The following is a 288358-nucleotide window of genomic DNA, read 5'->3' as shown; positions in this document are numbered from 1 at the left end:
ATGATTTATTACATGGCTGTGACTCTGCCCCTGACCCCACCCATGCCCAGCACCACCACCTCCACGCTCCTGTGACTGCAGACTGGAAGAGGACATTGCCTTCAGATCCCTATCTCTCTGAACTGGGTCAGCAGAGTTCAAGAAAGGAATGAGAGGACAAGAGTTTGTTCTCTTATGAGTAGGTTTATTGAGCAAGTGCCATTTGACTGAAGGCCAATGTGTCATCAGAAGGTGGTTCTCTTGAGCCACTAAAGACCCAAGAGAACTTTAAGGGGTCTCCTTCTAAACCTTTCCATGGTGAATCAGGAACAGAATACGACAAAATGGGATGCACTGCTGATTCTCAATACATATTGATGAATTGCAAAAGAATTGCATTCAATGAAAGAAGCCAGACCCGAGCACATACTGTATGACTCTATATACATACATTTTTGGAAAATGCAAACTAATCTATAGCCAACAGTAGTCAGATCGGTGGTTTTCTGGAGTGGGGAGGAGGGAGGGAAGAATTGCAGTGTGGTGTCTGGAAACTTCAGGTTGAATTACATGATCCTTATATTAAATATGTGCACTTTATTATATGTTGCCTTAATAAAGCTGTTTTTCAAACTCAGTGATAGAAAAAATAGGTAACAAGGGATGAGGGAATGGGCCCAGAGAGAAAAATGGGCAATGGATGGACTATTTTCTCCAAGTGCCACCCAGGCGCTACTGTTGGTGGAACTCCCAGTTTTAACTCCCTGCCTCCACACCAAGCTCCTGTCCCATCAAAGGAAAGTTTTACTGGGTGGGCATGAGAGTTTTGGTGGGAGGTATTCCCCCTTTCAGTACCAAATAATACATGTCATTGTGATAAAACAATGAGCATCTGTACGGATGACTTTATTCCTCCAAAAGAAAAATTGTGGCAGGGAAGAAAAAGATAAAGACAGACAGAAGACATGACATGCAATGAGGGGGTCCTTCAAGAATCCTTCTTCCACCAAATCCATTGCAAACAGACTTTTTTTAGGACACCTGGGAACTTGCAGATAGAAGGGTTGAAAAGATGTCACTAAGGAATTTCGTGAGTGGGAAAACAGCATGTTTGCACATGAAAATGTCTACCTGGCTCAGAGATGCACCCGGAAGTGTAGAGACAATGGGGCGGAAGTCTGGGATTTGCTCTCAAATACTTTAGCGAAGAAAAGTGGGGGTGGCATGGGGCAACCTGGGTGATGGCCTGCAAGGGTCAGGATAATATTCTTTTTAGCTTTGCATATATTTGCCGTTTTCATAATAAACCATGTTTAAAGCCTTTGTTGATGTGCTGGTCACCTTTTGAAAAGAGCAGGACCTGGACCACAGGGGTGAGCAAAGAGGAAGGGCCCGCCCATTAGAAGATGGGGCGGGCAGAGGAGGAGGTGGGTCTGGAGCTGCCTCAGACCTGTTTGGAGAACTGACCTAGCCTGACTGAGTATCCTTGGAGAAAGTTCCTTCCCCAAGTGAAACTGTGAAAGCGCTTGCCTGCCAGGTGTGGGAATCGAGGGCCTGCTCAGCATCCCCAGGGAATGGGGGAAGCTATTCAAGGGCCTCTGTTTTCCTAAGTCTTTGGGAGCGTTCATGGCCCTACCCTGTCCAGGCATCTCCTGGATCGGATGGTGGGCGGGCTGCCCCAGGTTCTACTTCTGGCCCCGGTGAAGCTGACTTTGCAGGAGCTCCTTCAGCTCAGAAAAGGACAGCTTTCTCTTTTTTGAAGCTGGAAATCCATCTCTCTACGGTGGGGCTCTTTATTTCTGTGCATTCCCCTCCCCCGTAGCTCACAAGAACCAGGAGACAAGAAAAAGTGAGCCGACCCCAAACAAGTTCTCCCTCTCCATTTACAGGGCAAACCATAACTTTTTCAAGGCCCACAAATTATAGGGAGGCTAAGGGTGGAAAAATTCAGGAAAAAAAAACCCCAGCCATACCACCCATAAAAATATGCCACATGGGAGGGGAAGATGCCTACAATTCTACTGGCTTTCAAATGTATTCAGTTCAGTCATTTATGAAACAAAACCCAGAAATTCCAGGCATCTCTCCTAAACAAAAGAACCACTAATGTTTGCTTCTGGTCAGCATGTGAAACTTGGTTAAAACCCAAATGTGAGACATAGGTTCCCAAGGAAGGGCCCTTACAGGCCAGAGCTCAGAGAAGGAGGGCCCGTGGGGCTTTCACACCTCGCTACCAAACTTAGAGCCCAACCCAGAGTTACCAACAGCTGGGAAAATATCCGGGACATGCTCTTCCTACCTGTGTGTCCAGGGAAACTTACTGCAGAACAGTCACACACACACACACACACACACACACACACACACACACACACAGTAACAGTCACCAAAAAAGAACTGAAGATAATTGTTCAAACCATGGCAAGACTAAGATTTTCTAACTGCCCCGAGTCCCCAGCCCCCAAAATCTCAATGGAGACCATCTAGATGTCACAATGTTATCAGTCATCAGCAGCTTTCCACCTTTCTTGAAAGGGCTTCCAATTGTTTTAGTGGCTAAAGAGACCTAAATCAACACTGGATATAGCAAAAAAAACAAACCACTTATAAACGTTCCCATACCTGCCAAAACTGGAACGCTATAAATAGGGGGTAGCAAACACTGTGCAAAAATATTTCTCGGGGAGAAAACAGGCGGAAAAGAGTGAATAATTTTCAAAGAAGTAGGGACTTTTTTTTTAAGCAAGTTCATTTTGCAACCTAGAATTTCTAGGGCCAGAAGAGAGAGAGGAAAATACAACTCAGCCACAATCACGTGTCCCACCCCCGTCAGAATGCTGACGTGTTGTCAGCTTGTTGAAGCAATTGCGTCAAGTGCAATGTTGATGTGTTCCATTTTATATTTTTTGTCATTCCTACTACTGCTTCCAAGAGAAGGCCGTTTTCTCAAAACCATTAGCCCCTTTGTACTTTTAAGAAAATAGGCTCATTTCTCCCCAGAGAAAGCTCTGTTTGTGAAGCTCATTTAACAACTGAACCAGAACTCGGTTCAACTGTGTAGTAATTTCACAATATGAAATTGCCCAACTATCTCTATAATCCTACAGTTTGTTGTTATTTGTCTTTCAAACATTTAACTTTATTGTTAAGTGCTTGCTCTTACTGTTCTCAGGAACAGACATATGAGGGGCTAAGAATTTTGAGCATGGATCCTGTGTCTCTGGCCTTGCTGGCTGTGGAACTCAGGACGAGTTCTTAAACTCTGCCTGGCCCGGTCATTCCAGACCTGTCCTGTGTGGTTCTCTTCTTAGAAGCTTAGGATTAGTTGATCTGTTTACTGGTTGAATTATTCAAAATAAATTTATTTAGAAAAAACTCTGAGAGAGTAAAATGGTCTTTGGTGGGCAGAATGCTCTCCTATCTCGTAACTTCATCTTCTATAAATTGGATAAAAGTGAAACGTGTGGGCGCTTGTATGTGGAGCAATCAACACACGATCAAGCATTCAATAAGTGCTGTAGTTATTTTCATAGTATATACGTTCTGATTAGATCATAGAGCAGTCCTTTCACAGATTTAGAAGGACGTCATTTATAGTACACATGTGACTAAGAATGACAATAAATACCGTATACATGTCAATGACACAGTTTTTCCAATGATCCCAGAATGCTGGTGAAGCCATGAACTTCATCTTTACCTTCCACAGCACATCTTTGGCAACCCCACTTCAAAGCTGATACTTCATCTATTCTCTCACTATTTTTCTTCTTTTCGTTTGGCATACAAAATATTTCCTTTTGGTTTCTGACCCTATGAATGAGGAGAAGCTCTGCAAGACCAACAGTGTTCAGAGCCTGGGGTTAATGTGGAGGTGCCCTAGCCTTTATGAGCAAGAGTTTGACTTTGCTGAGGTCACTGCCGAGTACTCATCCCTACCTAAAAGGGTTCTCAAAGTCAAGCAGAAATTCAGCAGGACTAGGGACTACCTATGGACCCAGTATATTGACCTGTTTCATTCCTTTTTGAGGGCATTTTAAAAAAACATGCCATTGCTTCATTTGTGTAAGAATTACATACTGTGTGTGGTCTATCTGAGGCAGGACAGTAATGAGCCAGGAAAATTCCTTGGTAATTGGAATGGAGAACCTGAGACGGATGGTGAATGAAACAGGCCTCCCTCAGGACCTGGACCCACCTGCCGCCTGCTCCTCGGCAGGTCCACTCCCTTAAGTGTTAAGCCCTCAGCACAGCGTGGTTCTGATCAGCATTAAATAACCTTAGGAACAAAGCCTCGAGAGACGGAGCTTCTGTAAAACCAGAGATGGCATCTAAGACTCAGTTGTGTTTCAGGCCCAGAAAAGCAGCAGAACCAGATGAAGAGACACCAAAGCTGACGTGAAGACCAGATACAATGACCTATGACCTTATACCCTAGTGCCGACCAATCAGTAGAGACCCCAGCCAGCCCTAAAAGGACACACCTAGAAAGCTGATGAATATTCTACTGAGATTCTCCTCTGATATCTCCTCTAAAATGTCCCCCTTTAGAAAACAGACAAAAACCCTTAAGGCAAGGGACCCAGTGCGTTTTCTCTCTAGAGCACGTCTACACCTCTTCCCAGCTGGTCTTTCCTAAGGTGCGCGTCTTTACTTTCTTTCTCCAAGGGCCCTTCTTTTGCCTCAGTAACTTGTTTCCTGAGTCCACACAGCCCAGCGGACTCACTTCTTCTGCCTCTGTGGCTTTTTTTCTAAAGGGCCAAGGCAGCTCCATCCAGGCTCACTCCTGTTGCCGTGACCTTGCCTCCTCCATCTCAAGCCCTTCCTTTGTTTCACTGCCCCCAACTTTAATAATTGTGTCCTTAAAATCCCTCAGACTCATGTTGTGAAATCTTTCTTGCGCAAAGTTAAGAACCAAGATCCGAGATCTAACATTGCTGCTAACACACCCATCTGTTTACACATAAAACTACACTGTATATGTGTAGTTTTAAATGGTTTTTTTTTTCATTCTCTTATCTCAAACGCATAGTTGGAAACCTTTGCTGTTATTGGCTTGCTGCTCTTCTAGAGATGGGTGGGAAGATGAATTACTGAGGGTCCTTTAAGAAGCAGATGCTAAAATGGGATCAAACATGCCAGGATTTAATAGGAGAAATGCCTGCAAGAAGCTGTGTGTATGGCATTGGTGTGGCTGGGAGTGGCAATGCCAATCTGACCCAAATAGAGGAAAGAGGGAAACAAGGTTGGGTGGGTGCATCCCAAAGTGCCCTGCAGTCCCCAGAGGTGCATCCCGACGGTCAGGAGTTCCTTGAGTGAAAGTCGGCTGTCAGAGGTGCCCTGCATCACCCAGGAACCAGCCTGCCTTGGCACTGCTGCTGCAGACGGCACCAGCTGGGACCAACCTGAGGAAAGTCTGATGGTAGGGCAGACAGGAGAGGGCTCTCAGGGTGCAGCGCCACACTCAGTGTCGCTCTCCAAGGCGGGAGGTCTGCCACGTGTGTTCTCGTGATTGCCCAGGAAAGGTGGCTGCTAACTGCCTGGGATCTCCTACAGAGACCTCAGGCAGCTGGAGGAGTGAGAGAGGCCACCTGTGGGAAATAGGGGCTGACCCCTCTCCAGGCTCAGTGTACACGTGCACACTCATACACACATGTGCGTGAAAACGCACGCTATGAAACACACACTGTGGACACCTACACACTCCTGGACATCTACATATTTGGAAAGGCACAGTTAGATACCTTTCTACAGAGTGGTGTGATCAGAGAACATCCCCCCAGTTTTATGGGCTTGGTGTGCTGGCCTGGGGCCCACTCTGTCCTGTGGATCTGGTTAGTCACCGCCAGCTCCTAAGGAGAGGGTTTTTGGTCTGTACTTCCCCCAGAAGGGAAGAATGTCTTAGGACTGGCATTGGTTGAGAAATTAAGGAGGAAAGAGAAGAGAAGGAAAAGGAGAGGAGGCCAAGAGAGATTCTGATTTATATTATAGGCTTCGTTTCTGCGCTCTGCCTGAAGCACAGAAAGAGCCGGGAAATCCTAGTAAGCTCAGCTGAATTCCCCAAACTGGGGTGGCATTGGCAGCTTGGGGACAGGGGCATTCCTAAAGTAGTTACATCAGTGAAGTGGCTTTGGGGAGGGTGGGGGACCTTGGTGGTGCCATGTTAGTGATGGGTCCTTCTGGTCATGGCACCCTCCCATGGTCACGCTCTGGGGGAGGCACAGAGCAGAGTAGAACAACAGTCTTTCACAGGGGAGGCGCTGGGTAAACCGAGAAGCCAAGAGGAGCTGAAGGGGACCAGCCCAGAGTGGAAGTAACAACAATGGGTGGATGTCTGAGGACCTGAGGACCGTGCAATCCAACCAACAGTTACAGACCACCTGCTAATCTTTACACCAGACACTGTGACTGCAGTTCCCTGTGAGCAGAAACAGAGGTGGTCTTTGTACACATGGGGATACACTGTTTTTGGGGAGACAGATATTAATAAAGTAACCCACCACGGTGTCAAGTTGTGACATTGATAAGTGCTCTGAAGGGCAGTATGCATTGGTGCCATTAAGAGATGTAACTGAGAGTTCAGTATTCCAGAAAGCCGGACGGGGTCCCCGAGGAAGTGACTGCCAGCTGAGGCCTGAAGTGCCAGATAGCCTTCCACCTGCAGCAGACGGCACAGCACTGCAAGCAGAGAAAGTTCGCTTGTCCCAGCCCGTCAGCGGGAGGAGAGATGGTGCCCAGGAGACTGGGAATCGGAAGGGGGTCGAGGGGAGCAGAGCTAGGCAAGGGGTCAGAGCGTGCCTTCGGGATAGGCTGAGACAGCAGGAGTGACTCCTGGGTTTCTGGCTCGCATAACCACCTGGGTGGGGATGACTTCACCGACTTGGCGAACACTGTGGAAGGACCGAGCTTGGGATGCGGGTGAGGAATGTCCCTTTGAGAGATCTGGAGAAAAATACCAAGCAGGCAGTAGCATATAAGGCTCCAGTTTCTGACACTCTCCGCGCTGTGTGTACGAGCAGGTCACCTATGTTGTATGCAGTGGCACCAGCTTCCATTTGGGCCAATGGGGGAGGAGGGTACATTGGAGAAGACAGTCAGTGGGACCTGGCACAATGGTCTTTGCAACGACTTATGCCTCTCTCCAGAGCAACTAGAGCAGCGTTCCACGCTGGGTGCTGGGGTTAGGCTGGTCAAGAATTCCTGACACTGTGTAGACAGGGCTGGAATGAACCCAGTTAGCAAAGGCCCAGAGGGGAGTGGGAAGGGGCTCTTGAGCTTTGATGGACAGAAGTTCTGGGGCCTCATGTTTGTCCTTCATACCCTTAAGGTGAGCTGTCCACAGTCTAACAGCACCGTTGACCTTGACTAGGATTTAGCAGCGCGTTCTTACGCACGGACACAGTGTTATCTCTGGCTTGGCCCGAGGTTGCCCAGGAGCAGGACGGTCCAGGGTGCTTCTGCCACCTGGAGGACAGAAGCGGAGGTGGCACCTGGCCCTCCTGCCTCTCTCCCTCCTAGTGCAGGTGTATGGAGGGGGTGGGCATGGGGATAGGACGGGGACCTGGTTTCCCAAGGAAGTTGTGCACTTCAGTGCCAACAGGTCCAACGAGGCGTCCTGGGAGGTCAGGTGCGGGCACAGGTGTGTTCCATGGAAGGCCTCGGAAACAACAAGCCCCTTCTCTCATGGGTGACACCTGGGTGCTGCTGTCAGAAAGGGGATCAAGTGGATGAACCCCGAGTCCTGCGGATTTGTCTGTTTTCACACTCTTTTAAATGTTGGAACCCTTCCCACAGGGATGAGGACAGACTTATCCCCTGAATTTGGGAAAAGGAACAAGGCTGGTGCCTCAGCTTCTGCCTCTCCTCTGTTGGGGTCTGTCCAGTGGCATGAAGCCTGGGTTTTCATCTGCTCAAAAGTGGAGCAGTGAAGATGCTGTCCCTGCGGTCTAGACCTACAGTCTCTGGCCTTGACCCTGGCTGGGGGAGCGCACTGTGTTCTTCAGCAGTCTTGGGAAACCCATTTAGCATTCTCACTAAACTTGGCTTGCTAATAGCACCTTTATCGATACTACAGGTGACTTAAACATTTTTCATCTGCCCAATTCCTATGTCTATGTTGAGCAAGGAATGGAAGTGTAACTTACGGGGCCCCTCAAAACTCCAGCACACACAGAAGACTATTGAGAACATGAGCCCTTGGGGATCTTTGTACGGCTTAAGAGTGAAACATCCTCCAAGTTGCAAGAATTCAGCTCTCTGAGAGAACTGAGCATAACTCTCCAAGTGGCACATCTAATAAGACCTGGTGCAAGTATATAGTAGTAGGTCCTTTTTCCATCAATAAGTGTGAATGAATCCTAGAGCCATCATCACGCAGGAAAAACTGAAGAAGAATGGTTTTGTGCCTCTCCTTACGCTCACAGGCTGCCCATGCAGAGTTATTTCCCACGTGCCCCTCCAAACCCATTTCTACCCTTTCTTGGTTTGCTGGGCACCCAGGAAACTGGCGTGTGCAGACACAGCAGTGGGGTTCTGTCGGGCTCCGTCAATGGCAGGCACTAGAAGGAGGTCAGAAGGGTATTTTGACCCTCTCTCTCCTGGCTGTGGTGGCCTTGTTCACCTACTGATGGTCAAACTCCCATCAGACGGCCCCTCTCCCGCCTCACAGCTCTAACTAGGTTCTGGTAACCATTCCGTCCCCCCTTGACCCTTCAAGCTCAGGAGTAGTGATGCCCGCTCACTGCCTTCAGCCCCTTTTGCCTCCCTGTCTGTTTGGGCTCCACTCCCTGGTCTGCGCCACCTCTACGCACAGTCCCCTCTTCAACCCTCTTCAGTGACCTCCCTGGGTGCACTCTCCGTTTTCTGTTGAGACCTGAGAACTACCCTCCACCACCACCAGTGGAAGCAAAGACATCTGCATCTTTGTCCAGACTCTTGGCCACGTTCCCACGTCCCCGGCCGCGCACAGCAGCCGGCCACGCTCTCCAGAGAAGGTGACTTTGGGAAGCTCTGCCCCTCGCAGATGCAGACAGAGTTCCCAGTGGCAGTGGGGCAAAACTCACGACTCCTTATTGGAGTGGAAACCCTTTGCTTCTTCGCAGTGTGCAGAACTACATGAATTGTTGGGAGCAGATACGGCGCCGAGTAGTCTTGGTCCATGCTACACCTGAACTGCTGTCTAGGCTTTGCTGACGTGGGCAGAGGTGAGCTAAAGGATCAATGTTTTTATTGGACATTTTTCTGCTTTTTGGGCCTTGCTGATGAAGGATAATAGAGAATAATGCACTTAACTATCATATATTGAGCACATATTATAAGAGATGCCATACTATGTGTCTCATGTGTAAAATCTCCCAATATTCACAACAACGGTGCAAAAGATTATCATTCCCATCTTGCGGATGAAGAAACTGAGGCCCAGGGAATGAAGATGGAGCCACTGAGTGCTGGTCAGGATTGGGACCCAGGTTAAAAACGTCTCAAGCTCTAAAACTCTCTAATCCTGTCCCTTTGGTTCCTTGTTTCTGGGAGGGGGGGATGGTTTATACTTTGTCACTAACTAGCCCTGCAATCTTGGTCAATTCTTTTTACCTCTCTGTGATCTAATGACTTCAGCTGTGATATATGAAAGAAAGAGGCAGGGCTAAAAGAAGTTTAAGCTCCAAAATAATGTGTTGTTATTTATATAAAAATATTCCTCAAGCGTGGGCTGTATCAGTCCGGACCCAGAAGTCTCCCTGGTTATGCCAGCCCGAAGAAAGTTAATTCAGGGAGATGGCCGCCTACAAAGGTGGTTGAAGGGGCTGGAGGAGCAGGTACCGGGCTGGGCTGCCCACAGCGATGCCCAGAACAACTCTGCTGTTCACAGGCTGGGTGGTGGGCTCCCCCAGACCAGAGGCAGGCGTTACACCAAAACGATGAGGGTCCAAACTCAAACAGTCCTCGCTAACAACAGCTTTTCCACTTAGCCTTATTGGAGAATTGAGACAAAAAAAATGTGCCATCTAGAACAACAGGAAATGGTAGAGAGGTAGGAAGAGGCCGGAGAAAGGAAGTTTTCTTTTAAAAGGGTGGGGGTGAGTAGAAAAGGCTGGTGGCAGTTTGGGGATAGAAAGTGAGATGAGAGCTTTGCTGTTCTGGCTAAAATATGGCAGCCGTATTTGCAAGGAGCGAGTCGTCCTCACAATGGTTAATAAGTGATGCATGCCTTTGCCAACCTCTTTAAAAGAACATTCCTTCCAATTTCATGGAAAATGCCCCTTGGGAAGCCACAGGAGTAGATTGAAACCCTTATTTAGTGGGAAACGTTTAATTGAAACAATGCCTTTCACTGTTAAGCTTGGACGTAGTGTGTATCCTCCCAATAGGAGCAGCAGGGTTGGCCTGGGACACACACTCCCCAGATGATGGAGGAAGGGCTGGGAAGCCCAGTGGCCAGGTGAGGCTCTGACCGGACTGTGTCCGCCACAGTACAGCACTGTGGAGATGCAGAGATGAGGGAACAGGTGTGAGTTTGGAGCTGAGAAGTCAGGAGACCTCCTTGTAACATGGCAACTGTAAAATCACTCAAGATCTCAAATGATTAAAATTCAACTGAGCTTGAAAATACAAAGAAAAGGTTGTAATTCCTTCCAATGTCAAGAGATTAAAAAACTAAAATATACCTTGGAGTGTGTTTAGCAGCTGCTTAGTAGATTATAGCCTCCCAACGGGTCGTTAAAGTAGAGGGTCAATAAAATGAGGGTGAACAGATCTCACACCCCAAAGCCTTCAAGTTCTAAATGAGATAACTAAGCCCAAAGGATTAAGTACTTGTCACAAGGTCACCAGCTACATAGTGACAGAGTCAGGGCTAGAATTCACGTTTCCTGACTTTCAGTTCATTGTTTTTAGCGCTCACTCCACATTGCCATTGGCTCTCATTCCTGAAGAAATTGGGTGTATGGGCATCATGATATTTTATGATAAGTGTTCAATCAGTCTGGCCTTTATAACCATCTTCCTGGGCCCCTCTGAAGTGCCTGTGACCCAGAGGTCTCCACGATAACATCTGGAGGGGAAGCATCACTTCTGTAACACACTGGAGAGTCGTACCAAGAACATGGCTCGTTCAGTCATGTATGACGTGTAGGACAGAGGCCGGCTTGGTGTGCGTGGATTTCGTCTGAACCCTTTCCTATTACTGAAAGTATGAATCACTTCTTCTGGCTTCCTTTGGTATCAAAATATCAACACCACAGGGGCAAACCAAGGTCTTGAAATAGTACTGACAAATCCAACTCATAGAAGGGACCAAGAAAGTGAGGAATGAGGAAAAAAGAAAGGGAGGGAGGGAGGGAGAGACAGACAGGAACAGAGACAAAGACAGACATACAGATAGAGGAGATACACACACAAAACAAGGACTAGAGGAGGGAGGGAATAGATTCACGCCAATGAAGCCATTTTTTTTCTGGGCCACACCCTCCAGCAGAAATCTGAATGTGGGGCTCTAACTCAGGAGCTCTCATCTGTTTTGAGTTTCTGTTCAGTTTCTAGGCATCTGATTCTTACCAAGGATTCCCAGGGGGAAATTGTTATTTTTCTCAACTTAATGAAGATTACTGACAAAGACCAAGTTTCTCTTTTCTTCGCTGTAGGTGAAGCACGACTCCTGAGTGGCTGAGGGAGAAAGTCTAACATCTCTGAGAGTTAAGACCCCCCAGTCCCCAGACTAACCATTTGTCACAAGCCACCCCCACCCCCACCAGTGGGAGCATCTGGACACAGTTCCCTTGGTGGCTTCACAGAGGGTGGCCCTTCGTGATGTCATGCAGGAACAAGTGACCTCTCCCACAGACCACTGAAGCTCCTCTAGCACATGCTGACAACTGTCAGCACGCACGGGTGCCAGCGCCTCTTGTGGGTCTCGGGGCCGCTCCTCTCCTCCAGCAGCGTCTGTGCTGTTCAGCAGGAGGGAGGCTGCAGGCGCCTCTCTCTGCCCCACCTCTGGAGACCACCGCCCAGCAAGTCCTTGGTGCCCCGTGACCAACAGTTCCACACTCGCATGGGGACCGTAGAGAGAGAAATTGCACACCTGCTCACAAGGAGATCTGGCAAGGCGATGCACCGAAGCACTCTCTGTCGTGGTAAAAGCTTGGCAGCAACTTAAATATCGACCCGTAAGAGATAATGAATGCATGTTGCATTCATAGGAGGGGATAAATATAGTAGATATTTATTTTAAATTTTTAAAAAATTCCATTCATTTATCTTTAGAGGGGGAAGGAAGGAGAGAGGGAGAGAAATATCAATGTATGGTTGCCCCCTGTGTGTCCCCTCTGGGAACTGGCCTGAACCCAGGCATGTGCCCCGACTGGGAATTGAACCGTGATTGTCTGGTTCACAGGCCCGTGCTCAATCCACTGAGCTACACCAGCCAGGGCTATTTTAATATTTTTAATGTATAATATCTTTTTAATATTTTAAATATATAAAATAAATGATACAGGGATACATGTAGCAACCTGGAGGAACTGCAAAAATATAACAATAAAGAAGAAAAGCAGTATAGAGCAGGATATCATTTACATGAGGTTGGAAAGCATACAAAATGATTCTGTTTATGATACACCAAGGAAGCGAGCAGAGACCTGAAGAAAGTCAGAAAAGAAGTCACAGAGACATTTGGGCAAAGAAGCTTCAAGTGGCAGGAAAAGCAAGGGCCTGGGGCCTGAGGGCAAAACCCGTTTGATGGGTTTGAGTAAGAACAAACAGGTCGGTGCGGCTGGTATGGAGTATTTGGGATGGGGGTAGAATAGGAAATCAGGGTAGAGGAGCCTTCTAGTTGCCACTGGAAAGTTTTGACCAGGGAGCTTATGGTCTGAGGCCTAAAATGAAGGATTGACAATATCATGTTCTGCATTGATATCTGGCAGAAGACCTCACGTGGCTGGCTACCTACAAGCTCCACTTTTCATTTTCCTCCTGCACAAAAGATCCCCTAACCAAATGCCACTTTTATCAAGTCACCAAGGTGCAGTTCCTGTGTATCCCTCAATCATTTGGACAACCAATCTCACCCTCCTGCGGGAACCAGGGGACAGCACACCCTCAGTCCTGCAAAGCCTTCTCCCACCTCCTTGGTTGCTCATTCTGTTCCTGAGCTCAACCCCCATGTGGTCATGCATGATGGGCAGTGCACTCCTCCCCCAGGTTATGAGAATACGTGCCTAATAAACTGCTATCAGTGTCACCTGTCCAGTGTTGGGTGTCATGTCTGTGGCCATTAGCCATGCCTGTAAGTTGAGAATGCCTTCTTCATCAGTGGGCTGAATAGGAGGAGGCAATGATGACAGACGTGTGCACTGATTTACACCCTAAGTGGATGCCAGCTAGTGTTGAGAATAAACTTCAAGGAGAGGAAAACAAAAACAAGACCAGACATACTTAGCACACCACAGAGATACGAGTGGAAGTGATGGTGGGCAGATGGAGCTGGATTTGGGACGTATTGTGAGGGTAGCACCAGTACCATTTGCTTTGAAATCCAATGTGGGTGTAAAGGAAATAGACAAGTCTGTTTCAATAACTGGGTGCAATTTATTCATGTGAAGAAAGTGGAGAAGGACTATTTTATGGTGAATCTCCCTGTCTTTCACCAATTGTTGCACAAATAATAAAAGAAGGAAGGAGTCTAACTCCCTTTGCCAGGCTTGTATGGTCTTAATGTCAAGTCCAGTTCAAGAAGACGAAGCTGTGTACACACGAATTTCAATTATGAACACAAACATGAAAATCCTAATTAAAGTATCAGCCATCAGAATTCAATAATGAATTTAAAACATAAAACATGATCAAAGAGTTAAGAATATATAAAACGACTAAAATATTTCATCGCATGAACAAACTAAAGAAGCAAAATTCATGATTATCTCAACAAATGCATGAAAAGCATCGACTAAAATTTGACATCTCTTTTTTAAAACAAAGTCTTTGAAAACTGGAAATAGAGGGGAACTTCTTGAACCTAATAAAGGCTTTCTCTTGATGATCTACTGCAATCATCAAATTTAATTTCAAATATTTAGATGCAATTCCTCTAAAGTTAAGAAGACCAGAATGCCTTGGTCTTACTGCCACTCTCCGACGACAGGTGCAGGAAATCCTGGTCAATGTGTTAAGACCAAGAAGGAAGAACACCTCATCATTAGTATTTGCAGTTACAACACAATGATTAAATGGATGGGAAACCTAAGAAAACCAGTAAATACTAAAAGTAAAAGAGAGTTCAGCAAGCCTGTTAGGTATAAAAACAATATGCAAACTCAATAGTATTGCTATAAACGAGCAATAACTCAATGGAAAATATAACAGAATATAAGATACCACTTATACTAGCACCAAAAGCTATAAAGTATGTAGATGTTAACCAAAGAAAACACAAGCTCTTTATGGAGAATAGAGTTAAAACTATTAAAACACATACCAAGAAACCTAAATAAATGGAACGTTAAGAGCTGCCAGTCAAGATGGCAGCCCAGGCAGACATGGCTCACCTCTTTGCACAACCACATCAAAACTACAACTAAAATACAGAACAGCCACCACTCAGAACCATCAGAAATTGAGTTGAATGGAAGCCTGACAACTACAGAATTAAAGAAACCACATCCATTGAGACTAATAGGACAGGCACAGATGAGGAATGGGCTGGTCTCTCACCCATGTGTGGTGTATAAAAATTTGGGAGGGATATCTCAGGAGGGAGCAGTCCAAACCCCATACCAGGTCCCCCAGCCCAGGGTTCCAGTACCAGGAAGATAAGTCCCCACAACTTCTGGCTATGAAAACCAATGGGGAATGAGTCAGTGGAAGAAAATTCTGGAGCCCCAAGCAGTTCCACTTAAAGAACCCACACATGGACTCACCTACTCAGAGTCACTCCCTCTGAGCTCCAGTGCTTGGGTGGCAGCTTGAAGAGCATCAGTGGCATACAGGGAGAGACTGAAGTGTCTGGCATTGGGGAGAGCAGAGGCCATTGTCCCTTTCTGGAGCCCTCCATCCATAGAGCCACTGAGCAGGTAGGCTGGTGCCATATTCTGAGACTCCATCAATCTGACTAATACTGTTTGACTTGGAGATCCCCAGAGACTCTGTCCCACCCAATTTACAGGCCCTCCCAAGCTGCTTTTCCATATGAATGGTTGGTCTTTGCTAATGCTTCACAACTTCCTAAATCCTATCAAACAAGTAACAGCTGGCCTCAGTGAGCTCCAGGCCAAGCACTAGCAGTAGCCAGATTAGTTTGACAGCTTTATTTCACCTGGGATTCTCCAAGCCCAGCACAAGTAGCAGCCATCTCAAGTTGCTTTATAGCTCAGGAAAGGCAGCCCCAGGGAATACGTACGTAGAGGCTGCCCGTGGCCTGCACCACCTGGGAAATCTCAGGGTCCACACAACCAGGGGACAGCTACAGACTACTTCAGAGCACCACCACCCTGCCCTGCACAGCTGTTTCTCCACAGAGGGTGGATGTTGCTGGTCAGTGGTCACAGCCAATCCTTGCAGCTGATTGGCTGGGTAAATCCCTTCCATTGATCTGCCAAAAGCAACCAGGCTCAAGTACAAGAGGAGGGTGTACTCAGCCCACATGAAGGGTATACCTTGAATACCCAGCTTGGGTGATAGGGGAGGCTGTGTCTCTGGACCCCACAGGACAACCTACTACATTAGGTCACACGACCAAGACATGGAGTCAAAGCAGCTCTACCTAATACATAGAAACAAACACAGGGAGGCTGCCAAAATGAGGATACAAAGAAAGATGGCCCAAATGAAAGAACAGATCAAAACTCCAGAAAGAGAGCTAAACAAAATGGAGATACGCAATCCATCAGATGAAGAGTTCAAAACTCTGGTTATAAGGATGCTCAAGGAACTTAGTGAGGACCACAGAAGCATAAAAAGATCTGGTCAGAAACAAAGGATTCACTGATTGAAAAGTAAAGAACAATTTACAGGGAAACAACAGTGGAGTGGATGAAGCCAAGAAGCAAATCGATGGTTTGGAACATAAGGAAACAAAAAACAACCAATCAGAACAACAAGAAAAAAATAAAAGTAAATGAGGGTAGCATAAGCAGCCTCTGGGACAACTTCGGGAGGTCCAGCATACACATCATAGGAATTCCAGAAGGAGAAGAGAAAAAGCAAGACATTGGAAATCTATTTGAAAATATAATGAGAGAAAACCCCTAATTTGGCAAAAGAACTAGACATGCAAGTCCAGGAAGCACAGAGAATCCCAATCAAGCTGGACCCAAAGAGGACCATACCAAGGCACATCGTAATTAAAATGCCAAGGCTTAAAAATAAAATGAGAATATTACAAGCAGCAAGAGAAAAGCAGAGAGTTACCTACAAAGCAGTTCCCATAAGACTATTAGCTGATTTCTCAAAAGAAACTTTGCAGGCAGGAAGGGGCTGGCAAGAAATATTCAAAGCAATGAAAAGCAGGGACCTACAACCAAGATTATTCTATCCAGCAAGCTATCCTTTAGAATGGAAGGGCAGATAAAGTGCTTCCCAGACAAGGTAAAGCTAAAGAAATTCATCATCACCAAGCCATTATTACATGAAATGTTAAAAATGTCTTATTTAAGAAAAAGATCAAAACTATGAACACTAAAATGACAACAAACTTGCAACTACCAACAATCAAACCTAAAAAATAAAAACAAAAACAAAGTAAGCAAACCACCAGAACAGGAATAGAATCATAGGTATGGGATCATTTGGAGGGTTACTAGCTGCTATGGGGTGAGGGGAGAAAGGGGAAAATGGTACAGGGATCAAGAAGCATAAATGGCAGGTGAAGAATAGACAGGGGAACGTTAAGAGCAGCACAGGAATGGAGAAGCCAAAGAACGTATAGGCCTGACCCATGGACATGAACTAAGGGAGGGGACTGCTGGAGGAAGGGGGTACAGGGCGGAAGGGGGTAAAGAGTAAAAAAAATGGGGACAATTGTAATAGTAGAATCAATAAAATATACTTATAAAAAGGGAACATTAAATACCACATAAAGTTGTTAAAAACAGCTTGTTTTAACATCATATAGAGTTTACTTCTCCTTGATTAATTTCTAAATTCAATACAATTACAATTAAAATCCCCAAAGGATTTTTAAACAGAAAATAAATTCTAGAATTTATGTAGGAAAATAAAAATCCTCAAAGAGTCATGGCAATACCAAAAAAGAGATATATTAGCTATTATGACACATTATTGATAAAGCCAATAAAAGTGGCAGACTGTAAGGAAATAGTGACAATAGCTAAAACCCACACATAACTAAATTTTAAAATATACAAAGAAACTCTTGCAATCTAGTTAAATCAATATTGAAAGTGAAGTTCAAAGCAGAGAACACAAGAGAATAACCTCCCCAATAGATAAGACAAATTAGAAAGTTAAATGATCAAAACTAGTCAGGTTAAGAAACACAGTAAAAAACAAGAAGTGGGTCAAGGGTTAAATAGAGAAATCACATGTGCAAAAACCAAATGTCTAATCATTATAGGTAGAATGATGTCCCTCACCAGAAATCAGATGAATGTAAATTAAAACAAGAACAATATACCATTTAATGCACAGAGATGGGCAAAAATGAGAAAAAGCAGCTGCTGGTGTGGACACGGGAACCAGTTACCCTCACGCAGCAGGAGAGGAGGCACAGAGAGCAACCCAGCAATACCTCCTGAAAGTAGGATTGCACACGCACGATGGGTGGCCCTGAAATCCTTCTCCTGACTCTTATCTACGTGAGTATTTAGACATGTTAGAGGAGGCTCATGCTACGCTGTTGGTGAGAGCAAGGACTTGGAAGCAATCTAAATATCCATGAGTTAGGGAAACTGCTAAAGAAAAGGTGTGACAGGATATGATGGAACCCAGCACAGCCATCGGACATAAGAGTTATAAGTGACAACATGGATGGATCCCCAAACAAAGCACTGAGTAAAAAAGTTTTAAAAGGGTGAGATCCAAAACTTGATAGCATTTCTGTAATTCAAAAACACTGATACAAAACAACATTACTTTTTTTAAAAAAAGATTTTATTTATTTATTTTTAGAGAGAGGAGAAGGGAGGGAGAAATATCAATGTGCGGTTGCCTCTCACATGACCCCCACTGGGGACCTGGCCCACAACCTAGGAATCGAACCCACAAACTTTGAGGTTCGCAGCCCGCACTCAATCCACTGAGCTATGCCAGCCAGGGCCACTTTTTAAGGATTTACATATCTAAGTAAACATTGGGAAAATCTACCCCAATGATGTAGATTAAGTCCACTGTAGTGTGCACACATGGAGGAAGGGAGGAAGATGAGGGATGAAGGGGGAAACTATAAAGACAGTCAGAGGGGCCTTGCCTGGATTGATGTTGGTGATGGATCAGGAAGAGAAGGGTTTTAATAGCTCAGTTCTGCATACCTGAGGCCTAAGAAAGACAAAGTAAAGAAAGGAAAAGAAACCAAGGTTGTGTTGGAAAAAACCTTCTGGCTGATCTCTGTTTCTCAGTGTTTGGAAACGTCTGTCTCGTTTCCCCAGAAAAAAACGAACCACTATCTAAGACCCAGTCAAAGAAAAGTCATCTTCCCTAGGACAGCCACTTAACTCTGAAGGCTCAGGGTTGCTACCCGGAAGATAGTGCCCGTCTGCCAGGATGGATGGATGCACAAAAAATGCTGGCCCTTGCCCATCCCCACACAGTGTCCGGTTGAGAGTGAGTGCTCAGTTCTCAGCCGTCACTATTATTTGAAATCAGAGAATCTTAGAACTTGACCACATCTGAGAGGTGAATGAGTCAACTCTTGATTCATTACTGTGAGTCTGGACAATGAGATGAATTAGGTGACTTGCCCAGTCTGGGGACAAGGGGGAGAACGGAAAGGACCCGCCCCCTCAACTCATTCATGGCCGGGTCTTGTGTCCGCTGCCACTTCTTCCTCCCCAGGCTTTCTTGAGAAGACTCACACAAACTTGTGTTTCTGGGACTAACAGGAATTTTTATTGCCAATGTTTAAATCCACTGGAGGTCAACATTTCTGGCCAATGAAGCACTGCGAAGAGAATTTCTTTAAAGAACTATTACCATAGTCCTAGTTTTTCCACTCTCATAGTTCAACTTTATCCCAAGCTGCAGCATAGCATTAAAATACTTATTTTCTTTCCTGCTTCCTGCCATTGTATATTTTCAAGAACCACAATGCAACCAATTACTGTCATTCTTTAAAAAGTAATGCTTAAAAGGCTTGTTTTCAACACCCACTCTTGCAACTGAGAGGCCATTCCCCCAAGTGAAAGAATAATTCCATAGTAGTAAAGTTCACTGATTTCACTTATAAACATCAGAATCTTGCATTGATTAAGGGTGTTTTAGGATAATGTGTCTTCTCTGAAAAGAAGTGTTATTTGAAATAAAATTATGATAAGAACCCCCTGTAGTAGGGGACTCTGAATAGAAGATGCTTCTTTTTCCATTGAATGACTTTGGGGAAAACCTTGCTTCGTATTTGAGTGTGCACAGAGTTTCCGATTTGCTCTTCATTACCCCACAAAAACTGGGCCTCTCTCTGAATTTTCATGTCTCCTGAAAGGAGACATGATTACCAACAAAAAATAATACATAAATGATATTAACATATCAATTTTATAAGTACATACAATCATTTACATATATGTAGCTAAAGTGATAAAGTATCGATAAGTAAATAATTGGTGATCTTTAGCTACATCTCTAACATTTTTGGTGAGGAGGAGGAGAGGACTTGGAAAACGGAAGTGGGTCTCCAGTTTGGCATTGCCTTATACTAGGGCATATACGGTAGAGCCATTGCTATTGGCCCAGTCCTCAGCGAGGTTAGTGGGGGAAGAACAACCCACACTTTCACAACAAGTTCTTTTCTTTGTTTGTTGTTATTGAGAAAGTACGTTTACCTAACCGTTTTTTTACCTTGATTTAGAATCCTTAGCAAATGATGGCTCTTCTCTGCACATGACCAGGCTAGTTTGTGCAGAAAAGCACTCTGCATTGTGTAGAAGCGAGGGAGCGTTTGAAGTGCTCCTTCAAAAGCAGCCACTTAAGGAGGCTATACATTTATTCCAAGAATGCTTGGGAACGCCTTCAAAGACTCAGTTCACAGGCCCTGGGGGCCGGCTGCTGCAGCGCTGTGCTTCATAGGCAGCCTCTTTTATTTTTCATTTTTAACCCCAAACGGTTATGCTCATGCCATTTACCAGACTGGCCTCTGGATGACTCTTGGCTCTTTTCAGAAATCATTAACTCCACTCCCTTCCATGGCTCCCATCCCCCACCCCACCCCAAAGGATGGAGACTTGGCCCAGAGCGGGACTCTCAGAAAAATGCTTTGCAGGCTCAGAGGACAGTCCCACAAGAGGAGTTCCACATGCTTAGAGGCAAAACAACACAATCAGACTGAGTATATGACCTCCCAGTGAGAATGTGCTGAAAAGAGACAACATTCCTTTGGGTTCTAGGAGATTTTTTTTTAAGAATCATTTTATATTCCTACCTCATGATTGAAATGCACAAGTCTTGCGTTTCATACCACATAACCAAGTTTAGCAAGTAATTTCATTTATGTATTATTTAATCAAAATGAAAGCCTTACGCTTTTCTTTTCTTTCTTTCTTTTTTTTTTTGAGAATAACCCTATAAACAGAAGCATGATTTACAAACCTACTACGCACATTAGCCAGAATCAGTGAAGTACAATGAATATTCAATCTTGGATTCTTTAGCCAAGCAGTGAAACCATCAGTCCAAGCAGCAGCGCTAAGCAAGGGATAGCCTGTGAGCAGGGATGCGGCTTAGGACCAAGGGATGAGCGTCTTGGGCAGTCATCTGCAGAGCGCCTGAAAGCTGAAGTTATATGGACTTGTCTCATTTGCAGGTCTGGTGAATGCACCGTTCCTCTTCCCTTCTGGCTCCAGCATGTTACATTGTCTCCATATATCACACTCTGGTTTTAGTCTCCTGGGTATTGATTTTGTTAGGAACTCATCACTGTGCAGTTTTCCATAGTCTTCCAGCATGTAAGCTATTCCCTGTTTGGAAATTAGGCTGTTTTCAAAACGTCCTTTAACTCTTTCAAGTTGCTAGGGTATCATTTAGTGAGTTCACTGAGGCAGTAATTTCCCAGTAGGAGTAGCTGACCCTTTAACTGCTGTCAAGCAGCCAGCTTGTGAGTTGATAAGATCCAATAAATGCAGACAAAATGCAACCCAAGCCAGTTAAGAAATGAGTTACTTTGGGAATTTAAAAAGAGAAAGTGAATCCAGGGAAATTTGCTAATTCTTTTGGACAGAACTTGAAAATTAAGGAATGAAGGAAAACAAATTGGACTTCACATATTTGGGTATCAGAAGAACATTTGATTCAGAAAAGCAATTTTACGCTTAGATTAATTCAAGCTGGGTTGACTATTTGGAGACTAGAGCGCATTAATTCTAATATGATACTCATTAAATTCACATTTCCCATTACCTCTGGAGAGTGCATAGTGCCAAAGGCAGACATTTCAGATAAGTCCTCTGACTGGGCAAAAGTTTGAGGAAACTTTTTCCAGGAATTTAACCCAGAGGAAAACCCAAGAGAAACAACAGCCATCGGCAATTTGTCCACCCGCAGCATTGCTCTGGGTCCTGCCAGACACTTTTTAGATATCTCAGGTCTACTTTTCATCCGTACTTCCGGCGCCCACTGTGACACCACCAGACGCGGGTCGAGCGTTCACAACTGTCAAATGCTTCTTTGTCTCTGACCTGCAAGACCACTCTGTGGGTTTAGACACACTCTCCACCTGAATGGGAGCTCCTGGGAGGGAGGAATGTGGTCTCTCTGGTCCACAGCCTTGGAGCCCAGAGGAGCGCTTGGCACTTGGAAGGCATCAGCAATGAAGTACTGATTTCTGTAAGTGAGGAAACTCAGGGACCTCCAGAGGAGTGACAATGACATGTTTGTTAAGCCCTTACAGTCTTCAGACGGTTGTCGTATTTATTCTGGTTTTGCAGAATCCCATATTTTATGAGGACACTACCTTCCTTTTTTTGCCCTAATTACACATCACACACCCACCCACACCCCCTCACACATCTCACTGTGTTGGTGGCCAGCAGCAATCCGACTTTTAAGAATTGGTGGAAGCTCGTTAATTAGGAACATTTAAAACCAGAAGAGATTCAACATCGAAAGGAAACACAGCCAATTTTGAAGTAATAACACTTCGTGCTTATTCCTCTCATAGTTCCAAAAGAAAGCTATGGGTGTGTTCTTATTTATGTGTTGATTTTTTAACCCTTCATTATGGTCATTTTCAAGCATACAAAAAATAAAGGGAATAGTGTACTGAATCCTTGTGGACCCAAAATACAGTTCTTAAATATTAAAAATGGAAAACTCCAAAATGCAGTTTCAACACAGCGTCTCAGGTCAACCCTGCTTCACCCACCACACACCCATATTTCTCTCCCACCTTCACCGGGTTATTATGAAGCAAGCCCCAGATATTATGTAATTTCATCGACAAATATCATATTTAGACATATGTATGTCTAGATGATAAGAATTATTTAAAAATTACATGTAAAAGCATTTGAAATAATTCCTTAGTGTCATAAAATATCCAATTAGTGTTCCAATTTCCTTCAGTTTTTTTAATCGTGTTGTTTTTACAGTTGCTTTACTGAAATCAGGATCCAGAAAGTTCCACCCATTTGCATTTGGTTGATGTGTCTCAGGCCTCACAGTCCCTCTCTTTTTCCTTTTGTGTTTTGCGATTTATTGGTTGAAAACGCCAGGTTACTCATTCTGCAGAGCTTCCCACTGTCTAGATTTTGCTAATTTTGTTTCCAGGCCTCTAGGAGGTGTTCCTCTGCCCCTTGTTTCATGTAAACTGAAGGGAGGGGCTAGAGGTGCCGGATTCAGGTTCGATCGTTCGGTTGTGAACACCTCACAGGTGGTGTCATGCACAGTCTCTGGGAGGTACATCGGCATTATCTCTCCGCGAAGTGAGCAGCCATCATTTATTCTTAAAACTCTTTACACCCCAGTTCTTTGGGGGTGATACTATCCATATTTTAAAAGACTCATTAAAATGCCTGCAAGTTTTATAGTGGTCTTAGCTCATTTCCATTAATTATTTAACACTTTTTCCGGAAGCATCACCTTCCAAAATCCCATCGATCATGCTGGTGTGTCATTTCTTCTACAAGGAGGTGGCTACTCTTCCTTGTTCCGCTTCCTGTGCACCCCCACCCCGCCCCCCAGAAGGGAACATGAATGTCACGATGGTGCAGTAGATTTTGCAACAATTCTTTTAGAATGTTGTCTTGTTTTCACAGCATTTCCCCGTCTGTCCCATGGTGTCTTATTTCTTAGGCCATTACACTCACCTTCAAAGATGCTGCTCACTATTTCCCATGGGTCATTTTCCCCCTCACACCACCAAGCAATTTTCTGACACCAGCTGGGTGTCCCACAACTCAGCTCAGTTCTGACAACATCTGACAGCATCGGATCCCACAGGCTAAGGGCTCAGTCCCGCAAGACTGCCCCTCCCCCATGCAGATGCCAACTGCGTGTCTGGGAGGTCACCTGTCCTGCCAGTGGACTGACTACAAAGCAGAGGTTCCAAGACCCACTCTTTGGTTTCGACTGATTTGCTGGAGTGGCTCTCAGAACTCAGGAAACCCATTTACTCATTAGATGACCAGTTACACAAAGGATATTAAAGGATACAAATCAACAGCCTGAGTAGGAGATACGCAGGGCAAGGTCTGAACGGAAGAGCGTCTCTCCTGTGGCGTTTGGGCCCAGCACAGTGGCACATGGCAGTGTTCTGGTTCACCAACCTGGAATCTCCCCAAGCCTGGTACTTTGGGTTTCTATGGAGGCTTCTCTACCCAGGAAGATTGGTCACATCATTGACCATCAGTGATGTACTCAACCTCCAGTCCATCTCCCCCGACCCTCACCCCACAGGTCTGGGGTGAGGCTAAATGTTCCAACCCTTAATCACAGAGTTGGTTTTCCTGGCAACCAGCCCCCATCTTTAGGTGCTTTCCAGAAGTCACCTGACTACCTAAACTCAGGTGTGACTGAAAGAACTTTGTTATGAATAGTGCTGTTATCAGAAAATTCTAAGGGTGTTAGGAACTTTGCGCCAGAAAATGGGATAAAGACCAAAAATAGATTTCTTACTATAAATCACAACATCACATCTTCCTTTATCATTTTTATGTTTTTCCTCACACAGTGTTGACAATATAGGGCCATGTTTCATTTCTTCGCAGCTGATATCGGAAGGCCCACACATCGGAGGGTTGGCTGAGCCTTCTCTTCCTTATTACCAGATTCCTGACTAATCTAGTGCTGGTGACCACTCCCTCCTTACTGGAAAGCCCTTCCTCCTCTTCTAGGCACCCGCCCCTGGTTTCCCCCGACCCCTCAGGTCCCTCCTCCTTGGTCTCCTTCAAAGCTGCCTCTTCTCTGCCCATCCCTAACGTGACTGCCGCACAAGTGTTTGTCCTTGGCCCTCTTCTCCCGTCGCAGGAGGGCGAGTGATCTGATCTGCCCACTTGGCTTTGACCACTGACATAGGAGGATGACTCCCAATTCCAGACCTTCAGCCAAGGCTTCTCTCGTTGGCTCTAGAACTGTGTATCCCACTGTTTACTAGAAATCACTCCCAGACAATTCCTCCTCTGTAGGTTTGGAGCAGAACCCATTACCTCTTACTTCCAGCCTGCCGTCCCCCCAACCCAAACCTGTCTTGCTTCATTTTCTCACTCTGTGAATTGTATCCCTGTCAACCGCAACCAGCAGAGAAGAAACCTGGGTCCTCCCAGGTTCCTCCTGTCTCTGCCAGGTGATCCATCACCGCCTGTGCTGACGGCTTCCATTCATGCTTTCTCACGCCTGTCCCCTTTGCTATTCCCATGACCTCACTGTTGCCTAACTTGTTTGCCTGCTTCCCGAATTGTGCCCCTTCCATCCATCCTTCATTCTGCTGCCAGAATAATCTAAAACACAAATCTGATTTATGGCATTTTTTTCATTTAACTTCCAAAGTCCTTGATATGACAGTCTTCTGTCAACCTCTGCCATGGTCCTCTGGCCCCCGCTACGTGTAACCCATGACTCATGTGTAGTCACACATGCTAATTTACTGAGATGGAGCTTAGCTCAATAGATAGCAACTACTTTCCATTTTTGGTCTAGCTATTTTCTCTTCCTCTTAGGTCGAATGCCATTCCCTGTCGTTGTGTGTACACACTCTCCCGTTCTCCCCTCTCCCCCCGGGTCCTGTCTTCCACTTTTTCAGCTGGGCAGTGCTTGCTTAATCTAGCCTCAGCTCAAGCTTATTTGTTTCAGGAAGTCTTTTTTGAGATGATATGTAATTAAACACCTCTTCCCTGTGCTTCTGAAGGTCCCTCTGTTGCCTCTGTCATGGTCTCTACATAGTTTGGTATTGGTTTACTTGCCTCATTGACTGTAAGCAATGCGTGGCACGTCTTGGGGTTTAATATTTGTGTCCCTAATAACAGACATAGTGCCTGGCCCACTGTGGGTGTTCAGTGAAGGCAAAAACGAAGGAAGCCCAGTCATTTCTACCTCGACACACTGCAGGTGAGTTCCGGCCCTCATCATCATCTCTACCTGGACAACCATAATCACTGACAAGTCTCCATCCTGGTCATTTCACCCCCTGGCTCAGATCCTACCATCTTCCTCTTCCAGTTCTGATACAATCCCTCAGGGGGGTGGTGCCTGTTGAAAGCTGGGAATTTATATTGTGTTCATAAATAGTGTGGAGGCAGAAAACCGGTGTGAGAAACTCTAACCATCGAGCAAAACCCAGATTCCTCAACATGGTTCCAAAATGCCACGTGACCTGGTTTCCCTTCAAACCTCCAAAGAGCCTGGGACCTGGCCATTCCAGATTTCCCCTCCCGCACCTGAACTGAAACGCCCTGGGCTCTCCCACCTCTGGGCTTCTCCTTAGAAGGCACGTGACAAAGTCTTGCATTCCCTTGTTTCACGCAATCCTCATCCTCCAACATCCATCTGAAATGCCACCTCTATGAAAACTTCCCTGACTCTCTCCATGTCCCCCACGTGTTATAAGCCCCATTACTCCCCCACGTAGGGTCCAAACTCCTATTTTAGTGACCACATTTTATATTTATGCCATTCTGTATCATGGTATAGAGTGAGATAGCACTACCTCGTGGGGGTAGAGACTCCTTAATGAGGATGGCAGGTGTTTATCTTACTCATTTTTGTAGCATTATTCCTGCTCACTCCCTTCTCTAGACCCGAGAACCCAGCGCAGTTCTTGACTCAAATATTTGTGGATCTAGTGTGCATTTTTCTCAGGGAAAGCAGCTCTTCCGTAGCTCAGGATTAATGGGATGCACCATTCCCTCCATTTGTGAATACCAGCTCTCTAAGTCTCTTGCTTCTCCCTTTGTTTCCACAGCGGACCCTTGGCCTCATTTCATCTTCAATCCCCTAAGCCTTGACATTGCCTTCTCCTGGAATTTTCTTTTGCTCGGAAAGTAATATGCTGTCCTATCTACTTTTAGAAATATTATCATCTAAACATGCTCAAGATTCCTTTCATCTTATTTCCAGTGTCTCAGACCCTACATCTGTCCCCTTTAAGAAAGCCCTCATATTTTGAACCATTAATGCCTCTCCATCTCGGCCTCCCACCCTCAGTGAATCACCTACATCTCAATTTTAGATCTTGACTCTTTGAAACCTCTTATCTGCCATCTATTCTTATGTTGTCTTCCCAGCACAAGCCTGGGAAGCAGACGGATCTTCTCTGATTGAACGACCTTGTGCAGAGAAAGCCCTGGCTCCCACAGTACAGCTTCCTTTGCCAGAGCACAAGTGCCCCCATGGCCTTTAATCATGTTTATTTTATGGCATCCATAAAGCAATAACATATTTCCATCAGCCCACTATGCAAACAGTTGGCTGCAGCCAGCAATGACTTGTGAAGATAAAACCTGGTTCCTGAGCTCTTTATGAGGCAGGTGGCAGAGGACATGTGTCCTGGGCTTCTCCTGCCACTCACCTTCTACATTATGGTCCCTCTGTTGCCTGGCTTTTTAACATTTGCTCTTGCAACATGCTTCCTCACCATTTGGATTCTTGATGGGCCTTCCTGTACCTTCATGATCTTTAGCTTGCCTCTGCCTTGCACATCTCAGATTGCACTGATAGGAAAGGTCTCGGGTCTCCTCTCTGTATGCTCACTGCACGTTTCACGTGGTCCATTTACAGAGCACAGCGTGGAGAGCAAGGGTCCTGGCTGGGGCATCAGCCTGCATGTGGATGCTCTGCTCTGTCACGTTCTAAGTGTGTAATCACAGGCAAGCAGTTCCACATCTCTGAACCCCACGCTCCTCATCTGTAAAGCAGGGCGGTGGGATACTCAGGTCATAATGCACAGTGACAGTGGCCGTCATTATCATCAACAGTTTGGCTCCAGCATTTTCATAACTATATATAGGCTCTCATTCAACCACCCCCAACACCACCACTTTGAAAACCAATGGGCATGTATTTGACATGGGGCATCTCTCACAAAAGGAAAAAACAGTAGGTTGTACAACCATCCCTGTTTTGAACCAACTGACCCAGGAACTCAAGGGGTCTGCTAGGTTTCTGGGTCTATCCCAGAACTTTGAAGCCACCTAGGATGCCTTTGGAATTTATGCCTGTTTTGCTGAGGTCTCCTGAGAGCACAGAGGGCTACCTTCACGCTTATGAGCAGCAAGGCTGAATGTGGGTAGAAAGATCCAGAGCCCCCCTCCCTCCGTGAGGTGTCACTGGTCCTGCAGGAACCAACAGAATCCTCACTTCCAGAGGGGGCCCCACAAGCCATGAGAGCCTCCAGATCAGGGTCCAGAATAAGCACAAAGCCGGGTCAGCAAGCATCCTCAGCCAGTTTTCCAAGGGCCAGGAGGCTAGGCCTTCAGTTGGAGAGGGCAAAGGAAAATTCAGAAGGTCAGGTGACCAGGGTATGTGAACCGAGTGACTCTAGGCAGTCGAGTGCCCTCTGGACCTTGGTCTCCCCATCTGTGGGGGAGGGGGCTGGATCTAAGGGGAGACTGGATCAGTTGATCACAGGCTTTTTATTTATGTAGCCAGCATGTACCTGGCATTTACAGTATGCCAGGCACTATTCTAAGACTACATTGACATCCGTTCATTTCATGTTTATAACCATGTGAATTGAGAATTTTTAGTATTCCCATATTACCGATGGGAAGCCGAGACACAGAGAGGTTAAAGAGGTGGCTGAAGTCACACAGCCACTGGGTAGCCAGGCCAGGTCTTAGCCCTAAGCTGCGGCAAGCCTGCCACTAAGCTGTTGCTGTCATCTCCAGGCACGTGGAAGGGGCAGTGGGCACGGTAGACGCTCAGTCCTGAGTCGCTGTCCACCTCCCGTCTCACCCTGACTGTTGCCAGTTTCGAAGGACCTGACACTGTGACTCTCTTCACAGAGCTCAGGCTTCGGTCTCTCCGGGGCTGTGGCCCTCAGGGACCATGGTCACAACACATGGGTTGCACCCCTCCTGTACCTTTTACAGGGTCTGTGGCTTCGGCACCTGTCACCAGCCTCTGCAAGCTCCTTTTAACATGAGGCTGTTAGTACCTGCTCAGCCACAGAGAAAAATCCCGAGACCACAGAGAGTGAAGTGCCTAGAAAACTACAAAGTAAAATACGAATGAAGGGATAGGTGTCAGCATCTGGCACCTTGCATGTCACAGTCTCTTAGGACACACACGCATTTGTTGAACTGACCGTAGACAAAGACAGAACATGAGGAGAGCACACTGATGTGCGACAGTGTCTAGAAGAAGCGGCAGGTCCGGCTGGGTTCGTGGCGGAGGAAACGCTACCCGTGCGTGGTTCCCCTAAGCCTCTGTCCCTTTAAAGTAATCTGCTCCACACGGGCGCATTTTCCAAGACGCTCGGAAGTGGGCTGCTCTGCAGCCGTCTGCATTTCCATCCAGCTGGGTGATGAGCCGGCCCGGGCCGAGGCTTTGGGGAAGAAAGCAGAAGAAGCTGTGGGTGTGGTCGAGGAGGGAGGTCTGTGAACACCGAGGGCAGCAGTTCCTTCAAGCTGTCCCACGGGCTTGGTGACGAAGACCAACACTGGTGCCAGCCAGAGCCAAGCTTTAACTAAATCTAAATAAGAGGTTTCAAATACCTATCTCTTTTATCCCTGAAAACAGAAGCTCGAAATCCATAACCCCGACTCCCACTGAGTCTGCGGGTGAGGCCAGCCCAGGTGGTACCACCCAATGACAAGAGTGAGCGCCCCAGCCAGGGTCGGGCACTGGCAGGGGGCCACGGGCTTCACTGGGGCGCCCGGTTCCAGCACTGTGCAACTCCACGGACTCGAAAGAATTAGAGTCTCTGAATGTGAGCAGTGTCCCACTTTCAATGAAAAAAAAAATTAAATAATAAAATAAACACGTCCTGCTGGTTTAGAAGAATCCTTGTGAGCTTCCAGGAACCAACATTCCCCAACTCTAGTTCATGTTCAGAGGGAAGCCTAGGCTGGTGCAATAGTGGTGACTTGTTTAGACACATCTGGTCTGTGTAAAGTTAGCAGGAGCGGGCACACTGGGGCAGCGAGGGCTACTGAGAAGCCACACACATGTTCGGGGAAGAGAAAGTGTGGGCTGGAGGTGAGAAATGTGGAGTCAGCATCAATGAATCCCCAAATATTTTTATAGGGGGGGTGAAAGCAAAAAAATTCACCCAAAACTCCCCACAAGCCCAAACAAAGCCACAGTGTGTTCCCATTCACCTCCGGGCCCACAATCGCACCCTGCACATCTCCCGCAGCTGGGCTGGGACTCAGAGAGTGGAAGGCACTTCCATGTAAACAGAGGCCAGCAGGGATCTCAGGCCTTCCTCCTCCTCCTGCAGCTCCTGCCCTGCCCCCTCTGCCCAAGCAGGAGGTCAGACAACTGCTTAACCTTTGGTGTCAATTAACATTTGGCTCTCTTTCACAAATTAGGAGACAGAGATAAAGGATAGTAGGGCGACCATTGGAACTCATTGGGGCGGGCAGAGGACTGCTCCGTATCAGGCCCACCTGCCCCCAACGCTGGGTCTGCGCACACTGCGCCTGGGGCTGACCCCACCTTTAAGCCTACAAGGCTTGTCTCGCCATAGGTCTCAGTATCACTTAAGCAACGGGCCACAGTCTCGGGAGACAGTGTTCGGTGCTGAAGACAGTGGAAACTCTGAATTCTAACCCACAGCCAAACTGGGAAGAGAACCGCAAGCCCCAGTTTGGACTCCTGCCCCCAGCCTGGACTCCCCAAGAGGGAGACCCCTCCCTCCAGTCCCTTCCCTGGTCATTTTGTGCGCCCTCCTCCAAACCCCAAAGTTGAGCTCAGCCTCCAGCCTTCCCACTTTTGCGCCATCCCTGGGGGCCCCTTGTGTTTCCCCTCACTTCACGAGTGACGTGGCTCTTGTTTGAGACTTTGTAGATCCCTCCTGGCATCTCCAGTCGTTCCCTTTGTTGCTTACCCCTTACTGTGGGGGAGAACGATTTGCTTCCTAATGCTTTGCTCTCTTCAACCCACCCCTCCCCACAACCCCCCCCCCGACAACTAGTGTGTAAGGTCTGTGAAGCTGCTACATACCAGAATGTCTTATTAATATATATGCCACCGCCTATGAAGTATCAAAAAACAATTTAAGTTGCTTTCTAAAGTTCAATGCTTCTTCAGTCAATGTTAGCCATCCACAGCCTCTTCTTTTCTCAAGGCCGAGCCTGGATCTGTCGCCCCGCCGCCATCCACTGGTACCCATCTTCCACCCTCCTATCTACCTTGTTCCTGGCCTCCTCGTGTTCCTGGCCTCCTGGGTGTATCTTGTCTCACAGGCCTTGCAAGTGAGGGCGGGGGCGGGGAGGGACGGTCCTTGGAACTCTTCCGTCTGCCTCTCCAGCGAGCCACAGATTCCATGGGAGCTGGTCACTCACCTGCTGCCTTACTCTCTGTTGCTCCACAACGTGTGGGGTTTTGGTGCGACAGCTGTTTTCTGTGTGCCTAGAAACTGTGTTTCCCTCTGAAGAGTACATGGCAGTGACTGTTGATCTACTGCACGTTTAGGTGTCACTTGGACACTCAGTCAAACACAGATGTTGGCCACCAGCCGCAGAAATTATAAGAGATACTTGGTCGAGGTTGGGCCTAGAAATCGAGGCTGGAAGACTACAAGCTCCTCTGTGTGGACCAGGTCGTAAACCGCACCTGTGTCCTCCGTGGTGTCAAACAGCTGAGGCACCAGCTGGCTGAGTCAAACTATGTGGGATGTCCGCCCTAAGGTGGTCTTCTGAGCCAGCCTACCTTCCACTGCAGGGTTAAGAACTGTCACCTGGGCCTCATGACCTCCACAAAACACATCAGGAAAATCCCTTGGATTCCAAGGAATTGACAGAGATTCCAGGGATAGTTAGCAAATACTTCTCCCTTCTCTACTGAGAATCAGCAAGAACAATGGTTGGCTCTCAGCCCATCTAGCAAACATCATTCCGCCAGAGTTCTCTGCAACTTTTCAGCGCCTTACTGCAACATCTAAGAGAATAGAATTTCTCTAAAATAGAATTCCAAGCCCAAGCGAGACAATTTTATGATACCTGGGGGCAGACCATTCAGATGGTTTAAGTCCATTTGGCTGACAGAACTCTCACATTCACAGAAATAGCAAAGTTCATTTTTGGCCTCCAAAGAGCTGAAATACAGCTCTGTTTTCAAACTCTAATGAATTTGGCATGAACACCATTTCTCAAAATGTGATTTTTGGAAAACTAAAAAAATGGAGTGTGAACTGATGTAATAACAGATTTCAGAATCACAGAACGCTGGAACTTAAACAATGCCTAGTCCAGACCCAAGTTTTAAAGGCGAGGAAATGAAGGCTTTGTTAAGTAACATGCTAACAATAAAAACCACGGTTTCTGAAGGCTACATTATCCTTGGTAGAAGGCTCAGCAAAATAGAAAGGAAGTCTGTGTAAAGCTGGGACCACACAGGACAGTACAATATAAAGTACTTTTAATGGGACCAGAGGGTCTGTGAAGGCAGGTGCTCACAGAGGTCGTGACAGAGCCGAAAGAATGCTGGATTTGGAGACAGAAGACATGAGCTCCACGTCCCGTGGTGGCCACATGAAAACCTCATGACCCCGGGCAAGTCACGCCTGAGTGTTCCCACCTTCAGCTGCAACATCAAGGTGATGATAACATGGGTGGTTTTAAGGGTGAAGAAAAGCATGTCTGTGGAAGTACACTACCCACCCTCCGGTTCTACGACCTCAGTGGGAAACACCCGCTATGGAGTTGCATCCAGATGGTCTGCTGAGAGGTGAGTCTTCGTGTCCCCCTATCTAACATCCCTTCTTCCTAGTCACCAAAATTTGCATCCAGTTTTTTGATCCTGGTTGTTTGTGGGGTTTTTTTTGTCTTCTCTGATCCCACTCTGTCCAAAAAAAAAAAGAAAAGAGGCACCCCTCAGCTCAGTGAGGCCCATTTCCAGTCTGATCCCGGAGAACAGAGAACAGGTGCCCTTCTTTCAGTTCTGTCCCCCAGCACCTACCACAGTTCCCCGACCTACCACGGTTCCTTAGCAGTTACCGAATTGTATGGAAGGAAATGGAATTGAATGGGAAGAAGAGAAATGGAAATCCTGAAGTGAGTTCAGCTCGCTCCCTCCCCAAACTGGGTCCACCTTAAAGAGAAGACCTAACTTCTAAGTAAGAACTCACTGCACATCACCTACTATCACCCTTATCCTCCCCCCCCGCCCTATTTTACCCATGAAGGGAGAATGCTCAAGCAGCTTGAGAACGGTGCTGAGACTGGAACCTGAGTTTGTCTCCAAAGACCTACTTTGTGCTGACCTCATGTACCTCAGACTTCCCTTCTCCCCTCCTTTTCCTCCTCTTGAACCTTTCCACCTTGGGAGGCGTCCCACTGTGCTTTGCAGTGGGATCAGTCCCAGGCCACCTGCAACAGAATGATCTGAGACTCTGCCCACGTGGGCTGAGTCAGAATTTCTGGAGCCAAGACCCAGGACTCTGCATTCTCACAAGCAGCCTGGACGGTTCTTCCGCACCCGTAAAGGTTACAAGCCACTGACCCAGACGGACCTACACAGCCCCTGCCACTGTTCAGCCCTCCCACTGCCTCCCTGCCCCAGGAAGTAGCCTGAATCTACCCCCCTGCATAACCAGCCTTAGCATCTCAAGGCTGATGCCAGCTCACTGTGGGCACTCATCATCGCAACCCACTTTGAATAATGGCCGACTGAAGTAATAGCTCATCTTGCCTCAGAGTCTGGCAGGCTCATCAGAGAAGGTGGGGGTAGAGAGGAGGAAGGGGAGGCAGAGGGTTGGGCTACATCCACTCACACACAAGACCTACCTCGTAAAAAGATGCAACAACTTTCCACCTAGAAAATCTCAAGCTGGACCAGCATCAATTGTACAAAACTAAGAATCCAGCTGAGCAAGCAAACACAGAAGAGGAGAAACAAAATCAATATTATTTGTGTTAGAGTTTTATCTTATCTCATAAGCACAGCAGATTGCTTTCAGAGAGGAGGCCAGGTGTCATTTACCATCTGCTTTCACTTAATCCAGTTTTGCAAGGAACACTCAGCCAACTTCTCCCACCCCAACCCCTCTGAGGCTGCAGATGCTGGATCTGAGCACCTAACCCCAAGGCACACATTTCTGGTCTTCCTGTCATGACAATTATTTTCTTTGCCCAATCTTCTTAAGAGTAGACTTACTCTCTGGTTACGTAAACAACTCAAGATACTCTAATTGCTGAGAGGCTATCAAAGTTCTGCACTTGAGTAGGAGAAGGAGTTGAGGGGTGGGGAAGAGTGGCAGGAAAACAAGGATTAATTATTAAACACAAGAGTCTAGAAATCATATACTATTTGGCACAGTTCCTCTCTGCGTACTGCATCCCCATTAACCAGGAGGAAAGTCAGGCTTCTCGCCATGGCAAATTTGCTTAATTATGTTTTCTCTCTCCTCAAGTGGGTAGGGTTGCCATGGCCTGGCTGAAAAACACACTTCCTCTGGGTGTGTCTGCTCCAAATGGGAATGGAGGGGCCCGTCCGCGCTGATTTGCTGCAGTTTCTTATTTTTACAAACCAGACTTGGAACCACTTAACAGAAAGTGACATGAACGCTATGCAAAGCAGCTATCCCACCCAGAGTCCTAGCAGGGCTCTGAGGACAGGACAGAAATGCCGCCATCGGCTCTGTCTCGCGTGCTGGAGCTTGGGGCAGGGGCCAGTGCAGGGTCTGGGTGTCGAAGGAGAGAGAGACGGATAGAAATAAGGATACTCCTGATGTTCCTTTCTGTTCACAAGAGGGCGGGTCCAGGTTTGTCCACTACATTCGCCACGTTGTTGAATTTCTGGGACAGATTTAATGTCACTGTTACTAGATGTATTGTCACCTACTGGTTCAGACGATGGCTGCTCGTTTGGAATTGGCAATCCGGTCTTTGCCCTCAGGGCTGTTGTCCCCCTGGCACTCAGAGCCCAGGTGGGGACCGCTGGGGAAGTCATGTTGCACAGCCCCTCTCAGACCACGGACAGCCACCCACTGTCAGAGGCCAAGTCCTCCTCAGAGACCATCTCGTGCAACTCATTTTACAGATGCCAAAACTGAGGCCCGGGGGCCCAGCGTCACTCTGATGCAGTGAGCTGGTGTCTATACAGAGCTGAGACTCGGGGCTCTGTAACACTTGGTCCGGGGACTACCAGGCTGCTCTTCCGGAGTTTATAGAGACCAGAGATGATACGAACACATTTTCTAAAGTCTTCATCATCTTAAAAAGGAGAGAGACCAAGAAGACAGAGGTAGGGAAGGAAGCTCTAACGAACAGAGGGGCGGGTGGGCAGAGTGGTCTTGCGTTCAGGCTCTCAGATAAGACACACCGTGGACCAGCCACTCAGCTGACGTGTGGACTTGGCAAGTTACTTGCCTCGCTAAGCCTGACCCCTCATATTCAGAACAGAGACAATGCTCCCTCCTTCGAGGGGTTGTATAAGAATTACAGGGGATAATGCACACATAGGTCCTGGCACGTACCAAGTGCTTAATAAGGGTTGGCTCTTGCTATAACCCCAGTGCAGACATCCAAGGACTTGAATCAGCTGCCAAGGCATCCGTCCTGGGAGACCTGTCCTTACGGCAAACTTCCTTCCTGCCAGCGACTCTCCTCCAGCCCTGGGCCCTGGCCGGCCAACCCCCACCCTCCATCCCTCTAGACAAAAAACAGTCAGGACAACGTTAGTACTCAGCCCCATGGATCTTTCCAGAAGAGTGGCAGGGCACAGAACAGAAACAAAGATGCAAAAGGACCTGGGATAAAGGGAGCTTGGAAGGCACTGAAGATGGAACAGAAGGGAGAGCTCCCACCGGGACTCCTTTCATCCATTATCACTGTGCCGGACTAGGAAATGGAGCCGTGATAAGTGCAGGGAATGCGAAACACCGTCCCCAGGAGCCATGTCCTCTGTGGAAATCACACAAGTAGCAAAATCACTTTCCTCTCACCTCACATAAGTCATCTAACAGCCTGGGTTGGTGCAAAAGCTTGCACTTCTCCCCCCAGGACCATTAACATCACGTCCCACCAAAGCTGGAGCCAGTGGTGTTCTGATCACTGGCTCTCGGCTTGGTTCCTGTACCATGGTCATTAACATTTATAAAGCTGACCCTGACTCAACAAAGAAAGATCAAGTGAGAGTCCCTGTGATTTTCGTGAGAAATACATTGGCTCTGAGTCTCTGAAACTCGGCCATACATCTTTTGTACCTGTGAATCAAAACGCCCTATTTTCTGTCTATATTAGAAAATACAATTCACTCTCTTCCTTTACTCTGGATCTGCACTTTTCCTTTCGAGTCCCCATTTATCTTCTTGCGAAACACGCACCCGAAAGAACACAGGATAACATTTCCTCAAGACAATGTTTGTTTTGCAGAGTGCGTCCCGGACACTGGACACCACCCAGCTGCCTGCGACCCCAGAGGCCCAGAGACTGAGGTTCGGACAGGCCGCTGAAACCCCCAGAGCCCAGCGGATCTTCGTCCTGCTTTCAGAGAAGTCGGTGTCCTCATTTTTCCCTTCTGGACCCTGGAGCTGCGCCCCTGGATAAGATAAGAACAAACAGACCATGTTCTCTCTCCCCCAAGATTGCTGCATCGGCATATATTTCCCACTTAAAGCTTTTAAGCATTTGATTTCCACGTTTGTGAACACCCCCCCCCCCCAGTGGACTGTTAGGGTTTGGTTTAATCTCCAAGAAAACTGGCGTTAAAATAGACCTTTTCCCAGCAATAATAATCTCATTTACGATAAATTATTCTATTCTCAGTACCTTTGAGACACATGAGAGCTTTTATGTAATAGAGAAGCCATTTATTTCCGAATATTTTAATGCATGTTTCCATATTTTTCTCATTTTTAATGCAAGGGCCATTGACAGTATTGTAAGAGAATGTCTTTTAAAAGCAAATTTATGGCACGTGTTGCAGCGGAGCAGAGGGCTGCATCGCTGCAGAGCCGTTCTGCTGGAAGAAGCAGGGCAGAGATGTTCTAACTCTCATTTATGTGCGTAACAGAGCAACCTCTACAGAGCGAGACACTGGTCTCGGGTGAACTGATAAGATGTGGGACACCCCGCTTCCATTTGGGCTCCATCCTTCAATTTGCTGTGTGCGCTTAGTTATTGCGGCGTCTCAGACGCCTCCGCTGAAACACAGGGGCAAAGAACTGGCGGCGGAGGAATCCAGGACTCATGGGCAGAGAAAGTTAAGGCAGGGCCCTTGTGCGTTAACTGGCAGGAGGGCTGCTCCGAAAAGGCAGAGAACCGAGGAGCTAGCGTGCCGAACGTTGGACTGTTTCGGTTCTTTCAACGTTCACCTCAGAGCTGCGCTTGGGGACGCTCTCTCTGAAAAGCCACCGTGCGGAGGCCAGGCCCTCGATGGGGAAGGTGGTCGCAGGGTCTGCAAGGGGCACAGCGTCAGAATCGGAACATCCACGTCCCTGGTGCTGGGATTTAATTTATGCTAGGCCCTTGGGGCAGAAGATGTTCTGAGAAATCTTCTCAGAGGTGTAATTCTGATAAACTGCCTGATCAAAACCACTGCCTAGTGTATCAGATTTAACCTCAATCATATATACTCACTGGAGACAGGAAAGCAAGTCCTTAACATGAGCAAGACAGCCCTTCTAGGATAAGAAACCAGCTCATGGATAGCTTCCCGACTGATGTTCTTTTTATAAAATGTGCTGTACATTCGCTGGCATTAACATGGCTCATCGGTAAGGGTTTTCTGCCGCCTGTGGGTCTAGCGAATGCGAAGTCACTCTGGAGACACTAGAAAAGGGCTGGGTGAGGGGGCCACAGAGCAGGGATCTGGTTGTAGTTCAGGAAAGGTGAGCTACTTTGGCCTTGGAGCTGTCGCCTTCCAACCACCTGAAAGAGGGAGAACGGATATAACAAGGTAGGAGGTAAAGAAAAGTCAGTCGGAGCCAGGACGCAGGGTAATGCACGCACTGCCCTCCTCCCCCACACCCGGCTCTGCGCCGCAGGCTCGCGCCGAGAACGCAGACCTCCTCCAGGCACTCGCTCAGTTCTGCAAGCTGCTAGGGGAGCCGGAAGCTTTGTGCATCCACTGAGTGCTTGACCCCCGGCCAGTGCGCCTGACAATGTGCCCTGAGTGTAAACCACACACCAGATTTTGAACGTTTATTTTAGTACCAATGAAAAAACGGTAAGTTATCTCAATAATTTTTATATTGAATATATGTTGATCTGATCATGTCTTGGATATTAGGTTAAATACAGTATATTATAAAAATTAACTCCCCGCCTTTCTTTTTACCCTGTTGAAAGCAATGCCACAGGAAGCTTGAGACGGCAAATACGAGGCTTGCCTCTGTGGCTCTCCTTACACTTCCGTTTGGTAGCCCTGGCTCAGACTGTTAATAAAACTCAGCGTGAGAGGAAGCTGAGGTGGGAAACAAGCACTTCTCAGTTAAGGGGATAACTGAATCCCCAACGAAATCCCCGGAATCCTTTTCAGGATAGTGCTAGGGGCCGGGACCATGAAAACAGAGACGAAAGCCGGGAGCTGGAGTTGAGAGAATGTATTTTGGTGACTTGGGCAAAATCCTGGAACAACATAGCTACTTAGGGTGGGGACTCTGAAAACCAGCTACTGGGGTTTGAATCATGGTTCAACCACTTCCTAACTGTATCCAAAGGCACAGCTCCCCCAGCTATAAAACTGGTTAATTCTAGTGGCTGCCTCAAAGAGTCGTAAGAATTAAATGAGATGTGTGGAAAGCACTTAGTAAGTATACACAGTGAGTCCAGCAATAAATACCGGCTGTTGCAGGATGAAGTTCTAAAGTGTGGCTCCCTGTCACCTTCATGGTGGCCTCACCCCCACAGGTATCGTGAATGGCACGGTAAAGTTCCAAAGTCTGGGTCCCCATGACCTCCACAGTGGCCTTCCCCATAGGGCAGTGAATCAGCGTGTTTAGTGCGCATGAAATGCAGAAGTACCCCAGAGGAAGCCAGCTTTGTCCTGGGCCTGAGAGAACAGAAGTGAAAGCCAGGCGGTGCAAGACAAACACCATATGATCACACCTTTAACAGGAACCTAAACAACAAAACAAGCAAGCAAGCAAAATATAACCAAAGACACTGAAATAGAGAACAGGCTGGCAGGGACCAGAGGGGAGAGGGGAGGGAATTTCAGGGGAATAGGGGAAGGATTTATAGGAACTAGTATAAAGAACACATGGACTAAAACTAAGGGGGGTGGAAATGGGAGGGAGGTGGGCTGGGATGGAAGTAAAAGACAGAAAACTGTACTTGAACATTACTTAAAAAAAGAAGTGAAAGAAAAGGGCTGGAACCTTGGGCCTTCTTCCTCAGAGAATGGCAGGAAGTCGAGATATTTGAGGTCATCTCTTGTTCTCTCATCAGTGCAAGAAGCTGCAGACAGTCTGACCCCCTTGCCCAGTGGTAAAGAAAGAATCCTTTGTCGTAGATGGGTGAACCATCTTTCTAAGAAAGAGGATGTCCCAGGCGTCCCAGGACACCACATGGGGCACAGCATGGCCTGGCAGAGCAGGGTGGGCCAGCAAGGTACCAGGAACTGTATTAGATGCCATTTGGGCGGGGCCAGCATGAAGAGCAGAGCAAGACTGGAGGGCTTCTGCGCACTGTGGTCAGGAGGGGCGTGGTCACAGAGGCCACAGAGCAGGAGGGACCCTGGGAGCTCCTGGAAGCTTTTGAGTAGAGACCCCTTGCCTTTACAATTCATTCACTGCCCTTCCCTGTCTTTGAAAGGGATGTTTGGAGGCCAGAGAGACGTACGTGTGATTTCTCAGGGTTGGTGCGTCTCCCAGGGGTTCTGCTGAAGCTCAGGCCAAGATGACTGTGGGCAGGAAGTTTTATTGTGGCCAGTGGAAGCCAAGAGCCCTTCAGAATGAGAGCATTGGCTGATTTGTTGCATGATGGAGGAGTCAGGTGGGGGTCCACCTTGAGATGGAACTAAGGAGAAAGGGAGTTTGGGCTCAGACCTTGAGAAGTGGTCTTCCTTCCCTCCTGTTCCTCTGTCAAAGATTACATGGTGCAGGCAGCCTAGACTCTGCGCAGAGAAAAGCAGGCAGGCACCTGGCTACTGTTGGCAGGAATCACAACACCCCGTGGAGGAAGAGATTCTCTACCACAACAGGGAGTCTCAAATTAGCCGAAGTCTTGGAGTGGTTTCCTGATAAGTGAAATGTAATCAATTATAATAGCTTCTTTGGGGGATGTTACGCGTCCTGTTCCTTTCTCTTTGTTTACTTTGGATTGCCCCTGAGGTCAAGTGCGAAGTTGTTGATTTCACCCCAACTGCCCAGAATCCATGAGCGCATCTGTAACTCAGGACACAGCACTCAGATGACCAGATGCAAAACGTGGTGTTAAGTGAACCGAACCATTGAGGAGACACAATCTGGCAACAATCTTCAGCCATTATGATGTGATTTGTACTTTTTAAAATGACATTTTAATGTCTCTGGTTATATTTTGCTGCATTGAATAAATAACAAACTGACAGTAATCAGAGGGGAGGTGGGATGATGGGGGGAAGGGGGGGTTGTCAGCAACACAAGGACACATGGACAAAGCCAGGAGGTGGGGATAGTTGGGGTGAGGGGGAGAGGTGAGAGGAAACAGAGACAACTGTATTTGAACAACAGTAAAAAAAAAAGAGGAAAAACCCAAAATGTTGTGTGTAACTATTTACAGGAGAAAAAACAGCACGTTAAACAAAATTTAAAAAAATAAACTGACATTTTAAAAAGAGGTATGACAACACAGAATGTTGAAGCAACTTCAGGGTAAATACATGGCCGCTTTAGACAACTGGCGGCACCCCCTGGGGCTGAGCGTGTGAGTACATTGTGCTCAGCTACTCCACTCCGGCGACTATACCTAATGGAGCTACGTGCACAGGCGCTCAGAGGTGCATGTACAAGAATGCCCACAGCCACACTGTTCCAAAGCCAATATGTGGATGCTTCTTTTGCACAACTTCGAAATCGGCTTGGCCCCACCTTGCTGTCACTACTGATTTCCTGCAGGCTCTGGCTTCTAGCAGGGGCAATGCGTAATGTTTGTGAAGGAGTCTGCACTACACTCAGTGGACTTCCTGCAATGTGGCCTCCCACTTGGGATTTCCCTGGAAAACTTATGTATGCATGACCTGGAAGAACAGGAGAATGTTCTTGAAGGAATTCTGGTGGTATCATCCTCAGCCAATGGGAGGTAGAAGCTGATGAACAACAGAAAATTGTTTCTACTTTCTGTTCCCCCAGCGAACAGTTCCCCTTAGAAGACGCGGGTGTGGCGGAACAGCAGCTAACCGGAGAAGTGGTTAACTTCATAGCACATCCATACATGGGCCTCCCTGCCCTGCACACCTGCTCTCAGGAAAAGTATTTCCATGTAAAGTGTCAGCGGGCAAACTTCTGCCTTGGGTCTTCCTTTGGGGGAACCCAGACTAAGGTAGCTCGATTTGGAAACCACCCAATAGTATAATGCATACATAAATGGTGGAATATTTATAGAAAGAACTGTGGAACTCATCCCGTCCAAAAAATAGGTGGATCTCACAAATACAGTGTTGAATCAAAGAGACTAGACATAAAAGGATATATAGTCTAGATTCTATTGATACAAAATTTAAAAGCCGGCAAAATCATAGTGTTCAGAAGTTGGGAGAGTGGTTTCTTTTGGGGGGGGGCAGGAGGCAGTGGTTGGGAAAGGTCAGGAGGGGCTTCTGGGTACACTGTCAGCATCTCGTCCTTGAACTGGACAGTGGTGAGCGGAGCCCACTTTATGAGAACTCCTGGAGCTGGGCTTTTAGGTTGTGCACAACTGTGTGAGAGCTGAATTTTAAAACAGGGTTTAAAGGAGTTTAAAATCAAGAGAGAGTGACGGCCAACTCTTTTTCCTGACTCCACGGCAATGTGCAAGCCCGCGTTAGGAAGAGCACCATCCATTTCCTTAGTCTGTTATAAGAGATGCAACTCCGGCTCCTTCCTTACCCAGAAGGTAACATAAATAAGAGAAGATGGCCCAGCAGGACTGTGTTTCTTCTATACAGAGTGAGTTCTCTTTAGTTCCAGCCAGTGATAGCGGTGGGAAACTGGCACTCCAAAAAAAAAAGCAAGTAAGCAAGTAAGAGAGGGAGGGTTAAAGAAAGATGAAGGGAGAGAGGAGAGGAGAAGGAAGGAAGGAAGGAAAGGAGGGAGGGAGGGGAAAGGGAGGGCTGGACAGGGAAGGGAAGGGGACGTTAAAAACCCTAATTTGTTGTTTGGCCAATGCCCATGGTGTAAATAATCTAGTTATGGCCAATTTCAGACTATCAACTATTTAACGAGTGGCTCACAACATTTTCGAACACTTTGTAACTGGCTCCAGGGAGCCGGTCTGAGCTGGTCTCGGCACCCTGGCTCCAGCCAGGAGCTGGCACATGTGAAAATGTTTGCTGTGCATTCTCCCCTTGGGTCTCTTCCAAAGAAGCCAGAAGTCTGGATTTGTATGTGAAAACTCCTGGTTTTTAAATGTTATCAACTAGTTTAAATTTTCCAAAAACACTTTACCAACCAGAGGTAAAAAACACATCTGCAAATTAGATTTGCCCCATAAAAATGCCAGTTTTTGAATTGTGGTTTGCAAACGAAATCTTTTCAGCCTGGACAGTGTCTCAGGCTGATTGGTGCAGCATCGCCTTCGCGTGGAATGGCGGCTGTACTCGGAGTGCCAGTGCGGTGTGGTGAACGGAGTTCTGCCTGGGGGCTGGGAAAAATGGGTTCAGTCCCAGCTCTGCTACAAAAGTTGTGTTGATTACCTGGGCCTCAGTTTACCCATCTGTTTTGAATGCCTTTTGCAGGGGTTTTCTCATACCAGAACTTACTGGTTTGTGTTAATGGCCATAAAAGCGTGGGAGGCTGGCCTCGGGGACCAAACATCGCAGCATGGCAGGAACACGTCAGGGGTGCGGGTCACGGGACAGCCATGGCAGGGTGGAAGGTCACTGCTGCAGAGGAGGTGAGGCTCCCCACCTGTGATGTTCGTGGGCCTACCGGGACGTTCTGTCCTGATGCTCCGTAGGGCTCGGGCTTCTCATTTGCAAGAGAGAACACATCCACTTTCTGAACACACCCTGAAAAAAAATAGGGCGGCAGGGGACTGCGGCCTGGGAGTCTGTCAGACCTGGGCTTCTGTGGTGGCTCTGCCCCCTCCTGACCAGGGACCTCAACCCCACGTCCGTGGGCTCCTACCTCACAAGGTTGTAAGCAGAAGCGTCAGCTGTTTAATGTGTCTAACTCAGCCTCTGGCACACGGCGTCCAATCAATGTTACTCGCCATTGTCATCGTTATGATTTATCAAGGCATCTATTTAGAGGTGCTGCACAGAAAACAGCCCATATAGTCATTAAAATTTAATCTTATGTCTCGCTGTGTTTCATTTGGTCTCCATTACGCTGTTATTTTAGATATCCAGCCAGAGCTAATATTTCTGCAAGATCCAGGCAGGTCTGGACATGGATACTCTGATCTAATACAAATTTACGAGTTCAGGAAAGCTCACAGAGAGATGCTGTAGTATTCTGCTGGAGAAAATTCACATGCCAGGAAGAAAACCATCCAAACTTTGAATATCTGAGGAGGAAACGAGGTAGCTTAATCTGTGCTATTAATTTATTTCAAAGTAATAGGGTAAGTTCCCTAAAGACTAAATCAGTAGCTATACTGGAGTTTGAGATAAAGGGAAAGATCAGTCATACTGAGTCTGTTTTCATTTAAGATTTTGATATTTCCTTCATCAAGAATTTTTTATTAACTTTGACTTTTAAAGCATTGCATTAAAGTATTATGTTGATCTCTGCATATTTTGACAACCTGTGAATTTTGTCACTTCCTCTGCCTCCTCCCAGCTCTGCTCACAGTACTGTGAGGACCCGAAGCCAACAGCCACTTCATACAAGATTTTCTAAATGTTTTTGAGAATTTCTAGTTGAACTGAATCAAGACTGTGACTCAAGTCCCCGTGTCTAGCGAGGCAGGTGTTTGTGAAGATAGCACAGCACGAGGAGCCAGAACACCTAGTTCGAGCTTTAATCTGGATGTGACGTACCATTTGAGTCCAGTCCTGGGTGCCCCTGAGGCTCTGATCCTTTAACTTTAAAATAAAGGTAAGCACATGCATCCATTTTGCAAGGTTGGAATTCCTAAATGCTCATTGAAATATTCATTTTGACCAGCAGCTTTTTTTTTTGGCACCCCTATGTGTGTGGGGAGTATTAGCAAGAGTTCTTGGTTGTTCATTGTAGCAACCACAGTTGTATTCGCTGTATACCAGCTGGGACACAGAGTGTCTGGAGGCCATTTGGTAGGACCGACACTCAAATTATTGCTCCAGGAGAGACACTACTGTCACAGCGCTGCAGGGGACGGCTGCTGGGACCACCACAACCTCCGCAGTATCTGTCACCCTCATCACAAGTCTCCTAATGAACACTCTTGACTCTGTGAACGCTTCTCCTAATCAGAGTCCTGCCTGGGTGCATCAGAGAGGGCCAGGCCCAGGCCTCTCTCTGGTTGCAAAGGGATTTGGGAAAATGAATTTCTGGCTCCTTCCTGGGGAAATAGAATCATAAATCTGAAAATTTTCAGGCCGAGGAAGTGTTCTGGAAAGTACTGGGCGGCCATGTGGCATGATGGATGTGCACTGGATTTTACAGGCCTGGGCAGCATTCACGGGGATATGTGTGAACACGGGGGCAGGGATTAAATGTACACTTGGAAAGTCACCTCCCTGTTCCCTGAAGTCACACTCACGCTCGAAGCCCTGCTCTTTCCCGGCCTCTCCTGGAAGCAAACGTGTGCACAAGGGTCGCAGCGGACGCTCCTGATGTCCCCATCGCTCACTCACGCCCTCAGATTTCCCCGTTTCCTCACCGTCATCTGCTGACACCGTGGCTGCCCTGCCCCCGGGGACGCTCTCTGGACTCATGAAGCCTGAAAATGCTTGGGAAATGCATCTGCGAAGGCCTGCAGCCAGCTGTCAGCACAGTCAGCGCCCAGACACCGGGGCAGCAAACTGTGTTCGAGTTCTGAGCTCCAGGCCCCAGGCCGTGCCTTTATTCCCACTTACCTAGGCGGCTAGTCCCTCTGCCTAGGACTCACGCACTCAAAAGAAATGTCCTGTCGGCCTCCTTTGTAGAGACAACAAGGCCCCACAGCACCAGCACAAGGAGGTGTGCGGTGAGATGCGACTGTGAGCTCCGTGGGGGGATTGTCTCCTCTGACGGAACCGGACTTCGGCTCTCCGAGGCTTTTCTCTTCTTTGGCTCCTGAGAGTGGAGTGCTGGCCTGAGAGGCAAGGTCTTTTCATTGGTGGACATCAGCCTGAATTCAAACAGACAGCTGGGTTCACTCCAGTTTGAAATTTGAGGCTGCCCCCATTGCGTGTGTGTGCTTGTGCATGGGTGTGCACAGGTGTGCATGGGTGTGTTTAGTTGCTCTGTCCCCTCTTTTGCATTGTGACTTGATTGACACTGGGGACCAGGACTTACCTCTGCCTTTCCCCCAACAATGACTCAGGAAAAATGCAGTTTAATGAATATTTTTGGAAATAACTGCTATTTTTATGCAATAATTTTTTTTGCTCCTTCCTTCCATCTTTTCATCATAAATTAGGTGGTTTTTCCACGTAAACAATGTAATAAGTGCTGATTATATCCTAAGGGTAACATCACAAATGGCTATGTAATTAATAGTGTTGGTGAAAGACATTTATTACAGAGAAAATGAATAAGAAAGCCCTTGTAAAAATACTACTTGAACAAAACATGTAAACAGTAACCTCAAGGAAGACACTGTTTTGGAAATATTCTGTAACATGAAGGAGCCTGGAACTTGAAAAAGAGCAGGTGACTCACAGGAGGAGAGAGTGGCAATAGGAACAACCGTGGGGACACTGCAAGGACTCTCGGGCACGAGGTCCCGGCCACCAGAAGACGCCAGGGCTGGTTCTTAGTTTTATCCCATTTCACTCCTGACACAAGGGCGGTTAAGTGAGAATACTATTTATAGGTTTATTTGACTTCATACAGCTTGTCTTTGGCTCACATATGAGACCAAGAGAGGAAAAGAAATAAGTCATACATATTTCAGCATGATAGGCAAGAGTTGAAAGAAAGTGGGAAAAAGATCAAAGTGTGTGTCTCACCACGTACAAGGCAGAAATGAACTTGGTGGCACTGACCAAAGTAGGAGGGTTACCACCATTCTTCTACTGGGTGTCTGGGCTCCGCCTGGTGTGGGCCAAGGCCAGGTCCTGTGAGGCCTTGTAGAACGTGGGCAACAAGAAGAGCGTGGGTGTGATAGGTGGTGGTTTATATTCTTGAAAAGATCCTTCTGGCTGCTGTGCTTGTTGGCGGTCAAGAGTGGAAAGGGGGCAGTGGCCTGGGCAGTGGCAGGGGAGGTGGTAGGCAGTGGTCATCTGCTGGATATATCTTCCAGGTAGAGCCATCAGGATTAGCTGGTGGTTGGTAGCGCCTTCAGCCCTGTGGATTGGTTAACTGCAGAAGGGTAGAAGGTAAAATGAGGAGGAAGCTCTTTGGCCGGGGTGTATGGAGAATGTGGATGCTGGGAGTCCTTCATTCAGGGGCCTACTGTCCTTGTGGACTCTCAGTGGCCTGGGGAGCTTCAGGGTTGTTAACTGGACTCATCTCCTAGCATGAGGGGAGGGAGAATACTCATCATTCTAGACTTTCACTCAATAAATACAGGGTGAGGTAAATGTCTGTTTTATAAAAAACAGACATTTATTGAAGAAGATGCGAGACACACTGTACACAGAATAATAATGATGCCTCAGTCCTCTTCAAAGTAGGCACCTTGGGACCTCACACAGTTCTTCCAGTTGCTATCAGCTGCCCATCATGTTTTCCTGAATCACATCAGTGTTCTGAAATCTCTTCCCTTCCAAAGGTGATTTCACTTTTGGGAAAAGCAAAAAGTCACAGGGTGCCAAATCTGGGCTGTAGGGAGGCTGAGTCACCTGGGTGATTTGATGTTTCACCAAAAAACTCTGCACGAGATGTGACACATGAGCAGGCGTGTTGTTGTGATGAAGCTGCCAATCACCAGTTGCCCATAGCTGTGTCCTTCTGAATCATCCGTATGGTTTCCATGGAGGAGTGTTCAAGCTTAATGCAAAATGTGATGCAGAATCATTGCTCTACTTACTTGGTCATTTTGAATGCAATGGCCACACAGTACACATGCTCACACAGTGGCATCTACCGCCCCCCACTGACTAGTACAGTGAAGTCATCACTGTTTGCTCACGTGCACTCCAGCCCACTGTCCTTGGCTGCCAGGTCACGTCAACGTGGTGCAAGCCGCTCCCATTATATTAACAATGGCTGGGCCTTTTCCAGACAGACCTTGTATACCTGACTCATCTCTCTTACTAAACAGTAAATTCCTAGAGTATAAGTCTGGCCACCCATCTTTACATGGCCCATTCACATACTTTACGACCAGGAAGTGAGAAAAGAAAGAAAAAAAACCGCACTTTCCTGAAGGACAGAGTGCAAAAATAAAAATGCAGAGGGTCAAGGCTTAGGCACTCTGATAGGGTAGAAGCAAAGAGGATTCAGAGGAAAGAGAGACAAAGAGCAGAGTGAAAAGAGTGGGTACAGGAGAAACGGTGCTAAGGAAGGAGGAGCAGTCACTCAGGTGAGTCTCTGCAAGGATGAGCACACTGGATATCAATGATAGGTCATGGGCGATGGACCAGAGGCCAACTTGTGGGAGGCTAAGAAATGAATGCCGTGAATGTGACCGTGACCAAAGTCGCTGAAACTTTCTCCACGTACTATTTATCTGCAGGAGTTGTCCATTGCCATTCAAGACATCTCTATTTCTCAGGGGCCAGAAACCACGGCAGACATTTCGGACCGGCAATGCTGCAGGAACAGAAGTCAGGGAGCTGCCACAGACTTTGGGTTCCAAGATCAATCTACTGGTCATGTCCAGGGAACAGGCTGCTACAAGCTGCGAGCTGTTCCCACATTCACATCTGTTGGAGTTGACTCGTCAGCCGCCACCAGAGAGGACAGCTTCTGCTTCATGTCTCCCACCCAAACCTCATGCCAGGGCAGCTCCCAGGAAGACTCTGATTCCCGTGTAGAATTCCAGCTGCAAGGAGGCCTGGAAGAGTTGTTTTCAGCCTTCCAACCTCTCCTTATGAAAGAGGGCAAAATGGGGTTCAAGAGTGCTCATCCAAAGATATTATGTAGCACAGCACCCTAGGTGTCAGCTGAGAGGTGAGGGCCACTGCCAGGCTCCCACCCCTTTGAGGGGCAGTTGGCTGTGCCTGGGCTACCGACACAGACCTTCTTCAGGAAGCCATTCCCATCTCCTGCTTCCAACTTCAGGATTTACGTCTCCCGCCTGTGCGAGCTCCTTGAATGTTTTTCTTATAATATTGATTATATCCTCCTACACTTTATTGTTAATTAGGTATATCTTGTTCTTTCTTGCCAGATGCCGTTTTCCAAAACATACAAGGGCTCATGTCTTAGTAAGTTCGGGCTGCTCTAACAAGACTTTCATAGACTAGGAGGCTTATAAGCAACAGAAACTTGTTGCTCGCAGTTCTGGAGGCTGGGGAGCCCAAGAGCATGATGCTGGCGGGTTCGGTGCCCAGCGACAGCCAGCTCCCCTGCCGATGGCTGTCTTCTCACTGTGTCCTTACTTGGAGGAAGGGACAAGGGAGCTCTCTGGGACCTCTTGGATAAAGGCACTAATCTCACTAATGAGTGCTCAGCTCTCATGACCTACTCATCTCCCAGCGGCCCCATCTCCTAATACCATTACCTTGGGGGGTAAGTTTTAACATATGGATTTTGGGGGGACAGAAACACTCAGACCGCAGCAGAATGCACTTTAGTCGTAGAAAGTGCTCTGTTATCATTATTAATATTGTCTCAATTCATGTCACCTCTAAATCTTAGTAGTCCTGTGGGTGCTCAGTCTTGGCTTACTGCATGAATGAGTGGGTTCCTAAGGCTCTGTCTCTGTGAACAGTGACTCTTCCTTCTGGGATCCCTCCCCCACCCTCCAACAGCAACACACACACACACACACACACACACACCACTCTCTCCCAGAGCTTCCCTTTCATCAGCTCTTCTACTCCCATGAACACATTTCTGGGAAAATAACCGTGAGCGCTACTTTACAAAGAGAGTGAGGACATGTGTTTCAGTGAAATAAGATGCTTGATTTTCCCAGAGTGGCCAAAACGTTATCAGGCTACGCCAACTCCAGGGAGTGACTGACTCCGAGTTGCCAGGGGCTGACCGGCGCAGCAGGACTTGCCCCCGCACAGCTGCTCCTTACTCTGCATTTTGGGGAATGTTGCTAAGATTAATGAAGGCTTTATTGACATCAACATCCTCTCCCTTATCCCATGTAAGACCTTGGTTTGGCGGCTAATACTTCTCCAATTAGCTCTGGACTGAGTTGCTGCAACATGTTTATATAAAACTGAATGCTGTTTACTGAAAACTATATGAAAATTTCATACTCTGAAGTTCAATCATATCAAATGCGTATCGTTAGCTGCCTGTGTGGCTGCCTAAGATGATCTTCCGCGTGGTGAGGAAGGCAGAGAGCCCTTTGGTACGGAGAGGCAGGGTGGTGTTTGTGCACTCCGAGTGCCTGGAGGGTGTTTTCTCAGTGTTATGGGATGCAGTGACAATACGCTGGCAGCTGAATGCGGAGACAAGTCCAGACAGTTTGATCAGTGTCTCTCTGACCGAGGTGGCTGCTGTGCCAGCGTATAAATTTAGTTCCAGCTGGAAGCGGGCACTTGCTGTGTGTGAGGGCTCTTGACATCTGCTTCTTCAACGAAAATCTGGAGCGAAGGTGAGTCCATGGGAGGGCTGCTGGGAAAGTGGGCTTTGTCCTTAGGGAAGAGAATGTATCCTCTGAGCAGGGAAGCGAGCCCATGGCCAAGCCATGCAGGCAGAAATGAGGTCCAGCAAGTCCATAGGATTCCCACGCCAGCCGACCCTCTTTCCTGTGACAGTCCCCACTCATTTGTCCTCTCAGGTCAATGCAAATGCCAGAGAGGGAGTCAGCTGGCTCCTTCCCGCCTGCGTGTCTCCAGCTAGGTTTTGAAGGTCTTCCAGGCCCTTTCTGCAGCTGACACTCATCCCCTGGTCTGAAAAGGCACATGGCTCCAGGGAAGCCCAGCGGGATGAGCGCCAGAGACGCTGCGGAGGATACGAGTTGGAATGAGAACTCAGCCCCATGGAAACCCACCAGGATGCTGCTGCTCCGAGCTGGCCTATCCCACAGAGCCCACTTACTAACCATTGCCTTGAATTATTCATCAGCTCTCGCAGGGAAACAAAGGGCAGAGCCATTTCATCTTCCCCAGAACTGACTGTCCTACTCTTTGACCTCAGGGAACCTTAAAATTCACCACGGGCATCCTGAACTCTCCCAGGCACCTTGGGAAGGGGCAGCAAAGGGCCGCGTCACCTTCCCTTTCCACACTGGCTGAGTCGTGCTGAGCGGGTGTCTCTTCCCACTTGGTGGTACCGGCTGAGCTTTGTTTCTCCCTCTTCTCACTGCAGGCCCGGTCCCCAGGTCTCCCCTTGGATGGCCTTGACATTTAATAGGCAGCAGGAACCGGGACAAATGTCCAGCTTTGACTCCAGAGCCATGCTCAGCCTCCCGCCCCCATCCCCAGCTTTGCTTTGGCGATGTCCCGCACTCCTGGTCCCGGACGGCCCCACTTCACAGGACAGAAGAGGGAGAGACAAAAGGAACTTTGTCCCCATCACCACTGAACTTAAGCGCTCTTCCAACCCCACCCGCTTCTTCCATCCCAACTCCCTGATTCCTACTTCACCAAAGACAGAGAATCCATCAGGGAGACCCCGCCTCCTCCCTTTGCCTCAAAATTTACTTGAAGCCCAGCGTCTTCACAGTATCACCCACTCTGTTCCTGACTGGAAGGAATCTTTCCTCTGGCAACACCGCTGCTCCCCACTGTGCCCTTTGCCTCAGCACCCCACCCTCACTAACACCTGCTCACTGTGTTCCATCCCCCCTTGGAAGCAAGCATTGCGTGTGCCACTTGGGGGGGGCGGGGACTTGGGGATGAGCACTGGTGTGGCCTCCTACCAGCCATGTGACATGGGGCTGTGGCACGCAGCACTGGGGTAGACAATTGTCTGGGTCTCTGACCATCAGAGGGGCATGTCACCAAGACAGAAAGTCTTAGACTAAATTCTACAGGGGCAAAGGTTTATTAACAAGCAGGCATAAAACTGTTCCCCCACCCCATGTTTCAAGCCCCGTGGGGCTCTGCTCCAACCAGCCTTGCCTAAGAGCCACCCAGAGTGGACAGAGCAGTGGTCTGAGAGCAGGACCAGCCTGCAGGGCTGGGGAGAGAGGTCTGGGGAGCAGGACCACCTCTGGGGTGTGGGTTCCTGAGCAGCAGACTTGAACTGCACCTGCCCACGGCGGGGGTGGGGTGGGGGGGCAATGTTAACTTACATATGGAAAGGTCACATGCAAGCCTATGCTCAAATATCTTAATCGAAGTCACCATGCAAACAGCCTAACAGGGAAAGGCTTCTCTCTGTGTTTCAGGCTCCTTACTCTGGCCAATGGCAATGTTGATAATACCTAACTTACAGGGGTACTGGGAGGGGTAAGTGAGTTAACACATATAAAACATTTAAAATAGAGTTAGACACACAGTACACACTCACACTTTCTGTTATGTTACCTTCCTGTGAAGAATTCTCTCTTAGACCCTGCCTTTCCCTCAGGTACAGCCTCTTTGCTGCAAAACTTCTTCAAAGACTAACATTCCCCGTATGTCTCTACTCGACCAACTCCGTATCACTCTCCCAGCTGGTTCCACCTTTTCATCCTCATTTCTTACGTAATCCCTCAAACACCTGTTGAAGTCCTAGCACGTGTCTGGGACAGGCTGTCCTAACACATGCCGTGTGTGCACGCAGGGTGGTGCAGGAGGTACATCGGATGCAACGTGACCCTCTCAGAAGCTCCGGGGAGAGCCAGGGAGGAACAGAATGCATAGTTGTAAATTCCTTGGAGGCCCGGGCCTGTCTTAAAGTGTGATTTTAAAGTAGAGGTAGGGCCGTTCACTGTCACAGGTGGAAGTGACTCACTACCCTCAGGGAACACTCATGGCATCTGAGTCGGGCGGTTCTAAAATAGAGGAGAGCGAACAGGGCAGGACTCTCAATTCAAGGGTGTTTGTTTGACATCAAAAACATTTGCATATCTGAAGATCCAACAAAAAGCAAAATCCCATCAAATGACCAGTTTTAGTAGAAGTTGAAATTTTCTCAGAGCAGCAGCAGAATAGTTATTGCCTGACTTGAATGGAAAAACCTTGCCTAGGACGCCACGTGGCGGGTTCTTGATGACAGGGCCCCAAGTCAGGGTCCCGTCGGGTCCCGGCCACAGGCACCTCCAGCAGGTGGGGACGGCGACCCCCGAATTCCACGGGAAGGCCGTCCGGGGTTTGGTAGGGTGACCTCCCCAAAGCATTCCCTAATTTGTCGTAGTTCAGAAAGAGTGAAAAATGAACATAGAAATGTTTAAGATTATCAAAACATAAGTATTAATATTTTTCCTTAGGAATCTATGCATACTTGGTATTTTAGATGTGTGAACATTTAGGATAATCTGGCCTGAGTTATAAACAGTAAGTATTGAAATTTCAATTTTAAATGAGTAACAATCATTAGACTTTTGATTTTAAGTTGAAATCTTACTGTTTTATATACTATTGAAGCATCTAAGAAAAATGAAGCTTAATCATACTCATAAGATTGTGAGCTGTTAATTCTTTAAGAGGTTATCTGCATACTCAGGACTTTTTTTGAAGTCAGGCAGCCGAGTTCCTTAAAAAGGTAATCAAATGTGTTAAATTTATACATGCAGTTTTAAATGTTCAAAGTAGTTTAACTGAATTTGGAAGTGATACAACACACTAATCTACAATGACTTTTAAAATTTTCCAGATTCACCAACCTTAATCTGTGTATAAGTAGAATTTAAGATGAAAAACGTAGGTTTTAAATGTGTAGCTTCAGCTTCACAGCTGAAGCCCGAGAGGTGAGTCCCAACAGCCCTTGCCTGTGCCCGTCTGACGGTCCCCTCCGCTCCAGACTGCGTCTCCTGAGGACCAGTCGTCCCTGCCCAGCGCTGCAGACTCACCCGCTCCTGTCCCAACCTGACCCGCTCCCGGCTCCATGCAGAGAAACCTCACCTCCTTCAGAGAGGAGCACAAACAAACCCTCTTTTGCCAATTTTCCTAATATTCGTGGCCTCCCGTAGAGTTGTTTTGCTGTGTTCTCATATTAAGAGACCCCCTCCTCCCCTGGGGTGGTGAAGAGGGAGGCAGGAGGAAAAGGGGCAGAGACCCCCTGCCCCATATAATTGCAGAGAAGTGAGCCCTTGTGTGAGTTTCACTGCTGTGGCCAGTGATTAGTGAGCAAAGTGACCTGGCAGGGTGGTGTGGACAGCTTTCTTCCTGGCCCTGCCTCAAGCTTCGGGTGACTTTGAGCAACTCACCCCCTCTCTTTGGGACCTCTTTCTCCAAATCCACAAAACAGGCGCTGAAATGTAAGCTATGAGGCTGCAATTCTCAAATATCTTGGTCTCAGAACTCTTTAGCACTCTTAAAAATTATGAAGACTCCCAAACAGCTATCATTCTATCGATGGGGTTGAATCTATGCCTCTTTACCGTAATAAAAATTAAAGCTGGGATGTCTTTAAAACATCTGAATCAAAAGCACACATTCTCTTTGTCATTGGAGCAAAGATGTCATCATATGTCACGGAGTCTTGGAAAAGTCCACAACACACTTGAAAGAAACCAGAACATGTCACCCCAGAATGTGCCTCCTTGGCATAAAAATTACTTTCAGCTAAAGGCAATGAAGAGGCAGTAAACCCAGAAAAGGCTCCCCTGCGTCTGCCTAAAGGAAGGCTGTAAAATCTCCTTGGCCTGCAGACCGTCATCCGCCCTGGGAGGCCTCCAGACGAGTCTGCGAACAAGCCTGCTTCACCTAACCTTTCTCTTTCTAGTCACTTCTCAGGCGTGCCTGTTCATAGCTCAAACACCTTTGTCCTATCAGTTCTTTGCAAACTTACTGTTTCTTTGTCTGAAAGGTATGAGAGCTTGTGCTGTGGTGAGTTCTTTGGGCTTTATTCTCTCGTGAAGGCTCCCATGCGCCTAGGACAATTCAGCATCATGGGTGGGCTTTTCTCCTGTTAATCTGCCTGTGTGAGTTTAATTTTCAGACCCAGCCAGAAACCCTCACCGGAGAGGGCGGATGGAAGTGTTTTCCTCTCCTCCACACTCTTCGAGAATAAACATTGAGGAGTAAAATTTTAATATCATTATGGAAATAGTGTTAACCTCACAGACCTCACACTGATACCCTCCCGTCATAAATGCAACTTGGAGTTTCATGACGGAAACAGCAAACTGAGAAGGTTATTATTTTAACTTTTAACTGCAGAGGCCGCTTCACACACTCGCATGCTTTCTCTTTGACCTTCAGAGCTGTGGGGACCACAGGTAGTGGTTGTCCGAGAACTCCCTTCTTTTCCACTTGCCAACAGGGTGTCTCAACAGGCCTGAGAGAGTCCCTCCCACCTGCCCGTTCCCGCCAGGCCCTGCCCAGAGTCAACACTCCAGGACACAGCCTGTCCTTGTGAGGACTGGGCAAACCCCACGGAATAACTTCTGGAGCCACTGGGAAGCGACCGGCATTTACTTAGACCCAGAGGGCCCGGCGTGCCTTCTGACCAAACAGCCTTTGCTGGCAAACATCTCAAGCCAGAGGCAACGGGCTGGACGGCTGCAGGAGGAGGATGAAATGGACCACACGGCAAGACTGGCAGATGCGAGACAAGGTCACAGTGAGGGGCAGACATCACCACTGAGGGGACTGAGAGCCCCGCCGCGGCTGGGGCGCCTGCTCTCCAGCTGTCTGAGGGCTCTGGGCCCCGAGGGCAGAGAGGATAACCCACGTCTCCCTCTGACCCCCAGTCCATCACGCACTTTCCACACCGTATCTTTACACTGAAATGCTGTGCCGTCCAGATGCTGGCACTCCTGGGGGCTGATTAGCCCACGCCACGTCCCACTCCACCGCCCACCTCCCTAGTAGGACTGTGGCCACTACAGGATGAGTGGCTGGGGACACTGCAGTCAGGACACCGAGTGCAGGCCGTCGTGACGCCAGGCACACCTGAGCACACTCTGGGGGACGAAGTGTCTTCTAGCTCACGGTCTCTGTTCACCTTCCCTTGGAAAGCGAGTCGAGACTTCCTGACAGCAAGGCAGAGACAGCCCAGAAGTGACTATGGGCCCAATACTGTGGGGGCGACTTTCCTCTCAAGTGCCCCCAGCCACCATGGATGAGAGTAAATATGACTGAGACATGATGTGTGATCTGCTTAGGAAGGAGAAGTGGCCATTTTCCCAGAGGAAAAAGGCCTTCAGCAGTGGCCAGTTTCTGGGGGAAAAAGGCCTTGAGCCCTCCTCGAGGGCCATTTATTGGGTTGTAATTCGCTGGAATACAGGGCGGCAAGGATCAAACAGTAGATAACATTTTAAAGAAAGCTGAGGGCTTAGTCTGAGTCAGAGTCTGTCAGGAACAGAGTTTTAGGGGTTCCTGCTGGAATCCTTAACATATGAATGAAAGCACTCTTAGCAGAGCAGGTTTCACAGGTTTTTAAGGAATTCTTTCTTATGCCAGATTTATCCCCAGATACTACTCTGGCAAGGCAAGGAGCTGCACCCCTCCCCATCAGGTATTCAGACTTAAGTGGATTAGAGCCAGGAAGCACTTCTCCCAGAGGACATGGGGACTCAGGCTATGTCAGAGCTGGGGGGCGGGGGCGAGAGTCCACTGCTCTTTGTTGCAGCCCCCCCAGTCCTTCCATGAAGGCCTCCCAAGTGATCGAGTCTGGCTTAGGTTGCCCCTCTGTGAGAAGTCTTACCCGTCATTGACTTCCCACCAAGCTTTGGGGGCAGGAAGTGGAAACTGAGGCAGCATTTGCCACCAGAGACAAGCTTTGTCTCCTGCAGCTGGCATTCCAAAGGTCGTCCCTCGTCCTTAGCCACAGGGGTGGAGCTACGATTCCTAGAACCAGGCGGAGCGTCTGCAACTCAACGCCACGCCCACAAACCCGCAGAGGGGCTGATGCTCCTCCCCACGTGTCCTCGTTGGCGTTCATCTCCCTCCGCCCAGGATGGGCCTACGGAAAAGCTCTGTCCTGGGCTCGCCCGGTGTTCGTGGGACCTCTGGGTCCCCCTCACACCTTCTTACGTTAACATACCCAATTCCTATTGGAAGTTTAAGTAACTGATAAATATATACCTTCCAACACACCAACTTTTAAAATGGTTAAATCACCTGACTGATTGGACTGAATACACACCTTCACCTATTCAAAAAGCTCTTTATCAGAAATAAGCTCTTTAACAGCCAGAAATTTTCCATCATTTATTATTCCTCTTGGCACCTATATTCCCATCTATGTTACCCACAGAATTTTGCCTAAGCATGATATACTTTAAGCTAAAAAGTTTTTTTATTGAACACCACTTCATAATTTTCAGTAGTAAAATTCTAGACTGATTTACCATTACAATTTATATTAGTATGTAATTAGGTAAAATAAAATAATTATCATATAAAAAATTTTAAAAATCATTATACATAACAAAGGAAACTTTTTTCTTAAAGATTAATTTATGTATCATGGATGGCTATAGCTTATTGCTACAATAAGACAATGTTTTGTGGAAATATCAGCAGTGACTGTGCCGAAAAATTGAAGCAAGCAGGAGACTGCTTTCCACATTTAAGAAACAAATATGGATTTATAATTCACAACGATCTTTGGTCATGAAGCTGAAGAAAATTGTTTCCCCACGAGTTTGAGTAAATGTTTAAGAAAATACTCCATATAATTTATTTTGAAACTATAATCTTAATCTTTTACCTCCTTCTACTCGAAATTAATGCAAAATATGGACTTAAGACACAGACATCAGTACTTCAAGGTGACCCTCCATGTGGCACCTGGAGGACCTTAGGGTGGCTGCCCCCATCAGGAGACATGGCCCTCGGGACAGACAGCCCTCCCTCTTGAAAAGAGCCAGGTAGCCTCGGGGAAGGGGGGAGATGCGAGATGAGAAGTCTCCTGGCACTGGCTGTGCCTCGGAGGAGTCTGTTTCAGGAGTGAGCACACGTGGAAAGGAAGCTTGTCTCAGAAGGCCAAGCCAGAGCCGGGACAGCACGGGGTGGGACAGGACGGGGCTGCCCAGGGCAATGGACACAACAGACTGCGGTCCCGGTGAAGTGCACCCCGCCCTTGGCATGCGAGGCCTGGCAGCAGCGCCTGGAAGGGTTTCGGGCCTGCCGTGCACCTTCCTTTCATTTCCTTTGAGAATGGAAGTGTTTACTACGACTGTCCCATCCATCTGTCTCCCAGGGTTTGTTGATGTGTCTCATTTACAGGTTTGGGATCCAGAGGAGCCCCGGTCAATGACGTGTCTCACCTGTACTTGGAACTGATAGAAAGTACAAGATTTGAGGCTCTGAACCTCATACCATAGTTGAATGAGACTTGTGGGGGTCCCTGGAGAAAGAGAATGTATTTTGCCTATGAGAGGGGCATTAATAATTGGAACTGGGGGGAAGGCTGTGTTCTACTTCTGTGGTAACGGCCACCAGTGATTCACACATTCAGGTAGCTACTTCCCACATTAACTTTGAACTGAACTATGTGACTCTGGCTAGTGGGATATCAGCAAATGTAAAGCAAAGAGAAGCTTGCAGAGCCATGGATACATTAGGGCTTGCCCTCTCTTGCTGCTTCTGGAGAGTCTTTTCACTGCCACACAAAGAAGCCCAGTTTGGGCAATTGGAGGATGAGAGATCATGTGGAGAGAGGCCTCAAGCTGTCCCAGCCACCTGAGCTGAGACCTCAAAGATTTGAGTCCCACTCCAGCCCAGCTGGTCCAGACCCGAAGAAACAGCCAGTTATTCAAGAGAATCATGTTTGTTGCGTCGAGTCATTGAGCTTTAAGGTGGCTTTTTAAACAGCTCATACAGGGAGACTCACGCAGGGATGAGTCCAGCATAGGAAAGGCAAGGGGAGGTGTCCTTGAGGTAGAAAAACCTCTGAGAAGAGTGGACCCAGACTCACAGTGGGAGACCGTACTGTGGTCAATGAGGAGCCAGGAAGAAGAAAATGGCCAGAAGTCAAGTCCAATGGGCAAGTTCAATGTGGAAACTGGAGCCTGAGCAACAAATCTGGAAGTTTGAGGAATTAAGAAAAGGCAAAGCAGTGGGAGAAATGAACAGGTCAGGATGAGAGGTTCAGAAATAAAGCTTTGAATGGTTGAAAGACGCAGGCCCTCCCGTGAAGCCTCTAACAGGAAATGAGCATGATGTGCAGCAGAAATGCTGACTCAGAGGCCAGGACGGTGCGACCCTGACATCTGCGTGCTCACCAAGAGCCCCAAGAATTCTCAGTGTGTAATTTCTCTTCAGTGACCCAGCCTACATATCAAGGGGAGTTGGAAGGGGTAAATGTTGTTAAATCGCCAACGTTCCCGTTACATCCTTTCCCCAGAACAATGGGTACTCATTCACCACAAAGAGAACCAAGGAAGATCAGTGATTCTCAAACCGAGGTGCACTTTAGAATCATCTGGAAAATGTAAAAAAAAAAAATATGAAGGCATGCGGGCAGACGCTGGAAGTGTTGATGTAACCCCTAAACCAAGAGCCCATCAGGTTTCTGAGAAACGAGTCATAAATCTCTGTGAACTTCCTCCTGTTCATATACTTGGCCATTGATCTCAACTGATATTACACTCAAAAGAGCAATGCTAGGAATTTTTGTGACTAACGGCTATTTCTGAGTCAAAAATGAAATAGCACTTATTTTCATGATGTAATAAAAGTCAAGGGAACATTAATTCAGACCCTATGAATCAGTGAATGTGATCATCCAGTCTGAAATCATCTATCAAAAGCTATTTTGCTTAATTTGTTAAACAAGATTTTGAGATGTGTGTAAAATGTTCAAACAATTAAAAAAGACTTGGTAATAGAAATGAGCAAAAGCCAACCTGAAACATGAGACAAAAAGGAGGAGTGGTGAGCTGTGACAAATCAACCTGGTAGGGTGGGTGGGGAGAACTTCTGCAGCAGCCACATGTAAAAAGAATGGAAGGTCAAGTTAGCCCACAGGCTGCCAGAATGTGGACGTCTGAGTCATAACAGAAAGCATTTCATACAGAAGTAAACATAAGCGTGGAATCACAATAGGTGAGGGGCCAGGAAAGGGTTTAAGGGAAAGGTGACCATGGGAGTGTTTTAAAGACTGAGAATTTTATTTTCACATTTTAAAATAACTTTAAAATATTTCAAACATTTTTATTGAAATGACTTCACTTGCAAACACGTTACAAATATAGTACAAGACTTTCTGTGTACTCTTCACCCAGATTCTCCATATGTGTTAATATCTAACTTCTGTAAAATAATCAAATTGGGACATTTTTTTCTGATATAATACTGTTACGCAGTCTATAGACCTTATTCAAGTAGCACCTGTTGCCCCACTAATGTCCTATTTCTGGTTCAAGGCCTAATCCAGGCTCATACTTTGCATTTGGTTGTCATATTTTCTTAGCTTCCTTTAATCTGGAATTGTTTGTCTTTGTCCTACATGATCTTGGCATTTTGGAAACTGTCGATCAGTTATTTTGTAGAATGGCCCTCTATTTGGATTTGCCCAATGTTTGCTCATGATTTAAAATTCGGTCATGTGTTTTGGAACAAACACCACAAAGCTGTCCTGTGTCCATTCGAGTGCATCGTGACTGGAGATGTATGATGATAAGCTGGACCATTACAGGGATAAAAACTTTGCCCACTAAATTAAGCGGCACCTGCCACGTTTCTCCATTATAATGTTGTTGAGAGATATTTTGAGATGATTTAAATATCCTGGTTCCCATCATAATTTGTCCATGAATTTCAGCATTTATTGATTGCCGCGGACCAGCCACAGCAGGGTCCAGGGGTCCCGAAGGTGGGTAAGGCGTCGGCGATGGGTAACAGATGACAACACGCCTCAAAGGACAGCAAAGTTCTGTTCTGTTTATTGCAAGTACAAGCAGGTTTTTATATTTTCATTTTAGGTAGTGATTAACATTTGCAGGTGTATAGCATGATCAGTTAAGCAGAAAAAATCAATACAAAGGTAACCAGGAAAAATACGAAAGTTCCCATAGATTTAGTTATAATAAACAAAGATTATTTTGACTAGGAGAGCCATTAATCAGACAATTAGAAGTAGCTGTATGTACAGAATTTGAATGTCTTAATTGTATATTAAAGTTTCTCAGAGTTTATCATGGGGCAAAAGGATACGCTAGATTGAGTAGAGGTAATAGGAAATTCATTATAAGGCCTTTGTGATGTCTAACTTAGCTATCTATCCTTTTCTGTCTAAAATGTTTCTCTGTGTACTATAAACTGACTCTCTAGTAACTGTTCCTACGTGTTTAGTTTCTAATAGTTAACCAGTCCTTTTTACATTTCTTTGCCTGTCCAATTGATATATATTCTTATTCAAGGCAAAGGAGGGGCTGTTACTCCAACAACTTCTAAACATTCAGGGGCTATTTCATTAGAGGGAACTTTGTTCTCTGGTCAAGAAATTATTTTGTACAACTTCATAGGAATTATGCGAATCAATGAACCTGAAATACAGGTGTCTAACAATCCCACCACCTTTTGATCACCCAAACAAACATGTAACTTGTTTTTCTTATTTCTGCTACACCATGGTGGTCCTGATCACTTTAAGTTGCTCAAACCAGGGTAATTTATACAGCTTGATATGTTTTCCCTTATGGTTAACGATTATATTACCCTGGCTGTTGTACTCCCCCATATAAGGGAGAGGGGAATCTGTGGAGATTTTTCCATCCTTTCAGGCAGTTTTGTGGGGGAATATTAATGTTTTCCCCTGAACTGTTCCCTCCTCTTTGGTGATTTTCACAGGAATAAGTAAGTACAGTTCAATGTCTATATTCAGTAGCAAGAGTAAAATAATTAAAATAAAACAGATAATTGTTAACCCATCTTGGATGCCACGTTCTCCTCCGGGGAGACTCAAACCCTCCATGCCCGGACCTTGTCAGACAACATGGTTGGAAGAGGACATGGCAATTGATGAATTGTGTTACTGTGGTAGTTGTCAAATAGTAAAAATGGCTCCGGCAGTTGCTGTCTTTACACCTTCCTCCTCCGGTTCTGAGGGGAAGAGCAGACAAAAAGACCTCTGATACCCGGATTGCAAGTCAGAGTCCCCAGGTTTACCCTGATTGGGTTGTTTGGGTCATGTGACCATTCTAAACCAATGGGGAATGAGGTATGTTTCACCTAAGGCAACCCACGCTCACCCACTTGGGTGGTATGTGGCAACAGTAGACATCCAATTGAAAACAGCATATGCCCTTAGAAAGGGAAAAGTGGATTCTAGCTAGACGACTAATAATAACCCATTACCAGGCCTTTTCAATTCAACTAACAAGTTGCCTTTAAAAAATAACTGCATGTCACCTTTTTTTTAATAGCAGTAATCTCTATCTGAAATTATTTTATGTACATGTCTCACTTTGGAGAACCTGAAGTTCCCTGGGAATAGGGACCTTATTTGTCTTGTTCATTTCACTTGTAATACAATGCCTGACATTCAATAGAGATTTGCTTAATGGATGAATGAATGTATTGTGTTTATCCTGCATGTCTGAAACCTTTCCGAGTAACGTTCCAAACCCCCAGGACACGAATACTTCATTTGAGATGCTTGGGCTTAAACCTCCACAGCTGGTAGGTGGGCGTCCAAAACCTGAACTCACACTTGCTGACTCCACACTGTGCATTTCCGACTATTCCAAGTTGCTCCAATGTGTTAAAATAAGTCCTCAGAGCTTTAGCACAGCTGTGTTCACAATACATGAAGGAAACACATAAAATATGCTGACAGAGTGTCCAGATAATAATTTGGAAGATTAACAGAAGCCTAAGACATGAATGGAAGTTTGCTTTTCTGCTCTTGGACTATCAACATCCTCCTAGTTAAAATCATGTTCTGCCTCACAGCATATGAAAGGATGGGACGCTCTGTTGCTGGTCTAGTCCCCCTTTTGGGGATGGCAATACTATAAGGCACAACTTAAGTTTGTTTATTGAATGTTGCCTTTGTTGAAAAGAAGCCATTTTTATCTGACAGTGTTATTAGAGAGGCCTGATCAACAGTAAAGAGAACTACCATTAACTAATCGTCTGGATACGTCACTCACTCATTCACTTACATCTTTTCATTTGCACCCATTCATTGAACACTACGGAGTCCCTGCCGTGTGGCAGGCATCGTGCAAACACGCAGCACGGGCAGGGGAGACGCTGTAGTGTACTGACTGAGATAATGAACTCTGGGGTCCGAAAGATCCCATTGTGTTTATTACCAGATGGACCCTATCCTCAAGTTGCTTACAATGAGTAGTGGAAATAGACTTAATTTTCCCAAAAATGCTCTGAGATAAGTGTTATTTCTCCCATTATACAAGCACGGAATTTGAGACTTTCCATAGTTTACTCAAGTCCCCAGTGAGCAAGTAAATGAAACAAAATTCAAAGACATCCTAGTCTGAAGCCCAAGTTCTGTCCGATGACCTGGGTGCGAACTGGAGAGACAGTGGTTCAGTCTTTGTTTGAGACCAGTGGTCCTCACCCCTTGAGAAGCTTTCTAAAGTGCCCCTCCCCAGGACCCAGGGCTCATTCAGTTAACTCGGCTTTTCAGGATCGAGTTCTCCAGGGGAGTCTGATGGGTGTCCAGACTTGAGAACCACTGCTCGAGACTCTTCCAGGCTTAACAGTCTGACCCCTCTGTATTCAGCAGCAATGGTCAGAATGAAGTCAGGGCTGTAGAAGCGGGGACATTCCAGAACTTTCCTCCACTGGGGCTCTGGTCATCATTGCGTACTTCAGGGGAAAGGCCAATGCAGGTAGTGCTCCCTTGGCTCAGGCCGCTGCCGTAGGGCTGTGAGGTGCAGTGGGGCATCTACATGGCACACCCAGCAGCTGCCCGGGTGCCGGTGAAGGAGGGTGGTGGGAATCCAGCCCCCTTCTTCAGCACTGAGTTCACAGATAACAGCATCCTTCACACACGGAGGAAGGAGGAGCCTGGGACACGTCCCAGACAAATGCAGCTGTTTTTTGTTTCTGGAGAGGATGCCAAAAACATTTTGTTCCTTGGGGTTCTCAAGAATGAAAATGTGTGCATAGCTATGAAAACAAACAAACCCGCAGGGATAATGATCACACTAACTGATATGTCATACTTAGTTAAGTAAATTAAGTGATAATATATACTCAGGTCTGTATCCTCTAATGGATTTTATATTGAGATCTTCCATACAAAGGGAAGAAGAACAGTTCATCCACCATTGGACATCCTCTGTCATTCTTTAGTCACTCAGAGTCGAAGCTTCTGCCCCTCCCTAAACTCGATTATCTTCAGGGAATCATCTCAGAGTCTGGTCTACACAAATCTAACCTTCTACCCTCTGATTTGCTCCTCATAGCAATTCTATGAAATACACGGTCAAGCAACATCATCCCCATTCTACAGAGTTGGAAACTGAGGCTTAGGAAGATTAAGCAAGTTGTTCAAAGACCAGAAAAGTGCACAGCCTATTTTCAGGCCTGCGTCTCACACATTTCACACGCTCAGTGGCCACGCGGGGCAAGCGGCCCCTGCACCGGACTGTGAGGCCCTAGAGCATCTCGAGACAGCCATCGGGCTGGTGTGGTTACTCTGTAAAGTTAGTCTGATGATGCCTCCTCATTGTTTGAGGCTTAATTTGCAGCAACATAGGTTCTGATTAAACATGAAAAGTACGGTTTTGAATGATGAGACAGCAGAGATTTTTATTGAATTCTGCTAGTGCCAGATGCTGTGTTTGGCTGTGGGAGCACAGAGGTGAGCAAATACAGAGCCCTGGCATCCTCTCGGTGGAGAGATTTAAGGATAATGAGCCATCCATCTGAAATTCTGGGACTACACGTCTAATTGGGAGCTCATGGGGATTCGGGGAGAGCTACTGAGTGATGGAGATCATTTAGAATTCGAAATCAGCCCTTGCTGGTGTAGCTCAGTAGATCGAGTGTGGGCCGCAAACCAAAGGGTTGCCAGTTTGATTCCCAGTCAGGGCACGTGCCTGGGTTCCAGGCCAGGTCCCTGGTACAGGACGCACAAGAGGCCACCGCACATCGATAATCCTGTCCCTCTCATTCTCCTTCTCTTCAGCTTTCTCTAAAATTGAATAAAATCTTTAAAAAAAAAGAAATCAACAAGCACGTGAGCTCCTTCTGCAAGCTCTGCACCTCCTGCAGGTGCGGGTGACACAACAGACGCCTAGGACAGAACGACTCCTAAGGATCTAGGGAATTTACATACACAGTAAAGGAGCTGTCTTAGTTTTGGTTCTCCCAATGCCCCCCCTCCTTAAAATAAGGATCTAGGCTTATGCCATTTGTTTTGGGGGCGATCTTAGGAAACTGATGAAGGAGTGAGCAGGTGAGACAGAGAAGGGAACCAAGCCAGTATGTGGTGTGTGAACACACAGTGAGTGCTGTGGACAAGCGGAGCCCCGTCCCGCCGAGGGCCCTCCCCATGCAGAACCTGCCTCAGAGTTCACGGGACAGCACGGGAGCTGGGGCATTTGTCCTCCAACCACGGCCCTCACTGGTGAAGACTTTCTTCTGGGGCACCAACTCCAGGTGCTTTCGACCTGCCTTGCACTAAGCCCACTGCTGCTGCGAGGAAACACCCTCAGGAAAGGAAGGAAAGGACAGGAACCGTGGATGTGCAGGGGAATGATCGAAGGCAGTTCTGGAGCAGGGATCCAACAGTGTCTGTGACAATGACGAACACTTCTAAGTGCGAACCATATGAGGTTCTAAGCACTTACATGTGCTACCTCACACAGGTCTGTGAGACAGGTACCCATCACTGTCCCCATTTCTCAAAGGACAAAGTTAAGGCACGGAGTGGTTATGCAATGTTCTCAAGGTCATATAATTAAGAAGTGACAGAGCCAGGCTCCGGGTCTGATGTCTGCATCACTATGCTCTTGGTTACCAAATACCAGGGGTTCTATCAGTCAACCCCGCCCATCAGAGAAAGGCTCCCCAGGAGCTTTCATTTCAACAGAAAACTTGCCTTTCAAAGTCTCACAGTACAATCCAGACCATCTCCACAGCGCTGAGTGTCTGAGTATCTGCAGAGTGAGTGGAGGAGAGCTCTTCAAACCCAGACTAGACTAGACCGTGTTACCAAAGATGGAGGTCCGCCCAGGTGTGTGCAATAGAAATGGAAGGAACAGTTTTATACGTCAAGAACCAAGACGGCTTGTCTCCAAAACTGAGCAGACCCCTTGGGCAGGGTCCTTTCAGGGCAAGCAGAGCCCAGCTTTCATCTGAGATGCCCCCCTGGACCCAGGGATGGCAGGATGACACCCACCCTGGCCAGCACAGAGGGAAGTGCTGTCCCTTCAGCCTTATCATCAGGAACAATTCCACCGCTCTTTCCCCTGTAGAATTCTGCTGCCTCTGCGCCCTCCCAATTCTGCAGAACAATTGTCCAGCCATCATAAGCATTCTCTCCAAATCCGTGGCAGCCTTGGGGTTCTGCAGGTATGCAAGCACCTAGTTTGGGGGTGAGTGGGCAAGATTTAGTCTCCTCTCCTGGCCAACACCCCTATACCCCTACCCTTTCTCACCTCCCTTCACACGTTTCTATTGAGTGGGAGCAGGGGAGGATATTCTGGGTCCGGAGAAATCCTCTCTCACTACCCTTCTCTCGGCACTGCTATCCCTTGTCTCTCTCTGTGTAGGTGAAGCTGGATGCTGCACTGGTCCCAACCGCTATAGAGCCAGTCTGCCGACCGTCCAGCAGCCGCTGCCCTTGGCTTTGGAGCCTGAGCTATGAGGACCATCTTATTTCCTCTGGAAAGTTCTGGCTACCTCTCTGGGCTGGCTCAAATGCAGCCATACTGACAATAATTAGATTATGTCAGAATGTCTTCAACATTTGGGTTTAATATTCATAAATGTAAGCTTTATTTGCTGTTTTTTCTAACCATAGGACAATTCCTAAAAATGCTCGAAAAGTTGGAAGAATACTTTAAAAAATTTTTAAGTGTATGAGAAAATAAGCCAAATATAACACAAAAAAGCAAATCAAGGACCCATAGTTCCACTACTGTAGAACTGTACCAACCAACCAATGTGCTAATCATTTAATAATAAATGATACCAAAATGCCAACCACTTAATAATAAATGATACCAAAATGCCAACCATTTAACGATAAAGAAGTCTTAACAAAAGTGTGATCAGAATATAAGCTTTTGAAAGCAGCCCTCCCCTCCCCCACTCATGCTTAGCCACAGAAGAAACTTAAACAAGGCTGAATTCCCACACTAAATAATTTCTATTTCCATTCTTGGGGAAAGGGAGGGAAGAACCAAGAGAATATGTTTTTAAGTGCTTAGTGAAGCTTCGAATTCAGAGAAATATAAGTCTCCCTCTTCTCTGATTTTATAGATAAAATCTCCTCTATTTGAGTAGGTTGGTCTCAAAGCCTTTTTTTCCCCTGTGGCATGTTCCCTGCTGCTCACCCAGAATCTGTGTGAATCATTACGGCCATAAAACTATATGACCGAACTCTGATAATTGCATGACTTTTAACTGGAAGAGAACAATAGCTTTAGTTTCCTGATGGAGCCATCCTACTCAGCCATAGATTTTGCTGTCAAAGTGCAGCCAAGAGTTGGGCTTTGTTAGTTAGAAGGTTTGACTGTCTGTCTTTGTGAGAGATTTAGGCACAGCAGCCGACAAGACTCAGGGCCAGCACGCTGCAGCTTCCCAGAATCCCTGTTCGGACTGGGCTTCTGCCTGGCCACGGGGGCAGCCCTTTCCCAGAGCTGGCAGTGCCCCGGACTCCCACACCCCCGGGAGCTCCCCCCACCTAGAACCCGATTCTTTTGCCTGAGCCTGGATGGTGGCAGGACGCCCAGATGTGTAGGGACAAACCTTCCTCCCGCTGCTGTCACACAACGTCGGTCGGTACAAGAAGTACCAAAGTGCAGGAGATTGGTTTAATCACTGTGACTTAGTCTCCTCCCCTCAAATAAAAATCATGTGCCTTCACAGGACAGGTTCCCTGGACCATACCGAACAGAATATTACAACACAGCAGCTCCGGCTGTGGTGCCCAGCAGAGTCCCCCCCCCCCCATGTGCTATTACACATGTCAGCTCACTGCCGACAGGGGAGACTGCACTGCCACTCTGACCCCTCTTTAAAGCCATGACCCATGACAGTGGCCATCCCACTGCATGGGACGTGCCTGAGTCACAAAGCTAGTTCTGTTCAAGGTCAGCACTGACGGCCGGTTTCCTCACACTTGGAGACCTTGATTGAGGAGAAAGCGCACAGCAATTGTTAAAAACTGGTTTATTATTTTTCAATTATGAAAGTAATTTGTATTTGTCAAAACCACTGGAAAAATGCAGAAAGCACTAGGGAGGACCCGCCATGCCTCCAGGCAGACATGATGGCCGCCGCTACCGACGTGCAGATGTGTGGTCTCTCATGCGCACAGTTAAAAAGGGTTGAGTGCTGTGAGCGCTGTTTTTTAGTGACATTTTCCCACCATCTCTGCGGCTATAAAGGTAATCCAGGCTGGTACAGGAAAACCAGAAAACAGAGACCACGTAAGGAACACTGAAATCCCCCCGGAGTTCCACCCACCAAGAGGCAAGCATCAGAAAGCAATTTGATCTAATTTGACATTTAGAGAGCCCATAAAGTTGCAACATGCGGCTAAGGCAAGGGGAGGATGTTTTAGGGACAATTAAGGAAATACTTGGCCATTATCCTTATTTAGAATCTAGGCTGATTGTCTAGAATGAATGCCTCATTTCGGCTTCCCTATTCATAAGCATAGGCAAGAGTTTCCAATTAACTTCACAAGAATATTTGGGGGATCAATAGCGTGTCATTGACGGGCAATTTTGAATGCTCTGAAATCAGTGACCTCCAGGCCACGGCCCACACTCATGCCGCCTGGGTTTCTTCTTGCCGGGCCAGACCACGTGAAATCTGGGCCGAATGGAAGTAGGAAAAGGTGGTGTGGCCAGAGCCACTCACTCTTCAGGTCTGTCTGGGCCAGAGGATGAAGGAGTGGACAGCACGGAGGACAACGTGGACGCTCACGTCCCTCCCCACGGTCAGACCCGCCCAGGCTAATGTCCCTGAGCAGGTGCTCTGGGTTCGGAGAGGGAAACAGCTCTCTTTGCTGGGCCATTTGTACTGGCTTTTCATTGACATCTGTTTTTGCTTTTCATTTTGTTTTTTGAGATGTCTCTAAAGTGCCCTGAAAATGGTAGCTGGCATGTGGAAAGGCCCACTGTCTGCCTCAGTAGCTGTCTTCACACTGTCCCTGCGCAAACTGAGAAGACACAAGGCTGAACCAGCCAAATGGTGGCAGCACCAGGTAGGGAAGATGCTACAGAACGTGAAGTCTCAACTGTAACTTATAAGACAGGTGCACTTTGATCTTGGCCACAGAGAGGCCCCAGAAGCGAGCACTCCGGCGGGTGCCACCCAGATGAAGTAAAACAAAGCAGTACAGCCAGGCTGATGAGAGAGTCAAGTGCACTCACGGTGTGTGTCAACCCACGGTCACCTCACGCTGTCCTCACACCACGTGCCTCCCAGGCCTGTCCCTCCTCCCGCCGTGCTGTGTGCCCATTAAGCCAAATTCCTCAGCATCATTCCTGACTCTTTTCTCACCCTCATTTCCCATATCTAATTTGTGACTAAGCCCTGCTGATTCTCCTTTCTAAAGACGTCTCAAATCCTCTGTTTTCCATCCCCACTCTCGCCACTGTCCAAGCAGCAGTTTTCTGGCACCTGGCCCACTGGGAGCTGCCTGGGTTGCCCCGTCCATTCTTGCTGTCACCCCTGCCGGAGTGACCTTCTGGAAACACGGATCTGACAGTCACTCCTCCACCGCAGACCTTCCAATGGCTCCCTATGACTCTTTTAATTAAAAAGCCATTTTCATGCAGAAAAATCACTCTTCCGAGGGTAGGATTAGGCAGATTGTGATAAACACGTGCTGCCATGTCACCAGCACAGAATTCAAAATATAGAACAGTTCTTCTTGGTGATAAAGAATAAAGCTGCTACAAAAACTCACAGAGGATTTTGTGGGAAAGTAAGTTTTTGTTTCACCTGTGTAATTACCCGGAGTGGTATTTTTGGGTTGTATGATAAGGGCACATTTAACTGTGTGAGTAACTGCCATCCGCGCTGCTGTCCAAAGCGGCCATACAACGTGGCACCCCTGTGCTGCAGGATGAAGCCGACGCCCCAGAGTAGGTCCGCAGGGCCCCCACGTCCGCCTCCGCCTCCGCCTGTGTCTCCACCCACGGCTCTTCCCAACCTGCACTTTCTCACGTGGCCATGCGCAGCTCCCTTCACTGTCGTGTCAGGCCCTCACGCATCTCCAGGGCTTCCGTCCCAAATATGTGTATTCCCTCTCCTCCGGGACAGCTCCTTTATCTGACCAACTTGCTGGCCTAAACGTCACCTCTGCCAGAAAGCCTTCCCTGCACTGCATCAGGTTCCCACGTTTCCCTCTCGTTCACTCATTCAACAAACGTCTGAAGAATAACACCCAGGATCTCAGCTGCGTTCCAAGTCCTGGGGAGCCATCCCTGAATGAAAGAGTCAGAAGTCCAGGTGCCAGGAAACTGCAGACAATGAACACACAACAACAGCAACAATGACGAACCTATACTAGAATGTGAAGTGCAAAAAAATGGTAAAGCAGAACCACAGGCAACGGAGAAGAAGGCAGAACTGCTCTTTCAGACCCGGCAGTTGGAGGACGCCTCTCCAAGGAAGGTGTGAGTGACAGAAATGAGCAGCTCTACAAATATCCGGACAGATAAGTCCAGGCTGAGTGAACAGCAAGGACAAAGACGTTCAGACAGGAAGGAGGTGGGCTTGAAGGGGCGTGATGCGTTCAGGAAGTAGCGGGGAGACTTGTGGGGAGGACACAGGAAGGGGGGCACAGGTGAGGAAGATGAAGCCAGGTCCCGTGGTGGCTTCCACCGCACATCCACTGCCTAAGTCACCTGCCCTTCCCTCTCAGCTGTGTGTTCTCTGAGGCCCGGGACTGTGTCTATTCTGCGCATTGCTAAATTGCAAGCACGTAGCACAGTGTTTGCTGGGTGGTAGGTTCCTAATAAATACTTGAATGAATGAGCGAGTGGATGAGCACCTCAGCAACATGAAGCATCTTGACTGAATGACTAATCCCTGAGAAGATGGCAGGAGCCCCGTATCACCTGGGGAGAAAAGGAGGCTCCAATCGCTTTAATGACTTCGCCAGAAGAAGAGAGGCGTGGCGGCTGGAACTGAGTGTCCTCCGACCACAGCTCCCTCTCACTGCATCTGCTCTGCCTCGCCTGACCCAAGAAGTAACCGGCTGTGACATCCATCCTCATTCTCTGTCCCCTGCTAACCTTGGGTTTGAACGGGTACCTCCGGACCATCCTTTAGGGCAGAAGTTAAAAAAAATACAGCTCAAGACCCACAAATGTTTTTTTTTTTAAGATTTTATTAATTTATCTTTAGAGGCAAAGGGAAGGAGAGAAGGAGAGAAATATCAATGCATGGTTGCCTCTCGTGCGTCCCCTGCTGGGAACTGGCCAGCAACCCAGGCATATACTCTGACTGGGAATCGAACTATGGTTGTTTGGTTCCCAGGCCGGCCCTCAATCCACTGAGCTACACCAGCCAGGGCCCACAAATGTTTTTTATTTGAGCCACAGAATAATTTAAAAACTGGGAAATATCATCCTAAAAAAATTAAAATTTCTGGCTTATCTGAAAAACCATCTGAAGATGTTGCAATGTTGGGTCTTTGCTCCACTCCATGGACAAACCCTCGGAGCAGCATAGTGCCGGCCGGTGTATGTAGTCTGCGTCCTCTCCAACTCGACACGGCGCTCGGGACTCTGTGGTGCCTCGAGTGTGGTCTGATGCCCCGTAACTCATGCATTCACACCCAGGGGTTAGGGGTTTGGAGGCGGGGCCAGTCCCCTTGTGTGTTCCATTTCTCCTTCCAGCGCATTCAGCTGGTTGAATTCGTAATGGAGTGACTCTCGGAGTAGCTTATGCGCCAGGAAGTCAGGAAGAGAAGCGCTGCCCCAAAGGACCACGGGCAGCGGAGGAGATCTCAGAGGCCTGTAGGGAAGACAGAGGGGGGCTCCGTTTCCCCACCCACGGCAGGGCACCGGCCCTCGGAGTTGCAGCTCCGGGTCCTCCCTGTGTCCAAGCCTGCACGGTGGTGGGCCGGCTGCCAGAGCCCCTGCTTCTCCTTCGACCGTTGGACTCGGCACTCCAGCCACCCTACACAGCCTAGGTTAACGTTTTGTTGAAGACACAGATGCACCACAGGCAGCGCGGATTCAATCATAGCCTGGCTGGGGAGCACTCTAGAAGAGAGCTTGAAGAAATTTTCCATGGTGTGTTATGTAATCCGGGGTCTACCACAAATCCTGGCACGGTCACTTAATACTTGTTGAAAATGAATGAACCTTGGGCAAGTTGCTTCTCCCACTTCATTTATTAACTGAGGGGTTTTCACTGAACTAATCCCTGGGAGCTCCGAAATTCTACAGTGCTGTGGATTTCCAAGTAGTCACATGCAAAGCAGAGGTCAGCAATAAGTACCAGGGGTCTCATCCATTTCCTGGGCTCAGTGAAACAGACTTTCATGGTGGAAGGAAGAGAATAAGGAAGGCTCTGGTTTTCGCCGCTGAGCTGAAATAATGCCATCAGTCACAGCTGTGTTTCTCGGCATGGGTGTTAAGCGCACATATCAAGAGCTTGCATTTTGAATATGAGTGGAGTTTATTTGCCAGAATGAATTCATCAAAAATTTACCCCCACCACTCGAGAAGCGTGTCTGTGAGGGATGTGATGCTCAGGTGAGGCCGACCTGCACAGACTGGTCAGGAGGCCGGGGCTTCCTGGCCAGTGTGATTTAAAAAGCATCCACAGGCCTCTGCCCAGTCATTCTGCTTTGGTGCCTAAAATCTCTGCATTTAGTCACACCCTTGAGCTAAGGCCTTGAAAGACACTGCTCCAATATGCAGAGAAGGGTTTTAGAGAAAAACATTTGCATTTGTTACCATAATCAGAGAACAATTTTCCCAAACAATAATGATTGTTGCAATTTATCATCGGAACTACCCTTATGCCGAGCACTTTACACACTTCTGAGTGCTTTCCCATCGTATCCACAAAACTTCCTATGTGGCAGGTGACATAGTTATTCTTGTTCCAGGAACAAATGTGGTCTTGGTGAGGTCACATAACCCTGAGGGCTGCACACTCGGATCCGCTGGTCCTAGGTATTCTCTCTCTCTCTCTCTCAGGTATGACTTACACACAGTGAAGTATACAAGAGCATTTTTACATGTGCATGCCCTCACGCAACCCCACTCAGACCAAGGTGGAAAGTATTCCAGCACCCCAGGAAGCTCCCGTGTCCCCTCCCAGTCAACCTTCCAGCATCCCCACCTGAAAAAGGAACAGCACAAAAGGACTCATGGGTGTGGATGGCAGTGTGGTGACTGGGGAAGCGGGGAGGGGATAAAAAGGGACTAAATGGTAATGGGGGAAAATGCAATAAAAAATGAGCAGAAGTCTAATGCTTAACTGTTTGGCTATGTGGAGAAAGGGGGTAGCCCAGGTAAGCTCAGGAAGAAAGGAAATGGTCCAAGGCAAAAAAAGGTTGGAAGGGGGAGGGGTAGCTAGACAATATGAGGGGACTGCCTCTGGAGAAAGGCAAGGGTTTGTCCCCAGGTGCCACCAGCCCCGGAAACACACCCAGCTTCTGCCCAGATGGCTGGGACCACCATCAGCATCTCCGAAGCACAAGGAGGCCAGCGGAGGCCAGGTCACTGCAGGAGCTCAGCTCTTGCATGTTAAGCAGTGCCGGTTGCTCCCACTGCCGGGAATCCCAGTCTCCGGCAAGAAAACGAACGCTGACAAATGAAAAGGAGATGTATTCGCTGGCATGGAGTCAACAGGCTGGGGAAACAGGCCAACGCCGGCTCCCACAGGAAGTTTCTAACCCACTTTCTAGCTCTTAGTTTAGCTACCATGAACTCTTCCCAGATCCAACGTTGTGTTTTCATTTTGCGTTGTTTAAATCTATCTTCTCCTATTGTCTGCCCTGCTCTTCAGGATGCTAGTTTGAAATTTTATAACCTCCCCTGGCTCCTGTACAGCAATATTTCCATTCTCTTTAAGAGAACGCTTCTGCTCGCTGTCAAGTGTTGACAGGCAGCTTGTATTTGGTTGTTCTTATCAGTTCTTCTTTAAACATGCATCACTGTATCTCCAGATCTGAAGTCTTAAATAGTTGGCAGGCTTAGGGGACCCACCTCAGGGAAACCCTGTGACTTATACTACTTTAAAGATTACAAGATACGCATGGGGTTTCTGCCGATGGAGAGAGAGAAGTAAGATTTTTCAAAGGGAGAGAAAGCTGAAGAAAGAGGGAGCAAGGGGGAAGGAAGAATAAAGAGTGGAAGGAGATAAGAAGAAGGGAAAGGGGGGAGAAGAAAAATAGGAGAAAAGAGTATGGTGGGAGAAAGAGAGGAAAATAGTGAGAAAATAAGGAGGGAAGAGAGAGGAAGGAAGAAAAAAATATAGAGACTAAGTTCAGGAAGGAGTGAGAAGATGTAGTGCAGGTTTCAGAGGACAAGAGAGGAGACTATAAGGCAAGCAACACTGAGTTCTGAAAGTTTAATTCCCTATGATAATTTTCTACCATAACTAACTAATTAACTAAATACTGCCGCACATCCGCCTCGATGGGTGCCTACAAAAAACTGCCCACTGAACGTTGCAAGTATGAAATGTTGTGAAAGAGTTACCCAAGGTGGTGGTACGGGAAGACCCTGAACTCACATGAACACACAGAATATACACCTACATACACAGAAATTCCTCCTGAAATACAGCTGAGGGCTGATAGCTTCTGCCCAACCAAAAAGAGAGAATAGAAAGGTGGCCTAGGGAATGGTGGGGAACTCTCGGCACCTCGAGATATGCAGGAACTCCAAAAGACCAGAGGTTCCTGTGAGTACCATTGTTTATGTTCCCTCTCCACTTATATTGCACAGGGGAGCTCTGTACAAAGGTTCTGGATGGCCTGCAAGGGTGCCTCACTGTGCCCTGGGCCCCCCAAACCTGAGCCCACTCCAGCCCCAGGCAGCCAGGCCTTCAGAGCATCACCACGCCCGCACGCTCTGGGCCTCCATGGCATCAAGCCTGCTGCAACCTGGCCAGTTCCCCAGGGTGCTCCAGACACTGCACCCGCCCTCTCAGGCTCCCGCAGCCTGCCAACACCACCCGGCACTCACAGTCCACGCGGAGGTCGCTCATACGTAAGGCCCCTCCTTCAGGATCAGGAGAGGTACTTGTTTTGTCTAATTCGCAGAAACGAACGCAGAAAATGAAACTAAGTGAGAAGACAGAGGAATATGTTCCAAATGAGGAAACAAGAAAAACAAACTAGAAAAAAACTAATCAAATGGAGATAATTAATTAGGTTGATAAAGAATTCGTTCAACCAGAACAGCAAGAAGAAACAAGAATTGAAAAAAAAATGAGGATAGTATAAGAAGCCTCTGGGACATCTCCAAATGTACCAACCTCCAAATCACAGGGGTGCCAGAAGGAGAAGAGCAAGAAACTGAAAACGTATTTGAAAAAATAATGAAAGAAAACTTCCCTAATTTGGCAAAAGAAATAGACATAGAAATCCAAGAAGCATAGAGAGTCCCAAACAAGTTGGATCCAAAGAGGACCAGACTAAGACACATTATAATTAAAATGCCTAAAGTTAAAGAGAGAATCTTAACAGCAGTAAGAGAAGAGCAGAGAATTACCTACAAACAGGCAAGCAAAACAGAAACAGACTCGTAGATGCAGAGAACACACCGATGGTTGCAGAGGGGACGGGGTTGGGGAGACGGGTGAAAGGGGAAACAAGAGGTACACACTTCCGGTCGTACAGCAGACAAGCCACGGGGAGAGAGCGGACAGCACAGGGAGTGCAGTCAATGACACCGCAGTCAGTTTGCCCAGTGACACATGGTTCCTAGATTTATCGTGGTGATTACATGCTGAAGAATATAAATGTTGAACCACTGCATTAGAAACCTGAAACTAATATAATATTGCATGTCAACTATAATTTAAAAATTTATTAAAAAATTCTTCCTGCCCTGGCTGGTGTAGCTCAGTGGATTGAGTGCAGGCCTTCAAACCAGAGGATCACAGTTCGATTCCCAGTCAGGGCACATGCCTGGGTTGCAGGCCAGTTCCCAGCAGGGGACTCACCAGAAGCAACCATACATTGATATTTCTCTCCCTTTCTCCTTCCCTTCCCCTCTAAAGATAAATAAAATCTAAAAAAACATATTCTTCCCTGTCATGTTCATAAATATACTTAGCAGATAATGGGGGTAGATAAATAGGTAACTAGCTATGCCAGGTCTGTCTGGAAAAAGTGCAGCCATTGTTAATATAACACAAACAGTTTGTGCCTCATTAGTGCAACCTGGAAGCCAAGGAGAGTGGACTGGAATGTGCATGTGTGAACAGAGGTGACTTCACTGAACTAGTCAGTGGGGGTGGTAGACGCTGTTGAGTGAGTGTGTGTACTGTGTGGCTGTCGCATTCAAAATGGGCGAGCAGAGCAACGAATCCTCATCAAATATTGTGCTAAAGCTTGATCATTCCTCTACGGAAACTATGCAGATGATTCAGAAGGACGCAGCTGTGGGCAACTGGTGACTGGCAGCTTCATCACAACAACACGCCTGCTCATGCAGCATGTCTCGTGCAGAGATTTTGGTGAAACGTCAAATCACCCAGGTGACTCAGCCCCACTACAGCCCAGATTTGGCGCCCTGCAACTTCTGCCTTTTCCCAAAACTAAAATCACCTTTGGAAGGGAAGAGATTTCAGACCATGGATGAGATTTAGGAAAATACAACGGGGCAGCTGGTGGTGACTGGGAGAACTGTATGAGGTCCCCAGGTGCCTACTTTGAAGGGGACGGAGGCGTCATTGTCCTGTGTACAATGCTTCTTGTATCTTGGGTCTTCTTCAGTTAATGTCTCTATTTTTAATAGCACACGGCTGGATACTTTCTGGACAGGCCCCCATCCTTCCACATTAGCTACATCTTGTTGATCCCATTCAATGTCTGAGAAAGTGTGACCGATGACGGAAACAGGAGCAAAGAGAAACAGTTCACGGCGGCCCACTCCCTTCCTGACAACTCCGACTGGGGAGATCGCGTTAGCTGTCACTCACGGGGCTACAACGGGGCAGTCTGCACGTTCAGAACATTCTCCCTGAGGAAAGCATTGATGCATCTTGAAAAAAGTTCTATCTGAACCGCTTACAATTTTTGTGTGGATGCTTACAGGAGGTAAACCTCCCGTTAGAGCTGAGCTTCCCAGAGGGGTGCACCCCACGCCTTCCCCTCCTGGAGCTCTGCAGAGCCTCCGCTTCCCCGAGGGTGTTCGCCACCGGAGCTGGAGAAGGCCTCAGGCCGCTGCTCACTGCCAGGCCTGTTAGGCTCAGGGGCAATGTCACATCTCACTTCTTAGCATTGACTTAACATTTCATAACACCCCTCGCTCATCAAAAGATCCCTACAGTTTAACAAAATTAAATCTCTACAAATAAAGAAACTCACTTTAAAGCACATAAAAATAGTGGTATATTATTCTATTTGCACATTTTCTAAATGTTGAAACATAGATGTTAGATGTGCTCATCATCACATAAAAGTTAGAATTCTGAATCTAGTAATCTAAGTTCCAATGCTAGAAAACCTATTTAAAGAAGGCATCTTAGTGAACTAGAAAAACTAGAAACTAGGTAACTTTAGTTTTAGTACTTTCTTAGCAACTAAATGGATATTCTTCTGCCATACATTTATTTATTCATTAATTCCAGAAGTATTTTATTGGGCCCTTAGTATGTGCCAGACTCTTCTAATCCTGCAGGTGACAGAGAGGGAACGCTCACAGTTAACCATCTGTACTTCCCCACGGAACGTACTAAACTGCACCTAATTATCCAAAACCTACTTATGTAGTATGTGCCTCCCACACTGGACTGTACACTCCACAGGAGAAGCGCCTGCGCTGTTGCTCATGCTTCTTTCTCCATCAGTTAGTTCGGTCCAGGCCCCACCGCATCTACCCAGCAGATACCCATCAGGTGACTGCATCTATCATGAGTTAAACAGCATTTCCTCCCATCATCTCATTTAACGTGCATGACAGCCCTGTAAGGTAGGTCCTGCCTCCTCCGTTTGACAGTTGAAGAAACTGAGAAAGAGAGAAGTGAGGAAACTTGCCGTGGGTCACTCAGCATAACAGGAATTCAAATCCAGGCAGTCTGGTGCCAGAATCCATATTCGTATCCACATGCCATGTTGTCTATGAGTGTATCGCTGCATGAATTAATGAGCAAATGGACGGGTGAATTTAAGTAGTTCATAGGCTCCGGGCTTTAGGTTTGGTCATGGCAGTGTTAGACAGGGCTTCAAAATGTTTCCACCAAGGTTTAGTACAGGTTTTTTTTTTAACAAATCACTTTACCAGATGACCATCAGGTGCCGTCTGTTTGTTCTTTTAGATGCCCCACCTGCTGTACAGGACAGCTGGGGCTGGTGGCCCGTGTGCTCCCTAGAATGCCCTCGCACGGCTGTTCCTGCCACTTGAGTTGTATCATTTCCAAACATGTTGGTGACTTTTGCAGTTATTATAATGATGGAATTTGATTAAATATTATTGAAATGCACAGAATATGATTACAAAAAGAAGTAGAGCTGTTGTTTCTATGTAAACCATGCAGATTAATTGGTAGATATGCAGAAATGGATTCTTGCCTATAGGTTTGAAATCTTTCAAAATACATAGTAAATGCTGGAAAAATAAGTTAAAAACTTTGGAAATTTAACAAATGCAAATCACTTGCATTTGGAAATTGCTCACAAATAATGCATGAAAGAGACAAGAGTGAAAGCTGTAAGACATCTTGAAGTGTTTCCACTCAGATGATTTGGCTGGTGGCTTTAGATTCTCACATAGACCAAGCACTCAGGTATATAAGACAGTAAGAAACTGCGATCAAGGAACTCACGCTCACAGAAATCCCCTTAGACTAACCTCAAAAGGCAACAAATATACTTTTATATATCTTATATATAATGCATATATTTTTGTATATTAAAAGACAAAATATTTCAGGCAAGTATGCATCATTTTCTAGGATTCTCCCGCTTAATCAGGCTTTAAATGGATGCACACAGGTTGCAAGCAACTTCTTCTAAGTCTTGTGTTTCATCCTAAAGTTTCCGTGGACTTTGCACCTCATTCTGTGGTAGATGGTAATACTGTTCAGCAAATATTTCTAGCTCTTCTGGGCACACAGCAGGATTGCACTTCCCTGCCCCATTTTGAAATATAGGGTCAACACGGCATGCTTTGGCCAGGGAAGTTCATGTAGAGGTGACAACTGCTGCTTTCAGGTGGATGCATTCAGATCCAGCCCATGATTCCTCTAGCTGTCACTCCCTGTGCTAAGACCATAGGCTAAGTTCTACAGAGTCCCCTCCATGAATCTGGATCTGGGAATGAGGACAGCATGGAACACAGGCCCCCGCTGGCCCTCATGGGCCTGTCGCCTGAATGAAAAGTAAGCTTTGTTGTTTTAAGTCACTGAGATTGGGAATGTTTTGTTACCACAGCACAATCTAATTTATTGTGACTAATACATATTCCATGACAGATCTGTACTTGTTTAAATATGTAAATGTATCTCCTTCCAAATTTAAGGAAGGCACACTTGCACGCTGAGCACCCCAGAGAGACACAGCACACTTACCCCGACTTTGTCCACTGTCTCCACTCTCTCCCGTGGGGGAGGCACACAGCCAGGCATCTGCAGGGTCCCTTCAAATGCTCACATGATGTCGTGCTGTGTGTGCAGGGAGAGAACAGGCACCCATGATGGCTGTGCCCATATCACTTAACTAAACCAAATAAAATTAAATTAATTGGATTGGGGAGTTGTTTTATCTGATTTTGAAGCAATTGATTAGATTTTCACAGCGTGGATCTGATTTGGTTGTTATTGTTTCAGTTGTCTTAATGAGGCAATTGGACTGAGCGGCGACCCTACTGATTGGTTGGGGAGGTAGCCTGCCAACCGTCGTCCATCCAGCCAGCACCACAGTTTGACCCTGGGACGGGATGTGACATTAATTCACTTGCACGCTAAGTTCAAGCACTTTTCCCTGAAAGCTGCTATGTGTCAAGTACTGTCATGCAATTAAAAATATTTGTCAGCTGTAAATATTTAAAATGTACAATGGCCCCTGTATGCCTGCCACACCGAGAAGTCTAAATATTTTATGATGCTATAAACTTCGATTGGGTCAAGCTTCCATTTTAAACTCTGTGCAAGTTTCTGCTTCCCTTTAGGGCTTCATTCCAGCATTCCTTAGGATCAAAAATTGATCGTAACTTGCTCTTAAAATGAACCAATTCTGATTCCATCAGTTCAAAATGAAAGTACTTAGGCAACGGTGGAAAAAAAGGACGCTCGGCTCCAGGGACCAGTCGCTGTTCTACCTGCTGTTGGGCGCACTCAGACAGTGCTTGGGCTCGCCGTGGGTGCCTGGAGATACTGGATGAATAAATGAGTGAGCAACCAACTAAAGACTGCGGAGCCCCAATACTCTCCCATCCCCTCTACAGTCCAGAAGTGAAGAAACTGCTCTCCTGAACACAGGCGGCCATCTCCCTTCAAGGCTGAGTGCTTTGGGTTCATGGTCAGTGGAGTCTGGATCTGAAGTGCCATCTTGCCGTGGCTGTAGACTGTGTTTTCCAGAGATGGTCACGGTGATCTCTCCTACCCACACGTTCTTATGCAACATGAACTCGCCGCTCCCCTGTTACAAGGTAGTTGACTTCTCCCGAATTTGCATTCAATCTGGGTGAACTCAGTGACTGGTTTGAGCAATACGAATCATGGGAAGTGATGTGCCAGTTACAGACATAGCCCTGAACTGACCTGGCCGCATCTGCCCCCAGCCTCTTCAACACCAGCTACCAGGTGAAAAGCTGAAACACCAGGGTCTGGATTGGATCATCCCATGAATGCTTAAAAACTTGGGAAAAGGACACCATTTTGAGAGAAAATAGGATAGATTCATTATTGGATATGCTGAGTTTGTTTTGCCGTTGGGGCACAATTTTATTGGGGAATTGGGTGCATAGGTTTGCAACTTTAAAGAGAAATATGTATTGAAGATTCAGACTTGGGAGTTCACAGCAAATAGGTAGTAACTGGAAACATGGACTCCAGTGAGATTATCTAAACACACACACAATAGGATGAAGGGAAAAAAGTGAGCCTGGGAATTGATAAACATGAGGAACACCATCATTTAAGGAAAGAGCAGCCCTGGCTGGCACGGCTCAGTTGATCAGGTGTTGTTCCAGAAAGCGAAAGGTCACTGGTTCGATTCCCGATCAGGGCACATGCCTGAACTGCGGGTTCAGTTCCCAGCTGGGGGCACGTATGAGAGGCAACCAGTCAATATTGCTCTCTCACATGGATGTTTTCCTCCCTCTCTTTGTCCCTCCCTTCCCCCTCTTTAAAAATGAATAAATAAAAATCTTTTAAAAAAGAGCAGATGAAGAACATCTACAGAGGAAACTGAGAAGAAGGTCCAGGAAGGTGCCTGCCTTCCAAACCTTTCTCTGAAGGACCCAGAAAAAGGAATTGATGATCTTCATTCTCCTTGGGCTAAATTATGCAAGGTTAAATAATTCACTAAGGTCATAGCAAATGCAACCTTAAGACTTACATAAATTGCTACATAATTCTGGAGACCTCCCAAGTACAGAGTTGTCTGCATTTTTAAAGGAGTCTATCTCATTGCATTCTTGTCACAACCCTCCAAGTAAAACAAGGCAAGTGTTTGTATTCATTTCCACTTTACAGATGCGGGAACTGCTATCCTAGTGAGTTCAACTTAAGTAGTTCATAGCACTAACAGCAGCAAAGCAAAGGCAGAAACTTGGCTTTCTCTCTCCTGGTCTTTTGCTGAATGGTGCAGGCTGAGATTAAGAAGAATGCAGCTTGATCTTCAAAAGTTGGGATTTCCACAGTTGTGGAGTCTATGGAATCCACAGAAAATAATCAAGAAACACACTCTGGGACAGCCTGGACTCCAAGGTCAAGAGAAATATCGGTGCTGTTCTAATCAAGCTGTGAAAGTAACAGCTAAGTTGATACACTGAAAAAACAGATGACCCGGGAAGCACTTTTTCTGCCCCTCCATTCAAAATGGTAGCTTTGCTGTATAGAGTCATCTTGGAGGTAGGTCTCAGATGAGGCCAAGTGGAAGGAGTTCATCATCACCAAGCCCTTATTATATGAAATGTTAAAGGGACTTTTCTAAGAAAAAGAAGATGATAAAAAATATGAACAGTAAAATGACAACTATCAACAACTAAACCCAAAAAAAACAAAGACAAACTAAGCAAACAACTAGAACAGGAAGAGAATCACAGAAATGGAGATCGCATGGAGGGTTATCAGCAGGGAGGGGGATGGGGGAGAACAGGGGAAAAGGTACAAGGAATAAGTAGCATCAATGGTAGGCAGAAAATAGATGGGGAGGTTAAGAATAGTAGGGGAGATGGACAAGCCAAGAACTTGTATGTATGACCCATGGACGTGAACTAAAGGGTGGAGGGAAGCTGGTGGGAGGAGGGTACAGGGCAGAGGGAAATAAAGGGGAGAAAAACCGGGACAACTATAATAGCATAATCAAGTGCAAATATATAGTTGCATGTTCATGGTTCAGCACTGAATATTGCCAAATGTCAATGAAACCCACCTCAATTTCCTTGTAACCCCAAGTTTCCCAGCCTGGCGTGAGGAGCCTGCAGGCCCAGCGGGTCCCCTGTGTCCCTCAGAACTGCGGCATGCTAGCTTGTCTGTGGCTCACTCTCCCCTCCTCCCACGACATCGAATTATAATTCAGCACCGCTATGAAATACGCACACTCATTTTTCACTGCTTTTCCTTTTGCCTCTATCAGAGACCGGGTTTTGGCATCTTTATTGTGTCATTAATTTTAGTTATGTTCTAAACATGGAGTAAGGAGGTCTTCAAGGCTATGGGTGACTGACAGTGTTTAGACAAGTCCAATTAAGTTTCTTCTGTTTGGAGAGTCTTGGGAAGATAAATAAATCACCGAAACTTTCATTATGAAAGCCATCCTTTGGCAATGGCGATGCTTCTCCTGGGGACACGATGAAGATTTACGCTCGAGGACAGTACAGCCAGCTGAGCACACTGCCGGGGGCAGCGTCCCTGTCACGGAATGTGCTGGATGAAGCTTCTGGTTCGGCTCCGTCTGTGCATGTCGCCTTCACCCTGTCCCCAGAACACCTTCGCCAGCTCTCTTCCTGGCAAAGCTGGGGACTGAAGATACTTCTTTCACTTGTGTTCTTTGCACCCGCTTGTGGGGAGGAGGCAGTGCTCAAAGCCCATCGACACTTCCATGGCCAACACATCTGCATCCTGCAGATCGAGTCCCAGGACCACCCACTCCCCCTGCTCGGCCCTTCCACTCCTGCCTTTTCCCAGGATTCCTTTCTATTCTAGGTGCAGGCTTTGTGCAAGTGAAAAGTTTGCTTGTTCTCCTGGGATTCTCATGGAATGCTCACCAGGACCAGGCAGTGAACAGTCCTCACAAGCATGCATGTCCCCCCTTCCCCCCTGGCCCCATTGCCTCCCTCCACCCCAAAGGCAGCTGTGAATGTTAGGGAGATCTCAGAAGTCATTAGGAAGATCAAGCAAATCTGTATACAAAATAATTTTTAAATGGCGTTAAAGGATTACTGTTAATGCTGCTGTTAGTTTGCACCACTGGCGGTTATGTACACATTCTAAATGCATATAACTTCAAGGATGCAGCCCGAGGCACTTACAGATAAAATAGCATAAGGTCTGAATCTGCTTTTAAAATACTTCAGAAAAAATAAAGGGAGGAGGGGCTTACCAGTGAGGACCTGCCAGGAGGCAAAAGTGCCGTTCATCCTCACGGGGACTCCAAACCGGTCACTGAAAGGCTCCAGGGCCTTGGCGGGCGGGCCGGAGAGCCGCCGGGGTGGTCTGGCTGCTGGCTGGCATGTTAGAGAAAGTGCAAACCAGGGGCTGCCATGGCTCAGGGTGAAGCAGCATCATGGGGTGGTGCCCCCCCTCCTGCCTTGTTGGCAGAGTCCCCCAGGGAAAACAGAAGTGGGGTGTGCAGAGCCTGGCCCCCAGCACCTCAAAGTGAACATGGAAGGAAGGGTCTGGAGTTGAGCCCTTAGCTTAACAAGCAGCGCAAGGGCAACACCTGGGACAGAGTCCGGGGGTTGAAACTGAGCTGCACGTATACTGAGGTCATGGGTTTGAACACTTCCTGTGATAACATAGCAAAAATATCATAATTTTAATGGAAAATAACAGTTAAAAAATATATCTACAATTCTGGCATTCAAGAAGAATTTTTTTTTCTTTTTTAGACAGCATGTTAAAGATTGGCTTTATTAAGATTCTCAAACCCAGGACAACTGGCCCCTCAGTGTGTTGAGAATTTTATTCTTATCCTTTCTATGCTTTCTCTATAGTTACTTTTCTACTTAAAAAAAAAAAAAATGAGTTCCCAGCCTTGATCTACACTTAAGGGTATGACTTTGCTCACTGTCGGACTGCCAAAACTATAGGTTAACTTTAACTTTTAAACTTTAAACTTTAACTTTTCTCCATGTATCTTTCCCTTCATTCTTTCACTATCCCCGCTCTGTCGAACCCCGTCCCTTAGCCCTGGACGCAGTGTCTCCCAGGGCTCCATGGGGTCGCCCGGAACGGCTGTCAGGGGAAAATGACCAAGTAGCCCACACACCACCGTCTGTGTCCCCCGGCCAAGGCTGGGCATTTCGCTCTTTTTCTCTGGGCAGCAGGCTGCCTCCCAGGCCCAACACGGGAATGGGCAGAAAGTGGGCTGGGTCGCAACTGGAAGAACATGAATGATTCCATGTAAACCCCCACCCGGTCACGTGTGAACAATTAATGTTCTAGAAAGATTGCTGTTGCTGGAATGTGGAGAGTGGGTTAAAGACAGGCAAGCCTGGGGCCCTGGAGAAAAAGTCAGGCTTCAGAAACAATAACTCAGGCGACAGTGGACAACCACCTGGAATAAGCTGACGGCAACGAGGGACGGAAAGAATCTGAGTGCTCGGAGAAATCAGATGGAGATGGAGCCCAGACGACTTGCCCAGAGCTGGGAAGAGGAGCAGCAAGACGAAAGTCAAACACGACTTCCACATTTCCTGTTCGTGTGACTGGGTAAGGGGGTGATGCTCTCATTTGCTGAGCAAGAAAGTGCCAGGAAAAAAAAAAACCTAGAGGGGGCAGATGTTGAATTTGCTTCGAGGGGACTTGAGGGAGAAGATTCTGAGAGATGCCCATGCAGAGGTGCCCAGCACAGTTAGTCAGGATGTGGTCCTGAAGCCCGGGTTTTGAAGGATGTTGCATGCAGGTAGAGATCAAGTTATTTTTTGGCTATCGTGACTATATTTGTTTTTAATTCCACAAAGATACACAGATATACCTGAGTGGGAACCAATTCAAACAGTGCGCCTGAAGTGCCTCTTGAATGCCCTCCCCCAGCCGAGCCTCTGTCTAAAGGTAACTGAGATCGTCTCTTCACTTATACCCTCCCTAACTTGCTCTGACACCTGGACTTTCGGAACTATGTGTCGTCTGTGTACCTGAAAGGTGCGTGGCTGTCTCAGGTCAGGTTCTCCAGGAAGCAGACTCTGAGGTGGAGATTCGCAGGCGGGAGATCTCATGGGGCGGGGTGTGCCCCGCAGAACGCACTGGCGAGGGGGCTGGGCTGGGCAGGGCGGGCTGAACTTTGTGATGCAGGCACAGCAGACGTTGCTGCCATGGGAATGGGGCACTCTGATAAGGGACAGGCCTTCAGAGTGGACCCAAATTGAGATGAAGGGACCAGGCTATTGTACCCTCCCACCAAACCCAGTCACTGACTGGGAGCTGCCCCTGCGGAGGGACCGAGGGCAGTTCCTGGAGAGCATGGCCCTGTGACGCTCCAGAGGCTGGTGCGCCTGCTGCTGGAGAAGTGGGTGCGCTGGCTGGGAGGGCGGACTGGAGGCGCCTCACGGCATCCACCCCACAGCCTGTACGTACACTTCTCGAACCTGCCTGTGAACCTCAGAAGTCTCCTGGAAGTCATTCCTCGTCAGTAGTTAGACGGACCTTATTCTTTTTACTGGCTACATAGCGTCCCACCCAGTGATGTGCCCCAGTCTCCATAATCATTCTTGTTGATGGGCACTCCAGTTGTTCCCAACTCTTTACTGGCAGAAACAATTCTGCAGGGAAATCTGACTTCCAGCTTCTGGTAACGACAGGAAAGTCCCTCCCGGAGGCACCTGGACGTGGTGCTGTGGGGAGTCAGTGTGTGCCTGGGGGAAGGCGGCTCTGTGGTGGACGCTCCCCACTTCCGTGGCCTGCGGTCTGGGATTCATGTGGTTCCTTCGGCACTTGGCACCTGGTGGTGAGGGCGCTGGTGGAAAGAGCCAGAGTCTTTCTGGGTAGCAGAGTCAGAAAAGAGAATCTGGGAGGCTGCGGCTGAAGTGATAAGTGAGTGGTGAAGTCTTGGGAGGGAAAGGAAGAGAGACAGGGAAGGGATCCCTCGATTCTGTCTGCCCGCGTCTCAGGCCGGCCTATGGACCACGCACGCGTGGGGCAGAATAAAGCAACTCGGCCAAAGGGAATGATGTGAGTCAAGGCCAGAGCTGCTGTCCAAAGAACCAAACGTGCAGTTCAGGCCCAACCAAGAAGATTGCTGGCTGCAGCAAAGGGAATAATACACTTCAGAGAAAAATAACGAAAACCAGAATCTTCATAATTCCACCTTCAGATATATGTGATACATTCCAAAATGACTCGACATATAAAGAATCCAGAAGAAGAACCACATTTTCAAGAGAAAAGAAACCAAACCAATTTGTACCTTGCAATGAACCAGATATTGAAATGAACTGATAATGTCAAAGCAGCTGGTTTAACTATTCTCAGTAGAATGAATGAAAACATAGACAAACTCAGCAGAGATATTTAATCAAAAAAAGAGTAGAAATTCTAAATCTGAAAAATGCAATACCAAAAATTTTTAAATTGCAGGGTGAACTTAACCAAATGGAGATACTAAACAAAAGCAGTAAATGAACTTGAAAACAAATCAAATGGATAAACAGGAAGAAAAAAAGGTTAAAAAAACAAAAGGGTCTCTCGGATAAGATCAAATCATTCAACACACAGCCAATTTCACAAGAAAAGAGAAAGAATAGAGAAGCAAAATATTTGAAGTAATATTTCCCCATTTTGTTGAAAAACAAACAAAACAAATGGGGCCAAAATTTCCCCATTTTGTTGAAAAACAAATTTACAGATTCAAGATGCCTTGTCAACGCCAGTTAGAATAACACGAAGACACTAACATTGAAATACATTAAACTGTTGAGCCAAAGATAAATAAAAACCCTTAGAGCAAAAGAAAAATATTGCATTACATACAGGGAACAGAATGGAATTGAGAAGTGAATTCTCATCAGAAACCATGAAAGCCAGAAAGGAGTGGAAAATGTCTTTAAAGCACTAGAAGAAAAAAAAAAAAAACATTTTATCCAGCAAACATATCCTTCAAAGATAAAGGCAAAATAAAAACAATCCCCGATAAAACCATGAGACTTTGTTTCCAGCCAATCCAGACTATGAGAAAGGCTAAGGGCGGCTTCTTGGGCTGAAGAAATAAGATTCGGGATAACAATGTGGATCTTCAGAAAAGAGTGAAGAGCATCAGGAATGGCAAAAATAAATGCTGAAGTCCTAAACCTGGTACCTGTGAATGGGAACTTTTTTGGAAATTGGGTCTTTGCTAATGTCATTAAGGAGGTCATTGAGGATTAGGAGAGACCCTAATCCAACAGTGAGTGCCCCTAGGAGACGAGAGAAATTTGGGGACAGGGACACATGGGGAGAAGCAGGTTCTGTGAGGACACAGGCAGAGACGGGACTGATACATCCTCCAGCCGAGGAACACCAAGTACCACAGGCAACCAACAGAAGCTGGGAGAGGCAAGGAAGCGTCCTTCCCCGGAGCCCTGAGGGCGGGGAGGGCTCTGCCAACACCTTGGTTGTGGCCCTCTGGCCTCTGCAACCAAGAGAAATAGTCTTTTTTGTTTTAAACCACCAAGTTTGTAATACATTTTTATGGCAACCCTAGGAAGCTAACATGCAAAGCAAAAAGTATTATCTCAGATAAAGAGGGATATTTAATTTAATAAAAGAGTTAATACATGAGGAAGGATAAGGATCATAAATATATACGTAATAAGAGAGATTCAAAATATATCAGGGGGTGGAAACAGAGTTAAAGGGAGAAATGGACAATTCCGTAAACTCAGAAATGTTATCGATCTTCTCTCAGTAATTAATAGAGTAACTGGACAGAAAAATCAGCAAAGACATAGAAGATCTGAAAAAAATCACTACCACATGTAAAGGAAACCACATGTAAAGGAGAGAAGAGCTGGTAGCCCTGGAACATTCTTTTCTGCCTTTTCTGCCATTTTCCGGATGTCCTCAATTATGGTCTTCATCTTTCTTCTGATATGCAACATGTCTACCCTCTTTCTCTCTCAAATTTGTGGTTGCAAATGTTTTTAACTTGCTTTTTAAAAATATCTTTCATCTTACATCATTCATGCTGCATTGTTTTTACTGTCTTCTTGGTCAGTCATTTTAAAGTTTCCATTTCTTCTCAAGTATCTCTCCACTTGCGGCTCTTTTCAGTCTTGTTCTAAATTCTTATTTCTTCTTGTAGATTTCTGGTTGCCTTAAAATAATAGAATAATAATAGCAACCACTTCCAATACTCTAAATACATTCAGTCTTATAATCATTTGCCACAAGCCTATGAAGAGGTACTACTATTAGTCCCATTTTATTGATCAGGACTGTAAGGCACAGAGAAGGTAAGTAACTTACCCTAGGTCACACAGCCAGTAAATGGTGGAACCAGATTCTAACCAGGCACTCGAGTCCTAGCTGTGCTCTTAACTACCAGGTTATGAAGCATGTCTCCCTAGATTGCCAAATTGAATATCTTGCTTCCTTTTTTAATAGTAACTTCTCTTTTATTTCCTCTTTATCAATGTCCTCATTTTCAAAGATTTCACTCATTCTATCAGTCATATTACTGATATATATGTAATTTATATATGTATATATGTAATATATATTATATGTAATTTATATTACTCATATAAAAGTAATTTTTTAGTAAAAATTACTTTTATTTTAACATGACCAGTTCCCCTGCTTTCTCTTCTGACAAGTTTTTGGCAGGAGAATCAGCAGCTGAGGGCTGGAGACAGGAGTTCCAGGTCCCATTCCCACGCTTCACGCACCCGCCATGTGAAAGTTTCTTCACAGTTCATGAGTTTCTCGGTAGAACACACAGGACAAAACAGACATTTCTCCAGAAGGAGGTGTGGCCGAAATGAATGTCACCATTACTCTCATTCGACCCTTAAACGTGACCTTCAGAAACTGACTTTATTTCCCTTAGCATAAATCTCTCCAGCACTAAGTCAGACAGTGAGAAACAAATATCATATCTCACCTGTGAGTGGAATCTAATCAACCAAACAAGCAAGCAAAATATAACCAGAGACAATGAAATAAAGAACAAACTTACAGTGACCCGGGGTGGAGGTGGGCAGAAGGGAGTAACCGCGAAAAGCAGAGGAAGGGTCGAGGAACGTGTATAAAGGACCCACGGACAAAGCCGGAAGAGGGTAGGACTGAGGGTGGGAGGTGGGGTGGGTGGGGCAGGGGAGACTGGTGGCGGGAAACTGGAGACGACTGTACTTGAACAGCAATTTTTAAAAAAACAACTGACTTCAAATTGTCGGTATCCCCCAAAGCCCCAGGAAAGCCACTGTGCAGTGTTCCTGCCTCATTTTAAAGGCCTTCGCCATCTCTAACGATGGCATGACCTCACCACCCAGCTGGACTGGACACCAGTGTGGGCAGGAACGGACCCTTCCTCTCGCTGGTGCCCTAGCCCTCCAAGCCGGAAACTGCACATGAAAGGTGAAGGAAAAAATGTGTACAAACAACTGTGTTCTTCTTCCACTCTTGCCTTTATTGAGAGAGAAACCCACACTTTGGTGCACGTCCTTCAGTCTTAGTCCACAGGGGTCCTTCAGCAACATCTACGGAGATATTTCTTCACTCTCCCCATCAACATCATTCTAATGACGTGATATATTTCAAGTGCAAGAAAAGAACTGGACGCCATCCCTGGACACCATCCCTTGTGTGAGCTTTGAACTTGCCAAACCACTCTGAAGGTCAGAGGAAGCAGTTTGATAATAATGAGATCAAGAGTTAGGACGTATTTTGAAACTTCCTTTCCGAATAGAAGGCAGGAGGGGAGGAAGATGGAGGTGCAGGAAGTGGGCCATGTGCAGAGAAAATGGTGTCATCTCAGGGTACAGCTGGCTGTGTGGAGCCAACCCGGGTCCGCCTCGGTCTCACAAGCACCCAGTTGGCTGAGCTCTGCAGCCCAGCTCTGCTCCAGAAGGTCTCTGTTTATCTTTGCAAGGACAATTAAGTGACAGGAATGTGTAATATGGTGAAGGCTGCCAAAACAAACAGCTCTCTTTAAACATTCTGTAAAAGTGGCTATTGTTGCTGGTGTTTCTGCAAGAGTCAGAAACCACTTGCTAATAGTTTAATTCCATTTCTCTGCAGACTGGCTGATCCCATTGCAGAAGGGGCCCATGTGGTCTGCTGGTTAGAGGGGAGCCCACATGGGCCCACGTTTCACAACATAGCTGAGCCACTGACTCATGGGCTGCAGGGCTGAGCCTCATGGGGCTTGTTGGAAAGTTTGATAAGATGTGAGGCTGGACTGAAAGTCATTTGTGGAACAGCTGATTCGCCTGACCACAGGGCAGAGTTTGAGACTGCCAGGGCTGGCTGAGTGGCAGAGCTGGGGCTGGGCTGGGGCTGGGGACAGAAAGGCCCCCCCCGATGCACACGGAGGTCCGGATGCTGAGGATGTGTGTGCAGGACAGGGACACCTCTCTGCAGAATCAGTGGGGGAGCACTGCTCGTCTCTGGCCCAGCCTCAGCCAATAATCATATTTCCCTCCAAAATGCATTCTGTGGACAGAAAACAGACCACACGCTAAACCTGATGAGCACAGGAGAGGCCTGCGTGGTGGCCTCACAGACTCAGAGACTAAGTTTTTCACAGGACGGTCTGAAATGAAAACTTTCTAACTAAAAGCAGGTCGTGGTGGGTAGTTATGTCCTAGGCCAGTATTTTTCCTTAACCAAGGTCAGTCTTTTCCTTAACTGAATTGATCCTCTTTTTGGCATCTACCATAACATACCTGGTAACAAACCTTTGGAATATCAAAGTAATTTCCTGCTCTCCCCCTCCCCCCAAAGCACCATCACCCACCAGAGCAGAGACCATACACCCCCTTGCTGCTATTATTGCTACCTTAATTGTTAACTGTTAAATATCCTATACACACCAATGTAAAACAAGTATGTGTCTCTGTTTCACTTTTTATCCAATTCCAGGGATTTTTTCCATTTTGCTTTCTCCTGCCTCTGTAATCAATCTATCACCGATGAATTTCATGAAAGTTCCCCACCACACCCCTCCCTGAGACTATGATATATAAAATAAGGTGCAAAACTGCCATTCTCTGGAGCACGTTCTCAATTTGTTGAGTTTTGCTTTCTGGCAATTGCCAGTTTGGCTCAAAGAAACTCATAAAAATTCTGACAGGTTTGGATGTTTCTTACGTTGCAGACCTTACATGGATATTAGCTGTGTCTAGATCCCCCCAGTGCATCGCGCAGTGGCCGGGTTTACAGGGCAAGTGCTCTGCAGGGCCCTGTGCATTCCTTGCTCTGGGGTCCACACAGACTGTGGGGACTTGGTGTGAGATCAGCCACTGACTCCTGAGGGAAAGGAGGAGTAAGCCCTTCCCTGGGTCTTCAAAGGGAAGAGTGTTTACATAAAACACATGCACTTAAATAGAAACATGATTGATTGAAAATTGGTGAGTTAAGTTAAAAGAGAAAGCAATTCCAGGAAGGAACGTTTATCTCATGGGAAATTGACATTTGGTATTGCCAATGGGTTTCCGAACGACAGTAAAGGCGTCCCAGGGATGATGGCTTCAGATTTGGGGCTTGGAATTGACAACATTTTTGTCATGCAGGCCTGGCCTTTGACAGCGAGACTTCTGATAAAACCTGTGAAAGTCTAGATCGGTAACATGTAGTTTACGCTAAGCCCTAGGGGAGTTTCCAAACTCCCTGGGAAACTGATAGAATGTGCATGAACTGACAGTTTTACTTCCAAGGTCAATAATAGCAGTTTGTGTTTAAAACACCTTTTAGCTAGGCCAGCACTAAGCAGGTCAAAGGAGCATTGCTTTGGATAATGTACTTATAGGAAGGGACAAGAAATAACAAGCCAGACACGGCTGTTGGCTACACTAACTGTTCACAGTTCCATAGACACTGCCTGAATTGAGTACACTTTCCCCCTCCTCCCATCATGAATGAAAACTGACTTCTCTGCAAGAGTGGCTGAGAAGACCCCCTGAGTGTCCACACAATCGTGTCCTCTGCCTACTGGCTCTGGACATGACTTTCAGGGCCTTCCTGGCTCAAAGTTGGAAGCCCTTGATGTCTTCCCTGGGGGGGGCACGTGGTTCTACCGTTAACTCCCAAAGAACCGAGAGAAAACATGGCCATCATTGCGGGTGAATGAGATGGATGAGAATGATGAGAACTGAGAATGAGAATAAGAAGATAAACTCAGAGGAAGCCAAAAGAATAGAGGCTGGGGAGGAAGATTTGAACCTCGGTTACCTGAGTAGAGGGACTGGGATGACAGAGGACCTCCCAAGAGCCCTGCACTCATGGGGTCATGACTACCTGCCACTTACCCATTCGTCTTGCAGACATGCACGGATTGAGCCCGCTTGCCTAGCTTGGCCATGGGTACCACACAGGACTCAGAGATGACAGGCAACGTGACAATCTGAAACACATGTCTGAATGCCTACCCAAAACACATATCCTGTGTGATAATACATATATGCCGGATTAGTAATTCTGAATGATATGGGCATTTTGATGTAAAGAGAGAGATCACTTATTCAAATGAGTTTGAACTGGGAAGAATAGAGAGAGAGCGGGTGTCATTCATGACAAAGAGAACAGCATAATGAAGAGACCGGAAGTCGGATAAGCCAAGTGCGTTCTGTAGATAGTGGCTCCTATGCACAGCAGGTCCACTTAGGGGAACGCAGGATCGAAGATCAGTGGGAAGCCTTGAATGATAGGCTTCACCCTGGAGACAATGGGAATATTTGAGTGTTCGAGTCATTTATTTATTTGTTCATTCAACAGTCACTGCTGGAGTATGTCATATGCACCAGATCCTTTTCTAGGCTTTGGGAATTGAGGAAAAACAAGAATTTGTCACTCCCTTCATGGCACTTACATTCTGCAAACCAGTAATTTGCAAAAAGCAATACAGTAGGTGGTAAATACAGCTAACTTTGATGTCAGACAGAGCTGGGTTTAAACTTCATATATGCCACATACCAGTTATTGAACTGAACAAATTACTTACATTTCTCATCTGTAAAATGAGGTTAATAATGGTATCTATTCCTTAGGGTTGTCATTAGGCTTAAATAAAGTAATTAATATAAAGCATTTAACGATCCTAATGTTAAAGCATTTCAACATCAGTGGGGTGGGGTCTCAGAGTTCAGGGAAAACACAGACCCATACAGGCTCCCGTTAAGACATTCTGACTAGAATCCCACCCAATACCGATGACCCAGGCCTGGGAGGGGTGGCCACAGGAGGTTAAGTGCCTCACATGCTCTCTCTGATGACCCCAAATTTTAAGAGAATATCCACTGAAAGATGTAAATGAGTCATCATCACATGGTGGATAAAACCTTGGCTGTGAAATCAGATAGAATGGGTACACACGAACACTCAATAAGCGTTTACCATTATCAAAATGATCCTTTTCAGGACATCTGTATCTACAGAAAAGGAGAAATCGATGTTACTGGAGGGGGTAGAGATGTGTCCGTCAGGAAAGCTTTTCAGAAAAGACAACATCATGCCAGTTTGGGGGCAGAAATCGAAATTCAGCAAACCTGGCTCGGAACCTTCTAGGCTGAGCACAGAGCATGCGTGGAGGCCGGGAGGCCGGCAGCCACACATTCAGGGACTTACGGTGAGTTTTATGTTGCCAACGATCAGAGTACAGTGAGTGCGGGGACTGGGGCTGGCGAATTCCCTGAGCCCGGCGGGCCTGGAAACCAGACCTCAGCCTTCCAGCTGCAGGTCCGCTCGCACTGGCCTGGGCTCCCCTTCCTCCCAGCAGCAAGCCCAAGGGGCTCCGCTGCTCCTCGCTGGCTTTCACCCCAGCATGCTGTCTGAGGTTTTGTTTCCCAGGGGACATAGGTCATTAGCTCATGCCTTTTATCAGGGGGGAAATATGTCCCTGAATCCCCAGCAGACTTCCCCTTATGTTTCCTTGCATGCTCACTACAGATCATCTCCTCTGGCCCGACACACCACTGTCTGAACGGAGGTGGGGTTCCATTAAGAAGAAAGGACCAGGGGACCTACTGAGTGCCCGCCACACTCTGCTATCAGACTACAGATTCCTGATGGCAGACACAGAGCCGTGATCGTCCTGTCTGCACCTCCGGGGTGGAGCACAGCACCCAACCATGCGTGCTTGATAGACGTTTGTTGAATGAGTGGAAATAAGCAAGCATAAAGTAATGTAAAAAACATAAGTATGGGGGCTAACAAAGGTACAAAATTGTACAGATCCATCTAATCTTGGCCTCTGATTCTCACTTGCCTTCACGGCAGGTCACTTAAAGAGAGAACTGAAGCCATAAAAGGTGTTTTATGCTTTAGGGTGGCAATCTGACATGAGTAAAATGGAAAGTGGGAAGTTTATAGGCAGAGAGGCTGGTGTATCTGTTGAGAAGTTCGTATTTTAAAGCGCAGACAGCTGACATGACACCTAATGAGAACTGTGTAGGAAGGGCGGGCTCCATGAGCCACACACACACACACACACACACAGATGGCACCTGGAGATCCCACTGCCACATCTCAAGGAGGCAAAGACCCCGACACTTGTGTGTTTTATGGGAGCAAGAACACCTTTCCCAGAAGGTGCATAGCGGACATTTGCTCTCAGAATCAGGTCACGTGCCCATGCTAAGCCGCTGCAAGGGGAATGGACTTCGTGCACCTGGTTCAGGTGTGCCACTCCAGATGGAACTAGCACAGGTGAGAAAATCCACATGGCAGACTGGTCCATTCAGGATTCATGGCCCTCCTGCAGGTTAAGAAGTTTCAAAAGCCTGAACTTGCTTTATTTATCATGGTGAAAATAGGATGTCAGATATTTTGAAGAGGAAATAGTCATTACTCAAATAGATGGGAGAATCAAAGAGGTTTTGAGGTTGAATTTATCCTTAAAATTGATCTACAGCAACAACAGAAAAATGGGGAGACACTGACTAGTTCCAGAAACTTGGACACTATTCTCAGACTTGGAGTTCAGTTGTGGCTAACAAGGAACAAACAAACAAAACCAAAAGTAACCAGCAGAACGCAGGACTCAGAACATTTTATCACATGGCTGAGACAGGGCTGAATTCAGCCAAGAACGACATTCACAACACCACATACACCTGTGGCCTCACAGAACCTCATCTTCCGGGAGGGTGAAGAGTGATAATGGGGACCATTGTCCCACCCTGAATTTTGAACAGTTGCAACCAACTAAGGAGAAAAGAACAACCAGACAGTAAGTAGCAGCTTAAATTTTGGGAAAGGGCAGAGGGATGGCACCAGTTCAGTCACATATGAGCTTTCAACATCAGTGGGGTGGGGTCTCAGAGTTCAGGGAAAACACAGAACAGTACAGGCTCCCCTTTAGACATTCTGACTAGAATCCCACCCAACACCGGTGACCCAGGCCTGAAAGGGGTGGCCACAGGAGGTTAAGTGCCTCACATGCTCTCCGATGACCCCAAATTTTAAAAGAATATCGATTGAACGATGGAATGAGTCAACTTCACATGATGGATAAAACCTTGGCTGTGAAGTCAGATAGAATGGGTGGGGGAGATCCTGGCACTGACTCCTGGTAGCTGTGTGGCCTTAGACAAGTTGCATAACTGATCTGTCCCTCTTTCCTCATCTTTAAACTTTCCTTTCCCCATGTGCCCCTGTCCTTCTTTTTCTTTCCCCTGTGTCATGCTGCAGGACTGAAGGGCCCTGGGAGAACCGGGGGCCCACATGGTGGGAAGCCCTGCTCGTCGTGCGTAAGGAAGTCGGGCCCTGAGAGGGGAACTGGATCCCAAATTTCGAAAAGTGCATCCATAGGGATGACCCCCAAAGTAGACTAGTCACCTCCGTAAGGACCTTGAGCCTCCTTCTAGAGCAGGTTATTAAAGGAGATTCAGAGAGCCCAGACCGACCGACGTCACTCCCTCCCCTGAAGGGTTTACTGGACCAAGAATCAGTAAGGAATGTTGTAGACATGGTGGGTGTGGATGTCATGAGGCAGTTGACAAAGTTTCTTGTGCTACATGTGTGGGAAGACAGAGACTGTGGCCTGGGGGCAAAGAGATTCATGTGACTTCGTAATTAGCTGGATGGCCAGAGGCAAAGGATGCTGAGGACCGGTCCACACCAGCCGGAGGGGATCCGGGGGCTGGTGTCCAGGGAGAGGTCACCCACACCATCCTGCTAGACAAGGATGTGGCTGGCAGAAGACCTCAGCCTCATCTGATACCCCTTTTTAAGGGAAAACATGCTTTAATGATGCACGCATGAACAAAAAATAATTTTAAAACTCATAAATATTTTTTACAATATGATATAATAAAATACACTTTAATATATTTTATAATGAATTTTAATTATTCAAATATAGTTTTAATAATAAAATCTCCTTTTGATATTTCCCCATCTTTGTCAAGAGAAATTCCAATCATCTAAGTTCCTGTGCTGAGCCAATTGCAGAAATGGCTTTAACAACACACGCTCCCCTGTACGTACACCCTTTGTAACGAGACCTTGCAGCACCTCCCACTGAGACATAACCCTGTCCCTTGAATGAAGTGGACTGGTGACTTCCCATCATAACATGGGGCAGATGTGACTGCATGTCAGTTCCAAACCCAGGTCTTAGGTGGCATGTGTGTTTCCACTTCCTTTCTGCCCCGAGTGTACAAATGAGCCCCGGCTATCCTGATGCATGAAAAGAAACACATGACCGTAACGCCCAGCCGACAGCCAGGGAACTGCCAGCATGTGAGTGAGGCCGGCCGAGCCCGGCCGAGCCCGGCCCAGTCTGCCTGCCACCTGACCCCTTACACGTGAGCAAGCCCAGTCAAGACTGGATGGGTCTGGGCCAGTTCAGCCGAACTTCCCAGCTGATCTGTTGACTCACAAGCATGAATAAAAGCTTATTGTCTAAATCCTGGTTTTTGGGGTGGCTTGTTACCTAGCAACAGCCAACTGTTACAGCCCACACAAACCTGTGCCTCTTCCTCTGTCTCACTGCCCCGGTGCTCACATACTTTGCACCAGCCGTACTCTGCACAACCCATGGTGTCGGGTCCACAGATCTGCAAGTGCAAAGCCGCAGCCTGGCCTTCACTGCCCCACACTATTCGTCTGGCTGACTGCTACTCATCCTTGCAGACTGGTCTCAGGCCCCCCTTTGGCAGCAGCATTCCTGGAGCTCCCTTCCTGCAAGCCCTTGCCACCTCCCGGGGGCACCTGTCTCCGATGGTCCTTGTCTATGCCTCTGTCATAACTCTTATCTTAGGTTACATCATGTGTTTGCTCAGCTCTCTGTTCTTGCTCCACTCCAAATTAGCTGGAGGTAGAAATCTGGTCCTCTACCTGTCATTCCAACAACTAGTACTTCCAACAACTAGTGCAGGTCCTTGCAAGCAGTCAGTGCCCTCTAAATGCTTCTTAAATATACAACTTAAATGGAGAGAAAGACACAGAGAGAATTCAGCCTGGAACAGATAAAATGCAAAGGGGCGAACAAAGTTATAATAATACATAAGCCATTGGCTTGGGGACAGCTGCAGGTGACCATTCTGATTTTCCTGCGTCTAGAGTAACCAGCTGATAAGTTTTGGCTGTTTTGTCCATCTACCCCAGCAGGTAACATGTGTCCCTCAAACAGGATGTCCCCACTGATGACAACTGTTGTATTTGTGAAGGGTGGCAGAAGAGACGCCATGAACATCCACCTGAACTTCCAAGGTGGAAATCTGGGTATCGTGGGGTGGCTGCCTCCCGGCATGGTCACGGAGCAGCGCCGGAAGCTGTTCCGGGGAGATGTACAGAAGCAAACGCTGACTGAGCAATGGCTAGGTGCTGGGCACCATTCTAGGCATGGGAGCTTGCTGGAAACAAACCAGGCAAAGAGCCTGCTTTTTGAAACACACGTTTAGTAGGGCCCAGGAAACAAAGATGACAGGCAGAGAGAGTGCCTGAAAGATCAAGGCCGAGTTTCCTGGCAAGCCCATGGGTTCTGTGAAAAATCCAGTGGTTCTCTGATAAACTTCCCACTTGCTTATGCCAACTGGAATTATGCCTTCAGTTATTGGCAAACCCAAGGGTCTTAACGAAGACTCCCTACGAAATGCATTTGACTCCTTAGGCACTCTCTTCACAACAGCTTTGGGGCATGGGAGAAAGGGAACTCTTTAAGGTCAATAGGTCAGAAGCCAGTGGAAGAGAATGAGAACATTTTTCTTGCTACCTTTCCATGTATCGGTTCTCAAATTTAGGGTCTCTAGGTTTCTAGTTTCCACAACAAGGAAGACTGAGAGAAGCTGCTTCCCTAGATACTCAGCACAGCCGAGCAAAGGTTATACGATAGGCCAGGTTTTATGGCCCCTACTGCATCCAGGTACTATTATTATTTAATATTTCTACACAACTACACGATAAGCAAGGAAGTACATTCTCCACCCAGGCTTACAATAATAAATAAAATCATTCCAAAACAAGAAGAGAAAAAAAAGCTCTCTTTCCCCCAGGAGCTTAGCGGGGAGAGGCAAGTCTAACAACACAGGACAGAAACACGGCCTTAGATGAGTTCAGGAAGTTTTAAATAGACCGTGTCACGGCGCGGTTGGGTTTCCAGGGGCTTTTGGAGAGAGCAAAGGAAAAGCTCTTTGGAGGGCGACCAGGCTGGCATGCGGTGTGGAGGGGTGCGGGCCCAGGACAGTGTGCGCCCGTCCTCCAAGGAGCCTGTGTTCCTCCGGCTTTCACTTCTGGAATCTTCAACTTACTAGGAGGGTACAGAGAGATAAAACAGCTTTGCAGAAGCACCTTGCCATGTGGCCAAATCTGCTTTTATTTTAATGACTCCTGCAGCGAGATGCAGATCTTCTTCCCATTTTCCACTCGCTGATTAATTTCCTGTTGATTCTGAAGGTAACTGAAAACCTTTTGGATGAAGCAGAAATAGCCTTAATGCGAGTGACTCTTAGCAATGGATTGAGTCACTTGGGGCCCGTCCTCCAGGGCTTCCTTTGAGCTCTGGGGGGGGGGGTAGCTTGTTGACTTACAGTGTGTCCACCAATAAACACATGCAACACAAAGCTGTGCTCCCCCCCACAGTGTCCTTGACAGGTGGACCTCATGTCCAACTCTGGGGACCCGGTGCTGGTCTCAGTTGTGAAATCGACTCTTTCTGCCCTCCGCCCCCAGCCAGTCCCCTTCTTTTGACTTTTCCCATCAGTCTGATGCCTTCTTCTCTCTCTTCATGTTCAAGTCCCTAAATTTCACACATATCACCAATTAGCAAACCCACCGAAAAGAAAATACTTTTCTATGAGTCACGTATACTTGAGTGTGAATTTAAGTCAGATCACTCCTGTGAAGGGCAACCACATATTAACTCTTGCATTTGAAGGGCAGGGAGGTTTAAGGGGAAAGCAATGGGCTGGTTGCTCAGAATCCACTCTTGTCTTGCCTTTATGCACAGAGGATGGTTTTCTGGGCCAGGCATGTCATTTCTCAGTCTTAATTTTTAAGAAATTTCTACTGACAATCAGAAGTTTCACTAGATAAATTCTAAAGTTCACCCTGCTCTTAAAGCAGCGGATTCCCGACGTTCAGTGAGGCTATCTGAGGAGAGCTGGAGCCTCCCCGGCCCCTGAGCCAATCACGCCACGTTCCGACTCCACGTCTCCCCGCCAGGGGACCCACGGCACCTTCCGGCAGCTGCCATCCAGTGTCTGCGGGACTTCTCTCTGGGAAACTGCTGCCAGGATTTTATGCGAGGGAAGCTCCTTTCATTATTCTGAGTATCTACTCACACTTAAACACCTAATGTTGATGTCCTAACGTGACCTAATGCAGTGCGACCACCAACAAATGTACTTAAAACTAAGAAATGCAGAAACACACAACCTTCAAGCTTCAAGCAGATGCCTTTCTGTGCCTCCCTCTCTTGTCCCCGGGTCTGTGCCGTGGTGGTCCCCAACCTTGGCACAGGTTGCCAAGAGGGGCTTTAAGAAGTCCTGTGCCCAGGGCCCCTCCAGGACACGTGCACCCGCCTTCCTCCCCGCAGCAGAACCAGAAGGCAGGACTATGCACACGCTGTTTTCCTGGAGCTGAGGCCTCCTTTCCAGACAACACGCAGGACTGGGCGACATCTGGGGCGGGGCCCCGGCTCGCGGCCCCCCGCCCTGTTGAAGGAGTTACTCTGCCTTACCCTTCTGCTCCTTTTCCTCAAACCCTGCGTGGACTGGGGGTCCACAGTACCACTGCGTGTCTCACTGGCAGCCACGCGTGTGCCTCCTGCCACCTCCACCTCTTGCCCTGCCCTGCAGCCCACACATCGGCCTCCTGACTGCCCCACGCCTCCGACCCCAGGGCCCTCCGGTCTGTTACTAGGCTGAAGGAGACTCCTGCCTGCTTCGCATCCACCGAATGTCCCCGAGGCCTCCCGAGGAGCCCCAGGGCCCCCGACTTCCCTCTTGCTCCCCCACCCCATTCCACTCTGCTCCCCACACTATCTCCAGCAACCACCAACCCCATCGTCCTCACTGTTTTTCCACACGATCAACACCACCCCAAGTCCTTCATTCCCTCAAAGCACCACTCGCAGAAGACTGTGAGTGGAATTTGATGGCTAGTTTAGCACTCATGAAGGGCATCACCACACGGAATCGCAGGTGTCAACGGAAAATCGAACATCCGACTCCACCATCCTCAATCCAGCAGCCGTGGAAAACTCCAGCGACGTGAAATTACTTTTTACTTTTGGGATCACATCCACTCAAAAGAGTTTTTCACTTTTTTCTCTCGCTATGAGGCCCTCTTCCCCCAAATTCCTGATAATTATTTTATGCAGGGAAACTCTCCTTTCTACATCCTGGGCTAAACTAGCTCTGGTAAGTGAAATTCATGCATGTGGGTAAACAGAAGGCCTAAAGCACAGCGGGGTGGACAGCGGCCGACAGAACATCTTCTTTTCAGCCTGGTCACCTTTGCGAGCAGAGCCACCCTCCTAGGCCGTGACTTCCTGTGCCCGCGCCCTTGTTCTGCTGTGCCCATTCAGGCCTGAGGCCAGTTCCTGCATTCACGGCGGGCTCTCTGCCTCCTGCACTCACATCAACGTGCACAGGAGTGTAGGCTTGGGCAAGATACTAACGCCTCTGTGCTGGTATTAGCTCTGAGGCTAAGACCGGAATCCATCTCAGCAGGCTGATAAAATACGTGAACTAATGCAGGCAAAGTACTTGGAATAGTGTCTGGACACAGTACAACCTCAACCTTAGGAGGAAAAGCCAGATGCAGAAACCAAACCTTTCAACTTCCCATCCCGTGCCTCTACTGTGCCAGGTGATGAAAGACAACACAAAGGTGAGTCCATGGGACCTCGCCATCCAGCCGGGCACACAAAACCACTACCCCTGAAACCACCAAGGGCCACCACGAGGAAATGGCTGAAGGGACAAGGCAGTGACTCTCATCTTGGCTACACATGAGCATCACGTGGGGGATTTTTCAAATCCTGATGCTCAAACCAATTAAGTCAGAATCTCTAGGAGTGGAGCCCAGGGATTGCTATGCTTTAAATCTCCCATGCAATTTGAATATGCAGCCAAGAAAGAAAATCACTGGCTGCAGCAATCACGACAGCTTGATAGGCCACCTCCATTCAGAGAGGAAAGGCAATTTGCTTTTGATCACTACAAGTACTTTGGAAGGCCTGACCTTGACCGAATCTCATGACTCCTCAACCAGTCACTACTCTTTCAAAGCTATCATTCACTGGGCCCTTATTATGTTCCAGGCTGGAGACTTGCTTCATTGACTCAACTCAATAATCCCACGAGGCCAGTCCTATAACTAGCCCCACTTTGCAGATGTGTAAAGTAAGGCCTGAGAGATGAGTCATTTGGCCCACATGACACAGGTAATGAAAATGGGCCTGGGACTCCGACCCAGGCTTTCTGACAGAGCCCATAGACCAGACTGTGAGTCCTCACTTGCCCTGCCCCTGGAAGCACCATTTCTCGGAAATGCTTCTCTCATCTGCCAGACAGTCTGGGGACAGAACTCTCCCCAGCCGCCAGCCACTTCCACCTTCTCCAGCACCATAACCCAAGCCCCAGTGCTGGACATTTTTATAAAATATAGCTTGTTTTTTTGCCTTTGCTTTAATCCCCACCCTAAAAAGAGATCAATCCCATTTCACTGTTACAAACCTTTATACAGCATTTTTCTCGCTAATTCCTGCAGTTAATGTCCTTTTGGGTTCTAGCTGTTTTGTACCTGGGCTGTTGAACTTCCAACCTTCTTTCCAGCTGCCCAGCCTCCTTCCCCTTAAAAATATTCGGCACAGTATAAAAGCAAACCTTCATCCTCAGCTGCTGTGCTTCCATCCCCAGTCTTCCAGGGTATAATTATCTTGCTCTGAAAAATCTTCCTCAAAGGAATTTGCATTTTCTTTTCCTTTCTGAGGCCAAATTAATTATAGATCTATTAATTATCTATTGCAGTATAACAATATTACCACAAATTTACTAGCTTAAGACAACACACATTCATTGTCTCGCAGTTCCTATGTATCAGGGGTCTGGGAACAACTTAGTCGGTCTTCTTGCTTGTGCCTCAAAGGCTGTAACCAAAGTGTGGGTTGGGGCTGCAACCTCACTGAGGCTCACGTGGAGAAGATACCACTTCTAGCTCGTTTAGGTTGCTGGCAGCATTCAATTCCTTGCAGTTGCCGGTTTGAGAACCTCAGCTTCCTGTTGGCAGGTAGCCAGGGTCTGTCCTGAACAACTCGTCACACCGCATTCTGCACAGAGAGCTCACAACAATGGCAGCTTTCTTTTCGGAAGGCAGCGAAGGAGGGGGCGCCTCTCAAGGTGGGAATCGCAACTGTCCAAGATGTGATCCCTTACACGAAATCTCAGTCTGATTCTGTTCGCTGTGTCTTGTTGGTTAGAAGTGAGCCACAGGGCCTGCCCACACTCAAGGCAAGAGTGAGGGCGTGAAGGGCAGGAGGCAAAGACTCTGAGCTTGTCTGCCTCGTGGGCCGTGGGCATGCACCCTCCCTGCTGCTCCTTCTGAATGTTCCCTCTTTGCCCACCTCCTCTTCCTACCTCCCAGTCTTTGCCCAGGCTGCCCCAAATTTGGAGTACAAGGGAAGTAAAATTTCCTCCACTCCAACCTTTATACTAAGGGTAGGGAAAGGCATTGGGAAGAAGCCTGTCGTTGCCAATACAAGTCATATAGTTTGGCAATGTAACCCAGAGCAAAAAAAGATCAAATTCCCCCTTAACATAAAAAGACCCCAGCACTAGTTTGCAAGAAATAGAGTCAAACGTATGTGACAGGGGGCACACAGGTTTTTCACACTAATCAAACGCTTTTAGTTCAAAGGAACTTAACCCTCATTGTAATGAGGCAGGTTTAATTTTGGACATCCAGACAGAGAATAAGCGGCAAGCCAGAGTGTAAGCCCTTTCACTCTGTCCCACTGGCTAAAGCTCAGCCCCATATGGACACTGCCCCTCCCCAAGCCAGTCATGTCAGAAACCAGAAATTACTCTTTTAGTTGCCTAACCTGCAGAAATTAGGCCAAGGAGAAAGGTCATTTAGAAGATGCAAAACAAGAAAGTACCAAATGATGTAGGATTTGTTTATTTCTCTAGGGAGTGGTGACAAGAGGTATAGAAACAGGGATATGAGGGTATAACTCAGAATTAGATTCAGCTGTAAGAAAGATAAAATTCCCAAATAAGAATGACTTAAACAAGAAAGAAGATTGCCTCTCTCGTGTTCAAAGAGTCGGGAGGTAGGCATGGCAAGGCTGGTAAATAATCCATGAGGGTTAGGCGAGCAGGCTCCTTCGCTATGCTGCTTTGCCATGGGCAAGCTGATGGTCAAAATGGTTGCTGGATCTCCAGCCATTGCGTCTGTCTTCCAGTCAGTGGGAAGGAAAAAGAGGAGAAGAGAAGCCTCTTCTCCTCCATTTAAGGGCATATTGTGAAAGGTCACACATGGCTCCCAGAGAGCCTGGGAAATGCAGCCTTTATTCTAAGACACTTTATTAAGTGGATGAAAATCAGGTACCTAAAATGGGGTGATATGCCTACCGGTGGTCAACAAGTAGACTCTCACACAGGTGTGGTGACAGAAAAACGCACCCCCTTCCATCCCTTCAAGAGAGGCCTTACTGCCCCTGCTGTGGGGGGTCCCGCCAGTGCACAGCCCTCAGCTCCAGCCCCCTGCGGCCAACCTCAGCTGCAGAAAGCTGCCTGGCCCAAGGGTTTGCTCACAATCGGTGACTGAGATGGGGACAGGGAGGCAAGCATTCCCGCCCAGTGTGGGACAATGTGAATAAGTCATCTTAGCTCCAGAGCCCAGACATGAAAGCGGCTGAGGGTACCATTGGGGAACTTTGAAGTTCCGTTTCTCCTTCATCCCAATCCTGGTCCCCCGAATAAACAGCCAGTGCCCTAACCTCTGTTTCCCAGGACCCCCACCTGTACTAACAGCAGGGAGAGGACATAAAGATGAGAGACTATAGGAAGTAAAGAGAGAGGGGAAGAGGAAAGAAATAGGTAAGTCCACCAGGGACACTGCTGGTCAGGGTTCTCCAGGGAAAAGAGAACCTGTGGTGTGTTTGCATGTGTGCATATAGAGATCTATTCGAAGGAACTGGCTTACACAATTCAGAGGCTGGTGAGTCCCAAATCTGCAAGGTGGGCTGGCAGGCAGGGGACCCAGGGGAGCTAATGGTGCAAAGGAAGTTCAAAGTCAGGCTGCTGGAGAATTTCCTCTTGCTTGGGAAAGCTGGTCTTTTTGTTCTGCTTCAGGCTTCTACTGGCTGGATGAGGCCCGACCACATCATGGAGAGCAATCTGCTCACTCCAAGTCCACAGAGTAGACGACTATCTTATCCAAAACACCCTCCAGGTTGGCACATAAAGTTAACCACCGGAGACATTCGTTCAAAGCCCAGGAGACCCCCCCTGTGGAGCCTGCGTGGCTCTCCCTTCACCCCCCGGTAAACACACACAGGCCTTGGGCGACGTGCGCGCAGGCAGCTGATTTCAGCCTCCCTCCCATGCCCTGTAGAGCTGTAAGACTACACAAACTGTACTCACAACTGTAAACCTACTCTTACCCCACCTTGTATTTTATATAATGATAATGTGAGATTGAGAAAAAGTCACCTGCTTGTTCTCCATTCCTTGTTAGAATGTATCCAAAATACAATGAAAGAAACTTAGATTACTCTGAAGACAGTTCAGAGCTGGGCAGGCTTGTAGTGATTGAACACCCACTCCTCCTGGGAAGCTGGGACCCAGGGAAACAGGATACTTGCCCCCAGTCAAACAGCTAGTTCATCATACAGCTGGATTTTAAGCATGTCTGGACCTTATGGTACATTGTAAACATTACTCAGGTTTTCTTGGCTTCTTATGTCCTTTCAGTAAACCTGTCATTTTCATAAAAACAATATCACATGTAAGTGGGACTTTCCAGTGTTTTCTAACGGGTTGGCAGACGGTCCTTATCTTCTCACTGAAACCCAACTTTTCTCCTCGTTGTATCTGCAGTGGGGCAGAGCAGAAAGGGGGTTCGCATGCTTCCTGGCTCCTGGGGGTCATCAGCCCGAATTGTCCCAGCCTTTAGGGATTTGCCCCAGCTTGACATTTCATCTGATTATATGACAGTCGTCCCTCTCCACCCCAAACCCTCCTCCCACACCATCAAAAGTGCAGTCTCGTAGGAAAAGATGCTCAAGGCCACCCGAGAAAAGTCCATCAAAAACCACAACCAGATACCACCTCACACCTGTCAGAACGGCTACCACCAATAAATCAACACACAACAAGTGCTAGCAAGCACATGGAGAGAAGGGGACCCTTTTGCACTGTCGGTGGGAATGCAGATTGGTGCAACCGCTGTGGAAAACAGTGTGGAGACCCCTCAAAAAATAAAAAATGGAACTGCCTCTGAAGCAGCGATTCCACTTCTGGGAATTTATCTGAAGGAACCCAAAACACTAATTTGAAAGAGTATACACACCCCTATATTCACAGCAGCATTGGGCACAACAGCCAAAATTTTGAAGCAGCCCAAGTGTCCATCAGTAGCTAAGTGGATAAGAAAGCTGTGATACATTTACACAACGGACTACTATTCGGCTGCAAAAAAGAAGGAAATATTACCTTCTGTGACGGCATGGATGGAGCTGGAGAGCTTTATGCTAATTAAATAAGCCAGTCAGAGAAAGATAAGTACCATATGATTTCACTTAGATGTGGAATCTAACGAACAAAATAAACAAACAAAATCTCAAGGCACTCCTGGATACAGAGAACAGACTGACAGTTGTCAGAAGGGAGGAGGTTTGGGGGACTGGGTGAGAAAGGTGAAGAGATTAAGCAAAAACACAAACAACTCCTAGACATATCCCTCCTTGAGATGAATGCGGCTTCGCTTCTGGCGCTGCGAACCAATCGAGTCCCTCGGAGCCCCTCCCTCCAGGAAGATGAATAATACATAAGGATTTTCAGGAATTGCTAGAAGTATGACACTCACCCACCCTTTCCAGATTTCCCGGAAGAATCCTCATTTCTTTCTGACAAATAAGTACATTAAGCATGTAATGAGATTGGCTTTGATTTTTAGACTTTTTGTAAAGGTTTCGTGTCCATCAAACCATCCATCAGAAGCAATAACCCTGCACTAGACCTTGCATCCCGGTGGTTCCTTTGGAAATGGGGGGCCCGCTGTAAACGAGGACCAGGAGGGCAGGCAGGAGAGCAGCTTGGACCGCTGGGCAGCCCTCTGCCCCAGCCCCAGGCCGCGGGGAGGCAGGCACGGAGGGCAAAACGTGGCCCCACTGGAGCGCACGCCGGGGAGCCTCCTGCTTTCCTCCCTCAAAGCCAGTTTCCTTGTGCCTTTGGGGGAAGATCGATCTGACTCACTTTCCCTTCTGAGGGTTACAGGATGCCCTGCTGCCGGCCACAGATTCAACTGAGTCATCAGGGCTGAACTGCCAGATGTGCGCATTCAATCACATTGAACACCCAGAAGGGCTCGTCAATCGTTTTGAACAGCCAGAGGCAACACGAAACTGGCAGAGCAACCTGACCGTGGGCTGGGACCAGTGCTGCGTTCCAGGGGGTCTCGCTGCTGCCCGCTGGGCCACTTTTCCTGAACCCCACCAGCCCCAGCTTCTCCTTTCCTTCTCCCCACCTTTCGGCTTTCCCTCCCTCGCTCCGCCCCTGCGTTTGCAGTCTGGTCCAACGTGCGAGGCGGTACTTTCTGGCAGCAGGAGGACGGATCTCACCAACAATCCCCAGCCAGAGTGTGCTGTGCTCCCACCCTTCCTTCCCGTCCCCTTCCGATTTATTTCCTGCAAGCTGTGACCCTTTCTTGGGAACACTAATTAGCCATGATGCTCTTTTTTATTAGAATTCTAGGAAAGTGATATCTGTATGACTCACGCCTTGCAGTTTAAAACAGTATTTACTATATTTGATGGAAGCAAATGAGTGTTTTGCTAGATGCTTACTATATGGGTTTACAACCAGCTGTAACCATTCTGGGAAAGGAAAAAAAAACTAGCACCGCTGGTTTTTAATGAGGCTTTGCCATATCACTGAAACCCTGAGTGAAAACACATGGAATGAAAAATATCTTTAAGTGATCTCGTAAATGTCTTTATTTAGGAAAACAACCCATTTCCTTAATAATGTTAGTTTTAAGAATGAAGCTCATGCCACCCTTAGAAATGATATTCTACCACTCTGTTTAGTGAGAGTGCTTTTACAAACTACACGGTTATCTAAGAAATGTGACAATCTATGCAATCACGAGCTCTGTTAAATAAACTATGTAAATTTATGTGGGCCAGGGTTGGAATTAATTCAGGCCTAAATAAATCAAACTCTAGCTAGCCCATGATTTAATTAAAAATTGAAAATATGACTCACAGCACTTAAGTTTACTGATGTTTATTGCCAAAAGAGGCAGCCTTGCTACGACAGAGACAAATGTGGGAAGGGCAGACAGGTTCTTCGGGACGGGAACACGCAGAGGTAGCAAGATGGACATGGCTTAGGACGCGTTCCTGCCATTGCTCGAACACACGTCTTTACGGGGGTTCAGAACAAGTCACCTCACAACGTGGCCGCGAAAATCCACAGCTGTCCATTTTTAACACACACACACACATATTTTTCAAATTATATTTTCATTACTGTTTTCACTTTTTATATGTTCCTTTTACAAAGTATTTCCTCCCTTCTATTTACACTGTCTGGCGGAAGAAAGGCCTGGTGGGGTAATAATAGGGATGTAATAATTTTTAGATGTAAATTGGAAACATCTCACCTAAAACGTCAGACGGTGTGCTTGAGTGTGATATTGTTATGTTACAGTATGTTACTTGCTCACGGTTTTGTAGTAAGAGGGGCGTTATCGGTGCCGGGCCTGTGTGTCCCGAGTGTGCTCTCTGTTGGTGGCAGCCCTGCCTGTGTCCTGGGGGAGGAGCAGGCCTGGCTGGTCCTGGTGATCCTGCTCCTGGTGCGGGTGACCTCCCCCCTGCCCCCGGGCCAGGGCCTCTCCTTACCCTCCTGCCGCCCACCGCCAGGTGCCCCTAGGCCTGAAGCTGGGGAAGGCAAGCAGGGCCTGAATGAGTCAGAACCAACACGGGGACACACATGCGGGAGCTCGTGGAGATGTCGGAGGGTACGTGGAGGCCTGGGGACCTTTGGGCACACAGAGGTGTGTGTGACTGAGGAAGCTGCGGCCCCCAGACACACCGGGTGTGTGGAGTTTGTGTCCATCCTGGCGCTTTCCTCTGGCGCCTCAGCCCACCCGCCCCATCCCACCCACGACTGGCTGCCCCCTGGGCTTCTCTCTGAGCGGGGCCACAGAGCCACGAATCTGTCCTCCAACTTTTCCAATGAAAACTTTCCATGGCATCTGCCTTTTCAGGAGTCTTTCATGTCTTCTGGCAAAGGAGTGAGTAATCGGGGAGTTGGAGGCCTCTGGCAGCGGGGAAGTGGGGTTCTCTTAGGACAAAAAGAACTTGGTGTCCTCCAGACCACATGGAGCTTCGGGACCCAGCACTGCGCCCACAGCAGGGCCTGCTATTCCTCTGCCACAGGCTGGCTCTGGGAGCTGAGGGACAGAGGAAGGTCGTCCCAGGCCCCCCCCAGGGAGGCTGAGACACACTGGGCCCTCAGGGGACTCTGGAGATGGGGCTGTAGCTGGTGCAAACCTTTCGATTCTTGTCCTGTCCTTCCATTCTTCAATAAGAGCTTGGCTCTTCCTCCCCTAATTCAACAACTTCTGGGAGATTCAGACAGAAAGGCACAGTATTTAAGGTCAGTTTAAGATCCCCAGGGTTTTCCTCAAGAACAGACAAAACTCAGGGCCTAAAACCCTTCTCATGGCCAACTGTGAGCAACCGGAAAGGTGAAAGGAGAAAAAAAGGGAACAATTTCTAAAATGCCAGAGGCCGGAGCCTTGGCCCCGCCATGGGGGGCAGCTCCTGTGAGTGAGGGGCCTGACCAGCTCTGGAGAGGCACAGAGCCCCCCAAGGGAGCCTCTGCCAGCTCTCGCTCCCGGGCCGGGGGCCCATGCGCTGGCCTGGGGCGCCACCTAGCAAAACCAGAGGGGACTCCAGCAACACGGAGCCGGGAGGTTCAGGTTTTCTTTGTTTTTGTTTTTCCACAACCAGAAAAGGGGGTTTCCATTTCATTCACTGTGTTCTGGGAAATGGAATTTGATAAAACCTTTCTTGCAAGTGATGGAAAACATTTATTAGCATCTAATGAGAAAATGAGGCCCAAAGGCAATTGTTATCAAAACTTGTGAGGGTAAGAGTCTAGCTCTCTACACTTGCATTTTCCCCCAGGGGACACTGTGACTGTGCAGTGTTTGCTACCAGCATTAACCTGATTTTGCCTAAAGTTACAGATTTTGTCGATTTTGAAACTGACAAAGAACCACCATGTCTCCTGTGGGGTTTTCTTCCCCACTTTCCTTTTTCTTTTCTCTGACTTGTCAGATTTATCTCTGGAGGTTCCCAAGAAGTCTGATGGGCTCCCCGCCCCTGGCAGGTTCTACGGCAAACTCAGGCAGACTGCAGTCCAGGGTCACCCTGGTGATGTCGTGACGTCACTGTGCTCCTTTGGGTGCAGCAAAGTGGACTGGGGCTTCCCCTGCTCCCCCAAACCCAGCCCCATAAGGAGACACTTGCCCCGCCTGCTGAAACTGCTGCAGAGCGAGAGACAAGGGCGCACCCTGACCTCTGTGGCCCTGCCCAGCAGTGGACAGCCCTTCCCACCTGAGACGCAAAAGCTCAGAGGGAAGCAGAGACTGAACCCACATCTGAGCTTCCAGGCAAAAGCTGTTTTGATGGTCACGCTGGGATGAGACAAGACGCTCTCTATTCAGCGAGGGTAACTCTGGCACCAATTACATAGGGCTCTGGTGAACGGTGAGATAAACCACGTAAAGGGCTCAGGATAAGGCCTGGCAGGTGGCAGGCACTTAGTAGTAATGAGAGTTTTTCTTTATTTTTCAGGGGAGAGCATGAACACAGTCCTTCACAACCACGAATTATGCAGTTAAGTCTCCCACACCTGGGGAAGTCCCAGGGGTCAGCATACCCAGAGTGCAATGGGTAAGCCTCACCCCGGGAAAACCACCTTCGTGATCATGGTATCTCCCCCGCCAGGTAAGTATTTAACTAGAGTTTAGTTACCCTAGCATTTAAAGGAGGACACCCGAGTCTCCCCTACCCCAACCAACCCCCGGAGGTATCTGTCCTCATTAGCTGGCACAGCACACTGTGCCTGCGGAGCATGCTCAGTGGCAATTCACTCGACTGTCCCCAGCTGGCCACACAGGCAGGAGGAGGCAGACAGCTTCTAACACTTCTTGCAGAAAGAAGGAAGCCAAAAAGTTGACAGACCACTGCTCCAAATGGATGCTCCACTGAGGCCACCAGCGGACAATCAGGGCTGTTTGCTTCTGCCTGCCACCGCCATCCTTCTCCAAACCCCAGGGCCCCCTCGGGTTGACTCAGTGAACTGTCCCCACCGGTCCTGTGGCAATAAGGCTTCCTTCATATTTTATGTATTAATTGTAAGCTTCTTGAGTGCAAGGGTCCAGCCTGGCCACCCTAGGCCCCCAAACAACTGCTACACACTGTTTTGTCATTTGGGGTTACACGCCCACACAATTTGGAAAGTGATGCCTTTTCTGAATAGCAGTACTATGATTAACAGTTAGATGTTATCAGTCAACCGATCGACACTAAGTCAAATGAACACACAGGAGCATCTCTTCAGGGTCGGCCTCTGTGTCTTGTCATTGATTCTGGGCCGTTATTGTCCTCAGTCAATGTCTCACGAGAATCAGATTACAAAACAACATCCGGGAGGGCCTACTTCTTAGGGAGTGGCACACTGATGTCTTTTCCCGCAAGGTGAGTGCCTGAAGAATTTACCGGAAAGCCTTTGACCCTCATGGGCCATGGGTACGGCCCATGACACATGGGATACCCATCGACATACAGGACTTTTGACACCAGGCTGACAGTGACTAGAGGGGAGGGGATTTCAGGAGAAAGGGGGAAGGGTTTGCAGGAATAAGTATAAAGGACACATGGACAATAACAAGGGGGGGGCATGGAAATGGGAGGGAGGTAGGGAGGGTTGAGGGTAAAAGGCATAAAACTGTCCTTCAACAATAATTAAAATAAAAACTATATACCCCCAAAACCTCGTACAGGACCTTTAAAGGTGAAGCCACAGTGCATGGCCTCCTTGGGCTTCCCCGGTGAAGATAAATGAGGTTGTGCACAGGCCTCAGTGGTGGGAAAAATGGCTCAACAAGTTTCTTGTATCCAGTGCCTCTAAGCTTCATGTGGCTTTTAAAAAATCAAGCCCTAATTGGACTGCAAAAAATATAATTATTAATTTAAGAGCAAAGCAGTCTACACTCTATTTTTCAGTCTCATCCTGAAGCCAGGTTGCACCAGCTCAGACTCTCATCTGAACCAACTTAATAAATAGTCCTTGATCAAAACCTCTCATTAGTAGTTTATAGGTGGGAAGACATGAATAGACATAAAAGGCTTTTTTTTTTTTTTTTTTTTTTTTTACTGCTGTTATACAGCATTTGCTTCCAGGTCCAGTTGCAGTGTTTTGTAGTGGGCACACCCAGAAATAAAACCTTCATGGGTTCAGCAGTGTATCGGTGATGTACTTCTGTAATAGTAATTACAATGCCTGACATCTGACTCAGGCCACGGCACTTTAAGCAAAAGCCCTGCTCATGGCAGTTTGGGTGAAACTCCTTCCACATTGTTACCACACACTGGTGCACTAGAGTTGGGGGGAAGGAACCCAATGGCTTCGTGCACCTCCACGTGAGACCAACTCCCGACCCTGACACGCACCCGTGATCTAATGCAGTGTGATGCTGTATGAATGATCTATTGGTCTGCAAATGGGATCAAGTATATATATATATATATATATATATATATATATATATACACATATGCACATACATGTGAAGATCCATGAGTCTGTGAATTCAATATCATTCTAATCCCAATTCCTCTGAGCCTTGGAGAAACTGGGCAAGCTGATTCTAAAATGTGTGTGAAAAAATAGACAAGACATGCAAAACGAAGAACCACATGGAAGAACTTGCTTTCCAGATACTAAATTATCCCAGGGCTAAAGCAATTAAGGTAGTGTGATATTGGAGAGAAAACACATGGACGAACCAGTGCAGAAAAGTAGAGGGCCCAGGAAGAGTTTTAAACATGCAGAGAGAGGAATGAGAACTCATGGGCATGGACAACACTGTGGTAATGGCTGGAGGGAGGAGGGCATAAGGGAACTAAATGGTAAAGGCAAAATGCACAATGAAGATCAAATTAAAAAACATGCACAGAAATCTGTTTTTTTCTAGAGCTGATTTTGCAGGTGCCTGGGGGAATATATATATATATTATTGTATATATATACAATTAATATATATATATATATTAATATCTGGGTATAGAGGAAATGAATTACCTATGTATCTCAAACATAAAATTAAACCTTTCACAACCTACATAAAAGCCATTTCTACTATACTAAAACATTAGTGTAATTCTACAAAAGTAGAATTACAAAAGGTATTAAGTGGAATGATTTTATGATTTTTCTGGTTTATAAATATTTCTTTGAAAAAATATGTGCTATAAATAAAGTTATTCTTAAAATGCAATAACTATTGTTTGTGTTCCTTAAAAGACACCAGTGAAAGAAAAAGGTAAGTTAGAAACTGGAAGAAGGTATTTGCAACACAAAGAATCAATCTCCAGAATATATAAAAAATTCCCATACATCACTACATATTGGTAGGTACAAAATAGACAAGGGCATGTAAGTACAGTATAGGAAATGGAGAAGCTAAAGAACTTATATGCATGACCCAGGGACATGAACTAAGGCGGGGGATTGCTGGAGGGAGTGGGGGTATCAGACAGGGGGACAAAAGGAGAAAAACCGGGACAACTGTAATAGTATAACCAATAAAATATACTTAAAAAAGAAAAAGACCATCCAACTGATAAATGGGCAAAAGTGTTAAACACATATTTCACAGAAGAGGAGAAAGAAATGGACAAACATATATGGAAAATTCTCAATCCTATTAGAACTTACAAAAACCATACAAATTAAAACTATAATACTCAGGTACCATTTTATACTTATACACACAGGAAATAATCCTGACAGTACCAAATGTTAGTGACAATTCAGAACAACAGTTACTTTAGAAGATACTTTACCATCAGCTACTAACTTAAAAAAAGCAGCTGAACTCTCTGACCCAGTAATTCCACCCCAAGGCACAGTCCCTAGAACAATTCCGGTTGCTGTGTGGGAGGAGACCTGTGGAGGTTATAGTAGTGCTGTGCACAACTGGGGAAAATAGTTGAAACCAGACCAAATGTTAATATACAGCAGCACAGATAAATAAATTGTTGTGTTTCACAATGAATACACCAATGAACAAATAAAAAAGCTACATAAGACAGATGGAATTTAGAAAAGAAATATTGAGTGAAAAAGCAATTAGTGAAAGAATGTATGCAGAATAGTTTCATTTATATACCATTCAGAACATGCAAAACTAAACAATATGTTCTCTAAGGAGAGAAATGTATAAGGTAAAACTATAAAGGAAAGAAAAGGGACAATGGAAATGAAAATGCAGAAGTTACTCCTGGTTGGGGGCGGGGTGGAGAGGGAAGGAGCGGGGCGCAGTGCTCTGAAGGCTTTCAGAAAAATGGCGAAGCTCTTTCCTGAAGTGGGTCGTTACTGATGGATCTAGGTTGTGTTCTTATGTTTGAAATTCTTTCAATTTTAAAAGCTTCTTGTTTTAGAATAATGTTACACTCACATAGAAATTTCAAAAAGAGCAGCGACTTCCTCTGCATCCCTGACCCCCCCTTCCCCCGTGACACCACCTTACATCAGTCAAGTTCAAAGGTCTAAACCAGGAACTTCACCTTGGGGGCATACTAGGAACCAACTGCAGACCACATTCAGATTTCACTAGTTTTTCTTTTTTATGTACTGTGTGTTTGTGTATACAGTTCTATCAAGTTTTATCTTGTGTGTATAGATTTGCATAATCACCATCACAATCAAGATTCAAAGCTATTCAGTTTCCACACAGATACTTGCTATCTACTCTCTCCCCAACCCTAACCTCTGGCAACCGTGTGACTGTTGGTTCACTATAGTTCTGTTGCTCTACATATATTTTTAACATTCTTTTGTATTCAATTAATTTTAAAAATACTCAGTGCATCAAAACTGAAACCAAAATAGAGAACCACCATCACTTGTACCATCAGAATTTGAGTTGAATGGCAGTCCGACGACTACAGAATTAAAGAAACCACATCCATGCAGACTGGTAGGAGGGGCAGCGACCTGGAAGGGGCTGGCCCTAAATCCACGTGCGGTGGATAAAAACTGTGGGGGGATATCTCAGAAGTGAGGGGTCCCAGCCCCACGGCAGACCCCCCAGCTCACGGTTCCAGTGCCAGGAAGACGAGTCCCCACAACTCCTGGCTGCAAAAACTAGCAGGGACTGAGTTGATGGAAGAAACATCTGGAGCCCCAGGCAGTTCCTCTTAAAGGCCACACCCGAACTTATACAGACTCACTCCCTCTGAGCTTCAGTATCCGGGTAGCAGCTTCAAAGGCTAAGCAAATAAGTACAAAGACAGAATCATGGATAGAGAGCATTTTGATGGTTGCCAGATGGGAGGGGGAGGGGGAATGGGTGAAGAGGTGAGGGGATTAAGAAGTACAAATAGGTAGTTACAGAACAGCCATGGGAACGTAGAGTATAGCATAGGAAATGGAGCAGCCAAAGAAATTACACGCATGACCCACAGACGTGAACAATGGTGTGGGGAATGCCTGAGGTGTGGGGGTGTTGGGTGGAAGGGGGAAAGGGGGAAAAATTAGGACAATTGGAATAGCATAATCAATAAAATATAATTTTAAAAGAAAGCAGAACAAAACAAAGAAAAAAAAAGAAAACAGAAAAAAAAAACCCAGTGCATGTGAAGGTGATTCCCAGCATCTACCCTGAGCTCACGTGGTAGAACTTCCCTGCGCTGGCTGAATTGCAGGGCCTTCATGTTCACCACACCTCACCCCACTCACCCCCTCCTACGGAACAAGGGGAGCGAGATGCATACTTCTACTCCTCTTCAGAGGGTCATCTTAGAATCAGAAGACCACCCAGTCTTCCCCAACCTGCCCCTCCCCTTGACCTCAGGCACCACAACAGCATAAAAACTTGTGGCAGTCTCTGCTTCAGACAGAGCAGTCAGCCCAGCACAGGGCCAGCTCACCGAACAAGCCGGACACAGGGGGGAAAATACAGACACACCGAGAGTCACCTGACCTTGCCTGACAGCCCCACGGAGAAGGCGTGCTTCACAGTCGGCATCCTTCCCCCCAGACTGGCTGCTTCCCTCGAAGCAGAGTCCCTGCGGGACCCCGAACTGCGGCTTTCTGCCTGCCGCACGCCCAGCCAGTTTAGCTGGAAACCAAACGCCTTGGTGCACGAGAACCCCAGTCCCAGGCCTGCTCTCTGGGAACCGACCCCACCTGCTCTTCAACCTGCCTGCTCTCCTCCATCCAGCCTTCTGGGGATCGAGCATCCCCTTACTCCACTTTTTATTTAAAAATGAACACAGCTGTGCTCCATTTGGGCCTTTATAATTATCCCCTGATGTTTACTATAGCTTTCAAACCTGTTTCAAAATAGCCTCCACCCCCTCCCTTATATGCACCCCCCATTCTCCTCCTTCCACTTAGGTGTGTCTGGTTTTGTTTCCATGTTATAGCACCCGACCAGACACGTACAGGCAGACCCTGTTTCTGCCACAGTCAGTTGTTGGAATCTTCCTCATACAAGGAGTCACATTTCCTTGTAAGAACAATGCCTTCATTGGAGGCTGCATTCCTGAAGAAAGCCCAACCACAGTTAAAGCGTGTTCCTGAGGGTAGGCAGGTTGTGGACAAACACATCTGGGAAACACTGCACTTAATAACGTTAACCCCCAGCCCCCACACTGCGAGAATGCTCAGACCTTTCTATGGGACCCACAGGCCTTTTCGGGGGGTGGGGGGAGGTTTCTATGGGCAAGCTCCTTGAGAGTAGGACCACCACCAAATTAAAGCATATGTGGGACAGTAATGTGTCTTTTTATTGCTATTAAATTTATTGGGATGGTAGTTAAAAGAGCCAGAGGCATATTCTCCGACTCCTATAAAACGAGCCTGTGTTGATTCGCTCCTGCGTGATCCTCCGATCTGCCTTCCACCTGCCATCTCCCCGCAAGGGCTGATCTGTAGGAATGGCCTACCCTGCCCCTCACTCAGGCCTCTTCCAAAATGCTGGTCTCCAGAGCACGCCCCAATAAATGAGTCCAGACAACTCAACTTGTGATAGCAGTCAAATAATTCCATGATCTGATGAGAGAAAACAGCCCCTATACACAGAGTCCAGCAGAAGTAAGGCCTGCTTGAGTGTGGATGGTAGGGTAATAATGTGGAATAACAAATTATAGTTTTAATGTCAACATTTCACCTAAAATGTCATATGGTGTGCCTGAGTGTGATACTGTTATGTCACAGAATCACATGCTTGTGATTTTGTAATAAAAAAGGGAGCGGTATTTGTGCCAGACCCTGTGTATGGAGACAGAGAAAAGATCGATTTTAATAAACGGACTCACGTGATCGGGGGACAGTGAATCTGGGATCTGCAGGGGAAGCCAGCAGATTGGAGATTCAGGTGAGAGTCGAGGTGTTGCAGTTTTGAGTCTGAAGACTGGAAACAGGCAGAATTTCTATGCTGCGCTCTAGAGGCACAAGTCCTTCTTCTTGGGATACCTTGGTCTTCACTTTTAAAGCCTTCAACTGATTGCATAAGGCTTAGTCCCATTATGAAGTGTTTTCTTCGTTACTCAAAGTCTCCTGATTTACATACTGTTCATAGCTGAAAAATACCTTCACGGGGACATCTAGACTGGTGTTTGACCTAGCTACTTGGCACAAAATTACCCGCCACACTCACTGCGTACAATCAGCTTAGAGCATATAATCAGTAGAGAATGGTGAGGAAGGGATCCAGAAAAGTAAACAGATATCAAGTTCTGGATATATATTCCCTTTTCTTCTTTTTTAATGTCAACATATTGTCACTGCCATCAATCCAATGCCAACAGGAGTCCCTAACCTGGGGTCTAGTAGATGGAGAAACTTTACTCAGGCAAACAATTTGCAAACCCGGGAAACCCAACCACCGGGGGAAACCTAAAACGCAACTGGGGAGGAAGGGTAGACTTGCCTTTATAGAGAAGATACCTGCCCTGACCCCTGATTGGTCCACTTTTCACAATCTGATTGGTCCAAATAGCACTGTCCTGATTCGTTAACATCTCAACCTCTGATTGGTTGTAATGGAGCCACTCTGATTCACTGGTGAAGATGCAAATGAGAAGCTACAAGTGGATGGGGCAGATCTCAGCCAATTGGTGAAAATACGATTCTCGGAACTCCTTTGTAAGGTTCAGCTTGGCCACCAGAAACGCAGTGCATGAGGCTTGGCTGCTCAGTGTGGAGAGTTCCCTTGAAGTGCTGGGTACATGAGAGGCCTCATAAATGGTGGCTGTTGGACTTCGATTATGAATCTGGTCCCTGTTAACCACAAGGATTCCTTTTTGGCATGTATATTCTTTCTCGGGGTCAGCAATACACAAATAGTAATCTGTTATACACAGCATTTTAAACCTTGCTTTTTTCATGTTTTATTTCTTGGAGATACTGTATTTTCACATTAGCATGTGGTTTCCTCATTCTTTTTTTCTGATGGACAGGATTATATGTTGCAGCTGTAAAACAGTTTATTTAACCAGTTCACTGCTTATAAACATTTACATTTTTCTCTTTGGCAAACAATGCTACAGTAGCTACTACTGAACCTGCCTCACTTGCATCTGTGTGGGGATGATAAATTCCCCAAAGTATAATCACTGGGGAAACAAGCATAAATGTATTGTCTAGGGTGCCACCAACTTACACTCTTAACCAAAACATGGGGTTTGTTTCCTAATATGAAATGTTATTTAGCTGTAGGATCTTTGCAAATCATCCAACATGGTATTCTGCATTCTAAGTAGCATAAATAGGAATTTATTACATCAAGAATCATAATACTAATTTTAATCATAACAAGAGACTTTGCAGTACGTATCTGTGGAATGGGATGGCCACAGGTCCAAATCTTCAAGATTTTCTGATTATTATTGCAGGAAAATGCTCAGCACAGATTCTGACACTTGGTGAGCACTCAGTAATTGTTTGCTTTTGGGATATTTGATGCTCTGAAGAATGAAAATAGGGTGAGTTTGTCCTCCAAAATGAAGAAGTGAACATGGCTTTATAGAAAAATCAAGTAAAAAGAAGTATGCTTGCTGAGAGAATATGTTCTAGCTTTTTCTCCCCATAAAACATACAATGACCATTATTTTGCATATTTTGTAAATAGTACACAACTAAAATATTGCCAGTGCCCAAGGCATGTGCCAGCTCTTGTCTGGGCCTCCGCTCTGTCCTCTGGGGTTTGGACCGTCTCAGGAACAGGAAAAACAACCAGGGGTTGCCAGGGGTTGGGGTGGAGCCCTGAGGACTTTCGTGAAAACACTGTGACACTATGTTGGTGGATACGTGTCATTACACATTTGTCCGAAACTATAAAGTGCACACCACCAAGTGAAGCCTAATGTAAACTACGACTTCGGGTGATTATCAGGTGTCAGTGCAGGTTCATCGGCTGTAACAAATGCACCACTCTGGTGGGGGGGCAGGCGGGCGAGGGTGCAGATGCTGATAATGGGAAGGTTATGCATGTGTGGGGGCAGAAGGCCTATGGGGGAATCTCTGTGCTTTCCTCTCAGTTTTGCTGCTCTATAAAGAACAGTGCTAGAAACTTATCTAAGGGATCAGCTGTGGGCAGACTACCCATTCCCCTCCCCACGCGCCACACCCGCCTTGGAACCATGAGAAGCCGAGTCACCAGCACAGCTCAAACTCTGCGTGCCAGCCCGTCCGTGAGGTGTGGGAACCCTGTCACAACGTCTCAGCCGCGGGTGGGGGCGGTGGCGGGTGTGTCAGGGGCCCTGACGAGGAGCATGGCTGTGGCTCCTGGACCAGGCGCCTCAGACCTGCCGTCCTCCGCTGAGAAGGACTGCCCATCCCGGGCAGCACAGGGAGGGAGCACCTGGCTCTCCTTTGCATGTGTTGACATTTAGGCCAAGTTTCCTCTTTCTCTGCTCATGCGAAATGGTTTTCCATAGAAGGTCTGCTCTGGTTCCCACATTCCCGTTTGTAAAGGGACGTTTTCCACCGACAGCAGCATGAACCTGAACGGTGATTTTTAACCTTCTCCATTTCATGGCACGTGAGCTAACTGCCTAGGTTCTGCAGCTCACCCCCCAAAATGTGTTTTTCTGCTCTGACAATAATTAGGTATAATTTTAATTGAGTTATCAAAAATAATAATAATAGTAATTACCTACCCTTTTTGCTCCAAAGGGACTTTTAAAAAAATCAAGTGCCTATACTTGTATGTAAAGATTTCTGGTGCCAAGAATTAACCAGTCCACCTCAACCTTTTCATGCCGCGTGATCAATAAAATGCAACTCTATTATACAACCTGTATATTTATGGTTCAAGACAGGACATTCACACCAGATGACTATTGTTGTGTTGTCATTTTTTAATTCAACCATCTAATTTGGCAATTTAAGAGAAAATAGGTCGGTACCCCTGACTAAATAGTCAGGGATTGCATGTTTTAAAAATTCTGTGGCACACCGGGTGAAACTTGCTGACCTGAGAGAATCGAAACTGACTGTCGTGTTTGAACAGGACCAGCTAAAGCTGAGATGGCGCCACCAACGTTTGGACCTGATTGGAGACACCATGTGACCAACAAACAGCAGGACTTGTTTTAACCAACTCGGTACAGATCTGTGGGCAAGCTCTGTCCTAATTTCAGCCTTGGCCTTCCATGTTTAATTACCACGTTTAATTACTGGGGGAGCAACCCTCCTCCACTGTCACTTTAAAAGCCACTCAGAGAATTTCTTCATGGGAATTCGTGCCCTTGTCTGGCCACGCCACGGCCCTGCGCTCTGGAGGTCTCTGTCGTTGGTTGTTGCCTGTCGCCTCTGTCGTGCGTAGTTGGCATCGGAACAGCATCCGGACTCCATCCCTGTCTCCTGACCCAGTTTCCTCCTGTAACCCATGTTGGGGTCCCTCACAAAGCGGATTTGTAAAAATCGCTCTTCACACACACACAAAACATAAATAAAAGCAATCCCCAGCCTTTTGAAAACGATCCATTTCATAGATGAAGTAACCGGGGCTCGGAATGTTGGGACAACAATGTTTCCACTACCGAGTCCTGGACTGAAGGGCCGGTGGAGAGGAGTCATCCACCGGGCAGCAGGTGGGATGCACGGTGGACACTGGACCGCTGGCGGCCAAGGACGTGGGTCCTGGTGGAGTTGCCCTGCCCGCCCGCTATGGGGAGCCCCTTCCCAGGTTGCTGCTGCCTGGCTGGAGGAGCAGCTGAGACTGCACCAGTGAGCTCTGATTGCCTCCCAGGAAAACGTGGGAACCTGGCTCTTCAGAAAAGCACTTGAATGATGCCAAAGGTCCGGGTCACATGGACCTGGGTAGGGTCTGATGTGGCCCCGCATGCAACTGCACGTGCTGTACCGCGCCGCACCCACCCCCAGCCCCGCATCACCGCCACCAGCATACTTTTCCTTCTGCCACGCTCTCTCTGCCTCTCTCTGGCGGAGGGGAGGACCCGCCTCAACCTGTCCTGCTGGGCAGCCCCTTCGCGCTTGTGCTCTCCTGCGCCCCCTTGACGGAGCTTCGACAGTGGGCAGCGCAGCGTCGTCCAGAGGCCCTCTGAGACGGACCTAGGAGGGCGGTTCTGAACCTCGGTCCGCTCCAAGACGTCCCTCCCTTGAGGGACCAGACACACTCCCGGAGGTGCCGGTGGTTCACTGAGGTGTCTTGGGGAACCAGAATCCTGGAGAGAAGCTGGGCGTGTGGGGAAGCCTCCCAGGACAGATCGTGGCTCCCCTCCCTTCACCCCACCCTTACTCCCTGCTCCCGCCACAGAATGGGGGTGGGGGGACGGGTGCAAGCAGGGACCTGGGGATACTGGGAGACTTCGAGGCTGGGAAGGATGTCAGAGCCCATCCAGGCAAACGTTCCCCGGAGAACTAGCCACACACCACTTTAAATTTTTTGAAACAGTGAAGTTTCAGGTACAGAAGTCACAACTGTTTTCTCCGGTTGAGAACCAGTGGTTCAGGAAACCGGAGGCAGACTCTCACTAGACACAGAATCTGCCAGCACCTTGATCTTGAACTTCCCAGCCTCCGGAACTCGGGCAAACACAGTTTCTGCTGTTTATGAGCCACCTAGACTATGATATTCTGTTCTAGCAGCCCAAACTGACTGAGACAGGGAATTAAACACATTAGCAAAATGCCCAGCATTGAGTGGACAAGCCAGGCAGAGAGATTTAGAAAGTTCTAAGAGGACATATTTCTTCATTATGAAGACACCTGTCTGCGTCTTCGTAATTTCCGAGTGACCGCTGCAGTAAAGGTCAGACTGTTCTAAAGAGAAACAGGAAGAAGTAGAGCCCTGTGGCAATGAAAGTTTGTGACGGGTTTGTCTTTTCAATCAGCGGGCAGGCCAGCTACCAACGCTGGAGGCCGAGATGGAAGTGATGTCCACACCCTGGACCTCTCCCACGCCTGCTCACCCCCCCCCCCCGCCTCATTTCCATAAGCCCCTGGAGGGATGCTGATGATAACAGTGTTTAGTGTCTTGGGATTTAAACCTCTGGAACTTGCTGAAGAGGCACCTACAGAAGCCAGAGCAGGAGACCGACGGTGTCCTGGCTGGTGGAACCACTGTGAAAATGCATCTCACCGTAGGAGCGGACAATAAAGTCGGTTTGCAGGAAAGTGTAAGGCTTGAAGGACATTTTAACTAAGGTATGGGGGAAGATATTGTATTTGGAAGATAGATAATTCCCTGGGAAATTATCTAAGAGCAGTAATAGGAGGAATTTCACACACTGGCAGCTGAGCAGAATGCGGAAACCTTTCGTTCTGAGTTTGTTGAAACTTAATAGAATCACTTATAACTGGGATCCAATGAACAAAATAAACTAACGAGAAAAATGGAACCAAGACATGGAAACACAGCACAGACTGAGAGCTGTTGGGGGAGGAAGGTAAGGGCATTAATCAAAGAGCGTGTGTGAGGGACTCATGGACATGAGCAACAGAGAGGGGACGCACTGTGGGGGTGGGCGGGCTGGCTAGGGGGAGGGAAGGGAAAAAACTGGGACAGCTGTAATAAAGTAAACAATAAAATAATAAAGTAGAAAAAAAATAGAATCAATCTGTTCCAATGGAAGCTGAAGTGACAAGTTCAGTGCCAAGCTTTAGAGATTAATGCCTCTGCGGTTAATCTCTAAGTATCAGTAATCAGGTTCTAAGATTCACAGAAGACAGTTTGTGTGGTTAAACTGTGTCTTATCAAAAACAAACAAAAACAACTGGATGTTCTCTTTAACAGTAATGCATACATTACACTAATTTAATATATAACACTGATCCCGACAATGGTATTGGATATTTTAAAGAAAATCCGATGTCATTATCTTTTAGGGATTAGATACTGAAATATTATATTTATAGTCAAAATGATAGGATGTTTCAAAATTGCTTCAAAATCAGCCAGGGGAATGGAGGGAAGTGGACAGACATATACATAGTGTTAAGACTGGCCACGGGTAGGTAGACCATTGTTTAAGTGGGTGATGACCACATTACAAGAGTTTTTTTTACTTTTATATAAATTTGAAATTTCCACAATACAAAATAAGGGGATTTGCGGTGATTTTGATGGCTGTCATTTCTAGAGAGTTGAATTAAAGTCATCCCTCTCAGGGGAAGCACATTAGACCTCTGGAAAAGGTCAATCACCAACCTTGGGCCCAGACTCAGGGCCCTCAGCCTGCATCTTCCCATGGGCTCCCGGGACACGGCTCCCCCACGGCTCTGGTGTCCGTGGGCACGGGCTGCTCTCACCTGAGTCAGGTGTGCTCCTGACTCACCTGAGGAGGCGAGGCCAATTTGGGAGAAGCAAACAGGATAAGAAGAAATATATCTATTTCTTTAATAGATTGTTCAAAGAGAGCTTATTCCAAAGGTTTTATGTTTTCTTCTGAAGCAATTATGTACATTAGCAGAAGCTTTGGTTGACGGTTGGTGGGAGACTTCTGAACTCCCTCATTTTTCTCCTCTTCAGAAAAAAAATGCTCAAAATCAGATGCATTTCCAGAAGAAAACTTCATCACACTATTGATACTTTTAACATTTAATTGGGGTGGTTAATTTGAAAATTTAGTAATGCAATAAATGATTTCCTGTTGCGTGCTGGCTTTATTTTTAAATGGCAAAGGAGATTGAATTTGTCTTCCAGGCAAATACACACAGCAATATCTACACAAGACCATTCTTTCCTGTTTTCTGATGGGGTTTTGTTTTTATTTGTTGTAGTCTGAGATTAGAGTAGACATTTCTAGAGTGGAAATTATGAAAGAGAAAATGAAAAAAGTAGACGGCGGCTTGATCACCTCAGACTTTACATGTTGCCTATCATCTGTGTGTAAAGGATCTCTCACCATCCACACACACGGGTGCCCAGCCCCCCTTGGAAATGTCCTTTCTCTGGAGAAGCCTGAGTAACGTCTTCCATTTTCCTGCTTTATTTGGTGACCTGGCAGTGGAAAAACGACAGGGACCCCTGGTCCTCCATGCAGGCAGCCAGCCTGGGGAGCAGTATCAGGCCAGAGCAGAGGTCCCGCGGGCAGCATCCAGGGAAATATTTATGTGGGAAGCTCGAATTAATTGTATTAATTTTTAGAAAATATGAACGTCCGTTATCTCCCCCTAGAAGACAGATATGCTTCCCTATCCCGCTGGCTCTGCGGCGTGGCCTGGTGTCTTGCTCCAGCCAGCAAATGGCGAGCAGACGTGACTCGAGCAGAAACTCTGAACGTGCCTGCTTGACCTGGTTTTTCCCTTAGGCTTCTGTGAACTGTCATGGGAAGAACATACCCTGGAGAACTGTCAATCAAGGAGAAGGCAAAGACACACAGAGCAAATCCAAGCCCCATTACAACATGGTAGTCAGAGTCCAAGGCAGAGCTGTGAGCACAAAGATATGGAAGCTCTGGTTGCAAGTCACTGAACTTGGTGGTGTTTTGTTATGCAGCATTATTGCACCAGCGGCTGACTAACACAGAAATCCCCTACACACACAAACAAAATGTGAGAGCAGGTGCCTTTTCAAAGGATACTGTGCAGAGCAGTGATTCAATCTACTTTAGGATTATGGACTTTTTTGAGAACCCAAACATGTCTCTATCAGACTCTTCTCCAAGCTTTCTTGTGTCCCTCTGCTCCCCCCAGGTTTCCAGGTGAGTGTGTCTGATTGGCAGAATTGAAAGCATGTCTGCAACAGGAGCTGCCCAGGAATAAGGAACATGTAGCTTCTTAGCTTCCCAGCCTTGGAGAACATTGTGATGGGCCTTGAGTGAGATATTTTACTCTTTCTGACATCTCAGCTTGAGGAGGAGGAGTTTAGGGAAGAAATGAGAAGAGAAAGCCAGAGAGAATTACGAGGACCTGGTGTTATAAAAATCGTGATGAGAGTATGAAGTGAATGGTTAATCGCTTGAATGATGTGGAATAACCATGTAAAAATGTGAAGACTCTACTTAACTGGGCAATAATCATGTCCCAGGAGACCAGAACTGGGGCTGCTTCATTGGCCTGGTGACAAGATGAGAAGGGAGAGACCACAAGTTCTGAAACAGCCCCCTTTCCAGGAGCGTGGCTGAGAGGGGAGGAGGAGGATGTGGTCGCTGTCCGTGTGTTCTTGTGTAATAGTGACTCATTCCTCACCGAGGGCCTGGGAAACTCGGTCTGCCATGGGCCAACCAGAAAGTGTCTCGGTCTCTCTCCTGTCATTTTTTTCCCCTTGTCTTCTTCTTCCTCCCTGGACCAAGGAGCCTTCTTCCTGGTTCTCCTAAGTCTTCTGGTGAGTCATCAGAAGTGACTCTCAGATTCCCTTTGCACACGCTGGTAGTCAGGTTGCCATAGCCCGCAGCTGTGAGAAAGTGCCCTGAATCTGCAGCCCCTGGTGTGTCCGCGCTCTGCCTTCCCCTGACCCCACAGAGCCTGTACGTCACTGTGTCTCCACGAGGGCTGTCTCTCACTCACCTCTTCTCCCTCCAATTCACCCGGATTCCCATGTAGTATTCACAGACCTCAGGCCTCCCCATTTCCAAGGTTAAACCATCCTTAGCTTATGGTATTAGTAGAGGCTGCTAGTAATCTCCCAAGGTCCACCTTCCCTTCCTCTTTTTAGTCAAAGAAACTCCTCCGAGCCAAAGAAGAAACTCATTGCTCAGCTTCTTAGGCAACTAGACATCACCAAGCAATTACATCTGAACAGGGGACTCTCACAGTCCCTTCCATATAAGACAGTGGCTGCAGCATCTCAGGAGCCGTGATTTTCATGCCAGAGCCATCCTGGATACCCAGGCCATGCCCCTCTAGACTGCTAAATTACATAAATTTAAGCTTTGGGTAAAATGCAGTGTTATTATACTGTACATGAAATAATACAAGGGCCACAGGATGGGTGTCGGGCTGGTTTCACAGCGACTGCTGCATCTGTCAGGTCTGAATCCCAGAAAGAATTTGTCCTCTGCCTCTTATCAGTCTCCTGACTAGAGCAGGTAAAGATTTTTCTCATTTTGGCTTTATACAAGTTTTGGACAATTTGGGGCAAGAATGCACAGCCCTTAGTAGAGTTCTCCTGGTAGCTCCGCCCCCTTGCAGACAACATACATTTTCTCTATCATCTCCCAGCACTTCTGGAATCAGCCTGCACCCAATCCATGCTCTCACTGAGCAGTGATGCTACTTAACCTTTCCAGGTCCCCATGGTAAAATGTGGGTAATAATTATACTTGCCTCCAAAAGTAGCTATGACAATAGTTTTAAGTAATTGGATTTAAATGATCTTACTTTTGCAAATTTTAGGACAAAATATGACAATGTGAATCCATGCATGGGTCCCACCTGGATCTTGAAAAAGTCTGCATCACACCCAGGTTGGTATAGCTCAGTGGACTGAGCACAGGCTGTGAAGCAAAGGGTCACCAGTTCAATCCCAGTCAGGGCACACGCCTGGGTTGAGGACCAGGTCCCCAGTGGGGGCCACGTGAGAGGCAACCACACACTGATGTTTCTCTCCCTCTCTTTCCCTCTCTCTAAAAATAAATAAATAAAATCTTTAAAAAAAGTCCGCGTCACTAGCTCCACAGTGGTCCTCCACTGCCTACCTCACAGGGCCATGAGAGGCGACGTGAGAGTCCAGGGCCAAGTGCATGTAAGGCACCTGTGTAGTCACTACACAAGGGAGCCGCCTCCAGACTGGCACGGGCTCAGGGCTCACCCAGCAGAGCAAGGCGGGATGTCAGCCCTCTTCCCCCGACTGGTGCCTCTGACCTTGCAAAAACTCACATACATCGTGCAGGTAGCGGACTCCACAAGGCGCCTGGCCGCCAGGATGGACGGGAGTGGGAGTTAAACTCAAGTTCCTTCTCTGACCAAACTGTGTGCCAGCACGCAGGTCCCTATGCCTGAGCACAGGGCATTTTGGGCTTCACACACAGACTCTCTCTGCCCAGCCCCCCACCCACATTTTGCTAACGTGCACAGAGGTCCCTAAGCATGGTGGGTGGCCCAGCACATGACGCTAGCACAGGTGGCGGCCGTGATACCGGGCTCACAATAAGCACTCTGCACATACAGACACTGCTCTGGGGCACCCACCCTTCCCAACCATTTTTCCTATTCGTGTAACCTCCTCCTTACTTGCTCAGTCTTGTCTAACTCAAGGTCACTTAAAAAGTTAATTTGTGCCCTGGCTGGTGTGGCTCAGTGGATTGAGCCTGTGAACCAAAGGGTTACTGGTTTGATTCCCACTCAGAGCACATGCCTGGGTTGTAAGCCAGGTTCCCAGTAGGGGGAGCATGAGAGGCAACCACACACTGATGTTTCTCTCCTTCTGTTTCTCCCTCCCTTCCTCTCTCTAAAAAGTAAATGAAATCTTTTTTAAGTTAATTTGAATATTTTCAAGAAAGCAGTTGGAAACCTAAGCTGCCCCGTGGACTGCTTTACCGCCGTGTCCCTGTGTTTTCTGGGGTGGGGGACCCACAAAAGACAGCGCCTTTTGGGTTTTACCATATTCCTTGGCTCTGCATCAGCACACGGGTGGGTAGGAATTTGGGGTTGCGCTACCCAGAGAACACCCAGATTCTAGGCAGATTCAAGCCAGGGAGCTGTTACTAGCCAGTATCAGAGCCTGGGGGTGGGGAGGGAAGTGGCCGAGGGCAGTGGGTGGAGGGGTCCTGGGGGAGGGGTGTGGTCACGCAAAAATGCCCTGTGATAGCAGGGTTACCTTTGGCGCCAAGCTAGGAAGGCTTGAAGCACATTCCTGAAGGAGCCTGTTTTCTAAAAAGCAGCCACTAGAGGGCTCTTCAGGGTTTCCCTGGGCAGCTTGTCCTGCTGGAAGCTGACAGGTTCAGGGAGAGAGAGGCTTTGGACTTTCGCAAGACCCTCTGTGGGACTGAATGCAGCTCCACCGTCCAGGTCAGGGTGTTGAATCGAGTTCTGTCGTCTAGGTTAAGGCAGAGAGCCGGACAGCAGAGGACCTCATTTCTGCTCGGTGACTTACTCTGCAGCACAGGGGCTCCTGAGAAGCTCAATTTCTCCATTAAAGTAAGCATACATTTAGTGTTTTGCTAATTAATGTTGATGTAAGAAACATTCAAACCTGTAGAGAACATTTAGGAGCTTATTTGAACCAGCTGGATGACAATTGCCGGGAATCAACAGCCTGAGAAAATGCTCCGGAGAATGGCAGTTTTTTAAAAACATTTTTTATTAAATATATTGGGGTGGCACTGGTTAATACAATTATATAGGTTTCAAGTGTAGAATTCTATGGTTCATCATCTGTGTGTCACCTTGTGTGTTTACCAGCCAAAGTCAAACCGTCTCCCATCACTTTGCATCTGACCCCCCACCCCTTTTCTCTGGTAGACACCGTTGTCTGTGTCTGTATTTGTTTGTTTGTCTGTCTTGTTTACCTGTTGCTTTCAGTTTTATATTCCATACATGAGTTTTATATCCCACATTTATACAGTTCTTCACTTTTTCCTTCGGACTTATTTCACTTAGCAGATCATTCTCAAGACCCATCCATAGTCACAAATGGCGGTGTTTCATCTTTTCTTATGGCTGAGGAAACTCCACTGTTATATGAGCACCATGTCTTCTCTACCCAGTCCTCTGTCGAAGGACATTCCAGTGTCCTTGTCTAGGCCACCATGAGTAATGCTGCAGTGAACGTGGGGGGAGGGCACACGTTCTCACAAATGAGTGTTGTCAAATTTGGGGATTAGATGCCCAAAAGAGGGGTTGCTGGGTCTTATGGTAACTCTATTGTTAATTTTGAACCGTCAGCCATACTGCTTTCCCATCTACAGTGCCACCACCAGTGAGGGAGGGTTCCTCTTCCTCCTCAACCTCTCCGACACTTGTTATTACCTGTCTTATTAATAATAGCCATTCTCGCAGGTGTGAGGTGGTATTTCAACGCGGTTTTGATTTGCACTTCCCCAAGAGCTGGTGAAGATGAGCATCTTTTCACATGTCTGTTGACCATTTGTATGTTTCCTGGGAGAAGCGTCTGTTCAGGTTCTCTGCCCATTTTTTAGTTGCATTGTTCTTTTTTTCGTTGTTGTTGTTCTTGAGTTGTGTGGCTTTTTATATATTTTGGATATTAACCTTATTGGAGGTGCTGTTTGCAAATATCTTCTCCCGTTCAGGTCGTTGCCTTTTTGTTTTATTGACAATTTCTCATTTTTATTGACAGTTCTCTTTTACCGTGCATAAAATGCTTTTTAGTTTGATGTAGTCCCATTCATTTATTTTTGCTTTTACTCCCCTTGCCTTTGAGGTCAAATTAAAAACATCCTCTCTGGGACCAAAGTCCTAACTTACTTTTTTATCTATGTAATTTATTGTTCCGAGTTTTATATTTAGGACTTGGATCCATTTTGAGTTAATTTCTGTGTATGGTGATAAGTAGCCATGTAGTTTCATACTTTTGCATGTGGCTTTCCGATTTTCCCAGCAGCATGTATTGAAAAGGCTTTCCCTGTTGAAAGTCATTTGCCCATGTACAGGCGGGTTTATTTCTGAGCTCTCAACTCCGTTCTGCTGGTCTGTGTGTCTGCTTTTCCGACAATCCCATGCTTTGCTTACTCTCACGTTGTAGTATTATCAGAAGTCAGGGAGTGCGACTCCTCCTGCTTTGTTCTTTTTGCTCAGGATGGCTTTGGCTACTGGGGGTCCCTTGTGGGTCTGAACAAATCGGATGATTTTTGTTCTACTTGTTTAAAGATGCCATTGAGATTCTGACAGGGATTACAGTAAATCTGTGTATTGCTTTGGGTGATAGGGCAATTTTAAATATGTTTATCTTCCAATCTGTCAACACAGAATATGTTTCCATTGCAATGTGTCTTTTTCAATCACTTTTAATAATGCTTTGTAGTTTTCAGTGTCTAGGTCCTTCACGTCCTTTGTTTATTCCCAGGTACTTTATTCACTTTGCTGCGATTGCAAGAGGGATTTTTTAAAATTTTCTTTTTCTGAAATTTCTTCTTAGTCTACAGGAATGCAGTGGACTCTTGTACATTGATTTTGTACCTTGTGACTTTACTGTAGCTGTTTGTTGTTTCTGATAGTTTCTTTTGGCAGCATCTTTAGGGTTTTGTATATAAGAAATCATGTCATCTGCAAAAAGTGACAATTTTGCTTCTTCATTACCAATTTGGGTGCCTTTTCTTTCTTTCTCTTGCCTGACTGCTCTAGCGAGGACTTCTGGAACTGTGTTGTGTTGCAGTGACCTTGTCTTGCCCCTGACCTCAGAGGAACAGTTTTCAGTTTTTCACCACTGAGTACATTAGCTGAGGGTTTGCCATACTGGTCTGTATTATGTTGAGGCACTTTCCTTCTATAGCCATTCTGTTGAGTGTTTTAATCACAAATGGATGTTGCATCTTGTCAAATGCTTTTCCTGCATCTATTTGTATGCTCTTATAGCTTTCCTTCTGTACTTTGTCACCGTGGTGCATCTCATTGATGGACTGGCGTATGTTGAACCTTGTGCCCTGGAATGAACCTCTCAAACCTGATGTGAGGGGACATAAGGATGGTTACCTGAAACCCACTGGTGACAGATTAGGGAGGCAGGAGAAAGCAAAGCAGAGACATCTCTGGGACTGGATAAAAAGTAAAACGGAGAGACCCATCCTTCTTTTCCACTGGCGCGTGCCGGGTAGGTACCGATGAACACTTACAGCACCCAGAGATGGGACTCGGGGGGTGAGACAGCAGGGAGGACTCTGTGGTTTCCGCTCCGTGCTGAGGATCTGGAAAAGAAGATGATTCTGACATTTCATAGGTGTGTTATCTTAGATGCAAACGACCATAGACAGGCTCGCCCACGGTAGAGAGAGACTTTGTCAAGGAAGCTGCAGGCCTAGGACGTGACCGCCCACCACGACCAGCTTTCCGAAGGGAGTTTTTATGTTCAAGCCATCACCTGTGGTTAATGTTCGGTCTCCGAGAGTGTAGGGCCCACCACGCTGGCCTCCCCAGAGCCCGTCAGGTTTAGCATGTGGCCGCTTTTTCATCCACGCTGATATAAAGTCTGACTAATTTACACTCGCATCAGGAGCACTTGAGAATGAACTGGGCAGCCCTGCCCTCGTTAACATTGGACATGATCAGTCTTGTCAACGTCACTGAAAAGATGGATTAAAAATACATACGGAGCAAGTGTTTGTAATGAGCTCCTGCATTCTGTCTGTTCCTGTCCCATCAGTGCTCTCTGCCCAATGTGGACATTAATAAGTGATACGCATTTTAATCCATATGTATAAAAGAAAGATGGCTCCCTGTATAAAAGAAAGATGGTTTCCGGGCAGTCCTTTCCTCCTGGCCCATCTAAGCGCCCTGGCCCGGCCCGAGTTCTCTCCCACAAGCACCGAGGCTGTCTTCTCATGAGGACGTCTTCTCATGAGGACGTGTCCGCTGTGTGCAGTGCTCTCCTCTCCCGTTGTGGGACTGAGCCTGTCCTTACGTTCGTGCTGCCTGCTGTAGGTTGAAACCTCTGGGAAAGGCGGACCTGCTGTGCTTATTGGCTCTGTCCAGCAAATGTGTCCCTTTCATTGGGACGCCATGGACAAAGACAGCTTTCAGACTTGGCTCCTCCTCCAGGAGGAATAGATCTAACGCATGGTTTGACCACAACATGGCAGCAGGGGACATGTCGAGCATCCATGCCATGAGAAAAAGTAAGCGCTGAAGCAGAGAGTGGCATTGTGCCGCTTGAAAAAAAATCCTTCCTAGCATAACTTCATATTCAGAGTCTGTAACAACTTACAGAGGACTTTTAAGTGTCAGCTCTGGTTTCAGATGATCTGAGGAATTTGCTGGTCAGATTAGACATATTTCTTTGAAAAGCATAAAGTTAGCTAATTCTTCAAAATTATAAAAATGACTTATAACCCTACCATTTAGAGATAACCACAAATAACATATTTTTATTTCCTTATGAGCACACACATATAGGAATGTTGTGTTTTTCAGAAATTAGAAACATAAGATTCTGTGTCTTGCTTTTTCACTTATCATTGGCATTTTCCTGTCGTGAAATACTCTTTGAAACCTGATTTTCAACAGCTGAATGACATGCCACTGAAAAGGTTGTCATAATTTATCAACGAACTTCCTTCCTTCCCCAAACGATGCCCTCATGCCTCCAGGCTATTCGTGTCCCCTCTCTGGGCACACAGGGCGCTTCCATTTCCCAGCCTCCCTTGCAGTTCGGTTAGGACCAGGAGACGGAGTTCCAGACAATGCAGTGTGGGCGACAGTGACAGGCCCTGGCCCTGAGACCCACCCACGTCATCCTCCTGCCATCTCTCCTGCTGCTGTAGCCGCTTGGAAGCCACGTGTGGCAGATGGCATGGCTGGAGCATGGAAGCAGCCTCTGCCCTTGGTGTCAGCCTGGAAGAGGAAAGAGCACTAGTCGGCATCAGACTGTGGCCCGAGTGCAACCCGGACCCCTGTGTGCTCCTGCCCACAGCCCGGCGACGCCCTGAGAAGTAAGCACGGGTAAGACCTGTGCAGGTTGCTTCTGACTTTCCCTTAGTGTCAGGGGATACCACCACTTGGGGTCTTGCCAGTTATGTTGCTAAAATAAGTAAGACATACCAGTTTGGGTTTGCCCCCTATTTTAAATAAGTAGATAGCTGTTTTCTCTTTTATATTTTGGTATGATTTTCTGTTCTCTGCAGAAGGTTATTCTTTAAAAAAATGTGTAAGAGATAAGCGGAAGGGTCTGGAGGATGACCCGAGAGGCTGAGCTTGTCCGGCCAAGGACTGCCCGGCACAATGGCTCACTCTTCCCCTGGGAGGGCCTGTGTCCCCACCCGGCCCTGTGGGTTGGGGGCTCTAGTTCCCCAGGCTCTCAGAAGCCAACTTCTAGAACTCACCAGGTGCCAGGAGCCGGCACTCCCAGCCTGCTGCTGCACAGTCAGCATCTCGCAGACACCTGGAGCCCAAGGCCTGTCTGTCACCCTAGAGGAACCCTGCTAGTTGACAAGCTTGGCCCCCACACACTTTAGATCAGGATCTCATGTTCTTCATCATGGGGGCAGAGGAGGTATTTTACCTTTTCTACCTACTGATACCTATATTCATGTGGATAAAAATTCAAGAAGTACAAAAGGAGAGTTGGGACTCTCCCTTGGACCCCTCAGTCCCGCAGTTCTCATTCCCAAAGGCAGTTGATTTTGTTCCTTCATGTCCTTAGAGAGATTATAATTGATTACAACTTGCGCATAACAACAACAACAAAAAAAAAGAAATGAAAGAACAAATGATGTCCTTTCTGAATCAAGTAATGCATTCTTTGATTTTTTAAATTACTTTTTAAAAGTGAAAAACACATGATAAAAAGTAATCTGCAGTCTAAAATGAAAAGTGCAAGACTTCCTTACACACCAGCCCCACTTTTACATATTCATTCTCCTCGAGAACAACCGCAGTTGGCTTACAATCCGATGCAAAACATGCTTATGTACGTATCTCATAAATATTAGCAACTAGATGTGTGAACATACCAGATACACATTTCTGGTTCTTATTTCTGTCACTTAATTATATATCTTGGACATACTTCCATAACAGCAAAGAATCTTCCTTCTTTTGATTTTTGTGAATCATAAAAAGCTTTCAGTCTTCCATTAGAAGATCCTTAGCTTGTTACTAGTTTGTTGTTATTACAATGCTCTTTTTTCCTATCATTTCGCCCATAATGGTTTCCTAAGGAGCATCTCTGTGTGTGTTATGAGTTTGCATATACGAATGTCTGCAAGCCTAAATTTTTAGTCAAGTAAAAATTCTTCTTTTTTCTAATAATGGAGGGGGAGGGGAGTTTTCAAAAGAAATGGTCTATGAGTGACCTTTTAAAACACATTTACACCTTCATCCTCAATACATTCTAGGAGGACAAGTTCTTACAATTATTTTTGCTACTAGCTCTGGTAACATTGATTTAATATGTCTCTCTTCCTTGGGTGTCTCATCTTATCCTAGTTTAGCTTGGTCGCTTCACGTGGAGTGTGAATAAACATTCACCCCTGGCTCGTTCCCCACAGAGCGCCTCAGAAGTGTGGAAATTACCTGCACATTAGCCTGGAGTGACTGAGCATCTTCTGATTGTACGCGGTAATGGACAGAGTAGTTGCTGCTGTGTTAGGACGGGAGGAGAGAGGTTCTAGGTAGGAAACCAAGGCTACAGATGAAAGTGAATGCCTTCGGGAAGTGTTCAGTTTTACCTAGATAAAATTAATTTAAGCACAGATGGAGTCAGAAAGATGAAGATGAAGCTTACTGTAACTCCTTCAAATAAAATTTGTTTTTGCCATTTGAACGAAGTTCAGGGGGAATTCAAAGACAAGTAAACAGTAAAAATTAAGGATGCATATTATAATTTATAGAGCAGATATCAAAAATCCTGCAAAGAAGAATAATAAAAAAGGCTAATTGAAATTGAATTCTAAATATATATATATATTAAAAGAAGGCAGAAAAGGAAAAGTAGAAGACTAAAAATGAGGAAACAAAACAGAAAACTAACAGTAAAATGGGAGGCTAAACTCAACCATATCAATAGTTGCCTTGCAGGCAAGTGCACTAAACCCTTCCTCCCACACGAAAATGCAGACATTTACAGAGTAACCTTTTTAGGGTCCCAACTACACATTGTCTGTAAGTGATGCTGTTTAAATATAAATACAAGAGGGACTGAGCGAAAAGGAAAAAGGACTCATGGGCATGGACAACAGTGTGGTGATTGTGGGGGGAGGGGAGTATAAGGGGTATAAGTGGTAATGGAAAAAATACAATAAAAAATAAACAATAAACAAGTGAAAACACAACTATACGTATTTTCGATCAAACTTAGCAAGCAGTTTTCAAAAGTCCCCAAAGTTCCCATCTAATTCCTCCCCAAAGTACTTCCCCCCTCACTGTATTAATGTTCTGCTTTTTAGCATTAACTACTGCATTCATATGTATTAATTCCCATAACCATCGTCCAAGAGAGTCAAAGCAACTATCTAAACAAACATGTATTCAACATTCTCCCTAAAGCCCAGGGGGGAAAACAATAAAAGATCCAAAAAAGTTCTCCCCCATTGTCTGGCTTCCAATAATTTCTGGAAGCAGGTGTGAACACAATTATAATATCTAGGAGAGGAAGAAATGTGTAAAATCAATCCATCAGTTAATCTTCAAGTAATATCTACTTCAAGCAAGAAAGTCCTTTAGAACTCTTAAGGATGATGTTATACCTAATTTAAATTTACTTTACAGATATTGGAAGGGGATCAATTCATAATGAAGTAATAACAGGAAATCCCTAAAATCACTAAATGTGAAAGTTCCATGCAATTGCTGGCTCCCTCCACCCTTTTTTGGGGAAAAGGGGATATTTGGAAGTGATACATGTCTCTTAACTAATCAAGCTTTATGATATATTTTAGACTTAAAAAGTTTCAGAAGGCCTATTTAGTTTTTCACAATGCAAAATAATGTTAATTTCATTAAGTTTTCTTAGAAGTAATGCCAGTATCACCAACAGTCATAATCAGAGCAGCATGCTTTAAGGCCTAAAAATGAATCTTTAAAACATCAAATGCGATAATACGCACCCCCCCAAAAATTCTTATCCCTGTGGGTGATCGTAAATCACCATCTACTACTTGATGAAGCCACATTCTTCAGAAAACTCCCAGTTCCTTCACACTCTGTCAGTTTGGTTATCAAAATCTGCCAAACATGTGATTATAGATATATGTAGTAGATGAACAAATAGAATCATAATTAAATAGCTGATTTCATACATCTACATCTGTATGTATACTTGTACCCATATCTATGTTAATATAATGTTATAGCCAACATTACAATTACAGTTTTAGAACGATTTTTCCCTGAGAAGTTGGACAGGGTTGGGATCTATTCCACTGAGCCTCACCTGTGATATGACAGTTACATGCGTGAGACTTTCCCGTGGAAGATGAAGGATGATGGAGGATGGATCAAGGATCATTCCCAGGCTTTTCGATTTGGTGTCCATATTAAAGGTTGGGTCGTTCCCATGATATAAGAGAATCAGATGGGGGAAAGTGATGAGTTTGTACTTGGCCCTACTGCCTTTGATGTACAAAGTTGGTCTGGGGTTCAGATGAGATAATTGCAATGGAAAGGAAGATTCTAGGGTCATCAGTACACAAGTGATTGTGAAATCAGGACCACGCGTGTGGTCATTTGGGAGACCGCGTTCAGAGAAGAACGTCAAGGATGGAGTCCTGGGACACACCAGCACTTAAGGGACTCGTAGAGAAAAAGAAACCCAAGCAGGTGACAGAGAAGAGAGCCAGAGAAATGGAGGAACGTGGGGAGAGCTGTGCCACTGAAATCGAAAGCAAGAGGGAACATCAGAGGGCTTCAGTCCTGAGCTCAGTGAGAGGCTGGTATTTTTCATGTTTCCACTGAGCCACACCGCCAGGACTCATCTTTCGCATTTCAGCTGTTTTCAAGCTAATTGTTAAAAAGTGACCTTTAGAATATGTGTCATGTGCACACCTTGCGAGAGATGCTGTTACAAATGACCACAAATTGAGTGGCTTAAAAATTACAGGAACTTGATTTCTCAGTTCTAGAGTTCTACTGTCTGAAATCAAGGTGAAGGCAGGTGAAGTCCTTCCTAAGGGCTGAGGGCGGGGGTGTTGCGTACCTCTCCCCTAACTTCTGCAGCTGGCCAGCGATCCTTGGCGTTCCTTGGTGTGAGGCCAATCCCTGCCGCGGTAGTCACATGAGTGTCTTCCTGGTACTCTGCCTGCGTGTCTGTGTCCAAACTGCCCTCTTCCCGTGAGGACAGCAGTCATTGGATCCATCCAGTGCGACCTATCTTGACTTGATTAAATCTGCAAAAACGAGCTTCTCAAGAAGGCTCACATGCTGAGGTTCTGGGTGGACATGAACTTTTGGAGGATGCTGTTCAACCCGCCATCCTAAGGGTGTGATCTCAAATTTACAAGTACTACAGCAACTAGACCCTAGAAAAAAGGATAAAAGGCAATGAGAATGGTGCACATGATAACTGAATTTTATGTGGGCACCTGCTGGAAGTGGTCAGTGAGAGGACAGGATTCCCACTTGACCCCAGGCCCCGACCTAGGCAATAAGACGCTCCTCACCCCTTCCTGTTTCCTTAGGAGACACCTAAAAGGACTCTGTCTCAGGAGGGACTGTGTTACTGAGACCAACTGCTGGGTGGAATACTTCACTGAGCCCACTAGGACCTCCACACACCCTCTTTAGATCCTGGTGGGAGGGTGTGGAAATGCGCATGCCCCTGGCCGGCCAGACAGCTCTCATACATGAGTTCCCTCACTTGCTAAAGCTGCTCTTACTTGTCTGGAGTGGCCTGCCTCTGGGGTTGGAGGTCAGTTTCTTTTCCCTGGGGGAACCCCTGAGGCTTCACACCAAGAGCACTGCATTTTTTTTTTTTTCACCTTCATTGTGATAGAAGACCAAAGTAAGTTAAGATTCACTTTGTAGAAACTGTTCACACTCAACATTTTTCTTTGGCATCTCACCTGCTCTGGGAGACACCCTACTGAACTCCACCAAGAAGAAAGTCACTTTTTTTTCTCAGTGAAATGTAGTCAAAAAGCCTTTCTGGCCGGTGGGGACGGGTTTGCCAGTGTCCTCATCCATGCAGATGGCTAAACTAATGGACCCTTTACGACTCTTGAAGTAATGGGAGGTGTGGCCGAGGAGCACACATTTATTTAGACAAAAGTACTTTTTCTTCATTATCATCAAATATTTACTATGCACAATAGTCTTCGTGGCACCACAGGTATTAAGCGTGTGTTCAGGCATAAAAGGAAGTCTTTCCCTGAGACGACATTAGGGAGGAACAAAACGTTCCGTCAAACAAAAAAGTAGCGTTTGGAGTAATTCTGACCTTAATTTGAGCCATCCAATTTAAGAAGTCTTTCTGATGCATGATTGATTCGGGGCCATCGTTCTCCATCAGTCTTGCCCCCCCCTTCCACCACTGTCCCTGCCATTTGTGATACTTGCCAGGGTCCCCAAGCCCCAAGAACAGGCTTAGCCGGCTAGGAGCAGTGCCACGACCCCGGGCGCCGATGCTGTCCTGTCTGGGTCCCAGCTGCCGAGGAAGCGTTGGCGTTCGGAGTTCCACACCGGCTGCAAAGCCGATGTGCCTCTTGACCGTCTATCATATAACCGACCATAAAGAGAGGGCAGATCTGTATTTGAAAGGTGCTGGATTTGAAATGTGTGTCTCAGAGATCGACAGCTCTTGTCGGAGGAAAAATAAGCCTCGAAGCGGCACCCACAACTTCGTGAAACGCAGGCTGGCAGGGAGTTTCAAGACGCAACGAGGACCAGGAGCCTAGGAATCTGCTCCAACACTATCACTTCTCTGAACACCAAACGAAGCCCGCGGGTCCTGCCCAGGTGGGGACAACAGGCGGCCCCGCTGGCTCCCCGACCCTCGCAGGCCTGTCGCCCCCCCCCCCCACCCCGGCGCCCCGCGCCCCACCCGTGGGCTCGGAGGTTGCAGTCCCCACCTTTCCTCCCCAGGCCTCTCCCACTTCCTTCTCCACCGGCCCCCGCACGGCCGCCCGTCCCGGGCCCCACCCAGTCCTCCCTCGGGACCGACCCCTTCCCCGGGGAATAAGGAGGTGGATTCCTGCGCGTCCCAGGGGTGCCAAGAGTGCGCAGCTAGACGGGAAATTGCAAAAGTCTTACGCCCTCCGCCCTCCCCACGGCTTTCCCGTAACTCCCGCCCCTCGGCGCCCGTCCCGGCTGATTCATAGCCCGGGAGCCCGGCAGCCTCCCGGGTGTCCGTACCCGCCGCCCGCGCCGCGGAGGACGCGTCCGGCTCCAGCAGGCCCGGCCCGCGCGGTGAGTACCGGCCCCGCTGCCTGCTCCCCCCCGCGCCCCGAGGCCTCGGTGGATCTCCCGACCGCGGACGGGGTGCGGTGCTGGGGAGACTCGGACAGCCTCGCCGCCCCTGCCCCGCGTTCGCTTTGATGTACCGGGAGACGGGTCTTGGAAGGTCCGCGCCGCCGGCCGACTCACCTGGGCGTCGCACTGAAGGACTGGCTTTCTCCGGAGCGCACGGCCTCCAGGCGTCCTGCCCGAGTTTCCGTCCCCGTCCCACTCCTGCTGCCTCCAGTGGTCGGAACATTTCCGAACTTCCCAGGGTTCACTAACTCCTCCCACCCGACACACCGCACGGGCTCGTCACCGTCCCCAGACGTCCCCCGACCCAGCAGGGACTGCGCGGACAGCCGCTCTGCGCCGCACTGGGTCCGAGTTTACACCTGGCGGTGGGAGGTGCTCCGCGCAAGTGGAGCGAGCGCTTCCCGGGGAGGCCGGCGCCTGGGACGCGCCGCCTGGTTCCCCTCTTCTGCCGCGCGCGGAGGCAGCTCCGCGTTGGCGGGCCCGGCAGCAGGGGCCTCGCATTTGTGCGCGCCCCTTCCCCGTTTTATAGACAGTCCGGGGTGGGGGGTGGGGGTCCAGTGACTTGTCCAGGGCCGTGCAGCCGGCTGTGGCGGCCCTGAAATCTCCGAGTCCAGGGTTTCCTTTTGCTCCTGAATCAGAGATGCATTTCCTGAGAGTCCTTTATCCGCCCGCGCATCCGCCCATCCTGCCGCAGGGAGAAAGGCACGGTGCCACCGGGACAGGCCGCTGGAGAAGGGACGAGCTTGAGGGCCCTCTGTGGGCAGCCGCATTCTCCTGCTCAAGCAGGAGTAGAGGCAGGGGCGACGCGAGCCCTGGACAGGCAGGAACCGAACGTGGTGTGTGCTTACGAGGCCACAGGGAAAGAGCTGTAGGTCTTGCTCCGGAGCCTAAAACTGACCTTGGGACTTGGGTCAAGTTATGCATGGCCTCAGCCTCAGTTTCCTTGTCTGCAAAATAGTAATGGTTCATACTTGCTGCAGGCCAGCGACTGTGGGAAGTATTTTGCATATGCTTGCTCACTTAGTCTCCACCCATGAGGTAGGTGCTGGTTTTGTTTAGCTCGTTTTATCCACGAGGAAGCGGAGTGGATAGTGACTTACTTGTGTGCGCCCACGCAGCTAGCAGGTGGCCGAGTCGAGGTCGGACTCTGGAGCTTGCTGATCAGCGCTACGCTGTCCTCAAAGTTAGGACCGTTTGCGATGGTCCTGGGGTTGGGGACTCATTGTCGCCCAGCTTCGTCTCTCTCCCAGATTGCGTTTAAATGGGCTGAGACGCCCTTGAGGCTGTAGGGCTTCCAATGGTCCTAGTAGCCAGGGGTTCGCAGATGTAGCAGTGCCTCCGAATCATTTCTGGAACTTTCCAAGCCCTGGACTCCAGCCTAGGCTGCCCATGGGGGACCTGCAGGGCGCGCCCCGTCGGTGTCTCCGCTGGCAGCTGGGCTGCGGCATCCGGAGCGGTCAGAACGCGGCCGCGGGGAGCCCACCCCCGTCGCGCTGTGGCTCGCCTCCTCTTGACTTTGGTCTGGGTCCCCGTTCCGCCCCCGTTGTCTCAGCAAAGGGTCTGAGAACACTCCCTCACACACCGGGTCCCTTCTCTGTAACCCGAAAGGGCGGGCTGCGCGGACGCGCCCCGGAGTCTCCGATGCCCTCGGGACCCTCCTGTCCTGACATGGAACCAGAGCAGGAAAAGATGCGTTGCGGTTGTGAAGAAGGGCCGAGCGGCCGCGGGACCGAGGAGAGGAAGCAGCGAGCTCTCCTCGCGTGAACCGGGGCAAATCTTCGCGAGTGCAGTCTGGCCCCTCTACCGGAGCCCGGCCCTCCTTCTAGGTGGGGGACGGGGCGGGGGAGGGGGCCTCCTCGACTGTGAAAAGAAGTAAACGAAACGGGAAACATAAACAAATAGAACCCGGTGAGCAGGGCCCGGCCTTTGAGCAGGCCTCCTGGTAGCTGCAGAAAGCCCGCCGTCCTTCCCCAGAGCTGCGTCTTGGGCCTCACAGCTTCCCTCCTTTCTCACTTTAGTTCAGTCGGTTTTCAGCATTTGTTTACTCCAAGGCCTCTGTTTTGTTTTCATAGTTTTAAAATCGTACAAGTAATAACCGCGCACACTCTCGATCGACAGAAAGGCACGTGGGCTGAGTTGCGACAGTGCGGTCATCTTTCCTACTCGCAGGCAGAAGAGGGCGGCCAGGTTTGGTGAAATCATTCCGAGACTCTTGTCTCTTCTATACATTGGCGTAACAGTATAGATACATGCGTTGTAACATATGTAAATGAGATGCTGCTATACATTGTGCAGCTTACTTTGTCATTCCCAAGGCTTAGAGATTTTCCCGGTCTGTAAGGGCCTCTTTTTGGTAATGGCTACCTTTCATTCTAAAATAGAAGTGCGCTCGACCCATCCTTTCCCTTACTAATGGACGCTTGGGGCATTTTAAGTTATTCTGCATTAGCAACAGGGCTTCAGGGAAGATTGTGCGTTCACCTTCGTGCCTGAGTATTTCTGGAGAATAGATTCCTAAGATGTTCTTGCATCAAAGGGTTTGTTTGTTTTTCAACTTAATAGATACAACCCTTCAAATTGCACCACTGCCCCCCCCAGCAGGTGCTAATTCACAGTCGGTGCAGGAGAAGCTGTCTTCTTTGTTCTTCCTGATATCAGCTGCTATTTTTTCAATTTAACATTTCAAATCTGGTCAACTAGGGCTGTGCGGCCTTCACCACCACCCTTTCCCAGAATCCTTTTCACCTTGCCAAACTGAGTCTCTGGGCCCATCAAACAGCGACCCCCCAACACCACCCCGGCCCCCGCGACAACCATTTTATTTCCTGCCTCTATGAACCCGGCTACTCCTCCCTCATGCACGAATTAGTCTTTCCTGTGACTGATTTGTTTCACTTAGCAAAATGTCCTGAAGGCTCATCCAGGTATCAGAATTTTCTTGTGTGTAATATGCTACATTCTGCTCACCTATTCATGACACTTTTATTTCTAATTACCTTTTGCTGCACAGAAAATGTCTATGTCATCCACTCTGCAATCTCATGATTTCTGTTCTTTATTTGTTTGGTTTAGAAAGGTCTTTTTTTTTTTAACCTAAAAATCATTTAAAAATTATCTTGTTTCCCTCATACAGAATTTGTTTTTTACATTTGGTTCTTTAAAATATCATACTATTGCGTAAGGTGAAAAACAAGGATTAACATTTTTTCTAGAGTTAACCTGACAGTTTTATTTAATCATCCATTTTTTTCCCCACTCACTTGAAATCCTGTTTTTATAGTAAAATAAATTTCTACTTATACAAGGGCCTGTTTCAGAACTTTATTCTGTTTCACTGAGCATTTTTGTCTCTTTTTATGCCAGTACCTCCCTGTGTTAAATGCTATAGCTTTATAGTATTTTTGTATCTATTAGCAAGTATTTGTATTTTAATAAAATTTAGAAATGATTCTTGTACTATTTCTCTTTCATGCAAACTTCATAAATAGCTTGCCAAGTGTAATAAAATCCCGTTGAAATGTTTCTGAAGATTTCCTTGGGTCTATCGCTGTTAGCAATCTTTTTATCCTTAACGTGCATTCCAGTACTTGCTCCAACCAGGCAGGAAGTGGTGCGAGGTGGGGGCCGGCGCTGTCCTTGGGGGAGCGGCTTTCCTGGTTTCAAGTTCCACGTTAATTATGCCAACCTCTGCCAAAATTCCTTTTAACCTTTGTTAGCCTTGATTTCCTTGACTGTGTGTGGAGATAAAGATAGAATCTCCTTAATAGTGCAATTGTGAGAATAAATGCATGTAAATCACTCAGCCAAGCGCCTGACAGGAGGTTGGCCTCTGATCTGTGCCAGCTGCCATGATCACCACAGAAGGCAGGAGTAAACACTTGTCATTATATGGGAGGTTGACCGTGTCCTAGGAGACAAACACATGTCTAAATACTGAATGTAGATAGCAGTGTTTCTCAGACTTCAGTGTGCATGTGAGTCACTTTGGGGAGCTTGTTTAAATGCAGACTTTTATCCAGGAGGCCTGAGATGTGACCTGATGTTTCGCATTTCTCATAGGCTCATGGGAAATGTCAGTGCCATTGGTCTTTTGTCCACTCTTTGAGTTTATAGTCTTTCATTGATATTTAAAATTATTCTGGTGGCCATAGAATAATTCCCTATGAGGATAAATGTGATTGACAGGAATTGAAATTGCTTTCTTTTAATATTATATGGTAAAGAATTATGATTGTTTTCTTTCTCTCTTTCTCTCTTTTAAGGAAAGAGAGTTAGTGAGAGCACTGAGTGTAATACCAAGTTCTAATCTTAGACCTGAAATCTTTGGTCAGAGGTCACCGGTCAGAGGAGTCGCATGTTGGGCAGAACAGACTTGGCTGGACTGGAAGCATCTGGTGGAAGCAGGTGGTGGGACTGTGGGCGTGGCTGTGAAAGTGCAGGTAGCCCAGCCATGCGGCCTGGGGGCCGAGTCAGTGAGGCTCCCGCAGGCGGTTCCCACGAAGGACGACCTCGGGAGCAGCAGCAATGTCCCCACACTTCTCTCCCAGAGGTGGCTTTCTGTGCACACTGTTCTGAAATGTGCTTTTCCATTCAATATGTTTCGGACTCTTCCATGTCAGTTCATACATTATCTCATTCTTTTTAACCGTTGCGTAGTACTCCTTTGTAAAAATGCAGCATAGTTATATTTTCTAGTTTTTTTGGCATAGATACTTAGGTCTTTTTTTTTTTTTTTTGCTTTTTTCTCAACCTAAACATCACAATGTCCATTCTTTAAAAATGTATTTTTTTATATACACATGAAGACCACACACACACATGACCTGTAGGACAAAATTCCAGCAATAATATTTCTGAATCAGTGGTCGTAAATACTGAAGTGTTAATAGTGCCAAATCAGTGATTTGAAGTTTGTACTTTTTGACCACCCGTGAGTAACAAGGCCTTCTTCTTCAAACTCGTACCAACGCTGGATCTGAAGACCTTTTTAGGCTTTGCAATAGGACACCACACAGACACACAGGGGGACTTGCACAATTACTGTTTTAACTTGCATTATTTAATTATCAGTGACAGCATCCAGGTGTTAGTTCTTCTCTTTTGGCTGTTACTATTTCCTTCTTTTTTATGCATTACATATTCATGTTACTGGCAAGCCTGTCTGCAGGGTTGCTTGTGTTTTTCTTACTGGTTTCTAAGGGCTCCTTACACGGTAGGAATGGTAACCCTTTGCCCTGAATATGGAAACTGTTGCTATTTGTTGTTGGTCCAGTTACAGCATTAAACATTTAAAGTACGTAATCAGGGCGGCAGTCTCTGTTACTATTGCTCTGGCTCTCACACCGCGCTCAGACACACTGCACAGGTGGCCGCTGTGGCTTCTCTCTCCAGGCACACGTTCCAGCACCTCGTCCTGTGTGAACAGCCTCTTTCTTCCAAAGGCTGTCTGCCCACGCCATTCTCAGGCACGCAGCCAGTTTGGAGAGCTCAGCAACACGCCCACGTTCTCAGGAAGCAAACCACTGATCACACTGCTCCTCACAGCGATTATTTGCAGTGGGGTAACTTCCCAGGAATAAAGATTTCAGTAAAGACAGAACAAGAAGTGCTGGTAAGGAAGGGCAGACTGACACCCTTTTCAAAAGCAGTGTTTTATCACACACGCGGTATTTACACTCGTAGTCAAAGGCCTCTTCATTCTGCAGACAAGAGTTGAAGGAGTTCTTTCTACAAAATGGGTGCGTAGTTTTTCTTTTCTTCCCTCCCTGTTTCCCCCTAGAGAGGGGGTGTCAACAAAAGACTATGAATTAGGCAACAGTGGGTCACAGGAAAAGCAGAGGGGCCTAAAAAAGAATCTGCTTTCATTAAAATTGAAAGCAAAGAGAGAAAACTGCTACACCTTCCTATTTATTTGCCAGATATTTACTGGGTAGCAAATATGTTCTGGGCCTATGACAGACCGTGGGGGACAAGATCCAAGCCACTCATAGTCTAGTTGGGGCTGATGGAGATCTGAAGAATAGAGTGAAACAAAGAACAGATTGGGGGAAAGGACTAAGGAGTGAGGATCCGGCAGGAAAGTGTTTTTCCTTTCTGAATTCTGCTACTTTGCGCTTCCCCTGACTTTCTTCCCTTACTGGACATCAGAAGTGGCAGCACTGCTCACTGACAGCTGCGGGGAGACAGGAAGGGCCTGTGGAAGGACCGAGAGGGCTGGGGGCCTTTCCATTCCAGACGCTGGGCTTTGGAGACCTGCCTGCCAGGCATACGGGGGTGGGGGGCAGGTGGGGAGCAGGTGTCACCCTGACGCCTGAAGGGGCCCTCCAGCCACCCCAACACGCAGTCCTTGCCCTTGAGCTGGCGCAGGAAAGCCAGGCCTGCTTCTGTTTTCTGGTTTCCCCGCTGCCTGAGGAGGGTAGAGCAGGGTGGGGGGAGCCCGGGAGCCCTGTGCTGGGTTCCCTCTTCTCTGTCTGTCCTCCTCCTCTCGACACTAGGCCGCGGCTGAATTCACGCCCAGGCCAGGACCCCTCCCACGAACTCCCTACCATGTATCCGGCTTGTTCCTCGATATCTTCACCTTAGTTTTAACACAAGGCAAATCGAGCCCTGATACAGCCCACTTCCTCTGTGCTCCGGCTTCTCTGTCGAAGGCAATTCCAGTCCTCAGTGGGAGGGCTCAGCCGAAACTCAGAGCCGTCCACACGTCTTGCTTTGCCACGACTCCCCGCCCTGCCAGACTGTCTGTGAGTCCCCCTGGAAGGTCCCCGCTCCTGGCACCGCCCTGGTCTGAGCCGCCATCATGATCCCTGCAGCCTCTTCTCATTCCTGGGTCCTCCCTATTCCCGCTCCTCTGCTCCACGTTAAGTGTGGCTGCCTCCTTTCCCAGGTAGAAGCCACACTTCAGAACCCTGCCTCCCGTTTGCGCCCCCCTCCCCCTGCGTGCACCGCCCCCCCCCCCCCCCAGTCCCTCGCCTCCTTGCTCACACCAGGCCCCGGGCTCTTCCTCCTCGACTCCCCACCCCCCCCAGCCTTCTCTCACCCCAGGATCTTTGCACGGGTTGCTCGCTCACCTCCAGGCTTTGCACTGTGTGAGTCAGGGTCGCACCCCAGAGCGCTCGGACTCCAGAACTCAGGGGTTCATGTGTGAGGTGTGGCGGGGGGACCACGTGGGTCGCGCAGTCAGTCCCGTGGGGCTGACCAGCAGCCCAGCTCTGGGCTTCCCCTGCACAGCGCGAGCCAACGAGCTGTCCGGGAACCTGCTCCTGTGGCGTTTCCCGGAGGGGGCTCCACGCGTGTCCCCGGCTGCTGAGGCTCACTCTGCATGTTCTGGGTGAACTTTATTGATTTCACCAGAAGGTTTCCAGGCAACAGCTGGACATGGCGGTCCTTCTACGAGGCACACCGTGGGAAAGAACACCCACTTTGCGGGGGTGCAGGCAGGGCCCATTGTGTCCCGGTGGCCACCTGCCCCGCATGAGTGAAATGGGGCGCGTCAGAACCCACGGAAATACAAGCAGTAAATCCACACACACGGGCTGCGAGCCCGGCTGACGCTGACCTCAGGCTCGAAGCCAATGTGTGTGAGTGAGTGGGGCGGAGCAGGCCTCCGGAAGGACTGTCCCAGTGGCTCCCCTTGGCTTTCCTGTGACGCCCGGATCAGGGAAGCGCGCCCTGCGTCGTACTCAGCACAACTCAGCTGTGCTGCGTGACGACCTTCCTCTTTAATTTCTGGTTACCCAGAGCGGTAGGTGGCTCCTGACGTTCAGTTTTACCCCTGCGACTTACTTTGTGCACCACGAAAAACATTTGATTTGCTATGAGTCCAAATTTTTAGGAACATTTTAAATGGGCTTTTAAATAAAGAGCGCATAAGGCTGCATGCCTGCGTCACCTCCGGAATGACCCACTTTTAAATTTGCGGCCTGACATTTCCTCACCATGGTGGCACCCTGCCTGCCTCAGGTGAGGAAGTTAGACCAGGACTGGACAGGTGTTTTCGCTGCACGGTGAGCTCCAGACCCTTCCCTGCGGCAGTCTTCCTTTGCTTCTCCTTTGGTTCCCAGCAGAAAGTAGATTTTTTTTCTTTTCTTTCTTTTTTTTTGAATTAGTGCCCCTCCATCCCCCACCACCACAGGGATGTCTAGTTGTCATGGAACTAGTGTGAAGTTGTAAGTAAAGATTTTAGAGAGGTGTGACTGGGCTGTTGGCCAAATACAAGTGGGAGAAAGCAGAGCTTAAAGAATATGAACAAAAGTTGTCGTTTGCACACTTCCGCATCCGTTGCACTTGGGCTCAACTCACCTGCAGGCAGGCGGGGCCACGGCAGAGTGAGTGATGGTTTGGATCACCCCCTTCCTGTCTCCGAGGTTGTTCTCTCTGACCTGCACAGACCATGAAAACGCAGACAGTGTGGGCAGTGTGAAGTGGTAGTCAGGTTCACTGACTTCCAGGATACAGATGAGAGCCAGGTGGCTAGACAGAGGCCAATTCTGACCTTGAATTGTTTGATTGCTTCTCTCTCTGATGAGCCAGAATTTGAAGCAAAACAGTGAAGCTTCCCCTGTCTAACACATCGATTGTTGAATTAGGAACTCGTTGACCTTCTTGAGGTCATCCAGGCTCACTCTGCTGCCCTCAGACTGTCCCATGGTCAAAGGACTTGACGAATCAGGGATCCTCTTGGTCTTGCAGTTTAAAACCCTCTCTGAAGGCAAGGAGAACGAGAAATTATTTCAAACAATGAAGCACCGTATTTGTAGGTAGAGGTGCTCCCTCTTCCCAGCTGTGATTTTAATGAGGGAGACAGGGGAGAGGGGATGAGTCCCCCCACCCCCATAAGTCAGTAGGTCATTAATTCAGATTTAGCCCTTTTGAGACTGGCCTCTGTTCTCTTGCTAATCAATATGTTTTTAATATTTAAATTTAGCTGCATGCTTCGCCTTTCTTTACCCACCTTTGCCTGATTTGAAGACACTGGAAGGTCAGGCATCTCTTGCCACACACCCCGAGAGGCAGGAACAGCTTGACCGCGTGCTCCCCTGTGATCAGCTGGTCCTGGCTGGGGTGCGGCGGAGCGGGGTGCCCCAGCCGGGTGACTCAGCCCCACCTTCCTCGTGGCTCACTCTCCTCGGGGCTCCAGTGGCGCAGCCCAGAAATGTTCTTTTCGTGCCAAAGGCGGAAACACGAAAGAGCAAGCGAAAACACACAAGGTCTCCTTAGGTGTCGGCTCCAAGCCAGCAGGCCATCACTTCGGCCTCATGGTGGCCAAAGCCAGTCACGCAGAGTGGGGGACACGTGCAGTTCCTATTGGGTTGGCACTCCAGAGTCACAGGACAAGGGGTGGGGATACAGGGGACAGAGAATGGGCAGCTTCAATGCCATTATCTACCACGGGTGGCTCAAAGAAACCCTCGCAGAGCTAAAACTCAGTGAGGTGTCCCTTCTGGGCCATTTACCTTTTTCAGGAAACGGAACTATGGCTCCCTTGGCAGCCCTCCAAGCGACATTCCTCCTGGCACTGGTGTCCTTGAGAACTGGCGGCGGCAAAGGTGAGTCGTGGAAAGAGCAATAAGGAAAAAATCACAGAAAGGAAACAAATGAGGTCAGTGATGGCTCTGAAGAAAAGTTGCACAATCCTTTTTTTCTCCTGAAATTACACAGAATTGATGAGCAGCAGCGGTTCCCTCAGTCCTGGCCCCCTGGAGCTGGACGGCCCATCTGAATAAGCTGCCCTAGGGCTCCAGCTTCCCGGGACTGGGGCGTTTGCGAGCAGACCTAACCCTGTAGGACCTCCAGGTCGATGTGTTGAAAATGACCTTGACTGGGAGAATCGCTTCTGCGTCTTGCTGGGGAGACGTGGGTGAAGCAGCCCAGGGCTGGCTGCTGAGTTAGAACAAGCTGTGATGTCCCTCAGCTGTGTTTACTGAGAGGCTGTTAGCTACAAGATGGTACTGCTAAGTGCTGCAATGCTGTGTATGGATTTCTTAAAAAGTACTTGTGGCTTAGCTACTCCCCCTGTGAGGGTGCTTTGAAGTAAATGAACTATATAAACAGAGTCAATAGGACTTCAATTCTTCTAAAGTGTTTACAGGTACTCTGTTCTTTGAACCAGAGAGTCTCTGTTGGTTTATAGAGTTTCTGTTGCTGTGTCCTGTCTGTTGCCCCGGTTTTGTGTTTGCTTTTCTCTGTGCTCTGTGGCGAGACGGAGCGAGCACAGGTGCGCGCTGTCTGTGGTTATCCACGCAGCCCCGGCTGTGCAGTCCTGAAACGACATTGGAGAGGAACATCCACAGCCTTTTCCAGCGTTGCCTTACAACTCTGTGAAAAGATATTTGGACATGAAAAAGGACATTTCGTTCTCATAATAGCTTAATTTCCCGTCTGATATCCTTTAGGTCTGGGTTGAGTTCTTTCAGCTTCAGAGTATGTGGAAAATGCTACTTTAATGGTTTCTTTAAAAGGATGGTTTGATTGTTGGTGTCTCTCCTAATCTGGAGCTGAACGGTGGGAATTTCTCACCAGTAGCATGTATTTCCTCCTTCCAGCTACCGTACAGATATCTAAGCCTGACCCCGCTGGGCCCGTGGTCCCAGCTCCCGACCCCCCAGACAATCCCAGGCACTCACTGGGCCAGGCTTCGGGCAGCGCCCTTCCCCAGTGAAGTCTCACCGCCTGGCCTGCGGACTGTTTACTGTGTGCCTTCCCCTTGCCCAGGCTCTGTGCTCAGCCTGACCGCCACTCCCCTCTCAGCCCCTGGTGTTTAGATCCGACCCGCACTCACCTGTCTTCCTCTCACGGGTCTTTGTTTCTGCCTCCGGCTTTCTCAGCCTGCTTTGCTAAGTCTCCAGTGTGGGGCCTCACCTGCACTGCTTGGATTTCTTGTCTCAGTTTTCTGCGTCTGACAGGTGCCTACCAAACCTCCCCACGCAGACTGGTGGTCCTCCCACTGGACCACCAGCCAGGCTCAGTGGGAGACTCCATTCCAGGTGCCGAGCTCCTCCCGGCTGCTTCGGTGGCCCTGGGCTCGCATCTTCCTCAGCCAGAGGTCACGACTCCCTGCAGAGTCCGGGTGTGTTTCCCTCCCATCTCTTGTGTGTAGGTGCACATGGAGGTAAAGATGTGAGTGTGTAAACTTTTTTATAGAAGTGAACTTACACCATATATACTGGGAGAATTTATACCTAAGTGTGTGTGTATATATGTGTATATATATACTTGTTAAAGTATATACACTTCAGATAACTATATAGACTTATTAAAATGCATATAGTATAAAGTATACTTATTATCTATAGCATAAGTATATATACTGGGAAAATATACTATATATACTTAATAAAGTATATATACTTTAATATATACATGTTGATATACTTTAATATATACTTACTAAGAGGGTTAACACAACATACCGTGACAGTTTTTACCTTTGATGTGAAATGTTCTTCTGGAAATAATATAACGTTTAATGGCTGCACGGTGTCCCACCTTATGAACGGGCCATGGTTTATTTCCTCGGTGGTGCTGGGCTGGGAGCAGGGCCTGTGACGGAACCGGCCTGTTCCCGGCCTGATTCCCACCTGGCAGTGCTCCAAAGCCGCCTCATGCAGAGAGCACTGGGCCAAAGGCCAAGCACCCTGGGTTCTGGTCTAGTTATGTGGTTTTGGGAAAGTCACTTCCTTCTTTCTAACCTCAACTTCCTCATTTGAAAAATAATGCAAATGGGCTTGATAGCCTCTAAGATCCCTTTGCTCTCTGGCTTTTTACCTTGGCCTTTCCCACTGTTGCCCAAGGAAGTCCTAGGTTGCTTCTAACAAGATTATTCCAACTGACTGATGCCTCTCCAGTACCTGAGTCAGTGCACAGTCACCAACACTGCTTGTCAGTGTGCAGAGCTCACCATTCGTCTAATGCATCAGACAGTAGCTCTCTAGAGTTTCCAGAATAAAGTTGATACTGGTAGGTAACTCATTCATTCAGTGACCAGTCACTGAGTGTCTGAGCTGTGACAGGTGTGTTACTGGTCCTGGTTTCACTGAGATGAGTAAGTCTTAGTCTCACCCTGGTTTAGCTCACAGTCTATGCGAGACAGACACACAACGGAGGAGTATAGTCATCTGTGATCAGTGCTCGCACTGGGGCTTCGGAAAGCAGCCACAGGGAGCAGCAGCCACAGGGAGCAGCCACCCAGAAGGACACATCAAGGTGTTTGTGAGGAGTTGCTTGTCGGGCACTTAAGACCTCATGGAGATCCTGGATCTCTGTAGTCTGAGATCATCCTGTGCCATGGATAAGATGTTGTGCCAAGTGCTGGGGACAAGAGTCCATTCAAAGATGTATAAGCATTAACCTCTGTCCTTCTGGAAAACTGAACGTAGAGTGAGACCAACAGCAGCAAACCACCATACAGGCAAAGTGAAGGAGGGCTAGGAAAGGTGGGGTGATGTTGCATGCACCCCGCTTTCTCTGGTGCCACCGGCTCCACAATGATGAAAAATATGCCCGCCATACCATGGCCATCGGGCACCAGCTGACTTCAGCAGTCTTCGTCCTAATCCTTTCAATACCTTGGCACCATTCGCAGTTTCTTCCGACCCCCTCAGACCAACGAGTAAAACCAGCGAGTCAGCAGCACACAGTTCCTTTCGACTCTGTGTGGCGTTTCTTCCACCTAAGTGGGAAGGGGTGCTTCTCTCCTCTCGAGGGACTAGCAGGGACTTAATCACCCCATCAGGGCCCGTCCACACTCTGGGCTGTTTCCCCAGCCCGCTGACCCCTGCGAGTCTGGTTCATGTTCGAATCTCTCCTCTTTCTCAGGCTCCGTCACACCACTAAACACTCTGAACTTGCAGTCTCTGCCCATTTCATGAGTCAGCTGTGTCTCTCCAACAGATGTCTCTGGAGCTAGGGACCTGTCATGATTATCTGACCTCACACTGAATGCCCAACACGTTGCTGGCGCTGATCTTATCCACAGAGTTCAGTGCCTTTTTGCTGAAGTTCTGTGCTCTGTTGCAGTGGGGTAATGCCCTACTATAGAACTATATACTAAACAAAAAATATTGACTTCCAAAAATAACTTTCAGTTTCGACTTCCAGAAGTATGAAATTTATAGCAAAAGTTCCTGCTTCTTTCTCCAGCTGTAAATTTCCAAACCAGTTGTATTGTCTCCTAGTGTTCTTTATTGCTTAGTTATTAAATTAATGTATGCCATTTAATTATTGTCTATTGTCTGTGTTGTTTGTTCACCTGCTAATGTCATTTCACTCATCTAGGCCTTAATTTCTTCATTCACCAAGTAAGTTCTAAGTTCCCTTCCAGCTTTTCAAGGTGTCTGGTTCTAGGCTGCTCATGTGAGCAGTGTTTTTCAAAGCTAAACGATGATGCTATTGAATAGTAATGATCTGTGGCTATTCAGCCTCACTCTATTGAGTGTTATTTGATATCTCATGTTGGTCTTGCAGCCCTGTCCGAACCTTCGCCCTTGACTCCCGAGTCACTGAAAGTTTCCATCGATTCTTCACAGCAGAGTTTGCTTTTGCAGTGGAGTGTCCACAGCCTCACGCATCATCAGGAATTAAAAATGGTTTTTCAGATAGAGATCAGTAGAATGACGACATCCAATGTCATCTGGGTGGTAAGTGTTTTTCTTTGATGGATCTGTATTTTAAAACTTCCTTTCTGGTGCCATGATTTGTATTCTAATAAAACATACAGAACGTCCCAGCATAGACATGCTTTAGCGACTCACAGGTTTTCCTGAGCAATTGTGTTTCTGTGTTTTCGGTGAAGAGGGTCTGCGACAAAGTAACGTGACGAGTCTGGTTTGGCAGGTTGGATGGGAGGCCTTAAGGAAACGCATCATTTCTTCAGTTCTGCTCGGCCCCCGAGGCCGCTGTCGGGTCTGTCCTAGTGAGTGCCGACTCCCCAAATCCGTGCAGATCAACCGTCTCACTCCTCTTCCTTCTTCCTTCCTGGTCCACCAGATGTTTCCCTAATAGGATGTACTAGTTTGGCAACAATTTTCTTGGCAGCGTGGCTTCCAGTCAGTGTCTTGCTTACACTGCCGTGAAAAGCCAGGAAAAGTGAGTTCTAGCACTTTGGGGCAGAGTGCCTGGCCGGAAAGAGCTTCTCCATGGAGCCTGCTGGAGAGTGACTCATGGTGACCCTCACTGCGTCACAGGTGGATTTCTTTATAGTGAATTAAATGAAGAAAACCCCGATGTCACACTCTTTTGCCTTTGAGATATTTGATGGAGTTTTCACGTGTCTCAGTTCAAGTCGCGGTGTTTTCCTGATGCTTCCTCAGCCAGCGCATCGGGACACGTTGGTGGCTCTTTCACTGCTCATTTATGGTCTGGGGAACCTTCGGGATCCCATGCTGTCCATTCATTGCCACGGGATGCTGAGGGACAGCGTGTTGCTTTCTCACTGAAGGGGGACGGCGGAGTTGCCCGGGGAACAGGCAGACGCGGCAACGTGTGCTTGCTGGGGACCCTCTGTTTGCCCGGTGGGGGCCGCCCTTCTCTCGGGCGGTGGGAGCAGGGGTCCGGGGGTCCAGAGGCGTAGCTCCTTGAGTTAACCATAAAGGCCACTGGTTTTAAAGCCTCCAGTCACTTTCCACATTCACTCTTGCGTTTGAGGTGTAGTGAATGGCCCCAGTCAAATATAATTCTGGCTCCGTCGACTTCGGGTGATAGCAGGTCTATAACTCCGCCCCTCAAAGGGCAGCTCCCCGCAATGAGAGCTGTTCAGTGTCCCGACACTGGACACCAGTGATGTCTACGGACAGCTGAGCACCTCCCAACGCCGGCACATCCTCCCAGCCATTCTGCCGCAGGCTGACAACGTCTGTCTTGTTATAACTTTTCTTTGTATTTTTGCTGGATACACTGGTTGTTGACTTGGACCTGGTGAAAGATCCAACAACAGTCTAAGAAAAAGAAATTTGAGGGAAGTGCTGGAGGAATTTATGGAAAACTAGCACTTTAACACCATTAGTGAAGGTGATATCAACCTCAGACCCTGGCGATCCCATTCTTTATTTTTCTAAAAGACACCTCTTTCTGTTATCATGTTAGAGAAAATAATGACAGCCTAGACCAAGCCAATTCCATTCTTTATTTCTCTAACAGGTGGCTGTTTATATCTGTTTTCATCTTTGAGTCATGTACCAGTTCTCTTTTCAAGGTAAAGAACTTACTTCTGGGGACTTCCACCAAGATGGAGGCGTAGGTGAATCCACCTTGCTTCCGTGCACAACCAAATCTAAGAACAGCTATTTTTAACAATGATAAACACAACCAGACCACACAGAAAATTGACAATACAGAGTCTGAAAAAGGACGAAATGCTCGGCTAAACTGGTAAGGGGGACAAAGCCAGCAGCAGAGCCGGTTGACCAAAAAGATCCCTGACCTGGTGGTGCGCAAGCAGCCGAAGGCGCGGATCGCGGGCTGGCTACAGGCACACACAGGGAAGAGGTGCGGCTGGCTGTCTGCGGTAGGTTGCGCATCTGCGTGCAGACAGACCCGTGAAGAGGCGAACATTGAGACCACACAGCGCGGGGCAGCAGGCTCGCACAGTTCTGCTCGGATAAACATGCTGGGGCGAGTGGTGGGACTGGACGGACTGGGCTAGCGGAGAGGACCGCCATTGCTCCCTCTCTGACCACGCCCCCACACACAGCGTCACAAACCAGCGACCTGAGTAGCCCCGCCCTGGTAGACAACTAAGGCTTCCCTCCTCTTACTTATCGGCGGGAACAGACCAAAAATGGCTCAAGAACAACTCAGAGCCCCAGAGCCGATAAATGTAAGTGATGAAGAAATAGCCAAACTTTCAGATGCACAGTTCAAAACACTGGTGATCAGGATCCTCACAGAACTGATTGATTTTAGTCACAAATTAGAGAAATATATGAAAGCTAAACTAATTAAAATGAATGGTAATGCAAAGGAAACCAATAGTAATGGAAAGGACTCTGGGACTCAAATCAATGGAGTGGACCAGAAGGAAGAAAAAAATGATCAAACAGAAAAGAATGAAGAAACAAGAATTCAAAAAAAATGAGGAGAGGCTTAGGAACCTCCAGGACATCTTTAAACATTCCAACATTCGAATTATAGGGGTACCAGAAGGGGAAGAGTCACAAGTGTAAACCTTATTTGAACAAATAATAAAAGAAAACTTCCCCATTCTGGCAGAGGAAATAGACTTCCAGGAAATCCAGGAAGCTCAGAGAGTCCCAAAGAAGTTGGACCCAAGAAGAAACACACTGATGCACATCATCATTACATTAGCCAAGATTAAAATGAAGGAGAGAATCCTAGAAGCAGCAAGAGATAAGGGGACAGTCACCTACAAAGGAGTTCCCATCAGATTGTCAGCGGATTTCTCAAAAGAGACCTTACAGGCAAGAAGGGGCTGGAAAGAGGTATTCCAAGTCATGAAAACCAAAGACCTACAACCAAGATTGATCTATCCAGCAAAGTTTTCATTTAGAATGGAAGGGCAGATAAAGTGCTTCTCAGATAAGGCCAAATTCAAGGAGTTCATCATCACCAACCCCTTATTATATGAAATGTTAAAGGGACTTACCTAAGAAAAAGAAGATAAAAAAGTTGAACAGTGAAAGGACAGCAAACTCACAGTTAACAACAACCACACCTAAAACAAAAGCAAATTAAGAGGACAGCTGGATCAGGAGTGAATCATAGAAATGAAGATCACGTGGAGGATTAGCAACAAGGGAGTGAGAGAAGGGGAAGGGGGGAGAAGGTACAGAAAATAAGTAGCATAGATGGTAGATAAAAAATAGATGGGGGAGGGCAAGAATAGTATGGGAAATATAGAATCTAAAGAATTTGAGACACGTGTTCATGGACTAAAGGGGGAAATGGTGGGGGAGGGGTGTGCAGGGTGGAGGGGAACGGAGGGGGGGAATAGAACAAATGTAATGGCATAATCAATAAAAAAGTTAAAAAAAAAAACCCTACTTCTGTAACCTACCAAGGCTCGAGGTCTTTGGGAGTAGAGCATTGCCTCATCTGTGGAATTGTCCCCATAACTCCCAGCCCTGCCCGACTGCTCTCTCATCTGAACCTCTCATATCTGAAGCCGGGAAGGACATCAGGGCCCCTCCAGGGAGAAGCAGCCAGCAGAGAGGGGTCGCTTCCGTCTAGAGCCAGGGGTGTCCAACCTTTCGGCGTCTCTGGGCCACACTGGAAGAAGAAGAGTTGTCTTGGGCTACACATTAAATACACTATGACATGTAATCATAAAAAAATCTCATACTACTTTAAATAAGTTTACAATTTTGTGTTGGGCCGCATTCAGAGCCATCCTGGGCTGCGTGTTGCTCGCCCCTGGGAGACCATAAGCTCCCTCCTGTGGGGCAGCAACCGCGTACCGCAAGCCTGACAGGGCCTCCCCTCGTGCGGAGAAGGAGCAGCTCTGTACCCTCACATCTCAGGTGACTGTGCTCCCAAAGGAAGATCCGGACGCTGCAGAGGGACAGGGACCCTGAGCCACCTCCTGGATGCTGCTGCCACCAAGGTCCCCCACTGACAGCTGCTCTGGGCTGGTTCACCCTCCGCCTCTCTGGCCAGGGAGAGGCAGGAGAAGGCGGGGGAGGTGATCAATCCACGGCAGAGGAAGGCAGAGTCCAGGGACAGCTGAACGTGGAGGGGCGCCTGCCATGTGAGCCAGCCAGGCCTGAGCTCTCGACAGCAGACCCACTCAGCGACCTTGGTGTAAATCTGTGTCTGTCGGTGCCAGTTAAACTTGCCACTTAGCAGCCCAAACACAGCTCAGCACATTTTTTTGAAATCACTGAGTTGATGTGTTCAGGAAAGTTTTATCTCCCCCACTGCAAGGCCATACACACCGCAAGCGCGAGCTGTGGTTAGACCGAATGTACACGGACTGTGTCTGGGAGAGATGGAGCCCGCTGCTGTGAGTGCGCGGAGGAAGTCACTCAGGGTCCAGGTGTTGCTCAAGGTGTGGGTCTGTGAAGGGACAAGCGCACAAGCAGGGGCGTCCTAACCCTCCGAGGGGCGGCGCAGGGTGCTGGCAAGGTGCTGAGTGGTTAGGGCTTGGCCTGACCTCCAGCCACTGGGGGGAGGGCTATTTGAGCCCAAATATGTTTTTATCCTGAGAGCAGTCAAAGATGGGGAGGACAGGATCTGATCGGGAGTTTTGGAAAGGCGTACTCCACCTGCACAGAGGAGGGCAGGTGGGCGAACAGGAGAAGGTGACGAGTGGCCAGTGAGAAGCGGGCTGTGGGTCAGTCCAGAGGAGAGGTGTCTGGAGTGGGTGGGGACAGCAGGGACAGAAGTGGCCACATTTGAGAGAGACGTCGAAGGTGAGGTTCAGTTTGTGGCTTGTTGATATTATAGAAAGGTCATCATTATTGATATTGTTCGTTTTCTTTTTTGTATTAGCTCTTAAATCAAACAATATGTAAGCAAAGTTGTGCTTGAAATCGCCAGATTAAATAGTGGAAGTGGCATGGATCGGGACCCCAAAACTTGTAGTTAACAAAATATGTTTTATACTCTGGAAATAAAGTAACCCAATGCATGGAAATGAAATAGAAATGATTTAGAAACCAGAGGTCCGCGTAGAGGACTTGCAAGATCAGGCTCCACTCAGGTGCCTGCGGTGTTCTCACTCCAAAGCTGTATTTGAAGTTAGCACCCTGGGCAGGAAGGGGCGGTCAGTGGGGGGACGGCCGCCAAGCCTGCTGCCTCCAAATTGCGTTAGACACGCACGCTGCCTCCAAATTGTGTTAGATGTACGCTGCCTCATCCTCTTCACTGTAGGAGGCGCCAGCAGTCCTTCGACATGTGGATGGAGGCTCAGTTTCCCCAGGGAGTGCAAGGTGTTAGTTGCCACTGTCTCCCAGCTGTGGGGCCAGAGAGCAGGCGTCCTGGTGGTCCCACTGGGGCACACGGGTGGCTGGAGCTGTGGGGATGGATGTGAAGAAGAGGGAAGCTCAGTCCCTGCTCTCTTGGGGCCATGCTTGAGTTTGGAACACACCTATCAATGAAATGCCAGCAACTGCACCCAGATACCAGACGGCTCCAGGAGAGGTAGGGGTGGGAGGAGACCAGAGCAAAGAGTGAGAAAGGCATCAGGAAGGAGAAGGGGTGTGACCTGGGCTTGAAGGATGGGACTGATTCCCCATGCAGAGGGAGAGTGGGGGACACTGTGTGAGCAAACACAGAGGTGGAAAAACACCAGTTATTCCAGAAGCGTGGGGTGGAATACTGTGTCCAGAAGAATTTCCTGAAGGGAGCGGTGGGTTGGAGTCAGACTGTAGGTGGCCCTGAATGACAGGGCGAGCTGCAGAAGAGTTACCGTAGCCCACTGAATTACAGCACAGAAGTTCTAGTGTCTTAGATGAAGACTAAGAGCCGTGCCAAAGGACCAGATCCAATCAGCTCTCGATTCTTGCTTCTCTGAAATTTTCTTACCAGGTCCTACGTGACCAGTGCTGTGAGCACCTTCCATCTCCGATCTCGTCCCCTGAGACTTGAGTTGCTTCTCGTTACTTGCTCCCCTGGAACCCGCTGGAGTTGGAGGGCCAGAGTGGGTGGGGGCCGCATTTTTGAGAAGCATGAGGCTCTGGCTGGTTTCTTGCTGGGACGTCAGAGTGTGGAGAGCTGCCTAGGTAGCAAGGGCCAGTCTTGCTTATATTATGGAGTTGCAATGGGTATGTGCATTGGGATGATCTGGGCAAACCATTTTCCAGGACAGCATGGCTATGTTCTCAAGTCTTTCTTTTATTTCTAGGAGAATTACAGCACCACTGTGGAGTGGAAGCAGGTGCTGCACTGGAGATGGGTCTCTGAACTTCCTTTGGAGTGTGCGACGCACTTCGTAAGACTGAGGGGGAAGGTGGAGGAAGCTGGGATCCCCAGGCCGAGTTCCTGGGGCAACTGGAGCTCGTGGGAGGAAGTAGATGGTAAGAAGTGAGATGCTGAGAGAGTGAAAGGGTGTAACAGGTGATACTATTTGGGGACCAGTAGTGCAGTTGTGGGGGCCCTTTTGGGGGATGCGGTGAACACCAGCGCTCATTTCCTTTGGCTCCCACTGAAACTAAAAAGTGTGGGAGTGAGACTCGGCACCAGAAGGTACACTTCCGAGGTGTATCCTCTGAATTTATTAATTAAAATAATTATGCAAATCCAGATGATTTTTATCTGTTTTCCAAATGTGCGAAGTGCGTTTATTACAGAACGCTAAGTGCACCAAGTAGAACACAAATTCAACATATGTTTTTCTTAGAATAACCCACAAAATGTGTACGCAGATAGAACACAGGCTGCAATCTCTGTTATGACTATGCAACTCTGACCTCGTATTCTTGAAGCAGTGGTAAATGAATGCCAGTGGTTGTGTTCCAATAAAACTTTATTGACAAAAAACAGATGGTGGGCTGGCACTCGCCCCTTGCTTAGCTTGTCTACATCCCTAATGTAGACAGAGGGGGGTGAACATATGGAAAAATGAAGGTTTAGTTTGAGTAATGAGATTGTGGATAAATACATGATAAATCCATCAATTTTGATGATTTAATTTTGTTGCAATTAAAATTGAGAGTAGGTATGCCACCATTTCTTACCCTCCAGCTAAGCGGAGGCCAGTTCTCAAGCAGGAGGAGTTGCTTCTCTCACTACGTACCCCGCCGGGTTACCTGGAACTCCCGCCAACAGAAGCATGCCTTCGTCAAGTGTTCATGCCAGTTTATGAACTCAACCGATAACACATTTACTCACGAGTGGCCTTGGGAATTGGTTTAATACTAGATAATAGAATTAAATCTACGTTCTAGTTACTCTTTTAAACCCTATGCATCTTAACTTAGTCCTCACACCTGCCCAGTGAAATATGTGGTATTCTTATCCCCACTTCGCAGACGAGGAAACTGAGTCACAGATAGGTTACAGAACCCAGGCAGGTTATCAGCCCACTAATGCTTTGGCAGGTCAGAATGTCCCAAGCCTCTGCTGCTAACGGTGCTTCCTACTGCTGAAGAAGGGACACGCTTGCCGACAAAGCAGAGATTGAAAAGAAACATTAATGAGCCCTGGCTGGTGTAGCTCAATGGGTTGATCTCGGGACTGCGAACCAAAGGATTGTGGTTTGGTTCCCAGTCAGGACACATGCCTGGGTTGCAGGCCAGTTCCCTGCAGGGGATGCACCAGAAGCAACCATACATTGACATTTTCCCCTCTCTCCTTCCCTTCCCCTCTAAAGATAAATAAATAAAATCTCTAAAAAAAGACAGTAATGAGGAAAGAGCAGCTTTGTTAGCCACATGTCAATTTTGATAAAGTAGACCACACTTCTCAAAACCATGCTCTCCAGAGCAACTCAGGAGTAAATGGGAAACCTGATTCTTCCAGACCCGCACAGCACTGGTTGTCTCAACCACGGCCACACGTTAGAATCACACAGGGAACTTAAACAACGATCCCGGCCCCAGCCACACTGCGGTGGGCTGGCTGAGGGGGCCGCGGGGAGTGGAGCGGCCCCGCAGGGAGGCTGGCTGTGAGGGCAGGCGGAACGGGGGCAGGACACGTGCCTGGGGAGGACGGTGGCGTTGCTTGAAGTGGCAGAGACATGAGGCCTGTACCTGCTGGCGGGCCGCACAGCGGGAGAGGCTGAAGCGCGGGGAGATACCAGAGTGACTGGCGTGTCTGAGAAGGGGGAGGCGCTGTGACTCACAGGACAATTTAGAGATTATGCAGGACGTGGGGCTTTGGAGCTGGCCAGACCTAGCCTGAGTGACCGTGGCTTTGCCACCTGAGTGAACATGGGCTTGGTGCTCCCTGTCCTGTGGTTGTGAGGGGTAAAGATGCCATGAGATAGTGGACATGCCACTTAAGAGAGGGTCTCCCCCACATGGCTTCCGCTGTCAGATCCCCTAACGCCAGCCCTCAGGGGCCACAGTGCTGGAAACCAGTTCCGAGGTGGCAGTTTTAGCAGAACCACAGGGCAGAGGTGCATCAGCGCTTATAGGTGTGCTGTAGAAATCTGGGCTCCCCTCGTCTCCAGAAGGTCAGAGAAGCTGAGGTTACCTGTTGAGAGTGAGGAGGGTGGGGGCTGGTTTGGATTTTGAGCGACTTTCTAACCGAGACGTCTTGTCTTCTTTTGTAGCACAGGAGTCGCTTGGACCTGGCTCATTGTTCGTTTTCCCCGAAGAGAAGCTGGTGGAGGAAGGCTCCAATGTCACCATTTGTTACATTTCCAGGAGCCATGACAATAACGTGTCCTGTTATCTGGAAGGTGTACGGATACACGGCGAACAGCTTGGTCCAAATGTATCTGTGCTCACGTTGGGTAACGTCCCTTTCGTTAGGAACACGGGCACAAACTTCTTTTGTAAGATGAACCAGACACGTGACATAGACGGCTTCGTTCTCTTTGTCTTCAGTGAGTATGCGCCTTCTCTGGGCCCTCTGTCCCATTTCCTGAGGAATTGGTGGAGTCTTCTTGGCCAAAAGACAAACGTTTCCACCCACGGCCTCGGTTTTCTTTGCTTTCCTAAGTCTTGCAGCAGAGACTCGGGAAAAGATGCGCTGGAGCGGGATTTCCTGTTGTTCTCTTGTCCTTGCTGACCGTTTCGTTCCTAGAAACCAGGAGTGTTCAAGGGGAGAAAGTTCAGGGCAGGGGCCTGAAATGCCCCTCTGTGCCTTGGCCCTGCTGCTGTGGGCAGTGGCTGGCAGGGGAGGGCGGGGCTGCCGGCAGAGGGTGGTGGCCGGGGAGCATTTGCTGCCCACCCCGTGCTGGGCATGCTGTCTCGGCCAAGCTTCCCAGCCTCTCTGAGCTGGTTTCTGCCTCTGGGAGAGGGGGACGGTGACATTTGTCGTAAGGATTAATGAACGTGGACCGGCCTGGCCCTGCTCAGATGGCTGCAGGTGGCAGACAGTTCCAAAGCCCTGCTGGTGGCCGCGGTGGAGTGGGGGCACTTTCCGCTTTAGGTAGGTCTGTGGGCACATGCAGGTGGCCCTTCCCTGCACATTAGAGCGGAATCTGCAGTTCCGCCCTCACTGCTTCCCTGGCAAAGGGCGTCTGCAGGCATCGGGACACTCAGTTTAGTTGTGCGCCTCAGAATGGCCTCCGAGGACGAGGACGGCAGTGACTGCGAGGAGTCGGAGGTCCGCCCCACTCCTTGGACCTCTCGGCATCGGGCTGCTGAATTTGGCAGGTTCCCCAAATCTGGCCGACTGCTGGCATTGCAAGCAGGACCCCCGGGTTCTCCTCGAGCCACAGCGCCCGACGTGAGACACTGGGCGACCCTGACTTTGTTCTTTCCTTCTTTCGTGCACTGGGTCTGTTCTGAGCCGTGTTTGCTGAGTGCCTTCCAGCAGGTGCTGGGGTACAACCCCCACCCAGAACTCGCAGTGCTGACCACGTGCAGAACACTGCCCCCCCGCCCCTGGGACACCCAGAAAAGCACAAGGGCAGGAAGCACAGGGGCTGCCAGTGATGACGCATCTGAAACGTGACCGTCTGGGACCGATAACCTGTACCGGGAAAGGATCTACTGAACGGTCCTTTTGTTATTCGGACTCACTCTGTGGCTCCAGACCCCGCAGACAGCTTCCCATTTTATTTGCTTTTGATTTAACGAGGTCTTTCATTTCTTGTTTTCTTTTTATGGACAGAAGTACTTGAGGAGCCCAAGGGCTTTTCTTGTGAAACTCAGGACTTCAAGACTTTGAACTGCACTTGGGAGCCTGGGACTGACACGGACCTGCCTAAGTATCGCTCCCAAAGCTACACTTTATCTGAAGCGTAAGTCAGCTCTGGTTCCATCGCCGACAGATTCTTCCTTGAGTTGCACGTGACAACCCAACAAAGGCCACGTTCAGAGGTTGCATGAAACGCGAACAAATATTTTAAAGCCACCCTGACAGTGCCAGGACCTGCTCAGCAGGTCACGAGTGTACAACTCGTCCTGGCTGAGTCTCACTGAAGGGAAATGTAGCATGAAAATGGTGAGACCATTAATGGTTCGTCCTGATGAATATGTTTTCACCTTTTAAATGATAGTTCCATCTGAGTCTTTAGTTCCTAACTTTTTCAGGCTACCCAAAGTAAGTTAAGGAGAGCTCTCACCACCTGCGAGGGGGAGTCGGTGAGTCATCATTGCGCATTTAACCTGTAAACCAAGCTCACTCGGAGCAGTGCCTTCGTTGCTGGTGCTGGCTGGGTCTAAAGTCCCCAAGCGTCCCCGAGGGAGACACGAATGCACACCTACACATCTGTGCTGCCAAAAGTGTTAACCCTGAAATTTTTTTGTGTTTTTTAAGATTTTCTGGGGAAAAGAAATCGTGTGAACACAAAAACTGGTGTGTTTGGCAAGTGGCTGCAGACTCCCAGGAAATGTACAACTTCACACTCGTGGCTGAAAACTCCTTCAGGAAGAGGAGCGTCAATGCTCTTTTCGACCTGGTTCATCGAGGTGAGACTCGGCATTCGGACCCCAGAGGGACAGTGCACCTGGTGGGGTTCCAGCAGCACAGGTCAACCCGCTTTTTGCCGGCTGTGGTTTCAAGGCCAGTTCTGTTTTGAAAGCCTCTGCAGCACTTTTCGGATCTGTCCCAGTGCCTCCAGGGGACGGGCTGGCCCTGGGCAGTGATGTGTGAGCTGGTCCTCGAGGCCTGGGTGCTGTGACTAACTTCCACGCACGCGCAGCTGGGAGGTGAGCACAGGAGTTCACCGAGAGCGCGGTGGATTCGCTGTCCCAGGCTCCCGCTTCTCCATGATCTGCCCGGTGCTTTCTGCTCTTCTGCAGCTCTACATTTTTCCCTCGGGCCAGAGCTATGGGACTCCCTTAGTCACCCCTTTCTGACACTCACTTCCACTACGGTGCCAGTTATTGGGAGGGAAAAGAAAAAGGTCACTTCAGAATAGCTGCTCATTCTCGTCTCTTCCTTGGTTATACTCTGGGTCCTGTTGTCTTCTCCCTGGGGGCAGCTTCTCCAAGTGCAGGCGTCCCTCCACACCCTGCCTGATGTATTTCATTGTAAGGGTCCTCCGGGGCTTCTTTTTGTATTCCGTTCGGAGTTTCTAATGTAATCAGGGAGAGAGAAAGGCTGTAGTTGGCTTCCTCCATCCTGGCCCTAAGTCTGGTTTTGTAGGCCATTTTCTCAAAGATAAACAAAAACATACTTACTGAATAAATAAATGAAGAAATGAACTGCTGACTTACCAATGTCTTTTGGATCTGTGCTTGAATTTTTTTTTATTTTGTCTCCTCCTTCCTCTTCCCCTTTTGGCAGTTCGCCCAATGACCCCCTTGACTATGCGCCTAAAAAGCATAAGTGCCACAAGTGCCACCGTGACCTGGAAGGTGCGCTCCATCCGGCATAATCTCATGTATTTGTGTCAGGTTGAACTCCACGGTGAAGGAAAAGTCATGCAAGTAAGGAGACTGCTTAATATTCTGTCCTCAAACATCCCTCTGTGTCCTAAACAGAAAGACTAAGGGATAAAATCCCTCCAAACTCTTACTTCTGTGTGGCTTCAGCTGGTGTGGGTTTTAAGCAGGGCACATCCTAGACTTTCCGAGTTGGGAAGGGGGCCTCAGAGGCATTTCCTTGCAAAGAAGTCGTCTTACCCCGAATCGGGACGTGCCGTGCTGTGACCGACTCTGCGGTAGAGGGTGCTCACCGGCGCTTCTGTCTTTCTTGTTGATCAGCACAATGTTTCCGTGGAGGAGGACGGTCAGCACTCCTTCGGCGCGCTGGAGCCTGCCACGGAGTACGTGGCCCGAGTCCGCTGCGCCGCGGCGGAGCACTTCTGGAAGTGGAGTGAATGGACGGGCCGGAACTTCAGCACACTCCCAGCTGGTGCGTGCGGGGCCCTGCCGCTTCACTAAGGGACCTCGGCTGCCGCTGGGAGGCCGGCCGGAGTCCCTGAGAATGCCTGGTGGTACCAACAGCTGAGGGGAAACGATCACAAAGGGGGCTGGGGGCTATCCTGAAATGTTTTTAAATTTTTAAAAAATGGAGTAAAATGATTAATGAGATGTGAGTGGGAAGGCATCCACTTCAGACATTTGCCATCAATGTGATTTCTACTCTGTTATCATCTCTCTGATCTTGGGTTTTGCCAAAGTGGTTTCTAAGCTTGGGGATCGCTGGATTCCTGCTCGGTCTACGACTGTGCAAATCAGCGCAGAGTTTTAATTTTGATTCGGGCCTGGGGGACAGGCAGAGGGTCCGAGCCAAGCAAAGCACTGGTCTCAGGCCAGACGACCTTGGGCCAGGTTTGGGAAGGCAGTGGTATTTGGAACCCCAGTCGGTATTGGCAGGTCCCTTGTTCAGCAACAGTGAGCTGCGAGCCCTTTCTATTGTGCTCCAAGGGGTCGCTTTTTCCTCAGTGTGGACAGAACAGAGAGCTTTTCTCCCAAATATCTATGTCTCAGAGCTCAAACGGGCCTCAGCGGATTAGGAGGCCCAGCCCTCCTGCAAGGCAATGAAGCATTACCATGGCCCAGTTTACTGATGAAGCAACTTGGGCCCACAGACACTTGCCTTGTTTGCCAAGTTAATGAGTGGAAGAGAAATATTAATATTAATAATAATAATAATTGATAATAATGGGTACAAAAGTCACAAAGAGTGTAAAAGTGAGAAGCCAGCTGCGAGGACATTCACCGTCACTCGTTGGCTGAACTGGAAGCAGGAATGCGTTGTTCTGCTCCTGCACCGTGACCCAGGAACTTGCCTTGGTTGCTTTCAGCTCCCTCCGAGGCCCCTGACGTCTGGAGAGACGTGAAGCCGGCACTGGGATCTTGTAACGTAACTTTATTCTGGAAGGTAAGGTGCACAGATTCGGAAAGGTGGGCTTGCGTGGTCCTGTCTTCCACTGTGAATCGAGGGGGTCTTAGGTGCTGTCTTCCAACCTGGGGCTCTTAGAGAGGGACCTCACCACAAAGCTGGAGAATGGCTCCCCCAGGGGAGGGCCCCACTGCACACCTGTGCAGCGAATGCTTCCCCTGCTCGTTCCTGGCGGCCCACTGCTCGGGCGGCCAGTCCTTTGTTAGAACCTGCATCTCTCTACCTGCACTCGAGCCTCCTTGGGACTGTCCAGAGCCCAGGGCACAGGGGAACCAGGCCTTGAACTCCAGGTTGTTGGGCCTCCATGGCAGAGAAGCGAACGCTGAACTCAGCGCCAGATCAAGCGGCTAGTGACGTCTGAAAGGGGCTTGTGCACCAGGAGTCCGCCGGCACAGAGAAGTGGGCTCCTCGAGGGACCTGGGGTATGGATGGGGTCAGCTGTCCCATCAGTGTCATTGGGCGGCAGGGGGTCCTGGGTGGCTACAAGATGTTTCCCACGGTGTGTGGACCACCCAAAGGGGCCTGTAAAATAAAGTGTGCGCAGATATATGCTAGTTAGCATTTCATTGAGAAAACAACTATTTTGCAGAACATGATGTTAAGAAAGGATGTTATTGTGTCCGTTGCTTTGAGGATGTGGTTAGGTCATTTCCACTGTGGGATTTTGCTGAAAGCCAGGCGTCACAGTCAGGCCTCCATGGAGTGCTTTTGGCCAAGTTGGAGTCCAGGGTTGCCCCTCCACTGTCTCACGGGTGTAACTGGAGAAGCACTTATTTAAAAGTATGGTTATTTGAACAGTCATGTATTTGTGATGAAAAATCAGGAGTCAAGCTAAGAAACCATAATGTAAACCACATGGCGTCCTTTGACCTTGAGGGATGTGCCTTCATGGCCCCCTGGGGGCCAGCTTTGGTACAGAGCTGTGAAGTCCTCAGCGTTTGACACCACAACGTGTCACACTGTGGGAGCTGGCCCCCAGCCCCCACTCACCTCATTTCCTTCCCACCTGCACTCTGGCTCTTGCAAGAAGCGCCTTGCGCACGCGTGTGGACATGACAGTCTGTATGCCTGTCTTCTGTGCACACCTGAGCGAACAGTCATTCCCAGCCCCATCTCGTGGCTGGGGGGGACCCCCTCTGTCCTTGGGTGGGTAGGCCTGAGGGAAAGGCCCTGGGAGTGGGCTGAGTCTGTGTGAGCAGGACATTCTCCGGAACCGGGAGAACCCTCTAGCAGCAGGGCCGTGGGCTCTGGGTAGGGGGGTTCATGGTTGGAGGGGGTGGGAACAGGGGGTTGGCCCTCAGCTAGGGGTCATGCTTGGCCAGAGAGCCCCGTTCTCTCCATTCTTGACTCGGTGACTCTTCTGTGACAGACTAGGAGGGGCGCATCCCGTAGCAGCCTGCTCTTTACTCCGTTTTACAGAAGATGGCCCAAGGTCATGCTTGGCTTAGCAGGTTATTTTCTCCAGTAAACGATTTTAATGTGCTGTGTGTGTGCATGCGTTTGAGGGACAGAGAAGATGGCCAAGTAATTGTGCAAACTGTTTTCAGAGGAAAGCCCATTTTGAAATGCCTATCAATGTTTTTTCAGCCACTCTCAAAATCGCAGGCCCGCGGGGAGATTCTGTTCCATAATGTGCTTGTAGAAAACCTGCACAGACCGTCCGGTTCGCAGCTCTTTTCCATCCCTGCTCCGGCCAGCGGCACAGAAGTAGCCCTTGATGGCTGTTCTCACCGAATCCTCGTCACAGCTAACAACAGCGCGGGCACTTCTCCTGCCGCTGTGATTGTCATTTCCGGGGACCCTGTAGACAGTGAGTTATGTCTTGCTTTGCTTTTATTCTCTAGGAAAGCGCTGTTGATGTTATTAAGTACATTGGAAGGACAAGGGCTTGGAGAGACAACATGTCTAGCCAGCAAGCAGTATCAAGCATTTTCCTTTGGTCCAGGCGTGTCGGTGGGTTTCCGAGGACAGTCCTCCTCCGTGTGGGGAGAATGAGATGTCAGCCGCCGCTTTCTGCCCTGGCGACTCTTCCAGACTCGAGACATTATGGCATATTTACCCAAATCCGAGCAACACCAACGAACCGTCTTAACAGAGACTGGTAGTTGGTGACACTGTGCTTTGTGGCTTAGGAAGTATGAGTTGCGTGTATTATACTATACAATGTTTGGTCGCCTATAGAGAGCCTGTGAACATTTCCAAAGATTCCAGGGAGAACCAGTCTCATCTTTCAAGAGGGGCTTTGCCAGAGCTGTAGAATAGAACATGGGACTGGCTAATCCCTTTGCCTGTAAACAGAGCAAATGGGGTGGAAATGACCTTGCATGTCAAATCAGTAGTGATTTAACTCCTCCTTGTGAGAGCCATGTAAGCTCCTGGGGGAGCTGGCTACACTAAGTCTCACTGTTGGACATGCACACCCAAACACACTACAGCTGACACCGTAAGGCCATTCATGAACCTCACAAGAATGCCACCCTTCGGTCACTGCTATTAAACTTCTCAGCCCCTGCTTAAGGGATTATGTCACGTGGTATGTAACCTGTTCATGTTTGCCTTACATTTGAGTAAGTGGATGAGATTAGAAGGTGTCGGTGTTTTAATTTTAAGAACGATGCATTATGTCGAGTGAGAAAAAAATGGGGATCGTGGCACAGAAGCAAAACTAACGAGTTATTTAATACAGCCTCGGCCTGTCAAGAGCAGCATCAGAGGAGGGAACGAGTGTTCTGTCCTCAGTAGGACCAGCCCAGAAAGAGGGGGCCCGTCATGCTCCCGGGGGCAGCTGGGAGGGGAAGGAAAGGCGGCCTTGTGTGAGGCTCGGCCGGAACACTGCGGGCACTCTCGTGTGTTTGGGGGTCCCGACCGTGCCCTCCACTGCCGTGCTCTGCCTTCAGACCCCTCCCTTCCTGTGTGAGTCTCCCCATACGTGAGCCCCTACTGTGGACAAAGACACAGATGTGTGGAGACAGACCTCCACTCTGCAAACACTTTCTTGCGATTTTAAAGCAGCGGCTCGGCAAGAGCTAGGATCCTCAGTTTGGGGTGAAACTGCAGTGGGAATAAGTGACGTGAACGGCGTCACTTACACGCGAGGCGATTTGGTCCTCTGATGCGGGAAGAGTGTGCAGCTGTGGGGGCAGGCCGCACAGAGGCCTTCTCGTGGACCCTTTGCCTCACAGCCGGGCTGCACCTCCCTTTGGGTGCCCCGGCTGGGCAGTCACTTGGTGCCCTGGCACATTTAATAGCACCACCCTTTCCCACCGATGGTCTGCCAGACAGAGTGCGGGAGGCCCAGGGAAATGGGGGCTGCAGGTTAACGGTGAGCGAGTTGTTAGTGAGAGACTGCATGGTGCACTGGTTCGTCCCCAGTGCCTGTTTGCGGAGCAGCTGCTGTGGGCCCGCTCTCCGATCGGGCGGGCCAGCTCTCGCTCCCTCGAGGGACCGGCGGAGCCCCTGGCCCTGTGAGCGTGGCAGGCTGTGGTTGGCCTTCGGAAGGAGGTGACTCCCTCCCCGGGCAAGGTCCGGGGGGCCTGCTCTAAGTCGGTAGGACTAGCAGTCCACAGAGACCGTGTCACCTGGTTTCCAACCGGCAGACCTCACGGAAACCACCCTGGTGTATCAAATACACCAGGTGCAGCCTGGGGCGCAAGTAGTGTGTACATCCCTGTGTAACGCGACAGCACGCACCTGAATTAGGTTTGGGTTTGGTTTTTGTCCTCACTTCAGTTTCTACACCTAACATCTGAGAAGCAGGAGTTAGTTCAGGAGCAGCCAGGGTTAAATGGGGGAATTGAGCCGAATTATTCGTTCATCCCACAGATGGCTTTTTTGAAGCAGGTCAAGCACCAGATAAGGTTCTAGGTCAAGGGTCAGCAAATTTTTCAGTAAAAGGACAGATAGGAAGTATTTTAGGCTTTGCAGGTCCTACTCTTTTTGTTATATACTCAGTATTTTTTCCCTTTTTTTTCTTTACAAGTCTTTAAAAATCTCTAAATTATTCTTAGCTCAGGGCCATAAAAACAAGTCTCAGAGTCTAGATTTGTCCTGCAGATGGCAGTTTGCTGGGCTGTTTTAGGTGTGGGAGTCTGGTTGGGTGTCAGGGGGTCAGGACGAGGGGCATCTGAAGGGCAGGTGTGAGTATTTGCTTGGACATGAGAGGCAGGAAAACACCTGTGAAAATTCCCGAAGTCCCTGTAGCGACTGAAGTCCTGGGGCTCTTGCCTGGCAGTGAACTGCATGTTCAAGTTTATTTTCTCCTTCAGATGCTTTTACAAAATGTCTGCTTAATTAAATCTGAAACATTGCCCTGTTTGTGACACACAGAAGAGGTTGAAGAAGAAAGAGTTGAACACACAGAGCCGGGATTCTCTCTGTCTTGGAAGCCCCCACCGGAAGACGTCATAGACTACGTTGTGGACTGGTGCGACCGTCCCTGGGACACACCCTGTGGCCTCCAGTGGAGACACCTGGGCCCCAACAGCACGAGCACAGTCATTAGCTCGGGTAAGCAGAGCCTTCCACGGTACCATCTGGTCCCGTCCACCTCACGGCACCATCACCTCAGATGTCCGCACCGTCTCGAAGATGCTCTGTGATAAACTCGGAATTTTGAAGTCACCAGTCCAGCAGGGGTGTTAGGATTTCAGATTCTGCAAATGATGCAGCCTGAGACTTGACTTAAATCTACTTTGACAGAGAATATCTGGACCTAAGGCTGAGATAGGGTTTCTTGATTTTCACGAATTCGTTCCTCTAAATTAGTGCTCTCAAGTGAATGGCCTCAGGATATTCTAACAGCTGTCCTGAGAGCTTTTACAAAGCAAAGACATATATGGATTTGGTAGGCGTTTAGGACGGCATTGATGGGAGTCCATCATCTGTTCCTTCAATTTTAGTGGATTATATAGAATTGGTCTCATATCTTCCACATTGGATTTGTAATTTCAAGATTGCTGTATTTGCAAAATCCAAGGAGCCATGCTTTGTGGCTTGGGTGGGGGGGTGTTCGTGGTGCCATCTGCTGGTCAAGAGAAAGGTGTGGGAATGGTCTGGGTTTGGAGGGTGGCAGAGCCCCCTGGAGGGCTTTCTTCAGCCCTGGGGGAGTGAGGAGGTGAGGTCCCCCTTGGCTAGAGCAGCAGCCCTGGCCTGGCAGGTGCTGCAGGGGAATTGCAGAGGTGCGCTCACGAGCCAGGGGAAGTGAGGAAGAGGAAGCAAGGCCTTCCGGACACGGCCTTTGGCTTTGGTGGGCAGAGAGAAGGGGTGTTGGAGTCTAAGACTTGCTTCCGGTTTTCTGTCTGGTCGAATTGTGCCCCTGGTGTCATGCACAGGGCTAAGGGCACGTTTAAGAGCTTTTCTACTGGGGGATGATGGAGAGAACCGTCCCCGCGGCCTCGCGGGGAGCAACGGAGGCTCCGAGACTCAGCGGAAGGAGGATGGACTGTGCCGGTGAAGGGCAGCAGCTCCGAGAAGGAAGTTAATAAAGGGACCAGTTCAGTTTTCCTTCCCAGAAGTACAAAGAATGTTCTTTTGTGTCATTATTGAAAATCTGTTGATTTTTCTCTGTAGGTGCTTTTAAACCAGGGGTCCGATACCACTTCAGGATTTATGGAATTTCCCCGGAAAGGATGGCTTATTTGCTGGAGAGAAAAACAGGGTACTCCCAGGAAAAGGGTAAGCTGACCACGGGCAACGTGTCCACGGAGACTTCCCGAGAACAATGCAGAGAGGCTCTCAGCTTTGGGTTTAGAAAGATTTCGACACCATTCCTAATTTTCCGTGTCTGGTTTATTTTGGTAATTGGGTATTTAAGGAATTATTTTTCAATCGTACTAATGCAAACCAATTTCAATGAAGACAACCTGTAAATCTTATGCAAAAGAAGACAAACTCCTTGCCAATTTTACCCCACAAAGGCAAATACCCAGAGCTAATGATTTATATCTGCACAGGCAGTTCCTTCCCTGCAGACAGACTGTTTCCGGTGAGCATGGGGCCTGACTCTCTGCAGCTGGACTTTGGTCACTTAATGTCATTTCACTGTATCATTTTTATGACTGCAAAGCACCTCATTGTCTGGATACATCAGACAAAACATTGTCTGTTTTGGACATTTAGGATGATTACAGTGTTCTTTGATTAAGAACTATGAAATCCACCTTCAGGTCCTGCGTAATCCCAAACACTGCATGTCTCCTGTTTGTTTGCACCAGTCCCTTTGTGCCTTGTCCGAAATCACCATCATTTTAGACACATCTTTGCCCATATTCACAGTAACCATTTTAAATTAAGGCCTAGAGCGAGACCTTTCCATCAAAAGGTTTGGGCTTCTTAGTTTTTCATCTCCTTTACAATGCTTAGGACTTTTGATGCATCTTGTGCAATCACCCCAGAAATTTCACTGCGACCCCACCTGCCGTGGAAGGGACTGGATCCTCCATGTGGTGTTCTCAGCCACTTCTTGGCACCCAGGGTCTCACACCCACTGAAAACCAGGAGCCTGGGCCCTCGAATGCCTGGCACTTGCCAGACCGGCCCCTGATGGGGGGCTCTCTGTTTGGAGGAGGCTGTCTAAGGCAGGGGCTGCGTGTCGGGGAACCCAGGCTGAGCGTCCGCATGTACGAGATGGGACAGGCCCAGAACAAGGCTCCTGGGCTGTTGCAGTGGCCTGCGGATAACTTTGTGGGACGTCAGCCTGGGAACCAGCGTTCTGCAGGTCTGCACTGGCCTCTTTGAACATGACCCTTCCTTCTGCTGCCCTTACCTCCACCGTGGTCCATTCTCTGGTCAGGTCTCCTCTCAAACACGACAGCTGACCCTTGAACAACACAAGTGCTGGGGGTGCCAACCCCCACACAGTCCAAAATCCACATATAACCTGGACTCCCCCAACACTTAAGTACAGCGGTCCCTCCAAGTCCTCAGGAGACGGGTTCCAGGACGCCTGCAGATACAAAGCCCGTGGCAGCTCGAGTCCCGGTACATAACGTGGTGTAGAGCCGTGTGTGTCGTTGGCACCCCACATCCGTGGATTCAACCAACCACGGAGAGAAAGCAGTCTTTTCTGATTTTTACTTGGGGATCTGCAGATGGGAAACCCAAGCCAAGGATCCAGGAGGCCTGTGTATTTATTGAAAAAAATCCTCATGTAAGTTTACTGTGCAGTTCAACCCCATGCTGTTAAAGCGTCCACTGTATTTAGCACTTAGGAACAGAAGGAATTCTAAGGAAGCCTTTATTCTTTTTTTGTGCTGCTGAGTCTCTCTGGCCTTCCATTCAACATATGTGAAAGGTGAGGCCTGAACAAGAAGACTGCTCACCCTGCCGTGTGGCTCGGAGGGTTGGAGCATCATCCCACACACCAAATGTTTTCCGGTTCGATCCCTGGTCAGGGCACATACCTAGGTTGCAGGTTCAAATCCAGGTGTGTAGGGAAGGCAACTGATCAATGTTTTTCTCTCACGTCGATATTTCTCTTTTTTTCTCCCTCCCTTTCTCTCTCTCTAAATCAACCAAAAAACGTATCTTCGGGTGAGAATTAAAAATAATAATAATAAAAAAATAAAAGAAGGTTGCGCACCTTCTTCCCAGCCCTCCTACATGATGTCAAAGCCCGAATCTTCTTGAGAAAAAGATAAAATTCCCTCCCTTGTCCCAAGCCCCGCCCCCCTTCCCGGTTTCCTGACTTGGCTGTGGTTGTAGTTTACGTGAACGCTCAGAGACGATTTCCAAATCGTGACCCTCTTCTCACCCCGACCTCCTTTCCCAGCCCCTTCAGACGCCCCCCAGGTGCTCGTGTATAACCTGACATCACACGCCTTCACGCTGAGCTGGAAAGACTACTCCACGGACTCCCAGCCTGGTTTCATCTGCGGCTACTACGTCTACCTGAGGTCCAAGGCAGAGCAGTGCCACCCAGAATTCCAAAAGACGGTCCTTCCAGGTAGCGTGTTTGTCTGTTTCCCCCTTTAAGATCTCATTGCTCGCACTCATGGCAAAGGCTCCCGCCTGGGGCTGTGTCCAGGCTGAAGTCTGTCCTTGCGCGCTCTCGTGGCCACACGGCATCCTTACACAAATCAGTAGGTGGGCAGTGTGGCGGGTGGGTATTTTAACTTAAAAAGCCAGGAGGCCTGGTTTTTCAGAAGCATCTGAAGTCCCATCACCTCCTTCAGAGAACCTGCCACTTAGAACTTTCTTGCTAACTCCTTTTTCTGTTTCCCTTTGACCTTATTCAAAGTTATCGCAATGATTCCTTGTTCAATGACAGATGTTTAGTATTATTTTATATTGGTGTATGGTGTGCAGCCTCGTGGTCGGACATTTATATAATTTCTGAAGTGGTCCCCTGATAATTCGAGTGCTCCCTGACCCCACACAGAGTTATCACAGCGTCTCTGACTATAATCGTGTTCCCCACGTTGGACGTTATGTCCCTGTGATGATGTTGCAACTTCCGGTCTGTCCTTCTCAGCCCCTCCCCAAGTCCACTGGCCCCTCCCCTCTGGCAACCATCACTTCTTTCCCTGCGGCCGCGGAAAGTGTTTTAAAGTCTCTCCCATGCTCTGGCCGCCTCTTGTGGAACCACCTGCTTTCCCAGGACCCCCAACATCTCTTGCTTAGTGGATGTTTCACTTTTCTTGCCATCTTCTGAAAACATCGCCCAGGTTCCCGGTGTGATGAAATGACGATCTAATTTCTGGTTGGCTTAAACATGTTGATAGTACTGAGCCAACAAGAGGGGTAATAACCAACTCACAAGTCTCTCTCACACTCTTAATACTTTTTCCTTCTTGTAAAAAACAAATTTTTATTTTTTTAAATGACAGATGGTTCAGTAGGCTGCCGATATGAAATCAACAACCCGGAACAGAAGATGCTGGTTGTGGGAAACCTACAGCCGGAATCCTCCTACGAGTTCTCGGTCATCCCGTACACCAGGGCTGGCGAAGGCCAGATCGGCGCCTTCACCAAGGTCACCATGCCGGACGAGCACTGTGAGTTTCCCCAAGTCAAAACTGCCCCTTAGGCATTCCCTGCACACTGACAAATGGCACACACGTTGCTGTGAACTTTGTCTAGATCAGGAATTTTTAAACGTTTCTTCTCTGTCTGTCCCTGTCTGTCTCTCTAGATGAAAATCTGTTTCACAAAAAATGTTGCACAGACTTGCACTCCAGAAAGCAGATACGAGTGCGGCTAATCTGCCCGATGGGTGGCCTGGAACCTTCCTCCCACCTCCCTCCGGTCCCAGGGGCACTTCTCTGGCACTCAGTCCGGGACAGTTTGAAAGTCATAGACTGGGAAAGTTAGTGTTGGCTTCAGAAGAGCCCTGTGGCTCTGTCCAGAGAAGGCAGGGCCGGCGCCCTGTCTGTCTGCCTGCAGGTGGCCTCCTGGCTGGTTCTCTGGCGGGGGGGGGGGGGGCAAACGAATTGCTTCCTGACTGCCTCTCGGGGGTACAGTTGGGCAAGAACTATTTGTTCACAAACCTGGTTTGCAGGTTTGGTGGGGAAAGGGTGAGATAAAGAGATCTGTATTTTCAAAATGCTTTTGGCCTGAAAGATGAAGAAAGAAAAGGAAGGAAGAAGAGAGGTAGGAACTGGTTCAGGGTAAATAAGATTCTCCTAGTGAACTCTGACCTGCAACAAACCGGAAGGTGGGGGAGGAAACAGATTCAGTTGGAGGAAAGAGAAAAGTAGGCGTCATCGGGGAGCACAGAGGCCCACCCTGGAAGCTGTCTCTGAAGACAGTCCTCGGTGAAAAACGAGTCCCTGCCTGAGATGTCTGCTGGAAGATCCAGGCTGTCCTGGAGCGGGGGCGCTTTGCTGCAGGGGGGGGCTCTGGGGGCAGAACAGGTTCATCAGGTACAACTGCTGCCCCTGAGGGCCCTGACCAGTGACAGGACTGTGGCAGCTTGGGGCACTCACTACTGTTCACTGAAACTCCGCCCAGTTCCCTAAGCCAACGGCCAGAACGCACACAGTCAGGTGAGGATTTCAGTCAGAGGTACACGTTATTTGAGGGCTTATTTCCAGGTTATTTTTCTTCTATCTTTGGTATCTACGTGGCTGGTAGAGGAGTGTGTCTGTGCACGGACACACATATATAGTACATAACATTATCTCAAATATATTTTCTGATTTCATTTATCTCCCTGATTTGTGCTAAACCTCCTTAGCCTTGGCTACATTGATTATTCTTAAAATGGAAATAAATTGCTGCCTAATTGCAGCAATGAGAGTGACATTGCACAGTCACAAAAAGGGTCTGGAGGAATCACAAATGTGATGCTGAGTCAAGACACAATGTGTCTTGTATCAAGACAGACCTGCCTCTTGCTGTCTGATTCCATCTGTAGGGGACAGAAAGAGGCAAGTACCATTTGTCATTAGAAGACAAGACAGTGGTTAGCTTGGGAGGGGAGATGACTGCAGGGGTCCCCAGGGGCTTTCTGGGGAGCTGGCACCGTTTGTTTTCTCTACCGGGGTACAGGTTACGGGGAAACGTTCAGTTTGCAAAAATCCACCCAGCTGCACACTTATGGGCACCTTTCTGTGCGCATGATCATACTTCACTAAAAAGTTCAGCAAACCGCTCTGAAGTTCAGAAACTCCTATGGCTTGGTCTCCAGGCTTATTCTCGATTACATTTTGAAAGCCCGAATTTGACCACGTTTTAAAACTAACTGTAGTAGTCAAAGGTACTGACTTGGAGAGCAAGGTGTTTCCTAGTGGTGTCCTGACAGAGGTTTCTTTCCCCTCCCTGGGCACCAGGGTTCAATGGGGGCCAGTTGTCAGGGTGCTGAGCTCCCTCCCCCACCAGGTCCTTCTCTCCAGAGCCCTGTGCTGCCCGATAACCCGGCTTGGGCATCTTCCCAGGCCTGCCCTCCCTTACAAAACCCCAGCAGTGCCCCCTGCCCTGCACCCCTCCAATCAAACCCCACTTCTTCCAGGACAGCAAGGGTTGTGGCCAGGGCGTAGGTGGGGGGTGGGCACGTGGATCTAACAGAATCTCCGGCCTGCGAGTGAGTGACTGTCAGCCTCTAACTCCCTGTGCAGTTTGCCTTTGTAGAAGAGCAGCCCCGCTGTGTTAGTATTGGCGGAGCTCGCTCCGTGCGGACAGGAAGACAGGCATCTGAGAAGATGGGCTGGACCAGAGCCTGCATCAGAGACTAACTAGAAGACTGTATCAGAGGCTTAACTAGAAGGAGGGCATCAGTCAATTTTTGATGTGTAACAAAATACCTCAAAATCTCAGGGGTGCACAAAAAAGTTTTTTCTGCTCCTGGCTTGGCTGGGCCAGGCAGGGCTTGGGTGAAGTTCACGTTTGTCTCATGCAGCTTCCGTCTGGGGCTCAGGCTGAGTGGGCAGCGGTGCAGAGGGGTAAAGTCTTTTTTTTCCTCCATTTTTATTGATTGATTTGAGAGAGAGAAACATTGACTCATTGTCCCACTTATTTATGAATTCATTGGTTGGTTCTTGTATGTGCCCTGACCAGGGATCGAACCTGCAACCTTGGCGTATTGGACGATGCTCTAACCAATTGAGCTACCGGCCAGGGCACAGGGCAGTCTTGTCATGGCGAATTCCAGGCACACAAGAGAGCAAGCGAAACTCTGCGAATACAGCAATGACAGCTACTGACATTAACTACTCACGTCCCATCAGCCAAACCAAGCCACCTGGCTGAGCCGCAAGTGGGGGGAGAGGAACACACCCCACCTGCCATGACGCGGTAGCCAGAGTGCAGGGTGGAATTCCAACACGGGGGTTGGGCGGGGGACCAACTGGGAACGATGACCACCCATCAGAAGAGGCGGCAGGGCTGGTCACGTGTGTCACGGGCAAGCAGTTGCCTGTGCTGGCCGATCAGATGCCCTGCCTTCTCCGGCAGGCAGATCCCTTATTGAATCTTGCACATTCAATGCAAGACTTTTGAGAAATAACGAACATGTAAGGTTACACTTGTCTTTAAACTTATTTTCTTCCTTTGAGGAAGAAAGAGCATTCCCTTGAAAAACCCTTTCCTTTCCGTCTGCAGCCCACGTACTGATACGTATCATGATCCCGATGACGGCCTGCCTCCTGCTCATCGTGATCCTGTGCTACTTGAAGAGTCAGTGGTAAGCGTGTGGGGAGTGTCATCCAAGAAGAGAGTCAGAGAAGAGTCTAGAAAGGAGTTTGACAAAACAGAAACCACACTGCACAAGATGAGGACTAGGGTTGGGAAGGAAAGGGACCGAGGAGGCTTCGAGGAACACTCGAGGAAGTTTTAAACAATTTTGCTTTTTGGATAGATATGTAAGAAAAACAATGACCATTCAAAAAGAATAAAGACTTGTTCAAAGGCAGCAGCTAGTACCTGATTCCCCATCCTGTGTGCTCGGCGCTGTTCTAAGTGCCATCGGTGCGGCAGCTCATCCGGCCTCACAGCACTGCCCTGAGCACCGCTGCCGTGTCCAGCGAATCAGCAAGGACCCCAAAGCCTCCAAGGGTCACGCGGCTGGCACATGGCCCACCACAGAGCAAGGGCGGTGACCCAGGGGTCCGACCTGGGACTTCTCCGCCTTTCCTGTTCTGATATACTTCAAGTTTGGTCTCACTGTCTCTGCTGCTCTAGGGTGAAGGAGATGTGTTATTCTGACATCCCAGATCCTCGAGAGAGCAGGGTCCTGTCGTTCCTGAAACTCAAGGTAACTGTGGTGAAGCTGTATGGATCCCATATACCTGTCCCCTTCGAATCCAGGGGCGGGCAGTACTAATCATGCCTCTGTAGACCTTCCTCGTCTGGCAGGTGTAACAGGGAGCAGAGCCACCTCTCCTCCCACAGCCATGAGACGGGTGGACAGAGCTTGGTTTCTTCTGTCAGGGGAAATCCTCTTACCCTCCATTAACACATGACTGGGTTGCAACGGGAGACACTGAAGCTCCGCGTGCCCCCCCCCACCGTACCCGACACGCGAGTCACATTGTGCATTTCCTGTTTCTGTCCCAGGAGACCGCTCCCCTGACAATAATGAATGTCAACGACTGCGTTCCAGATGCTCTTGAGGTTGTCAAGAAGCCCGAAGGGAGCAAGATCCAGTTCTCGGGCGCCAGGAAGCGCCCCCCAGAAACCGCGTGCACTAGGCCGGAGTACATTTACCTCCTCCCAACGGAGAACTCCCCAGGCTCCAGCGGCTTCATCTGCTTTGAGAACTTGACCTATAACCAAGCAGCTCCCAACTCCGGTTCCTGTGCCCATGTCCTGGGACCTCACAAAGCCCCACCAAGTCAGCTGGGACTACCGACTCCACCTGAAAATTTACTGAAGCCCCTAGAACAAAACTACATGAATACCCTGGCAGAAATCCCACCCGGAGAGACGACTTTGAATTACGTGTCCCAGTTGGCATTCCCCGTATCTGGGGACAAAGACCTTCTCCCAGCAAAGCCCCCTGAGCCGGAGCCGGCCCTCTGCTGCGAGTATAGAATGCAAATGGCCGTGCCCCTTGGCCTCGCCTCGCCCTCCCCGAATGAGAGCAGCAACTGCTCCCCAACTGCCCTCTTGGAGCAAGACCACCACGGCTAACCGTCCACTCGGTTGGAGCCTGTGTGCTCCAGAACACCGAGAGACTGCCGACCCCATTTCATCACCAGACCGGATGCTTACTGGCGTTTAAACCCCCGTGAGCTGCCACCACTGGCAGGCCCGATTTCTAGGAGGCCACGGCCATCTGGCTAGGTTTCCAAGTGCAAGAGCCAGGAGACTCACCGTCCTTCCTCGCAGCCGGCTTGCTGTAGAAATGCCGCATCGCCCATGAGCACAGGCTTACCTCGCCGCCGCACGTTCCAGGCCGCCTTCGCAACAGCCAGCCACCTCGGCACCTGACGTGGCGGTGAGCCCATCCGCTCGGTACCGGACAGGGCGGTTATGGTCCTAGAGGTTCAGCGAGAAAGGATTTCCATGACGTTTTACCCCCGCATTTACTATTGTGAGGGTGAAGGCACTACTAGACTGAAGGCTTAATAGAGGCCACAGGTTTGTTACCACAGCAGATGTTGTCAATGCTAATTTACTCTGGAGGTACTTAATGAACAAGTCACAGGTGTTTGAGACAGATTTCAGACTCGTCTTGCAGTGGTGAGAATTTACAGCTCATTGGCACAGTGCAGTGAGGTCTCCCCCCGGGGTGGGGGGCGCGCAGGCCTCTCTAACAGGTCAGACACCTGAATGAATGAGATCCCCACAGGCGTCCTGTCTTGCTCACCAGGTGGAGAGCAGGGCTGGCAAGAACCTCTCGACTTAGTGTCAGAGTAACGGCACTACTGCTGAGGACACACCATTCTGCCACAATTTTTGACGACTACCTCAGAGAGAAAAGGGACAGCACATTGAGTAACTCCAGGTGCTCCTTTTTATTTGTCCAAGAACTGTACTCTATGTGACCCGCTTTCATTTAGCATCCCTTAGACTCTACAATGGGTGATCGAGGCCCAAATACCACCCTCTCTCTCACTGGTATTCCTATTATGCTTACCTTGTCAACACAGTGAAACATGCTGCTGGACACTCCCCCACCCCGGGTGTGACTGAGAAGCTGCCTGGGGTGGGGCAGCTCCCTTTGGGTCAGCGTCAGCAGCTTTGCGTCCCTGAACCAAGGTGGGCAAAGCTCCACATCACAGGGGCTGCTCTCCTGGTGCCCGTCAGCCCGATGTTTACCGGTCGTGTTTCTAAACAAGCACAGACACAGGCTCCTTTTCGTTTGGCATGGTGGACGTGACACTGCCCGTGCCTCTCGTGCCACATGCCCTGCCTGGGCCACCACCACGAGGAGAGGGAGGGCAGGGCCCACACCTCAGAGGAAGGCGGCTGTCAGCTGGCCTGGACACGAGACACAGACCAGGACTTCTGTCCGGGCTTGTCAACAGCGTGCTCACATAAGTCTATGCCTTTTGCTAGGAAAACTGGTTACGAAGCCCTCATACAGTACACATGAGTATCTTGATTAGCATCACAGTGTTGAGAACACTGGGTCCAGATGGTCATCATTTACCCTCTTGGGTTGCTCTGTCATGAAGCAATTATAAGTCCACAGAAATGTCGATGACAGCGAGGACTGATGTAAACAGTATCTTTCATGTAGACTCTCTTTACAACAACAATGCATGAAACCTTGAAGTTCTTTTGGTTGCAACAGCCTTAATTAAAATACTTCACCACTGCATTATTTGGTTTTGTCTACTTCGGGGAAATGAAAATCTGAGTCAGTAATGCTGAGGTCACCGCATGAGCTAATGCAGATGCCGGGGAGCCGCTGCAGCCCGCCCAACCCCGACCTCCGCGGCACAGGCCTGGCGTCTGCGTGCTGTGCCCCACGTTCAGACCCAGGCTCAGCTCTGGAGGGGCCGGTCCAAGTGAAGCAGAGACCCTTCGGTAACGATAACAACGCACCAGTAGGAAACACGGGACTACGTAACTTTGTGCTCACAGTTACCTCTGTAACTATAGTTTTGGGCATAAACATCCCTCTCTCAAGTCCTTCTTCATCAAATAAATTAGTATTTAAAACCTTAATGTTCAATACTATGTGCTTACCAGCATTGCTTTAAGAAGTGTTACGCAGAAACTTTGAGGTTTGTATTCATGTGTCAGAATGACTAGGATGGACACTATTCACAGAGAATTTCCACTACACACAAAGGTAGAAGAGGTGAAGAAACCCCTACGTACTGCTTCAGCCCATCCAGAGACCTACCCACTCTCGGTCCCAGTATTATTTTGAAGCAAATCCTATGATTTCATGTGTAAATACTTGTGTTTCTCTACATGGGCTTTACTTTTACTAACAGAGCCATGATACCTTTATAAAATCGCACCTAAGCCCAACTTAGTAATAATTATCCCTGGAAACGTCAGGGCATTTGAACGGTGGGCAGGACTGGCGTCGGTGACCTGTACATACCGCGGCGGCCTGGGGACTGGTCCTTGGGTGCAGGGAGGGCGCCGCCCGGCCCTGCATGGGACAGGGGCTTGACCCCACCACAGCACGGGCTGCTGGGAGTCTCTGCCGACACGCGAAGGCCTGACTCCTACTCACTCTAGTGGAACAGAGTCTCCACTGGAAGGTGCACCATGAAGAAAATCAAGTTAGATCAGACAACATCTAAGGTGTGCTCTAAGAGCTCTGTGGAGAGATAAACTGGCTTTCATCTTAAAGAATTTACAAAACATATTAAACATTTTGCATAAAGTAGAACTTTAAAAAACCCTTGAGGAGATAAAAAGCCTTCGGAATTAGTAGTTAAAATATTTACACACAGTAACTAAGTATATTAAATCTGAAGGACTAATGTAGTTGTCTTAGTCTTTTATTGTATAAGCCTTAAAGAAACAAAGGTTTAGTACATTTTGGTTTCTTTTTTCGAGTTCAATACAATAGTAGTTGCTATAGTCTGAATGAATGCCCACCCCCCAAACTTGTATGCTAATTCTAACCTCCAAAGATGATGGTATTGGTAGGTGGGGCTTTGCGAAGTGATTAGGTCATGAGGGTGGAGCCTCCATGAGTCAGGTTAATGCTCTTCCCAGAACACATACGAAGCTGCCCAGTTTCTTCCACCCTGAGGACAGACACAGTAAGTCTGGGACTCGGAAGCGGGCCCTCACCTGACCACGCTGCCACTCTGCTCTCAGACTCTCAGCCTACATCTCTGTGAGGATACATTTCTATTGTGTATTAACTACCCCGGTCCGTGCTATTTTGTTATAGTAGGCCAAAGGGGCAAAGACAGTACTTTATTTTTTGGTATTTTTATATGAGGTCTGTCCAGAAGGTATCCAGCCATGTAATATGAAAAAAATAGAGGCATTTCTTAAAGCAGATACAAGAAACACAGGATGATGTGCATAGGACAATGCGTCAGTCCCCTCAAAGCAGGCACCTGGGGTCCTCACAGTTCTCCCCATTGCCATCACCTGCCTGGTCATGTTTTCCTGAATCTCATCAACCATCTGAAATCTCTTCCCTCTCAAAGGCGATTTTAGTTTTGGGAAAAGCCAGAAGTTGCAGGGCCCCAAATCTGGGCTGTCGTGGGGCTGAGTCACCTGGGTGATTTGACTTGCTAAACTCTGAACGAGATGTGATGCACGAACAGGCCTGTGGTCATGATAAAGCTGCCAACCACTCATTGCATTGTCCCAGAAGCCTTCCGAATCACCTGAATAGTTCCTTCAGAGGAATGTCCAAGCTTAAGGAAAAATTTAATGCAGATTCATTGTTCTACTCGTTCAGTCATTTTGAATGCAACAAACAGTACATGTGCTCACTCAACGGCGTCTACCTCCCCCCAATGTCACTGCCTAGTGCAGTGACACTGTCACTGTGCACACGGGCAGACTCCAGTCCACTCTCCTTGCCTGCCAGGGTACATGATGTAGCGCAACCCATTCTCGTTATATTAACAATGGCTGGACAGACCTCAGGTGGCAAGGAGTTTTTGGTGATTGAGGGGGCGAAGGGGTAGTTAAGGTGGAAGAGGGTATGGGGGGATAAATGGTAATGGAAAAAATACAACCAAAATGTTAACAAAAGAGCTTTGAAAAATAAAACAACTATCTGAAGTTCAGCTATAGTATCATGTTTTTCAAAGATCAGCTGTATGGTTATTAAGTATAATTTTTATAGTTTATTTGGGGGCTTACTGTGTTTGTTGAATGACATATGTAGTGAAAGGCAATGAAAAAAGTGATACACAGAAATGTGCTTAAAGACTAATACATCCGAGATAAATCTATTTCTAAAAGTGAAGACATACATTTCCCCCACATTTTAACTGTACCAGACCCCAGCTTTGACACCGAAGTCTGTTCTCCAGGCTGGATAATTTCCTCTGTGGAGCGCCCCTCTGCTCCTGGGTCTCTGGTTGTACATAACACCTTATCTGATCAGGTTGGTTTTTACATAAGAAATCAAACACCAACCCCAGGAGTCATCATTTTTATTGTACATTAATTCCTCAAAATAGTCAAAACTGTTCTGTCTAAAGACTGATCCATTTTTCCAAATCCTTGATAATGATTTGAAGTTAAAATAAAATTGTAAAGGTAAGTCTGACCAGATTATTAAGAATGTTTAAGAATATAAAAATAGCTATTTTAAAATATCTGAAACAAATCAAAATAGCATGGTACTGGCATAAAAATGGACACGCAGATCAACAGAAAATGAGAGACCAGAAATAAACCCACATCTTTATAGTCAATTAGTATTTGACAAGGGAGGCAAAATATACAACAAAATTAAGTCTATTCCGTAAGTGGTATTAGAAAAATTGGACAGCCTGGCTGGTATATCTCAGTGGATTGCACACAGGCTGTGAACCAAAGGATCACTGGTTTGATTCCCAGTCAGGGCACATGCCTGGGTTGCAGGCCAGGTCCCCAGTAGGGAGCATGTGAGAGGCAACCACACATTGATGTTTCTCTCCCTCTTTCTCCTTCTCCACTCTCTAAAAATAAATAAATAAAATCTTTTTAAAAGTTGGATCTATGCAAAAAATGAAATTAAACCACCTTCTTACACTATACGCAAGAATAAACCCAAAATGCATTAAAAATTTAAATGTTAGACTCGAAACCATAAAAATCCCCACAAGAAAACAAGGACAGTAAAATCTTGGACATTTCCTACAGCTGTATTTTTCCTGATGTACCCCCTTGGGCGAGGGAAACAAAAGAAAAAATAACTGGGATCACATCAATTCAAAACGTTTTTGCACAGCAATGGCAACCACCAACAAAATGAATAGAACGCACTGAATAAGACATATCTGCCAATATATCTGATAAGGGCTTAATATCCAAAACTTAGAAGGAACTTATAAAACTAAACACTGAAAAACCCTAAAACCCCCAAAGAATCCAATAAAGAAACTGGACAATGGACTTGAATAGACACTTCTCCAAAGAGGACATAAAGATGTCCAACAGACATAGGAAAAGATGCTCAATCATCAGAAAAAATACAAATTAAAACCACAATGAGGTATCACCTCATACCTGTCAGAATGGCTACCATTAATAAATCAACAAGCAACAAGTATTATCAAGAATGTGGAGAAAAAGGAACCCTAGTGCACTGTTGGTGGGATGCAGATTAGTGTAGCCACTGTGGAAAACAGTATGCAAATACCTCAAAAATTAAAAATGGAACTGCCTATGACCCGGTGATGCTACTTCTGGCAATGTATCTGAAGACACCTGGCACACTGATCAGAAAGAATACATGCACGCCTGTGTTCACTGCAGTGTTCTTTACAACGGCCAAGATTTGGAAGCAGCCCAACTGCCCATCAATAGTTGAGTGGATAAAAACCGCTGTGGTACATTTACACAATGGAATACTACTTGGCTATAAAAAAGAAGGAAATCTTACCTTTTATGATGGCACGGATGGAGAGCATTACGCTAAGTGAAATAAGCCAGTCACAGAAAGGCAAACACCATTATAATCTCACTTATATGTGGAATTTAATGAACGAACTAATGAAGTGGAGACAGACTCATGGATACAGAGAACAGACTGATGGATGGGAAGGGGTAGGGGCTGGGTGACAAGAGGGAAGGGATTAAGCAAAGAAAAGAGAGACTCAGACAGGGACAACAGTACGGTGACTGCCAGAGGGAAGGGGTGGGGGAGGTGGAAGATGGTAACAGGATAAATGGCGGTGGAAGGAGAGCTGACTTGGGATGGAGAACACCTGACACAGTGCACAGATGATGTGTTGCAGAGTTGTACACCTGAAACCCGTGTAATTTCATTAACCAATGTCACCCCAGTAAGCTCTGTTAAAAATAAATTACAAAATATTTGGAACAAGTCACAAATGTGTCACTGAAATAGATTCTCTGTGTTGCCTAGAAGTCACTTTTAGGGGGAAGCATCTATGTCAGCCTCAGGAGTAGAGAATTCAAATCAACACTGATTGTTTTAAAATTTCAAATAGAACAACACGAGTTTAAGAATTTTAAGTACTTTTTATTAAGAATGTATCCCTTTGATAAGATTATGTTTCAGGAGGCTTTTAATGCCCTTGACATAAACTGTACACATTATACAAAAACAAGAAAACCACACAAAAAAAAATCAAGGTTAAGCAAAACCATTTGGGGACAAACCTTATTTAAATTATACACAACTCAATGAAATATTCTTACAGAAAATATATAAATACTTTTTCTTTCTATGTTACAGTTATACAATATAAATCATATTTCAATGTCTGTTCAGTGACCTACAAACACCAGAACCTCCAAATATGTAGCAGCGTATTACTAAATAAAAAAAAAAAAAGAAAATCCTATGGTCAGGGAGTATTAATCTGAGATTTTTTCACAACCCCTTACCATTTTCAAAACTAATTTACACTATCTGTTTTACAATGCAGCTTCAGGGTTTCTGACAGGCCAGTAATGGAATATTTTTCAACTGTCATCTATGAAAAATTTTTATCCCCAACCCTCTCTGCCCCAAAACTTTCCATTTTGTGCTAAATCAACCTGTTCAGTGGCAAAATAACAAGGTATACTTTTTGGCATAAATTATGTATTTCAAATTAAATATTTTATAAAGAAAGTCAAAATGTGCAATTTATGCATGATGTGGCATAGCTATCCACCTACTTTACCAAAATACTCCAAAGGGGGAAAATCCACATTCTGTGTGAGTCATATAAACCTACTATGAATGAAAAATCCCCTGGGAACCTGGAACAAAAAGAAAAAACGAACATTCCTAGAAAGATTCTCCAATTTCAATATTGTTTGATAAGCACTGCTATGAATTTCACTGGCATGCTTTTATCATGAAACTTGCACTGGAACCAGTAATAATGTACTTCCTGAACGGGGAGACAAGGGAGAACTTCCCCAACTTACATTCTGGAAAATCTGATATACCCTTTTATTCCAATAGCTGTTCTTATAAAACTCTCGGCAATTCTACAATTTGTTTCCCCCATGTTTTAGTGGCGAATTTGAGACAACACTGGAAGCACAGGACAAGGGAAACCCCTCACTTCCAAAGGGCCTCTTCCAAGGCAGCTTCCAAAGTGCATGTCACACAGAATTAGCACCTTACTCTCACCATGCAACAACAACTGTGGTTATAATTTGGATGACAATTTGATTGGTTTTTATTGCTTAACTATCTGTGCTTTAATGTGGGAATAAAAGGCATCCTCTGAATGGAATGGAAATCCCTATCTGAACAGCAGTAGACACTTCCGAGTAAGCGCTGACACCTCACTGGTGGACACTCTGCCACTGGAACATGCCCTGAAAAATTCAGCTTCAATTATTTCAAGCTCTGGAGGAAAGACCTGAAAACTATTAAAGCCACCATTTCAAAGGACTGGTACACATGACATTAGAGTAACTAGTCTAATAATGTATATATCTAGCTCCAGAGAGCTTTTCTAATGTCACTTGTCTTACAGGATGTCCATATGCTACCAATCTTTATTAAAAACTTTTTTATTAGAGAGAAGAGACTTTCCCCCTCAAATATAGCTAAGCATAAACAGGAAATAAAAGTTTAGGAAATCTTAGATCATATTTAATTATGAATACTAATTTCTAATTTCCTTATTTATCAGTATTAACTTAGTATGTGAAGCTGAAATTTGTTCTTGAAAAAATTTCAGTTAGAAGTAACAATTCACTTTACAATGAGAAATTCACAGTTTACAACCAGCACAACTGTCCAAATTCCTCCAAATTATCAATAATTACCATTAGTACAAATTTATATGGACTAAGAATTCTAAAATCTTTAAAAACTATAGTATTGACATTATTTTGGTATTTTATAGTCTGGCATATATATTATTTATAGATGATTTTCTCAATTATTTCTATTACCAACAACACCTTTCCTAACCCTCTCTGCTATAATATTTTTAAACACCTAAGTTAATCACTTGGCACGCATGTGAGCTTTTTTCATCATTAATGTCTACCTTTATGCAAACAAGTACTCAAAGAAAACATATTAGACCTGTCAGTAAAATATGGATAAACCAAATAGCACTATACATTTAAGTACAGTTTTTCCTTAAATTACTGATAAGCACAAAGCTCTGAGTATCTCCCCCAAACTAAGTGCTACAGGCAAATATTATGATGTATACACGTAAGTCTTTCAAAGTAACTGTCAAAAACAAACTGTTCTGGTAACAGTAATGAAGACTTCATTTCAGGGCGGATGAGTGAGTTTGGGTGCAGGGATGGGGTAATGTGTGTGTGTGACAACGAAGAGTTACTGTTAACTTCTGAGGGATTAAACCCCAGATTATACTCTATATTAACTGAGGTAGTGTTGAAATGAATGTCTAAAATGTGTTAATCCCATTGTAAATAAGATTACTACATTACCTCCTTTGGAGTTTTTAACTACTATCTGGTCTAAGTTTCTCTAACGCTTGGTTCTCTGGAAGGCAATTTCATCATTCAAGACCAAAGACCAAGGTGACAGGCAATGTTCTTAAAAGTACTGTCAACATTTAAATAAACACTTGGGTTCAGTGATAAGTTGAAGTGTAAAAAAGTGTGTGTCTTATCTTCAACCAGGTTTATGAGAGAAAATCTGAAGAACCACTTTTTAACACAAGCAGCAGCGTCCAGCCCTTCTCTGCTCTGTTGAACGTGAGTTGCTACACAGTGCACGTAAGAACAAGTTGCCGAAGTGCAGTCGAGGAGGTGTTACACAGGGAGATGCAAGGCTTCATCTCAGCGGGAACTTTCAGTGCCAGCACATTTTCTACAAAGCATCTCTGTGAGTTATGTTTTCTAGTTCACAGGTTCTGTACAGAGATCTCAGAGAAGAAGCCCATTATCAGAGGGATTTATAACGTGGGAAAGTGTTAACCGATGCACGAGGACTGTGTCAAAGCTGATGTGTGACTAAGAATGGCATACACGGACGGATTAGAAAAGGGTCCTCATCAGTCCAGCTGGATTCTTCCTATTTACACACAGATCTAAAAAAAGATAATCCTTTCATTTACAATCATTCTAATGAAGATGGCCATGCTGTTTTATATACAAATTTGCATATATGTAATTCCTGTGAAGATGTCCAAGTATCTTTAGACATATACAAATTAAACACACAAACAAAACCTTGCCCTCACCAACTTAACCACTTCACAAATGTGATAAAGACAATTACTGTATGCATAAACTCACCTATCACTGCATTTAGTTTGTGCAAAAGAAGAACACTGATATGAAAATTAAATTACTGCTGCTTTAAAATCTGGTACATAAGGCTTTTCACTACAATTTTTAATTGTAATAACAGTGTCATTAATCATTTTTTTAAAAAAAATGTGGCTCTTCTTTTTCCGTGGAATGTACAGTAAACTGTAGGCAATCTTATCTTTCCCTTAAAGTATCATTTAATGCTTTCTGCTGCTTTACATCTAAATTAATAGTGCTCGTTCAAGTTCCTATTTAAAACGGTGATATGGGAAGGTGATGACAATGGAAGTCCACTGAACACATATGTGCATTTTGTAAGTGGGAAACAGCTGAACTGTAACATGATTTTCTGATTTTAATCAGGAACTGTAGTGAAAAACCTTAATCAGTTCAAATAGCCTATAACAACAACACATCAAGAGAAGGAAAACAAATACGAAACTTTATGTAAGTCTAATAACATAAAAATAACTTATAAGTCCCGGGTCGTTGAGGCTTCTCTCTCTTTGAGGTCACAACCCTTGAAGTAGTGTTACAACATTAAGAAAAGCTCCCGCTCACACCGGCAGTTACAGCACACCCCACTGTGGGGACAGGATGCGCCTCAGAGACGCTGAGTCCGGGTTTCCGTGACTTAGTTAACAAACAAGGCATCTTTTTATTTACCCTAAAAAAAGAATTCAGAAATAACTGTGTGAAGGGTGCTTCTGCGTATCCTGTTATTGTTCCTCTGAGTTTAACATGGAAAAACAGAAAACCTGTGTAGGTAATTCAGTGCTTGGCTCTTGTATATAATGGGAACTAAAACTTTTGAAACTGTGGTAATGAACAATGAACCCCTAACAGGGCTCAGCGGGGAGAGAGGACGTTGCTTGGTATGGAAGTCTGCAGTTTCAGCTGTCCGTGTGCCAAATCTGCTGGCGCAGAACACACGGACCCTCCTGTCCTTGCTGCCCAGTCCACCAGCCGTCTTCTGAGGCATGTATGAACTGCACACTGTGAATGTGCATATAGGATCCGTCTATACACACTGCAAATGTGAGGTCAGGACTCAGCCGATGGATCAACTATGGGCTGCCTTGGGGGTACTGCCAACACAGCCTCCGCTTCTTCGTGCATCTGGGGAAGAAGGGGTCTATTTTAGTAACCTTCTAGTGTATTAACAGGTATAACCTCTCTCTTAACACACACACACACAAATATCTTTGAAAAAAATTTCCAAAGCCTGGTGATGTATTAATGTTTCTCTCCCTCTCTCCTTCCCTTTCCTGAAAAAAGAAAAAAATTTCAGAAGAACAAATTCTACTTACTTGTAAAAACTGTACATCTTGAAATAGTTCTTGTATGAACCTCCGACATGGGAGTCTGAATGCGCAGTGCGCCAACAAGTGGGACACCTCCGAGTAGAGGCAGATGTCGTCAAAAGTTTGCGGGTACTTCTCCTTAATTCTACAACGAGAGGCAAGACTCTGGTGGGATAAAACTGTAACAGTAACTAGGTTTCCTCCAGACAATCGCTTTTTAAATATTCTTCTCCAGATAATGATTAGATATCAAATTTGGGGCGATGGTATAATATAAAATATTAAATATTCCTACCTCATACTTCAATCAGATATTTTACATTTCAGGCTATATCTTAAAATAATTGAAACCCAAATGTTTCTTGGAAAGTTAGAAATATCCTTTTTTCACTGGCATGAGAAATTGCAAAATTTATTAGTCTAGGATGACTCAAACATTTTCAAAATTAAGTTTTAAAATAGAAGTTTTCCAAACTGGACTGAAGTTGTTAATATCCTTAACTGAACTCTCTGTTTACATCTCTCAAACTTTAAACAGCGGCTCTGAGCTAGAACAGTTCCTGAACTGGCGGTGGGCTGGGCTGGGCTTGTGCAGAACACAGGTGAGGAGCCCCAGCTTCTGGGGCTTCTGGCCAGGCAGCCGCAGTGAGACCCTGGCATTGTGTTACTATTGGGCTGGCCAAAAAGCCTGTTTAGTTTTTTTCTGTAAAACAAAAGACACATTTTTCATTTTCGCCAATAACTTTACGAATTTGGATACTTTGAGTATGTCAGCTATCTTTAGTTGGCTAACTTTCTGGCAGAAAGTTCATTGTTCTCCATTAATGTCTCGACTTGATTGTTGCCAACGTGAACTGGTCTACCTGACTGTGGATCATCGTCCAGTGGGAAATCTCCAGCAAAAGTGTAATAAACTGAAAATGTCACTTATTATCTTCCACCTTCAGTATTAAAATGGCTACACAAAAAATCACCAATTTTGATGTTTTTTTAAAAAAAATGCACACTGACAAGGCATCTGTCATAATACAATCTAACAAAGTTGTTTCAAACAAAATGAAAGACAACTAAGCACTACTAGAGCCATCTTACAGAGACAAACAGCCTTTCTGGCCAACCCACTATTTTGTTTAAAGCCTCAAAGAAGACCCTGAAGTGCTTCTCTTGAGGACGGCTGCTTTAAATAGTACAGACCAAAAATGCTAAATATCCAGTCTGAATTTTCTTTTATCATGATGCTGTGATTTGGAAAAACAATAAAAATTCTACAACTTTTATTAAGAAAAATATGGAAAAATTAATCCAAGAAAATATCACTTGTTTTATGTAGGTCAGCTTTTCTCAAACCTGAAGAAAGAATTCCCTTACTTTAAAATTAATAAAGACCCCAAAAAGCTTATTTTTGTGGGTTATAGCTATAAATAATTACCCTATTAGAAACTGAAATAAAAATTTTCTCAAAATTTTTACAGATTCATTTAAAAATAAGCCAATTTCATGTTAACACACACACATATATGTGTATATATATATACACACACATATATATACATATTAACAAAAAATAGATTTTCCAACACTAAAAATGTAATAGCATTATTTTATACCTTTACATATCTCTTTATAGTCTTGCTTAATAAAGACAGCTGGGTTCACATACCTGCCTCTGCACTCAGTCTGTTACCGTATGTTATTTTGGTTGAAGTACATGAAGAAAATCTGGCCTCACACAGACATGTCATGTGTTGAGAACCACTGATGTAAGTTAATTAGTCTTTTGATTTCAAGCATCTTTTTCACCGTAAGAAGCACAACAAAGGATATTCATGCTTAGTATTAACTTACGTTAAAAGCCCAGTTTCATGACATTTAGTTGAAACTGAACTACTCAAATTAATGACTAATCTTAGAACTTCTTTGCGAAGGAGTATACGGCACATTGGTGTATCATCTGGAATTGTTTTAACACCTGAAAAGAAGATTAAAATATTTTATCTATAGCATAATAGAATATGATTATGTTATGGAACTTGTTGTTAAATTGACATAAAGATTTTTAAAGCTGAGACAAAGTGCACATGCTCTGCTGATCATTTGGGAACCAAATTCTCTCTAATGAAAGCAGACACTAAGATGGTACATGCAGGTGCTGATAAAAGTGTAATAGCTGGCTAAACATGCCTCACCAAAAGTGACGTCACAGCTCTGAGACAACTTTAATTAACACTGATTAGGAGCAACAACCACACTTAGGTTTAACAGTGCTTGGGTTTGAATCCAGAAACTTACCCAGCAGCAGTTCTGTGCTCTTGGTGCTGCTGGCTGAGCCTTCCTGAGACACTCCATCACTACAGCCAGAAATCCCCGAGAACTTAGAGGGAACCACTTCTAGGGGATTATGGATGCTCTGCTCACACCAATCAGAATATGGAATGTCTTGAAGGTCTGCAGGAAAAATTAGTTATTTCAGTGACAGCACTGCAATGGCTCGATGCCTATGTTTGCACTGCATGCCACGGAGATGGTCCTTGTAACTTCTGCCCAGTTTCCAACAATTATTTTTCGTGATGAAGATTTTCAAAATAAACTCAAGCTACTCAGATAATGAAATCTGCTAAATTCTGAAGACATTTATACATAAAATTGTATTTTCCTAAATTATAAAAGTTTTAAAATATGTTTAAAAATTCAAGTAAAGATGTATGTAGAAAAGTGAAGATACCTTATTTATCCCTCTTCTATTCTTTCCACCCCAAAACTAAATATCCCTCTCTGTAGAAAAATATGGTTTAAAGTCCGTATATAATTTCAAGTCTTCTGCTATTATAAATTTATCTTTTTTGCTCTTTGAGTGTAAAGTTGGATTATACTATATCCATTATTCTATGACTTAAACTTTTTTCCCCATTTAATCATTACCAACATATGAATCTATTTCCCTGGCTTACCGTATTATTCCTTAGAATTAAATTTACTATACTACCCATGCACGGCAAAGGTACTCCGAGATGGGATTTTAAAGTAACCAAGTATCTTAGCATTACTAAAATAACATCAATTTTTTTAACTTAAAAACTTTCTGGGCACTTAAATGACTAGAGGAAGTGAGAATCAGAAGTCTTTGGTTATCCTTTTAAGGGAGCAGCACTGGGCAACCCGTGCAACCACACGCCTCAGCGCCATACAGAGCACTGGACTCAGCTAAAGCTTCTATCTCAGGGCAGAAGGTCCAGAGAGGAGACGCACAGGGCAGGACGGAGAGGCCTCTGGACAGCAGTGCAGTGTTCTTCCACCACGGCACACCGTCGGAGTAGAGAAAAAGGTGCACACACAAACTTTAATCCTCACCCAAGGACCTGTTTCCTGACTTTAAAGAGGGGGAGAGAGAGACAGAAACACTGACCTGAGCAGCATGGGGCTGCTTTTCCGTAAGCCCCCGGGCTGGGGTCCAACCCACAACCTAGGTACGTTGTGCCCTGACAAGAAATCGAACCTGCAACCTTTTGGTGTACAGGATGACACTCCAACCACCTGGGCCAGCTGCCCAGGGCAAAAAGTGTATTTTTTACAGTCCAGGAAACTAGACCAGTGTTAATACGCACTACCTCTCCTATGTTGTTTTCCACAGAACAAAAACATCACCACCTCATCTCACCTAATCGCCTCCTAAGATTACTCATTATGTGATACTAAACATAAAGTACTTGGGTTCACTGGAAAATATCTATAAATTTAGCATAGTTTTACAATTCCAGTTATTAAGAAAATCATGTGTCTGTCAGTTAATGAAAAGTAAAACATGCTAAATTATGCATTGATTTGAAAAATAAACCTATTGCCAAAAGATCTGAGAACTGAGATATACTTAAAAACCAGTACCTCTGAATAACCAGGCAAGAGATGAATGTATCTTAGACTCAGCTGATGAGCCACCCAGGGAGGAAAATGAGAAAATGTTCCAGCACAAGTAACAGTAAGGAACTTGTACTTTCTTCTATGGATTTGTTTCTAAAAAGTTGTAAACTAACTTATTTAAGCTTCACTTTAAACCAATAACAACTGCTAATATTTCTTACTTGTTAGAATTGCATTCTATTTCTAAAGATGTCATTTATTCTAATTAAAAAATCATTTCTCTAGATAAGTCAGGTTCTAATACAGTAATCAGTTCATTCCTTTTTGAAAATGAGAAACAGCATTTTAAGTAAAATAATAACAAAAGGCATTTCTTATGTAGGATACATTTTTGCAAAAGTGAAACACATTAAGTCATATGAACTTTTTAAATGACATAATTAAGTGTTACATGGAAACTTCAGAGAACATGTGGGAAAAATGTGGACACTATTTATAAACTGGCAGGAGGAGAAGGAAAAACTCTGGGAAGCGGATAAAGGAACCCAGCTAGCTGACCCACTGTTTCTCTTGCATGGAAGATAATTTACTATCTGAGCCCCCTGAAGGTAAAACCACATATGCTCAGTTAATGCCATTCACCTTTAAGGACCTTTATTTTCCATCTTTTCTTAAGAAGCATTCAGTGCAATGAACCTTACACATACCTTTACTCAAGACATTTCAAGATTATTTTTAATGTGGATGAAACACTGTGTCCATAAACTGAATCATTTTATCTACATGATTGATGTTTAGCTTCTTAACTATAGTGGTTTGCTTTTATTGTTCCCTCTATTTTTAATTAATAATATTCTAGTTTAGCTTTATCTTTTAATTAAAAATGCAGTCATGAAGTGTGTGGCAAAAAATAAAAAGCTCTAAGCAAAAATAATATGAATCTATATGGTTAATTCAGAAAAAAAATCATAAGCTTGTTTTTTCCTACCAGAAAGTAGTAAATCCCAAATAGCTTATGGGAAATGCAGGAATACTTATTTAATAAAAAATTCAAAATTTCTGTGAGGAGCTCTACCTCTAAAAATATACCCACCTGGCAACCAATTCTCTCGGGCATCAGCAGATGTAAAAGAAAGTGAGCAACATTTTCCTTAGAAGCACATTAAGACTGAACCCTCAGCATTTCTGAGGGTATTATTTCTTTTCTTTTTTTTTTTTTTTAAGATATAAGGTGTTTTTATTAACTGCCATTTCTAATTAGATGGAGACATGCATATATGTTTTTTTTTTTTCCCAACCCCCCCTCCGCCCCGTCTCCCCACCTCCCTCCCATCTCCCCCCTCCCACAGACCTCATCCCTGTGTCTGAGGGTATTATTTCTAACATAAACAACTGAAGAGCCTAAGGCTTCTAGACACCAAAGCCCACTGTGCTGCCATGTCCACAGCAGGGGTCTGCAGTGTTTCCGGAAGCCCTAGCGCTTCCTGCCCCTCCCCCCACCCCTTGTCACTTGGGCCAGGCCAGACCGACAGGGATCCAGCTCATCATTTCCCTTCCTCCATCATCTGCACACCACTGGTCTTTTGTCAAGACTTTGATGGAAACATGAGTTCGCAACTGAAATCATTTTGAAAACCAACACTGCGTATTTATAAGGTCTCCTTCTCCCCAGTGTAGTTTCTACCTACTCCTTACAAATGGTCCATTTAATAAGCTGGACATTCAAACTCATCTTGCTGTTGTCTCTTAGAGTTGGCTCATTGTTTCTAATGCTTTCACTTTCACAGATGGCCTGGTCCAATATATGAGGGTTTCCCCCGCTTAGACACAAGGGCAAATGTGGTGATATATATAAAGTAGACCCAACAAAAACATAATACTGAATGTTCAAAGGCTGGCACTGCCTTGCACAGTAGAACCATGCAATGCATACACATCTGTGAAGGTGGAAGACAGAATAAAACATTACTAAGTACCACGGTGGAAGACAGAATAAGACATTACTAAGTACCACGGTCTAGTAGCCTTTCCTCGAGCTTCGGCATTTTTTGAATGACTGCCATCACTATCGCCACTGGGCTGAATGTTTTAGAGAATGAAATGTCTTATGTTCAGATCTTGACATCCCTTTAAAACGATCATTAAATAGTAGGGCTATTCTTTAAACTTTTATTATTTATTTATTTTTATTCTCCCACAACCAGTTAGCCCCCCACACCCTAGTGGGACTATTTTTTTGTCCTGCCGTGGATAAGGACATCATCTTCCCCACACACAAAACCCTTACTATGGCCTACAGCAGTGCTTCTCTGACGTTACTGTGTGCATGAGCCGTGCCAACAGTCTTGTTAAAGTGTGGATTCTGACTCTGCGTGTGGGTGGAGCTTGAGATTCTGCATTTCTAACAAGATCTTGGGTGATGCTAATACTGATGCTATGCTGTTGGTTCACTGACCACACTTTGGGTAGCAAGGGCTCTGCAGGGCCCATTTTCTACCTGTCTTTCTAGGCTGCTCTTGCACCTCCTTCTCTCCCTTGCTTTCTGAGTTCAATCCACACAAGTGTCAGTTTAGTTCCTTCTAGTACCGGTATCACTGTCATCAGAGAAGATGTTTGCTCAGGCTTTTCCCTGTCTTTTAAAATTCTCTCTACTCCAGCCTTCTCTAGTTAGCTTCTATTCATTAGTTACACCACAACTCAGTATTAACTTCTTCAGAAGTTTCTTCTTTGACCTATTTTGCTATATTCCTTTGCTAATACTTGTACCTACCCCAGACGGCACTTTTTACAAATGCAGAACTACATCTGCACAACTAACTCATTTGACAGATGGAAGAACCAATCACTTTCCCCACTGAACTAAAGCTCAAAGAGTACAAGAATAATGTCTTTACTTTTTTCTCTCCCAGTTGCGTTCCTGGCATCTAGTTTAACAGCTGACCCAGGGTAGTGGTGTGATGAACATTATGTCGAAAGCACGAATGAGTAAAAGTTCAGTGACTTTTTCATGATTAGCCTCCTTCCCTTCACACCCCTGAGATGGCTTCTGGCAGTAAACCGCAGTCCTTTCCCCATTAAGGCTCATCCCCCCCTCAAACACTTCACATCACTGGAACAGCAATCCATGGGCGCTGTGGAGAACGGAGAGACTCTGACTGCAGCAGGTTTTCCACAAGCCCCACATGCCATGATGCTGCGGAATGACTCTCCCAGCTACGCAGCTACAGACTATAGATGGACTAGTACTAGCTGTGACTGTGACTGGGTACACAGGGGCTGGTTTCCCTATTTCTTATTGGATAAATAAGTAGGAAGTATAGCAAAAATCCACAGTAAGTGCTTCGTAAGTACTACGGAATGAGTGATGAGAAGAGCAGAACCTGCAGAAGTGAAAACACTACAAATGATGTATGTACACCGCCAAGCGGTATACACCAGCATCTCCTCTACTGCACGCCACACTTCCGAACAACGCTGCTCAAACCTGTTCACTCACAGGGCTGTTCACAGTGGGAAGTGCCTCATCCAGGGGTTTGAAAAACTCAGGCCCTATTGGGGCCTGGAACCACGGAGGGCATGAATATCCCAGCACACCCCGATCCCTTCTGCAGCACATCAGCGTGCTGTAACCCATCAGCTGGGAAGCTCTGAATCAAAACACCAAGGAGGAAATAGGGAGGGTGGTCCAGAGGACTTGGGTCATCACTGTTTTTTTCTGAGGGTAGCTAAGTGATATCCACCAAGAAAAGGTATCTATGGTAATGTTTTAAACACCTATATACTAATGTGAAATTGCTAATATATGTCACTTGTTGAATCATATCAAAAAGCTAACTCTAGGTCTGCCTTATTTACTCCCTCACCAAAAACATACTGAGTGCCTACTATACACTATACAAAGTGCCTATACTGAGTGCCTACTATACAAAGCAGTTTGTAGTTAAGTATCAGCACTATAAAACTTAAAGAGATATAGTATCAGGCCATACTCTGAAGTGCAAGGGAAAAAAGAATCAAGCAGTAATTATCAAAAGTGATCTATGTACAAGGGCAGTGAGAGTGGAGAGGAAGAAATGTCGACCTGTGATCAGATAAAACCCCTCTGACATTTAGAACGGGGCAGACTTGCTAAACAGACAGTGTACTTGTGTGTGAACTGCCGTGTGTGTAAGGGAGGGGGAACGAGAAGAAACAGCAGGGAAAACACATATGCTGTGCCTAGAATCATGAAAAAGAACACAATTTGTTCAAAAACTTCAAGTCAATCAGTAACGGTACGTAAACTATGAGAGAGGAGAATGGTAAAAAAGACACCAGACAGATCACACACAGGTCTTGGGTGCTGGGCGTGAACAGATGGTAAAGAACTGTCAGGGAACTAATTCCAAGCAACAGCATGAAAGTAAACTGGAAGGAGCCAAACTGGAGACTGAAACACCATCACTCCAACAGGGAGATTCTAAGGTCATGAGAATGGAGTAAGAGGGATGACCGACAAATTCAAGTTAATTCAGGTGGGTTCATCCAGAAGGACACAATCACTCACCTGAATGACTACATATTGCACTTAGTTGGTTACTGGGCTGAAAACCCAGAATCTGAATACAGACACAATAAAGGCAGTTATCATCTGTGTGCTCCTGTAGTCCAGTGTCTTCTGTACTTTCTAAAAACAGAGAAGCGTCTGAATGGACTGAATTCATTATTTCCGTAAGACTCATCTGCTGTCGTAGCAAGTGAAAGGAATTTTTTACAAGACCTCCAGTTCCAGATGGAAGACCTGAATGTGAGTAAATATAAAACAATCTGATAAAGAAAATACCAATGACACTTCTTTCAAGGTGCCTTAAACTACTTGAAATTTTAAAGGAGGGAAGCTAGGGAAACCAGAACTCTTTTTTTATTGCTCAAAATGTAACCTTAACTGGGAAGAGAAAATAGTAATTTGCTTTAATTAGGAAAGTAATATAGTCAACAGATATTTAATATGAGGTTTTAGATTCAAAATGGAAAACTGTACAGTTAAGGCATCATTTCAATTATCTTCAGTATTTGTATAAAGAGAAGTAATAATTCTGAGTCTAAAGAAGTACTTATTTAAAAACAGTACTCAAGATCATAAAACTTTAAGCCTGTGGTTGAGATGCATATAGTCACTAAAATATTACAGTTGATAACAAAGAGAGTTCGTGTAATATGTAAGTACATTTTTACTTTCTCCTTTGCCCAAATGAATATTTCTTAGACCTATGAGGATTAGTGTCACAGATTTTTCATGTACTATTTTTTAAAAACACAAGTAACTGACCTAGTTTTTGTCTTCTTAGAGGATGGGTATTTAGTTGAAGAAACACTTTGTCTCTCTCTCTCTCTCTCTCTTACACACACACACACATTTGTGGTTTAATTTTAAATAAACTCAAATGATTATTTTGGTATAATTTTAAAGATGGTCCAAATGTAAGTATCCCTGTCTTTGTAGTATCATCCTACTGAAAAGAACATTCTTTTCAGTTTTAACTTTTTTTAATATAAAGAGAAGTCTGAGAACAAAACCACACATTACCTCCCACATCATGAGCAAACACTCTTGGACCTCGATCATCAGGTGGAGGTATATTTTTAGTCTGAAAATAGGGAATATCCTTTACCTGAAACAGATATAAATCATGGTAAATCCTGCTATAAAAATAAGTTCACTTTATGAATTATTAGCAAAATCAAATGAAATGCAACTTAAATAGAATTATTACAGCACATGAACCTATAACAAAAAATTTACTGAAGGTTAAATTACCAAAATTTGACAAAATAACAAATAATTCTTAAATCCTTATCTATTCTTGGTGGTTTAAATGGAAAGTAATTATTTTAGAATTATCCAAAATGTCTTTAAACCTTAGAGGAAATGTGTACTCTCTAGTACTGTGTACCATCTGGGGATTTGGGAGTGTCCTGCATGAGATAAATAGGACCAAGGGTTAAAAAAATGAGGGATACAATGCACATCTCAGACTTACACAATGCTACATATGTCAATTATTTTTCAATTTCAAAAAACCCAATAAGAAGTCAAATATGACTAAAAAGCAAGGTTAGGAATTCACTTAATTTCTATAGAGATGTACTGATAAAGAAATCTAACAAGATGCTCATTAACAATTAAGGCATCAGAAGGGAAGATAATGTTCTGTGGACTTGGAGACACTAAATAATAACATGTACCAGTTGAGAAAGGTAAAATAACTTCCATAAAATTTCTTTAAACAAAACTGCCTTTAAAATCACTTCCTCCAAATTAGTATTCACTCTATATTTTCTAGCAAGCAGTTACAGAACATGAAAAACCAGGAATCCAACTGGTAAGAAAACGACGGGATTAATGATACCTGGAATATATCGTTGATGTCTACTGGAAGAGCAAGACCAATATAGTCATCTGAGCTCCCGTATGTTGCACTGGACACCATAGACCTCACTGAGGAGGATCGCTGCAGGGTATTCTGATTAATAGGACTTAATAAATCTTCTTTATCTAACGAAGCATAACTTAAAGCTTTCATGAACCTATAACACCATAAAAAATCACTTGCATTAGTTTCTTGATTTGTAATATGTATTAATTACATATAGAAATTTTATTTTCATATCATAAAAGATAAACAGCTAGTGTCTAGCCAAGTATTAAACAGTGTCTTCTTACTAACTGAGAACATATAAACACTTGGATATATTCAGCTGCTATAGACTGATATACAAAAGGTCATCATTAATGTTGACTGTTACCAAAAACAACTGTACGGGTCACCCATATAAAACTTTTTATTATTTTTATGAAAAATGAGAAGAATTACTTATTCTCTGAATGGTTAATTACTTCAATGCTTCATCAACATTAGATTCACGTAATACAGAAGACAGATAACAAAATACAAAAATGGTATCATTTGTAATTACAAGGTAGTCTCACATGAAATACTGGTATTTCCTCTATGTACTCCTTACTAGTGATTCTCTAACAAATATGGCCTACTGGTATAAGATACACCTTTCTCAGACAGATTCTTGTTTATGCAATAGACATACTAAAATATTTACTAGACATCTGCTTTTAAGAGAATATACAAGGAACTACTCAAGGTTCCACAGTATATGCATATTGATATTTGGAAGCCCAAGTCATTTAAAGTGTAATAATGTAGCCTACTATTGAAGCAAAGAATTATTTGTGAAGCACATGAAATAAATGCTTCATAAACAATTACTATTAAGATTATCATAGCAAACACCACTCTTAATTTCTACTAATATCCACCTAAAAACACTAATAAATGAACTTTATGAATTTCAAAAAATAAGTTGGTGGTTTTTAAACTGTACTGTTACACCTCTCTCACTCCATAAAACTCAAGGTCTACTGGAGTGGACAGAAGGAATTATCAGGCTACTTGCCTCTTCAATCTACTCCAATCAGAGTAGCTCTATCTTTATCTATTCCACATACTATTGTATTTCCACAGAAATGTTTTTGTGAAGAATTTCTCTACTTGAAAAGCAACACTTAAAAAGCTTAAAACTTCTAGCCCTGGCTGGTGTAGCTCAGTGGATTGAGCACGGGCCTGTGAACCAAAAGATTTCGGTTCGATTCCCAGCCAGGGCACATGCCTGGGTTGCAGACCAGTTCCCTGCAGGCCAATTCCCAGCAGGGGACGCATGAAAGGCAACCATACATTGATGTTTCTCTCCCTCTCTCCTTCCCTTCCCCTCTAAAGATATATAAATAAAATCTTAAAAAAAAAAAGTAAAAAAAAAAAAGCTTAAAACTTCTGACCTAGTCCAGTCTCTGCTAGAAGAGGCACATGAAGTATAGATATTTATTATATAGATTTATAATGGGGAACAACTGAGAGGTTTGTCTGGCTTTGTTCTAGATTGCTGAGGTTTGCAAAGCTGTTGAATTCCAGGAATATGAGACATTACAGCATAATTTAGAACTTTGTCCAAGTTCCTTCACATACTGCCAGGATCAGAACTCAGGATTAAGGATTCCTACACTTCACTGTTTTTTTCTGCTATGCACCAAGGTACTCTCTCAGTGAGATAAGGCTTTTAGGGTTGTTGGATTCATTCCATCCATAACACCACAGGTATCAGCATGCCAACTCTTCTAATGTTATAAGAAAATGAACAAACAAAAAATCTTCTCAGCCCGGATTCAAAACCATTATTTAAAGCAAACTTGTAGTTATCATCCACTGTTTTATTTTCTCTGAACTAACCCGAGAACAGGAATAGAAAGACTAATGCCAGCACAGTTTCTTCCCCCATGGAACCCGGTGCAAAGTAAGAATCTGAAGAATGAGTGAAAGAGACTCCATGAACACGAAGTTCTGTTACGGTCTCACACCTCTGTACAAGCTGTTCCTTTTTCTCTTGACTGCTTTTTCTTATTTTTATTTTTTCTCTCCCAAGAAACTAAAAACACTTATCCACTCTTTATAACACCAGTGATATGGCATTTTACTCTAGGAATTTTCTGAATCTTCTTCTATTCTAACAGAGAATAGGGGAACTAAGATCCTAAAAACTCAGACTGGTTAGAGAATAAACAACTTGGGGTTAATGTCTTTGTAATTTATTCCTATGACTATTTAAGCACTAAAACTTTTTATCTGCGCTTTAATCAACGTGGACAAAAATGCCTGCTTCAGTGAGAGACAATGAACTTCACTGGAAAGTCTGGAATAAACAGCATGCTTGCCACTGTACTGCGCTGTAAGGCGGTGGCACTCTTACTTATTGAATTCCGTGTACTGCGTTCCTCAGTGCCCTGACTGAATGCTACCACCAGGCTGCTGTGGTCTTTCAGTTCTCAAATGCTTTTTTGTAGTACTCAAGTTTCCTCCTCTGCTACCAATTGATCAGCTGCCCCTTTGCTGTTACAGTGTGCCCACAGGAGAAACTTCTAATTGTTGCTTCTATGGGCCTGCAAACTAGTACCTAAACTGTTAGAATAAATGTTAATAACAAACTTTGAATTAAGTCAGAGGTACCTCCTTTGAATAAAATTCATGAACTTCACTGCACAGACTTATATTGGTGAGCTGATGAGAGGTTTGTCTGGCTTTGTTCTGAATTGATGAGGCTGCCAAAACTAGTGTGTTCCAGGTAGATGAGACATTATCGCATAATTTATAAAGTTATACAAAAGAGACATAATTATCTGCTACCAGGAACCCCATCTACTAAATATATTACCAATATTAAACAAAAGTTCTTAATGTGATTAAGATTTTGGTTATATAAGAGCCAAATGAATTACATTAAGAAAACATTACCAATCATGATGATGATGATGGTAATAATAGCTGACTTTTAGTGAATGCTTAATACATGCCAGGCATTATTCTTGATACTTGACAAGGAGTGAATACATATAAATGAACAATCTCAAAGTAAAAACATTTTTAGAACTATTTGGCCCAACAAGAAACAACAAAAATAGGTAAAGAAATTTTTGCAGCAAATACAACATTGCATATCTAAATAGTTTACTTTGACTAGTCTGCTACAATCCTTAGATATGACATAGAAATTCCCTAAATCAATGTTCCCCAACCTTTTTGGCCTCAGGGACCATTTTTTCCATGGCAGGCAGGGCAGGGGACACGAGGTGGAGCTCAGGCAAGGAGCTTCCCTTGCAGTTGGGTTCCTAACAGGTCCCAGCCTGGGGGCTGGGGACCTGGGCCCTAACAGTTCATGAGCACAGGCCCATCTCAGTATTGTTGAATCCTGAGGGCCAAGTAATTCATTTAATGTTCATTAGATTACTACTTAATAATAATGGCTACTTAAACTAAAAAAAATTTCACTGAAATTTACAGTTATTTTTTTTTAAAGAAGGTCAACTCTTGGAGCCTTAAATTGACCTACCTGAAAAGGTTGTTTGTTATTGTAGGTCTTAAGCTCCTGATTCCCCCGACATGCTTCCTTTTAAAATCAATCCTTGCAGAAGCGAGAAATAAATAAAAAAAAGCTTGTGACTCATCTGTCCTCGCAAAGCATATATGTTTACTCTCAGGGCCTAAAGGAGTTTCTTTTCCCCCCTCGCAGCTGCAAGAATCCATTTCAAATCATATCGGGTAACTAGGAGCTTATAGCCTACTATAGTAAACAATAGGTCAGTTCAGAGGCTTCTATGTAGATGTAAGACCTGGCTATCTATGCTTTACATTCAAGTCTGTTAAAATACAAACACTGTTGTTCAGTTTTAAATGTACATTTACTCACCTGCTTGGTGTTAACCTGGACTCGAAGCTGTTGGCCTTCATGGTGATGGTATCAGTAAAGAGCACATCCTTTGCTGGAGATGCCAAAGCTTCGGAATGAGATAGAGATGGATGCATTCTTTGTTGCTGTAACCTTTTCAGTGTAGCATAGCCAAAGGCATCTCTAGAACTTGTGTAACTAAAGTTACAATCTGCTAGACTTTTAATTGTAGCGATAGAGGGTGCTTTAAGGGACTGTGCTCTTCTAGGAAGTGTATGAGAAGAACCCGGAGGCACAAGGGACACTGAGTTCGACTTGGAGAGAGAAAGATGGTTAGACTGTGGTGTCAAGTAGTGGCTGGTCTTAACAGTTTTAGTACTTACCACAGTACTCATACTTCCACAGTCTGTGTCCACAGTCGTAGCATCTACTCCTACTGTCTCTCGGGAAGGACTTGAGCTCATTGAACTTATCCCACTTGTTGTAGTGTCTGTGTTAAAACTTTGGCTACGTATCTTCATATGTGAACTCGTTGAACTTTCCACAACTAACCTTTCCCGGCTCGTGTTTTCTCTGTGATTCTCTGAACCAAGACTCTTGGTAAATTTTAAGTCGTTCTCCCCAATACTTGGAGTACTACCAGTGTCTTCAATGTGCCTATGCCCAACAAATGAAGTTTCTAATTGTAATGATTTCTGTACTGCGGGTGTGAAATCATCACTATGATTAAAGTCAACACTGGGCTCCGTAAGTGTTCTGACCCGCCTGTTGCTTGTCTTATTTTCAGATGACATTTTCCCTCCTTTTGGGTCACTGCTACTACGATGTTTTTTGTTAGGCAATGTAAGTGAATTTAAGATACGATTCTTCACAAGTTTGCTAGAAGCAAAGAAAGGGAATGAATTTTTATCCTTTACAGGTCCCGGCCGATCATAAAAGGCTGGCTCTGCATCTTCACTGATGTCCAGGAAAAACGTGCTTGTGGAGCTGCTGCCAAACCGGTCATCCTCCATTACGAACATACCTGTGACCAAAGGACTGATTAATAAAAACACACAAAAATGGCCAGCATGACCACGGTACTTAGCAGTGACACATTTCCAGAAATTTTTAAGTCATATTAAGTAAACACTGTCAAAAATGAAGGGGTAGGTTGGTGAGCCACAGAGAAAGAGCGTCCTTGACAGGGCTGCTCCAGATGTCATCCGCTGAAACGAGGTCACTGGAGAAGGGTGGCCCTCCATCCAGTATGACTGGTGTCTTTGTAAGAGGAGGGAACGCTGTGGGGACAGACACACAGGGCGAATGCTATGCGATAACAAGGCAGGGACTTGAGTGAGGCAGCTGCAAGCTAAGAATGCCAAGCACTGCCAGCTACCACCAGAAGCTAGGAAGAGGTAAGGAACGATTCTACCCAGAATTTCAGAGGGTCCGTGGCCCCGCTGACACCTTACTTTCAGACTTCCCACCTGCAGAACCACAAGCATTAACTTCTGTTTGAAGCCACTCAGTGTGTGGTACTCTGTTACACTGTCCCTAGGGAACTAATATACTCACCTGCCTCAACCCCCAAAAGAATTTTGTTCTTTCCACTGTTACAAAAACATTGTGCTCAATTAAAAAAATATTGTTGGGGGAAAAACAGAGCCTCCTTGAGGCCCAGAGTTTGGGCTTAAATAAAATGTAAAAGTATGTCATTATGAGGTTCTCCTGTTAGTTCCAAAAGAAAATTATAGGATTACCCCTGTTAGAGCCTACATGAAGTTTCTTTTCATTATTCCACTGTTTCTAAAACCTCCAGATATTCAGGATAATATTAAAGAGGAAAAAAAAAAGCACTTGACCATGGATGTTCACTTAATTGGTACAGATTCTTATGGTTTCTTCTTTAAATCACAATAGGCAGGAGAAATTAATCTTATAATAAATTCCCAGTCTTAAAACAAAATACACTTAGAAAGAACCAAGTCAAAACACTGTAAATTCACATTTGAACCAATTATGTTTATTTCTCATTTGCCTTAGGCACTAAGACACTCATCTAGGTTTAGTGCTTAACTCTTTAAAGACTCCAACCCACAGGCTTAATGACATCTGTAGGATTTTATTCTACTTCTATGTTTAACTATTCTATGGAACAATTATAAAATATTTCAAATATATTTTGAAAGGCAAAAATGAAATCATAAACTTGCATACTGCACTATATTTCCATATTCTGTTCATTCTGATCTCCATTTTTCACACTTAATTATCTCTAAATCAGGATTCATCTTGCAATCAGGCATATGTCCTACTTTAATAGGCAGCATTTTTCCCCCTTCTTTTTTAGAGATATTAAAATACTGGTACACCTCATAATTCATGGCATCTTAGATCTGGTGAAATATGGTTTGATAAATGTTGTACTATCATCTTTAAAAAAAGTCTTAGCTTTTATAAACATAACAACATTTAGCATAGGGCTTAAAATCACAAACCGCTTTTTAAAAAAATAATTTTATTTATTATTTTAGAATTGTATTTATTTTTCTTTAGAAGGGAAGGGAAGGAGAGATGAAGAGAAATATCAATGTATGGTTGCTTCTCATGCAACCCCTGCTGGGAACTGGCCTGCAACCCAGGAATGTGCCCTGACTGGGAATCGAACCGCAATCTTTTGGTTTGCAGGCCCGTGCTCAATCCACTGAGCTACACCAGCCAGTGCACAAACCACTTTTTATTTAATTGATTTTGGACATTCCATTGTTTAAGTTTCACAGTTCAATTTTAAAATTTAGCTCTTTTCTCAAAAATGAACATGTGAATCTTTTAATAAACATATTCTGAGTTAACAATCTGTGTATCTGAAAAATAAATTAAGAAGATAGGCAAATAAACATTTATTTGTTACATTATATGACAAGCAAAAATGGGCAATGGTTCTTCTGGAGTATGACTTATTATTTAACTCTGAAAGTAGGATTTTTCAAAGGCTACTTAGAAAGCAAAGGGAGAGAAGAATGCAGATTGTGGCTACATATTCTATTGTGAAAAACTATGCATTTTCCAAGAGGCTATTATTGCCAAGTCATCTTAGAAAAGGTCAGTGAGGAATATGACAGACAGCTGTAAATCCTGGTGACACGAAGACAAATGCGAACCCTGGCTGACCTCATGTGACTCGGCCACAATACTCACTCGATGGTGCAGACTCACTCTCACTGTTATGTCTGGAGCTGGTCGACTCCGAGTTCAAACTTAAGGTGCTTGGTATGGATGAGAGCTCATTGCAGAGTTGCTCCACATCATCCGGAACCACTGGCCACAGGTGTTTGCGACTGTGCCGTACAGCATCCCAGCTGTGACATTTTAGAATGTCACAGCCTTGTTTGGTTTTGGCTATGAGCCCAAGAACATAGACACAGGTCCTGAACATAGAAGATGTAGTAATGACCATTTAAAACTCCAAAATGAGATTTCTTAAAGCAATAAAAATACTAGTTTGCTGGTATGCACATGTGATTTTTCTTCAAAGCTATTAAAATTGTTAAGCTCATGGGAAAATGTATTAAAACAAGTTAGGGGTAAATCAGAAGTAATATGTAACATAAAAACTTTCCTAATAAAAATATTAATAATGAAATAATTTAAAAGAACATAATGCAATCTTAGAACAAAACATATATTGCCTATTTTTCTTAAGGAATAAATTTGGAATATTTAGGTAAACAGTATAGTTTATTTATTTGTAAGGTAAACTTCAATATTATAATGAGAAAAATAGAATGATAACCTTAAACAAGGACGTCCCTGACATGCCTAATTTAAAGAACTAACAATTCTAACAGAAGACTCTGAATCATGAAATACTCGCCCCTCACACTCTTCTGTGAAGCAACAGTATGTCATACACTAGAAAGACTTCTGAGTCAAGTGACGTACCCTCTGATGGAAAGAACTTCACACTGTTTTGCAAGTTTGAGTATATCTGGAATTACATTTTCTTCCTGCAGCAAATTGAGACCCCAATTTGAGGAGCCAATATTTCCCTGAAAGAAAAGAAATCACTTTTATCCAACCTCACACAATAATAACTCTTTCAAGAGAGTTGGAAAGCTAGCCAAAGAAGGATAATTTTAATCCCATCTATGAGAAAAACAAAATGTGAAATAAATCTTAAATAAGAAACTTTAGGAATTAATGTTCCATTTGCCTTAGTGAGAAAACTAATAGTTTACTCATCTATTTTCCAGCTTAAAAATAATATTTAGCTCCGGCTGGTGTGGCTTAGTGGAATGAAGCACCAGCCTGTAAACTGAAAGACTGCCAGTTCAATTGCCAGTCAGGGCATGTGCCAGGGTCAAGGGCCAGGCCCCCAATTGGGGGCCTGCAAGAGGCAATGGATCAGAAGGATGTGTCTCTCACACATCAGTGCTTCTTTCCCTCTCTTTCTCCCTCCCTTCCCCTCTCTCTAAATAAATGAATAAAGTCTTTAAAAAATAATATTTAGACAATCTTAGTCTCTAAATATTAATCTAGAACAAGTTCCAAATAAAATGATTTTTATTTATTTAACATTAATAGGAAAACTAGAAAAACCAAAAAATAACAAAGATCTTATAGAAATGTTTATTACAAACCAAGGCCCAAAGAGATGCTTTCAGTTTTTTAATTTCTTCCCATTTATCCAAATCTGGTGTACGAACATTGTGACAGAGTTCTGTAATAATATTCTGGAGAAAGAAAGAAAAAAAAATATGAGGAACAACTGTTTTTAATGTATTTCCTTATTATATCTTAGGACCTTATTTAATAAGGTCTGCCTTTAGTAAAGTTTGCATATTTAAAATTCTAAAATAATTTTATGTAAAATATCTTGACAAGCACCATCAACTCTTAGCTAATATTCTAGAATCAGCACTTACTGGCTGTGTGGCCTTAAGAAGTTACTTAATCTCCCTGTACCTTGATTTCCCAACCTCTAAAATGTGAAGAGTAAGAGCACCTGTCTCATGAGGTTTGGTTTAATGAGTCATTACATATGAAGTGCTAAAAAAATGTATTTAATACTTAGTATTATAGAAATTAGTCAAAATTAGCATTATTTATTTTAAATATAAAATAATATATTAATGCCAAGATTTCATCGTACTACATAAGTAAAGACACACTGAGCAAATCATTTTAAGTTTTAGCAAACTTTTAAAAAACTGGTATAAAGATATGTACCCCAGTAATCTTTGTAACATAATACAGAAATACAAGGATGGGCAAAAATAGATTTACAGTTGTAGTACAAATAAATAATACAATAATTAATAATAATAATAATAATAATGAAATCTGTGTTTCATGTACTCACAAATGTAAACCTACTTTTTCCCACCCCATATATGAAACTATAGAGTATATTTATACAAAACTTTTGTACTGAGAACACCCACATGAGGAGAAAGTAAATGGCTATATTACACACAGATACTTCTATCACTATTTCTAACAGAAGAAAAAGGTGGTATGTATTGAAAACACCTAGATGTAAGACATATTCACAGCCACAAACCTGGCATGCATACTAGACTTGAAGAACTGCTGGCTTAAGCCTTTACATTCCATGAAGTGTAAGAGAACAGTGAGACACTAACAAAGGGCAACTTATACTGTGCTTGTCACTAAAGATAACTGGATTTGTATCAATTATTCAGGTAAACTTCCCAATAAGAGGAATGAAGAAACTCAGCTTTAGTCATGTTTTTACTAAGGAGGTGAACTATCCCCAATACACCCTAAAGGAAAAAACTCAGATCTTCACTGGGTTACAGGCTTTATGTAACAAATAAGCTTTAAAAAGGTGACACATATATCCAGGAAATGCATGCAAGCTAGTAATACATCTAAGAACTACCCACAAAGACTGCCAAAGTCAATTACAAGATGGATGCTTTAAAAGCAATCTGTCACTGACCTTAAGGTTTTTGAGAAGTTTTCACAAAAATATACTTCAATAATATTAAGATTTTTTCCCTACTATTGTAGCTACTTAAAATAAGCAAATTATGTTTTTTACCTGTACTTCCAACAAATGGCAGCCTGTTTTGTGGTGTACCAGTTGTCCATAAAGGTGTACAGGCAGGTAGACATGAGGACGCTGTAATCTAGTATAATAAAGTTGATTGATATACCTATTGGCTCAGTTTAAATATGTCAATTAATACAATTACTAGTAACATAGTACTAGGTAAAGAGAATGATTAGATCTAATCCCCCAGCATAAACAAAAATATGAAAGTGGAAAGACATGAGGATTTCTCTAGAAAGATAGTAGTTTATCTGGTCTCAGAGTTACAGCAAGAGAGCTGAGACTAGTAATAGCAGGGAGAATATCTGAATGCCATGGCTGTAAGGGTATTCTCAGTATGCTATGAATGCCACTGAATTTTTTAGCAATCTACTCTGTCCTTTAGGAAGAGTTTTCCTTTTTCACTATAAGAAAGAGAATATCCAGGTATTCAGAAAACTTTAGAAGTAGCTTATTACAAACTGGTTTTAAATTTTTTATTTGAGGACCAGCAGTAAGTTATTCCATTAACTGGATGGTACCTTTGGTTACTCCGACGAACATAGTTGTCACCATCAATTGGCTTCCGATAAGTAGTAAGTGCTTCATTAAGTTGTTCCTCAATTAAGTCAACATATTTTAAATTATATTCCTAGAAGATAATAAATACTGTTTCAATTGTACATGGTACTATAAATTCACTAACTTTATGTTAGGTACCTAGCAAATCTTAGAGCATAAATAAATACAAGAAAAATATCTCGTATTTTTCTAAAATACAAATATCTGAATTTTCTAAATATCTGTTTAGGAAATTTATGAAATTTCTGAAAAGAGTAGTAGACAAGGTACTATGAGCGCAAATGTTCTAGCACACCCAAAATATTTCTGCTTATACTCCCCACCCTCACTTTCAATGGAGTCCACAGAAGTTAATATTATTTTGTTTTTCATTTTACTTGAATCCCTTTTCCCATTAAAAAAACCCCCTAGCTTCTTAATATTAAGCACTGAAGATACTCATAGGAAATTTTAGAAAGTAAATCAACTGAGTTCTGTCACTTGAGTACCTCTGGTAAGAAATACCATCTTTCCCCACTGATGTAAATCAGGTCAATGTAAAAAATGTTTCCAACCAAAACATAGAAAACATTTGGTCAACCACACTGCCATCTTCACTGCAAACGATCTTCACTTCAGAGTGCTCAGAAGAGATTGGTAGAGCCTCTTCAGAAAGCTGTTTGGCAGCATTTATCAAAACTTTACACTCATGTATGCTTTGACCCCACAATTATACTTTTAGAAATTTATCAGTAGACATACTTGAGAAATATGGAAAGATATATATGCAAGAATATCCAGCAAACACGGTTTATAAAATTAAAAAGTTGGAAACAATATAAATACCCATCAATACAAGAGTACCTATAAAAATTAAGGTACATTCATACAATAACATACTGTGTAGGCATTAAAGAGAATGAGATGATCTAAATTTCCATAGAATATACACAAACTCATAGTTCACTATCAAATAACTGTAGTTTAAGAAAGAATAAATATAAATACAATTATGCAGAATTTAAGACTTCATATAAAATTTAAATATTTAACACCTGTAGTTTCAAAATATCGACAAATAAATCCTCCAAATTCACAAATCTCTCTCTCAAGATAATGTACAAATTTAACATTGTTCAACAGAAAGTTACCTTGTGCCACTTTTCCAATTGTTTTGCTACATAACCCCTCTCATTCAAATAGGTAAACCCTTTTGGAATGGAGAGAAATCTAAAAATAAAAACAATTAACAGTTTAACATTGGGAATGACAAAAAAATGTTAAATACTAACATATCTCAAATGAAAAACAAGTTTAAGGAGTGAAAAGACTTTAGGAATAGCTCCTTCCTAAAACAAAAAAGTCAACTATTATTTATCGTAACTTCAATTACAAATACATTTTCACAATCTTTCCAAAAAACACTTGAATCCAATCACAGTCAAGCAAACGCCCACAGAAATATACAGGAAACACTGAGTGTTCACAGGGTCCAAGGTTCTAACGTAGACCTCTTTCAGAACTTCACAGCTAAACTCCTGCGGGTGCTTCTTTTTCATACTGGAATCCAGCTTGACCATATGCTATAGAGACAGCACAATAGAAAACATAACCATAAAAAAAATTCCTGAAAATTTACCTCAGAAGGAGAAGCAAACCTTTGTCCCCAAGGTGGGATAAAGCTGGCTTCATTTGAATAAGAGCATGAAGATTGGCCTAAAATAAATAATTATTAGGTAAATTGACAATTGCACAAGGATAGTAAATTCTCTATTTTCAAAATTCCCATAACATGCACATTATAATTTCATACGGTTTTGTTAGAACTGAACACATAGTAACAACTGGTGCATGCACACTCTGTTAGAGAATTATGAACCCTCACCTTGTCTTCACATGCTTCATCGAGGACATCAAGAGCTTCAGAAGAGATTGTTTTGTTTTTATCATGTAGCTGGGTAACTAGTAATTCAATTCCCCAGTTATTGAAGAATTCAACATTGGCTCTCAATAATACTCTTAAGTGTTTTGTTGCATACAACCTGCAGGCCTATAAAGACAAATGAACATGTTTTAAAAAACCCCCCACAAACTTCATCAGCAATAGCCATTTTACTTTGTTTTGGGATAGTTTCACTACTTGAAAAGGGAGAAAAATTGGAATTGATAATGTAGCCCTTTATATAATACTTTTTTACTGATAGTAAAGTAAAATAAAATACTTCTGTTTCTATCTAGCTGTTTCTTCCCCTTTATATAAAAATATGAATTCTATATGGAGTTCTTTCGAGGAACTAAAATTTTACAGTAAGCTCGAAATCCATCCCATATTCTTATAATTTACAGTTAATTTTACTTGGCTGAAATCTATAAAATAAGGAATTACCCGGTTATAAAAAATACAGTATTATTACTGTTACACTCACATCAGTGGCTGCGGTGAGGACTTTGGAGAGGATGACTCTGGCCAACCCATCTCTGCTGTAGTCCAAGCTAGAAACAGTCAGTTTTAGCAGGTGATCTTGGTTTTTCAAGGAGCAAAGGTTAAGGAGACTAAAAAATCAGAAAGAAAATAATGAAGATTATTAGAAATTATTATATCAATGTGTTAATTCGCTAAATATTTTTAAATTCCTAATATAAAAAGGCATTTCTAAAAGAAAGCACTTAATGACGAAAATGGAAGCACCACTGCTGTCGGTGTCCACGAGCTCTTTCTCTTTTCTCTTCGTTTGCTGGATCCCTGCTTTCTCCCAAACGCCCCTCCAGAGCTGTCGGCCTGCTTTCTATCTAGGAGTCTCTTTCCGTTTGGCTTGTAGTTCGGCTCATTCATTAGATTCCACATATAAGTGAAATCATATGGCACCCGACTTTCTCTGGTTAATGTTCTCAGGGTCCAGCCATGTTGTTGCAAAAGACTCATGGACACGGAAAACAGTCTGGTGACTGCAGGGGGAAGGGGGAGGTACAAGAAAGTACAGGGAGGACAAATGGTACTGGAAAAATACAGAAAGAGGACTCATGGACATGGACAACAGTGTGGTGACTGTGGGAGGGCACAAGGGGGCTAAACGGTGATGGAAAAAATACAATAAAAAAAACCCCAAAACAAATAATGTAAAAGTAAATAAAATAAATAAATTGAATAAATACCCGATACTGACGCTAAAACTTTGGTTAAACACCCAAAATAATGTTTTTCACTAAGCCAGTCATTTTCTTTGATAATTACCACTTATTTGTTAACAGTCGTGTCCGTTATTAAATTACCTCTTTCGTTAAAAAACAAAACAATCCAGGGGTGCTCACCATTGAAATACACTGCATTTTTCCAGCATTTTGACTCCATGAGGGTGGCAAGAAAGTGTTCCAATAAATAAAAAGTAGTGCTGACTAAGAGTAGTCAATAAACCATTATTCTGAAGACTTCTTTCAGGTTTCATTCCAGATGAGGCATTGAGCCACTGAACAATATCCTTTACTAGATCCTCTAAGTATCCCTGCCCATCCTAAAAGCAAATACATTGCAATAGTATTAGAAAAGCACTCAGTACCTATAATCAGAAAAATTAACCTTAATCAAGTCCACAAAATGTAATAATGATGAAGTTACTAATGACAGATTCTGAGTCACTGAGCACCTGCTGTTTTCAGTCCCAGCAGACTCAATGCTGCATGGAGATGGCATTATTTTCCATTCAATAAGAAGAAAACCAGGTGTTCCAGAAGGCAAATTACTTGTCCAAAGTCGCAAAAGTAGCGGGATTCAAATCTAGGGTCTGCTCATTCCCTATGTTCCTAAACATAGTTTATGCATATTCAGAAATAAAAGGGAGAAAATTTAATGAAAAAGATTTGCTCTGGAAAATATTCAAAGTGCTTATTACCTCTTCAGACTCAAGAAGAAATTCAGTAAAGTGGCAGCCCACAACTGTCAGCTGCTTCGACTTGGCAAAATCCAGGTCCAGATTGGCATATAATTTACTGCTGGGCTTGTAAAAATAAAGCAGTCTTCGTACAAACCTAAGATCAAAATAAAATTAGAAGCCGATTACTTTAGAATCTTAACCATACTTGAAGGAATAATAGAATTTTGAATGTTTTAGGTCTAAACCACTGAGGTAAATGGCAAGAAATTTAACACACACACAAACAGAAAACAAAACAAAAATCCCCTCAAACCTCTTCATTTTAAAGAATATCTGTATAAAATAAGAATTTTACAGTGAGATGCCTGAAATAAATAGTGGAGAACAAAGGCACTAGCGGGAAAAATGCAGATATGAGATAGCTAGAGGATAAGGTTGGATAAATACAAGAAAGTCATCTGGATCATAAATTTTCTTCTATTATATTTTGTAAAAAACTTTGTATCACGACTCCATAAAACAATCTTATTCTAGATAATTGTAAGCATGTTATCACACTGTAACTGTCTTTTTTTCATAATTAGTCAAAAAAGCCAAGTATAAAAACTGCTGGTAAATTTTTGACAACTGAATTTATGAAGCAATGAACATAATTTGTGATATTTCAATGTTCTAGTTTTCAATACTATATTCTAAGCTTCCATTTAATTTAGTTCAACTTAGTTTCATTCACTATAATCCCATCTAATAAAGGTGCCGGTGAGAGAGAAGCTGGAGAAACATGGGCGAAGGAGACACTGTCTCTGCTCTCAGAGAGTGTACAAGTTAGTGCTGTGCTTCTTTAGTCCAGTGTAATTTATGTGATCTGTATATTTCTCTAATCTCAATACAGATATTAAATAAAATATCATGAGTCAATAAATACAATCAAAACCATGAAGTAGCCCTGGCTGGTGTGGCCGAGTGGACTGAGCCCTGGCCTGTGAACCAAAGGGTCATGGGTTCGATTCCCAACCAGGGCACATGCCTGGGTTGTGGCCAGGTCCCCAGGAGGGGGCGTGTGAGAGGCAACCACACACTGTTGTTTCTCTCCCTCTCTTTCTCCCTCCCTTCCTCTCAAATTAAATAAATAAAATCTTAAAAAAATAAAAAACACAAAAATCATGAAGTAAAGGCCCTCTTTACTTCTCTAAGGAGTTCAGTACTGGTGGTTGGTTACCTAACTCAGATGCAGTAAAATGCATAAAAGCTTGAAGTACTATATTTGCTATGAATATTAGCATGTTTTGTGGAAAGTGTGGAGCATTAACTTGATTAAGGGAAGTATAAAGAGGAGGAAGAATGGCTAATCCTTCCAAATCAGATGCAAATGAAAGTAGAAGTAGATTACTAATAATGGCGAACATTTGGGGAGGGAAACATTACGTCCTTACTATGCCATCCTCATACATTAGCGTAAGATTACTACAGGGTTGATATTACCCAATGAGAGAAACTTTTATCTCAGGTACTTCATTTGTCCCCAAACTAAGTAACTAGAAAGAGAATTAACTGATACTTTCTGGTTATAAAATAAGACTACACATAAAATTGTATAAAAAGATAGTCTCAGACTAACAATTTTTCAACTTCACAATGGTGCCTGTACTTTAAATTTTGAACTGTAAACTTTCCCAGGCTGCAGATATGCAGTACAATACTCTCCTGTGATGCTGGGGGTGGAAGCAAGCACAGCTCGCAGGCAGGTATGTGGTCACCGGGGTGAACAGCTGCCACTCCACAGTACGGTGCTGCCCGAGTTTCTGTATATTGTGCGAGCATGTCTGAGGTAGGCTAAGGTCTGATGTTCAGTAATTTAGGTACATGAAATGAATTTTCATCTTTCAACTTATGACTTTATGGGTTTACAGGGATGTAACCCCACCACAAGTTGAGGCACATCTGTATTTATGTGTAGAATACCAACTATTACAATGTATGTATCTTTAAAGCCCTGATTATTAACATATTAGGTATAATTCAAAGCTACGTCTTTACATTTAAAAAGCAAAATAGTCCTTACATACCTGTGTAACTGTTCATCTTTATAGTTCCTCAGATTTACATTTGGCCACTAGAAAAACATAATATTTATATTATAAATGTATTTATCAATGTCAAACAAAACTATGATGAATTAAAATGAATAATAAAATGAAGACAATCAAGTCATTACCAAGAAGCACCTTGTCATACCTTAAGAATGGTCCCTATAAGATTCCAATTCCATTCAAGATTCTCTTTATGTTGAAGGACTTGGCTATCTCTAAGGTTCATTAAAAGAGCTTCCTCTGTGTCCTAGAATCATCAGAAAGTAATAAGGAAAATTAAGGCAAATTGTCTCAAATCAGAAAACTATGCTTAAAATTTACGAACAAAACATTTTTTATTTAAGAATGGATTATTAAAATTTTAACTTTAAAAGTTACAAAGACACAGATGTAAACTGCCTAATCATTATGAAACTTGGAAGCCATCTGAAAATCCATATGCACAAATAAAATGAAAAGTCAAGTCAGTACATGCATACTAAATCCAAGCAGGTATGTGCATACTTAAGACACCAAGTTAAAAATCGCGATTTTCTGTCAGTACCTTAAGAACAAATATATCCTTCTGAACTCTGAGATACTGATCCCGTTTCTGGTGTGTTATAACTGCTTTCTGAATAATGTGGTCTAAATGAAGACTGTAAGGTTTAGGTCCTCTTTTCTTCATTTCATGGAAGCGTTTTAAACAGTTCAAGGCTGCACTGGCTCGCCTAATGAGAAAAAATTTCAGTTAATTACTGTAGTAAGCATAATTTTAAAGAGATCACTTTGGTAAACTACTCTATTAAAACTTAAATAAATTTAAGTATAGAGACTGTTACTAAAAAGTAATTTATGTAATCAAATTTGGAACCAAAGAAAAAGAAATTAAGAACACTGCAAAAATGTATGAAGAAATTCATGGCCATAAACAGACCCAGTAAATTTAAGTCTATCAGGCTTTGGGAAAGTGTATTTTTCCATTATGAAATTACTGAAATAAAAGCTGAAAGTTACCATCACTAATGTAAGCCTAGAATTAGGACTGAGATGGGCCCGTAAGATCCTCAGTTTATAATATTTCAGTTTGTTAAATAATAGTATTTCCACTGACAAAATTAAGTAAAATATTACTACAAATTATTAACAGAAATTCATAGTTCTAAACAGTTAATGAACTATATTTTACTATCATTATAAAAATATATGAGGTCCAGAAATACAGATTTTTAAAATCACACCTGAAAAACAGGTGCCCCTGGCCTAGACATAATCTTTACCACATGAAAAGACTCCTGCTAGCCCTTCCCAATCAAGCTCCTCTACCTTTACCCTATATATTTATATTTTGTTATTAGAACTGGAATTCCAGCAAAGCAATAGCTGTATTACCAAACTTTATTACCAAACTTTTGTTTTCAGATTCCGTATTTGCAATATTTCTTTCAGAGTTTAGCTTACTTCAATATCTATAGTGTGGGCTACAAAATTCCAACATTAATTTTAACCCCACATATAAAAGAAAACACTGTTAATCTTTGTGCTTTATTTATGTGAAATAATTTAAACATTAAAAACAAGCCTTAATGGCTGCTCGAAACATAAAATAGTCCCAAAACCTCACAACCAACATTTTTATTAATTTGGTAGAAAGTTGATGCCCCTGTCCAAAAAAATGCTAGAAAGAGCTTATTTTGCCAAGCTATAATACTTTGTAGCCTAAAATACAAATTACAAAAAAGAAAACTATTAATTCTCCTCTTATCTGTACAGTTTCCCTGGAAGAATTTCCAAGCATAGCCTATTCACACTACTTTTTAAATACAAGAGAGGGAGTGTATTCTAATTGGGTATTAAAGATACCAAGCAAAAACTTTCCTAGAGCTCTCATACTTACACTCTTTTCTCCTTGGGGATATCAAAGGATGCTGCCATATTCATTAGGGTTGGCAGGCAGTGCAAGTGATGGCTATGTGAATGAGGAAGAATTGTGTTTGCCTAAAATGAAACATAACATTTTTGAGAGCTGAGAAATATTTATGTTCTAGATTATTTATCTACAGATAAAATAAAAAGACTCTAAGGTTTTACTCATGAAATTAACAATGATTTATTTTTCAATACATATTTATAAGTTTATCTTATCTACTTTCAACAAAGATGTAACAAATATAGACTCACATTTATAAAACTAAATTTCACAGATAGTTCATGATAATAAATTGTAATTTTTAAGTGGTACATAATTAAACTCAGTCTTTAAATGATCTCAAAAAACAATACAACAGAACAGATACAGAGCTATAATTTACATTAAAAGTAATATTTAAAACACTAAATGCAAAATCTTATGAATTAAGTTTTAAAAAATACTTTCTCAAAACAAGTTTGTCTCATATTCTGATAATATTTAACATAAACTCATAACTCCTGCTTCCCAAACAAAATTCTACCACTCAATCTGCTTTTATCAATAAAGATAACTAAATTAATTACATGTGGAAGCCAGAAGAGGTAAGAGTAGTAAGTAATGAATTAACAAACACCACTGTACCACTCAAAAGCACTTTTATATTTCAAGATAATCATAGAATTCTGGTGTGTAGGTGAAAAGAAAAAAAGTGATTCATTCATATAAAAGCAACTAGCTCTAAATATTAATATGCTTATAGGAAATGATATCTTGAAAACAGAAATCAAAATAATCAAACCTGAGAACCTGCAATATTAATTAATTCCTCCATAGATGGGCTGAAGGAGAACAGAGCAAGTGGCTAAATAATTTATTGAAAAACAAGACAGTTATCATTAAACTCTGTTTAATTCTCTTTACTTCACTCACACAGCCCAGATGCTATGTAGGGAAAAAACAAAAAAAAACAACAACTGGGAAGGTAGGGTACTAAAACAGTAACTAAAACAAATACTCTGCCAATAACAGCAAGCCATAGTATAATTTTAAAAGACTTGCCATTGGGCTGCTTCTTCCTTACTGAGTTTAAAATAGTTCTTTTTACTTAGCATTTTATTAACTAAAAGGTAACCTACAAATATGAACTTCTATTTTACAAGCAAAGCTTCCTCACTGTTTGATTTACTGGGAGTAAGGAATGATCATCAGATCACTTTCCTGGCTCCTTCTTTCCAGACGTTACTGATGTCACAAAATCATAGTGCAAAAAAAAAAGATTCCTACACCACGAACCTAAACAGGTACATTTACAGACGAGACTGTGTTCTAACAAGGCAGGTGCAATTTGAACTCCAGCACAAAGTTCTCTAAAACTCACTGACTGCCATATTCCATTCCTAGCTGAGTGAAGTAGTACCTATAGTTTTATAGTTCCTTAGAAAGTCTTTCTAAGAGAGATTAAGATTTAAAGGACTGAAACTGTCAATACTGAAAGTTAGTGCAAAAATCCTTATTTGGTACTTTGTACTTTTTATATTTGTTTCATTTCTAAAACCAGCCAATATATATCAAGATATAAGACATCAAGGGTTCTTTGTAACAAAAATATTTATGTCCAAAAACATGAATTTATTCCTTGAGATAATACAAAGTAACATTGTTAAGATAACCTATTTCACAAGTTAAAATATTAATGACATCAGACGCAATCCGGAGTGGGTCAGCTCACCATGTGTAAAAGCTCCCCTAGAAGGATGGTGGCTCTCACTGAGATAAGGTCATCACTGTTTGTTATCACTTCAACCAAACCCTTTGAAAAGAAGGAAATGCCATAGTCACAAAATAGTATACATGAACACATTTATGCAAATGTCTGTTGCTCTAAAAGAATTCTGTTAGAGAAAATAAATAAAATAGAATAAAATGAGGTGTGTAAGTCTTACCTCTAAAAGTCCATTACGAATAAATGCAGAAAGTATCAATGCCAAATAATTATCCATGAGGTCTGGTCTGTAATAAATACCGCACAGAAACAACTTGAACAACATTCCACATATCATATAATTTAACATAAAAACAGTAATTGCAATAATTTGAATCATTTATGTGTCTAAATTCTACCTGGATCTGGCACGATGAGGAAGAATAGTTTTCGCCTCAGCTGCTACAAAGCCATCTGAAAGCCTCCAGCTGTCTTGGAATCTACCTGGATCTAAAACAGTTAAAATCAGATGGTTAGAAGATAGTTAGATGTTACCGAAACACTTTAGGTAAGTGTACATAACTACCAGCTAGCCAGGCTATAATTAATCTTTTTAAATACTAGTTAGAAAAAAATAGATTAAAAATGCATATAGAAAAAATGACTTATGTAAATGAATACAAATCTAACTTTATTTTGGGACTTTGGGGTCATTTGACTAAAATAAAATAAGCCAAGAATTAGATTATCTAATTTGAGAATTACACAATTTCTTATGGTCTCCTCTTCCTTCCTTGGTCCATCTTTCCATTAATTTCACTGCTTATTTGAAAGAGATAGGGTGATAAAGAATAAATTAAAAATTTATTTTTAGAAATCTATTGCAGTTTTTATTTCTATATTAATTTCATGCCACTATGATTAAAAAACAATAGAAAATCATTCAATACTTAGTTCATTATTTTTCCTTTAAGGGGTTGTATCTCAATTAGGTATGACATTTTAAAAATGACAACATTTGAAAAGATGCAAATATACTTCAATAACTTACCTACACTGAGCAGTGCTTCTATAAACTCTTCAGTCACAACAGGTACAGGAAGACGAAATATATCATAAAGCACTTCAAGAAGACCTCGCTACAAGTGCAAATAAATACAGTTCATTTACTTTTCTGGAAAAAATATCTGCTTAAAGATGTTATGAATATCTTATTCACAAAATTAAAAACTGAAAAAACAATATACATCTGAGCTATGCTCAATAAAAAATTAATTACAAAATGCTTATTACATACATGATTTAATCTTTTCAATAAATCTTCAGTAACCCCATTATACATGTGAAGAAACAGATTTAAAGGTTAAAAGTAATATGCCCAAGGTCACAGAACTATAAATAATAAAACTAGTCAAATCTTTGTTGGTCAGATTCCAAAGGCTATGTTATTTCATCATCTCCTGAGTAAGAAGTCAACTGAATTGTCTCAACCTCTAGTGGCTTCTAGCTGCCTCAATCTTTCTACCTGTAACCACATCCTTCCATTTCCATTGTCTAAATGTTTTTTAGTTTACACTTTAAGTGAGGCACCCCTGGCTAATATTTTCTAATACTACTGCTCAATTCCAAATTTAGTTTACATAAACAAGAAAGAAAGAAAGAAAGAAAGAAAGAAAGAAAGAAAGAAAGAAAGAAAGAAAGAGAAAAAAAATTTGTTTCTTTGAACAAAATTAAATACACTGAAGAGGAAATGAAAAAGTTAATGTTTCCCTCCAATTTTTATTTGGTAATTTGTTTTGACTGTATAACACAAATTCTTATGCATTAATAATTTATAAATACATCTAAAAAATGAGCATATATGTATAATACATATAGGCTGTCCAGAAAGTATCCATCCTTGTACTATGAAAAAGAGACATTTATTGAAGAAGATACAAGAAATATTATACATAGGACAATGATACTTCAGTCCCCTTCAAAAAGGTAGCGTGGGACCTCACACAGTTTTCCCAGTCACCATCAGGTGCCCAGTCATACATTCCTGAATTGATCAACAGTTTGAAACCTCTTCCCTCTCAAAGGTGATTTTAGTTTTGGGAAAAGCCAGAAGTTGCAGGGTACCAAATCTGGGCTATAAGGGGGACTGAGTCAATTGGGTGATTTGATGTTTCACCAAAAAAACTCTGTATAAGATGTGATGCATTATCAGGCACATTGTCTGTGATGAGGCTGCCAATCACCAGCTGCCCACACCTGCAGCCTTCTGAATCTTCCAAATAGTTTCCACAGAGGTATGTTCAAGCTTAAGGCAAAATCTGATGTGGATCTCTGTTGCTCTACTCGCTCAGTCATTTTGAATGCAATGGTCACACAGTGCACATGCTCACTCAACGGTGTCTACACCCCCACTGACTAGTGCAGTGAAGTTGCCATTGTTCTTCTGGGCCGTCAAGTTATGTAGATGTTGCGCAAATTGTTCTTGTTATATAACAATGGCTGGAATTTTTCTGGACTACACACACACACACACACACACACACACAATGTACATGTATATACACACACCCATGTATATACATATATACACAACCCAATTTTAATCAAACCCCCTTATATTATAAAATCATGTTAAAAGTCTGAAGATGCGTAAATATCAGTTACTTTTTCCTAAATATAATTCTGCATTGCTTGAACCTATTACAATGAGAATGCCTTTCTGTACTGTTTGCATATTTAATGAATAAAGCATAATTAACTTATTTTAAACCCAATTTTAGTACAGCCACAGTTCCTAACAGCAGTATGTCTAATGGTTCATATTATACTTAAGAGTCAACTAAGTTGTAAATATTTATTGATGTATTTTTTAAATGCTCTATGATACAGATTAACAATTCTTGAGGAAAAAGCATCCCTGAAATAAGCTTTTTATAATCAGCATAACTTTTACCTACCCTTATTTCCATATTTGGTATGCAAAGTACTCCAATTAAAGACTGAATGCCAGAGTTTCCAGGTTTACATAAATTAATAATACCTAAAGAAAATTAAAAAAAATCATTGACATAAAGTTCAAAAAAAATTTTAGTAATATATCCCTAATATAAAAATCTGTGATGTTTTTCCAAGCTCAACTATACTATTATATTATTTGGGTATCACAAGTGATAGCATATTTCAAACATTCTCTGAATTGCCTACTATAATTTTATTTTACTTCCTTCTTCTATCTGTTTTATACCCCCAAAAGTTTATAATAACTGACTTATGACTCCCATTTATTGATGAGTGATTATCAGGAAATAAAAATATTGGAGAGAGTAAGGTCTTTCTCCCTCATTTAATGCATCCTTAAACTAAAGTGAAAAACCCTGCTTGGCATTAGTCTTTTAAAAGTTTAGACAAGCAACCTATCAGATGCAGAGTTCAAAACACTGGTGATCAGAATGCACAAAGAACTCACGAACACAACAAAAACATAAGGGAAACAATGAAAGTTACACTAAATGAAATAAAGAAAAAGCGTTTTATTAGAACAGCAGATAGAAAAAAGAATTTTTTAAAAATGAGAGACTTAGGAACCTCTGGGGCAACTTTAAAACGTACCAACATCTGAATCACAGGAACAGCAGAAAGACAAGAGAAAGAACAAAAAATTTAAAACTTATTTAAAAAAAATAATGAAGGAAAACTTCCCTAATTTGGTGAAGGAAATAGATATCCAAGCCCAGGAAGCACAGAGTCCAAAACAATGTGGACCCAAAGACGACCACACCAAGACACATCACAATTAAAATACCAAAGGTTAAAGATAAAGAGATAATCTTGAAAGCAGCAAGAGAAGAGCAGAGGGTTACCTATAAAGGAGTGCCCATAAGACTATCAGCCAATTTCTCAGAAGAAACTTAGCAGGCTAGAAAGGACTGGGGCAAGAAGTATTCAAAGTGATGAAAAGCAAAGACCTACAACCAAGATTACTCTGCAAAGCTATCATTTTGAATGGAAGGGCAGATAAAGTACTTCCCAGACATTGTAAAGCTAAAGGAGTTCATCATCACCAAGCCATTATTACGTGAAATGTTAAAGAGACTTATTTTAAAGAAAAGATGATCAAAACTATGAATATTAAGAAGGCAACAAATTCACAACTATCAACAGCTGAATCTAAAAAAAGAAACTAAACAATCGTAACAGGAACAGAATCACAGATATGGAGATCATTTAGAGGGTTATCAGTGGGGAGGGGAAAAGGGGAGAATGGGGAAAAGGTACAAGGATTAAGAAATATAATTGGTAAGTACAAAATAGACAGGGGGGTGTCAAAAATACTACAGGAAATGAAAAAGCCAAAGAACTTATATGCCCAACTCACGGACATGAACTAAGGGGGGAGATGCTGGAGGAAAGAGGGATACTGGGTAGAGGGGACAAAGGGGCAAAACCAGGACAAGTATAAGAGCATAATCAATAAAATATATATTTTTAAAAGTTTATTAATCTTAAAATCTAACTTTTAGCATAGAAAAGTGAAACTGACAGACTTCAAATAAATTGTATGGATCAAAATTTTAAGTGAGAGAACTGAATCAAATAATTTTAACCATATTAATATCATGTTACAAAAGAAGATGTGTGAATAGTCAATAAAGCGTTCAATATCATTTGTCATTGGGGAAATGCAAATTCCATTCACAATTAGATACCACTACACACCCAGCAAAATGGCTAAAATTAAAGACCAATAACACCAAATGCTGACAAGGATGCAGATCAACTGGAACTCACATACACTGATTACAGCAGTATAAAACAGTGTAAGTATTTTAGGAAAAAGACTGACAATTTTTTGTAAAACTAAACATACATCTACCTTGTTACCCAGTAATTCCATTTGGGTATTTACCCAGGAGAAATGAAAGTTCACATCTGCAAAAAGAAGTGCATAAAACTGCTCATGGCACCCCTATTAACAATAGTCAAAGCTGGAAACAGATTAGGTGTTCACTAACAAGAGGCGAACTAAACACACTGTGATAAATTTACCCCAGGGAATACTACTCAGCAATAAAATGGAACACATTACTGGTATATGCAACAACATGAATGAATCTCAAAATCAAAGTGAGTGAAAGGAAAGCCTTACATTAAAGCAAAAATATACTATGATTCCACTTATATGACATTTCAGTCAGAACAGGCAAAGCTGACTGCTATGAAAATAAACAGAACAACGGTTACTTCTCATGGGTGTTGGCTTAGGGATTAACCAGGGAGGGGCATGAGAGAACCTTCTGGGGTGGTGGTAATGTTCTATATCCTATAAAGGGTTTGGGTACATGCATGTAAGCATTTGTGAAAACTCATTAAACAGACTCAAGATTTGTGATGTAAGGGGAAATTTTACCTAAAAACACAAAGCTACAGAAACAAACAAAAATAATCAGTGAGGGCCATAAACAAATATTGAATTCTAGGTAACAGTCTTCATACTCAAGTGTTTAGGAGTCAAGAGTATTAAAATATGCAACTTCCTGTGAAATGCATAAGAATAATGTAGGAGGACTGATGAATTCACGGCGGGATGGGCAGATGAACAAATAAGCAATGAAGTAAATAGAGCAAAATTTAGGTGGTGAAAGAATATGGGTGTTCACCGTACACTTTTGCAGTGCATTTGAAATTTCTGATAATAAAATGTTGGAGGAAATGTTTTTAAAAAGTCGTATAGAACTCTGCCCTGGCTGGTGTAGCTCAGTGGATTGAGCACCAGCTGCAAACCAAAGGGTCACCATTTAGATTCCCAGTCAGGGCACATGCCTGGGTTGCAGGCCAGGTCCCCAGTGGGGGCCATGTGAGAGGCAACCACACATTGACGCTTCTCTCCCTTTCTTTCTCCCTCTCTCCCTCTCCCTCTGAAAAATAAATCAATAAACTTGAAAAAGAAAAAAAGAAAAAAAAAGTCGTATAGAACTCTGAAGTTCTATTACTTTTAAGTACTTATATCAGTATTCTTCAAACTTTGATGTCTGATGTAATGTGAGAGGTTACAGATTAAGATACAGTCTTTACAGATCATACTCCATACTAATAGTTTTGGAAAGCAGGCAGTTCCAACTCCTGAAGAAACTGCGTTCCAGAGCTCATTTGTCAATCACTTATTTGGATTTTGAAATCTATTATATATAATAGAAATAACATCACGAGTATAAAGAAGCTCATCTACCTCATAAACAGTACCCGTTTCTAATGATGGATCAGTATGAAAGGCCACAGGACAGAGGCAAGAATGGTAGAAGGAACGTTTAAGAGAGGCAAGGAAGGAGAGTGGCAGAGATTAGCGACAGTGACAGGGAGAGCAGAGCCTGGAGGGAGAATGAGAAGACAGTAACCAGGCTGCCCTGGTGGTTAAAGCCAGAGAGAATTCATGGTTTGGTGACGCAGGCACAGCTCTAATGGCAAGGAAGGTAAAGGCCAGGAAAGGGTGACAGCCATAGCTACGGACAACAGAGTGAGTTCTGGAGCAAGGGCAGTGACACCTAAGCTTGGCAGGAGGGCTGTGCTGGTTCCACACTGAAATAGTGTGTGCAGGCTGGCTAAGTATAAGAAAGAATGTGTGACATTGGGCCCTTGTAAATGCTAGTTTATCCCGAGGGCGAGGGAAATCGGCAGCCATCAGGCACACATGGCATAAGTGGAATTTTCACCAAAGCTCAGAGAGGTCAGAGGAAGTCCCTATAAACACACTGGCCAGGGGCCAAAGGCTGGGAAAGTAATTTGCATGAAAAAGATATGTTTGTTAGAGTTATCTAGGTCTGTTGAAGTATTTAGGGAAATTTTCTAGTTCTGCTTACTGCTATACTCCTTTGTATGCTATTCCTTAAATTACTCTACAAAGAGGAAGAAGATAATTACTAATATAATTGGTGCCATTAAATTTTAAAAAAATGTTTGCTTTTTATTCCCCAGAAAGATAAAACATGCATAATCCATCTTCTAAAGAAATTTAAGAGTACTAATGACCTACCCTTGCTTATTTGGTATTAATGACATTTTGTATTATACTTTTAGGTAACAAAAGTATAGATCATATTTAACTTTCTTAATTGGCCAGGCAATTGTGAGTATATAGACTTACAAATAGTCAATTTTAATGATTTTGTACAAATTCCGTTAGCTCTAAAAATAACATAGAAGGTGAGACTAGAATAATATCTAAACTAGATTCTGCAATAATAATTTAACATTTGAAAGCATAGTGAAGTTTTTCTTACATAAGAGAGTGTTGTACGGCAGCACTGACTAACTTACCTGCCCATGACCGGAATGTTGCTATGATTCCCATTTTACTGGATAGAAACCTTGCTTCTCTGTCTTCTCTGGGTGCAGTAGGTGGACGGCAGCAGGGGTGAGGAGGTCAAAGAAAAGAATAAAACGTTAAAACAAAAAGTGAGTTTTTCCTGGTACTATAGCAGAATGAGCACTATTGTTAGTTAACATTTAAGTATTTACACAGGAAATTAAACATGTTAAAAAACAAAGATCAGAACTGTCTCAAAGTGAAAGACCCAATAACATAAGGACCCCCTTCCAATTTCAGATCCACAACAGTTTAAAGTTATACATTTTGACTTTTTAATTTAGTTCCATGTTTCCTGCTTTTAAAAAAAGTATTCTTAGATAGCTCATCACTTTTAATTGAGAATTAGACAGACAACACCAGTTGCTTAATAAGCATTTCTGCCCGAACTCTAAAATACCCGCATCACCTCAAGATGTCATGTCCTAACCTGTGGATCTTGCGTGTATGATTTTACTGTCGTGAGTGCGGTTCTGTTCATATTGTACAGCCCAGCAGACCATAAGTTAGGTTTGACCTGACTAAAGAGTTTTCTCAAGCTGGTAAGTCTGAGATTCAATTCAAGCACAAGGATTTGAGGGATTCCTCGAGTCTGAAGACGGAGGGAACCAGGTGACAAAGAAAGAGGCTGGCCTCTGGAAGCTGACAGCAGGCTCCAGCTGACAGCAAGGAATCGGAGTTCTAAATTGTGTAACAGCAAGAAAGTAAATGCTGACAGCAACCTGAATAAGGTTGAAAATGGATTTCTCCCCATGACCTCCAGACAATAGCCACATGGGACTTCTGAGCTACTGAACTGGGAGCTGATAAAAGGATGTTATTTTAACATGCTACGTTTGTGGTAACTTGTCATGCAGCAATAGAAAATATGTATGCTCTGCGTCAACAAAGAGAATGTCTAAGTAACATAAGAAAAAGCCAAGAAAGGGGTCTAAAAACCTTCAATTCATAACTTGGCAGAAAGAGGTTTGAGAAGTCTTAAATAGAGAACATCTATTTTGATTTCTTAGCTAGGTCATGATATGTTAGAATGTGAGGAGTCCATTGTGATGGAGGTGATTAAAGATATACAACCATTTTTTTTTTAATTCAAGGGAAAAATGAAAAACAACAAAAACATCCCTATTTCACAATGTTCCATAACTTAGTAATTTTAATATTTACTATCTATCAAAATAAGTATGCCTGCAACCAACAATCCTACCAGAAAAACACCTCATAGCATATTTACAGGAATTGTGTCATTTGCAAAATCTTCAGATAGTACATTATTTGATGCCTACTCAATTAAAAAGCTATCCCAGAATATCTAGTGAACTACGTGCTTTTTCTCTCCCAAACAACTCTGAAAATTATCCTGCCTCATTTTTAGAAAACAATCTTTACTCTATATCCTTTTACTTCCCTTTTAACCTTACTCTCAATATTCTACCTATGCTATCTTGCTGTTTACTCAACTTGTTAATAGGGCAGCACTTCATTCCATCCTTGTTATTTTATTCTTTTATTCTCTCAATGTAATTATACTAAAAAAAATATAAACAATAAAAAAAGACCTAGGTTTCTACTGCAGCCTAATTTATCTTTTTATATATAAAATTAGTCTTTAAATATCTCAAAGTTTACCTTTAATTTTTTAAACCACAGTTAATTACATTATCAGAGACTTACGACATAATTCCATGAAATACTAAACTAACTCAAACTCACACTGCCCTGACTCTACATGCAATCGGGCAAATTTAAAACTTGATTAGCAACATACACATCACCTTTTAAATGACTAGGAACAAACGATACTTACTTGAGCTGTCCTTCAGCTGTATCTGGACTATGTCTGTAGTGAAAATCAGTATAGGGTGCTAAAATGCGCTAATAAAAAAAGCAGAAAAAATTAGTGCCCTTATTGTAAAATGCATTCTATGTGTAACAAGTTAAAATTAATTCCACTTCCCTATATCTTTAATTGGGTAAACTGTTTGAGAGACTTATTTCTTTAAACTCGTCGTCAAGAAATATACAATTTTTTAAATATGGAAATTGAATTTTTAAAATTTTAAACTGAAGTGTAATACACATATACATATAAAAAATGCACAAATCATAAATGTACGACTTGACGGATGTTCTCAAACTAGGTACACTCTCCTGCAGCCAGCAGCAGGTGGAGAACACACCAGCAGCCTCAAAACCTCCTTACTTCCCCTCGGTACTAAGAAGTCACTACCAACTCTGGGATTACTATCCTGACCCGCAACACCATGACTTAGTTTTGTCCACTTCTGAACGTTATTGAAATGGTTTTGTTTTATAAATTACATTCTCCTCTGTTGCTATTATAAAGAAATCCAAGCTATTTTTTGTGTACTGCTCCTATATTCAGCAACCTTGCTACATTCACTTATTTTAGAGCTTTAACCACTCTAACTCATTTGCAATATGTCAGTGCCTACTGCATTATTGTGAATTTTAATTTTAAACTCAATTTAAATTATGAAAGATGTAACTAACTGCTTCTGACAATCAGTATTTTTCTAAATTTTTAGTTACATGTGTACTTTTTATGGCATTTTTCATTCCTTCCTACACTTGTTTAGATCACATTCCTTCTGACTGAGGACTCCCTCTAGCCTTTCTTTCTTTGTGCCTGCCTTATTTTATAAATAATAATAAATATTTATTATCTCACATGGTTTCTGTGACTCAGGAATCTGAGAGAGCTTAGCTCTGCAGTTACAACTCAGGGTCCTCCCATAAGCTTCAAAATGTTGATTGGGGCAGGAGCATTCTGAAGGCTTGATGGGAGCTGGAGGATCTGCTTCAGGACAGATTACTCACAAGGTGCTAGTTGTTGGCAACTGGGCTCAGTTCCTCCCCACAACGCACAGGAAGGCGATCCAAGAAGAGTAATGTTTCTTTATATTCCCTTGGGTCTATAGTCTGAAAAATCTTTATTTTACCTTTGTTTTGGAAAGTCATTTTCTCTGGGCATTATTTTAGCATTATTTTCTTTCAGCACTCTAGAGATTCAGTTCTACTTTCTGCTGGTTTCCATTAATTCTGTCATGGGAAATCAGCTATCGGACTTGCTCCTTTGAAAGTATTGTCTTTTTTTCTAAAGATGCTCTTCAGATTTTTATTGGTCTTGGTTTTCAACAATGTTACCATAATGTGCCTACATATTGTTTTCTTTGTATTATCTCATTTGGAATTTTCTGAACTTTGCAAACATGAAGTGAAGTTTCATTAGTTTTAGAAGCTAAAGTTTTGGTCATTGACTCTGGATATTTGCTTCTGACTATTTTGTGTCTCTTCTCCCAAGACAACAATTATGTTTTATCCCTTTTTGTTCTATCGCTTTCTTTTCCCAAATTATGCCTTACTCTGAATATTTTTTTCTGACTTTTCTTGCAGTTTATCAGTGGTATCTTCTTGCCCAAAATGAATTTTTAACTTCATTGAGCTCAGAATTTCAGAATTTCCATTTGACTCATTTTGTATATTATAATTATCTGGTGAAATTCTCCATTATCTCATCTATTTTCTTCCTCTTTTTCTCCATTTTTCTGAACAAATGAATCATAGTTGTTTTAAGTCCTTTCCCTCTAACTGCAACATTCTGGATCACCTTTGGGAGTACTTGTGCACAATATATTTTGTTTGGGTTTTCAGTTGCACAGACTTTATCTTTTTGTATGACATTCCGTCAAAGTCCTGATGGATTGTCAGACAGGTTGAATTTTATAATCCAAGTGATGTTATCACCATCAGATCGTTTATCTTTTCCACTGTTTGTCGGTAGGTTAAGGAGGCTGATTGTTTTTTCTGATCACCAAGTTAAATTGAGACTATGTTGCAATTTTGATAAGATAGAGTACATTTTGGGTTTCCTTTCCTAAAGTACAGCCCTCTAGTGCTTTCAATGGAGAGCTTAACAAGTATTTTTCTCCTTGGTGCTGACTGGATTTATTTTTTATTTCATAAAAATAAAAAATCTTAGTTTTGATCTAAGATCTTTAGCTATTCATCTATGATAGCTTCAGATTTTAGGGAATGTCACGCACGGAAAATCAGCTATGAAATACCCAGCTTTGTCACTTTAATATCACACACTACTGTTCAATGCTCCTCCAAGTTTTTCTGATGCCAGCAAAAGCCTATGTGGATTTTCAGATACTAATTATATCCTAATCAGTAAGTGGACCAAGGGGAAAAAGGCAATTGCATAATCAGCATGAATTCACTACTCCTTTAAAGACCTTTACCCTTCTGCCCATGGCCCCTTCTCCTGGGAGGCCTTTGCATCCTATGCTTGGAGACTACAGCATATTCCCCTGTGCTGTCCTCAGGGTTTGACATGGTAGCCTCTGTCCTGCAGAGGTGCTCATTTCATCAAACGTCTGGGGGGATAAGTCAGACTTGGTCTAGGGACTTTACATGTCTCTTGGCTTGTCATGCCTTGTTATGCCATAACCCCCCAGGACTACCAAATACTCTGGTCTTCTACCTAAGCCTCAGTCACATTCTCAGGCTCTGGCCTGTGCCCGAAATCTGCAAGTACCCCCAAGGGCATCTCTAGATCTTCAGGGAAACTCTCCAAGTACCTTCCTTCCTTACAACTTCACTCCCATCTGCAATAAAATAAATAAACACACAAACAAACTTCACTCCCTCTGGTCTTTCTTGGTTTAACAGCTCTACACCGCTCGAAATAGATGATTTCCATCATTATCCAGCTTTTCCAGTTTTCCACAGCAGATGTTATGAACTACCCTATCCCACTCTGAAGTGTAAGTTTAATAAGTGTTTTCTAAATTTACTATAAAATTATAATTATTGTACAACCTTTACAGAGTTTCTACTCTATTAACATTATTGTATTAAATCTTCATTTCTTTTTCTGTCTGAGATTAAAACATATTACATGTAATATAAATAGAAGCCAAGGTAAATTTTAAAAACCATTTCTAACAGGAAGGAGCTGTGGGCCCAATAACAGACAGTAGCACTGAAAATGGTTCCTGTGTATGTAGAAAAGGGAACCGATTATTAATTTAGAATGAAACTCATAAAATATAATTAATATAAATGAGGACAATATTCTCTTAAGAGCAGATTCTACAATGAAGAAGAGGATGATAAACTAGAAGATGATGATACTGAGTAATTTCCAAGGTAACCAGTATTTGAATATTTATTATGTGCTAGGTACTAAATAAGATATTTTACATATATCAGAATATATGAAAAGCACCAAGACATACTGCCCAGCTCATTTAAGGCTTTACATTAGTGTTAGCTGCTGCTATTACTGCTACTACTGCAGCTTCTACTAAATACTACTACTACTGTTATTATTATAGTACTCACTCTTCACAACTCTTCAGGACAAAAACCATGACCTTCATTTTACTGAGGGAAAAAATAGGTCCAAGAGAGGCTAAGCCCTGGCCAGTATGGCTCAGTTGGTTGGAGCGTCATCCTGTAACCAAAGGGTTGCAGGTTCGATTCCTGGTCAGACCATATATCTAGGCTGTGGGCTTGACCTCCTCGCCCCTCCCCACGGTCTAAGCACCTATGGGAGGCAACCAATCGATGCTTCTCTCTCACATTGATGTTTCCCTCTCTCCCATCTTCTCTAAGAAGCAACAAGAAAGTGTTCTTGGGTGAGGAAATACATACATACATACAGGCTAATAACTAGCCCCAAATCATAAAGTTAGCAAGTAATACAAAAAAGTCAAAACTAGATCTGCATATGCTCTCAATTGCTATGCTATTCTCGGGAGATCTGAGTAAAAACAAAAAGAACAAATTTTTGTGGTTTTAAAGTACAAGATATAAGCAAAGATACAATCATGTACTTAAACATCTAATACATTATTTGAAAAAGTTTCACTTACATAAAGGCTTTTTAATCTGCTATATAATTATACAGGAACAAAAAACCAGGCCTATACTTACTACCTTTCTTCATTGTAATCATCTCACCAATTTTAAGATTCTAGTTTTTCTACTTGATAAAATAAAACTTAAACCTAAACATACAGCAAAATACGAAAAATGCCAATTTATTCCCATTGAATTACCAAGAATAATGTATTTAAAAATCACATATTAAGAGGAATATTGTACTTAAATTTGTTAGTATGATACAGGCTGATATCAATGTTATAATCTCAAATATTTCTAATAGCCCCAATAAAGGCACAATTATAACATTTAAGACAAGTTTTACATAAAACAATTTAGAAAGGCAAACTACAGAAAATAAATCTTTTATACCTTGCATAATTTTAACCCAAATACAAACAAATTGAGTTCACAATTTGTAATGATTAACAATATGGTACCTGCACACGAATAAATGGTAAGAATATAGTTTGTGATAATTCTGTTCCAACTTTCACAGTGTACTTTTTAAAAGAGTATGTATTATTTTATATTAACTAGAAAAAACAATGAATTAGTAAAAAAATTTTTTTAAAGGATGTACATGTATCCTATTTCTTTCAAGTATACATGGTGATTATTTTCTAATAAGCAGTTCTAAATTCAAAGACTTTTAGCATGGTTTAATAAATAAACAGTATATAATTAGCAGGAGCTATTTACACACAACACACTAAAGTCTTTAAAAAGAAACAGTTTTCTTAAATAAATAGGTAAATGCCTATGTAACCTTGCTTGTGCTTTAATTTGCTTAGTAAAATTTTCATAGTTAAAAAAATAAACTTCACTTTATACAATGAGGAAATATTCTGAGAATTAATATTTTTCAATTCAGTCCAAAATGAATGAGCTATAAAATACTGCTGGGAATAAGTCAATCTTAGAAAATTTAGGTTTGATAATGCTGTACTGCATCTACTAACTTTAAAATTTCAAAGTAAGAGTTTGTATTTAAAGGTATATTTTAAAACTAAAAAAGAATATTAAAGTGCCTACCTCTAATTCTACGTCAGCTCGCACATATTTTCGGGTCTTTGGATGATTAAGGAGGTGCAAAATTGTAGTAATGAGGGCCTCATTTATTCGACTTAACTGGCAATCAATCACATTTTTCAAGATGGTGTTTAGTCCACCTCGAAGGGCCACCACCTCTGGATTCTGAAGTGCTAAAATAAAAAAGAAAAACTTAATATATTATATAGGGTATAATTAATAAAATATAATCAGAATCTGGGGTTTCATTTTAAAACAATTTTCTTTCTGACTTGAAAATCTTTCTAGTCAAGGACATTGAAAGGGGCATGTGGATAAAATGCACCTAAACAAGAGTCACCGAATATACTTCCCCAAACTCTTCTTTATGTCGCTGATTGTTTTTCCATATTCTTTATTCCTATTTTACTGAAACTGTTCTTCTTTCCCATGAATTGCAAGGACTTTTTATATGAGATTATAAGCACTCTATTTGTTTCAATTTTTTTATTGAATTTACAATTTTACTTTAGATTTTAAACTCAGATTTTAAGCTTAGGAACTCCTTTGTTTCGAAGATCAAGCACTTTGTTGTATGCGTGTACAAATGTATATGTTTTAGTGAGTTTGTGATGAACATTTCAGTTTTGAATTTGTCAGAAAATTCAGTTTGGCTTAATATGATAAACAAATTTATTTTAAAATGTTAATCAATTATCACAGCGTGCTTCATAAACTGATTTTTATACTTTTGATATACTAAAGTTTTCTAAATGTCAGGGTCTGCAAGCTCTTGATTCTTTTTTGTTTTTCTGTCTCTTCATAACTAGCAGAATAGTTTTTTTCTATCTCTTCATAATTAGAATAGTTTTCTTAAAATATATTAGAAAAAATATTCCTTTCCAATCCATTTAAATTTTTTCAAGAATGTTTTCATGGTCGAATCTCTCTTGTTAATTCTAGTTGAATTGTAGAATTAGGTTTCTCTTCTGATTTTCTCTAAAGTTTATAATAGCTAAATATAGTAAAATGAACATACCTTTATGATTACAGTTCGAAAACTTTTGAAAAATTGTCTACACCCTTGTAACCAATACCTCAATAAAGGTACAGAACCTTCACCAAACTACAGGTTCCCTCAGACCACTCTTTTATCTTTTCCCTCCACCACAAAGGTAACGAACGTTCTCACTTCTACACACAGATTACCTGTGTCTTCTTGATAATCAAGTGGACAAATTCAAAAAGTAAAAAGTACTCCCGAAACACAACACATAAGTCATATACATTTCTTACCAAGTTTATTTGTTGTACATAGTTTTATTTTCTACTTTGGAAATAGTACAATTGTTTTGTTAGATTTACCGATTATTGTTGAAACATGAAGTAAATCTATGAAAGCTGTATTTTCACTCTCAGTGTCCCAAATCCTTAGGTTTTGTTTCTCAGGTGATTCAGCGTGTCCAAGCTATACATTCTACAAGGTTAAGAGAGTCTTCTCTCCAGTATGTAAACTTCATTTATTACTTTGTCCTACTAAGCCTGCTAGAAATTTTTAAACATTAACTAATAGCTAAATAGTATAGTATTTGTTCAGATCCACAATTAAGTGCTGATTTCAGATAAATATTCTAGAATGTTATCCAAATAGCCTTCTAATGATTTACTTTATATTTCTGTATAGGTATGTGAGTATATGTGTATTTGTGGGTATATGCAGATAGATGCTAGTTCTATTAAAAATTGGTAATTTCCATATTTACTCTCTCAACTTACACTATATAGGACTTATCTGTTCCTTGAAAAAATTTCTTTTTAAGACAAAACTACCTAGATGAGTCTTCTTGGAGGCAATTATTTTATAAAGTACTTCAATGGCTTTTGATTATCATGTTTAATATCTTTTTGAGTCACCTGGATATTAAATTTTCTCTGAAAATCCATTCACTTTAGTAACATTTCCAAATATTTACAAAAACTACTCCATAATTTAAAAACTATTATGTTCTCTTTATTTCTAAATTAACCCTTTATTTCTCTAATCTTCTCAGTATTCAAATATTATGTATGTTTGCATAGCTATATATTTTTTCTTCTTCCAATGAACACTGATTAGATTAAATAATCTATCTTGTTCTCTAAGACTCAATTTCATTGTTCCTTTCCTCTGCTTCCTAGTAATTAATTTTTCCCTTCTCTTTCTATTTTGTGGGTACACTCAATTATATTCATTACTTTTTGCTTAATTATAAAAGCATTTTATTATAAATTAACTCTGAGTATAACTTTCTAAGAATCTCACAGATTGATATGTGGTCAAATTTTTATTTTCAAAACTTTCTTAATAAATTTTACTTAGGTTCTAAAGTTAACAGGTATTATAGACAGTATTTTTAAATCCTTGATGGACAGCTCTTTTGTTTCAGTTTAAAATTTTGTTATTAATTCTTTTTTTATATCAAGAGTCAAGGTAGCCTACACCGCTTCTACTTTTAGTGGCAAAAAATACTATCTTCTTATTTAAAATACGTATCTTTGGTTATAAGTGAGGTTGAAATTTTAAAATATGTTGACTTGCCATGCATTTGAGGATTATTTATTTTTCCTGTTGATCTGCATATAAATAAGTTATTTACTTATCACGTTTGTTACATTTATTTTTCCTTTGTTCTAGCACTACAGTATGTTTTCTTGCCTCCTTATAATATAATCTATAGCTGCTGAAATCTGATTTCCTTTGTAACTCAAAATTCCTCTTCCATTTTTTTCTGTTTTTCCCATTTAACTCTTTAATGTTTTGTATTTAGAATTCCCTTTTTTGTCAAAATATATAATGGACTGTTCATTGTTTTTAACCTACATCATGATATAGAATAGTTAGCTAATGTCTGAGAGCCAGAATTTAAGAAATTTCATTGCAATTACCAAAATTTGGACAATTCTGATACACTAAATTTCATGATGAAGAAAATGCTAAAATTTACAGTTTCAAGGTCATTTTGAAATTATTTGTTAAAAACAGCAAGTCCTCTACTCCCCTATGAAGAATGCCCTACCTTCTCATATCACTGTACCAACAACTCAAGAATTCATGTATTAAAGGCATTAAGAAAAATTGTATGTTTTCTAAAATACTGTATTTTCATTATTCAAAGAAAATTCTAACCTAGTTCACAGATAATAGCAATGCATGCTCGAACCATTCTGTCTCTTTCTTGAAGTCCATCATTTCCAACTGCTATTAATGAGTTGGCCAAGGAGCTAGGAAACAAGGAAGCATTCACAGTAATCATCTGTAACAGGGAGAAATGAGAAAAAGAAGTTACTTACTTCAAAATATATTTTTAAAACGTACTTTGTCTGAATTGACATTTTTAAGACCATAGAGCAGGGGGGTCAAAGTCATTTTCACTGGGGGCCATATCAGCCTTGTAGTTACCTTCAAAGGACTGAATGTAATTTCAGGATTGTGTAAATGTAACCACTCCTTAACAAGTGAGAGCTTGGTGCTGCTGCCAGGTAAGAACAAGGTGTAGGGCTGGATAAAACAAAGTGGAGGGCTAGATTCAACCTGCGGGCCTTGTGTTTGCCACCTATATCCTAGAGTATTTATAAGATTCAGGGATCAATTTTAATCATCAACTTCACATAAACGTTTCAAAGAATTAATATAAATAATAATTGATGTAACTGAGGTTAATACCATTACTATGCCAAAATGTTTTGGGTTTTCCCCCCTAATAGTACAGACCATAAATTAGTTGACCAACAAGATGTAACACTTCTGAAATTCTAAGCTCCTCTGGAAGAAAATCTAGTTTAAACAACTTCTCAATGCCTAGACAAAGTAAATTAGTAGGCACAACAGCTGTCAACATACTACTATACTATTACATTTCTGGCTCTCTTCCCAATATACCATATACTCATTTACTTCATTATGTCTACTCTCCCCCCATCAAACTCACTGATTTGTCCCCTCATCCTTTCTCACTTTGCTCTAATAAATGCCTAATCATCTCCCTATCTCTAACATCACTTACTGTTATACCAAAGGCAAACTTAATAATCTATAAACTCTTTAATATTTCAAAAAAAATCATGACAGAAATAGTATGCATCTGGTAATAAACTTTGGATAAATTTCACTTCAAATGGAAAGTTTAAATGGTAATAACATATTTGGAAAACTGAAAAAAGGTAACATACATTTATCTTCAGTTTGCAAAACACAAAGGAAACACATTGTGTAGTCAATGACTGTGTAATAAATAAAGACTATCTGATAGATGAAGTATTGCAAAATAAGCCCTTGAAGTGGAAAGTAGAAGAAAACATTTTCTTCTGTCTGGGTGGTGATAAAGTATTAGGGATAATTAACATCCTGTCCTGGATTTTATTACACTTACAATCCTATTCAAAAGTGAGACTTGTGCTATGAAACAATTAGAAGATATAATATAAATGAATTAAAGATACCCAGTTAATTCCTATTATAAAGGGCCAAAGGAACAACCTGTATTGGCTCGCGTACTTATAAATGGTTTATGTTGTTTAAGTAGCATTATATAATATTACAAAGTTCAAATAAAATAATAGAATAGACAACCACAAAATAGATTTCCAGTAACTATAGAATTGACAAAAGTTTTCACATTCATTTCTGAATCAGTATTTTCCATTAATCAAAAATGTTGGACAAAGAGAGAAAGAAAAGAAAAAGGAGGTATAAAAAACTGATCTTCCTGGATGAGGAAATTCTAACCCTTATGATATTAATTTATATTTTAATACTTATTATGCTTATTATTATTATTATGCTTATAAGGAACTGAGAAAACTTCTCCCCAAAATAAAACATAATGTACTCTGAAAAGAGCTAGCTAGGAAACCAGGTTGAGTGGCTTTCGGAGCTCAATCTCAATTAGTAAACTGTCATCTTGGCCAAATCAATCTTCTCAATGCTTTTGTTTCCTCATTTGTAAAAAAGGATGTGTATAACCCAATGCTTTCTAGAATTTAAAGTATAAAATCCTCCTCTATAAAGCTAAAGTGTTATAAAAAAGGATATTTATGAAAAGGATACCTGTAATTCATTTTTTTTACCAATGAAATCTCTGTTTTGTGGGAAATACATGCAAAAAAACTTAAATTCTATGCAAATGAGAAAATACTTTTCTCATAAATCATTGAATACTCAAAAATGTCATAGAATTTATTTCTACTGAAATAAAAGTTTACTCATCTTTTTGGGCATGACAGGAGAGATACACCTGGTTGGCCAAAAAGTTTGTTTTTCCGTAAGATGGATCTACTAGCACTTAGTTGTCTTTAACTTCATTTGAAATGATTTTGTTAGATTGTACTGTGACAGCTATCATATCAGTGAACATTAAAAAAAGCCTCATCAAACTGGTGAGTTTTTGTGCAGCCATTTTAATACTGATGATGGAAGAAAATATGCAACATTTTTGGCGTATTATGTTTTATTATTTCAAGAAAGGTAAAAACACAACTAAACTGCAAAAGGAAATTTGTGCAGTGTATGGAGAAGGTGCTGTGAGTGATTGAATGAATCAGAAGTGATTTGCACAGTTTTTTTGGTAGTACTGACATTTTAGCCAATAATTCTTTGCTGTGGGGCTGTCTTATGCATTGGAAGATGTTTAGCAGCACCCCTGGCCTCTACCCATAGAAACCAATAGTGGGAGACAACCAACACACTCAAAATACCCAAATCAATAAAGTTATTGGTGAAAATAAAAAATGTGTCTTTTGGCCAACCCAATAAATTAAAGATCATGAGTAGGTAATAGTTCATAAACTGCTATAAAGGAATTAGAAAGACAGAAGACCTGGAAGGGGAGTATCTGAAATCTGAGCTGAGACTGAAAAAAATACAGCGTAGAAAACATAAAAATGAAAGGGAGGGAGGGGGGATGGCTGGGATGGGGGGACTGGTGGGTGGTAGATGCAGACAACTGTAATTAAACAACAACAACACAATAAATAAATAAATAAAAATAATACAAAGTGAAAAGAATAAGAAAGCAATAATGGTAAGAGTGGCATAGGAAACTAGTCTACATGAATAATGGCACAATGAGACAGGTCCTACTTAGCTGGACCAGAAGTTGGCTCTGCATGCCAAGGTAAACAGATTGTGCTTAATAACAAAAACAACTGTGGGTCAATACAGGTTTGGAAATCCAAAGAACTAAGGTCTTGCATTGGATCTGGAAATGTCTTGCTATGAATCAAGGGCAAATAATTTCCTTAAATGAATCTTTTTTCAACTGTAAAAAAACAAATAAAAGAAACTGATATATTAACCTCTTGTTCCATGGATAAAGAAATGAGAGATGAGGAAAATGATGACTTAGAATTTAAATAGGATAATGAAAAGCAAGAGCTGAGCAGTGAAAAACTACATAGATAATTACAGAATTAAAAATCAGAAAGACTGCTTGGACTGGAAAGACAGGGAAAAAAGATATTTAAAAAGAAAGAAAAAAATAAAACAAAAATGTTCCAAATGATTGAAGTGAAAGAGAAAAGTAACAAGAGTATTCCTTAATTATTCATAGAACAAGTTAACCTAAAGCAACAAATATGTTTACTTTTCTTATAAAATATAGAAGAAAAAATTTACAGAAAAACTTTAAACTTCTTTGAATGCATACAAAAAACTGTCAGCGACCCAGCAGTTATATTATTATCATTAATTTCTATTAGCTCAGTTGCCAAGATGTTACTAAAAAAAAAATAAAGGTTTGCTTTGGTTGTTAAAAGTACTAATAAAATTATAGTTCTCTGGCCAATAGAGGACACTGTTTATTCAGCAAATGTGCTTTCCTTTTAACTTCTTTTATGTTTTTATCTTTTAAAAAATTGTTATCCTATTATAGTTGTCCCAATTTTTCCCCTTTGCCCTCCTCCCTCCTTTGACCCAGGGATTCCACTGCTGATAATACACCTTAAGAATCCCAAGTCACCAATTCAAAAGAACTTGCACCCTTATGTTGATACAATAGCTAAGTGCTGAAAACAGCCCTTTTAACTGCTATCAGTTAAACCAAGGAGGATCCCTGTGCCACAACTCTCCCTCTGACCTATATTCTACCACCAGGTATGAGTAATTTTCCTGTTCCTGGATTCACAAATAGTATCTGCCATAAGTTACTATGTACTTCAAAAGATAACACAATAGAGTGCATTTTTGTTATGGCATTAGTAAATTGTTTCCAAGAATCTGTTTACTTTGATTGGCTATTTTATAAACTGTAATGGGTACAAAACATATTACAAAATAAAAATAAAATATTCTCTAATTCAAATAGCTATATTTCATTGTTTCAATCCATTTGGAGTTGTAATTTCTTATGAATGCAATTTCTAGGGCAACAGTTGTCAAAGTGTGGTCCAGGAAACTGAGGATCTCTGGGACGTTTTCAGGCATTCTGCAAAGTTAAAACTATTTTCATTAATAAAACAAAAACATTACTCATATTTTTTTACTCTCATTCTTTTACAAGTATATACTAAAGTTTTCCAGAGGTCCCAATGCACGTGAAATCACAACAGACTGAATGCAAAAGCAAATATGATAATCCAGCTATCCTCTATCAAAACAAACATTACAGAGGTTTGCAAAAATCTAATATAATGTCACCCTACTCATTACTTTTCTTTTTAGCAAATAGTTATTTTATTAAAATGTTATTTATGTTTACGTGTAATGAATTTATAATTTTCATGTTAATATATTCTAATTTCTTAATTTATATCCTAGTATGATAAATATTGACGCATATAATGCCAATAACCACAAAGCCATTCTAGGTTCTTCAGAACCAATTTTGTTTTCTTGAATTCTCAAAATCATGGTGGTAGGAGAGACTGTATGAGTAAGTAAAAATCATAAATCTAATTTTTACACTTAAATTTAGAGTCATAGTCTCAATATAAGTTTACCTATAACAGATATTCACAATCTCCAATACCACTCATAACATAACTGCAAACATCTCTTAAGACGTCTCATCCATTTACTTTTTCCTTACTATGTTCACCATTGGATAATTACTAACCCCAAGCTAGACAACTGGAAGAAAAAGGAAAATGGAAACCTAGTTAATGTATAAACTCAACATTGTACCATTCTGGAGCATGCACTGAATTCCAAGGCGGGGAAGGAGCTAAAAAATTTAATTGCTAAATAATTTTAGATGTTTTTACATCAAAACATACATACACTTCATGAGTCTTAGGAATGTTTAGAATCAAACACAATACTTGAAATGAAACATGATAAAATTCTTACAGCATATCCTATCCGAGTTAACTACCTCTCAGTTCACTCTTCCTCTGCCCCTAGGAAGGGGCCCCTCATTACCTACTCATGATCTTTTACATCACATTCACATTAAACTACAACAAAAATTCCTTGAAGGCCTCGCATCAGAAGCACTATGATTACTCTTAACATATTCTCTTGAGGAGTTTAGATTTTGACCTTTTATCATGTACAAAGGCCTGGCCTGCTTATTACAACTGCCTACAGATTGTATCCTAATTCATGTTCAAAATGGCTGTAACTATCTGTGGCATTCATTTAACAGTATTAACTCCAAGAGTACACTTAAGAGAAAATCAGAGGAGAGAGCAAGTAGTCCTCTTTTCTCAATAACATATCAAAGCAATTTCATTTACTTGTCCACTAAAGGGAGAAATATTCTTCACAATGTACATTTAAAAAATATTATCCTAGCTATACCCAATCACATAGACTCATTACACAAAATGTTTATTCTTACCTTGAAGTTTAACAGAACTATTTAACCATATAATTTAAACAATGTTTAATGAGAATTTAGCCTTTAAATGTTAACAGAAAGATTTCACAAAACAGTGTAAATCTAAAAATGTGAAACACTTCACACGAACCCCACAAACCTGCCTTTACTCTCAGACACGGAGCTCACCTTTCTGACCAATCGAAGTGCCTGTGTCCTCTCCACCTCGTTGCTCTGCTGTATGTCAATGCACCTAAATAACATGCAGAATAATTACTGATAAAAGTCTTGTTAACAATTTCTTATAAAACGATACCACTAGATCAGACATCTTCATGACATCGATATGGTACCTAAAATTTTTATTGCATATGAATTTTTACTACCAGCAGATATTTATTTAGTTAGCTTATATCTCTCTAGTGATAAATACTTGTTACAATAAAACATTTCAAAACTATTTCATTTATAACTCTAGGAAAGTACACAGAATATAGTAAATAATTCACAGATTTATATATATCTATACAGAAATAATAAACACAAAGCAAAGTACCAAAAATCTACTGAAAGAAGCAGTCACCTGTTCTTGATAAAATTCAGGTATTTTATACAAACTATGAAAAAAATTATGACTAAATTATATTTTAAGCCTATAATTTATTTCATTGTGATTTTAACCAGGCCTAAATGTTACATACAGGGGTTGGCAAAATTAGGTTTACAGTTGTAAAACAGTTTATTCTTGCATTATTTATTATTGTATTATTTTTCCATATGAACAATTGTAAACCTACTTTTCCCAACCCTTATATAAGCTAAAAGTCTTATGTGCCAGCCACAATAATTCTATTTTACCAAAATATAATTCGAAATTTGAATGCACTTCAAAACTTAACGTTCTATCAAATATCACTTAATGAACACTTCTCTCTAAAATTTATTAAATTTTCCAGTTTCTCAAGTCTTTATGTTGCATGATAAGTCATTGTCACTTACATTTAGGCAGTTAATCTTTCTAATCAATATTTTATATATATAGTTTGCTATTCAAAAAGCATTTCTTCTCTCTGTGTGTAATAAAATACCCTTTCTGGCCACAACAGAGAGGCTTGGCTGAGACCAACACTCCTGCCATAAACAACCATAAAGGCTGAACAACATACTTTGTAAAGCCACTGTTAAAAGAACAGTGGATACTAATCCCTGGAAAGAGAAGCACAAACTCCACATCCACCCCAGGCTTTTCCATGGGGGCCTCTGTCAATACCACTTTTAGGGAAATTGTCTTAGCAGAAAGCAAAAGTCTTATTATACTAGAGAGACAGGATGAACTTTGGGGCAACCAAAGTGGCTGAGACTTGAGGAGAAAAAAACCCATAGGAAAAAAAGATAGGAAGGTGAGTACAAATCTGCATACAATCTCTTATTCAAGCTATATGCCAATTTCTGTGTTGCGCAAAAGCAGGGTTAAAATCCAAGAAAGCAAGCTAAAAGCTACTGCTGAGAAGCAGGTATTAGCAGGTACATAATATTCTAGGATAGAGGTCAGGCCTCAAGGCTGGTGAAGGTGAAGCGGTCTGGCCAAACATCAACACTTTTACTTGAGATCCCAAATAGCCACTTCCTAGAGCAAAGGCAAAGCTAAACCCAAATGTTAACAGAATCAGTGTTATACACCAACATTCTAGAATAAATCTTGATTCTCTGAAGGGGAGAATAACATGATCCATAGCCAAAAATTTTGAATATACAATGTTCACATCCAACTGGATAATAAGGTATGTTTTAAAACAAACAAAAGGCCAAGTAACAAAAAACTAAAAAAAGAAAATGACTAGAAACAGAACACAGGTGATTCACATACTGAAGTTGTTATTCAAGGCTCTATAAACAACTATGCATAATATGCTCAAGAAATCAGAAGATGGAGAAAACAGGTAGAGACCTAGAATCTGTAAGAGTAAAATAAATCATAGAAATAAAATTAATGTTATTCAAGAGACTGATTTACTAGTAAGATGAAGAAATTTAAAAAAATCATATTGAAGTGCAAAGATTAACAATGACAAAGAATGAAAATATAGTAAGGGCATTAGAGACATTTGGGACAGTGAACAGATTCAACTTATATAGTTGGAGTAACTATAAGTAGGAGAGAACATTACCAAAAACTTTAAAGGTAACCAGAGGAAAAAAAAATACACATCACTTACAAGGAACAAGAAAAAGTGAGCTACTTACTGTTCAAATGGTTAAAGAAAAAAATTCAGAACATTTACCTGAAGCACTGAACAATAGTAACTGGTCATAAGAACAGCCTTCAAATAGGAAGGCAAAATAGGGACATTTATAGGCAAATAGAAGATGAGAGAATTCATTCCCCATAGAGCTGTCCTACAAGAAACATTAAAGAAAGTTCATCAAACAGATTGGAAGAGATCTAAGATGAAAGTATGGAAATGCAAAAAAGGAAGAACACTGGAATGCATAAATGATATAAGTAAATATCAGTAGTTGCAGTTTAAGACAAAAACAGTACACTCCTGTGAGGTTAAAAATTTATGTAGAAATAAAAAACATAGCAATAACACAAAAGAAGGGAGAGAATATAGTTAAACTGTAAGAGGTTTCCTGCATTGTGCTGGTTTCAATAAAATAGACCTTGATATGTAAAGAATACCTGTTGTAATCTCTAGGGCAACTGCTAAAGAAACATTTATAGAAAAAAAATCTTGGTTATTCTAATAGGAATAGGAGAAACATGAGAATGAAGGGACATTTTTAGAAAAAAATTCTTGATGATTCCGATAGAAAATAGGAGAAACACAAATAGAAGAACAAAGAACAGATATGACAACAGACTGCGATAGCAAACAAACTCAAATATATGAGAAAACTGATAGCTATCTGACAATCCCTCTCTCTCTCATATTTGTGTGTGTGTATAAAATTACATTAGATAAAGTCCAGAGACCATGTATATAAAAATCCACCAGACACAGTGTAATTACTCCAATTAGAAGATAAAGATGTCAAACCAGAATATTTAACGATATAATGTTTATAGGAGAGAAGCTTAAATGTACGGACAAAAAGATAAAAAGTGAAAAGATGGGAAAATATATATTAAGCAAATGCTAAGTAGAAGAAAGTTACTGAAGCTCTATTTAGATAACATAAACATCCATAAATGTACTACTAGGATAAAGAGAGACATTTCATAAATATAAAAGGATTAGCCAAATGTGAAGGTTTAATGTTTGTTATTATGAATGCCATAACAAACCTTTAAAATATACAAAGCAAGAACCGATGACACAAGAAGTAGAAAAACTTAAGAGTACTAATGGTACTGTATCTGTTAAAAAACTGAGTCCATAATCATAAAACTCCTAAAAATGAAAACCACAGGCCCAGACTTATTCTCTGGGGAATTCTAATATTCATGAAAGAGAAAACAATTCTTTCATAGAATATAATGAGGGTAAAGCTCCCCTAGTTGTTTTATAAAGCAATCATACTCTTGATACAAGACCAAACAAGGACATTAGAAGAATGGAAAAACATAGGCCAATACAGCTCATGAACATAGCTGCAAAAATGTGCCACAAATATTAGCAAACCAAATTCAATTATAGATGACAAGGGCCAGATATCAAAAACAAGTGGTGTTTACTTCAGGAATGCAAACAAAAAATAAGAAGAAATCCTTTTAAAGCCTACAACAAGTTTCATAGATAAGTGCAAAATACTGAACACTTTCGATGTGAGCTTAGGAGCAAAACAGACTTTCCACTATAACCATTTCTAAGTCAGTGCACTATTCTAGCCAATGCAATAATGAAAGAAAAATAAAGATATAAGGACTGGAAAGGGAAAAATAATATGGTCATCACTTGCAATTAATGCCTATGTAATAAAAACTCCAAAATAATTTAAAAAACAATTAGAATTTAAAGTAAATATAGCAAGATGACTAGGTAAGAGGTTAATATACAAAAAGAAAAAATTCAGCCCTGGCTGGTGTGGTTCAGTGGGTTGAACACCAGCCTGTGAACCTCAAGTTCACCAGTTCAATTCCTAGACAGGGTATGTGCCTGGGTTGCGAGCCAGATACCCAATTGCAGGTGTGTGAGAGAACACTGATGAGATGTTTTTCTCCCTTTCTCTATTCCTTATCCTCTCACTAAAAATAAATAAGTAACATCTTTATAAAAAAAAATCCAAAGTGATGTTTCTATATATTAGCAAAAATTATTTTAAAATTATATTAGTAAAAATATATAAATCATAAAATATACCTTAAATAAACCTAACAACTATGTGGCAGACCTCTGCACAGAAAATGACAAAATGTTGAGAAAAAATTAAAGTTCCAAGTAAATAAAGGTTTCGAAGATTCAGCACCATTAAGATGTCAACTCACCCCAATTAACCTAGGGCTTCAATGCAGTTACTACTAAAATCCCAGAAAGTTTCATGGAAATGAAAAGATGATCATAAAGTTCATATGCAACCCACAAAGAGCCAACAGTCTTGAAGAAAAGCAGACAGAGAACTTACATTAATAAGTGTCAACACATTATCAAGCTGCGGTCATTAAAACAGTGTAAGAATACACAAAGAGACCTACTAAGGAAAATACAGAATGCAAAAATTAATCCATATTTATCTTGTTATCTTATTTATAACAAGAAAGACACTAATTTAGATGTGAAAAAAAATCTTTTCAATAAATTTATTGAATATCCATACAGATAAAAATGAATCATTACTTACTAAAATGCATTGAGGAATAACTCTTTTGGGAGAAAACATAGATTATCATCTTTCAAAGAGACCTAAAGTATTAACTATAAAATAACGAACCTCTAAATTGAATTTTATTAAGGAAAGTGAAAAGGCAAGACAGACTGATTTGGAAAAAAATATTCTCAATATGCATACTTCAATATGCAATACTAAAGGAATCATACATAGAAGACATCAAGAACTCCTATACAAAAAGACAATCAAATTTACCAATGAGCAGAGAAATGAAGATACTGAAATAGTCAATAAGCAAATGAAAGGTGCTTAACATCACTACTCACCTGGGAAACACAAATTAAAAGCACAGTTATAATTTACAATGAAAAACAGAGCCCAAAGGCTAAAATGAAAGACTGAAGATATCAAGTGCTGATGAGGATGTGGAGAAACTGGAACTCTCAAACACTGTTGGTAATAATGTAAATCGGTACAATCATCCTGGGAAATTGTTGGCAGTATTTGCTAAAGCTAAATATACACAAACATGACCCAGAAACTCCACTGCTACATTATACACCTGAGAGAAATGAGTGCATATGTAAGTCCATCGACAGAATTATACAGAATATTCACAGATACTTTATTCACAATAGCCAAATACTGAAAACAACTCAGAAAATCATCAACAGAATGGAATACATTAATTATAGTTTATACATAACATGAAAAACTACACAGCAATTTAAAAAACATCAATATGGATAAATCTCATAAGAGAAGAAAGAAAAGAGTAATCATGTACTTCTAATATTCCTTATTGGAATAAGGAATATTCCTAATATTCCTTATTAAAATTCCTTCTAATTTCCCTGTTCAAGACAGGAAAAACTAGTCTATAATAAGAAAAGTCAGAGTAATGCCTATCACAATAGTAGTTGGAGACGCAAGGAAACTTGACTAAGATGCTGAAAATGTTCTACATCTTTTTAAGGATAACAGGGTACTTGGCTGTTTCTATCTGTAAAAATGATCAGGCTTTACACTAACAATATGTACAGTTTATGGTAGGTATGCTAAAACTCAATACACAATTTTCAAAACATAAAAACATAGACTACTCTCAGAAAATTACCTGGCTATTAAATAGTCCACTTTCAATTTCAGCACCTTCTGTAGAATACTGGAGTCTTGGATGAGATACCGAAGAGCTCGTAGCCCTGCTGCCCGTACTTCTTTTGCTTCGTTCAACAAAGCTAACCGCAAGCTGTTAGAAAACAAAAGTTTTGCTGCATAAGTTTCAAATTCATGTAAACTGTGGTACCCAATTCTTCCTCAGTTGAAATAAGCAAAACTGTTCGTCATTGTTTTTTTAAATCCCCACCAGAGGATATTATTTATTTACTCTTTTTTTTTAGAGAGAGAGGGGAAAGGGGTAGGGGGCAAAAGAGGATTTATGTGTTCACTTATGTGAACAATATGGATTAGCTGCCTCTTGTATGTGCCCCAACAAGGGATCAAACCTGAAAACCAGGTTTTGTGTCCTGACTGGTGACCAAACCCACAACCTTCTGGTGAACACCAGGACACTCCAACCAAGCCATCCGACCAGGGTAAAACTACTAGTCATTTTACACACATAAAAGTAATTTGCTACAAGCCATAGACCTTCACTGATGAAAATTTTAAATCTGGACCTACTTGGCACATCTCACCAATCAAGAAAAAGTTACTGAGGTGTGTTCTACCTTCTGTCGTTGATTCTATATAAACAATGAGACATTAAATATTCCTTTTTGAAGCTGTATCAAATACACCACTATAATCTATTTCCCTCTATCTGCCTACCTCCTTCCACTCCTCTAAAAATAATCAATGGTTTAAAACAATAAATAAAAATACTTTATAATGACAGTAGACACAGGTTATTTATATCAACTTTAATTCCTAAGCATGCCAAAAAGATGGTTATTAGTACTATAACGTAATGCCTTTATTAGTGGGCTTGATCAACAAGTTTGCCATCAAGTTTAAATTGGGTAAGTCCAGAAGTTTTTCAACTTTAGCTTTGGTTCTTTATATTTGATAATTACAAAACTTCAGAACAGGTAACAAATTTTGAAATCTTAAATTTTTCTGATGTTCAAACAATTGTTTTTATAAGATCACATGTGTGGTGTTAAAGTATCCCAATTTTAATTTAAAGAAAACCCACAAAATGATAACACTAAAATCTGTCAGAGGTGAGAGAAGAAACTGAACTATACTTACCAAATAATAATATCCTCATAGTTAAAACCCAATTTTTCCTCACTGTGGCCAATATCACAAAGAAGCTGTCAGGAAGACAAAACAAATATGTGTGTATTTGTTATATAATTTTGTCTCTATATATTACTCTTTTAGACTGAAAAATAAGATATTTTAAATACCGATTTTTAAATATGGTTCTATAAATCAAATATGAAGATTTAGTTCTATCATTTTTATTTGATCTATCAGTTTTAGGTTTCTTTAACCCTCCTTTCTGGCCTTTATTTGAATTAAGCAATTATTTGGGATTATTCAATTTGCCCCTGCAATAATTTTATCATTCTTTCTGTGGTTATCATAGAGGTCACAACATGCATTTTTGACTTACTACAGTCTTACAGAAATTATTACTTTACCCCATCCTTAATGATGCTTGGCTCTTATAACACTTTAACTTCAGTTACTACCCTCGCCTTTCACTTTGTTGTAACTGTTTTGTCACCTCTAACTTAAAATCCATAAAATATTTGTTATTTTTGGTTTTTGTTAATATTTAGTGAATATCAACTTATACATATTTACTCACAAATTCATCTTTTCCATTATTCTTTACAGGAAATTCTTCCTTCAGTCTGAACAATCCTTTTTGTTATGAATTTATTTGTATTTTCATTTATTTAATTTTTAGCCAAGAATGCTAATAATGAATTCTATTGATTTTTGTTTGTCTGGAAATGATTTTTTTCACTTTTATTTTGGAGGATATTTGGCTAGATTTATAGATTTCTTAGGTTAGTTGCTATTTTCTTAAAAGTTTTTCAAGATGGCTTGCACAGTTCCTACTGAGAAGTCTGAAATCAATCTTATTGTTGGCTCCTTTGAGGTCACGGCCTTTTTCTCTGACTCCTTTCACAATTTTTTCTTAATCTTTAATTTTCAAAAACCTTATTGTTCAGGTTTCTTCTATCTTGAATAGAGAAAACCGAAACTCCCAAGTCTCTGGGTTGACATATTTTATTAGTTTTAGAAAGTTCTGAACATTATCTTTTCAAAATTACTTCTGTCCAATTCTCTCTCTTCTCTCCTCCTGGTAATTCAAATGCTGAAACATTTTGTGTATAGTACAAACCTCCAAATCCCCTTTTCTGTTTTTGCCATTCTCTTTTATATCTGTGCTTTAGTTAGATATTATCTATTTATTTGTCTTCTGATATGTCTAATTTTCTATTATTCCCACTAAGTTAATTTAGATATTACATTTTCCTTCTTGAATTTCCATTTAATTCTGTATACACCCAATGCTATAGTAAGAATCATTTTTTATTCTTCATAGCTTCTTTGATTGTGACAGTAATCATATTTTAAACATTTAAGTGCTTATGAACTAAGTGGATGTGAATGATGGGGATCATCCCTCGGTTTGTTTCTATTACTTGGTTTTCCTTTTGTTCTAATCCTATATGGCCCGTCTTTTGGTGGATCCTGTCATCTTTGTATACAGAAACACGCCCAGATTCCTGATGATGTTATCTTTCTCCACAGAAGGTTCATCGTTCTCCGTTAGGCCACTGGACAACACTCAGTCCAGACTGGGTTGCTGCCCTGGGAAGATGTGGTCTTACTCTGGTTTTTCCTTTCCCTCCCTACCCCCAGGATTCAACTGACAGCTTGTTTTTCAGGGGCCTAGATCAAAAAAGGACGTATCTAATTTAGTAAATAAACTAAGCACCATATTAAACCCTTCTTTTTAACTCTTTTAGTTTTCACAACAGACCACACACACACACATTTATAATTATGCCAGAGAAGGATAAATACCTTCTTAGTGGTTCCCTCTGGAGAATGGAGATCGATAGGAAGTATGTGACAAAAGATTTTGACTTTCACTATATATTGTTCTGTACCATTTTAATTTTTCATATTTAGTTTATATTATTTTGAAAGTTTTTAAAACAAAATGACATAAAGATTCCTTTGGAGGCTTTAATATAAACATAGGAAATGAGAACTTTTAGAATATAAAAAAGCTAAAATATTTTCATCTTTGATAACACGTCTTTATGAGCCTGCTGATAGTTTTAAAATAGAACACGAAGAATATATAGTTTTAAAATAGAACACGAAGATTATATTCATCAGCAGGCTGTTACACGTATTACTTTATCTAGTGAAATGATGTCAGAAAGCAAGCACGCTGTGTGACAGGCACATGGTCACAGGATCACATCGCTAGCACCCTCTCCCCATACCTCAAAAGGTTTAAAATTCTGGAGATGAAGTCCCCCATTTCAGCCCACTGATCTACTAAATCAACTTAATCATAAGAGCTAAGCTTATTCTTAACAAAACAAAGGCTAATAAAAACTCACTTAAAATGCAAAATCTTCCCAATGTTAATATAATAACTTTAAATACTCATTATGTGCCAGATTTTGGGATACAGAGGAATGTAAGAGTAGAAAAATAAACATTAGCTATTTCTTAAATAAACACTGTTCAATAAAACAGTAACCCACCTAGATAAAATTTACTAGACATACATATAACCTGTTACAGGAACACAGAGAAGGGTGACCAAACCAACTCCTAAAAGCAATGAGTCTCCCGGCAACATACTCATTTTTCTCATTTTCTTAGTCTATAGAGTTATTCTTAAAGAGATTTCTGAGAATTTCCATATTTCATTCTATAAATAAATAAACACAGATTTTTGTAGGGATACCAGATCTGTAATATTTATTATTAATCTAGCTCTCTAACAAAATGGAATTCAAAGACACATATTATGATTAAATTTAATAAGCATTTATTCTGTGCTAGGTATTTGGAGAAATTTTATAATAAAATCTACAGAGATTTATTTACAGCAGTGGGTCTCAACCAGAGGCAGCTCTGTCTCCCCTGAAATATCTGGAAATGTCTGACATTTTTGCTTGCTACTGCTGGTGGAGCTGTGCTACTGGCCTCTAGTGGGTAGAGGCCATGGAAGCTCCTAAACACCCTAAAATGAAAAAGACAGCCTCCCAAAGAAATCACCATCTCACCCAATATATCAATATTGCTGAGGTTGAAAAGCTCTTTTATAAACAGCTTACCAAGCTGTACCTCAAGCTATTAAGCAGACCTGTCCTCTTAGAGTTAGCAAAAAAACCCCCAAATAACAAGCCCCCCCCAAAAAAACTAGAAAAGTGGAAAAAATATAATACAAAAATGAAAACAAACCCCACGTCGAAAGGCCCTACATGTTATGTGTCTGGCACTGTACATGGACCTGGCCTCTAATGGCTGCAAGACTACCTCAGGGGAAAAATACCACGCCATGACTGCCTTGCCAGTCAGGGTCGGTTAGGCTGTAAGCCCTCCTCTATATGATCTAAAGCTTGTATTTTTCCCATTTTATCACCAAGCGGTCAAAACAGATTTTATCAAGTCCAACGTTTGATGACAGCCCCTCAAACCCAACTCTCGAACATCAGTCCAGGTAAGGGCCAAGGACCCCTATCATTCCCAGCATTTCGGGAATGCCACAGGCTGTGCTGGATTACAAAGGAATGGGGACTTTCTTCCTAGGTCGCCCTCTCTTTCCACCGCTTTGCAACGGTACCTTCTTTAGTTAAGCAGGAGTCTTGGTCCCTCTTCCAAGCATTTGCCGACTAGGTTTATTTAGGCTTGGGAGAAAGAGTAAAGACTTTCCCTTTATCAGCTTTAAGAACAGCAACTAGTTACAGGGCTATCTACAAGCGTATTAGCAATTTTTTTCCTCTCGAGCTGCCTCTTGCAGCGTTTTCGATTTTTCTCTCTGGCCGCCTCCATAAGGAAAAGCGGATAGTGAATGAGTGTTTTGGTTTCGAGCAGACTCCGAAGATCGCTTTCCAGAATTTAGTGATAGTCCTAGGTTTTGTATAAGAGCCTTTGGCATTTGTCAAGCTCCAAAGACAAAAGGCACTTCCTCCCCTTGGCTTGAGAAATCGAGTGTACCCACGTGAGTCGGAACCTTGCAAGGGTGTCTGGGGTCAACTCCCGAGACCTGTAGGGGCCTTACAGGGGCCTCCAACACCACCTGATCTAACTTTTGGCTTGTCCGGGAAGTGTGACATGAAGGTTGGTCACCTAGCGCTTCGAGCCCCCCTCGCAGTTTTAAACGCTTGGGGGAGGGAGTCTCTGAAACCCACAAGCCCATTTGGGGTAAGAGGAAAAGCCTTCCCCAACCCCTCCCTGACTGTCTTATAGCAACAGCACATTTCTGACCCACTACATCACCGGTATTCAACATCACCTAGGAGGGACTTTTTCTACCAACTTAAAGGGACAAATTGATGAACTGCAGCTACAGCTACATCAACTGCTGCAGGACATTCAATGCTTAACTAAGCAAGAGGTTGTTTTAGACCCTCCATGATAATTTCGGCTAGCTGAACCCCCCCAAAATTAGTTTGATGGACTAAATCTGAGAATGTGGGTCTTTGGAGCCACTGGTTGTTTACTGATTCTAATAATGCTCTGTGACTTGCTCTTGCTAAAACTCTCTCACCCTGAGTTCAGGCACAAGCCCTTGCTGCATATCTTTAAAGTAGCTTCCTGAAGTCTGTGCTAAAGACTCCAAAAGACTCCCCAAGACTAAAATGTAACCAGACCTGTTATTCTTGTCATCCCATTGCATTTGTAACATTTTTCAACAGACTGAATTTAGGAGCTTGGGTCTTGGCAGCCCTTGGGCTCCTCCTCGTCTTAATCCTTATTTGTTCTTATGATATATATACATGTTATTTTCTTAAGATTGCATTCAAGAACAGCAAACAGTAAGTTTCACAGGCCTAACAGCTACAATTGATTTAAAAAACAAAAAATGGGGGAGATGTTTGGAACCACCCTGCCTGGTTTCAGGAGCTGTAACCGCCTCCATGGCTAAGGATGAGTAAGTGACCTTCGGACCATAAGCCACTAAGGAGACAAAGCTTATCTCCCTGGCAGGAGCACCACTTCTGCTCCTTTTTTCATAACTGGCCCCCAATGCTTGATCAGCCAATGACAGGTAAGATTCCCCAAGGGGAAAATGACCTAAGACAGGCATGATCATGTGGAGGCCCCAGGGAAGGACTTGGGGGGCTATGGAGAAAGGGGGTGATGGACCCTTGCCCCTCGGCTTTGATGAAGCCTGACTCCCCTGAGTCCACAAGAAGTCTCTGGAAATTCCTTGGCTATCTGCCTCCTCTGCCTGACTTAAGCCTGAAACAATGACAGAGGGAGGGGCAGCCCTGTGCTGGAAAGGGCAGGTTCCCCGGGTGATTAGGCCTGAGAGAGGGGATATGTAAAATTCTGTGAAGCCTGCTTTGCTAAGCATGCTCTTAGTTAAATGATAAAGGTATAAGCAGGAAATGAGTTTGTTTCCCAAGTTTTGTAGCCTTTTGGCTGATAGACCCCAACTCAGAAGAAGCCCTAATAGTTCTTTGTATGCTATCTACTGTTTGATCCTTACTGCCTGACAATGATTAATGAGCTATACCTGCATTCCTGTGCAAAGTAAACCCAATAAAAGCCTGTCTACACAAGGGTCAGCGCTCTCTCCCTTTGAGAGGGTAGCCAAGCCGCTCTGAGGCACTCTCCCCCTGAGGGAGTAGCTGTGCGGTCCCTTTTCCTTCACGGGACTCGGTAGCTCAAACAGGACAGAAATCTCTACTAATGTTTTTAATCATTAGATCCAAGTAAGTGATACTTATTAGAATTGAGTGAATGGTGAAATAAAACTGGAAACTGAATAGAAGGGAGTTAACACAGGAGATGCCACTGGCAACTCTGGAACAACTGTGGGTGTTAAAGACTTGCCATCATCTGACCAGTGCAGTGAAGGAGGTTATTGAATAGTTTCACTACATTCTTAAAAATAAAAGCATACAGAGGAGTAGTTTTGAAAATCCCTTTTTCACGCACCTATTCAATGTTTTTGAAAGCTGTTTTCAAAAAATCCCTTTCTCATCCCTCATATAAGTTTCTCATCTGTTATATAAATATAAATGCCAGAATATCTCAAAACTTCACTAAAAATGCATATGTACTCTTCCCTAACTATGAAAAAAACCTATTTTTTTATTTGTTGCACGCCACCACATTGACAAAATCATTTTGTTACCTAGTGACTATATTCTTATACCCTTATATTTCTATAAAATCAAATCAAACTTAAGCCACAGCCCAATTACTAGAAAAGAATTGAAGATTTTAGAGGGTAAAAACAGAGCCACTCCACCTTTAACATACACAGAAATTCACTGGAGAATCTTACTGAAATGTCCATTCTGACTCTGGGGATGAAAACAGTGCCTTTCAAACAAGCGCTAAGTTGACGCCAAAGATGCTGGTCTGCAAATCACACTTAGAGTAGGAAGAGGCTAAAACATACAGTTATCCCTACATTCAAAATGGAGCAGAACAATTTTTATTTAGCACACTAAAATGGGAAAAAAATTTTTCCCAAAGGATCCATTCTGATTTATATTTATGAAATCACCTCAAATAATAAGTTTTAGTTTCCAAGAGATGGCTGTCCAGAATTTCCAGCTTCGAAAACATACCAACACATCAAACTCAGGAATTCTTGGCTGCTAATAGAGATCAAGTCAATATTTATTTGGCATGAGGGTCTCTACATTTATCTTAGGCTCTAACTGAGGTCCAGACAATGGGAAAGACCATCAGAGAAAGAGAAAGTTCTAATATTTCTTTGGGAATTATGGTCATGCCTATGAAATGCAACACACATGTACTTATATACAAACATATCATATATCAATAAATAAAAATAAGTACAAAAAGGCAAAATAAATATATCAATATGTGAATAACAGTGAAGACTGGATTATGGACTTCTCAGCATTTTTTTCTTTATTCTTTTCTGAACGTACCAAATTTTCTACAAGTATATAATACTTCCATTATTCAAATACGCTTTTAAACTTAAGAGCACATGACAAAATCCATAAGAAGCATTATAGGAAAGCATTAATACTGAGTGAATACTCAAGAATTCTTATTAATGATGATTAAGAAACATCTAATAAGTATAGTAAGGAAAAACAAATTTCAGATGATAACATGAATAAAGATTTGAATTACTTACCTTAGTAAAGTTATTCAAATGGCCCAGCTTTCTCATATTTGAAACCCCTTGCAATTTGGCCACATTCTGGAGAATCTCCCTTAAGTTATCAGAAGGCTCTAGAAGAAAAGACAGGTAATTTAACATAATTTAAAAGAGTATTTTCCTAACCAAATACATATAACATGCAGTATTAGAATTTTACACTTTGGCTTTTGGTTTACATTCTTACTCCCTATCTCAAATCCATCCACTTGTGTGACATCAAAGTCTACATGGATGACTCATTCAATGTCCTTCACATCTATATCCCACCTAAATCTATGGTCCAACTCTGTGTGTCATCACCTGGAATTATCCAACTATTAAATCTTAAAATTTCAACATCCCGAATTTCATTCCTAGCTACAATGCAGTAATGGGCACCAAAATTACTATCCTATTTGAACAAACAAATAAAAAGGGCAAAACAAATGAAACTATAGTTCAAGACACTAGACATAGCAAGTAAAGAAGAAATGATCCCTGAGATGAGAAACAAGGGAACTGTGCTCTACAACTGTCCCAGCTTACAGTCTTAATGGAGCTTCAGGCCTTGGTGCTGACAAAATCCTCGGTAAACCGTTTGAGATGAAGAGACAGAGCTCCAAGTCCAAGGAGAGCAAGAAGTATTAGAGAGCACTGGAGAGAGAGAACTCGAAAGATCTTGCAAAGGGACGCCTCAGGTAGTCAGTAGAGCAATGATTGGTGCGCGTATGTGTGCGAGGAATTACCACTCAAAAGAATTAGAGGGATGAGAACTTTGCATTCATACAGGACAGAAAACTGTGCTTATTTCTAAGAGCTGAATTGAGAAATCTTAGCTCAGTAGTGGTTAAAAATTAGATGCAGACTAAATAATTCTTTGACCCCATCTAACAAATCTTGAAAGCTAGTTTTGAAAACTTTCAAATGATTCCAAGTAACTAAACTGTGTCTCAGACCAAAACTCAAGATTTACAAGCAGAAAAAAACTATGAAGCATGTAATGGCAAAATTTACAATGTTTATCATCTGGTCAAAAATTAGAGGCATGCATGGCAAAGAGGCAGGAAAACATGACCCACAATAAGCAGAAAAACCGTTCAACTGAAAATTATCCCAAACTGACAAAAACGTTAGTATTAGCAGAAAAAGACATCAGAACACTTTTTATAACTGTAGTCTATATGTTCAAAAACTTAGGGAGAGGCATGCAAGGTGTATAAAAAGCTAATAACTGGGAATAAGAGCATTATACCCTTTATACAAGGTATGATCTATGAACTTGAAAACAAAGCAATACAAACTATCTGAAATGTAACACAAAGAGAAAAAAATAAAAGAGCATCAATCAGTGAACTATGGGACTTCTGGCCTAATATAATTACAGTATGTGTAACTGGAGTCTTCAAAGGAAAGAAATGGGAGACAGCAAAATTATTTGAAATAACAGATGAAAACTTTCCAGATCTGATGAAAATAAGCCAATAAATCCAAAAAGCTCAACCAACCCCAAGCACAAGAAACATTAGGAAAACTAGACCAAAGCACATCTTAATCAAATCAAATTGCTCAAAACCACTGGTAAAGAAAATCTTAATGTAACCAGATCAAAAATTTGAAAAAAAAAAAAAAAGTTACATAGAGAAGAGCAAAGAAAGGATGGCAGCACATTTCTTGTGGGAAACAAACCAAGTGAGAAGATAGTAGAACACTTTCAAAATACTTAAATTCAAAAATGCTATGAAAAATGTATGAAAACCATTCTTAACTCACTTGCTTTACAAAAACAAGCCAGAGCCAAATATGGCCCCATAGTCAGTATTTGGCCAACTCCTGGTATAGTGTCAATTTCCTCAGGCTTCCATAAGCTACTTCTATAATAACATATTTAGCATGTTTTTTTGTTTTAAACAAAACAAAAACACAATCTAAAAAATGTATCACATTGCAGATATTTCAGTTCAAGAACCATGACTTACTTTGAGGTCTTTATGTAAACACAAACCAAAGAACTATTTGTTTTGATTTAGTGCTTCCTCAGCAAATGAAACTGTTTGCATTGCCCTGCTTTACATTTAGCTTGCATCTGCCCACCTCCCTCCATTCTGTTATACTGGGTGTTAGCCATGGCAACCACACATCGGTTTGCAACAGATCCACAAGCACACCACATATCCCAGCTATTTCCAATCATTTTGAAACTGCAGCATACAGAAATTGTTCCTTTGGTGTTAGAGCATCTCCCATACATTTTGAATAATATGCATTGTAACTCCAATAAAATTCAACCTAATTTTAAGAGTTGTTGTAAAATTTTTATAAAGTTCTCAAGGATAGTTAAATCACTTTAACATCACTGGTTCACTTATAACATGGTCCCTTCCAATTCTTTTTTAATGAGATCTGATTCCACCCAATGATGAGCTGTTTTCATTTCACTTTTAAGATACTTTCAAGTCACTAATTATAAAGACATATTCTAAAGCCACTTACAGTAATTTAGAGGCTACATCAATTTGCAGAGTTAAGGATCATTAAAGCCAGTGTTAAATTTAGCTAATGGAAATATATAACCTAACCATTTTACATTAATTTATAATTAGGATGTCAGGCACCAAACAAAAAGTTGCACTTAAAGTGAAGATACTACAATGTATTAATCTGACAGGACTCTAGATGATTAGTCTGAACAGATATACACTCCTTAAAAACTGGCAGATTTCTAATTCTTGCCTATTTTCTAGGTACAAAATGGTTGCAGACTTTTTTTATTTAAAAAACCCCCACAACCACGTTACAATCATCTTATACAATCACACTCAAAATAAAAACCTCATATCTGAATTTATTTGTTCAATGAGTATTAACTAAACAACTATATGGTCAGGTACTTATAGGTACTGGAACACATCAATAATCAAGACAGATGCTTCTTTAATTAACCTTATAAGTGGAAGAAAATAGACAATCAACAACAACAAAAACAAGAAAAAAGAAAAAGACAGGTATACAATTTGAAAACTGACAGGTGGTAAAGAAGCCAACACTGGGTCTAATGTTTGTCTCGTGAGTTAACACACTATAATACAGATGTTATTGTCAATATAAATGAAAATGAACTAGTCTTTCTACTTCATTTCCCCCCACCCCCTTTTTCTTTTATGTAATAAATTGCAGGAACCCCCAACTATAGAAGAATTTCAAAGTTTCTTCACAGAATATTAATTCGAAAGAGTATTAGGGCCATTTCAGACATAAAATGCTATAATGTTCCTATCATAATGAAATGAGAAATCCCTAGTTTCTTCCTTATTGGCTAGATTAAAAGTCTGCAAACTTTTTCTGTAAAGGTTATATTGTAAGTATTCTTTACTGGCCATAAGGTCTCCGTTGCAATATTCAACTCTGCTATTGTACCGAGAAAGCAATTGTAAAAAATACAAAACCAAAGGGAGACAACTGTACTTGAACAGTAAAAAAATAAATAAAAAAGAAACTACATAAATAAATGAATGTGGCTATGTTGCAATAAAATGGGCTCAGCAGGACCTGTAGTTTGCCAATTCCCATGCCATAGTCAGAACTTAGACTGTAAGAGCAGTGAGCAAGCTGAGATCAATGTGACTTTTACTTGGGTGGGGAAGATGGGGAGAAACAAAAAGAAATTTAAGGAAAGGTCTACCTCTATTTCTTCCTGCTCTCATGTAGTGTTTCCAATTTAGCATCTCCAAAACTGTCCCAATAATAGTGATATATGAGATGTATAAAGCACAAATGAGATAATCTACTAGGATATTCTCTGAATGCTTGAAGTTTAGGAAACCCACAGCTGCTTAAGGGAAAAAGAAAAAAAATTGTGCCTAGCTGACTGTGATGACAACCTTTCAATGGCAAGGAAGCAAAACACAAAAGAACTACAAGAATACAGTGGCTCCTTTCCTCTTATTGTATAAACTGTAAGTTCCTGATACATCTCTCTGGAGGTAATGAAGTAACTGATGTCAAATACAAATAAATACTCAGCAACTTAATATTTTATAAACACACACATATACATTAGAGATACATATATACACAGAAAACAACCAAGAGAAAATTGCAGTAAATAAACCCTTCTCTATCTATATCAACATATCTATACACACACGCACAATCCCCCTCCCACATAATTCTCTCTGTATATGCATATCTATGTACATGCACCCACATAAATGTATATATGAGGTCTGTCCAGAAAAAGCCCAGAGTTGTTACCATAATGAGAATGGTTTGCATGACATTTACATAACTTGGCAGCCAAGGAGAGTGGACTGGAATGTTCATGCGTGAACAATAACTTTACTGCACTAGTCAATGGGGGGCAGCAGATGCCATTGAGTGAGCACATATACTGTGTGGCCATTGCATTCAAAAGGACTGAGTGAGTAGAGCAATGGATCAAATTTTGCTCTAAGCTTGAACATTCCTCTGCAAAAACTATTCGGATGATTCAGAAGGCTGCAGTTATGGGCAACTGGTGATTGGCAGCTTCATTATGATGACATGCCCACGCATGTATCACACCTGGTGCAGAGGTTTTTGGAGAAACATCAGGTCATCCAGGTGACTCAGCCCTCTACAGCCCAGATTTGGTGCCCTGTGACTTCTAGTTTTCCTGCAAACTAAAATCACCTTTGAAATGGAAGAGATTTCAGACCACTAATGAGATTCAGGAAAAGATGGTGGGCAGCTGATGGTGACTGGGACAACTGTGTGAGGTCCCAAGGTGTCTACTTTGAAGGGGACTGAGCTGTCATTGTCCTATGTACAATGTTTCTTGAATCTTCTTCAATAAATGACTCTATTTTTCATATTACATGGATGGATACCTTCATATTACATGGATGGATACCTTCAGCATACAGACCTTGTATGTACAAGTAAACATGCATTAATTTTTAAATGTTCTTCAGTATATGCTGCTTTAAAACATGCTACAATGGACTATATTAATATATTTATCTGCTAATAATATCAACATACAATAGACTTTTATATAAATTTAGGTTCCAGTACACATAGTAAATTAATGCCTACAAACTGCTGGCATACAACTATTTGGGAGTAATGGAAAGAACAACAATTTTGGAATGCGAAAGAACTGGATTCAAATGTAGCATTTTTGTCTACAAACCATGTAACCTCATGGGCATCCATTTCCTTATAATGTATAGTGAAAATTATAATTACCTACCTTGGAAGCATTGTTACAAGATGTCAGACAGAACTTTCCCAGCACAGTGCCTAGCCCATAACAGACAATAAATAAGAGCAACTATAATTTAAAGTTACTGTTTAGCAAAAATTATGGCTATGACTTAATCATGTGAAAGTTATGTGGTTAGCCTAAGCAAATGTTTGACTCACATATCAGTGTCAAAATGAATGAATTTTTGTTATAAGTTTTAGAGTATTACTTTTAGGATTCAAGATTTCTCATTTTTAAAGTAGAAACTTTTATCACCCTATTTGCCTTAAAAAATCAGATGAATGAAGAAAGCAGAGATGAGTAGTATTTTTTGTGACTTATTTATGAAATCACAGAAACAAATGGTACATAAGCAATGAGCTAGAAAAGTTGGGCATATAAGAATTTAATAAAAGAAAATTAAACATGGATACATAAATCTGATAGGTACTTAATTATATCTTTAATATTATGTATGATTATTATAAGTAAAAATATGTGGAAATTACCACAGCTAGTATAATCTCTGCAACTGCCAACAGTAAATGTCTCCTCTATCAGCAGAGACACTAAGAGTAAGTAAACCTTCTCACCTGACCCACATCCATAGGTTGAGAAAGCACTGCCTCGAACTCTCTAAGGTGTCCTGTAATTCTAACAACTATTAGTATCAAAGAGCTATCTAATTTAGTAGGACAAGAACCTATCCTAATGATAGCATCCTGGAAAAAGGATCTTCCTTTTACCTCTAATGCAGAAGTCAGGATCTCTCCAGAGAGTTTATTTCATCTTTGCATAGGGTAGAACTTTTTTTTCTTATAATGTTATCTTTGTAATTTTCAACCAATTTTTTCTGGTGTAACTACTGGAATGCAGAACAAGTATTATCTTCCCTCAATATGCTGAATTTCATTTGAAACAACCTGAGCAGATAACAACCTTTTAATCATTGGTATATTTAAAATATAAAGACTGTAGTAGACATGGGCAAGGAAAACCTACCAATTACTACTGCAAATAAATGTTGTTATCATTTTCTTAAGAATTAGGTTTATTATAGTAAAAGCTAACATTTTAGTAGGGCCGTTTTAGAAGAATGATAGACGTGAATCACTTATTAAGAGGGAATGATTTAAATAGAGGCAGGGCTACAGGGCACAAAGACAGCAATAGGTTTCTTCAGCCCAGCATGCCCTGTTTCTCTACCCAATTAGGGGGAGATCCTTCTCATTCCGTACAAGTCTGGCTCAGATGTGTAAATGTTTTCCTGAAGTTACAAGCTCCCCTCTTTATGTTCCCACAACACATTCTTCACACCAATATTGCAGCAGTTTTGACCGTATGCATCTGATTTGCCTGGATTACAATGTACACTTCTTGTGCTATTTATTATACTACCTCCTTTTACTCCCCAGTGTATTCCAGTTTGTATTATAAATGATGTGGTCACCACAGGTATAGTTACATTTCAACTCATATTTGTCAGATTTTCTTGCAACTACATCTGCGTTCCATCTCCTTCTCCTAGAGACTGAAAAAGAATAGTTCTTTTCCCAGTGTCCTACTCTCATAACGACAATACAGTAAGAGGTGAGGTGACTTTTGCCGATGGGTGCCACTGTAAGACTGTCTTCCCAGAGACCCAAGGTTGTAGGTATCTTTCCCTCCACATCAATTTTGGATTAAGTAACAAAAATACATCTTTATATAATGTCAAAATATTGCTCATTTTCAATGCTTTAAAGGGAAAAAAGTTCACATAATAAAGCGAGAGAAAAAGGTCTTTAAGATTTATCATTCTGTACCTTTGATTAGATCTATTAAACAAGCAACATCTATCAGTTCACTGATGTGAGTACTTTAAAATTCTACAAACAAAAATCATGTATTTAGTTGGTTTATTATGAGCATTTTATTATGTAACTATAAGATACAGATCAGGGCTGATCTAGGTATAGAATAGTGAAAATGAAGGAAGTCAGTTAGAAATAGTTAATAACTCATTTGAACTGAACTTCTATGAAAAGTTGTATGCATATATAATCTTAATAATCAGAAGCTATAATCTTATTTTAAATCATTATTTTGAATAAATTATAAACACAATATAAGTGGCTTAAATTAAACTTTAAATGACAGAATATTCCTCTCAAATTTCTCAAAGAAAAGAGTACAACCCTGACACTATGCAGGGGAAAAATACAGCGGGTACACAGGTTTCCTTCTACAGTGTGTTTAGCAGCTTTATTACTTATACAATTAAAATATCCATGTATTTTATAAAGGATAGTTTTGAAATACCCTAGGAGTAGCTTTGTATTTAGATATTTAAGTTTTACTCAATTGTACATTTCAATTGAGTAACTGAAATGTACAATTTCAATTACTGCAATATATACTGTGCAACTGCTAGTGAGGAAATTAATAAACATAAGACATGGTATCAGCCCTGGAGATCAAAATTCCATGGGAAAAGAGAGGCCATTTACCATTTAGTAGTAATATAAAAGAGAGGTAGGTGACACTCCGCAAAGCAAATGAAAGAAGGGTACTAGACAGAGCCTGCAATGGACTGTAAGACGAGTGAGGACGGGAAACGTGTCTGTCTTGTTCACAGAGGCATTCCCAGCCTCTGACAGAATGCCAGGCTCTTGATAGCATCTCCATAAACACCAGTTGAAAGTCTGAGCAAGAGAGTGAGACAGCTGTTATCTGGGAACAGATTAACATGGGAACTGATTCTTGACCATAAGCAGTAAGTCTTCTGGGCACGTAAGATAGAAAAGAACAGTGATGTAAATAAGGAAACATGAAAAAAATATGGTATTTTTCTCAAAGAACTCAAGGAACAGCCAGAAAGTCTATTATTTCCAGCAAATAAAATGATGGGGAATAAAGCAAAGTGCAGTACACTGCAATGACCTTATAGGATATACTAAGAAACTTCGATATCTTTGGGCAATGGGTAATTGCTAGGAATAACATTTATGCAAGCAGATAACAAAACCAGGTCTGTGTTTTAGAAAGATACTTTAGAGAATACACTGCAGGAGAGGATAAAGCCAAGTTTCAATAGAGGTTACAAAAATCTTCCATGCAAGAAACTTCACCAATAATGGATTAGAGATGGTAGGAAAGATGGAAGTAATCAAGGATGAATCCAAGTTTACCAAATGGGTAAAATGAGGTATAATATTCTGATTGGAATCACAGGGCAAATACAGGCTTAAGGAAATTTTTTTCCACTTGCAGAAAGCATTATGCAGCAAGAACAATCAAAAACGACAAAACAATACCATACAATGTTATATGTTAAAATAAATCAAAATAAGTTAGCTACTTGGCCTGCATCAATATGTTATTATAAAAATACTGATTCCAGAATCAAACATGCCTAGAAAGTGACCCAGTACTCTTCATATATAAGAGACAGCCACTGATTCTTATACACCCTGAAATTTATAAAAACATGATATAAATACTGCCAGAATGTCATATAGGGAGGTTCCAATACCCTTTGGATTATTTGAACTTAAGTCTAGAAGAGTTAAGAATCTACTCTATGAAATATACTTCTGTACCATAAATAAGAATGTTATAATGTGAAACAATACCCACTGACACAAAAATAATAATTAAAATTACGTATAGAGAGCCTTTAATACTAGACATTAATATTTTATATAAATAATCTCTTAATCTTCATACCAACCATAGAAGGTAAGTACTATTATTTTCATCATCTGATGTTAAGAAATATGTCTTAGAGACATTAGTTCTCCTGCCTAAAGTCACCATAATACCAGAAATGACAACATGATGTGAACATAAACAATCTGACTCCAGAGTCTACCCTTTCTCCACAACGACGCCCTACAGTGTGCTTCATTACACTGCCTTTCATAGGAGAGTGCGCATTCAGTGTACATACCAGTTTGCAATTACTTCACTTGCATGACATGTGATGTTTATTTCCCCACACAGAAGTCTGCTTTAATTCACCACTGGGATATCATCCTAACACCTAGAACAATGGCTGACACACAGTAACCACTCAAAAAATGTGTATTTAATAAATACGCTATTCAAAATAAGTACATAAAAATTCTTAAGTATACCAATCTGTTGAACTAGATACTGGTTTCACAAGTGTGTCAATCTGAAAATTCATTGAGCAATACACTTATAATATATTCAGTTCTGTCTAGATATAATTCAATAAGTAGTTTAATAACAAAATAAACACATTTCTGTTATATTATCAGATATTACAGATTACCTCTATTCTTTTATTATAGTAACTAATAATTTGTTACTTTAACTTGATTTTTCACAATCTGGCATTTATTAACAAAAGACGTCCCCAGGTCAGAACTATGAATATTAAAATACAAGAATTTACAATAAAATAATATTTTGTGATCAATTATAATAACAATGGCTGTAGTACAGAAGAATGTAAAAGAGTAAAAAAGATCATGCTGTTTTAAAATGAATCTATTTTCAAACTCTGAGAAATAAAAATTAAAAAGTTATTTCCTCTAAATCTAACCAAAACATCTTTCTACTGCTTTGAAAGGGAATCTCATTTTCTAAAATAAGAACAAACCTATTTAGTACAATTAAGAATGTAATTGCCTTGGTCTATTCAAACTTGTCACAGAATTTTTTTTTAAATGACACTGCCTAAGAACACCAAAAGAAAGAGGTAAAGATTTAAGCCTGCTATCTACCTTCAGAAAATCACCTTCCTTGATCCTTCTCTACACCCTACTCCTTTCCAAGCATTTTTTGAGGGGTTTGTTTGTTTATTTATTTATATTTTACTTTAATCTTTATTGTATTTTTTCCATTTAGTCCCCTTATACCCTTCTCCCCCAGCAAAGAACTCATGGACATACATGTCCAAGCATTTATATTTACATTCATGGCAATGCCACAAATCATGTTCCCAGGTTGTACTAGTCAGATATAGAACTAAAGCCTAACTATTTACCTTGCTAATAATCCTCTAATTATTCCATCCTATTTATTTTTATGTGGTAAGTAATTTGTGAATTTATGGTTTTTCTGGTAAAGATGGCTTAGATGTCTGAGGTAGAAAATGGAGAAGAGCTGCTTACAGCTAGGTGCTGTCTTCGAGTTCATTCATCTCTTTCCCTTTCCACTATAAAATTAGACAGTGGAATGCTTGGGCTTACAACACTTGTTATGAGCTATAATAACTGTGGTAAAAAAATTGTAACCAAATTCACAAAAACCTTTTACTTCTACACAGGTACAAAGTATATAGAAGTCAATACAAAGAATATGTACCAGGCTACAGAAATGGCTTTCAATAAATAAATCATAACATTTATTTAATGTTATTTTTCTGTAGAAAAACAATATGAAAACCACAATCTAAAACTGGAACATTTTTCTGAGAGTAAACATAACTAAAAGCAATTACTGTATAGAAATTACAATCACTGAATGTTCTAAGTTTTGTCTTAATTTATCATATTTTACAAAGATATTAGTAAAATCATTAGGTTTCCACAGTACCCTAATTAGAAATCATTTATTATAAGAGGAAAAAAATCTACCTCAGAAACATTTAACCACGTAAATGAACCCTGCAAAAGAATAGAACAGCTGTGCCTAAAGGCTGACAAAAGTGTGATGCACACCCAGCTTATCAGAATTATTTACAAGTTGTACATTTTGCTTGTATAGCTACTTTCATGTTTCTGTTTTTCTCTATGAAACATACTATTTATAGTTCAGATCACTTATCTGACAGGTGGCTTCTATGAATGTAATTAAGGACTTCCCTCTCAGAAACTAATAAAGGAATAAAAGTTACAAAGAAATACACTTTGACTGTGGTACAGTCAATTTGAGTGTGGGTTAGAAATCTGAAAAATGTTATTACAATGCTATTTGCTAACACTCCCATTTGTATTCTTTTTTTTTTTTTTTTAATTCTCACCCAAGCCTATGTTTATTTATTTGAGACAGACAGAGAGAAACATAGATGTATGAGAGAAATGTGACTGGTTGTCTCCTGTGTACACCCCAACTGGAGAGAGAACCCGCAACCTTTTGCTGCATTGGACAATGCCCCAACTGATACACCCAGTCACGGCAGTAACTCAAAATATTAAAGTAAGCAGGGTTAGACATACACAGCTTACAAAGCAGCGACATTTTAATACATTCCTATAATGATGTTTTTGCCGCTTTCTCCTCCTGAAGAGGATACTAAGTCTCACGTGATTCAAACTAGACGTAAAGTGTAAGAATGAACTCATTCACTTACTCAATTTAATGCTGACCTAGTGACAGGTGCCATGCAGAGCCTGCTCCAGGGCAACAGTCCATTCTCAACAGTGCAGCCAGAGTGATCTTCTAAACTTAGAATCTAAATAATCAAATAATGTCACTGTCCTGCTGAAAACCTTCTGATGTCCCTTAGCAAACATAACACTATCTCCGGGTTATGGCCTGCTCTCTCTCTAATCTGGTATCGTCCACCCCCCTCCCTCATCGAGCACTAGCCGCATAGGTTTTTTCCTGTCTCTAGTCCTCTGTACTCTATGTTCTTTCTGCTTGGAAGACTTGGTGCCTTCTAGGCAGTCCCGTATCAACCAAAGATCACATCCACGGACAAACTTTTTCTGACAATTCTCCCAACCACCAGTCACCTCTCACATATCCAATTTTACATTATTCAGACCACTTATTAGTACTTAAAAGTTTGTATTCATATCTTTATTGTCCGTGTTCTCCCCACTAGAATATAAACTCAAGGGCAGACTCAATTTCTCTCGTCATTCAATCACCAGCAGAACAACAGTACGCAGGCACATAGTAAAGGTTAATAAGTATGTGTCAACTGTGAACAAATTATAGCAATATTATAAGAAAGGTAACATAACATTATAAAAACCCAAAGAAGGAATATGCTCAATGCTGCTGGGAAACTAAGACTGACTTTGTGGAAAACTTGTTGCTGGCTTCAATAAAGATAGTAGATTGGAAAAGGCCAGAACTAAAACAGAGAAAGCAGATAGGAAGTCTGCACACCCACACAGGAGAGGAAATGAGACCCTTAATAAAGGCATGACAACAGAATGGAAAGAACAGATTGTGTAGGTACCTCGAAGATAAAATCATTGTCATCATTATTAGCACTGGAGATCTGATGTGTAGAATAAGGGCAAGGAATGAAGCTAGGATATCTCCAGGGTGTCTTGATTTGGCCCCATTAAACTACTGCTCTTAAACCAGATGGGAGATATGAAAAGACTTTCAGAATAAGATAATTAGTAAGTTTGAAACAGAGAAGTTTGATATATGTGACTACATGGTTAAGATGTTGATTAAGCAGTGAAAAAATTGGTCTAGCAAATACCATATGATCTCATCTTTAACAGGAACCTAATCAACAAAACAAACGAATAAGAAAAATATAACCAAAGACACAAATTGAGAACAAGCTGACAGTGACCAGAAAGGAGAGAGGAAGGAATTTCAGGGGAAAAGGGTGAAGGGTTTGCAGGAATAATTATAAAGGACACGTGGACAGTAAGGGCGGGAGGGCTGGGGTGTTGGGTTAGGATGGGGGGAAAAGGCAGAAAGCTGTACCTGAACAACAATTTAAAAAATTGGTCTGGAACCCTCAAGCTAAAAAGCAAATTCGATAGTCATTTCTTCAACCAATAAATATTTATCAAGCACAGTACAATGTGTTGTGACTGCTCTACACACTGAGGATACAATGGTAAAAAAACAAAGTAGCTCCTGTCCTCAGAAAGCTTACATTCTAAGGAGACAAACAATAAATAATACTGTAATGGGAGTACTGACAAGGGCTATGGAGAAAAATATATAAAAGAATAGAAAGTGATGGAGAGGGGCTACTTTAGATAAAATGATCAGAGGAGGCCTCACTGATAAAGTGGAATGTGAACAGAGAGTTACATGAAGTAAGGAAGTAAGCCTATGTATACTGGGGGAAGAACAATCCAGACAGAATGCAAGACACACAAAGGCCCTGAAAAGAGAATATGAGTAGACAAGACTGTCAAGAAGGCTGTTTTGAACAGAAGGAAAAGTTAGGCAATGAAAATAGTTGTAGAGGGAGCCAGGAACTAGATTATAATGACTCATCACAAATTGCAGAGGTATGTTAGAAAACTTTTCTTGTCACATATTCTAGTATTTAATACAGTGCTAAGAATATAACAGGTGCTCAGCTAATTTTTTTCAAAGTAATGAGTGAATGGATTAACAAATGCTCATTATATGAGCTTGTTTTGTATCTGACCATTTCCCGAACTCCAATTCAGCTGCAAAAAACAAACCAAGCATCAACTTAAAAAGGACTATATTATAAGCTTTGGAAATCGTCAGCAGCAGAATTTTTTAAATGCCGTGGTTAGTGACATCACCCCTGGAACAAGTGCATGCCTTTCTAAGAGGACTACACAGAAGGAGACACCTACTTCAAAGTATAGTATAAAACTAGGAGACTGTCTGCTAAAACAACAATTTATTTGATAAACCCTTCACATCTGGTAATGTTTTAAACAATCAAAATACAATTTCAGACCCAATTCCAATCACGTTGGACAGCCAAGAGTTTACCATACTACTTCAGTTCTATTCTAGGGAAAATTATTTAGAATAGTTGGAAAAAAGTAAGTTGTGCCAGTATGTTTAAGAGCAATAGTAATATCCTTAAAAACATGGTTAAAAAAGAGAGATTTACTGCATTCTGCCATTCCTAATTAATAGAATTATATAAGCAATCACTCAAAACTCAACACTAAAAACAAGTATTCTTTTGGTAGCTAATAATCCATACTTAGTTTAAAACTGCTCAGTGAATTAAATAGTCTAGACTCAGAATCAGCAAGGATCTTCAAGATTATTAAATGTTCTCACCTTCAGAGAATTCTGAACTCACTCTTTTCCATAATTCCAAAGAATAAATGCACAGTGGGGCAAATGTAGGTTTACAGCTATTCATATGTAAAATAATAATATAATAATTATAATACAATAATACAAAAATAAACTCTTTTGCGTTCTCACAACTGTAAACCTACTTTCACCTCACCCTGAATTTAAAATGAATACTAATATTTTTTAAATGATCAACATTTAGAAAATATATTTCATCAAAAATTTCTTCACCTTTAGTACAGTTGGATATTTGTTGATTCACTTTCACATTTACACTCGCCTTTGTATGGAGAAATAAGTATAATGTGCTTTATTGTACTAATCTATGCCAAGTGCATGTTGCCAAGTTGTTGTCAAGTATTAATCAATTTCCTATGGAATAGTCAGTTCTAATTTCTTGGATATAAACATAAAGAAATGGTCCATGGACAAGTTTTCTACCAAATCATCACCGATTAAAATCAACAAAAAATTCAGTTAAAAAAACTTTAAAAATTAATTTTCTTTCAAGTCAAGGAACATAAAACACTATCACAGCAACAGAAAAATGTAGTGCATTTCCATAGCACATCCTGTTGTTGAGCTCTTAAGAAAAAAGAATTGGACATTTAAATATGTATGTTTTTTCAAGGAGAAGCATTTCTGTTTTATATTTTAACAACTTTTCCACTCTGGTGTATATTTAAAACTACATGTTGTAAATCTAACACAGTAACATGTATTTCCACATGAGCATGTTACTGAAGTGAAGACCAAGCAACAGTCATCACCCTCCGTTTTTCTGTGCAGAGACACTAAACCAATTTTGGTAACCATTCCACCAAATAAAGTAGGTCAACAAAAACTTTTATTGGATTGAATTTCTAACTTTTCTAACTTGCTTTCTAACCTGTAGCTTTGAACTTTTTTAAAAAAGATTTTATTTCTTTATCTTTAGAGGGGAAGGGAAGGAGAGAGGGAGAGAAATATCAATGTATGGTTGCTTCTTGTGCATCGCCCTGCTGGGAATTGGCCTGCAACCCAGACATGTGCCCTGACTGAGAATCGAACCACAATCCTTTGGTTCACAGGCCCATGGTTCAATCCACTGAGCTACATCAGCTAGGGCAGAACTCTTTATGGTGATCTGATTATGCTTCCTTTTCATTAAATAGTTATGAAAAAATTAAAGGAAAAATTCACTCATATAGATGTGTTAACTGGCTAAAGCCTATTAAATTAAAAGGTCAGGCTGAAGATACAAAAGCCAGATATTCAAAAAAACCACTGAACATTTTTAAAGAAAGCAGGAATTAATGTGATTTGTCCAAACTCTACGCACTTACGCAGGCTCCTGCCCATCCAAAGAATTCATGCGCATCGTGACACCCAGAGACAGAGGGGCAGACCTGGTTAAAACAACATTAACGCCACATACATGGTGATGAAACAGCACAGTATTGGGCAAATGAAGTCACACACAAGAATACAGACTTATGAGTACATTAGATAAAGCTCAAAACCAGGAAAAAACCAATGTATCATGTTAGAAGTCAGAATAGACGTGTGTCCTTGGGGGGGGGGGTAGTGCCTGGAAGGAGACAAAATGGGAGTTTCTAGGGTATTGCAATATTCTGATTAAACCTGTTTTCAATTTATCAAAATTCATAGAAGTATACATTTATGAGAACCATTTTGGGGTCCATGTTTTCATTCAGTTAAAAATATTTTTAAATAACGTTCACTGTTCTCTCACTAAGTTAGGTATTTTAAGATGAAAAACGGGTCTAACATCTCCACTCAGTTTTCAAGGCCCTCAATAACTTACCCCTCCCTACGAATTCAATATAAATGCTAAAATTCTATGTGCTTTTATTCCTGTCCCAGTAACATATTTCATGCCTTTCTCATGCCCTGTTTTTCTTGATTTAACTGCATCCTAATCACTCAATGTTGAAACAACGTCCCACTTTTATTTCTTCCAGTTCAGGCTTATCTCTCCTTTCTCTCATCTCCTTTGCTTTAACTGACAACAGACAGAACAACTGATACCTATTCATTTTTATCTATGTGCCCAAACTACAATAAATACTTTATAAACATTTTTACTCACTCCTCAAATAAGTGTTACCTCCAATAGCGATGAGAAAAAAGGCAGGGGTCAAGATTCAAATGCAGATGTGCCTGGCTCCAAAGCCCATCATGGTCTTAGCTCCAGAGCTGGACTATCTTTGTATCATGCAATTAGTATGTTATTAAGTGTTATTTTGTACATATTAGTTATATGTTATACTTTGTTATCTATGTTTATATAATCCTACTGGTCATATTGTACACAGATATACCAACTTTATAAAGTCATACCTCACCTACCTTGAACTATGCTATGAGACAATTACCTAGCTAGAAAATAGCCAGAATGCAAAACAAGCACTCCAAAAGATGGCTATAAAAATTCAAAGTATGTATCATCACCAATTTTACTCACCACAATCATATATATATATTATTGATAGTAGACCCCCCTTAATTCCTTATAATGACAACCCATTTATCTTTATTTTCTATATAGATTAACCAGTCTAGGTACAGCTGTTATTTTATAACACAGTGAAAGTAAAAACTAAAGAATTTAAAGACTGCTAAATAGAGAAACAATAGTGCAATAGTGCAATGTGCAATGTGAAATAGTGCAATAGTGCAGTGAGAGCTGAGAGCAACGAAACAGCACATAAGATCAAAAAGAGCAGTCCAATGTTACATTGGGTGGTAATAAACACAGTAATTGATATCATAATGATGCCCCTAGCCAAAGAGAAAAAAATTAAACTATAGTTGATATTTTCTTCTTAAGGAGACATGTAATAGTTCTAGAAATAATTTTATCCAAATGTTTAAAATGTCTATTTCAGAGCTCAGGCAGTAACTTGCTTTTGAGTGCTGCATATCAACAGTCCCACGACATACAGAATACTCATTTGGTTACTAATTATTCCAGCAATATGTGTTACCTTCTTTTTATAAAAACTGTGAAGGGTTAAGTACATGAGTTTTAGCATCAAAAACAATAAACATGACCTGAATGAACCCTACCTCTCTTTCCTGCTGCCAAGTGACCTTGGGCTGGTTAGGCAGCCCCTGGGCCCCACTTTCTTCACAGGAATATTAATATGTATTTCCTAGGCATGTAGAAGATTACATTTGGGAATTTAAGTAATGTTTTGAATACAGTTCTAAACATTTTATAATAAGGTTCAAAATATGGTAGCTGCTGCTATTTTTTATAATTAAAGATCATGTCTTAAACACCTAGCAACCAGAACAATACTGGACACACTAGTGGTATTCAAAAAATACTTGGTGATCAGCCTATAAAACGAGAGGAAAAAGGTAAAAGTCTCTCTAATAGCATGTGACAATGCACAACCTGATCATATCCACTACTTTTTATTTGTAAATACTTATAAAGGAATTACTTCAAGAACTAAAACCAATTACTGAAAAATTATTCTTTCATTAAATTTTTGGTTAATCTGATAGGAGGATTTTATTAACAAACATAGCTATTCAACAAAAGAACAAACCTCGTTGAATAAGCTACTTATCAGTGAAAGGTCTGACTGATAATAAATGACATCTCTCAGATAATTTGTAACGTAGCTTCCAAATAAGTGGCTTAAAGATACAATATTTATATGCACACATACCTCTTCCAATACATTCACATTCAAGTACCCCAGGTAATATAATTACTTGTTTTAAAAATAATTACACCTTTTTCTGTGGTACTTGTACAATATAGAAACGATTATTGATGTAGTGAAAAACTTTTCCTAAAACTCAAAAATAAAGTTGACTCTTTTGAAATAAACCAGATAACTATTAGAAAAAGCAATAACATAGCAAAAGACAACTGTGACAATTTATCCAAATGTCTAATCTTCTTTTCATTTCCTTTTGAAAAATAGCCAGCATCTTTTAGTATATCTTCCACTTTTCTAGGTAAAACAATATATTCATATATTCAAAACAATGCTGAAACATGAACACAACACTAATCCCTCCCCAAGGAAGGAGAAATGGCTTCTTCAGGTTATTAAAATATATAAAGTGATTTAAACATTTTTAAGACTATGCTAATCTAAAATTTGACTCATTAAAAAGTCACAAAATCTTATGTTAAAAATTTATATGCTACATGAACTCTCATGACATAAGATTAATCTAATCTGCTTTATACCAAATTAAGTATGCCATTCAAAAATAACACTAGAAGTTACAACCTAAGTTTAAAAATAAAACGTCAAGTCATTTTAAATAAACAAGGTACCCCATTATCATGACTGTATACTAATATCACACATGACAGATACAATTAAAAACTTATCTACAACACATGTGATAAATAACATGTCCACAATATTCCATCTGCCACCCAGTCACACACAGAAACTGCCATATAGCTAAATGTCGCAGTTCACAGCTCACCTACCTCCGACCACTGGAGTCTTCTCACTCTTTCTGCAACTCTACTCTCCTCAGTTTTTCTTTTTCTTTTTTTTTTCTTGGGGGAGAGGGTTGATGGTGATGGTGGTGTGGTGAAGGTTAGGGAGTGTATTATATGGAATTATAGTAGAAAAGAAAACAGGGCAATTAAAACTTTTAGTATATGAGGGATGAACATCAAGCATGGAAATAATTAGCATTATTATTTAAAATGTGATTTCTCAAAGTATGAAACTATTGGTAAAAAGATGTATGTGCACACATCTAAAAACAGTTCAATGTACTTTTATCTGGAAAGCTGCTCCGTCTTGGTCACCATCTTTGTTTATAGTTTCTGTGTCTCTTCACTCTACCCATTATAAGAAATACATAAAATTACACTGGATTGTAAACAGATTTTACTAAAATCCCTGCAAGTGGCAATTCAACTCACATTCTGCTATTTTAATAGAGCAGTATTTACCAAAATAACTAGAGAGGTGGGTAGGGTATCTAGATTTGGCAATGAAACATTCCATGTTTTTTCAGGATAATCTTAAATTCAAATATTCTATATCACTGTCAGGTCACATGTTTAAATTTTTAGTTCAGAAAATATGATCATTTTAGTGTAAAAATAATGAAAATGCTCCCCATCCCTTTTATAGTCGCTATTGTTAAATGGCATATATCAAGAAGTAAGTTTGATAACAAATTTACAAAGCCCTTTGAACATGCAGTACTAATGAAGGGGAGAGGAGACATGTATACTACAAAACAATGCAAGAAAAAAAAACCATTTATGCTTGGGTTTGGAATGCAGCCAAGCATTTATATACTTATAATCAAAAGCACACAATTACTTTACAATATGCCTACATCTCTCAGTCCAGGACTGCCTTCAAAGCTTAGAAGAACCCTATTTTAAAATATAATCAGTCTCCAGAGTAGAGATTCACATGCAGAAATCACGAACTTTTTCTTGAGGTTTTTCCTTCAAATACTGAATAATATGCAGGAAATATGTTAGTTCGGAAAATTAAACTACGATTTTTTAAGCACTGCACTGGAACTCTAACTATTCAAATGCTATTCTTTTATGCAAGGGTAGTACAGGTGTCAACTCTCTGGGAGGTCTTCTTCCTTCTGGGTCATTCCTTACTATCCCATTCTTGTTGAAATTCCTCCAGCTTTTGATTCCTTCATAAAGATAATCAGCAGGTGCTTCAAGTACTAGTCTTAAACTATGCTCTGACACCAGTATATCCCAGCTATAATATGAATCCATAAAGCCAAAAATTATGCCTTCCTGATTTACATTCACACTTACTAACCTAATTATAGAATATATTCATCTAAAATATGCTCAGCAACATTAACAAGCCACCACAAATTCAAATTTCTTCAGAATACAGGGGTAAAAAAGTGATAAAGTAATTGAAGGAGCCAGATTCTTTAAAATTCAAGTAATTAAGGTTAAAACTCCTTTCTGTATTTCTTAGTAATCAACTGACTCCTTAAATAGGGTATGTTTGAATCTTCAGTATATCCTCAATTTTATTATATTTTATATAAAATTCTTCATTGCCAGGCACATTGCTTAGTTTATGCAATCTGTCTGGCTGTATAACTCTGTAAAAAGAATTTTAAGAATGTACTCAGATTTAGGTTTTCTTTCAACCCTACGACTCAGGACATATGAATGTTATATTTAGTTAGTTTTACATAATTATTTTCCATTTATTTTAGCATCTGTGTAATTCAGCATAGAGATATAATTTCAAAGTAGCTACTCACTCTAACCTGGCCACACTAACAAAAGCACAAATACAAAACAATGGATGATCCAAAAAGGCACAGCCAACTCTCAATTATTCACATGTAGATCACCTAATAAGTACTTTAGTCTGTTTACTTCCACTGTTTTATAGTATTTGCTTAGGAGATAAAAATTGATGCTAATAATTCACATAGTAGATACTTCAATTTACTGTAGGGGAGGAAAGAATATAAAATCTTCTCAAGGCACACGTAAGTAATGCTATTTAGATTATACATTTAGCACTCTTCCATGATTATTCACCTTATTATCAAGTACAGGTAACTGAGAGTGGACTGTATGTAGCTTGGTGATAGTCAGAGGTACAGATACACAGGCATGCAAACCATTCACTCACCCCACTGTGCTTTTCACAGCCCTATTTTCAGTAGCCTGAGACCTGGGAGGGGGAGGAGGCAGCAAGTCACTGCAGATGATCACTTAAAAGGAAATTGATAGTTGACTATAATTTACATTTAAAGTGCTATGAAACAGCATCACTCCTACATGCATTCATTGCTGTTTATGGGAATACCTCTCACAGTGAGTTAACAGGACTATAAATGCTTTCTCTTTAACCTTTCAATATCCCAGAAATAGAGTGATATCTGAGAATCACAAAGACAGAAAGTGAAAGCGCTACAAATGGAAAGTAGTCTGTATTTTAGAGATTAGGAAACTGATACTTGAGAGGTTAAATAAGCAATCCAAAACCATCCTCAGATTAAGGGTATAGCATAACTCAGTTCTTCTGACCCCAACTGCAATGCTGCTATCTCACCGATCCTTCAACCCAAAACTTCCTTCTTGGCTTCAGAGAACACATCTTGCAAATTTTCTCCTGTTCTGTTGACCCCTTTTTTGTACTTACTCCTCCGCTACGCCATACTTTTACCTAACACTCAAATCTTCAGCTCCTTCTCCACTTATTTCCTTCCCTCTCTCTAAGCCTATGAAGAGCACAATCGGATCACAAGTTCAGAACTAAAACTTCCATTTCAGTATTTTCTGCTATCTCTCACACATTTCTGACAGTCAATCGCCTTAAACTCAAAGAACAAGCAACTCAATATCATCTCTCCCAATATGATTTCTTCATTTCATGGTACCATCAAGTTCATTGTTCTTTAGGACTGCAAACAAAATGCTCTTACACCTGATCTCCTTAATATAGTACTATACCATCCCTTTCCCATCTCTCCATTCTTCCATTTAATAAATGCTTCAGTTATTACTGTATAATAGATGGTAAGAAGATGCTTGAGAGCCAGTGAAGGGAAAAAAACTGGACAAAGAACTTAAATAAGGCAATGGTAAGTGATACTGAGAAAGTAACAAACAGAGATGTGGAAGAGTAAAGGAGAAAGCAATGAATTCCCAATGGAATGATTAGGAAGGATTTCCAGAAGTGGCATGTGACCTAGACCTTAAACTAAGAGTTTGATAAATAGTGCTTCAAATGGAATTCTAGGCAAAGGAAACAATCTATGCAAGGTCAAATAAATAGAAAGTACATGTCATGGGCAAGGGATAATAAACAATCATCTTTGACTGAAGCAATAATTCTCAACCAGGGGCACAGCATGATCTTCAAGTGGAAAAATGAGAAAAGGGGAGATTGGTACTTGACTAGCAAACTCTCCCCAAACCCTCTGAGAAGCACTGTGTATAAAGGGAGGGAAAGTAATATATAAGTGAACTACGCAGAGACAGATTGAGAATAGCATGGTTACGACAGTACAGGAAAAATTTTGAAATCAATCATAAAAGGCCTTCAATGCTAAGCAAAGACATCTGGACTCTATTTAGTGAGTAAAAATGGGCCTGTAAAGTGTGAGTGTGAGTTTCTGTGTGTGAGGTTTTTTTTGTTGTTGTTGTTTTTAAGAAAATCAGATCTAGATTTCAGGGAAATAACCCTGGCAATCATACAGCAGAGACATTAAAAACAGGTGAGAGAAAAGAAGGCTGGACTATCATCCAAATGAGATAATGAAGATGTGAACTAGACCAATGACAATGGAAAAAAAGGGGAGACTGGATTTAGCAGACAGTTCAGAAGCAAACTGGAAGAACATGGCAACTGAACAAAGAGGATGAGCTGTACACCTCTAGCTTGAATACCAGAAGAAGGTGGCGTTTCCTAAAAAGGAAAAAGTAGGTGGTATGCTATGGGGTGTAACATATCGCACAGCATGACTATGATCACCAGACACAGATATTGATGCGTTTTGCAAGCTTAGAAGAAAAAGTCTGAATAAAAATGTAATTATTCTAACAATCTCAATTTATGGATCTTTGAAGTCATAAGTGAAAAGGCTGCTTAGGGAAGTAACACCAGTAGCAGAGAACAGAACAAGACAGGATCCCAAGGGTTGCGTGCTTAAAGGGCTCCAAGACCAGCCAGTAAAGAGAAACAGCAGCATAAGAAGTAGAAGAGCCAGGAGAATATCTCACCAAAGTCAAGTGAGGAAAGAGTTGCAAGAATAGCAATAATATATGGCTATAGTACATGATATGTTAGTCACTCGGTAACCCCGTGACCTTGGCTGAGTTACCTTTCTGAGTTCAGTCCTTTAGCATTTCAAAGCCTTTATCTTCAACTGTAAAGTAGGCATAATAAAAGAACCTCAAACAGTTGTTGAAGATTAAGTGAGATAATACATTTTAATACAGTGCTACTACTAATAGAATGGGGAACTTAAAAATGCCAGTGAATTTTGCACGTTATTAGCATCTTCTAAGACACTATTTTTGGAACTGGGGGAGACCTGTGTTTGTAAGACTACAGTGGTTAAGGAAGAAAGCTGTTAAATGAGAATAAACTGTTCTGTCTGTAGAGCCTACAGAAAAACAACAGTTTTGTAATCTTTGTCTTTACCTTTCCACATCTCTTATCTCCTGCCCAGTATAGTTTTAGTACCTGATCCATACGAAGGACACAACGTAGGTTGCTGAACCTGAGAAAACTGAGCCAAAAAGAGGAAATAAAGAAGCAAGAAATCATTGTTCTACAGGGAACATTAACTAGTATTAGAAGCATAAAATTCTGTTTCACGTTAGCCTTGGAAAGTAATAGAGATGCTTTATTCTCTGACTCAGAAACAGAAGATAAATAGGGTAAAACGTAAAGGGAATATAAGAAAATGCATATTAGACAGCTTCTGCAATCTTAATAAAGAAATAAAAGTTCTCGGCACAGAGTAGGAGGACTCCAAACTCAGTCTGGAATTTGAACAACAAATGAGGTGATCCCTCCATGCCTATATTTATTCAACTTCATTTATGCCTTCAGCACCTTGGCCTAGGCCCCCATCATCTCTCGGATTCTACCAGTGGTCTCCTACACAGCTCCTCTTCTCGACTTTAGACTTCACCTTTCCTAAGGTGTGACACACCCTCTGGAGAGCCCAAGTCTGAGTCTGCTTCTGCTTTGCCCCGGACTATCCTCATGAGAACTCAACCGCTCTCTGAAGTTGTCTCTGATCCTCTACCCACCAGATTATGAGCATTCTCTCCTCAGGCCTACTTCTGCTCCCGAAACAGTTCAATTACTTAATTTATTGTTTCACATTGTAAACACTTTTTGTCTGTTCCAGTAAACTCCTAAAGAGAGTAACATCTTCCTTGTCTTTATTCCTCTGGCACTTAATTCAGCATTTAGTATACAATAGGCATTCAGTCAATGTTTGTTTTGTCTAACTGAAGTGAGTAATTAAATAACATGAGTAATGTCCTAACTAAAAGAAATGAGAAAACAAGAAGTCAGTGTTCAAATTATCATTCAAAAAAACTTTCTACTTTTCTAAGTATTAAACATTAACTAAGACAATTTTTCTATTCTGACTAGTGTAAAAGGGTTGGATAATTTAAAAAAACCCTCAATAATTTTAAATAAATTATATTCTAATAATTGTATTTGAATGTGTGTCCATGTCCTCAAAATTCACTGTGAACACAATGAATTATTATACTATTAAATTATACTAGAAAGGGCTTACACAGGAAAAATACTTTGCCTTTTCAAACTATTAAATATCAGGAAGAGATACACAGCCGGACCAATAAAAAACAGACTATCCTTGCAGCAGAAGTAGCTAGTGGAAGCATCTGGGTTTCAAAGTAGATTTTGACATGCAAAACTGAGATTATTTAATGGTATCAATAGCAAATATCAGGGGCTTTCACAAATTAAGTAGTTGTCCGGATAAAGCTGAAAGCAACAAATTACCAATGAGCTGACTGGAAGACCTGCTACATGAAGTTCCTAAACTAGATCAAAATTAGACCATCAACAATTTTTAACATTTTAATAATCTCCTAGGCCTCAAAAAGATTGCAAGGCTGGCTAAGTTATTATTACTAGGAAATTTTCTGGAGTCAGGGGGAAAAAATTCTAAGGTTCTATAAAATAAAATAGCACATTTTATCTTACATTCATTAATAGGTTGCTCTTTGCTTAGATCTTATTTACTGGAATCTCACATTACTTTTTGGCAGTTGTTATATTCAAGACTCTACTTCAGATTATATCCATTTTAATATGTTATCAAAAAAACTTCAAACACATAATGCCTTATTTGCAAGTTTATAATATTCAAAACAATTATCTGAAATATTTTGAATGTGATATAAGTAATTTAAAATTCAATGTAGGAAAGCAACTAACATTTAGTTAACTTTACTCACAAAGTATCAGGTCTTGTGCTGAGCACTCAGTGCTAGTCATTCTTTTCTCACAATATAACAACCCTGACAGCTGAGATTACAACCCAGAACTACTTGATTTTACAGTCTGCTCTATTTTCCTCAAATAACTGCAAAGACCATGATCTTTATTTTATAATGAATTTTGTTAGATATCTACACAGTGAGTTTCTCGGAGATTACATTAAAAAATCAGAATAAGAGCAAACACTGCCTCACCATTGTATATACTCATACACAGCTGACCACCTAAACTCGATGTAAAACACACTGTAATCCAATCCACAAACAGCTGCCCTTCAGCTGCAATCCAGAGTGTCCCACAGTTCTCAAAATATTACTAAAGTTTATTCCTCATGAAACTTCCTCACATTAGATCCACAAGTCTTCTTTTAACAATGAAATGTTTGTCAGAACAACAAACTTCTTAAACAACAGCGTCACTAAATAATGAATCTAATTCAGATTTTTTTTATTCTAAACTTCCTTGGGATTCAGGAATACAGCTTTCATATAACCCCTCTCTTAGATGCATATTGCTTTTGCCATTTGTTTCAACGGGCTGTGTATATTTCATTACAAACAAATACATTTTGTCAAGGCAAGTAGAAATAGCATTTTCTGCACTTTTTGAATAAGCTAGACCGACTGACCTATGGGCATACGGGTTTACTAAATGTTCAGGGAATAAAGCATTTTAAATAGTGACTGTGCACAGTTATCTGTGTATCTGAGTAAAACTGGAGTGAATTGAAGGCATCAAACCACACTTGCATTGTACGTAGCTTTTACAACCCAAACCTTGGACATCAACCAGAGAAACCACTTTACGTAGGAACTCAGAAAACTCAAGGCACAACTGTAAATTATTTCTAGCACCATATCCAAACAGGCTTTTAATGTAGAAACCAGACTCAAAATCTAACAAATGCTCTTTTCACCTCTATCTAAAGCATATATTCTCATACATAAACTAAATCACTAATAAACTATATGTCACAAAACTCAAATGCCAATTTTGAGCCCTGTGGAAATTTTGCTTATTTTGTTAAGACATTTACTAGGAAACTTTTCTCCACATATAGTTTATATACATTTTTCATGTGTGCTTTGTATGTGCATTTTATATAATCAAGTTTCCACAGTTACACACAAGTCAAAAGCTTTCCATCTTTAGTAATATTCAAACCCCATCTGCTGAAAAAAAAAGTTCCAATTTTGTGACCTAATTAGTTGCTGTTTCTATTACTTAAGCCCTTTTGTATTACATAGGGTCAAGCAGAACTGCTAAAGTGTGGTTGGTAGGATAATAATATGGGTGTAATAATTTAGTTTTAATTTGAACATTTCACCTAAAATGTCATACGGTGTGCCTGAGTGTGATATTGTCATATTACAAAATTACATGCTTATGATTTTGTAATAAAAACGAGGGCGTTCTTTGCGCCAGATTTTGCGCCTCTTATTTTTCTCCTTTTATTCTCTCCTTCCTGTAAAAGGATCTGGTTCACCAAAATCTAAGTCCTGGAACTTTCAGAATAAAATATTCTTACAAAAAATGTACTCTGGTAGCTAAATTAAAATTAGCCTCTTAGTTTGTAAAATGGTAATCTTACCTTTTGATGCACAAAATAAATCAGAGATCACACTATGCTTTAAATACAGAGATGAACTCGTGTCTAATACTGTAGATCACTCTGTCCAGCATAACACAGATTAACAATTAGTTTTTATAGAGAGTGTTTACAGTGACTTTTTTGTTTAACTTCCCAAAGTGTTTTTCAGATCTCGAAAAGGAAACTGATTCTGTATAGCTGGCCCAGGTTACCCTCTAAGCAAGCTGCGGCCAGTGCGAAAGAAGACTTCTCCGTTTTGAGTAGACCAATTCCGGTTTACGGTGGGGGAAGAGAAGAAAAGCCTTGTACACAACCACTAAACCTGCAGCCACACTTTGCCAAAAAGTCCAGTACTGCGGCTGATAGAAGAAATTCCGGCCGGAGGCTGGGTTAGGTCTTTAAAAATACCCCGGGGGTTGACGCAGTTCGAAGGTGTAAACAAACCCAGGGCCAGCAGAAGGTAAACAATGAACCTGCGGCGGGGCTACGAGCAGTCTCCGCCAACTCTGGCCCGGCGGCCTGCCCAGAAGGGCAGGCAGGAGGTAACTACAACGTGAATCAGACACTTAGCAGTAATCGCCGCTCTCGCTTTCAGAAGCGAGTCACCGAAGCCTCGGGTCCCCGGGCGGTGGGCAAGGAGCAAACAGGCAGGCAGCGAGGAACACGCAGCTCCTACTTCTGCTGGGGGGACGGGGAAGGCAGGATGTGGTCGCTCTTCCCACAAACATCCTCCCGCAACCTAAATAACAACCTCCAAGCTTCCACCTCCCTCTGGCCGCCCCAGAATTCGGCTGCACCAACTCTGGGACAAAAGTAAAACGCTTCCTCGAGGACCCACGAAACCCTGAGGGTGACCGGCTGTGCCGAGTCCTGCGCGAGGGTTCCCCGGGACCCACAGCACCCAAGGCCCGGAGCAGCTCTCGGGGCGAGGGAAGCGGGCACCACCGGGAAGGGGGATGGGCCGGGGGAGGCGGCCCCGGGCTGGGGTCCCCGCACCCCGCCGGTCCCGTGCGCTGTCCGCCCCTGCGACCGGCCCCCAGCCTTGGCTTCACCCCAGCACCGCACCCTCCACTGGCCGAGCCACCCCGCGTTACCTCGGGTCAGATCCAACGGGACGTTCTCCTCGCCGCTGTCATTCCGCCCTGCACGAAACAGACACACAGCCCCAATTAGGAATCGCTGGCAGGCCAGCAGCGCCAGCCCTGGCTTCGGCCAGCGCCCTGACTTGCTCCGCAGCCCTGAGCCAAGGGAAGGCAAGGGCCAGGGATGGCGGGCGCCCGGAGGGGAGGGCGAGGGCGAGGGCTACAGCGGACTTACCTCGTATTCGGAGGTTCTTCAGCGAGCGACCGCGGCCGATCGCCGCCATATTGACGGGTTTCAGTCACAACACCGGAAACCTCGCCCAATCGCGCGAGAACCCCATCCCCTCCCTGCGCGCCCGCCCCCCTCGGCATCTTCCCCGCCCCTCCAGAGCCGTGGTGCCCCTGCAGGCGGTGTGCGTTCTTCGAGCCGATCGCTTGTTTGAGTGCAACTTGCAGCTCCCGTGTGCTCTGCTTTATGTCACTCGGAGGTTGCGAGGCGTCAGGCCCTCCGGGAGCATGCCTGCCGGGAGGGGGCATCTCCCATTAGGGGAATCCCACTGATCCGAGTTTACGGCGGCGGGCGTGGGAGATGTTTCCCCTTCGCCGCTGCGGAGCGGAAACCGTGGTCACAACGCCAGGCAGCCCGGGAGGAGGCCGGGATGGGGCTGGCTGGCCACCTGCCTATCCTTTGTGATTCTCCTGCTTGCTTTCAAGCCCAGGAATAGGACAGGCACCCCCCCCTTCCTTATTCATCAATTAAAACGATTTTTACTAAAAACAAAAACAAACGCTGTGAACTGTGTTAACGTAACTCAGTTCCCTTCTGAGAGTCGCTTTGCTCCAACCAAGGGAACACTTAACAAAGTTTGCTTTCCACCCCCACTCTGCTCTCCGTGCTAAGTGGCCTTGCGTTTGATCTGCAAAGCCATGCTTGACCCGGGGCTCCCACCAGTGGAAGCGGTCGGGGAAGTTCTGTTTATCTGGACTGCGGGGTAGGCGTCCCTGGCCATGGGTTGGGTCGTCCTGCCTGCGGATACCAGGAGGCCCGGGGAGGGTTTCCTTTCCGCCTGGAACTGAGAAGGCTGCTATGTCCAGATTTTCTGTGTAGCTGCTAAAACAGTGGCTAAGATAAATGTAGGTTAATACTTTTAATGTGTAAGCCTGACAGTTGTTAACGCTGCAGAGTTTAATTCTAGAAACTGCTTTAGCTAATTAACATAAACACCTGGCCTCTGACCCAGCAACTTTTCCTTAAACTACATTAACTTTAAAGAGAGGATGAACGTTTGGTTGCCTCCTTACACCTCAACACTTGTGTTTTTATTCCAGACACTGAAAATTAATTGATAGTGGAAAACTTGCCTTAACCACCTCTCTTTCCCAGTGTCCAAAATGTAATGTCCGGCACAAATAAATGTTGGACATATAGTTAGTTGGTTGAGTAAATGCCCGGATTACTTTGTCTCAATGCTCTTGCTTGAAAACAAAAAGAAAGAAAGAAGGAAGGAAAGAGCAATATTGGAGATTCTAATTGCAGTCGTTAACAATAGTGAACAATTGGAAACACTTAAATGCCCCAAAGTAGGATTTATGAAAATTATTGCAGCCATTAAAAGTGATGAATTAGGTCTAGCATATTTAATAGGAAATAATGTTCATGATATTAAATCAAGTGAGAGATTACAAAATTGCCATTTTTATTAATGTTTAAGAATATATATCAAAAGTATACTTCATAAAATATTTTACATGTCTGTAGGTAGAAAAAGTCTGAGGTAAATACATCAAAATGTTAATTGATTTTCCCCTCTCTAGTGGAATTACTTATATACAATTTTTTTTCTTTGCTTGTCTGTGATTTGAAAATGTTTTATAATTAACATACAGGGTGGGGCAAAGTAGGTTTACAGTGATGAGTATGTGTGACAATTCATTTTTGTATTATTTCTTAATTATTGTATTATTTTCCATACTAACAACTGTAAACCTGCTTTTGCCACAGCTTGCATGTCAATTGTAAAATAATTAAGTTTTAAAAAGAAAAATAAAAGCAGTGTGGAGTCGTATCATCAGCAAAATAAAATAGGCACACTGCTTCTTTAATGCACTATCCTCTGTGCATTCCAGATCATTTTCTTGTTAGATGTGCAATCAGATATCTTCTGCTGATATTGCACTTAGATTCAAGGATGTACCACAATTAGAGTACTTTTTAAAAGTATCTCCTAACATCACCAGT

General features: G+C 43.4%; 3 protein-coding genes and 1 non-coding gene across 11 annotated transcripts; 1 reads left to right on the top strand and 3 right to left on the bottom strand.

The window, feature by feature from the left end:
* Nucleotides 1-110446: 110446 nt before the first annotated feature.
* LOC119037034 (U1 spliceosomal RNA) lies at nt 110447-110610 on the bottom strand. The gene has a single exon (XR_005080139.2). It is a non-coding gene; the product is annotated as a U1 spliceosomal RNA (small nuclear RNA).
* A 20545-nt stretch (nt 110611-131155) lies between these two features.
* On the bottom strand, nt 131156-139762 carry LOC128626167 (uncharacterized). 4 transcript variants are annotated; one of them, XR_008390096.1, is made up of 4 exons: nt 139485-139755; nt 137101-137422; nt 134481-134635; nt 131156-132800 (listed from the first exon to the last, which is right to left on the bottom strand). XR_008390096.1 is itself a non-coding variant. In XM_053657292.1 (4 exons), the coding sequence occupies exons 2-4, from the start codon at nt 136585-136587 to the stop codon at nt 132545-132547; spliced, it is 660 nt and encodes a 219-aa protein (XP_053513267.1). In that variant the 5' UTR covers nt 136588-137422; nt 139442-139762; the 3' UTR covers nt 131156-132544. The 4 variants fall into 4 exon arrangements, 3 of the variants coding, with proteins under 3 accessions (XP_053513267.1, XP_053513266.1, XP_053513268.1); XM_053657292.1 differs by having other exon boundaries at nt 136339-137422; nt 139442-139762; XM_053657291.1 differs by having other exon boundaries at nt 136339-137422; nt 139485-139762.
* On the top strand, nt 139085-189134 carry OSMR (oncostatin M receptor). Of its 2 annotated transcripts, XM_053657290.1 has the most exons (18): nt 139085-139307; nt 148835-148918; nt 152835-153007; nt 159169-159340; nt 161539-161814; nt 163050-163179; nt 163698-163849; nt 164670-164812; nt 165089-165239; nt 166135-166211; nt 167820-168042; nt 170559-170738; nt 171801-171905; nt 174001-174174; nt 175058-175225; nt 178269-178350; nt 178848-178920; nt 179223-181434. In XM_053657290.1, exons 2-18 carry the CDS (start codon nt 148846-148848, stop codon nt 179796-179798), a joined length of 2928 nt encoding a protein of 975 aa, XP_053513265.1. In that variant the 5' UTR covers nt 139085-139307; nt 148835-148845; the 3' UTR covers nt 179799-181434. The 2 variants fall into 2 exon arrangements, with proteins under 2 accessions (XP_053513265.1, XP_053513264.1); XM_053657289.1 differs by lacking the exons at nt 139085-139307; nt 148835-148918; nt 179223-181434 and adding an exon at nt 188838-189134 and having other exon boundaries at nt 152865-153007.
* RICTOR (RPTOR independent companion of MTOR complex 2) lies at nt 186226-286412 on the bottom strand. 4 transcript variants are annotated; one of them, XM_037138538.2, is made up of 39 exons: nt 286355-286412; nt 286132-286179; nt 258250-258347; nt 251154-251218; nt 250018-250149; nt 244320-244383; nt 238502-238628; nt 235360-235529; nt 230216-230283; nt 228363-228430; nt 224009-224091; nt 222103-222190; nt 221471-221561; nt 221293-221359; nt 221079-221159; nt 219335-219435; nt 218003-218168; nt 217604-217705; nt 217435-217481; nt 215387-215522; nt 214809-215008; nt 213926-214052; nt 213385-213549; nt 213139-213215; nt 212651-212729; nt 211481-211590; nt 210948-211035; nt 209521-209613; nt 208823-208929; nt 208079-208308; nt 204920-205922; nt 204563-204634; nt 201019-201196; nt 200196-200280; nt 199176-199409; nt 193064-193219; nt 192620-192743; nt 190781-190919; nt 186226-190589 (listed from the first exon to the last, which is right to left on the bottom strand). In XM_037138538.2, the coding sequence occupies exons 1-39, from the start codon at nt 286401-286403 to the stop codon at nt 190515-190517; spliced, it is 5193 nt and encodes a 1730-aa protein (XP_036994433.2). In that variant the 5' UTR covers nt 286404-286412; the 3' UTR covers nt 186226-190514. The 4 variants fall into 4 exon arrangements, with proteins under 4 accessions (XP_036994433.2, XP_036994434.2, XP_036994435.2 ...); XM_037138539.2 differs by lacking the exon at nt 204563-204634; XM_037138540.2 differs by lacking the exons at nt 286132-286179; nt 286355-286412 and adding an exon at nt 276906-277544.
* Between the last annotated feature and the right edge of the window lie 1946 nt (nt 286413-288358).

Source organism: Artibeus jamaicensis, unplaced genomic scaffold (assembly GCF_021234435.1).
Source record: "Artibeus jamaicensis isolate MK-2021 breed Jamaican fruit bat unplaced genomic scaffold, CSHL_Jam_final scaffold_369, whole genome shotgun sequence".
Lineage (NCBI taxonomy): Eukaryota > Metazoa > Chordata > Mammalia > Chiroptera > Phyllostomidae > Artibeus > Artibeus jamaicensis.
This window is presented reverse-complemented; position numbering and strand designations above follow the sequence as displayed.

What these genes read in the sequence shown, in the direction of transcription:
- LOC128626167 (XM_053657292.1), bottom strand. Translation starts at nt 136,587, where the DNA reads ATGACCCTAGAATCTTCCTTTCCATTGCAATTATCTCATCTGAACCCC. An exon ending in ATGTAACTGTCATATCACAG is followed by an intron (nt 134,636 to 136,338) that starts GTGAGGCTCAGT and finishes AATTTTATCTAG; the next exon opens with GTAAAACTGAACACTTCCCG. An exon ending in CACTCCAGGCTAATGTGCAG is followed by an intron (nt 132,801 to 134,480) that starts GTAATTTCCACA and finishes TTCCTCTTCCAG; the next exon opens with GCTGACACCAAGGGCAGAGG.
- OSMR (XM_053657290.1), top strand. Translation starts at nt 148,846, where the DNA reads ATGGCTCCCTTGGCAGCCCTCCAAGCGACATTCCTCCTGGCACTGGTG. An exon ending in CTTCAGCACACTCCCAGCTG is followed by an intron (nt 165,240 to 166,134) that starts GTGCGTGCGGGG and finishes GGTTGCTTTCAG; the next exon opens with CTCCCTCCGAGGCCCCTGAC. An exon ending in ACGTAACTTTATTCTGGAAG is followed by an intron (nt 166,212 to 167,819) that starts GTAAGGTGCACA and finishes ATGTTTTTTCAG; the next exon opens with CCACTCTCAAAATCGCAGGC.
- RICTOR (XM_037138538.2), bottom strand. Translation starts at nt 286,403, where the DNA reads ATGGCGGCGATCGGCCGCGGTCGCTCGCTGAAGAACCTCCGAATACGA. An exon ending in CCCGTTGGATCTGACCCGAG is followed by an intron (nt 258,348 to 286,131) that starts GTAACGCGGGGT and finishes CTTTTCTTCTAG; the next exon opens with AGCCTTCTGATAACTTAAGG. An exon ending in ATCCCCAAGGAGAAAAGAGT is followed by an intron (nt 218,169 to 219,334) that starts GTAAGTATGAGA and finishes TTTTCTCATTAG; the next exon opens with GCGAGCCAGTGCAGCCTTGA.